The 288,358-nt window shown below is 37.6% G+C and overlaps 3 protein-coding genes across 6 annotated transcripts; 2 read left to right on the top strand and 1 right to left on the bottom strand.

Moving 5' to 3' along the window:
• The first annotated feature begins 5,887 nt into the window (after nucleotides 1–5,887).
• Nucleotides 5,888–7,347, top strand: LOC149822076 (uncharacterized). The gene has a single exon (XM_089981163.1). The coding sequence runs from the start codon at nucleotides 5,923–5,925 to the stop codon at nucleotides 6,646–6,648; it is 726 nt and encodes a 241-aa protein (XP_089837289.1). The 5' UTR covers nucleotides 5,888–5,922; the 3' UTR covers nucleotides 6,649–7,347.
• An 8,557-nt stretch (nucleotides 7,348–15,904) lies between these two features.
• Nucleotides 15,905–39,349, top strand: LOC149822075 (inactive poly [ADP-ribose] polymerase RCD1-like). The gene is made up of 7 exons (XM_089980489.1): nucleotides 15,905–16,041; nucleotides 28,465–29,777; nucleotides 29,899–30,140; nucleotides 30,265–30,374; nucleotides 30,605–30,793; nucleotides 32,143–32,238; nucleotides 38,941–39,349. Exons 2-7 carry the CDS (start codon nucleotides 28,585–28,587, stop codon nucleotides 38,974–38,976), a joined length of 1,866 nt encoding a protein of 621 aa, XP_089836615.1. The 5' UTR covers nucleotides 15,905–16,041; nucleotides 28,465–28,584; the 3' UTR covers nucleotides 38,977–39,349.
• Nucleotides 39,350–117,402: 78,053 nt separating this feature from the next.
• LOC149822074 (AMP-dependent synthetase and ligase family protein) lies at nucleotides 117,403–264,085 on the bottom strand. 4 transcript variants are annotated; one of them, XR_016426194.1, is made up of 17 exons: nucleotides 263,706–264,085; nucleotides 262,649–263,113; nucleotides 245,429–245,625; nucleotides 242,125–242,328; nucleotides 238,856–239,629; nucleotides 230,674–231,398; nucleotides 205,213–205,288; nucleotides 204,977–205,063; nucleotides 201,492–201,535; nucleotides 196,718–196,826; nucleotides 187,682–187,752; nucleotides 160,367–160,451; nucleotides 160,146–160,210; nucleotides 121,106–121,165; nucleotides 120,845–120,889; nucleotides 118,810–118,919; nucleotides 117,403–118,104 (listed from the first exon to the last, which is right to left on the bottom strand). XR_016426194.1 is itself a non-coding variant. In XM_089981538.1 (17 exons), the coding sequence occupies exons 1-17, from the start codon at nucleotides 264,034–264,036 to the stop codon at nucleotides 117,876–117,878; spliced, it is 3,693 nt and encodes a 1,230-aa protein (XP_089837664.1). In that variant the 5' UTR covers nucleotides 264,037–264,085; the 3' UTR covers nucleotides 117,403–117,875. The 4 variants fall into 4 exon arrangements, 3 of the variants coding, with proteins under 3 accessions (XP_089837664.1, XP_089837665.1, XP_089837666.1); XM_089981538.1 differs by having other exon boundaries at nucleotides 160,146–160,237; nucleotides 187,682–187,741; XM_089981539.1 differs by having other exon boundaries at nucleotides 187,682–187,741.
• Nucleotides 264,086–288,358: the final 24,273 nt, after the last annotated feature.

Raw genomic sequence — 288,358 nt, 5'->3', positions numbered from 1 at the left:
CCGAAGCTTTCAAGAGCATTAGAGAGTTTGTGATACCAATTTCGCAGTGACTGTTTCAAGCCATACAGGGATTTTTGTAATTTACACACAAGATTCTTCCCTTGTTGAGCATATCCTGAAGGAATCTCCATATATACATTCTCATGTACATCTCCATGCAAGAACACATTATAAACATTCATTTGTCAAAGTATCCATTTGCGAGCAACCACAACCGTTAGTAAAGTTCTTACCGTGACCATTTTTGCAATAGGGGCAAAAGTCTCATTATAGTCAAGACCCTCTTGTTGTGAGTATCCTTTGGTGACTAACCACACCTTATATTGTTTGATCGACCCGTCAAATTTATGTTTTACTTTATATACTCACTTATAATCGATGGGTTTCACGTTGTCTGGCAAAGTGGTGATGGTCCAAGTATTATTCTCTTGCAAAGCAAATATTTTTGAGTGCATAGCATCCTGCCAGACTTTATACTGAACTATTTTCTCAAAGGTGTCAAGTTTATGAGTAGAAGCTAGAAAAGAAGAATGTTTACTTGATTTTTTTTGAAGAAGACAAACATTGATAATAGAAAACTAGTACTTAACTTGGACCATTGTGTTGAAGATGTGTTTGGGCTTGGTGAATAAATCAATGAGCAGTAGAATTTCTTTAGCCATGTATTGAGTTTTCTTGGTCGAGATGATCTTCTAATACCACTCTCGAAAGAAGGTATGGAAGACGCGGGTTCAATGCTATTAGGGTTTTCATTCACGGTTTCAGGTTGAGGCTCTATGGAAGAATATGAAGTTTCATGGGTAGGCTCTTCAGGTACTGAATCCTATAACGGATGTGATATGGTAATGGTTTCTTGGCTTTCAACATGATCTATAGGCTTAGACAACACAATTCCATCCTTCTTTTCTTCAATAAATTTATAAGAAAACATGTTCTCATGAAAAATCACATCTTTACTGGTAAAACTTTGATGGTTTTCTAAATCGTACACTTTATATGTCTTTTACACTTCTGAGTATCCAAGAAATTTACAATGACGGGCTCTTGAGTCAAATTTACTTTTATGTTGGCCGGTGTCAGTTGCATAACATAATAAACCAAAAACGTGAAGATATTTATAATTGGTTTTTTATGAAATAGTTTTTCAAAAGGCGTTTTTCCCTCAAGTTTAGATGTCAGTGTTCGATTGATTAGATAGGCTGCAGCTAGAACACACTCACCCCAAAAACATATAGGAAAGTTTGATTGAAATCAGAGAGTTTGGGCCACTTCAAGAAGGTGTCAGTATTTACGTTAAACTACCCCATTCTGTTGGGAAGTGTAAACACAACTATGTTGGTGTATTACACCATTATTTTTGAAAAAAAGTTGAATCTCATTTGAAAAAAAATTGGACCCATTATCAAAACGAAAGACCTTGATTTGTTTGCAAAATTGGGTCTTGACAATGCTAAAGAAATTTTTTATAAGGACAAAAGTTTCATACTTGTGCCTCATAAGAAAAACCCAGGTTGTTCTGGTGAAATCGTTCACTATGCTTAAAAAATAGTATGCACCGGACAAGGTGGACTTCGAGTAGGGTCCCCATATATTACAATGAATCATATCAAAAGCATTTTTTTTGTATTAATCTCACTTAAGGGAAATTTCAATCTGGTTTGTTTAGCTTTATGACAAGTATCACAAAAAAGAGAATCATCAAAGTCAAAAACTAAATCTAAATGCGACTTTACTAATTTCATTCTTGAAGATGAAGGATGTCTGAATCGTTTATGCCATAGTTCATGATTGGTTTCGATAGTAAGACAAGCTTGAATATTATTGTTTGGTTGTAGGAAGTACAACCCATTTCTTTATTCACCTTGTCCAATCATCATCTTCGATTTCATATCCTGAATAACACAAGAATTAGGATAGAAAGTTATTGAACAATTCAAAGATTTAGTCAATTGACTTACTGATAGTAAATTCAATTTGAATGAAAGAATACAAAGAACATGATCAATGTTAAACTAGGAAAGGGAAATTGAACCTTGATGTGACACGAGAATATATTTACCATTAGGTAACGAAACATGTATATTACATGGATCGAGATTATGAAAATCAAGAGACTTGGTTCCCATATGTTGGCTGGCACAAGAGTCAATAACCCAAACCTGGTTAGAAGACGTGAATGAAGAAGTCATACCTGCAAAGTTGGTTGATGTGGACTATTTTTTTTACAAGTGACAGGAGTTTATGATATTCATCCATAGTGAATGCGGGATCAACATTACTTAACCCATCACCCTTACCAGTATCGCTATGTATATCCATTGACGTGGCCTGAAGATCGTTACAAAAAAATATTGTAGCAGTGTTGGGTTTGAAATTCGGGTCATAAAGCCGGTGACCTGGAGGATAGCCTATCAACTTGAAACATTTTCCTTTGAAGTGACCAAACTCCATTGCAATAGCTACACACAAGTCGATTTTGACGATTATTTCTGAATTTCTGAAATCGAGTTGCCGAAAGGGGGTCTGACCCCATTTGATGGTTCACGATTAGCAGTATTGCCATGTGGCACGACTAAGGCCAAACTCGACTGACCATTAATCAACATGGAGATCCTTGCTTCACGATGCTCTTCTTTTTGAAGCACCAGTGCATATACTTTAGTCATGTTGGGCAAAGGTTCAAGCAAGAGGATTTGTCCTTTAATAGTATTATAGGAATTATTTAACCCCATCAAGAATTGAATAACCCTTTTCCTTTGTATTTGATTAGAAAATATTTTCATTGAGCCACATTTGCAAGATGGTACTTGAGAATACGAACTAAGTTCGTCTCATAAAGATTTTATTTTAGTAAAATAAGTGGCAACTGACATTGTTTCTTGTTGCAGGCGACAAATAAAACTTTGGATCTGATAGATCCGTGGTGCTAGGCTTTGAGTGTACCTTTCCTGTAGATCTCTCCATACCTCGTGGGCAGTGGAGGAATAAATCACACTATCGGCAATATTCTTACTTACCAAATTCAGGATCCATGATAATATCATGTTATTGCAACGAAACCAAGATGAGTGATCGATGGTTCATTCTTTAGGTTTGATGATAGAACTATCAATAAAACCGAGTTTATTCTTAGCACTAAGAGTCATCATCATAGCTCTACTCCAAGTGCCATAGTTATCTCCGATCAACTGTTGTGAAACCAAAACGTTACCGAGATTATCAAAGTGATGAATGAAGAAGGGACTAAAAGTATCTTGACCTGATTCTGTCTTGAGAGACATATCCTTCGAACTTCCTTTTTCTTGCGCCATTGATGCAATAATGAAGTTTCAGCCTTAGTGATGTCGCTCTGATACCATGTGAAGATTGACTCACAAAAGAGAAGAGACGCAGAATAAAGAAATCATATATGTTATTGAACTTGAAACTTGATACAACAGGCTTCTGCATACAAGTATTTATAACAAAAAAATACAAAACACTACACATTGAATTCTATGCAGCTAAGGACGTCTTTGATGTCTTGATAAAGCATAACTCGAAATCATAAGGAGATAAGGATAAGTCTTCAATGATGAAGCATGACTTTGCAGGATAAGTATTCAAACTTGATAGTCTTAGAACTCTAAACTCGATAGTCTTATAATATTAGAAGTCTAATATCTTAATGAACTTCTGATTCTGATTGTACAAAACTTCTGATAAGGACGATACTCTTAACAAAGAGTTTCATGTGCAGAATTTTAAATTATGCTTAATCGCTAGTTTTTGGGGGTAGGAATTGAAGAATTGGGTTGGAGTTTCGGTGAAACTAATATGGCAATGGTTGTTTGAGATGAAGGAATTAAGCAGGCATTTGAGGAAAAGGGGTAGTCAGGACATTTTCTTCTCCGCTGTTACGCAAAGGCTGTCAAGTGTTTCCTTGCAGAAAAGCGACCCCAAAATCACCCCATTTCCACAGAAACCATTCTCGTTGCCGCTGCTGAGTGCCCTTCCGCGAACGCTCCCTTAGAAGAGATGGTTGTCTTGAGGAAAATTTTGGGACACATTATGCACATGAACATCAGCTTCTGATCACGCTTATCACGCCAGCATGAAGTAATTTATTTTTAACAAATGGCATCGTCTGGTGTATATATAAGACATTATTGCATTCATTGATTGATGCCTAGACATGTCAACGTACTATATAAGAGACATTTCAACCGCAGGCTCCATAGCCGTTCATTTAAGACTGAAGTGTGAACTGTGAACCAACCTTGGCGTTGAATGGTAGATCCCCCAAAGTTGAATTGTTGAATTGGATGACATTGACATTTTAAGGGTATAGTCAGGGGTCCCTTTGATGCCGTTCATCCCTAAACAACATCAAACCACCGTGGTTTCTTGGTGTAAATATAAAAAAAATGCTTACCTCTTAAATGAGTCTCACAATTTTGTAGCTCCATTCATGTTATAGATGGAGCGTGCAAAATAGATGGCTGAAAACACAGGCAAGACAACCGTTGTTTGGATGCCGTTCATTCACATGGATCAGCGGCATCAGAGGGACCCGAGACAGTTACCATCAAGAGTATCCCTGACTTGATCCACTGTCATTACAACGACTACGCCTTCATCCCAAAACAATTGGGGTCCGCAATATGAACCAAAAAAGAAAATCATTATGGGTCTTCCACATGAATCCTTCTCCTCCAATCATTTTCTATCATCTCCATCCAATGTCATGTCCTCGGTGAGGTTCAAAGCATTCATATCCTTTCCTATCATCTTCATCCATGTCACTATAAAGTTAAAAAAACCGAGAGCTGCCATTGTTGAATAGACACAAGGTTATCAGGTCAGCTCTAGTCATTAGTACTGTACCCTAAGGGGGCGTTTGCATGTCACGTAAGGGGTTGCTGCGGCACCCCCATTATGTGGAAATGTCTGCCGTGAAAATGGAATCGGAACCCCCACGGGAACAGTTTCTGAGGAAAACCCACGTCCAGCATGTATTTTAGCACCCCCATCATGGGTTTTCTGCGAAAACGGTGGATTCCGCTGTTTGTGTTGTCACTGTGGGCCCCACAGAAACGCATGACATTCGATATGTTTCTGTGAAAAACAGCTCACTTTTCGTGACACACAAACGTGCCCTAAGGGGGTGTTTGGGTGCACGATGGATAAGCTAAAAAATCACATTATCATCTAAAATAGAAGATCCCACCTTTTCCCATGGTTCCATCATATTAATTGCAAAAAGAACCCTTACCAGGCTTTTTGGTTTTTTTCCTGAAGCTCTATAGTTGGGTCTTACTGCTCCTCTCCCGCAAAATAATCTAACCAACATACTGGGATGGCCACCGTGTTGGTATGCTAAGCTGAGCCAGTGCGACCAGGTCTTCAATCTCAAACATGAATTTTTTTATTTTTAAAAATTTATTGTTGAATAGACCAATTCAGACCCACTCGAGTGGTATTTTTTTTTTTTTGAAAAATCTATCGATTAAAAAATCATTCTGACAACATGATGATCTCACATCCCTTATTGCAATCATTTCCCACTCGAGTACTGTTAAACTTTTGAATTTCTATTCTCCAATGCACTAATGCACTATTCCTTATTGCAATCATTTCCCATATCCCATTACCATTGATTTCAACCCATTAATCAAGTCAATTATGAAATCCCATTCAAGTCTGCCTCTGCCCCAAGACTAATTATCCAATGGCATAATAGACTAATTAATAGATAATACCAAATACACATTCAGAAGCATCCATGATCTCCTTCCACACGTTACAGCTCATTTCAAACAAAGAAATAGAAATAGCCTTAAATGCCCCCCACCTATCATCATTCTCCATGACCACACCTACATAAAATACATGAACATCTCTATAGGCTTCTAATATTCCTCTCTTTCTCTCTCTCTCTTCATGCTAATTTGTGGAAGGATTTCTGTTACAGATTATGATGATGAGTTGGGTGTTGAGAGCCCCTCAACACCCAAGAAATTCATCAAGAAGAGCAAGAACCCTTTCTCTTCCAGAGGGCTGGACAGGTTTGCCACAGTCTCTGCTGATCTCCATGCCAGAACAGAGAGGATCATGTCCCAACTGGGTGCAACACAAACTGATGGTATCATTGTCAGGTTTGCTTACTCCAATTCCCATGGGTGGATCCCTGTTGTTGTCAGGCCTAAGAAAGGAACAGAACTTCATAAGGTAAGCAGCATGATCCCTTCTGCAAAACCAGCCAATCTTGCCAACAAATCAGCTGGGACTCTGGTGAGGGCCACAACTTTTGGGGGAAAGGGGAAAGGAAGGAGTCATGGGGTTGATTCAGATGGAAAGAATAAGCTGGGTTTGGGTCTGATTAAGAGGTTGCTTGCTTGGTTTGGGGTGAGAAAGGTTGGTTATGGCCCTCTGACTTTGATGGTGGTTTTGCTCTGCCTGGCTATGTTTGGAAGAATATTTGCTATATTTTGCACAAGTGTTTGGTGGTATTTGGTGCCAACCCTGTTTCCGGTTGATAAGATGGAGCCCAAGCAGAGGGTAACTTATGGGAAGAAGGCACCGAGGCGTGTCAGATCTGCCGAGTACACAAGATTGGTGGTAAATGAAATCTCACGTTGCCGGAATACCGCATGGAATTATGTGTGATGCGTGATCTTATGGAGGTTTCAAGTGTTTAATCTCTTCTGTTTGTTTGGATTGGAATGAGGCCAAGTTGAGCCTCAGTTGTTTTTTTGGGTGCCAGTTTTTTTTCTTTTTAAGTGGTGCTAGTTTTTTTTTTTTGAAAGAAGGTGCAAGGTAAAATTAGGAAGCGTTTCCTCAGTAAATGAATCCGACCCTCCTCCAGCGGGAAACGTTTCTGCTGAAAGGGGTTCATTATTGATTTTGGTGCTCCTTTTCCACGAGTAAAAGGTGCCCCACGTTTACATTGCCACGGTGGGCCCTGTAGGAACATATCAAAAGTTGTGTATTTTTTTTTACAAAAAGCCACGGCACGCTGATGCGCCCCTAAGATGTACATATCTTATCATGTTCAATGTAAAAATTGAGTTATAGGGATGGAAATGTTGCAAAAATCTATTTGGGTGCACCCACTTCTCAAAAGGGTAAGATGAGATTGGGGGATTAGAATCATGTAAGATGAGATTGGGGGATTAGAGTCATGCTAACTCTCAAAGAAAAAGAAAAAAAAAGGAAACAGTCCCCAGGGGCTCCCCCAAGCCATGGTTTGTCACTAGATATGAAACTACCGCAGTTTGAAGCCCACGGAAAGCATCCATTGTCATAAGATCGAAGCTGGGTGTACTTGCCGGTGGTAAAGAGGACCTCAAGGATTTTGCTAACCAAGAGCTTGCTAATGTGTTGTTGGTGACGGGTTTTTCCTTGGCCTAACAAAAAGAAGAAAAAAATATCAAAAAATGGTCGTACTGTTCTTGCAAAAATAACATGTTTCTCTAAATACCTCTTAATTTGCATTACGATAATTAATGAATTGTTTATTACATATCGAATTTAAATGATATTGTTCTTGAAAATTAAAATAATATCAGAGTTTTGAGCACTTGTAAATGCTCGTAATCTAAAATAATCTAAAAATTGGGAAAGACTTGGCTTGGTCCTCATCACAACTGCTTGCCATCGTTTAGTTTCTCATTCATTACTTGAAAACATTTAATTTAATAGGGTCAGACAATTAATTACTTAGTAGAGCAGAGTTATTTAATACACGTAAATTAAAGCAAGTAGACATGAATTAATCTGATATTCGCACATCCAAACATGATTAAGCATACCAACACATGCATGCATGAAATTTTTTACAAGACATTCAAACATACATTTACAAAGTTCAATCAATCAAATCATTCACTTAACTATGAATAATTAAATATGCATGAGCAGTTAAAAATGCATACACTTACCATTACAGAAGTCAAACCGCATGCATGAGTGATTTCTTATCTTTAATTAGATTTTCTTTTTAAATGATGCATGCTATGCCTATCTGAATGCACAATCATTTTAGGTTTCAGTTTTTAGCCATTTGAGTACTAACACAGGCTTAAACCTAGATCATGGTCATGACGCAGACAGTGTTTTCATACAATTGTGGCTTTTGCCTGACCGAGCACCTTTCATCAATCTACGGGTGAGGGATGAGCATATCGAAAGAGCACACCCAATACCGTCATTCTGATGCATCAGTTTTTTACTTATGAATTTCTATCATCTACGTTGCAGTCTAATGCAGAGGGTTCCCCTATCTTCGTAGTTGGAGAAGAGCAACCTCCCGTGCTCAAAATAGTATCCACGAAGCCAAAAGTATCACTTGCCCTCTTCTTGCAAGCATTAATTTTTAGTGTTACATGATTAAACTTTTTAAATTTATTAATTCCATACAATAATCACTTATGAATCCAACTCAGAGATTCGGCCTCTTCAGGGCTCATGGATGCATATTTTTGAAACATATATTTCATGTATCATTGCACAATACTTTTCTTTCATTTTGACTTAAGCATATATTCATTGTGAAACAATGATTATAACAATTAAATGCATCCAACCATTCACATTATCATGCATATGTCGTTCATTTCAAAATCAGCATTCATGAATAATTAATATTTGTATTCGATTACAAGTCGGATTCTATTCGTCCCATTTAATAGTGAATAGACATAAGGCCAGTTATTGCTTAAGTACTTCATTTAATTCATACCTCATATTAGGTACTCAGTTCCTACATAAAAACTATCTTAGCAATTTACATGCCGTATGATACTCACTATCAAAAGCATACTCGAAACCCATATAAAAAATTACACAAATAAGCTAATTGGGCCTTTAACCGGTTCAGAACCTGTCAGACTTTAATTATGTTTGACTATAACTATTGTCATAGAAAAGTGTATATTCATTGGATAGAGTTAAATTTTTTACAAGTTATGAATAATTCTATCAGCTTTCTGAGGCTACAAACTGTTCATAAAAATTCATCCAGATTAGGGAGATACAATCGGTTTAGTGCATGCCTCTACTTTTCTGTTCCGACTATCACGGTTCAGTGCTCATTCTGAGAACAAATCTTAAATTTTCATGAATTCTATGAAATTTTGTTAGCTTTTTAACGCAACAAATCGTTCTTAAAAGCTCCTTTGGACGATGGATATACAAATGATTTACCGGTCGGGTGTCAGGCCGAAAATTCGTAATAGCGAGTAATATGTATTCGGGTGAGCAAAAATAGGCCACTCGAATTTATATTTTCATTTTTTTTCACATGAACTTATTGAATAAACTCTAAAAAATATCAGCATATGACTTTTATATATTCAACCATAGACAAATTTCATTTCTGCAACAGTTAGGCTGGAAAATCGATCTGTCTTCCTAAACCCTGTTTTCTCATAAATAATTTTGGTATTTTCACAATTTCAAGTTTAGAGATGCATATTTTTACATGACAAAAATAATAAAATCATGGCAAACATCATACTACATGTACATGAACATTAGATCATAATTTCTAACTAAAAGTTTCTCAAAAAAGCAATAAACTTTACCCTACTTTAATGCAAATATAATTTTTGTTTATGAAAAACTCATAACATGACTTACATAACTTTATTTATTTATTTTTCAAGTAAATCGTTCACTTTAGCAATGGAACTGATTCCTCCTTGAGACTATTCTTTTTTAAGAGGGGTTTTCTCCCGAAAACCCTCTCCATTTTAATTTCGATAAATCCAACACCAATCTCATGCATGGGAGGTTTGGTATAGGGTTTGTTTTATTAGAAATCACTGGTTGAGGTTTTGGGGTCGACTTGTAAAAACTCAGAACCTCAACCCATCTCGCAACCCATGCATGTACTTCTTTGCACGAGCCTCGTCTGTAGTGTAAGTGTTCGGGTAGTACTTCTCTAGGTATCAAAACCAAGTGGTGTACTCAGACACCTTTAAGCTGCCCTGTTGGAGATCCAAGAACTCCAGCATCTTGCGATCTCTGGCGAACTGTGGGAAGTAGGTGTCGAGAAACACCTCAGAAAAATGTGCCCACGTAAGCGCCTATCGCTCCTCTAGTGTGAAGTGCACCTCTCAAACCGTCTCCCACCAACTCTTGGCATCGCTCTGGAGTCAGTAGGTGGCGAAGGCGACCTGCCTCTTAGCGGGATCCTCGAGGATGTTAAAGATCTCGTCAATGGCGCAAACCCACTTTTTGGCTAAGTCTGGGTCCTCCTTCCCAGTGAAGGTTGATGAACTCAGTTCCATGAAGCATTTATATGACACTCCATGGTTTGCAGCAATCGGCGCTCATTGCCATAAGGGTAAGGGTCGTTTTCATTGCCATTACCCCCATTATTAGCAAGGTTTTGGCAAGTAGCGGTCAAAGTAGCGAGGGCTTCCAGAAGAAAGTCCCTTTGAACAGTTTATCTTGTGGGTTGTTGCGCAACCATCTACAAGAAATTTAATTCGATGTAAATGTCTGAGCTTGTACAAACAATTTTTTTTTAATGGTGTAAATATTTGAAGTTAGCTGAGTTCGCCTACATGAGGCGTTATACAAGCGACCCTGTAAGTCTCCAGTTTGTTGAAGTAAGGTTAGTGATCGAACTATCTAGTCATCAATAGTTCTGCACTACTACACCGATCATGTATAGTTGATACAGAAACGACTTTTGACTGCTCAGAGCCGTCAGAAAAGATATGCAGATCCAAAGTGTTGTGAAGTCTCATTTGAAGCTGAGGATCATGTGTTCGTTAAGGTATCACCAATCAAAAGTATGTTTCGGTTTAGCAAGAAGGGTAAGCTAAGTCTGAGGTATGTAGGACCTTTCTTCATCCTCAAGAAGATTGAAGGCACAACTTACAGATTAGCACTCTGGCTACAGTTTTTTAATATTCATCATGTTTTTCACGTATCGATGTTGAGAAAATATATGTGAGACCCAACACATATTATTCAGTACGATGAAGTAGATGTGCAGAATGATCTCACAATCAAGGAGCGTTCGATAGAGATTTTGGATCAATGAGAATAAGTGTTACGAAATAAGATGATTCCTTTAGTGAAGGTATGATTGCAACACTATGGACTTGAGGAATGTACATGGGAGCCAAAAGTGGAGATGAAATCAAATAAACAACCATGCGATGGCAGGAGGTTGCGATGGAGACTGAGCCAGACCTTCCCCATTTTTGGATTATGTTGTGGATTGCGAGCACTCATAAGTACTCAAAGACTCTGATATTCATTTAATTTGAAAGGACTCTATCATTGTTTAATTCAAAGTATAATGGACATTTATTTATTTATGAATGTCAAATTTTAAATTTGATGTGTGTTTAAAAAGGTTATGATAGAATTGTAATAAGCTAAAGCTTTTATCATGTTTGAATTTTCATTGCAATTTTATAAAACAATTTAAAAAAAAAATCATGATTTTCAGAATAAAAATTTTGGGGTGTTACTCGAATCCAAAGTTGAACATAGTTAGAGGCCTGCAATTTTAATTCCATAATCAACATCTATTAGTGTGCCGCCAAGGTATGTCTCACAACTTTCCAGGGACCATCACGAAGGACACAAGATATATCCTCCATGTTACTTAACCTGATCATAAAGAAGCCTTGATGGATTGAATCAAAATTTACCAAAGCAGTAAATTTTCATAAAGCTCAAAGTTTTTGGAACACAAATTGATATTCAAGGTGCTTTTGTGGATTCCTTCTAGAAAATACTGCAAGAACTGTCCACTTTAATGACATCAACATTTCATCATGTCGTTCAGTCAAAAATTTCAAGCAAATAATCTCTCTGTATTGTACCATCATTGCCTTAGATGCAAATCTAGAAAGTGAACTTTCCTCTAGAATACTGGCCCATGATCGATGCGCTCGTTGTTGGGATAACCCCTCCCCCCCAGGGTTGTGATAAACATCATGCTTCTTGTAAGATCCATAAAATTTCAGTAAACTTCTGAATAAAAATAAGAGGCATTTTTACGTAATTTCATTGTATTGACCTGGAATGCAAAACAAAAAGATTTTGCATAGCCAATTATACTTAGAACACATATAGCATAAGAGATATACGCTCAAAACATTCAAGGAGCCATATCACACTCATTTGGCAAAATGAAAGAATTTCACAGAGATAATCCACTTCGCCTCATCAAGACGAAGAGAATGACATATTTATTTTTTTCACAAAAAATATCGACAAAACCCCAAAAATGTGCGAGCCCTACATAAATATCTCATAGGCCACACATAAATATCTTATACAAAAATATCTTATAGGCCTTACATAAATATCTTATAAAAATATCTAGGTGGGCCCCACAAGAGACATATTAGTCCTTATCCAAAAAGATAGAAAAAAATAGAAAGAAAGGGGCATGCGTATCCTTTGGGGTGGGACCCACACCCAAGGTCTATAAATAAGACCCCCACCCCCTTTTTAGAAATTGTCTCCCTTCCTCTATTCTCTCTCCTCTCTCTCTAGTTTTCTCTCTCCCCCTCTCACATCTTTCTCTCTCTTGGTTCTAGCATGGGTTAAGCCCACTTGATGTGAGTTTGGACCTACCTGACCTAGACTGAGTCCATTTTGGTCAAACCTACTTAACTAACCAGGTTAACTTTTCTCTCTCTTCTTTTATTTCTTGGTCTTAGCCTTGGTCAATCCCACTTGACCTAGACTGAGCCCACTTGAGGTGAGCTTGGACCTGCCTGGCTTAGACTGAGCCCAGTTGAGTTAAGACTACTTGACATTGACAACTTAACTTTCTATATCTTTTTTTTTATTAGGTCTAACCCATTTGACCTAGACCGAACCCACTTGGGGTAGACTTGAACCCAGTTGAACTTAAGCTAGGTTTGATCCATTTTTTATTTATATTTCTTCATTTCTACATACCTATAAGTTCTATATGAGATGCTCTTGGTTGTGATCATACCAAATGTAAGGATATACCAGCCCGGATCTAGAAGCGCCTCTATGCTTGCGCTAGGCCACCTCTGTCGATTTTTTGGTAGGTTTGCACACCACTCTATTTCAAGTTATATTTGTTGGAATAACTATCGTGTACAATGAGATTTTCTTTACTGTACATATTTTTAAAACAATATCGGGTGCTAGTACTTGATTCACGCCCTCTAGATCACTATAAACTTGTTTTGATGTTCACGCACATATCCTTGAAGCTACTTCTCAATATTTATGGTGAATTATATGTCATAGGGTTCTAGTCCTTGGTTTACTCATTCTAGGCCACCGCAAGCTTGCTTCGGTGTTCACACACGTATCCTTGCGACTACTTTCCTATTTACTATATATATTATTTTACACACTTTACTTAGCCTGATGGTGGTTTCATTCATCGATCCCTGCTTACATACTTTTCTTAGCCTGATGCATGGTTTCATTTACCGAACCCTGCTTTACGCACTTTACTTTGCCTAATATATGATTTTATTCATCGGGCCTTGATTATGCTAGTTACTTTGTCATCGTGATGTTATGTGCACAAGCTCTTGCTTTTAATAAATCTACATGCATTATAATAAGCATATAAATGATGACTAATCACTATTGCTCAAAGCGATTCAAAAAATTTGCTGCATTCAGAACATTGTTTGACGAAGAACCTCTTATTGAAAAGGTTTTAGATTTGCACAAAACTGTATTTACATAAAGATCCAAGTCACTAGCGTAAAGTATAACTAAGGCTTAAGTTTTTGATAAACTATGAAAGATGCAACATATGTACAATGGTGCACATCTATCCAAAAACAAACATAACATTTTATCCGTTAAACAAAAGAGATGCTGCCAAAATTTTTAACAAAGTACTCTCTGAGCTAAAAAGGAACACAACGATTTCTTCGTTAAGCAGAAAAGTTGCTACCAAAATTTATGACAAAATACTCACCTAAGCTAGTTTGGATGACACAATGATGCCCTTATCGTTGGAACTTTGCCATGATGGTTCATTCTATTTTCGCTTGCAAGGGCATCATACTCGTAAGGGCCGTTGTGCCAGAGTAGGATGCATCCAAATTAGTCTAGCAGGGTTATCCCTAAGACTTAGGGGTTGATCCCTGCTGCAGTAGTAGGATGCATCCAAACCGACCTAGCGGGGTTTATCCCGACAAAAAGTATTGCCCCACTATAGATAGGGTCACTCACGTTTCTAAGCGCACAAAAATATATAGCATAATAAACACCTAGATGATTTTGTTTGACGTCGAAGTTAAGTTCTTCTACGTATCAAGGGTTAAACTCATAATTATTGAAATAATGCATTAGTTGTAGGTATACTGACGAATGAATGAATGCATGTATGTTAGTACTACTCATGCATCACCTTATTTAAGGTACTGATCTCGGTACATTGTTGAAGAACTTAATTTATATCTGTATGACTAAGCTAGGATCGAGGAGCTCATGCTTCGGTTTATGAGATACCTATACGCTAAGTTGTGTAGACTTGAGCTACGATGTTTCCAACTATGACCCTATAGTGATTTTTATGTCTTCAACATATTATACTTGTTAGAATTGAAATGCTTTTCTACTATACCAGAAATGGTTCTGACCCCATTTTATGGGGATACACGTATTGAACCTATGATGTGATATACGAAGCAGGGCAACATCAAGATTCAAGGTTTTTCCAGACTTTGTTGAACATTTTGTTTACAAATCTAATGTCTAGTATTACTTTACTAAGCGGTACTGTTTATAATAAATAACTCATTTTAGTTTGGTTAAATAAAATATTTTAGTGGACAATGAGTGATTGGCCACATGCCTGTGACTTGCCCGACATCTTCTAAAATCGATGACTAATTATCGTCTATTTTTGTTGTTAAAGATTTTTATAAATTTTGCTATAAAGAAAAAAAAATTCATGAAAGGCGTTACACTTCTCTTCTCACGTACAAAGGGATTGGGGTTTTATGGCAAAAACATTATCTTTAAGTTAAAAGATGTGTAGTGGCTAAAAAAGTAGCCATGCATTTTCAACAATACCATTTTTTTAAGGGTATTTTAGTTATTTTTATAAGGTTGTATAGTTGAAATCTCCTTGTGTATTATTTTGTTCAATCCATGAATGTGTTTTGCATGATTTAATAGGAATTAATTTTTAAACCATGTTTTTTTTATTAAAAAATATTTTTTATGACAATTTTTTGAAGCATTGATGGTCACGATCTTTGGGCTGCTAGAAAAACCCACTCATTTGTCAAATAAAACAGACAGTAGATGGGGATGGTAGTGGACCGGGGTGGGGGTGGGGATTAGGTCCACGTAGGGTAGGGCAAGGCCCCATTTTTTCCCAATCCACTACCATCCTACTGGTAGATTGGAAGAATTTTTTTTTCAATTTGCAAAGCCGAATAATTATAGCAAATATACATGAATGAGGTATCAAACATTAACAAATTTTTTTTTTTTGGTGTTTTTCATAAAAACAAACGTCACCATGAAAATCATACACTTTATTTTTTTATTTTTTGGTGTTTTCATGTGCTCTACTAGTGATCTAAAATAAAGAAAGAATCACAGGTCAGAAATTTAACGGATTTTAAAAAGTGCCATGTTAAAGCGGCGATACTTTCAAAAACGTGTGTACGAGTATTTGGGGCCGTGGGGAAGCGCGTTTCCCGTGGAGGCCATAATGGCGATCTCACAAAGCTTACCTGAGCGCGTACCTCACGGCACGGTTCCTCTGAGTTATAAAAGTCAAAAACAGTAGGAAGACCCTCACACGGAGAAAATTTCAGATTAATTAAATCAATAAATTTATTTTAGGGATTTCTTTGGCCTCAAGTAACAGAGAAAGCGACGGCCGTTAGACCTTCTTAACGGCGTCTGCGTTCTCTCGTTTCCCTCTCAGGCGACCCTCGCTTCTCTCTCCTAGGGTCTCTCCCTCCCTCTCTTTCTCTTTCTGAGGAACAGGAAGGAAATTAAAGCAGCAGAGAGGAAAATGAAGATGGATATCCAACTATCGTCGTCCATTCATCGCTTCGGGTAAAATTTTCGTTAGTTTTTCCCCCTTTCTGTGATTTTTTTAGCTTTTTCCGAGGAATTAATACGTATTTTTTTCTTTTATGAGGAATTAAAGTGTTTTTTCTTCTTTTCTCAGCACGAAATTAGTTTTTCGGAAATTTTCCTTTTTTGTTAATTTTTGTGTCCAGTTTGAGGAAATCCTCTGTAAAATTCGTTTTGCATATATTGAAACGTAATTTGTCGACTTGCTTATCTGAAAATCGTCTGATCTTGTTAATTTTTGTCGTTTTATTTGTTGATCATGTCGCAGATGGTTTTGATTTCGCTCGGATTTATCGTTTGAGTGTGATTATCGTGATCGGCTTCAAGTTTTCTCTCTTTTGCACGATTCTTTGTTAGGGTTTCATGTTTGTTTGATTGTTCTTTTCTATGTATGTGTTGATCTTTTTCTTCAACTTTGTTTCTTGATTCTGTATTTGGATCTCAGTAGTATGGTGGATTGAAGAATTTTGTAGTTATGATTGAGAGTTTGGGGTAATCGGTTCTTTCTTTTCCGTTGCTTTTGGTTTGGCCTCTTTTGTGGACAAGCCATATTGATCTTTGCTTTGATAAATCTGTAGCATGTAACCACAATAATATATCGGTAAAGGTTACTCTTTAGATTCTTGAATTGGAAATTTGATTAAATGCATATTGTAATAATCAACTGTTTTCTTTTTCAATTTTGGACCTATGCAACATGGACACTTCTACAAGGCAATCGTACCAGTTTCGTACCCATACTGGTAGTCGGTATTCCTGGGTTATGGGTCAATTGGATTTCAAACTTAACTTGACTCATTTGATCCATTTTGTGACCCAACCAATCTGTGTTCAATATCAGAAGTGTCTGCCATTAATTGTATATTATTGATCATTGTTTTGTTAGTTAACTACATGCCTTTGATGTGCTCTAGGCTCTACATCACAAAAACACGAAATTGAATTACATCTACAGTATAAATTTGAGTTGGTGCTTCCAAATAGTTTAAAAAATGGGACATTTTTCCATTATTTAATTGATAAAAAGTATTTTTAATATTTTCATATATATATAAATATATTTATTTGTGGAAGATTATTGGAACTATTAAAAACTTAAAAAATACTAAAATATTGTGTGCACTTGTCAATGGCATGCCACTATACAGAAGGCAAAAAAATGGCATGTCCCCATGGCATAGTTTAAACTTTTAGTTCGTAGTTGACAGTCTATAACTTAAAGTATTTTGCAAAATTTACCATAATTGTTCATTTTTGCATGTCTGTGTAGGTTAAGTATTTGGTGTGAATGTGCATACTGCATACAGGATCAATGAGTTGAAACTCATAGGTGGAAGTTCTTTTGACTAAATCTGACCCTATAGATGTGTTCAACATAGTCAATTTATTAGGGATCAACCCTTGGATTGTGTTTTTTCGGCAAAAAAATACCTCTTTTAAAGTCATAAAACTTTAGTGCATTTACATCTGTTAATTTTTGAATCACCAAAAAGACCTGTACCTACATAGGATTTCAATGAGTCAAAAGTCGATCCCCACCAAACAGACCATGTAGATCACATCCGTAAGGTTGGATTCACTTAAAAAAGCACAAGCAATAAGATATTACTCGTTTCAACTCATTGCTACTGTAAGCTCATCCACACGAGAGACTTATCCTATATATACACACACACACACACTAGAGAGAGAGAGAGAGAGAGAGAGAGAGAGAGAGAGAGAGAGAGAGAGAGAGAGAGAGAGAGAGAGAGAGAGAGAGAGAGAGAGAGATGTGGGTAAATGTTCGATGCTAATGAATGTATAATAGGTGCAAGTCATATTGACTCAATCTAACTACATAATTTTAGCCAATTTTTTTGTGGTGGCCAATCAAAGGTTACTTGATAAGATGGAGCTTTAATGGCATGATGTATTGTAGCTTTAATGTCATATTTGTGTGGGGACATGGTTGTATACACACATAGATGTTGTATGTGTGTGAAGTGCATGTATAAAACAAAAATTGCAAATCACTATAATTAGGAACGTCAAAGAATGAAACTAAGTTAAAATTGAAATATAATGTAATTGATGTCAAATTAAAAAAAGGAACTCAAGTGAATATAAAATAAGTAAATAAGTTCATAAAAGAAAATAGATAAATTTAATGACAATGTTGACTTTGTGAAATTGGTTTGACCATGTCCATGAATTGTCATATGGTGTCCATGAAGCGTCTGAGTGTCGTGTTGTGTCGAATGGGATACACATGCTAAGTCTTTGTGTGACATAGGCTGTATGAATGTGACAAGTTTATGTTGGATGACCTTGGATTACTGCTCTTAGGTTTATATTGGATGACCTTGGATTACTGCTCTTTGCATTTGCTTAAACATGCCACTTTACTTGACTTAGACCTGAACCCTATATATGCTAAGTGTTTGTGTGACATAGGCTGTATGAATGTGAAAGGTTTATGTTAGATGACCTTGGATTATTGCTCTTAGCATTTGCTTAAGCAAGCCTCTTTACTGGACTCGGACCTAAACCCTATATCTGAATCAATGTGGTACGTATCGTACGATATGGTACAATACATATCGTTACTATGAGGAATATCGATATTATACATGCCTATATTGTACGATATAGGGTGGGCACACTTAAAAACTGGTTGAATTGTAAATTTTCAGTTTTGGGTTTTAAAGACCTCTTGAGGGCCGACTCCCTCATTTGTGTAGAAGCCATTAGAGTGGTTTTCACGCACCCTAGGACTCGTGAGAGCGTTTTGGATGTCGATCTGTGCGCAAAGGTGAAGGTTTTTGCTGTTTGCTAAAGTAAAAGTGCATTTTCACTATTTTTTCACTCAAGAAAGTGGGTTAAGGTAAAAAAATATTTATTATAAGTAAAATTACAAAGATACTGATGTAGGGCAGGACCCGATTGGATCCATCGTGCCACCCGATCCACCACAAAGGGCAGACGATCAGACCCACGTGTCCGATCCCATCGCAGGTACGGAGCCATGACGCAGGGATGTACCCTTGCGCACCTACTCCAGGCGTGGTCCAGTTCGAACATCATAGAGCCAACAACCGATTGAAGCCGACCCGGATTGCGATTTGGGTCCAAGGCTGGACCCGTGACTCGGGTCCAACAACAGTCTTTAAAAAACCCTCTCTTAGGGTTTCGTGGGACACAAATTATAGATTTCTCTGGCATCCGCCTTATTGTTCAACAATTTCCTTTCTTTGCCTTTACCCATTGTTTTATTCCTTATTGCATTTGTTTACGTACTTTATCATTCAGCCTATTGCCTTTTGTTTATTGAATCCATTATTGCAAATAAAAGAAAACAGGCCCACTGATTTTCAGTGGGTATTCCTCTCCATTTTTGGGCATCGTTCGACCTTAAAAGTTGGGTCATTACAATCAGTCGACTGGTGTCATGCTGCCAGCATCTCCACTGCATCAGAGTGGTATCAGAGCCAGCGCCTTTCCCCTTGTTCGCAAGATGGCTTCGGAGGTGAGGGACGATCCGGCAACGGTGATCGAGCAGGAGGATGCTGACAATGCAGATCCGATGTTGCGGATGATGGAAATGATGACGAAGATGCAAGAGAACATGTTGCGTATCAGCCGGGACGTGACCGGAATATCACGACGACTTGATGGGGTTGAAAATAGGGTTGCGAGGATCGAATCACCGACGACGACACCTATGCCTTCTACACAACGAATGGATCCGATTAGGGTCGGCAACACTGTCGTCCTTGTTGAAGCGGTGGCTGACGATCTAACCCAACCAACTGTTCAGATTGCCGCACCACCAGAAAACGTAAGGAGGGAGCTGCGCAGGTACGCCGACCTCGTGTTTCCCCACCCCGAGGTACCGATGATGCCCTGTGGCGAGGTAACCACTCGGTTGGGGGAAGAGGGGGGTCCCAATGGCAATCTGGGTGCGCCTGCCTAGCACCGACCCACTCAGCAGGGGCTGCAGGTCAGGCACGACACGCGTGGCTCGAGCATGATGCCGGACCAGACTGAAGCGAGGCTCCCCAACCGCAGTTTGGGTGCGCCTGCCAGGCACCGACCCACGCGGCAGGGGCTGCAGGGTGGGCCCGGCCCGGCTGTGCCACCTGGTCAGGCAGCCGATGCACCAGACTTAGCCCGGGCTGGGGAGGGTATGTCGACCTTCCCAACACCTGCGCGCGGGGGTAATATCGCAACCCACCCGCAGGTTCGGGGGGCTGATTTTGCTTGGATTGGGCCTGACCTCTCAGGGTCTGGTCAAGATCCTATGTTAATTGGGTCCAGACCCGGTTATCGAGGACCACCCTTTGGGTTTTCGGGAGCGGGTCCGGGTCTCACACCCTCCTATCCAGCCTACCCAGTTGGGTTCGGTTCGCAGTTTCCTACGAATCCGACCGAACCTGTTAATTTTGAACCCAAAAATGGATCCTATACCGACCCAAACTTGTATCGGATCCGGGCGGAGCTGCAGTTTGATTTTAAGCCGGGTCAAAACCAGACCCATAATCGTATAGATCGTGGATTGAGTTCCAACCACACCTTTTACCCCCACAACTCAATTCCCGATCCAACCTATGCAAATCTGGGTCCGACAAATAGTTTAGGATTAGGCCCGATCCATATCCAGTCGGGCGAATCATCTCAGTTCTATACCAACCCAACTAGATACCCGAACCCAAACCAACCCATTAATCCATTACCGATCCAAACCCAGGTCCAACACCCTTGTCATAATCCAAACCCGTTTTACCTCGTTCCTACCCACGTAGAGCCCGAGGTCCAACAAACCCGTTCACCTTTAGTAGGACCCCCTTACATCTCGATGCAACAGCGCCAGCCACAGATGGCCCCCACCCGCGGGATAGCCAGGCTGTGGCAGATTCAACAGGGACCGGCGCGACCTGAGCGTCGACCACCCATCGGTGGAGTTCGACAGCATCCAGGCGAGCAGTACCGCACAAAGGGCGATGAAGCAGTACGGGACGATGACATTTTCTGGAATGAGTATCCTGCAGGAATGGTTGTGGCTCGTCAGTAGAGAGCACTGGAGCACCCCTCCACTTATGGGGTGAAGCTGGATCTTCCGGAGTTTGCGGGGTGGTTCGATGCGGAGCAGTTTTTCGACTGGTCTTATGCCGTGCAGTTCTTTTTCGACTACCACACAGTCGCTGAGCACCGTTGTGTCTCCCTAGCGTCTACTCGGCTGAGAGGCTTAACACAGACATGGTGGGTGGAGTTGCAGCGATCGAGAGAGTGGCAGAGACTCGAGCACGTACAGTTGTGGGAGGAGATGCAGAGATTGATGCCGTCAAAATTCGTGCCTTCAGATCACGCTGAGAGAGCCTAAAAGGAGTACCTGACCCTGCGTCAAGGCACCCGAACTGTGGCAGAATACACTGCGGAGTTTCATCGTCTTTCCCTGCGTGTGCAGATCGAGGAAACCGCCCGCCAGCATGTCACGAGGTACATTTCTGGTCTCCGTCCTGTTATCTCTGATGATTTTAGTTGTATCACTGTTGAGTCATTAGATCAGTCTAGCAGTTATGCCATGAATGTCGAGGAAAAGCTGAAAAGGAGGCAGAAATATAGGACCTCCCGTAGTGAACCATCCAGTCGATCTAAGTCGAGTTTCTCAACCAGGGGAGCAAGCTCCCCTAGAAAGGAGGACTCAAAGCCTAGAGCAGATCCTAACAAACTTGACCAGCCAGGACCAGCCTTCCATACCCGGTCTAAAGCCAAACCTAGTGAGTCGACCATTCGTTGTTTTAGGTGTCAGGAGTTAGGACATGTTGCATCTAAGTGTCCCACCGTGAGCAAGAACACCCATCTTGTTGAAGGTATTGTGGAGTCAGCATCCGAAAGTGAGAGTGAGTCTTTGGTCGAGGATGAGGATGAGAGGAAAATCGTAGAGTTCGACGACAACGTCAAAAATTTATTGTCCATTCGTCATGTTCTGACTGCACCCCGCGAGTCGACCCCTGCGAAATGGTTGCGGAACAACATTTTTAGAACTAGGTGCAACAGTGAGGGTTACGCGTGTGACGTTATTATCGACACCGGTGCTTGTGAGAATATGGTGTCCGAGGGCGTTGTTTCTACCTTGAACCTGAACATCGAGAAATTGTCTCAACCATACAAGATGACGTGGTTCAAGAAAGGGAACGAGGTTCCCATCACCCAACGTTGTTTAGTTTGATTCTCTATGAGGGAGCATTACCACGACGAGGTATGGTGTGATGTAGCCCCCATGAGTGCGTGTCACATTCTTTTGGGTCGTCCTTGACAGTTTGATCGCAAAACCATTCACGATGGGCGCAAGAACACATATTCTTTCCTTTTTAAGGGTCATAAGATTGTCCTTCTCCCTATCAAGGGGACCGATTTTCCCACCGTGGATAAGCTTGAGCGGGTTCCCAGGCTCGCGAGCCTCTCGTACCGGCCTTCTTTGGACCATTGTCAGGAAGTTGGCTATTGTTATGCCCTTGTGGCAAAGTCGTTGATGAGCTCGTTTGAGACCATTCCTGCGGACGTTTCCCCTCTTACAGAGGAGTTTCACGACATTATGCTAGATGACTTGCCTGATGGATTACCTTCGACGAGGGTAGTCCAACACGCCATTGATTTTGTGCCGGGATCGAGTCTCCCCAACCTCCTCGCCTATCGCATGAACCCTTCTGAGCATGCCGAGTTATTGAGGCAGGTTCAGGAGTTACTGAAAAAGGGGTTTATTCGCGAGAGCGTTAGCCCTTGTGCATTACCCGCCCTGCTCACTCCTAAGAAAGATGGGTCCATGCGTATGCGTGTTGATAGTCGTGCGATCAATCACATCACGATCAAATACCGTTTTCCCATTCCCCGTCTGGATGATATGTTTGATATGTTATCTGGTGCTTCCATTTTCTCCAAAATCGATCTAAAAAGCGGGCATCACCAGATTCGTATACGAGAGGGGGATGAGTGAAAAATGGCATTCAAGACACGTGATGGGCTATATGAGTGGTTAGTCATGCCGTTTGGGTTATCCAATGCTCAAGTACTTTCATGAACATGATGATCCAAGTGTTGCGTCCGTATATAGGAAAGTTTGTCGTTGTCTATTTTGATGATATTTTGATTTATAGTTCGTTTTTGTCCGATCACTTGAGTCACCTGCGTCAGGTCTTAGAAATTTTGAGGAGAGAGAACCTGTATGTCAATGCGAAAAAGTGTGAGCTTATGACATCTAGTGTCGTGTTCTTAGGTTTTATTGTGTCATCTGAAGGAGTTAAGGCAGATCCCGCAAAAGTTCGTGCGATTGTCGATTGGCCTACCCCAAAGACTATAGGAGAGATCCGTAGTTTTCACGGGTTAGCTACTTTTTACCGACGTTTCGTGAGAAACTTTAGCACCCTCATGGCCCCTATCACAGAGTGCCTAAAGGGTACTAGTTTCCATTGGACGCCTGCTGCTGAAAAAACTTTTACGATCATCAAAGAAAGGATGACTAGTGCTCCTATCCTAGCTCTCCCTGATTTCAATGTAGTCTTTGAGGTTGAGTGCGATGCCTCTAAAGTGGGAATTGGCGCCGTCCTGAGTCAGAACCGCCGACCTGTTGCTTTCTTTAGTGAGAAGTTGACTCAGGCCAGTATTCCACTTATGATGTGGAGTTCTATGCCGTGATACAAGCCCTTCGTCATTGAAGGCATTATCTCATTTATAAGGAGTTTGTCTTGTACACGGATTATGAGGCATTGAAGTACCTAAATAGTCAGAAGAAGCTAAGTGCTCGTCATGCCAAGTGGGTCAGCTTCCTGCAAGAGTACACCTTCACGATTCGTCATCAATTGGGTACTCTGAACAAGGTGGCTGACACTCTTAGTAGGAAAAACAACCTTCTGATGACTATGTCAGTGCATGTTATTGGGTTCGAACAGTGCAAGGAGTTATACCCGATAGACCCTGATTTCCAGCAAGTCTGGGAAGGGTGTATTTCCTCAGATCGCACCATCGACCATCGTTTTAGTATTCATAATGGTTATCTTTTTCGTGGGAACAAGTTATGTGTGCCTAATTTTTTCCTAAGGCTTTAGTTGATTTCTGAGTTACATAAGGGAGGGTTAGTTGGGCATTTTGGACATGATAAGACGTTCGCTCTGTTAGATGAACGATACTTTTGGCCCAAAATGCGCAAAGACGTTGTCAAGTTCATTCAAGGTTGTCATGTGTGTCAAATGTCTAAGGGCCATCGTCAGAATAGTGGTCTGAATACTCCGTTACCCATCCCTGAGCGACCGTGGGAGCATGTATCCATGGACTTTATAGTGGGCCTTCTCAGAACTCCACGTTGTTTTGATTCAATTCTAGTCGTTGTTGACCGGTTCTCCAAAATGGCTATTTTCGTCCCGTGTAAACGAACCACTGACGCCTCATTAATAGCTTCCTACTACTTCAAGGACGTCGTTCGTTTCCATGGGTTACCTCGCACGATCACCTCCGATCGTGACACGCGCTTTATGAGCAATTTTTGGAAATCACTATGGGCTTTATTGAAGACCAAGCTTCAGTTCAGTAGTGCATATCACCCTCAAACAAATGGCCAAACCGAAGTTGTCAACCACACCTTAGGAAACCTGTTACGGAGTCTAGTTGGGGAGAATGTCAAAACTTGGGACTTCGTATTGCCTCAAGCCGAATTCGCATATAACAATTCCATTAACCGGTTGACAGGAAAATCCCCGTTCCAAGTGGTTTATGGTCGGTCACCCACCCATATCGTTGACCTAGCCCCTGTGTCCGATATCCCAGACCCGGCCCCAAACACATTTGATGCCATAGAATATATGCGTGATGTCCAGTTTTGTAGATCAAAGTCGCCACGATGTCCAGTTTCAAGTCGGTTAGCTAGGTTGGGTTTACTTGCGTCCCGAGCGTTTTCCCGTAGGCACCTATGGCAAGTTGAGTCCTAAAAAGTATGGACCTTTTAAGGTCCTACGACGATTGGGTTTGAATGCCTACCTCCTTGAGTTGCCCGACGATTGGCATATTTCGCCTATTTTCAACGTGTCTGATCTATATGCTTACTGTGGAGACAAGTCGTTAGAGCCGACTTCTTCCCAACCAGGGGAGAATGATGCAGGGCAAGACCCGATTGGATCCATCGTGCCACCCGATCCACCACAAAGGGCAGACGATCGGACCCACGTGTCCGATCCCATCGCAGGTACGGAGCCACAACGCAGGGATGTACCCTTGCGCACCTACTCCAGGCGTGGTCCAGTTCGAACATCATAGAGCCAATAGCCGATTGAAGCCGACCCGGATTGCGATTTGGGTCCAAACCCGTGACTCGGGTCCAGCATCAGTCTTTAAAAAACCCTCTCTTAGGGTTTCGTGGGACACAGATTATAGATTTCTCTGGCAGCAGCCTTATTGTTCAGTAGTTTCCTTTCTTTGCCTTTACCCATTGTTTTATTCCTTATTGCATTTGTTTACATACTTTATCATTCAGCCTACTGCCTTTTGTTTATTGAATCCATTATTGCAAATAAAAGAAAACAGGCCCACTGATTTCCAGTGGGTATTCCTCCATTTGTGGGCATCGTTCGACCTTAAAAGTTGGGTCATTACAATCAGTCGACTGGTGTCATGCTGCCAGCATCTCCACTGCATCAGATACCCTTCAAAAAATTTCTGCCTTAGGGGGTGCTGCCCCTGAATCCGCAAAAATTAGATATTTATGTCAAGGTATAAATCAGGCTCCACACTCCAACAAAGATGGCATCATATGATCCAGCATGACAATGGGGCACTCAAGTAATGAGTGAAACCGATTGAAAATTGAGTGCAACTATTGCCATAGTATTTTTGTTTATGTAATATTAAAGTATGAGTCTTGTGGCATGTTCCTAATTGCAAGATATTTAATATTTTTGCATTGTTCTTGTGAGGTAATTGATGTTTGACGATGTCTTATGCAGCTCATAGAGACATAAATGCTTCATATGTGATTTTATGGTTGTATTTTGTATAATTTATCATTGTTTCATGTGTTATGATTTTTTTAGATTTTTGGTTAGTTTTTTTTTTTATTAAAAATTATGATTTTTACGATATGATACATATCTTATTTTGGGGGTAACGATATGATACAACCTTGATCTGAATTGCTCACAACTCTGAACTTTTGGAGAGCCTTTGGATGGAAATCTAGAGAGAGAAGCACATGAACATCCACCAATTTCCTTTTTACCACCAACAAGCATGTGCTGATCTGGGTGTTCTACCCCAAAAATATGGTTTATATGAAAATATTAGAGACAAAAAGTTGAAATATGTTTTTTTAATCAATAATATGTAAAACATTATTAAAAATAATTGTTAACATCACCATGTTAACATAGTTTAAACTTTAAATAGGAAATATTTTGTCAATATTTGTGGTTATGCCAAAAGGAAGGCAACGTTGAAAATATATGAAACAATAAAAGGCACGATTTCAAAACCCCCTAAGGGGCTAATTGAATAACCCATTTCCATTTAACAAAAAAAAATCAGCACTCAAATCTCCAAAAGGAGTCCATAATCATCAAAGCTTGAAACTTTCCATAATTCAAACAGCATTGAAGCAACAAAAGCAGAGAACTCCAAATGTAGATGTAACATGTACAATATGCACGAATGATGGGAGCATACGAATATTGGAAAAATCAGAAGACATGAGGACACTGATTTTTTTGGTGTTTTAGTCAATAAAAAACTATGAAATAACTATAAAATTTCTAAAACCATATATGAGAGACAAAGCATACCTTTGAAATACTATATTCCCCGATTGTGTTTGTAAAACTGTCAAGCCCTATGTGTGGAACCTTGAATCTGAAGCCTGTGAGGTGGGAAATCACTGCGAAATATCTTTGCTAAAGCACATGGAATGAGATATGTTGATCAATAAGATATGTTTAGAGGAAGGAAAGGTTCTAAATTTATTCTAAATCATATAAGTGCAACTTTTGATTTCCTTCCATTGCATCATTATTGATGAGAGAGACGTTATGCATGGAGCTGGCCAACCCCATGCAGATTTTTTTTATGGCCAATGAAAAGGAGAGGAGTAATTTATTGAGATATTTTACGAGGGGAAGAGAGAGATTCCGTTTCCTATTGAGAGAGATATTTTTTTGGATAGTAAATCATTTTTGAGTTATTTGAAGTATTTTAAGAAAGAGGGAGGAGAGAAAAAGAGGTGGTTCTCACCAGTTCCCTGTCTTATGATGATTATTATTGTGATTTTATTATAACAATAAGAAGAAGAGTTATAAATGGAAGCTCAAGAGCTTTTGAAAAAATTATGATATGTCATGTAAGACTTTTTTTTCAAGCTATATAGAGAAAATAGCCAAACAAACTTTTAATTACATTGTCAGAACATATGGCAAGAATGTCATTTTTAAAAAGGTATTGAAGCATCTAATTTTTACTATCTATTACCCTTGCTTTTGCTTTTATAAAATTAGGATATATATATATATATATATATATATATATATATATATATATATATATATATATATAGAGAGAGAGAGAGAGAGAGAGAGAGAGAGAGAGAGAGAGAGAGAGAGAGAGAGAGAGAGAGAGTCACATCTGTGCAGATTGGATTCTTTGGACCATCACTTATATCAACGAGCTCATGGACATGTCAAAAGACGACTTTTAGGGTGTGTTTGATGGCTGGATAAGTTTCTCACTATGGTAAAACTTATCCGGGGAAAAGTCACATGGTCCCCCATGCAATTTTTTTCCCTGTTTTTTTTTGGTATATTCACCCACATGCATTTGATAGTGCGTGTGGGCCCCACTGAAAACCAAATGGTTTTCCTTGGGAAGAATTTATCCCGCTCTATCAAACATGTCCTTAGTGGCAGTTAGAATTGCGGCTAAAAATCGAGGAACAGGTTAGAACCACTGCTAAAAGTCATTTTGTATGTATCTTTTTAATTGTTCAGCCTATATTGGGACACTGCTTGTATTGATGCAGAATCACTGCTAAACGGGTGTTTTCTAGTAAAAAAAATGGGTTGAACACATCTATATGGTCAGATTGAGTTGATGCAACTTGCATCTATGATTTTCCAACTAGATTGTACATACTATAGGCAGTCACATATATATATATATGGAAACTTTTGTGTTGCTCCCTTTGTACTAGTGTCGTACCCTGTCTATGTGACATAGTTTTGGATGTATGATTGATATAATGAGAAAAATATGAACTTAAAGTTGGTTCATGTCACTCTTGTATATTGTTGATGCTTTTAGATGCCAATATAATTGTATTTTCATGTGCATGACTTAAAGTCTGTTTCTAATGGCATGTATCACAGTATTAATTTTCCATGTTCTCTTTGTTGTCAGGGTGTTCACTAGTAATTCCCGAATGTGGTACAGTTTATAACTGTAAATACTTGCATAGCATCATACTTATTTTGTTGCTAGTGGATCTGGTGATTGGTTACTTAGCATTTATAAATAGAAATGGAAGTGAAGAACGCAAGGGCATCGGCTGATGGCAAAAGTGTTTTAGTTGATTTGAAGAGAAAGCGTGCCGCTCATTGTGGAGCTTATTTTACCACTGGTGCATGCACACTCCCGCCCTATACTAAACTAAATCAATCTCCCAATAAACGCTACATAAAGGCCACATCGAAAGGCTACAGTGGTTGCTGCAGATGTTGCTCTGGAAAGGCACTGCTAAGAAATTATTCGAATTTTATGAAAAGTGGATCACCCCAACGTGTCATGTATTACCAAAATGGAGAATGGGATGACATGCCGATGGATGATATTTGTGTCTTCAAGGAAGCTTTCAAAGCTAAACAATCTGCCATAGAAGTGGTGTTTCAAGGTCACTGCACCTTGGTAGATTTTTCGCATATGGCTATGATCAATCTAGAAACTGGATTTAAGCGACCAATTGCATGGATTGATGAATCTCGCGCGTGTTTCTTTCCCGAACTATGTTCTGAAAGCAATGATGAGCATGCGAGTTATTATTCAGATGTAAGGAAAGAGGAACTTCCAGAACCTAATGGAACACGTGAAATTCAGGTACAATGTAATGTTAATATTAGTAGAACTAATAGTTCAAGGACAGAAGATTGTGGAATAGGCATTGGTCAAGCCAAAGTTTTTTGTTTCGAAGGGAAACCTAAGGGTGATAAAGAGACAGACCATGAAGCCATCTCTGGTGGAAATGCATGGGTAGAAACTGAAGAAACTACAGATGAAAGCAGACGATTTGAACTTGCAACCAGGAAGTCAATATCATCATCCTGTGAAGTCAGCAAATATGTCTCTCAGACTCCTGACTTAAAGCTAATGGATGAGAAATTGGTTAGATTGTCAGCCAATGACGGTAAATACAATGCAATCAAGGCTATTTTCCTTGCAGGATTTGGCACATTTATCAGTGAAAGGAACATCATAGGGATCCATCACAATTCACCTACAAACAACTTTACAAAAACTATACTTCGGTCATTTGAAAATCAGATTGAAATTACAAAAATACATCATGGGGATTCAAATGTTCGTTATGCTTGGTTTCCCTCTTCTAAAGCAGTATTGGAGGTCATGTTGCATGGATTTGGACATATAGAACTTCCTAGGTGTGGAGTGGCTCATGGCATTGGGGTTCATCTTCTACCAGCAGATCGCTCACCTATCAGGTCAATAACTTTATGTGTGTGGTTGTCACTTGTTTAATTTTTATTTCGAATTGGTCCATTTGCATTATATTGTCAAATCTGTTGATTCCAGTTCTGTTTCATTTTTCCTTTTTTTTTGCAGTGCTAGTTTTGTTGATGGTGATGAAAATGATACACAGTATATGGTGTTATGTCGTGTAATAATGGGAAATATGGAACAAGTTCCTCTGCATTCTAAACAGTTTCAACCTAGTAACGAGAAATTTGATAGTGGTGTAGATGATATTGAAAAACCAACGTATTACATAATATGGAATTGTCATATGAATACACATATTTACCCAGAATATGTAGTGAGCTTTGTGCTGCCTTCAGGTTCTAAAGGTGATTTTCTCCTATCTTTTGCATTTTCTTATTTGTTAACATCTATAAGGTACCAGTAGGTTTATTCAAGATTGTGTTACTTTAATAGTTGATAGAACATGTAATTGTTGGTTATTTTCTTTAGGCTGTTTTGCTGGGGTAGGAGAAAACCAGCATAAACATGAAATATCACAACTTACAAATTTGACACATCCTCAGAACGAGTTTCAACCAAATCCAGCGACTGTTATTTCGGTAAAATTTTGAGTTACAGTTTCTGTTGGTTTTTTTTCCTACATGATCTTGTCATGATAATGTTAGTTGTAGCTCAGTAAATATTTTCATTGTCTAGGAATTAATGCTCATTTTACATGATTTTTTTCCTGTCATCTGCTTATTAACAATATTCCATAATTTGTGTTAGTGATATTCAATCTTTCTTAACCCTTTATTTCCATTTTATCTCCTTTTTGCTCTCTTTGTAGCTTGCGAGTTCCCAACAAATATCATCTAAGGTCAAGGGTTTTGAGAAGAAGATCTCAGGATTTTCTTTGAGGCCTTCCAAAGCTCCTACATCAGCGTGGATGTCTTTCCCTATGTTATTTGATGTTATATCTGATAAGATTTCTTCTTTGGATAAGGATTTGGTGGATAATTACTACAATGAATTCAAGGTACTTGGAATATATTGTTGTGATGCTTTATTCTGAATAATAAATTGTACTGAAGACTTGCTTTGGTGACTTGCACATATTCTTTTCAAGACCATGAGCATACATACAAATCTGTTCCGAAAACAGTGTTGATACAGTGGTAGAATGGCTTTCGAAATTGCGTTTTAAGTGCATGCATTTGTTGTAATAAGGTCGTTGTGCAGGCTTTACCATAACAATAATTAAAAGTTCATATGATACTTTGTTTTCTCTTGTTTACAATAAGTGGGCTGCCATTTGGTGGTATTGTACAAAGGGTTCACATGTTGAAACACCTAGAAGTGCCATGCCTGCAAGTAGCGAGTACGTATCAATAAAAATAATATATCCTGTTATGTGGTTGTGATTGAAGTACCTAGGCATCATAGCTGATGATGGTTTAGTTTGCTGGGTTTCCTTTTAGGGCATGTTTGGTTAGCCCAGAGTTACCGGAAGCTTCTTAGGTAGGTGGGAAGCGCGCTTCCCAAAAACTCGCTTCGGAAGCGCGATACTCCTCGCTTCCCAAACTTCATGGGAATCTCGATTCTCCCACACTTTTTCTATGCTTCCCACACACATGGTATATGTTTCCTATATGCTTTTCTCGCGTTCCTTTTCATGTTTTGCATGTATTTCCTCCCATGCTTTCACTCACTTCCCATGTACTTTCTCTAAATTGGTAACCATCAATGTTAGATGTTAACAAAAATTTAACTCTTTTACTGAAAAATCATGAAATATAAGAATAATCAATTTTATTTTAGGTTTTATTTGCTTCTTGTTCTATTCCTATTCAGTTACCATATTGCTTTATTTTTTATTTATATTTCACTTTCAAATTGATAGTTCGCTTCCCGCTTCCTATAAATTTCAAAATGCCTCGCTTCTCGCTTCCCGTATCGTTTCCCGCTTCCGCTTCCTAGTTTGGCAACCTTGGTTTAGCCACCATGAGAATTATCCTCTCACACAAATGAGAGTGATTTTCATATTGCTCCATTTTCTCATGTCTAAGCGAATATGAGAAAATGGGGCATGAGGTTCTTTTTGTCATTTCCTTTGCAAATACAAGTCCGATTCTCATTTTCCATGCAAATCGTTCTCTCATCAACCCCCATGTGATTCTGATTCATATGATTCTATTTCTCATTTGGAAATGGACTCCAAAGTGGTGGGGCCAAGCAAACGTGCCCTTAATGTCTTAAGATAGATTATTTAGTCAGTAAAGCCTTGATCAATTCATGTGTATATTCTTCAAATTCTAAACTATTGGTATTTTTCACTGTTTATTGATTGTCTCTAACAAAACTTTTCATTGTTGGCTGGAATGTTAGTGTAAGAAAATAACTCGAGGTGACTTTATTAAGAAGTTGAGATGGATCCTTGGTGACAAGGTGTTGATGTCTACATTGAAGAGTTTTCAGTGCAAGGTAAGTTAGAGAGGCACTTGTGATCTCTTTCTAATACAACTTCCTATATAAAGTTAAGACAGTACTTTCAATGGCTGATTCTTTTGTTGGGCCACACGTTTATACTTTTAGCATAAATCTATTTTCTTCCTGTAAAATATAAGTTGAGGCTTGTTCTTTTTTTTTTCTGATGAGCTATGCTGGACTATCATTTGAACCAAAGTTTTCCTTTGGTTGTTGGTCATGTATTCTAATGGTTTTAGTTCTGTTATAAAAAAGCAACTTAGTATGGTGCATTTTGATTGTAGGAGCCAAGAAAGCTTTGATCACTCATAGTAATAAAATTTTGAGCGACCTGATGAGAAATTCTATGAATCCCTTTATATTCAAATGCATGTCTAGATGCCAAAAACTTGACAAAGTGCTTTTTGTGAACCTAGATTCAGCTCATGGTTGACGAAAATGCATAGCAAGGATTTTAAAAAGTTCGAGCTGCTTTTAATTGAAATGCCTATTTATGGTTTCAAAACATCCTATCTGAGTTTTTAATAGACATTGATAAGGTTTTAAAAAAAATTGATAATAGGTTTCTAAAAATTGATATGACGTTGTGAATAAATATTCTAATATATATTTTCATAACATGTACATGACATAGTTGCCTGTTAGGTACTGTTTGAGCTAAATAGCATGGATTTGTCTCTGTACTTGAAGTTAGATATCAGACCAGACGAGTCTCGCATGTAACCAGTCTAGAGTTACAGTTTGAATATGAAATATTATTTAAAGGAACATTAATATGGCACAAACTCAAAAAGTTAGAGTTTTCTGGAAGTGCTAAATTAACGGCTTCTCAGGACCATTTATCACATCAACAAACTTCAATGATGAAGATGCCAGATTATTGTAAAAACAATAATTTCGACAGGTGAGTGTGTGGCACATGTTAAGTTTGAGAATTCTAAAGAAATGGTGTTGTATAAGTGTTAAAATGTATCTCCCAAAATCGTTGATGTAAATATAAATATATATACTTATATAAATAGAGATACATATACATATAATATATATATGTATATGTATCTCTATATATATAAATATATATATTTATATATATTTTATTTTATTTTTATGTTTACCCGATAAGGGTATTATTGTAATTTCCCCTCTTGCTGTATTTTCCTTTCTTTTTATTTTTTGTATTTTTATTCTTTTTATTTTTTGCATTTTCATAAAAGGTGCATTGGGGGTCCCCCAATAGAGTCGTTGGGGCCCCCCAACGACTCCTTTGGGAGACCCCTTGCACCTCCTCTTTCTTGTATAAATAGGGGTGTTCCCCCCTTGTTTTCCAAAAGCTTGAGGGTCTCAAGCATTTGGTTCTTTCTATAAAATACATGCCATTGTGCATGTTTATTATTTTTACGCTTTTGCGTACTTTGTTCAAGTGTTGTGAGAGTGCCTTCGTGCACATCTTTTCTATATTATTTGTGCTCGTTTGCGTATTGTCTTTTCATAGACAATTTTAACATGGTATTAGAGCAAGGTTGATTATTGAAGATCGTGGGATTCTCCATTTTCGAGTGCCTCAAAAAACGTGCCTTTCGATTTTTGAAGTTTGAAGTGGTGGATATTTCTTCTCAAATATTTTAGAAGAATCTTGTGCAAAGTTGGTGTTGGAAATATTGTGTTGGTACGCTTTTTTCTCTACCTCTTTACTCTCTAATGGGCGAAAAAGAGTCCCATTTTGCTCTTGGTTTCAAATTAAATGGGTCCAACTATCATGCTTGGGCCGGAAATATGGAGGCTCATATAAAAGGGAAAGGCCTATGGGGATATGTACTTGGCACAATTCCGGAACTGGAACCCAAGATTACCGTAGTAAATGGAGGCGAAATCAAGATTCTTGAGGGAGAAGAAAGAACCAAAGCCCTTGAAGAATACTCCAAGAAACACGATGAATGGGAAATGAAGAATTTCAAGATTCTTTCATGGTTTTTCTCATCCGTGGAAACCAAGATTAATGCCAACATTATTAAATTAAAAAAAGCATCGGAAGCTTGACATTATCTTGAAAAAATGTACACCTCAAGGGATCTCTCTCATAAGTATTACCTTCAAAAGAAGGCTATCTCCCTTACTCAAGGTGAAATGACGATTATGGAATACTTTGCCGATCTTTCCTCTATTTGGGATGAGCTTGCAATGCTTGAACCAAAATGGAGTGGAGAGGCAATTGAGCTCCGTCACAAGCAACTTGAAGAAGATCGGTTCTTCAACTTTTTGAATGGGCTAAGGCCCGAATTTGAGCAAATAAGGTCATCTCTTCTCTCCTCTTTTTCCCCCCCTTCTCTTGAAGATGTTCTCACCAAATTAAGTGGTGAAGAGACTCGTATGAATTTATGTAAACAAGGACCAAATGTTCTTGCGGTCCTTTGTAATATTGAAGAAAATAGTGAGGTCAATGCCGTATCCAGACCCGGAAACAATGTAAGAACCTATCGTCCCCCTCACTTTAAATTTCAAAATCAAGGTGAAAATGATGGTCAAAGAGGAAGAAGGGACTATAGCAAAACTATTTGTCATTTTTGTAAAGAACCGGGGCATATCAAACCCGTATGTCCCAAATGGAAGAAACTTCTAGCCATGTCTACCACTGGTGTACCGCAGAAGGATGAGGCATCTTCGAGTGAGACCCTTTTTATAAATCAAATAGTGGAAGCTCTTCAACCTCTCCTCAAGGGATCTACCTCCGGTGCGGCCGTATCCACTTCTTCCTCTCCAGGTAAAATCTCTTGGCTTTTGGACTCCGGTGCATCCTTTCATATGTCCCCAAACATTTTTTCACTTTCCGATTATTCGAAAAATGGTTCCCCATCTTATGTCTCCACTGCTGATGGAACCTCTCTTGAAATTAAAGGAATAGGTAATTTTGAAACTCAAGAATTTTCTATTCCAAAAATCAGATTTATACCTAAACTTAACTTAAATCTCCTTTTTGTTTCTCAACTCACGGACCATGGCTGCGATATTAAATTCTCTTGTGATAAATGCTTAATACAGGATCGCCAGTCCGGGAAATTGATTGGGGAAGGCTTTAGAAGAGGAGATTTATACTATATGGAATATCTTCAAGTTCCAAAAGTTTTGTGTAATGTTGCTCGACATAAAGATATAAATGTGTGGCACAAAAGACTTGGTCATCCTAATATCACCAAGTTATCATATTTACATTTTGCAAAAGACCTATGTAAAAGCTCTTTTTCTTGTAATGACTGCATTCTCGGGAAAATGCGAAGTTTACCTTTTGAGCAAAGAACTATGTTCTCTTCTAAAACTTTCGAAATTGTTCATTCGGATGTTTGGGGACCTGCACCTGTTGTTTCAAAAGGAGGTTTTTCTTATTACATAATATTTGTGGATGATTTTTCCAGATATTCGTGGATATATTTTCTTAAGTTTAAACATGAAGTGTTTTCATGTTTTAAAAATTTTCATTCAATGATTAAGAATCAATTCAACAACATAAAGATTTTTAGAAGTGACTCTGGAGGAGAATATCTCTCCAATCAATTTAAGGTATATCTTGAGGATCACAGAATTATTCACCAAAGGTCTTGTCCTAAAACACCTCAACAGAATGGGTTGGCTGAAAGAAAACATAGGCACATTATTGAGACCACTAGGACCCTTCTTATATCTCAAAATATTCCTAAAAACTTTTGGGCTGAAGCAGCTCTTGCTTCTGTTTATTTGATAAATCGCTTACCATCTAAGATATTAGGAAAAATATCTCTCTTTGAGGTATTACATAAGCTTGAACCTGATTATAATAGGTTAAGAGTCTTTGGATGTAAGTGTTTTATACTTACGGATAAGAATGACAAACTCTCTCCCAAGGCCATTCCTTGTGCCTTTCTTGGTTATTCCGAAACTCAAAAAGGTTTTCGTTGTTATGACCTTAGAGATGATAAGCTATATGTCTCTAGAAATGTAACTTTTTTAGAAAATGAGAGTGGTTTTGAAAAAAATGTTTCTCAACAAGAAAATTTTGATTACTCCTTCTTATTTGACTTATTGTCTAGTAATGATGATATATCTAGTGATGATGAGGTATCATTAAACCATGATGAGGAAAATGATGTAGATATTGGTGAACATAACTCACCCAATGAACAAGAAAATAGAGTTCCAAGTGAGCCAATAACCTACTCTCGTAGAAACCAAGACACCTTTAGAAGTGCTATTGATCAATATAGTGAGCTTTCTCCTATTCTTGACCATAGAAGATCTGAAAGGAATAGAAGACCCCCAACTCGTTTTGTATCTTTTGACTCTTTTTCACCCCGATATAGGGCTTGTCTTAGTGCCATTCACTCTTATTTTGAATCAAGAAATTTTGAAGAAGCTAAAAAATGTATAGAATGGCAAGAAGCCATGCAAAGTGAACTTAATGTTCTTAAAAGGGCAGAAACTTGGGATTTCCAAACTCTACCTATAGGAAAGAAAACTATAGACTGTCGATGGGTCTTTAAAGTTAAAACCAAGAGCGATGGTTCTCTAGAAAGGTATAAAGCTCGCTTAGTTGCAAAAGGGTATGGGCAAGAATATGGAATTGATTACGAAGAAACCTTTGCCCCTGTAGCTCGAATGGTTACCGTTAGGTGTCTTATTACTATTGCATCTATTAAAAATTGGAACATTTTTCAAATGGATGTTAAAAATGCCTTCTTAAATGGTGATCTTAACGAAGAAGTGTATATGGATGCCCCACCAGGCATGATAATTCCTAAAGATAAAATTCTTCGTCTTCGTAAGGCTCTCTATGGTTTAAAGCAGGCCCCCAAAGCCTGGTATGATAGATTTACCAGTGTAATGTTGGAAAATGGGTTTTCCTCATGTTATACTGACACTGCTTTGTTTACTAGAAAATCTAATGCAGGGATTGTAATTTTGTTACTCTACATTGATGACATGTTAATTACAGGTGATGATGTTCAAGGAGTCAAGGGTATTAAGTCCGTCTTGACTTCAAAATTTGAGATGTCAGACTTAGGTTTTCTGACATATTTTATTGGAATTGAGGTTGCATATTCGCAACGTGGTTATTTTCTATCTCAGTCCAAACTTGCCTTCGAGATTATTGACAGGTCAGGTATTTCTGATGACAAAGTATGCGAAACTCCTGAAGTTGTGGGAGCAAAAATGAAGATTGACGACGGTGTTCCTCTAACCGATCCTACTCCTTACAGGCAGTTGGTAGGGTCTTTAATGTATCTTAGCATTACTCGACCCGACTTGTCACATGCTATACACATCGCCAGTCAGTTTCAGCATGCTTCTACAACCATTCATATGAGTGCTGTGCTCCGCATCATTAGATATTTGAAGGGAACGGTAAATAAGGGAGTATTTCTATCCTCTTCCTCTGAATTGAAATTGCTTGCTTATACTGACTCAGATTGGGGAGGTGACCCCTAGTAACCGTCACTCCACCACTGGTTTCTGTGTTTTCTTAGGTGAGTCCTTGATCTCATGGCGATGCAAAAAGCAACAAAAGGTCTCCCTGTCATCCACTGAAGCCGAATATAGAGCAATGGCATCTACCACCATGAAAATTGTATGGATTCGAAGTCTTTTGGAAGATATGGGAGTATTTATCAGAGAACCAACAAAGTTGTGCTGTGACAATAAAAGTGCAATTTATATTGCCAAGAATCACACCTTTCACGAGCGAACAAAGCATATAGAGATGGACTGTCATTATGTCAGAGAAGAATACTTGAAGAAGGTCATTGATCTTCCATACGTAACGTCTGAGTATCAGCTTGCTGACTTCTTCACCAAAGCTCTATGTTCGCCCAGATTTCATTTCCTCCTTGGCAAACTTGCGGTTATCACACCGTAAGTTTGAGGGGGGGTGTTAAAATGTATCTCCTAAATTCATTGATGTAAATATAAATATATATACTTATATAAATAGAGATATATATACATATAATATATATATGTATATGTATCTCTATATATATAAATATATATATTTATATATATTTTATTTTATTTTTATGTTTACCCGATAAGGGTATTATTGTAATTTCCCCTCTTGCGCATATTCCATTTGGAATATGCTGTATTTTTCTTTCTTTTTATTCTTTTTATTTTTTGCATTTTCATAAAAGGTGCATTGGGGGTCCCCCAATAGAGTCGTTGGGGGCCCCCAACGACTCCTTTGGGAGCCCCCTTGCACCTCTTCTTGTATAAATAGGGGTGTTCCCCCCTTGTTTTCCAAAAGCTTGAGAGTCTCAAGCATTTGGTTCTTTCTATAAAATACATGCCATTGTGCATGTTTATTATTTTTACGCTTTTGCGTACTTTGTTCAAGTGTTGTGAGAGTGCCTTCGTGCACATCTTTTCTATATTATTTGTGCTCGTTTGCGTATTTTCTTTTCATAGACAATTTTACAATAAGATCTAAGGATATGATTCCTGGTGAAAGCTTGGGAGGTCACACTTTGTTCTTTGATTCTCTGGACTTTTTGTTTGATATGTTCATGTCTTTTTTTCTCTTTTTTTGTACATTAATTGAATTAAATAGAAAAATGTTCCATTTGTCATCATTCTTTTTTTTTTGCGATTGAACGTTTTCTTGGTTGTTCACAATTCATTCTCTGGTTTTATGCTGTGTTTCTTATTATTCCTGATTTCAGTTACTTATGTTTGCAGTCACCGGGATCAGGAAGCGGTGTAACTAATCACTAATCAGGAAAGCTTCAAGTTGCATGTCGATGGTATCTTGAAGGCTACATGGAAAGGGTGGAGTTAACCCTAATAACAATAATCAAAGGCGTAATTTTTTTATTTAGAGAATTTATGATAACATTGATTATTGATAGTAATAATTGGGACTTGTATGTATGTGGGTATGGTGCTGCTCTATGTAGAATTAGAGAATTTTGGAAACTGTCTACAACGTGGGCTGCCTTCTGCTTTTCTCAAGTCAGTGTGCTCGTCAGCTTTTCCTTCATGATGAAGAGGGGCTGCTACTGATTGTAACATATCTTTAGGTGCTTTTGTGATAAAATGTACATATCTTGTTTTATCACTTGATGGTAAAACTTACATTCGTATTTCATCTGTTGTTTGGCTTGAGGTTAAGATTCTTCTGGGTGGCTTTAGTTATTTATTTTTGTTTGTTATCCTTTGAGATGGTTGAATGGCCTTAGTTACGTCTTTAGCATTTGGTCTCTTTTTGAAGACCTTTTCGTGTAAGAATTTCTGAGTGGTTTAGATGCCTCGGTTGATCCCGGATGTTGGGAAATGTAGGATTCAGCATTTTTTTTCTCCTGAATGACCAGGAAAATCAATGCTGTCCAAGCCATCTTACATTCTATCAGTTTCAAGCTGTGCCATTCATCTGAAGGTGATAGCCGTTGATTTAAAAGGTGATTGGGAGGACCTGAATTCATTTAGAAATTTGCTAATCATATATTGTGATCCAATCGTGAAGATGGATGGTGTCTCATGGTAAGAAAATACTTGGGATCAATATGTCCATTACTTGTCCTGCAGGCTTGGAAGGTGGCCAAAAGATGCAGCATGGTTGGTGCTAAAGTTGTGTAGATCTAAGGTTTGCTTTATGAGATTAGTTAAAAAATAGTTTTGCTAATTTAACCCTTCCCTTAAATTTTTTTTTGAAATGCAAGCTGGGGTTAGTCTGACCCCTACCACATACTCTTAAGCCCCATGTATCAGAGGGATTTGAACCTGGGCCTTCAGCTTGGCACAGGACCCCGCTTACCACATGGGATACCACCTCGGTGGCAACCCTGCACTAATTTTACTTACACAGACTCTCTCTCTCTCTCTCTCTCTCTCTTGCTGGCGACCTCTATCACACCAGCGGTGAGGTGCTGACCGTGAGCAGATGGCCACAGGCTGCCTTCCTCCTTGTAGATTCACCTTTCTTGCTCTAGGAGTCCAGTCCTCTCCACCAGATGTCTTCTTCTTTTCATAAGAATGCTGGGATAGGCTCCCTACCTTTACTCCCTACCTTTATTGACGAAACATATCCACATCAGGTATGCACACAAAAATGATCTGCTTACATAATTACAGATCTATATTACTTTCTGCTTCTATATCCCAGTTCGCTGGTTTGTCAGCCCAAGCCCTGCTTTCTCCTCCTCTAAGCTGTATCATTAAGAGCATGCCCAATTCTACTGCCGATTCCTCGTCTCTAATGAACAGAATTGGCAAAAAAGACTGGCTCCATTCTGCCATCTCACTGATTCTGCGTCTTCCTTCGATTAACCCTCGAAGCCACCCCTGCCAGCTCTCATTGTTGGTAGAAATGGTAACTCTGTTGGCCAACACAGTCGGTGGAATGCCCATTGCCTGCCTAACTCACGCTTTAATAAAGTGGCCTAAATTACCCCGAACACAGAAAGCTTGTTGCATGTTATGTCCTATGTTTCTTGGCCCAAGTTGCACCTCAATCTCATTGGGTTACAAGGATCTCCAAGGTTCAGCCACTATTCCTGTTTTAGTTATGAGAGGATACTGGTTAGGGGGCCATGGAAGCTTCAGAAAGTTGTCCACACAAGCTTGCCACACCTCTCTTTTTACAGCTTCCAGCACCATCTTCTCCCCTTTGTGGCAGCATCTGTTACACAGCAGGTACCAAATTTTCAGAATCACTGTATGGAACACTTGTTTCCAACACTGTAAGCCATGCTTTCCTGCAATTACAGGAGGACCACCATTCAAGTTCTTCCTGAACGTTCCTATGTGGGACTCCTATTTCCAAATTTTGACACCGTGAATGACCATAAATTTGAGCTCACCCTACATCCGAAAAATGTGATGGGAATTCTCTGCTTCTTGATGGCATAAGTGGCACCTGTTTGCTGAGGCTACCCCAAACCTTTGAAGTCTTGCTTTAATAACTGATCTTCACAAGCCAAATAAACATACCATGATGCACGAAGGAGTAAGTGTCTACTCCATATCAGATTGCGCCATGTCTATACTTGCCCTTTCACCCTGATCACCTCCCACAGAATGGTGTGACGTCTTTCTTTGATGATTATTTTTCCACACAATGAGATCTGGATTAAAGGAAAAGGTGATGCTTTGGATCTGTAGGTCCTGCGAAAGTGGGATGACATCTAAACGATCCTGCTTGTACCTCTCAACTGCCTCTTTCATAGACCATCCAATGTCTCTCTATGTGCTTATACTCCTCTCCCCTGACCCCTTGGATTAGGATACCCCTTCCCCATTGGTCCGACCGAAAATTCGCACTCAGCCATCTCCCACTTCCCACTTAAGCTCTTCCTTCACAGCCCGCCATCCCCAACACAGTCCTCTCCATGACCAAGAACTACGCACTCGGATCAGTTCTTCCCAGAGGCTTCGACAGTTCAGATATTTGGCCTTCACAAATAAAGCCCAAGCCGATTTAGTATGATGGACAGCCCAGCCTAAGAAGGCCATATTTGCTTAGTTGATCTCTTCCAGCCTTATAATTCTCACATTCCCTTCAGGAATAGGTTAACTTAATTGAGACCAAGTTATTAGATGGAGAGTGTGACTCGTACCAGTAGAGTTCCACAAGAAATTTGCAAACCACCCTTCGAGTTTCCTAATAACTGATTTAGGTAGCTTGAAGGCAACATCCAAAAGAGGGGCATACCAATGAGCACATGTTTTACCAAGCACAACCTGCCTGCGTATGACAAGAACCGTGTCTTCCAACTAGTTTTGGGTCTTGGGAATCTTTGGTTTGAGTTCGTGTTTTGTGAAGGATTTGTGATTGTTGTTTGGTTTGGATTCAAGGAAAATCTTGACCCCGTATGTTTATTAAACCTTTAGTGTTATTTAAGTTATCTATCTCATACATTATGCATGAGAAAACACTCATTTTTTCTTCTATTTGAAAAGTTATTTGTTATTTTTGTTAAAAACTAAAATCTCTAATTGCTTTTCAAATTATTGTTGGTTTTATTTTTATTAAATTTTTATAAGGTTTATAATATTTGTTTGATCTTGTGAAATGATATATGTGTATGTTTCAATGAGATCTAGTTTGAATCTTAGATTTTTTTTAATACGCTTTATTTAAAATGTATGTATATGATCTAGTAGCATGTGTTGTTGGCATTTAGATGCTTTATTCAAACATTTCATAGAGAAAAATGTCAAATCATGTTCATATTTATTTTTGTATTGAACTTTGTTTTGGTTTGTTTTAAAAAATTATCAAATATTTTTAAAATAATTTGAAATATTTATTTTAAAATGGTTTTGTGTGATATTCACAAGTTGATTTTATGAGATTTTGCTTAACTTGTGTTTGAAATTTTCTTTTTTTTCTCTTTGATATATTTTTATGTGAAACATAAAATATTTTATGAAATATTAAAAATTATATGTGGTTAGGATCTTAGTGATCATGGATACCTTGTTGTTTTTGAATTTTGAACAAATAATTTTTATATTGATATATGATCCTTGTGAACTTGTGATTGTCTTACATGATAAATGAGATTATCTATTCGTGCATAAGGTATTGAGCATGATTTCTTATGGGAACCATTCACTTTTATAAATGCCTTTTAAATATGTTTTTTTTAAATTTATTAAAAATAGTTATGTTATTTGGTGTTTCTCTTGTTGGCTCTTTTGTGGCCCTTGTGATTGTGTTATTTTTTTAGTCTCATGGCTCTTTAATGAACATTATTTTATATGTTTTACATGAGATTTAAATATTATATTTTTTTCATACTTAGTTTTAATACAATATTAATTTGAGAATTATGAGGACCTTCTTTGTGTTTGCCTTTTGTGGGTGTTATAAATGTTTTCCTCGTGGTTCATTTTAGTAATTGTCTATTATTGATTGACATGCTTGTTCGTAATTGAAGACTCTCATTAGTGAACATTTTATCTTGTTGTATGATTGCATGTTTTTACTAAAACTTATTTGCATCACATGAGTTTTAAGTGTTATGTTTCTATTGCATACTTATGATATTCAATAAAATATTATTTTTTATATTGTGATACTTCTTATATAACCCTTTGTTGGTTTTGTAAGAATGTTTCTTAGAGAACCTTTTTTTTTTGTTATCCACTTAATATTGGTGGACATTTCAGTTCGTGATTGAATGCTCTATAATTGCATTTTGAGGATTTCCTTGACTTGAAAATTTGTCTTATCAGTTCTTGTTCTTTGGAACATGTTTTTCTAGGTTTTTATTATTTGGCTTTGTAAGTTCATCATTCTTCTTTTGATACATCTATTATTATTTGTTTGGCCTTATCAAGGTGAGTTGTATGCATTTATATATTGTGGGACTAGAGTTAGTTGTTGAGGTGAGTTATGTGCACCTTTGTCTTCTTGTCAGTATAGATTGTCAAATGATTTGGTTCTAACTGATGGTTAATTAACCTTTGATTTTATGAGCATGTTGTATCACTCATTTGTTTCTGGTTAGCCGTTGAGGTGAGTTATGTGTACACCTCATGTCATCTTATCAATCTAAATTCCCAGGGGTTATGAGTGATGTGTTGTTCTTTGCCTTGAGTTTGGTTGATGGTGGATTGGCCTTTGAACTCATTGTTGTTGGAAATTCGAGTTAGTTGTTTAGGTGAATTGTGTGCACATCTCATGTCATCTTGTCAGTATAGGTATGTATCTAACTAGTAGGTGATTGACCTTGGTTTCTATAAGTGTGTTTTACCACTCATTTATTTATGTGACCATCGTAACATTATTAGATGCTTGATATCTTGTTTTTCCTGTGATGGTAGTTATGTTTTTGGAACCATGGAGTTTCGAAAGATTGTTAAAATCATTATTTCTATTCTTCTTGATGGCATTAGTTTGCTTTTATTACAAGCTCTCTTACCTCTTGTGTTTTCACCCGTTATGCCTCTTATTTAAGTATCATTTTATGTAGACAAGAGATGTTTTTTAAATGTGGTGAGTTATGTGCACTCATTGGTTTATTCACACTTTGTGTGTTTGTTTTGCCCATATGTGGCATTGTGATTATGCTCTTGTTCTAGTAGTTGTTGTACTTGTTTAAGTATCATTTTATGTAAACAAGAGATTTTAGTTATTCACACCTTTTGTATATTTTTATCCCATTAGTGGTATTGTGATTATGCTCTTGTTCTAGTAGTTGATATACTTGTTTAAGTGTTATTTTATGTAGACAAGAGATACTATTGGTTAGTTACACTTTTTGTATGTTTTTTAGCCCATATGCTTGATTGTTGAGGTTTGGAGGTTTAGTGAGGTGATTGTTTATGGTGGTCGAACTATTATTGAGATTTGCAAATATCATTTTTTTTGTTGTGTGATATTTTTTAAGATCTCTTCATTAAATTTATAAACTTTTTTTATTTGTATGGAAAAATGTTTATTGATAAAATTTGTATGCATCCTATGTCCATTTTATTAATAATATATATATATATATATATATATTAAGATTAATGTTTGGTTATTTGTGCTTAAGCCCATTCTAGGTTGTGTGAATGAATCCTAATAGGTTGTGATTTGTGAGATTGCACTCTTTCATTATTATGTGCATTAAATATGCTTTAATTGCATGTTGGATATATATGTATTTCATATTAATTATCTTGTTCATATTATTGTATGCATAGATTTAATTATCTCCTCTTTTTTTGAGGGCTCTTTTGAATTGTTTATATTTTATATGCATGTTGTGTGATGATTTATTATTTCATTTGAAATGCTTTTTTTAAAAATCCTTAGGATATTGTTTATGCATAATTGTTTATCTCTTTTTTATGATTTATATATCTTTTAATGATCAAATTCTCTTATAATCAATATTTATGTCTTTCTTGAAAAAAATAGGTTGATTTTGGGTTTATGATTTGATTTCATAAAAAAATTATACTTTAGGTATGCTCCTTATCTAATGTTTCTCTTGTTCAAAAATATATTTGTTTTAAAAACTTTATAACTATTGGGTTAAAATATTTTCTTTTGTGTAGTTGAAACCTTTGTTTTATTCTTTCTGTAGGTTCTTAAAGATGCGATGGATTGATAAAGGAATATTTTTGATGAATTATATCATGAAGATGAAGATAGCTGATGAAGGCGTTTGGGTATGATCACCAATGAAGACATTCAGAGACTTATATTTGCAGAATTCTCTGATGCGACATAAAGATGGAGACTTTCAATGAACACTTGAAGACTTTGATAATTTTTGTTGATTCTTTTTGTAATTTTAAACTTTCGGTAAATCACATCATAAGTTTGAAGGGGAGTGTTAAGTTGTACATATATATATATATATAATTTATAATGATGTAATAGGTAAATACTCATTAGGAGTATTTTTGGTCATTTCAGTCATTATAATAGGTTGTGCCCATTTGGGGCACATTAGTATTTTTACTTTATTCTTTTTTTTGTCCTTTTCGATTTTTACAGGGACTATTTGGTCAAATACCAAATAGAGTTGTTGAGTTTTTTTACTAGTCAACATAGAGTTGACTAGTCAATAGAGCTATTGGAATAGTCTAACTATATTTATAGCTATTGAAACTGTCCAACATCTCTATTGAGGTCTCCCTCTCTCTCGTATGTATATAAATAAAGGATTTTATCTCCTTCATTTCCTAATGCTTCTCTCTTAAACATTCATACTCAATAAAATGTATATTTTTTATATTCTTGTGTTCTTTTAATTCCTTTATGTCTTGTATGCTAGTGCTTATGTAGTACCTTAGTTCTCTTGGATGTTCCTTAGTTGGACTTGTGTATGTGCATGCACACTTTGTGTTTCTGATTATGTAAGCCCTTAGAGGCTTTTGTTTTGTATTTTCACATATTTCATTACACCCTTGACCTATGTTCAAGCAAAAGAACACTCTGAATGAGTAAAAGCCATGAAGGTAGAGCTAAATGCCTTAGAAATAGCAAATACTTGGACTATTCAAGACATTCTCTCAAGAAAAAAACCTATAGGTTGTAGATGAGTGTATAAGGTAAAAGCCAACAATGATGGGACTCTTAAACGATACAAAGCTAAATTAGTTTGCTAAGAGATATTTTCAAGAGTATGAAATAGACTATGAAGAAACATTTGCCTTATTTACTAAGATGACCATTGTTAGAACCTTAGTAGTCCTAGCCTCCATAAAAATTTGACCAATATATCAGATGAATATTAAGAATATATTTCTTAATGAAAATTTAATTAAAGAAGTTTATATGGAAGAACCACCTGATATAACTATTCCTAGAAGAAAAGCTCTTCATTTAGATAAAGCCCTCTATGGTCTTAAAAAAACAACAAAGGCATGGTATGACATGTTTAGTCAAGTTATGTTTGATATTAGGTTTCCATTTTGTTTGACTGACACAACTTTGTTTGTTAAGATTTCTCATGCAGGTATGATTATTCTTCTTCTCTATGTGGATGACATGATTATCACTAGAGGGGACAAACAGGGAGTTGAACACATTAAAAAACTTTTCAAAAAATATATTAAAATGGCTGATTTGGGTTTTTCAAAATATTTTCTTGAAATTGAAGTAGCTTATTCTTCTAGAGGTTATCTATTGACTCAATCTATATTTGCTATATATATTGTTGCCAGATCTGAAATCTCAAATGATAAAGAAGGCTGACACTCCCGAAGTTGTCAACACTAAGATGAAAATTGATAATGGAGAACCAATAAAAAAATCCAACGCCGTACAAACAACTTATCGATGCACTTTCTTAGCTTTCAATTACGAGACCTGATATAGCACATGTTCATACAACAAGCTAGTTTCAGCATGCTCCCACTTTTATTCATATGAGAGCAATTTTGTGTATTATTAAATATATTAATACTTTTATTTTTTGAGAACTTTTTTTGTCTGCTTCTTTATCATTAGATTTAACTACTTATACTAATGCTGATTGAGAAGGTGATCCCAATAACCAACACTCAACTACAGTTTTTTGTGTGTTTTAAGTGAATTATTGATTTCATGGTGATACAAGAATCAACAAAAAGTTTTTCTCTTCAATTGAAGTAAAATACTGAGCCATGTCTACAATCACTATAGAGGTAATCTGGCTCAGAAGATTGTTGGCTGATATGGGAGTTTAGATTAAAAGAGCATCACAAATGTAATGTGACAACAAAACCATCTACGTTGCCAGCAACCAGACCATTCACGAGCATACCAAACATATTGAGATGAATTGTCACTATGTTCAAGAGGAGTATCTATAAAACACTATCGATCTTCCCTATGTTACCTCATAATATCAATTGAAAGATTTTTTCACCAAGCCTCTCGTTGCTCCTAGGTTTCACTCTCTTAGGCAAACTTTCGGTAATCCAACCATAAGTTTGAGGGAGAGTGTTAAAATGTATATACATATATTGTATATATATACATATATAATACATATTATGTGCACACACACACACACACACACACACACACACACACACACACACATATATATATATATATATATATATATATATATATATATATATATAACTAGGTTAGGTTTTTTTAGTTTCTTTTATTTTTACTTTTTAGTTCTTGTTGGACTAGTCAACACAAGGTTGACTAGTAAAAAAGAGTCATTGGAGCAGGTCTAATGGCTCTATTTAGAGCCCGTTGGACCTACTTCAATGTCACTTTGAATATCTCAATATTGTATATAAATAGGGGTGAAACCCTCTCTCATTTGTATGCTTCTTGCATGGATTGACATCAATAAAATATTATTTTTTAGCCTCTTATGTTGGCCACTTTAGTGGATTTTGTGTGTGAGCCTATTTGTGGCTCTTTGTGTGTTCACTTTGGTATTTTGTTGGACCTTGTTGTGACTCTTTTGTGTATCCACTTTGGTGATTTGGTGAGCATCATTGGAGGATCTCATTTCCTTACATTTCTATGGAGGTAATAGCTGAATGTAGCCACCTGGCGCTTGTTCTTTTCACAGTTACACAATATCAACACGAGTCTGCTCAGTCGGTGAACAATAGCCTCCTAGCTCATAGTTACACACCACCACCATATGAATCTGTAGTTATTTTGATTGCTAAAGCACTTATTTTTACTAGTGTACTAATAACATCATTTTAATCATTGAGCTCTAGATGTATCTACTAATGCAGTAAGTCACGTTCTAGTAACATATTTTAATGCACTATATGAGAATAGTTTTTCTAAAATGAGATTAACAAATTCAGTCACATAGGGATCTTTTAGCTCCTCTAAGTCCTATTATCTCTTTAGTCTCTCTTGGTTCTTGGAGATAGTTAAGTTGAGCAGTGAAACTTCAAAAATGTAGGTGAGCTGAATTGCACCAAAATGTAATATCTGAGATTTTTTGAGACCTTTTCTCAATTTTTTGAATTTTTGTATTATGTGCTAAAATTAAATCTCAATTTTTAACTAAAAAGAATGCATTGAAGGGCTCGTAGGGTTTAGAAAAAAATATTTAAAAATAAATATAACCCCTACAAGCCTAGGGTTCCATAAAATTCGAAGTATATTTTCTAAAAACATTTCTTTTAAAATTTAGTTTTACCTTAGGGAAATAAATTAAAATAAATGAATTAAATATTTAAAACTTTGAAAATATATTAATGAAATTTAATTAGACTTGAATTTAATTAAAATGCATGTATTAGCATTTCATGTGAATTTCAAATTAATTTATGAAACATTCAAATTTAATTTAAAATTAATTTGACTTGAATTTTATGGAATGGATTTCAAAAATTAATTGGAGTTTATAAAATGGTAGGAGTCCATAGGTGGGCCATCCCATCCTATGTGGCATCATAATTTAAAGTTTAAAATGTTAAAAACAAAAATAAACTTAAAAATAAAGTTAAAATCAAACTTACAAAAAAATAAAGCAAAGGGGTGGAAAATTCAAAACTTTCTAAATTTCTAAAATGAACCCCATAAGGGGGGGGGGGGGGGCAACTTTGGAAGACCCTAGAAGGGACCAGCAAGGGCTGGACCCATGAGGGGAATAGGAAAGAAAGAAGGAAAAAGGAAAAAAGAAAAAAAGAAAAAAAAGAAAAAAAAGAAAAAAAGAAAAAAAGAAAAAAAGAAAAAAAGAAAAAAAGAAAAAAAATAATTTGAAAAGTCAACTTGCTTGCCAAGCAAGCAAGTTGCCAATTGTTGAAATGTGGAAAGGGAGGGCCAACCATGGGGGTCGACTCACCCTACCTTAGTGTTTAGGAAATATATATTATGCATATAGTATACTATACACATTATATTAGTATGCTATGCTAGTTAGAAAAAAAAAACTAAAAATAAAGTTATAAGATAAAAAGAAATTAAAAAAGAAAAGAAAAGAAGAAAGGAAAGGGGTTTGCTAGAGATTTAGAAACTTCTCTAAGATTAGATCAAGGGCTGAGATAAGCCCCAGCCCTTGACCTAATTTTTCTCATTATAAAAGGAGAGGAGGGGCTCACGCCCCCCCCATTTTGCCTCTTTAGTTTTTTTTCTCAAATTTTCTCTCTCTCACCCCCTCTTAAGTCCCTCTCTCTTCTCTCTCCTTTCTCTACACCCTACCAAAGGACTTTCACCCTTAGGAAGGTCTTCACGTGATTGAGGAGGGCTTAAGGAGAGTTTATACGAGGTTGTCGTATGTATAGAACAGTTAGATCGTGTGAAAAGACCCACCGGTTCGCGTAGGAGCGGGTTTTTCAACAAAAGGTAGGGTGATCTATACTTCTCTTGCGAAACAAAATTTATAACACGAATTCCACTAATTTTTTATAAACATAGACCCTAAACAAACCCTCACATACATGGGTTTGTCTTACGGCTATCAAAAGATGGAAAAAGAATGTTTTTTCGAGAGAAAACCATCTTGAAAACATGTTTTTCCCCAAAAATTAGTTTCTTAGAAAATAAAATTATAAAATTATAAAATATGTAAAATATTCTAAGGTTTTATGCAAAATTTGATATGGGTTGGTAGTATATGATGTTGTAGACATTCTGTAAAAATTTGGCAGATTTCCATGGTTAAAATTTTGAGATATTGCGATTTTAGTCATATCGGGTTTTTCATAAAAGATTTTGGTAAATTTAGAAAAATCATAATTTTTGTAATTAGTATCATGCAATATTTTAATTGTAGTTAGTAGAGTAGGTTCATGTATATATTCTGTGATTTTTGTAGATTTTTTTGATTTTTAATTGCATATAAATTCCATAATTTATTTGTTTAATTGAGTATTTTACCAAAATTAATTTCGAGGAATTAAGCCTCGATAAAGACAGGTATATTTTTCTGGCCAAATGGCTGAAAAAAATATGATTTGTCTAACTTATAAAATATTAGCCTTAGACATGTGATTTATTTATTTTTTTAAAGTTAATTTATGTCAAAAGATATAGGTGTACGGATTTAGGTGACCCAATTTGGCCTCACTTGAATGCATAGACCCAATATTATAGTTTTCTGGCCAGACATTCGACTAGTAAAACACTCATAACTCTGTCGTTTGAAGGAGTTTCGATAAGCGGTTTGTTGTGTTGGAAATTTAACAAAATTTCATATCTATTATAAAATTTTGGGCCCTGTTCATGACTGAGCACAGTTCTGTGACAGTTAGAACATAAAAGTATATGTCTTTAGTAAAATGTTTGTAACTCCCTCATACGAAGAAATTTTTATGAGCGGTTTGTGGTTACGAAAAGTTGACAAAATTTTTTATAATCTATGAAAATCTTAGCTAATTATAGAATTTTGTTAACTCTGTAATAGTTAGACAAAATCAAGAGTTTTACAAGTTAAAACTGGTCTGAGGACCAAACCTCGATACTTGTGTGGCCTATTAGTGAATCACTCTCCAAGTATTGTTGTAAACACCCCAAATTTTCCACCTCCATTCACAAATTTCCTCCTTTTACCACTGGGGCCCACTCTCTGAATCCTTCAGGGAACCAGCGGGTCAATACCTGAGCCAGAGCTATTCAGAGCCTAAGTTTTGCATCAAAGTCCAATATTTCATTTTATAATCAAAATTTAGTCTTCCTTTTGGCTCAATTTCAAGTATCAACTTTTGTCTTCAGATAGAAATTTTCAATTCCTTGTCTCTGCCAGAGGTCTGAGACTTCAAATCCCTCATTCAGGGTTTATTACTTCGTAGTCATTGCATGCCATTTTATGTCACTTTATTGCATTCCATACCATTGCATATCATTTTTGAGATCCAGTACTTTTGTTTTTAAAATATCAAATCTAGATCTGATTTTTAAAACCTTCCTTTCAAAATCAATTTCAAAAACCTGGGTTTTAAAACCATTTTTTGCCATTGGGACAACCCCCAGGGCTTTATGTCCCTTTATTTCAAAGCATTTCCTTATAAAAACGATCTGGATTCGTTTTAAACTTGATTCCTAAATCAATTTCCAATTTTTACCAATTTTCTTTAAGTGGGGCCCACCTTGCAGGGGATGCCAAACCCTAATTTCCAACCTTTATTAAATTTTAGTTCATTTTCATGTTTTGCTTATTTCAAAAATATAAAAATTTTAGTGGATCTAGGTGTCTTTTAAAGCTTCTTGAAAATCTTGTTTTTTACCCCTTTATTTTACCTTTTTAAAATCGTTTTTGAAAAACCAAATGGGGCCCATATAGGTGGCACCACATTTGAGGGTATTTAAGTCCATTTAGGTTTAACTAAAGTTTCAGTTAGTTTGGAGTTTGAAAAGTCAAAAGCCAAAACGTGAATTCAATTAAGACTTTATTCTTATTTTTAAAACCTCTAGCTTGACTTTGTTTTTAACCCTTTTAAAAACAAACCTTTTTTTATTTGTTTTAAAAACCAAATGTGGGGCCCACTTAGGTGGTGCCACATTTGGGACTTTCCAAATTCATTGAGGTTTTGTTTTAGAGTCCTAATTAGTTTTAAAAAGTCCAAAAGTCAAAATCCATTTAATTAGGGCTTAATTAAGAAAATCACCCCTTTTGTTCTTTTTTTTTGAACTCTTAAAAAACCCTAAAAAATATATCAATATGCCACATAAGGGGTCTACCCCCCTATGCTTTTCCAGACTCCTCAACTCCCTCTCTCTCCAGCTCTCTCCCTCTCTCAAATCCAACAGCTCCTTCCTCCATTGAAGCTCCAAGGTAAGGTCTTCTTCTTCTTCTTCTTTATTTTATTTAGTTTTATTACTTAATACATTAATTCCTCCATTGTCGCTCCCTTGTAGCAAGCTTTTCTTTCTTTTTACATTCAAGAATTCATGTGAGAGCTTCAAAAAGATGATCATCTAAGCCATGATAAATCTTTTTATAATTTTATTCCATGTATTATGATTCTATTCCATTTATTTTGTTAATGCCCAAAGAAAGAAGGTGATTCTACCTTCTATAGGTTGAATCCCTCTTCTCTATTGGCAAAATCGAATTTCAATCCATGCTTATTGATATCTTATTGCTTATTTTTCTGTATTCATGTTTATTTTCAGTTATTCATGCATTCAATCTTAATTAATACCTTAGTTACACGTTTTATAGTTTTATGATGCTCAATTAAATTTTATTTTGTTCTTGGGTTTTAGTTTTACAGTCTTGATTTTTGGATGCTTGTTGATGGTGTTATTTCACATATTTATATTTTTTGTTTAAATCTAAATTTTTTATGGTAGAATCATGCATATGTCTATAGTTTTCAGTAAAAAAATTGGTTTTTTTTAGTTTTGTATCTCTGTTTATAAATTCAAGAACCAAAACTTGATTCCTGCACCGTTAAAATGTTGTGCAGAATCAGAAGCATCTTTCTGGGGTCGTATCTCCCTAACCGGAGATTGTATTTCAGATCCGTAAAAAGTGGCATACTTGTCTATGTGTTTAGTTTATTATGTGTAATTTGTAAAATTTTTTTTATGATTATTTACTATTTTTATTTTATCCAAAATCAAAACCTATTTCTCTGGAATAATTAGGCATTGTTTAACCTCTGGGTCGTCTTGTCGGAGTGATTTCTCCCTAAGCAGATATGATCTCTCCGATCCGTAAAAAGAAGTATTTTCATCTGCATGTCTAGTTTCTCCAGTGTGATTTTGGTGATTTTTGAAATCTTTCTTTTATTTTTCTTTAACTTAAAATCAGAACTTGCTTTTCTTGAACCGTTATACGTTGGCCAAAATCAAGCGCAAATTTTCAGAATCATATCTCCCTAACCAAAGATCATATTTTTGATCCGTAAAACAGGTTGTTTTTATTGAGATGTCTAGTTTATTTTTGTTAAATTTCATAAATTTTTATTTTTGTTTGATATATCGTTCTGGTCTGACACTGTGATAGGTACAGAATAGCAAGTAATACAACATATTTTCCTTTTTTTTATTTAATATTTATATCCAGAATAATCATAAAAATTTATTTTTTGATTGCATATTATTTTTAGGGTTGTCAATAGTATCCATGTCTATTTTCATGATTTTTAAAATTCATTTGATATGTTACTTAGTTGTTTTATAAAAACAGGATGCCCGCAGAGTCCTGATCCAACCGAAATACAGACAAAAATCAATATTTTTCTATTATTTCATTTTTTTAATAAAACGTTTTATATTTTTAGTATTTGATCATCTTCATAATTATACCAAGGTGCTCTCTACCTAATTTGGCATCATTTCAAACCCGTTTGGTCTTCGAATTAAGCGTATTTCAAAGATCTTTTCTGAAAAACCCTATTTTTAACCCTGTTTTACGAATAATGTTAATTTTCAAGGATATTTTGGTCATTTTTTCCTCAATTCTGAATTTCCAATTTATTTATTTTTATTATTTATTTAGTCATGCATCATCCATTATGTTATTTAAAAATTTTATTTCACAGAAGCATGGAAAATGACTTATATCTAGATAAATCCCTCAATTTCCAGATATTGTTAGATAAATCCAGATAAGCTGACATATTTCTACTAACAAGTTTGCTAATTTGGAAGAAAAGCTTGTTATCATCGCAAAATTTTACTTTTGCAAGTCAAACTGACCTTTGAAAAAGATTTTGAAAATAACTCGTCTCCGTTTTTAAAATGCAGAATAATTTCGAAGAATGGGACTCGCCTGTCAGTACGAGGTTCAACCGTTCCTGGCGCTTTTACCAGAGGTAATTGAACCAATGATCAATTGTATGCTTAACTTTGCTCAACTTGTCTAAATCATGTTCTATTTCCTAAATGCACGAAGAATCAGGCATGCGCTATGAATTTCTGAAAATGCATATTTGAAAACATGATGTTTGCTTCAAAGATTGAAAAATATTTGGAGATTCTTGGAAAATATAACACTTCGAAAATCGTAAATCATGGTTGAGATATTGTATCTGAGAAAGTGAAAATCGATTTTTGAAGAATCTAGAGGTTTTGTGAAAATCAATTTTGAGAAATGTGAAATAACCTTGAAAAACATGATTTCTTTGAATTCAAACTTTGAAATTGAAAATATAACTTAGAAAATCAAATTTGGAACTTGGGAAATGCTTGAAATATCATTGGAAAATCAATGTTTTGAGAAAATTGATTTTTGAATAAGACTTAGAAATTTTGAGAAAATTGATTTCTCTGAATTGAAATTGAACTTGCAAATGAATGAAATGAATGAATATGGACTTGAAAGACTTGATTTTGAGGAATTGAGAAAATCCTATTTGTATTTTTGAGAAATGCAGTGCATTTTGAAGTTAGCCTAAGAGTGTAGGCTGAATGTGGCTAATACGAAGATCACAAATCTAGGTATCATTCGTATTCTGACTATGACCATAAATACAAATTCCACCAAGTTTGTCAACTCCATAAGAGCTAGTGCACGTGCCATTTGTGTAGACCATAGTGAATTTATAAAGAATGTGCATGAATTGGGCATACATTGCAGTTATATATCAAAGTTTAAAACTATATGCAATGCAAATCCTAATTTAAGCAAAAATTGAAATTCTTATTCCAAATTTTACATTTAATTTACATCATTAATTGAACTTAAATACAAGAATTTAAAAGAAAGTAAAGTCTTCAATGTTCCTGCAAAACTAGAAAAACTGGTTAATGAAAATATGTTGGCTTTTCTAGATTTATCCAGTAATATCTGAAAATTGCTGGATTTTGCTAGACATAAGCCTTTTTTCATAATTCTCTGATATAAACTTAATGAAATATGAAATAAAATTGAATAAATAATGAAACTAAGATTTGAAAATTCGAAATTGGGGTCAAAATGACCAAAATACCCTTGATAGCAAGACTATGGCCTTGAAATCAGGGTTTTCAGAAAGATATTTTGTAAAATACAACTTTTGAAATACAAATAAGGATAAATTAACTCAAATATGATATGACATGATCAAAAATATGAAAATTAGGGTTTAGAATTTTGAAATGGAGGTCAAATGACCAAAATGCTCCTGATAGCAAGACTATGACATTGAAATCAAGGTTTTCTGAAATAAATTTTGGTAAAAACTTGGGATTTATAATTGAAATAAACACAAAATCAAACATGAAACACCCTAACATGATTATAAACATGAATAAACCCTAAAAACACACACTTATGCACGAAAATCCATAAATATCATAAAAATTGTGATTTTGGCAGTGTTTCGGGATCCTGCGGGTGCCCTGTTTTGCAATTTGATTAATTCAGGCATCAAACGGATTCTAAAATTCATATAAATTGGTACCTGAACTTTTTATTACCTTTAAATCAGATTGAAATTATAAAAATAAATTTTTTGACATTATTTTAATCTAAAAATTGCATTAACAACCTAAAATAAGCTATTTTTAACCTAGGTCACAAACCAGTTTCAAAGTTAGACTCGAATCAGGGGTCAATACTCCATGAAAATTTCTAAATTTTTACAGAGGCAAACTAGATATAAAAACAAAGGTTTTTCTTTTTACAGATTGGAAAAATCATCTCTGGTTAGGGAGAAACCTTTCCGGCAATCTGAACTAAAATTTAACAAATCTAATAGGGGTTAAAACAGATACTTCGGATTGAAAATACAGAAATAAATAGCAAACTTAATAAAAAATTTCTGGAATTTTACCAGTCAGTAGTATATAGAAAAATAACAAAACTCCTTTTTTACGGATCATGAATCGGATCTGTGGTTTGAGATCTATGGTCATTACAAGTCTGATTAGGGTTTTGGTAAACCCTAACGAGTTTTAAATTTAAAACCAGACTTTCTGTCAGAGGAAAAATACTAAATAGAAGCCAAAAATTACCAACATTTAACAGTAGATAGATCATCTCAACACAAATCCACATCACTTTACGGATCTTAAATAAGATATCGGATGAGAAAAATAACATAACAGAAAGTTACCCTTTTGATTTTAACAACGATTTTAAAGCTTGAAAATCCCGATTTGATGTCTGATTTTTCTGACAAGGTTACCGAATTTCAAAACCTCTGATTTTTTTACAGTAGTTCATTTACACATCCATATATCACATATAAAAAAATCAGAAATTAAAAGTGAGTATTTCAATCCGAAATAGCATGCTCCTTTCTGTTCTAAACTAAAAACACACAGAAATTTGATAAAACCTAATAAATCATGCTTTAACTAATGAAACTAATAATAAAAAATATCAAACAACAAAACGAAATTAATTTATATGCTAAAACAAATGTAATAAACATAAATAAATAAAAAAAATAAATAAAAACAGGGAATCCATGGTTGTAATTTGAGTTTACCTAAAAAAGCATGGATTTTACCCATTTAACGGGTAAATCGCATGTTTTAATGGTTAAGAACATGAAAAACCACACTATAATCCATTATAATCGATTAGAATCCCTGGAAAAACATCAAAACAGAGTTAGATCATCTTCTTGAACCTCTTTTAAGGTTCTTGGACTTGAATCCATGGTTTAATCCATAGAATAGATGGAGCCAATGGTTAAAATTGATTTAAAACCATTAAAACATTAAATAAACTAAAGAAATCAGAAGAAATAATTACCTTGGAGTTGCAGCAATAGAGGAAGGGCTGGAAAGGAGAGAGAAACTCCTAGAATTGCCAAAGAGGTAGCTTAAAAAATCGTCTCCCCCATAGCCTCTATTTATAGTAATTTTTTAGGTTTTAAAAAAGCACACTTTTGAAAATTTTGGACTCTTCTAAGGGGGGCGATTTTTGGGTGGAGTTACTTATATGCCCTTGATCTAATTAACTCTAATTGACACCTAATTGAACTCCTAACTAATCCTAAAGACCTCCAAATGTGGTGCCACTTGGCATTTTTCCACATTTGGTTTTTAAAGTTTTAACTAAAACCTTTAAAAATAATAGTTTAAAAATCAATTTTCAAAATGGATTTGACTATTTTAAACTTCTAAAACTAACCAAGACACTGACTAAGCTCAGTCTAGCCCTGACTTTCTCAAATGTGGCGCTACCTCGAGTGGGCCCTACTTGAGTTTTTCAAAAAATGATTTTAAAACTTGAAATTGAGAGAGTTTTCGAAAGATTTTCAAAAGCAAACTTAAAATTAAAAGTTTTGAAATAGCATAGAGTTCCAACTGGGTTAGAACTCCTCTGGATGTGGCACCAACTGAGTGGGCCCACACCAGGTTTTGAGAAATTTGAAATAAACACTGAAAATAACTTTGAAAAGAGGTTAAAATCAATAATTGAAATTCAAAATCTTTGAAAATAGAGTCTCAGTCGAACTGGAACTCCAGGTTAGAGTCCTGGATTTATAGGACTTTGAGATTTTGGGTTTTAAAAGCCAAATGAAGGAGTTTCTAAAAAGATTTTATCAAAAAATGATAAAATAAGTCAGAAAATACTGTCAGGGTTAGACTCCTAACTCAATCAGGACTCTGAAATAGAGTCCTGGATTAACTGGACTCTACAAAAGGACCTAATTTTTGAAAGCAAATAGAAAGAAACAAAAATGGAAGTAAAAACAGGCTTCAAAACAGACTCCTGACTGGACTGGAGTCCTGATCAGATTGAAACTCTAGATTTTTTTTGGTATTTTTCTGAAAAACAGACGAAAGAACTTGTCAAAACAGTGAAAACAATAACAAACATTGGAATAAAACAGAGTTCTGATTCAACCGAGACTCCGAGAACAAAGTTCTAATTGAACTAGGACTCTCAGATTTTTGGATTTTCTGAGAAAACAAATGAGAGAATTTTGAAGAACAGTTAAAAATAGGATGAAATTGAAGTTTTGGTTTAGAGTCCTGATCTGATTAGGACTCTGAGAAAGAGTCCTGATTCGATCAGAACTCTAAAAATTTTGGTTTTCTGATAAGCAAATGATGAAATTTGGGCAAAGCTTTTAAAAACCAGTGAAAATGAAGTATGAAAACCAATTTTGGATAAAGTCCTGATTCGATCAGGACTCTGGGGTAGAGTCTTGATTTGATTAGGACTCTGGGATAAAACCTCAGAATTTTGAAATTCTTTGATAAAAGTGTAAAAATTTTGATAGATAGAAAGATTTTTGAAAGATTCTTTCAAAATTGAAATCAGGATCAGAGTTCTGATCCAACTAGGACTCTCTGAACAGAGTCCTATTTTGACTAAAACTCTGAGTTTTTGATTCTTTTTGAAAGATTTGATTAAAATAGATAAAATAGCTATAAAAGATTAGAGTCTTAATCCGATTGAAACTCTTAAGAAGAGTCCTGATCCGACTGGACTCTTGAAGAAGAGTTCTGGTCTAACTAGGACTCTAAGATTTTGACCAAAACGGAAGAAATTGACAAGAGATATTACCCTAACTGGTTTAAAATCAAAATGGAGTTTTGAAAATGTTCAAAAAGATTCAAAAAGATGAAAATACAGAGTCCTGATTCAACTAGGACTCTGGAAAAAGAGTCTTGATCCAACTAGGACTCTGAAAATTTGGAGATTTTTGACAATTAAAGGAATCCAGAAGCGACACCACCTAAATGGGTCTCATCTGAGAATTGAAATCAGTTGAAAATTGAGTTTAAAACGAATCCAGATTGTTTTCTGAGAAAATCACTTCAAAATATAAGGTCCTTGGGGTTGGCGAATGACATAATGTTTATTAAAAACCCAGGTTTTAAAATTGTTTTTGAAAGAAAAGTTTAAAAAGCTCGAATCTGAATTTAATATTTTAAAAACAGGAGTTCTGGATCTCGAAAATGAGATGTAATGACATGCAATGCTATGCAATGCAATGAAATGATATGTCGAATGCATGCAATGATATGCAATGACACATGAAATGTAAGCACTGAATGAGGGTGAAAATTTGGGGTGTTTACAGATGCCCCTATTTGCTACTAAGCCGATATAAGGCCGAGCTTAGTGGCAAAGAAAATACACCAAATTTGGACTATAACAAAAAAAATGCCCCAGTTAGAAAATTTTGGCTGGGTATGAAAGAATCAACTCTGACGGTGATCATGATAGGTATGGAATGAAAAATTAAGAAGAAATATTCATTCTGCGAGATTGAAGTTCAGGTTTTGTTTTTATCTTGGATGGTACGGAAATACTTCGTATGAAATGACGCTCAGGTTTTAACCCTTGACCTGATTGGAGAAAATGAAATACCTCGTCAAAGGAGGCTCAGATTTATACCCTTAACCTGATCGGGCAAAAAATGAAATACCTCATCAAATGAGGCTCAGGTTTGTGCCCTTATCCTGATTGGGCGGAATCCTCAAAAGAAGAAACCGTGATGGAACCTTCGGATTTTGCACAGTAAATCCGATAGGGGTTTTGCAAAAGGATGAAATTGGGGTCCCTAAAGCTTGAGAAGGGGTTTGATTTTGGACGCCTCATTGCTGAGACTGAATAACTTTTGAATTTGATGACCTTTTGCGAGAAAGTGATTTATGACTTAACCTCAAGCCGAATTGGACTGTTTATGGTGGGACAGTGGGGACACAGGGAAGTGTGCGAATCTAAGAGCCTAGGCGCTCAAATTATACCAAAGAAGGGAATGAATCTTGAAAACTCCCGTTATCAAGTCCTAAAAGGGATAAAAACTGATGTCAGAATGCGCCAAAGATGAACCTCAAGGCCTTGCTTCACGCCAGGATAGCTAGAAAGTATTGTCAAAGTGTTGAAAATTATTGTTGATTCAAAATAATTAAAAATGATGCATATTGTTTTGAAAATATTCCCTCTTTTCTACCTGAAGTATTACCTCCGACTGGGCTTAACTCCGTAGAGTTAAGATTCGAATTCAAATTGCTTGCGATTGGCTTTCTTTCAAGGAAGCTATCAATTTCCTTGATATGAGCAGAAAAAAGAGTATTCTTGATATTATGAAAGCAATTGGTGAAAGAATATTGATAAAAGAATTTCACAAAATTTAAAGAAGATTCTTGGTAAATTTAGCAGTTTGATATCCTGGGATTCTTTTTTCATGATGGTCTTTTTGTACTCTTTTGGGCTTTCTTAGGCTTTTGAGGATTACATCATTCTTCATTTTGGAGATGTCTTTTTCTCTCTCTTTTTTTTGGAAGGGTACGTCACAAACTCCTTCATCTCAGAGATGTTCCGATCCTTCTTTTCTCTCAGGGATTATATTGACGGTTATTGGCTCTTTGGTTGGGAATCTCTTGATGATAGCAGGAATTAAATATCTTTTAGGGTTTGTCAAGAGGTTCATCGCATCTGCCTTCATCTCGACAGTGCTTTGAACTTTCCCTGGAAGGATCCGTCACAAACTCCGTCATCTTGGAGATGATCCAAATCTTCCTTGGCCCCAGGGGTCTACTCGCTTAATTCGCCTTCATCTTGACGACAATTGAGAGATTCCTTTTACAAATATTTAATTGCAGCTTAGGTGATTGAGGAGATATGAAGATTGTATGGATTTTCTGTATCACCCAGGATATTTCGACTAACTTATTTTCCAAGAATGATCTTTAAAAATGTGCCATTGACTGCGATCAATATTGATCACTTATGGCTTTGCAACAACATTGAATTTTCTTTGCTGGCCATATCGAAGATTTATTCTGCGTCCTTTTGGTTGGCCAATTGAAAGATCTTGAATTTTGAATCCTTTTTCGCTAAAGCTTTGTCCTTTCAGAAGTAATACTGAAGGTATTCTGAGGTAATGTTTTTGTGTGATAAAAATTTTGAAGTCAACAAATATTTAATAAAAAATTGATACAATTTTCTTGAAATCCTTTGTGAAAGCGAAACGTTTGAAGCACCACTCAACGCGTCCATGACAAAAATTTTCTTCTCCTTTCCCCAAAGGAGAAGATTTAGAAATTTGGAAATAGGAATTACTCCTCTCTTCCCTGAAGAGGAGGTGTTTGCAAAATGACCTTTCGAAGAGAAATTAAGCTTTCGTCAAAACTTCCTTACATTAGGCTTCTCTTATGGAAAGGGGGGCGGTAATGGTGAGGTCGGTGATCTGGTCATGAAGGAGCGAGTCCATCACACTCTCCTTGAAAAGAGGGTCCTTCATGATGAAATGGCCTAGTACGAAATTGTGGTCACAAGGAAGGCGAACTTCCGTCGAAGCTCTCCCTGAACTAAGGGTTCCTTGTATGAAATTGGAATTTTGTTTTACAAACGGTTCACAAAGACACGAGTCCCTTCAAACTCTCCCTAAAAAGAGGCTAAGTGAACAAAGGATAGCATGCGAAAAGAATGAGCTCCCTCGAACTCTCCCTGTACAAAGGGTCCTCTCGCAAGTTATTGGAATTTGTATTGGGTGACCAAAAGGTCAAAATTTGGAAGTTGAAATTTTGAATTTTCGAAATTTGAATTTTGATATTTGAAATTGGAAATTGAAAGTTTGGAATTTGGACATTAATATTCGGAAATTGGAAATTAGAAATTAGAAATTAGAAATTAGAAATTAGAAATTTGGAAATTAGAAATTAGAAATTTGGAAATTGGAAATTGGAAATTGCAAATTGGAAATTTGGAAATTGGAAATTTCGAATTTGGAATTTGGAAATTTGGAAATTTGGAAATTTGGAAATTTGGAATTTGGAATTTAGAATTTGGAATTTAGAATTTGGAATTTGGAATTTGGAATTTGGAATTTGGAATTTGGAATTTGGAATTTGGAATTTGGAATTTGGAATTTGGAATTTGGAATTTGGAATTTGGAATTTGGAATTTGGAATTTGGAAATTGACATTTGGAAATTGACATTTGGAAATTGGAAATTTGGAATTTGAAAATTGATTGATCCGAAGGTCGAAATTGAAATTGATTGACCCGGAGGTCGAAATTGACAATTTGAAAATTGGAATTTTGAATTTTGATGAATGATCAGTGCGAAGACTGACCCCAAGAGGTTGACTAACACGACCAACCAGTGAGACATTAATCACGAGTGATCAATTTAGAAAGAATACCGGTATGAATACCGGGTTTTGAGAATATGTCATCATGGACATTGGATTTTGAAAATATATCAGTTTGAGCACTGAATTTTGAAAATATACCAGTTCGAGCACTAGGTTTTGAAAATGTACTTTATTTTTAAATTGAATCTTTGAAATTCAGAAAGAGACCTAGGCTCTTAAAGTATTTGGAAATTGATAACGAGAATGACTGTCGGGGTCTAAGGATTATCCCTTATCCTGAATGGGTATTGAATTTGGTGCAAATGCATGCCAACGATAACCGACACAAATGAACGCAGATATATGCAGATATGAAAATGGTATAAATGAGTGCATATGTGTGCGAAATGAGAGATTTGTTTATCCTGCCTGCATACAGGGTATTTATAGATAAAAACAAAATTTTAAAAATGCCCCAGTGTAACTGGGAAAAGAGAATCTTGATCATTATTCGAAGAAAATTTTGGAGGAATTACAAAAAATAAGACATGATTTAAGTATAGAATTTTTTCAAATGCCGAGCATTGATGGGATCTGGTAATTCCACTCCATCGGCATTGATGAGCCGATATGAGTTACGAGGTAATGCCTCTTTGACAACATATGGACCTTCCCAATTTGGTGACCACTTGCCATCTGGGCGGTGTTTGAGAAAAGTCGTTGATCTGAGCACTAGATCATTGACTCGAAATTTTCATTCAATGACAAATTTTGCATATTGTTTGGCTATCCTTTGATGATACGATTGAGCGTGCTCTACTGCTCTGAGCCTTTTCTCATCTAGCAAATCAAGTTGTACTAGCCGCTGTTGTTGATATTGATCAAGAGGTAATTCTAGAAGTGATGCAAATTTCAGAGCAGGTTTCTGAACATGTAGAGGCAGTACTACTTCAGTTCCGTAGACAAGTTCTGACGGAGTAGCATTAGTTGGAGTTCAATTGGTGGTTCTATACGCCCACAATGCATCATGAATCTTTTCATGTCAGTCACAACCTGTTTCCAAGGTTCGCTCCAGGATTCAAATCAGAATTTTATTGGTGGCCTCTGCTTGACCATTCCCTTGAGGATAATAAAGAGCGAAAAAATGATGATGGATTCTGAACTTTGAGCAGAATGTCCTCATTCTCTCATTTTTGAAATAACTGCCATTATCTGACACAATATCATGCGGTATGCCGAAACGACATAAGATATTCTTGTGGATGAATGAGATCACATGTCGACCTTCTACTGTGCGTAGAGTGGCTGCTTCTACCCATTTAGTAAAATATTCTGTTGCGGCAAGAAAGTATTTGTGGTCATTTGAGGCAGACGGAGTAATGAGGCCTACGACATCAAAAGCCCACATGGAAAATGGCCATGGTGAGACAACAGATTGTAAGTATGTCGCCAACGCATGAATAGAAGGTGCATGCATCTGGCATTGAACACACTTCTTCATAAAATGATAGCAATCTTGTTGCATGGTCCTCCAGTAATATTCTGCTCAGATGATTTGTTTGACAAGAGTCTGGTAGCCAACATGACCACCGCAAATACCTTCATGCGCTTCTTGCACAACTTCTTTGGCTTCTTCTTCGTCCAAACATTTGGAATATTCAGAACTGAATCCACGACGATAGAGGATGTCGGCGAGAATAAAATATCGAGCAGACATGCGCTGAATTGCTCGTTGCTCTTTCTTTGAGAGTTCTGGAAGAAATTTGCCAGTTTCAATGGAATTTTTGATGTCATGATACCAGGGCTTTTTCTTTTGCTCAGCTTGGTTTATCTGCTCTACTAGGACAAAAGCAAGTTAATCAAGTCTACCAATTTCAAAGGAGCGATAAGATTCTCCGTTCTTGAAAGACATGATGGATCCGAGATTGGCTAAACTGTTTGCAACTTGATTGAAGTCTCTCTTGATATGAAAAAGTTGGAATTCTTCGAATTTGTCGGCAAGAGCTGAGACGATTTTCTGATAAGGAAGTAATTTCTGATCCTTCACTTGCCATTCAGCTAGGACTTGATTTACGACGAGCAAAGAATCGCCATAAGCATGCACTCTTTTGACATTAAAGTCATGTAGAATTTTTAGACCCTGTATCAAAGCTTCATACTCGGCCATATTGTGAGTGCACTGGAAATCCAGTTTAAGAGAAAAGGGGATCATCTTTTTTTCTGGTGTGATTAGCAGAATCCCAATTCCTATGCCTGCCATATTCTTGGAACCGTCGAAGAATAAATTCCAAATTGGGGATTGTTGAATATTGCAGATCCGCTCATCGGGGAAATCATCTTCGGCTTTAACGTTCTCTGCTAGAGAAAAATCTGCCAATTGATCTGCAATTGCTTGGCCTTTGATAGATTGTTGAGAGACATATTCCAAGTCGTATTGCATCAATAGGACTTGCCATTTGGCAATCCGTCCACTAAGGAATAGTTGCTCTAGGATGTACTTGAGAGGATTTAATTTGGATAGAATCTTGACTTCAGATGCCAGCAAATAGTGTCTCAATTTCTGACACATCCAAACTAGAGCTAGACATGTCTTCTCTATTTGAGAGTATTTCTTCTCATAATCAATGAAGGTTTTGCTCACATAGTAAATGGCATGCTCTATCAGACTGCCTTCTTCATATTGCGCCAAGAATCCGCCGCAAACAACTTGATTGACTGAAATGTATAGCAGTAGGGGTTTCCCCAATTCTGGCAGTTTTAAAACCGGAAGATTGAGAAGATATTTCTTAATGCGTTCAAACAATTGCTGACACTCTGGTCCCCATTCGAACTTCACTCCTTTTCTGAGCAAATGATTGAAAGGCTCATATCTCATGGCCAAATTAGAAATGAATCGTCGGATTGATTGCATTCGTCCTTGAAGGCTACACAATTCTTTGAGATTAGTCGGGGGCGGCATGTCAATGATAGTTTTTGCCTTAGCGGGATCCACTTCTATCCCCTTTTTGCTGACTAGAAAGCCTAACAACTTGCCAGATTCGACTCCAAAAACACATTTTTGTGGATTGAGTATTAGCTTGTAAAGAATGAGCCGCTTGAAAACTTGATTGAGAGCTTCGATGTGATCTTCCTCTTTGGATTTTACCAGAATATCATTGACATATGCGTCCATGATTTTGTGCATCTGATCATGGAAAATAACAACCATAGCACGCTGATAGGTGGCTCGAGCATTTTTAAGCCCAAATGACATGACTGTATAACAAAAAGTGCCCCAAGGAGTAGTGAAATATGTCTTGGACTGATCGCTAGCGGCCAACTTAATCTGATTATATCTGGAATATCCGTCCATAAAAGAGAACATGGCGTGACCCGCTGTGCTGTCAATCAAAAGATCAATATTAGGAAGCGGATAATCATCCTTAGGAGTCGCTTTATTGAGATCTCTGAAGTCGATGCAAATTCAAACTTTGTCATTCTTCTTGGGAACAACGACAATATTTGCTAGCCAATCTGGATAGTCAATGGTTCAAATGAACCCTGCTTTGAGTAGGTCTTCTAGACCTTCCTTAACTTGTTATTCCACTCGGGGATACATCTTTCTCAGCTTCTGCTTAACTGGCTTGACATCTGGTTTTAGAACGAGGCGATGCTCAACCAATTTGGTATCCAGACCTGGCATATCTTCATACATCCATGCAAACACTTTTTCATGTTGCTTGAGGAATTTGATGAGTCTTTCTTTCTCTTCCGGACTCAAGCTGCTACCAATCTTGAGAATTTTAGGATCATCTTCTGATCCGATATTGATATCCTCAGTCGGATCTTGAACTAAGGATGATGGCTCATCTTGTTTCTGAATTGCTGCAAATTCTGGTAGTTCTTAAAGAGCTGAATCGAACTCTACAAGTTCTTCTGACTACTTTGTATTCTGACTGCTTTCTGCTCTTATTTTAATTTGACGAATCACTGCTGACTTTGAAAAGGCATTTGGATTAAGAATGAGCTTCTTGATAGATCGGGAAGACATTCTGAAAATTGGAGAATAAATTGATTCAGAGAAATCACTCATCATAAAACAAATTGTTTTTATTGAGAAAATAACCGGAAAGATAAAAGAGCAAAATAATGGTAATTTTGCAAAGATTTGATAATAAGAAGTATAGAGACAAAAGACATCCAGACAAATAAAGGAAATTTGCAACTTTATTGAAAGATTGAATTGATCAAATGACAATGATGAAAATGAAATGGGATATCATCCCAACAAAAGAATAGAAATGAAAAGACAAGCAAATTCTTTTAATGTGTCCCCTTGACGAAAATAGTGCCTTTCTGAGATCTTCTGCCAGTGAAACCCAATCCGGCTCCATTAGGGTAGAATTGATGGTTAGGCTTTTGAAAGAAAATTTGATTGGAGAAAAAAAAATTTACTGAGAATTTTGGTAGACAATTGAAAGAGTATCTCATTACTAGGGATTGAGTCGTCGCTGAGATTACGACAATTGCGTTGTCATTCCTTTGCAAAAAATAAACAACTGAAAAATATGCCTTGTTACCTAGGCGAGGTCGTCAAACTAAGATATAATGAAATTTAAAGGAGTTTTATTAAAGAAAGGAAAAATATGATTTTATTAATAATAAACTTGACAAAGGGGAGGGGGTCGAACAATTTTCCACCACTTCTGATAATCAAAGGACACTCGAGGACCAGGAAAAATAGTGAGAGTAACAAAAGAATCTCAGCCATGTCTGGCAGAATGATATGCTCCGGACCACTGATCTGAGGTGAGATCGAACTCTGGCAAGATCCCTGATAATGGGCAAATCTCTATGTGCTTCTGTCTCTGAGAGAACTGCCTGACACAACGCTTTGGATGGTAGTATGCGCAGAAGAATGAACCAAGTAGCCTGAACCGCTTTTCGTATGCATAAGTATATCTGAGAGGTGATTCCTGACGATCAAAGTAGTCCCACATGACCTCTTCCTCCTGAAGGTTATCGATCAAGAACCGGTATCGAGCAACTAGAAGAAGCTTTTCACCATTGTATCTGAATGAGCTGGCTCGGGCTGACACATGCCGGAGGAACCAAGATTGCAATGCGTAGGTACACCCTTCAACTAGAATTGATTCTCTGAGCGTGAAACGGGTCAACTCTTGGTATAGAAAAGCGAGTGCGGCCATGGCTATAGAGAGGCGACTGGTCTGTCGACTTCCCCACCTTCGCAGAAGTTGAACTATCTTGATATCCATGTAATTCCGTCCATTTGGAAAGAGAGCTAATCCCACAGTGCATAAGACCATCACATGCTGGATTCTTTCTCGAGCCATTCGAGATAAGGAACTGACTTCCACAAATGTCCCATACTGTCTGTAGATTTCGAGCAGGCTCACATATTCGTTTCCATCCTCCTTGATCAATGGCCAAGACTTGCGTCCTGTCATGCGAGCTAAAGCATCTCGGGGATCCAGACCCTTGACATTGATCAAAATTTGTTTTTCCAATGGATCTCCAGGCTGACCAGCTGGTTCAGGTAATCCCATAATTTCTGAGAATTCGTCCATCAATAAAGTCATTTCCCCCCATGAGAACCAGAAGGTACTAGTGCTCGGATTTCACTGCTCTGCTAGTGCGTGGATCAAATTGTCGTTAACTGTCTGCTTTCTCACTGCGGATGTCAGTTCCAATCCACAATCGTCCAAATGGTCCGGAAACATACGAGAAAAGTTCTTGAGCAAGGAATAATACCACCAGGAAAGGAATGATCCGATGCTGAGAACTCGATGTTCTGGAAGACCTTGTCGCACCTTGTAGGAGATGTGGCCCTCAGGAAAGACTGAATTGAGTTGACTGGATGCCATCAGAATAGACTGGAAAATATGAAAGATTTGGAATAAGTCTTAGGAAAAATACATGAATTTTGAAAAATTGCAGGCAGGATAAAAATAAAGCAGGAAATTCGAGATCCAGAAGAAAGAAAGGATGAAAATCACTTGGAGTTTTGAAGGAAATAGAGGAGAATTTGGAAAATCGTCCAGGGTTTGAATAAAACAGGAATTATGGAAACAGATGAAAAAATTGGAGATTTTTGAAAATCGTCCGGTATTTTAGAAAATTTGTGGAAATATGGAAAATAAAAGGAAATGACTACAACCTATTCAATCATATCCTGCACAAATAAGTATGCACATACAACATTTCCTAAAAGCTGACTCTAGATGCACAAGTTTTGAAATAGCTGTAGGACCTTAATCCTAACTCTAAGGTTCAGATCATCTGTGTCTAATCAAGCTATGCCTATATACTCGAGCTGAGGCTCGATGTACGTGGCATAAAGTCAATTTCTCCGATTCTAGGTTCAAGTTTCCCAACATCCTTGAGCACCTGCCGATATACGTTGGACTATGGCCCTTGGTACGTGACAGGGGGGTTTTCACCGAAATAGGTGGCCTAATTGTGAGGCTTTGTCCCGAACTAGGGTTCTGGAAGAAAGCCCAACAACGTGAAGACCAGGTAAAAGTAGGTGGGGTGGTTTTTGAAAATATGAGCACATGCAAGCAAATCAGAAGGCTCTAAAACCTAAAGAAGTAGAGTTTTTTTGAAAAATTTGAAGAAGCAAACATTGTTTTCAATCAAACCTAAATTGAGGAGGGTTGTATTAGACCTAAGTCTATGTAAGCATGAAAAATTCCTCCTCAATATGGTCCTACCAAACCATACTTAGTCTATATGCATTTCATGTCAGCTGGGTTTGAGTCTAGGCTCCTAGGTTCACATGATATCATGAAATAAAAGCTGACATTCCATGGAACACGATTTTGACAATTTGAACTAAGTTAAGCACACAATTGATCAGGCGAAGACAAGTCCCATCACGGTCGCCAAACCTGTTATCATCGCAAAATTTTACTTTTGCAAGTCAAACTGACCTTTGAAAAAGATTTTGAAAATAACTCGCCTCCGTTTTTAAAATACAGAATAATTCTGAAGAATGGGACTCGCCTGTCGGTACGAGGTTCAACCGTTCCTAGCGCCTTTACCAGAGGTAATTAAACCAAGGATCAATTGTATGCTTAACTTTGCTCAACTTGTCTAAATCATGTTCTATTTCCTAAATGCACAAAGAATCAGGCATGTGCTATGAATTTCTGAAAATGCATATTTGAAAACATGATGTTTGCTTCAAAGATTGGAAAATATTTGGAGATTCTTGGAAAATATAACACTTGGAAAATCGTGAATCATGGTTGAGATATTGTATCTGAGAAAGTGAAAATCGATTTCTGAAGAATCTAGAGGTTTTGTGAAAATCGATTTTGAGAAATGTGAAATAACCTTGAAAAACTTGATTTCTTTGAATTCAAACTTTGAAATTGAAAATATAACTTAAAAAATCGAATTTGAAACTTGGGAAATGCTTGAAATATCATTGAAAAATCAATGTTTTGAGAAAATCAATTTTTGAATAAGACTTAGAAATTTTGAGAAAATTGATTTCTCTAAATTGAAATTGAACTTGCAAATGAATGAAATGAATGAATATGGACTTGAAAAACTTGATTTTGAGGAATTGAGAAAATTCTATTTGTATTTTTGAGAAATGCAGTGCATTTTGAAGTTAGCCTAAGAGTGTAGGCTGAATGTGGCTAATACGAAGATCACAAATCTAGGTATCATTCGTATTCTGACTATGACCATAAATACAAATTCCACCAAGTTTGTCAACTCCATAAGAGCTAGTGCACGTGCCATTCGTGTAGACCATAGTGAATTTATAAAGAATGTGCATGAATTGGGCATACATTGCAGTTATATATCAAAGTTTAAAACTATATGCAATGTAAATCCTAATCTAAGCAGAAATTGAAATTCTTATTCCAAATTTTACATTTAATTTACATCACTAATTGAATTTAAATACAAGAATTTAAAAGAAAGTAAAGTCTTCAATGTTCCTGCAAAACTAGAAAAACTGGTTAATGAAAATATGTTGGCTTTTCTAGATTTATCCAGTAATATCCGAAAATTGTTGGATTTTGCTAGACATAAGCCTTTTTCCATGATTCCCTGATATAAACTTAATGAAATATGAAATAAAATTGAATAAATAATAGAAATAAGATTTGAAAATTTGAAATTGGGGTCAAAATGACCAAAATACCCTTGATAGCAAGACTATGGCCTTGAAATCAGGGTTTTCAGAAAGATATTTTATAAAATACAACTTTTGAAATACAAATAAGGATAAATTAACTCAAATATGATATGTCATGATCAAAAATATAAAAATTAGGGTTTAGAATTTCGAAATTGAGGTCAAATGACCAAAATGCCCCTGATAGCAAGACTATGGCCTTGAAATCAGAGTTTTCTGAAATAAATTTTGGTAAAAACTTGGGATTTATGATTGAAATAAACACAAAATCAAACATGAAACACCCTAACATGATTATAAACATGAATAAACTCTAAAAACACACACTTATGCACGAAAATTCAGAAATATCACAAAAATTGTGATTTTGGCAGTGTTTCGGGATCCTGCGGGTTTCCTGCTTTGCAATTTGATTAATTCAGGCATCAAACGAATTCTAAAATTCATAAAAATTGGTACCTGCACTTGTTATTACCCTAAAATCAATCAGATTGAAATTATAAAAATAACTTTTTTGACATTATTTTAATCCGAAAATTGCATTAACACCCTAAAATAAGTTATTTTTAACCTAGGTCACAAACCAGTTTCAGAGTTAGACCCAAATAAGGGGTCAATCCTCCATGAAAATTTTTGAATTTGTACAAAGGCAAACTGGACATAAAAACAGAGGTTTTCCCTTTTACAGATTGGAAAAATCATCTCTGGTTGGGAGAAAGTCTTCCGGCAATCTGAACTAAAATTTAACAAATCTAATAGGGGTTAAAACAGCTACTTCGGATTGAAAATACAGAAATAAATAGAAAACTTAATAAAAAATTTCTGGAATTTTATCAGTCAATAGTATATAGAAAAATAACAAAACTCTTTTTTTACAGATCATGAATCAGATCTGTGGTTTGAGATCTATGGTCATTACAAGTCTGATTAGGGTTTTGGTAAACCCTAACGAGTTTTAAATTTAAAACCAGACTTTCTGTCAGAGGACAAATTATAAACAGAGGCCAAAAATTACCAAAATTTAACAGTAGATAGATCATCTCAACACAAATCTACATCACTTTACGGATCTCAAATCGGATATCGGATGAGAAAAATAACATAACAGCAAGTTATCCTTTTGATTTTAACAACGATTTTAAAGCTTGAAAATCCCGATTTGATGTCTGATTTTTCTGACGGGGTTACCGAATTCCAAAACCTCTGATTTTTTTACAGTAGTTCATTTACACATCCATATATCACATATAAAAAAAATCAGAAATTAACAGTGAGTATTTCAATCCAAAATAGCATGCCCTTTTCTGTTCTAAACTAAAAACACACAGAAATTTGATAAAACCTAATAAATCATGCTTTAACTAATGAAACTAATAATAAAAAATATCAAACAGCAAAATGAAATTAATTTTTATGCTAAAACACATGTAATAAACATAAATAAGTAAAAAAATAAAATAAAAATAGGGAATCCATGGCTGGAATTTGATTTTACCTTAAAAAGCATGGATTTTACCCATTTAACGGGTAAATCACATGTTTTAATGGTTAAGAACATGAAAAACCACACTATAATCGATTCTAATGTTTTAGAATCCCTGGAAAAACATCAAAACAGAGTTAGATCATCTTATTGAACCTCTTTTGAGGTTCTTGGACTTGAATCTATGGTTTAATCCATAGAATAGTTGGAGCCAATGGTTAAAATTGATTTAAAACATTTAAAAACATTAAATAAACTAAAGAAATTAGAAGAAATAATTACCTTGGAGTTGCAACAATAGAGGAAGGGCTGGAGAGGAGAGATAAACTCCTAGAATTTCCAAAGAGGTAGCTTAGAAAATCGTCCCCCCCATAGCCTCTATTTATAGTAATTTTTTAGGTTTTAAAAAATCACACTTTTGAAAATTTTGGACTCTTCTAAGGGGGCGATTTTTGAGTGGAGTTACTTATATGCCCTTGATCTAATTAACTCTAATTGACACCTAATTGAACTCTTAACTAATCCTAAAGACCTCCAAATGTGGCGCCACTTGGCATTTTTCCATATTTGGTTTTTAAAGTTTTAACTAAAACCTTTAAAAACAATAGTTTAAAAATCAATTTTCAAAATGGATTTTGAAAATGGATTTTGACTATTTTAAACTTCTAAAACTAACCAAGACACTGACTAAGCCCTGACTTTCTCAAATGTGGCGCTACCCTGAGTGGGCCCAACTTGAGTTTTTCAAAAAATGATTTTAAAACTTGAAATTGAGAGAGTTTTCGAAAGATTTTCAAAAGCAATCTTGAAATTAAAAGTTTTAAAATGGCATAGAGTTCTAACTGGGTTAGAACTCCTCTGGATGTGGCACCAACTGAGTGAACCCACACCAGGTTTTGAGAAATTTGAAATAAACACTGAAAATAACTTTGAAAAGAGGTCAAAATCTTTGAAAATAGAGTCTCAGTCGAACTAGAACTCCAGGTTAGAGTCCTGGATTTATAGGACTATGAGATTTTGGGTTTTAAAAGCCAAATGAAGCAGTTTCTGAAAAGTTTTTATCAAAAAATGATGAAATAAGTCAGAAAATACTGTCAGGGTTAGACTCCTAACTCAATCAGGACTCTGAAATAGAGTCCTGGATTAACTGGACTCTACAAAAGAACCTAATTTTTGAAAGCAAATAGAAAGAAACAAAAATAGAAGTAAAAACAGACTTCAAAACAGACTCCTGACTGGACTGGGACTCTAGGACAGAGTCCTGATCGGATTGAAACTCTAGGTTTTTATTTGGATTTTTTCTGAAAAACAGACGAAAGAACTTGTCAAAACAGTGAAAACAATAACAAACATTGGAATAAAACAGAGTTCTGATTCAACCGAGACTCCGAGAACAGAGTCCTAATTAAACTAGGACTCTCAGATTTTTGGATTTTCTGAGAAAACAAATGAGAGAATTTTGAAGAACAGTTAAAAACAGGATGAAATTGAAGTTTTGGTTTAGAGTCCTGATCTGATTAGGACTCTGAAAAAGAGTCCTGATTCGATAAGAACTCTAAAAATTTTGGTTTTTTGATAAGAAAATGATGAAATTTGGGCAAAGCTTTTAAAAACCAGTGAAAATGAAGTATGAAAACCAATTTTGGATAGAGTCCTGATTCGATCAGGACTCTGGGGTAGAGTCTTGATTTGATCAGGACTCTGGGATAAAACCTCAGAATTTTGAAATTCTTTGATAAAAGTGTAACAGTTTTGATAGATAGAAAGATTTTTGAAAGATTCTTTCAAAATTGAAATCAGGATCAAAGTTCTGATCCAACTAGGACTCTCTGAACAGAGTCCTGTTTTGACTAAAACTCTGAGTTTTTGATTCTTTTTGAAAGATTTTGAAAGATTTGATTAAAATAGATAAAATAGCTATAAAAGATTAGAGTCTTAATCCGATTGAAACTCTTAAGAAGAGTCCTGATCCGACTGGACTCTTGAAGAAGAGTCCTGATCCAACTAGGACTCTAAGATTTTGACCAAAACGGAAGAAATTGACAAGGGATATTACCCTAACTGGTTTAAAATCAAAATGGAGTTTTGAAAATGTTCAAAAAGATTCAAAAAGATGAAAATACAGAGTCCTGATCCAACTAGGACTCTGAAAAAAGAGTCCTGATCCAACTAGGACTCTGGAATTTTGGAGATTTTTGACAAGTAAAGGAATCCAGAAGCGACACCACTTAAATGAGTCTCATCTGAGAATTGAAATCAGTTGAAAATTGAGTTTAAAATGAATCCAGATTGTTTTTTGAGAAAATTACTTCAAAATATAAGGTCATGGGGGTTGGCGAATGACATAATGTTGATTAAAAACCCAGGTTTTAAAATTTTTTTTGAAAGAAAAGTTTAAAAAGCTTGAATCTGAATTTAATATTTTGAAAACAGGAGTTCTGGATCTCGAAAATGAGATGTAATGACATGCAATGCTATGCAATGCAATGAAATGATATGTCGAATGCATGCAATGATATGCAATGACACATGAAATGTAAGCACTGGATGATGGTGAAAATTTGGGGTGTTTACAAAGCTCAATATTGTTTTTTCTTCTCTTTAATTTATTATTCAATTATTGATGTAAATTGTAATTGTAATATTGGAATAAGAATATTTTCCTTCCTGCTTAGTTTAGGATACGTTTGCATATAGTTTGATTTTGATATATAACTGCTATTGCTTGTCATTTATGATATATTTCAAATTCACAATGGTCAACACAAATGAATTATAAAACCATATTTCATTCATCATATAGGTTAGTCAGCATTATTTGCTAATCCTTTTTCCTCAAAATCGATTTTCTCAAAATCTTCAATTTTTAGGAAACTTTCAATTTTCTAAGTCCAATTCATAATTTTCCAAGTTTCTTTTTCTTCAAAAATATTTTCCAAGTGTGGCTCACGATTTTCAAAGCATATCTTTTTCCAAATATTTTTTCAAGATATTTGAAGCATACATCATGTTTTCAATCTGCAATTTTCAAAGTCATAGCACATGCATGATTCTTTTTGCATCTAGAAAATAGAATAACGATTTAGACAGTTGAGCAAAGCAAAGCATAAGATTGATCGTTGGTTCGATTACCCCTGGTTATGACGCCATAAACAGTTGAACCTCGTACCGACAGGTGAGTCCCATTCTACGAAATTTTTCTGCATTTTAAAAAGCAAAGGCGAGTTATTTTCAAAACTTTTTTAAAGGTTAGTTTGACTTGCAAAAGTAAAATTTTGCATGATAACAATTGTGAAAGATGTTCCAATAGAAATATTCTTGTTATTGCTTCAACTCATATTCCCCAAAATGTGGATCCCGCTCTAATAGCTCCGAATAAATCAAATGCATATATTAAGATACAAAAGCTTCTTATTTTACAACAACAAAAGCACTTTTTCATTCTTTCATATACTAGGGGATTCCACTTGGAAAAGAAATTGTCCCATACCAATGGATTCAAGTCCATAACCATGGGTTCCAATGCATGAGATCTTGTAGCATTATTTATGTGTTTCGTAAATTCGCTTATTTCAGAGAATGTACAAAATGTATATGCATGAGAATGTCTAATTTTATGCATGGTATAATGTGCCTATGATAAGGCATGCATGTATGTTTAAATGATAAGTATTTTTGCCCCAAAAAGGGTTATGCACAAGCAAAGAACCAATGAGTCTAAATTTGCATAATGTGTTTATGAATGTTAATGTAATCCCTGTTGAGATTGCATAAAAATCTATATGATTATGATGATGATGATTGTGATGATGATGTTGTCATGTATGCATGGATGAATGCCAAGTAATGAATGAGATTTGAATTTATGCATATGCACATGTTTCTGTTTAAAATCATGAATTCATGAATGTTTCAATACTAATGCTTTACAAATGCATCCATTGCCCAAGAAGTGGCCGAATCCTTAAAACAGATTCAATCATAATGTTGCATGTAAGCCATTAAAGTAATTAAGTAAAACATGCGATATTAAAGTAAGGACTTACAAAGAGAGGGCAAGAGGTATATCTAGATTCGTGGAACTCTGTTTGAGCATAGAAGGTTGCTCCTTCTCACCCATGAATATAGGAGAAACCTTTGTAATAGACTGCAACGTAGAGGGTAAGAAACTCATGAGTGAAAGTCTGATGCATTGGGTTGGTGGTGTTGGGAGTCTCTCTCGCTCTTGTTGTAACGCCCCAAATATTTAACTTGAAAATTTTGGAATAATTTTTTTTTCTAAAACCACAGCGGAAATATTTTATTAATCCATCAGTCAAATAATTTGGGCAAGTTACAGGTGATAGTACAAACTCAATAACATTAGGCAAATTAAAACCTTGCCTTGAAATTTTACAAGTCATAAATGACAAATTTAATGAATTTATTGAAGACAGAGTTCCTCAGGACATCCAAAGAAGATATGGTGTCATGGCTTGTCCGCAACGACGACTGCAATTGCCCATCTTTATTGGTTTCCTGAAAAATATTAATTCAGAAGGGGTCAGACTCCCTTGTCTGAGTAAGAAGCAAAATATCTATATGAATGTGCTCAGTGTCATGTGTACAAATATATGTGCAACACATGAATGTAAGATCTAACAGTAATTAAACAAGCTTTGAATGTACAGTTCACTAACTGCAAGTATTTCATGATTTACTATATAAAAAAAAGACCTTCATGAATGTCATATCATATTAATGAATCACATTTAGATTCTCATATTTGAATGTGAAGTAAAGCATTGTTAAGCTATGCATCATGTGAGTAAATCACGGTCATACTATAACAAATGTAACATCAAGCAATATGTGTATACTTGAAGACTTTCAACAATGTACTAACTTTATGTTTCTCTTGTTAATTACCCTGTGGGTACGCACATGCTTAGACATCGTAGCGGGCCGAGACCATACGAGGGTCTATTATTTAATAACCCGTATGACTAGCCATACGGAGGTCTAAAGGGGGCGATTTGTGACCGAGAGAATACTCCCCAATGGCTAGAACTAGAATTAGGATGCACCCTGTACTTCTGCAGAAGACTTGGATCTACCACCTATGACGCATTGGTAGTCCTGACCCCCTAACTCCGTGGACTGGGGACCGGGTGAAACACCTAGCTCTCACAAAAAAAACAAGAATGTCCACGAAGCTTGTACCACCTACCATCTCCAAGGTAGACCATGGGTCCAGTAACATACACCGTCTTTCAGGTATACCCAGAGCCCTGGGAAACCAGTAACATATACCGTTTTCAGGTATACCCAGTATCCCGAGAAATCGGTAACATATACCGTCTTTCAGGTATACCCAGAATCCCACATTTATTTGATGTGTGCATATTTTCCATTTTCATTTATTCTTATGTGCAAGTCATTGCACCACAGAGGATTTCCAAAATCCCAACCCACACTCGGGGTGATCTCCGTGTATGTACATTACCCATCGAATGCCTCATAGGCATTCACCACAATTTCTCAGAATTTTGGCTCAACTATGAGCGAGTACTTATACTTAAGCATTTTAAAGTTTTATTTTTGAGCTCGAGTGTATGTTTCGTACCCCCACTGACCATGCACACATAAGTCATGTCTCAAGTACAACTTTTCATAAGTGCTCGTATGACACTACATTGGTCTCACAAGACCGCAAGCTCCGTTTTGAGCTTTCACATGATCATGGCATGAAAAATGTCCTTTATTATGCAAACTTTTGCAGAACAAACATAAATCAACTAGCACCGAAACATGTCATAATATTTACATGCAAATCATGATTCAATTATATTTAATTCTCTTAGCATCATATATGCCCATATGGCACCAAAAAGATTTGACATACTTAGTTTCAAGTTGTATTATCGTGCCCTTGTAGTTTTTCTCATTTGTGTAATTATAACAAAAGTATGAATTTGGCAACAGGCAATTCGTGCATTGAAACATTAGTCGCAACCTTCGTATGTCAATCACTTATAAAAACCATGTGCAACATGAATATGTCATGGACACCTAAATCATTTGCCACATTCATTGATACATAACATTCGTTTCGTAAGCATATAATAAAAATCATCGTGCTATTTAACTTGTGCACTATAATGTGCTTTTACCAGATCTAATGTATGTACAAAATAGGAAATCTCAGACCCACTTGAAGTATGTGCATAATAGTGAATCTCGGATGTAATATATTTTCCACTTTCAGGGAAGTAACACATACAATTATCATTTTCTATACTTCACAAACTCAAGAATGAGATAAACATATTTTTCGGGAACAAATAATGAAATGTGCAACTTTTGCAAAAGTGTATCTATGTATACGGCGATGGCCAAAACCATCCAAATTCCCATCTCTCTCTCTCTCTCTCTCTCTCTCTCTATATATATATATATATATATATATATATATATATATATATATATATATATATATATATATATATATATATATATATATATATATTTAACAAGTAGAACAAGAATACCTAGACAATTGAGGCTTTATGAACTTGAGCATTTGTCATTCATAAGGTCGTATCGAACCCTTTTTTCTTCTCAAAACATTTTATCATATATATGCATATATATATATATATAAATATAAATATATACTCTCGACTATGGTCGGGTTGCGATGAGTCATTGACATGCTGCAAATTTGTTGCAACCACCATTGGGCAAAGGCAGATCTCTAAAAGCCTTGAAGACTATACCGAGCCACCCAAACTTGAGGCAAAATAGCCCAAGTCAATCTGTCACTATTTTTTTTTCTTAAAAAGCAGTATGGGTAAAACAAACAGTTTTCCAGTTATACATCTGTATCTTTATTTTTCTGGCCTGCTGTCCCAACACCGTGTGCAAGATGCCATGGCTGAGGTCAATGTTACCCCAGCCAACTATGCTCAAGTAGAGCGTGAGATGCCCTGTTGCGCATAAGGACAGTCAGCTATATGAAAATTGCGACAACAGGCTGGAGATGGACAAACCCCAGTCTACTATGTCCCCACACTGATAGCGACAATGGCCTCAGCAGGGTGCAGCGTCCACTTCCATGCCTGTTGTTGTTGGGTTCAGGTCAATCGATGTCAGGATAAACCGATATGAATCTGGGTTAGTTGTGGTTTATCAAGCGTAAAGATTCTGGTTAGACCAGAATCATGTTTATCTATTACCAACCGTTTTCACTCGTCTATGTAGATGCCTTAAGAAGACATTTATATGGTGTTTCCTCCCTATATGACAATGTTAGAGTTACATGGAAAGAAAATCCATGAGCTATGTCACACTGGGAGCTTAATAAAAATGGCCACATCTCCATATCCTCAGTCGTACCCATGTGTCATAGCCCATGGGTTTAACGACTCAACTCAATGGAATGAATAAATTGATCACCCGTAACTGAGCACCATGAAATTGCATATGCATGTCTATCCACCTTCTACAACATGGATCAGTTTATGAATCCTTGTAAGGCTACTTGATTTCTTATAAGCTTCTTGAACTCTTACGTTTCTTTGCAAGCATTTGCAATCCAAAAAGGACAATATCCATATCATTCACACAACTTATAAAGGAGCAAGGAAAAGGTTCAATAAATCCACATTTTTCAACCTGTAGAAAATTTAAGTGACAATATGCTGCAACATTTAGATTAATAATGACTAGTCTACTCTATTCACACCAACGTCATCAAATCACCAGTTTGATTACTTCCACCAAATCCATCATTAATGCCTTGAAATAATACACATTCACGCATGAACATAGGAGGTTAAAAAAATTAAGAAAGAGAGTATTCAGCATGCTAGCATTTGTCCACTTGATTGCATGACTCGGTTGTGTGTGTGTATATATATATATATACATTGAACTATGTCACTAATTGAAAAATGGATATGAAAACCAAGTTTAAGTTTGCTGGAACTCTGATTTTAAACCGTCCGTTAGTTGTTGCTACATATGTGACAACTTTTTTTTCTTTGCTGAAGATCTGCTAGCTACAGTAGACCCTTACGGGTATGCAGCCTATAGCACTAGCGTCCAATCTACTTTTAAATATATGGGTCATAATGGGCAGTGGTTCCAGTCCCTACAGATGATGGCAGACCCTTATGGGTTTGTAGCCCATAGCACCAACCCACCTCGAGTCACATTGAGTCAACCCAGGTCGGTTGGGGGTCGACCAAACTGGTATGATATGCCCAGTCTCTATTGCATAAAGAAAAATAATGTGAGGTTGTGCTCTACCGCACAAACACTGAATAAAAATTGAATTCAATGAAATATTAAAGTTGCAAACATGAAACAATAGCACGACCGTGAATGATATTGATTAACCCCTAGTACCATGTACATAATCCAAAATGACATTGTATAACATTTATGGACCTGTACAGGAAGGCTAAAATGTATGTCATGATAAAGGAAGAACCAAAAGCATATGAACCGTATGAGAAACATTGCAAGCCAGCCATATCAAGTGCAATAAAAAAAAACAACTCTTTGCCATATTCATGTAAAATAACGTGGATAGAAATAAAAGTGATGGGCAGTCTTCAGGGTTGTAACGATGGTCATCATGCAAGTCGTGCTAATATGGTACAAACCTGATCTAACCATTGGTTTTTTTTTTACATCAACCATCCAAATATTTTGAGGATACAGATCCACGCTACCCCTCCTTCGATCTGCATATTCGTCTCAGCCACTGGATCCACCAACATTAATTTATAATGAGTTGCTAGATCCAAGTATGTTCGCATACAAGGGAAAACCATTCCCATCGGCTGTGGCAAAGACTCATGGTTGCACATTCATACTCGCGAAGGGTATGCAATGTATTTGTACTACATGGCACATCACACTTACATAAAGCATATATTGCATCTTACCTTTTGTTGGAGTTCCGAGCGAACAAGGCGGCGCTTCTTCTTCGCAGGGCGGCACACCATTTCAACAATGGAGTCCACACGTGCAACAATGGAGTTCACATGTCCAGCAATGGAGTCCACACTCACGGTGGGAGAGAAGATGAAAAGACGTTGAGAGAGAGAGAGAGAGAGAGAGAGAGAGAGAGAGAGAGAGAGAGAGAGAGAGAGAGAGAGAGAGAGAGAGAGAGAGAGAGTTACACGGTTTCCCTTGAGCCCCTCCTTTAACTCCTCTTAATTAGGGGAGTTATAAACTTTAAAACTTCAAAGCTCCATCCCCATCCCACGTTTTTAGTGTGTGCACTGATTTTCCAGAATTGCCCCCCTTTCTCCTTTGGCAAGATTTTCTCTATCCTCCCCATTTGATTGCTTTATGGGTACCCCTCTTCTATGTCACATGGGATTCTCCTCTTTTTTTTGGTAAAGTGAGGGGCGTAACACATTTTTGGTGGAGAAAAAAAACTAAAAAGGTAGGGTTTAGCCTTGAGTTCACGTTTTTAGCTTTCCATAAGGTAAAAACGTGAGGTCTTTTGGTGTACAACAAGTGGTGTTGTGGCGTTGTGGTAGGACGCATGGTTGTAGGGAGCCATAACTCAAGTTCAAAACTCACGGTGTGTGCATGTAGAAATGAAAAACATTGTTTTTTTTCATGAAATCCGGAATGAAACAGAAAGGGTTAAATAAATATTAATTCCTACACTTTGCAATGAAAAGCAATGTAGCACAAGTGGTTGGGTTCCTTGCCCCTTTGGTGGAAGCAATGAATCAGTTTTTTCCTGATTCTTTTCCCGCTGCTGAGAATCGGGTTGGGAAGGCTTATTGTTGTTGGAAGACCTTCCTTTTTGACCTCTGAATCCTTCTGAATTGCTGACATGATCATCCTTGTTACCCTCGTTGTCGGATGAGGGACCAGTGGAAAGAGTGAAATGGGATTTCTTCTTTGCATCTTGATTACATCTTGCCAGGGTGGTACCGTCATAGACTCCGTTATCTATTCCCATCTCGAGCCATTCAGCTCGCTCAGTCAACTCAATAAATGACTTGGAAGGGTATGGGAAAATGAGGCTTTTCAGGGGTTGAGAGAAGTTATTGAGGATGAGTTGAAGGGCATGCTCCTCTGAAATGGGGATTCTCATCTTGTTGCAAGTATCTCTCCACCTACAGATGAAATCTATGGCCTTTTCCTTATCATCCTGCTTCAAATTGCATAAGTGATTGAGGGTTGGCGGTGCCTCAGTATTGAACATGTATCTCTCTACAAACAGGTTGACAACTTTATCGAAATCTCGCAGCTCAACAGGGTTGATGTGCTCCGCATACCACTTAGCTGCTACGCCCTCCAAACTGCGAGGAAAGCACAAGAAGAGGGCCCGATTGTCTTCACTGAACCTGGCACATTCGGCGAAGAACATTGCGAGATGGGCCTTTGGGTTGCCGGACCCATCGAACTTAATAAATTTTTGGGGGAGATCTTCCAAGCTGGTGTCCCCATCTAAGCCAAGGTAGAAGTCCTGTCTGGTATACACTTTCTTTCCCTTATCTCGGATTTGCAGGTCCTTGACCATCTTAGTTAGTGCTTGAATTGAATCTCCTGCCGGGACCTCATCCCTCGGCTTGTTCACTGATTCAGGCTCCTCTGCTCCCTTCTTGAGTTGTCACAGATGTTTTGGGATGAATACGAACTGCTCTTCCTCGAAATCCTCCTCTCCTGACTCTGTACCTTCAGAGGTACTGTCCTGCTGAACCCTCTTCTTGCTGATCCTGACATGCTTCTTCACTGACTTCCTTTTGACCTTGGTTTTAGAGGATGTTTTCTTTGATCCTGCCCCAACTTGCTCGGACATCATTTTTGCAATCATCTTTTGAAAGATTTTATACATCGTCGGGTCAACATCATCCTCATCTGAATCATATTTTCGGGACAACCTGGAAGAGTTCATCTCTTCCACTTCACTGTTATCGTGCTGCTGAGCTGCCTTTCTCCCTGCTCTCGTTTGAACCATGATTGGAACTGTTGGTGTTTTCTGACGAATAAATGAAAGGTTCAGATCAAAGAAATTTTGAAAGAAAAAGAGATAATGAAAGAGAATTTTAAAGAGATCTCTCGATAAAAAAAAATTTATATGAAGAAGATGGAATATACGAGGAAGAGTATTTATGAAGATGAATGACAAGACCTTGAATATTTTTGAAAATTGCAGGCAGGATCAAAAGAATTTAAATAAATCAGAAGAAGAAGAATATGCCTAGACTTTTGAAAGATAGGGGAAAGAATTTAAAAGAATGTTCAGGGTTTAAGAAATTTATGAGAGAATAAAGAAATAAGAAATATATCATCCTGGATTTTGAGAAAATAAAAGATTTTTTATGAAATAAATATCCAAGGTTTTGAAAAGATAAGAATCTTCAAGATAATATCTAAAAAGAATCAATTTATACAAGCAATGATGCACAAAATAGCACTCCTTAGAAGCTGACTCTAAATGAAAATTTTGAAAAGGCTCGTAGGACCTTAATCCTAACTCTAAGGTTTAGATCATCTGATTCCAATCAAGATACGCCGATATACCCAAGTCGAAGCTCGAAGTACGTGACGTAAGAATATTTCTCCGGTTCTAAGGTAATGGCTTCCCAACATGCTTGAGCACCTACCGATATACCTAGGACTATGGCCCTTAGGTACGTGGTAGGGGGCGCGAACCCAAATAAGTGGTCCAGTTGTGAGGCTCTCTCCCGAACTATAGTTTAGTGAGACAACCCAGCAACGTGAAGACCGGCACAACATAGGTAGGGAGGTTTTCAAAAATATGTTCAACATGCAAGAAGTCAGATGGCTCTAATGCAAGTCCTAAAGAGATAGATTAAAAAAATAAAGAGAAGCACACACTTGCATACATTCTTTTGCATTCAATCCCTAGAATTGAGGAGAGTTGTATCTCAGACCTAAGTCTAATGTGAGCATGGAATAATCTCCTCAATATGGTCCTACCAAACCATACTTAAATCGTATATGCAATAATGTCAGCTTTAGGACAGAGTCTAGGCTCCTAAGGTTTGCGTGGAAATGAAGCTGACATTTGAAGAATAAAGACTTAGATAATATCAAAGCAAAGCAAAAGGCAAAAATTCGACCGGACGGAGATGAGTCCCATCTCGGTCGCCAAAACTGTGATCATCGCAAAATTTTTCCTCTCTTGTGGTTTCTCTCTCTTCCTTCTCTTTTCCTTTTCAACCTCTATTTCCTTTTTTTTGAAGGGAGAAAATAAAAGGGAGAAAGAAAGAAAGAAAAGAAAAGAAAAGAGAAGAAGAGAAAGAAGAACTCTTTTGCAAGGTCTCACTTGACCTTAATTTTGAAGATATTTAAGAAAATAACTCGCCTCCGTTTTTAAAATATTTGCGGGAAAACTGGGAGACGGGATCCGCTCGTCGGTACGAGGTTCGACCGTTCCAGGGGTAATCGAACCAAGGGTCGAATTCATGCCTTTTGCTTTGCTAAGAAATTATCTAAGAATTTATTCTAAGTCTAAATGCACAAAGAATCATGCTTGTGCGAATGCGAAGATGTATGTTTTTTTTGAAAATGATTTGAAATTTTCCAAGTGTTTCTGAGATGAATCTGATGATAGAGTGAAGAAATGGTTTCTAACTTAGAACTTAAGATTTAAAGTTCTAAGTTTTTTTGGAATAATCAGAGCTTGAAAAAAATAGATCTGGATCTTTAAGAGAAATGATTTTGAAGCTGAGATAAAGAAGAAGAAAAGGAAAACTTCAAAGTCATAAGTGGACTTTGAATCAGAATAGAGATGAAACAAAATTGAATTCTAATTTTTAAAGTTTGAAATCAGAATGAAATGCGAGAAATCTAAATAGAATTGAGAAATAGAATTGATTTGAAAGTTGGAATTCAAGATGGAATCTGAATTCAAAGTCTGGATTCTAAATAGAGTTGAAATTCAGAAGGAGATTGAATTCTGGATTTAGAATCCTAAATGGGAGTTGGATCTGAACTCTGGGATCTAAGATGAAATTGGATTCTGATTTTTAAATGGAATTGGATCGATCCGAAGGGGAATTGAGTTCTGGATCCTAGAATGGAATTGGATCTGAAGTCTGAGATCCAAAGTAGAATTGGGTTCTGGATCCTAGAATGGATTTGGATCTGAAGTCTGAGATCCAAGACGAGATTGGATTCTGGATCCTAAAATAGAATTGGATCTGAAGTCTGAGATCCACAGTGAAGTTGGATTCTGGATCCTAAAAATAGAATTGGATCTAAAGACTGAGATCCAAAAGTAGAGATTACACTTAGAAATCTGGATCCAAGTTGGGATTAGGTTTTAACTTTGTATTCGGATTCTGAAAAGTCCAAATAGGACCTTTAAAGATGGATCTGGGTCTTGAAAACCCAGATTGAATTTTTAAAACTTTAGGAAGATTTAGATTTTGAGATTCATAATCAATCTCAAACTGTGATTGAAGATAAGAAGATAAACTTGATTTTGATTTTGAGAATGAATCAGAAACTTCAAAGTTAAATTTGAACTTTGAAATTTTGAATTTTGAATTGAATTGGAATTTTGAATATAAAATGATTTTGAAATTCCAAAGTCAAATTGGACTTTGAAATTGAGATAGAATTGATATTTTGAAATAGAAGTTTGAAGAAAGATGTTCAAAATCACTTGGGTTTTTAAAAGAATTTTTAAAAATATGATGCAATTCTATCCTAAATGATGAATGAATCTAAATAATGGAAATTGGATTTTGAAAAGCTATTCTATTCTTTAAATGAATTAAGAATGAGGTTGAAGGCATAATACATCCCTGACTATGGTCATTGAATGTATTATGTAATAACCACATTTAAATTCAAGTGAAGGATACAATACATTTTGGTGCTTTTATAGAGTTTAAAATGAAATTAACTCTCAATATACCTTGACTATGGCCATTAGTATATATTTTGATCTAATTTTAAATTAAACTCTAATAAAAGAAAGAAATATTTGAAAATATGATGATTTTTGAAGAGGATCCAGTGTGGATCCAGTGTTATTTTATAAAAGATAAAAATTCTAAGTTTTGTTTACATCCTGACTATGGCCATTGATGTAAATCATCAACTTAGGATTAATTACCTCTTATGAAATGGTGCACGTGCCATTCGTGTTGCCATTTGTGAGAATTTGAGAAATATAGGCAAAAAAATACATGAAAACAAGTAATTCATGATGTTTACAATGCTCATCCATTCTATCTAAAATAGAGAATGTAAATTCTCATTAAGGTCTAACTATTACAATACATAAAATTGAATTTACAACTCCCAATAATGACATTTTTCCATATATTCCCTGCAAAACAGCTGGATTAACATGAGAATAGAAGAAGAATAGCATATATCCTATGGATATCAATGGTGAAATGTTCACATGTCAAGATATACATGATGAAGAAGGATGAAAAATGATATATATATATATATATATATATATATATATATATATATATATATATATATATATATATATATATATATATATATATAGATACATATGTATATCAATAGCTTGTGAAAACATATGAGTACATATATATATGTGCATATATATGTAGACATATATGGGTATAGACATATATACATATACATATCTGTATCTATGTACAAAAATATCTAAAAACAATGAGAAACTATATATGAAAAGGTATTCAGAATTTTGCCTTGATTGAATGATAAAATTTGTATTTACACAATTTGTTTACTGTGTGATGAATGTCATACTATGCACTTGCATAGTAATTCAGCAAATGTGTAAAAATAAGAGATGTACAAGTATTGGAAAAGGGGCCAGGGCATTGAGGGTGGATGAGTTTGAGCATGCAAGTGAACATGCGGCTGTGGTGGATGCTGGTGGCAAATGTGCAGAAGTGTGTGTGGATAGGCAGTGTTATGACAGTTTTTTTAACTGTGATGCTGTGCAGCGAAGGTATTGTTGCGACAAAACTGGGTACAACTGATGGCGGCTTGACAAAGTAGCAGTGGGCATAACAGTGTGGTGTAGGTGTTAATGTAATGATGGCAGATATGCTGGTGATGGTACATGCGCAATGATGATAGAATATGCAGCTAGACAATGCAAATGGATGATGAGTAAGTGCGACCAAAGTCGGTGTTTGACAATGTGAATAGCGTGCCGTGACATCATGTGGAGATATACAGGTGCTACAAATGCAGGCAATCCCCTATAGCAGTGTGCAAAGAGCATGCATATACAGTAGTGGATGATATGGCACACACTGCACAACAGATATGATGTGTTGTGCTGCAAAATGAGGTGAGTAAATACAAGAATTATGGATGCTGGAGAGATGGTGTACAATAGTGAAAATGATGTTAATGTGCAGATAATAGCATGAATACACATACTGATGGTGTATTTTGAATAGTGAAGATAAATCCAATGTGACAATGGAGATGATAACAGTGAAGGGATGTATCATAGGTATACGCTGGGAGTGTATGGTGCTGTGTACAAGGGAGTGAAGTAGCTATAGCAAGTAAGGATGTACTGAAAATACTAGAGATATTGCATGAACAAACATAAATATATATCGCATTTGCAGTATAATATAGCAACATGACTACAAACTGGTTTACAAGTATAAACGTTAAATCCACAATCAAAAGAGGATATATATTAACTTAGCAATACAGGCGAGCAATTTCAATGTCTACTGCTTTGGTGGATTATTTTTACCCCGTACCGTTATAGACCCACGAATGAAGGCACCATTACTTACAGATTCGTTCACCTCAAGATTTTTTCCAGACTAGCCTATGAATGTCATTAGTAATTGTTTCTTTCTCTTTGAAGTTGAGTGATGTAACAGGATGGTGAAGTCCCACTATCATAACAGAAGGATCTTTGATTCAAATCCTGAAAACAATAGATCCAACGATTAAGCTTTTCTCTCTTAGTAATATGTTCCACAGTCAGTTGGAATTGGCAATTTGCTGACAGAGGGATGTTCAGGAAGATTAGTCGTGGACATCGAGTCTTTTGAATTTCCATGTAAAATAATGCAAAAATAAAGACAAAGACCTGATACAAGTGTACATGTTGAATCATGTCTTTATCCTGCTATTGGATATGCAACCGTTGGATCTTGAAAACACCATCCATGACTTATCTTAGCAGAAGCTCTTCTTCACCACACATCAGACGTGAGCCATCTCCAAATCTTAGCCACCAGATTCGTTGATCGAAGCAAAAGCTTTGGCTTACTTGTGATTCTCGTCTTATGAGGTCACCCTTCAGTCGACAGGGAAGAAATTTGTGGCTTATGACCCAGGATTGAGATTCCCGATTGCGAGATTTCAACTGAAGAGGGAGTGGCGTCCCTCTGTAGGCTGTTATAGTATGAGATCCACCCTTTTCTTCAACCAATTGGGAGAATATACAGAAGAAGGAGACAGAGGGAAGGAAGAAGGCAGAGGAAAAAAAGGGGGAAGAAGGAGGAAAATGAGAAGCGTTAAGAAGCTGTGGAGGGGTGAAGACGATGCCGAATGAAGGGAACCCACATGCCTTTTTAAAGATGGAAAAGAAAAGTCTGGAAGGGAGGAGTTTGTTGAAGATGGATGGGAGGAAAGGGTGCGATGGAGGGGGAGTTTGCGAACGGGAGGAGGCTGTTGCAAACTTCCCTGATTTTCAAAATGGTGCTCCCTTAAGAAAAGTTTTTTTTTTCATAAAGTGGTTTTCTGAACGAGGTTTTTAGAAAAAGCTTAAACTCATTTGTATTTCTCGTAATTTTTCCATTTTTTTTTTATTTTTGTGTTATTTTTCCATTTTTAGATAAAAATCCTAAAGTTTTACGAGAAACAAAAGATCAAAACTATTTTTTTGTGTTTTTGTAAAATATTTACAAAAGGGAGTTTTTCTGAAAACTCAAGGCGATTTTGGGGGAAATTTCTTCAAAAGATGTGTTTGGATCCGGATTTTTAGGAAATATTCGAGGTTTACAACCTCGAACTGAGAAATATAAGGTTGAAGATCCAACAGAGTGCCGGATGAATTGCCCGAGTCATTCAGAACCATTTTTTTTGGTATTTTTGTAATTTTTAATTTGGAAATACAACGAGGCTCAGGTTTTGGATTTAAAACACTGAGTTTGGTTCCGGAATTGAATTTTGAGTATATCAATATGGAATTCATTCCGAAAATCTGAAGAATGACGGAAATTTAGCTTTGAAATCGCTTTGATTTTCTCAGAAGATGGAGTCAGGGGCAAAAAGGTCATTTTTATAAATCTTTGAAAAATTTGGGGTGTTCACAGTGTGTTGACGATAGCGATTCACGTGACAACGATTTAATTATATCTACGACACTGTGAAGCGATTTCAAGAGAAATCTCTAAATGAGCAGCGATTTGAATACGAAAATTGCCACCGCAAGCGCACAATAATGTATTTCCGCACGCACACATTTTAAAATTCTTTCTACAAATATCTTACAAATCGATACTAAAAAATACATACTATCTTACAAATCGATATACATATCACATAATATATTATAAATCAATATGACAATTCAGCATAATAGCTTACAAATCGACACTACAAAACACATAATATCTTACAAATTGATATACATATCGCAAAATATATTACAAATCGATACGAAAATTCAACATAATAGCTTACAAATCGATATTAACAAACAAAACATTATCTCACAAATCGGTAATATGTTACTACAATAGCGATTTGCGATACATTGCACATACTGAGTGAATGGACGATACCAGATGGGGTAGAGGCCCTTCCTCGCATTTGTAAACAAGCATTCTTGTCAACAGGTCCCAGTGTCTTACAAATATCGTTAAGTTTCCAACTGTCGAAAGGACAAGATCCACCTGCAATAACAAAACAATGCTTTAATGACACTCACGATGACATACGTTCTTCAACAATAGCATGATGACATGGAAATGTACTCACGATGCCTTAATGGCACTTGTTGGAATGTTTGTGCATCATTGTTTTCTTTCATACTGCCTAACGACAACGAAAAAGAAAAGAAGACTGTAAAAAGAGATGGTCAACAAATGCCCCTATGACGGCCATCAATGATCGAACTAGTCTATCGTGAACCCGAAAATATTTTGTAACACAAGGCAGAAATGAGAAGGCGGCAATGTGTTATAACACAAGCTAAAAACCAAGGTGGGAACCTAGACTCGAGACGACGATAAAGGCGGCTCCAATGACAGCAGACGATGGCAAAGGGTGCGTCATCAAAGGGAGCTTCTATTACAACAGATGGTGCAAAAGTTTACTAATTAGGGCGAAAACAGAACATTTGGACTTTGAAGAGTTAACATCACCCTCGACTTTCTGGATGCAGGATATTTTTGTCCTTTTCTTGAACCGTCGTTTCATGACGAGAATAGCAGAAAAGGGTACTTAAGTCTTTGCAACTGCACCAGACTATGCCAACACACACGGGAATACGAGCCCCACGTGCTTATATACGTGGCGCTCATTTGGACCCCGAACATGAACGGTAGCAAACAGTGCGTCTTCGGGGGCAACACGGTCTCAAAACACACACACACACAAGTGTTTTCATGTGGTTTTGAGGCTCATGTACAACAATTGAACTTGGAAATTCAGAAAGCTAGTGGCAAAGTACATTTCTCTGACCAGTAGCCCACTTGAGGAACACACCACCAAGCAATTCCCATTGAAACTTGAAACAAACTTACGGCAGCCTATTAGCTGTAAGATTTGTAGCCATTTCCTAAACTCAAGGTTGGCATAAAATTCATTTACAACTGAATTTTTACTTGCAGATCATACAAGATCATCAGCATTAACAAAGCAAAATGTGCAATATTACTGCACATGATATAAATGCAACAAAATTATGTGTGGGTCCGGCGATCAAGATGGAGGCTGCAGATTTTGGTTTTGTAGGAGTTAAATTAATGGGAGGCGGTGCTCGGTCCTGCATGGTAGATGATGGAGACGGAGGAGCCAGAGGTGGAGGTGGCGGTATTTTCGGTGGACTTTCAGCCTGAGTTGGTGGTGTAGATCTCATGCTTGGTGGATGGGGTAGGGGGAATCTACTGCTTTTGGTTTTGGGCACCAACACTCCATTGATCCCATGGCATCTGATGGAAAATCCTGCAGTGCAGATGTTTGGACGGACAATTTTGACATTATTGAGAAAAACCTTTCCATTATGGTTGGATATCTTAAGCATGTGGCCAGGGTAATATGTGGGAATCAGAGATCCAGATGGAAAATGTCTGAGGTGACCAAAAAATAGAGGCAATGGAATCATGTGGCCCCAAACAAACTCGGAGATGGCATTTTCAAGCACTGGGAAACTGGCTAGTATCCGATCGCTTGGCATGAGAAATGTTACATTGCTTGGAATCCTGTCGCCCAACATCTGGAGCAGTGTCACAAATGTGTAATAACTCGCCGCCTCCATCTCCGTGATTGCTACCACGATATCCACACGCCGTGCTGGTTCATCGACAGCAAATGCAGTTAATAAGATACCCATGAATAGCAGCAGTCTGAGGCTAGAATCCATTGATGAGAGGCCGAAAAGCTTTTACACACAGAACACTAAATATTAGCAAAACCAATGAGCCTGTAAGTGGAGTTTAATAAGGGTGCCTCCAGCATGCATTTCAGGTGTGCCACCAACCAAGCTCATGCTGCTAGCATGAAACTGATTCGCGCATGGTAGTTAAGCAAGCATGTGCACTTTTTCCTTTTTTTATATAAAAATAGATATATATTGAGAGTGAATCTGATTAGGTGATACATCAAAATTTGGGCCATAGTATTACTTAATGAACTGTCGCTTCATATAATGCCTCACGGTTCTCAAGACATGCTCAAGGATGATTGTACAACTTCGTGCATACCTGCTGAAAAAATAGTTAAAATATATACTCAATCTTATAAAGAATTTTGCTTGAAGACATGCATGTGAGCTTTTTGCTTTTAAGATACAACCAAACTATGCATTCTCGTGTTAAACATGACCCTAACTTGTACTATGAAGGCTGCCTACAACAACACGATCACCATTGAACAGTTTTAGACAAAAAAGGTGAGATGAAATACAAGATAATGAGAGATTGAATCAAATCACAAAGAATTTAAGGTATATAAAGCTTAAGTGAATAAATATTTTAATGGTCATGAAATAAATGTCTAACAGTTATGAATAAAAACTCAATGCTCACAATTAAATATATAACTATCATATGCTAATGGCTTGTGGCTAACCATCGTCTCAATTAAGTAACGACTAACTCATTTAAGAGCCTGAGCCTAATGATCGCTAATCAATACATCCATCATTTTAAAATTCAAAGTCAAATCAAGCATGACTGTAAGCTTAGTTTAGCTAGGTGGCTTGGTCAACTCAAACATATATATAAACTCGATAAATGCATAATTTTAAGATACATTCCAACTGTCACGGGCCTATTTCCTTCAATGGGCCAGCGCGACGCAATAGTCCTTCCTTATCGCCGCAAGCCTACTTGTCAGCTCGCTTGCCGATCGCAGAAGCTTGTAATCAGAGTGCAAGAGAGCAAGAGAGAATAGAGGAAGATAAATCGCAATCACAAGAAACAATCACAACGAGGGTGAACAAAAGAAAGCTCAACGCATTTACTTCATTCACAATTTTGCCCGCAGGCTATTACAGTTCAAGTATACGGGTTGCCCCTTCGGGGTATTGATTCACCTGAACTGGGCAACTTACATCAGACTCAACAAAAGCAAAACAGACTCTAAGCGCAACTGTACAATGTAAGTCACAAGGGAACATGCTCCCCTCTTCAAATCATGCGCCGTCCTCGGCGCCATAAGTTTCGTGGTAAGCTCTGACTTCAGTCAGATAACGGTTGTTCATTCAGAATGCAGGCTCCCACGTTGGTTCCGTTGGTTCCTCCCACTACACCAAGTATTTCTTTGTCTCTCTCAAGTAGTTGACTTTATGGCGAAGGATCTGACTGAGGTGCTTTTCGGCTCGTTGTGCTGCCGAGGCCCTCTGTATAATGGGAGCGCGTTGTGGCACACTGTGTTCCAGGTCTCTATCATCTGGATGGAACTGCTTGAGGTTGCACACGTGAAACACCGGGTGCACCTTGAAGTCTGGGGGCAACTCCAGCTTGTATGCCAGCTTGCCCACCTTCTTTGTGATAGTGAAGGGTCCTTCATACTTTTTGAGCAGTCTGCGTTGTTGCCCACGAAAGATGCATGTACGAACAGGATATAGCTTCACCAACACTTGGTCCCCAACTTGGAACCCCGCGGGCCGACGATGCTTGTCCGCCCACTTCTTCATTCTCTTTGCCGCCTTGTGTAAGAATGCCTTCGCCAACTCATTCTGCTCGTGCCAGTCGCGAACAAACTGATAGGCGAAAGATGACCTTCCCTTTTCTTGTGCGACAAGAGTGTGCGGGGTCAGTGGCTGCTGCCCCGTGGCTATCTCAAATGTGTTGTAGCCTGAAGACTCGCTCTTCTGCAGATTGTAACAAAACGGTGTCACATCAAGGAGTTTTACCCAATTTTTTTGATTGGCACTAACAAAGTGCCTAAGGTACTGCTCAAGTATCCAGTTGATGCGCTCTGTCTGCCCATTTGTCTGCGGATGAAAGCTTGTTGAAAACAGCAAATCAGAGCCAAGTAGCCGAAATACTTCACACCAAAACTTGCTCATGAAGCGAGCATCGCAATCACTCACAATGCTCTTTGGTATGCCCCAGTGCTTCACCACATGCTTTACAAACAACTCCGCAGGGCACTCCTTAGAAGTTGGGATGAAGGTGGCATACTTTGAGAAACGATCCACTACAACCAAAATAGAACTGAGGCCCCCTACCTTCGGCAGACTAACAATAAAGTCCATGGAGATGCTATCCCAAGGACGTTTTGGAATTGGTAGAGGCTTAAGGAGGCTAACACCATTCTAATTTGTCCCTTTATCTTGCTGGTAGATGAGGCATGTCCGCACATACCCCTCAACGTCGTCTCTCATCTGCGGCCAATAGTATCCGCGCTCAAAGAGTGCTAAGGTCCGCTCCTGACCAGGATGGTCAGCCCATAGTGTATCATGGCACTCCTTAAGTAGTTCTCGACGAAGACTTTCCCACCACGGCACGAAGACGCGTCCCCCTTTTGTTATGAGGAGGCCATCCTGTAGTCAAAACCGTCGAGTCTTTTCTGCCTGCGCCAGAGAAACAAGGTGTTGTGCAGTCGGATCCTGTTGCGTACCTTCGCCGATGCGGCTCAGCAATGCGCCCTCCAAGTGCACTTTCAAAGGCTCCGCATGTGCAGCTGCCAGTTCAGCCCTACGGCTCAGGGCATCCGCCACAACATTGGTCTTTCCAACCTTGTACTCCAAGAAAAAGTCGAACTCAGCCAAAAACATCTACCATCGAGCTTGTTTAGGCATTAACTTCTTCTGCGTCTGAAAATAGCTCGTGGCCACATTGTCCGTCTTGACGACAAACTCAACACCCAAGAGGTAGTGTTGTCACGTCCTGAGGCAATACACAATGACAGTCATCTCACGTTCATGTACTTTGTAACGCCTTTCTGCATCTTTCAGCTTGCGACTCTCATATGCAATCGGATGGCCATCTTGCATAATAACTCCGCCAATGGCAAAGTCTAAGGCATCTGTGTGGACTTCAAAGGGTCTTGCATGATCAGGCAGTCGCAACACTGGCTCTCTCACTAAGGCTTTCTTCAAGCCATCGAAGGCATCTTGGCACGCTCCTGTCCAGAGCCATACCCAATTCTTCTTTAACAAATTTGTGAGGGGCGCAACAATGAGGGAATAACCTTCGATGAAACTTCGATAATAGCTTGCCAAACCGAGGAATGACCGTAATTCTAGCACTTTGCTTGGTGGAACCCATTCCTGAATGGCCTTTATCTTCTGCCCATCCATACGCAGCACACCACACCCCACAACGTGGCCAAGGAAACTGATCTCCTCCTGCCCGAAGAGACACTTCTCTCGTTTGACACAGAGGTCATTCTCCTTCAGCACCTGAAACACTGTTCGCAAGTGTCTGACATGTTCCTCCATGTTGCTGCTGTAAATCACGATATCATCCAAGTAGACTACCACGAACTTGTCTAAGTAAGGGTAGAAGATTTGGTTCATTAAAGTCGTGAACGTGGCTAGAGCATTAGTCAGCCCGAATGACATTACTAGGAATTCGTAAGCACCATAGTGGGTGACGCAAGTTGTCTTTGACTCATCACCTTCAGCAATGCTCACCTGCCAGTAACCTGATCGCAGATCTAGCTTGGAAAAGATACGTGCACTACCTAGCTGATTGAACAAGTCCGCTATCAATAGCAATGGGTACTTGTTCTTTACCGTGACCTTATTCAAAGCACGGTAATCCACACATAACCGTTTGAAGCCATCATGTTTCATCTGGAAAAGGACTAGAGCACCAAATGGGGCTTTTGATGGATGAACAATAACTGCGTCCAACATCTCGTCTAGCTGCATGCGCAACTCCTTCAGTTCAGCTGAACCAATACGGTATGGAACCATTACGGGAGGCTTTGCTCCCGGGGTCAACTCAATCTTGTGGTCGACCTCACGTCTTGGCGGAAGACGCTTTGGCAATTCCAGAGGCATCACCCTCCGAAACTCCTCCAATAGTGGGGCTAGGGTCAGAGGCACTGCTGCTTCTACCTTCCCTTCTTCTGCGCGCACTGCCATTAAGAATGTCTGCTCCCCATGCTTGACACCCTTCTTCAACTGCATTGCCGATAACACCGAAGACTTGCCTTTCTGCGTAAGGCACTGCAATGTGTGGGACAGGTCTAACCCCATGATCGTCAACATGTTAAATTTTGACAACATCATAACATTCTGGCTTCGCAGAAACTCCATACCCAAAATCATCTTGAAATCGTCCAGGGGCACCACAGAGAAGTTGGCTTTGCCGACCCAACTCCCCACTTGAATAGCCACGTCTCTTGCTTCGCCAAAGATGGGCTTGGCCTCAGAGTTTACCGTCTTGATGGTCCTATGCTTTGGCCCAGGCTTCAAGTCCAACCGTTCTGCCTCTTTCCGCGAGACAAAGTTGTGTGTGGCCCCAGAGTCTATTATTGCTGAAGTAGACTTTTCATTCATAATGACTTTCAAGTACATAAGTTCCTTACTGACCTGCATGTTCTTAGCCGCGCAACTTCTAGCCGCGTTAATCGATCGCATGGCCCCCATCCTTGGTTGCATCGCTTCAGTGTCACTGCATTCAGTATCGATGCATTCTTCCTGTGCAGCATTGGCTTGCTCGTTGTCCTTTACGAGGCGCTTTGGGCACTGCCTGACGATATGTCTATCACCGCAAAACCAGCATGTCACAATCGCACCCTTGTTGTTGTTGTTATGCTTTGTGAAGTTCTGTTTCTTTTCGGATTGATGGCGTGTCGACGCCTCACCTTTATGATTGTGATGCTCATCCTTCTTGCCTTCGTGGTCAGGCTTCTTCCCAACTTTGGTTGATGGGGCGAAAGGCGTACGCTGAGTCTCAACTAAGCGCTCAGCCGCCACATATGCATCTTTCAAAATACGAGGGTTGCTCTTTTCTACTTCAGACTGTGCCCATGGCTGAAGTCCCACAATGAACCAGTTGAGCATGTCGTCTTCTGGCATGTTAGGTATCTCCAGCATAAGCTTCTGAAACGTTCTAACATAGTCTTGCAACAAACCAGAGTGTTTGAGCTCATGAACCATCTGGTATGCCTGTCTCTGCACATTTCTTGGCATGAAGTAGTTGCGCAACTCCATTTTGAAGTCATCAAAGGTATCTATCACACATTGACCCCTCTCCATGTCATTGCGCTTTCGCCTCCACCAAGTGATAGCATCTCCATCAAGTAAGGCCGCTGCAGCCTTAATCCTCAGATCTTCAAGGGTCACATTCTGGATATCCAAGTAGTCTTCTACTTGGAACAAGAAGTTCTCAATGGCCTTGTTGTCATGAGAACCATTGAATTTTGCAGGTCTTGGCACATCAATCCTTGATGGCCTCTCACTATTTTCGCCATTTAGGGTCACCGTCCGCTGCAACGTACGGTTCTTCAACTGAAGCTCCCCTACTTTAGTCTGCAAGTCGGCCACTGTAGTCGGCAACGAAGTGACTTGCCCCATTAATAAGGTTACTTGCTCTTGCAAGCTCGCCACTACATCATTCAGTCCATTGAATGATTCACATGTGCATGAAATCGCTTCCTCATGCGAAGTCACCTCTTCCACCAGCTTGTTAACAGTTGCAGCCAACTCTTCTTGGCCCCGAGGTGAACCCATCTCCTCAGCTTCGGCAACTGCCTTGCCTTTGGTGTTGCGCAAGTTTTGATAAGGCGCCACGATGTCTTGCTCACAAATCGCAACCTGTCGGCGTGTCTGTCGACATCGACTCCAGAGTCCCTTCCTCAGAACGAGAATGAGCTCTGGTACCACTTGTCACGGGCCTATTTTCTTTAATGGGTCAGCGCGGCGCGACAGTCCTTCCTCACCGCCGCAAGCCTACTTGTCAACTCGTTTGCCGATTGCGGAAGCTTGTAATCTGAGTGCAAGCGAGCAAGAGAAAATAGAGGGAGAGAAGTTGCAATCACAAGAAGCAATCACAACGAGGGTGAACAAAAGAAAGCTCAACGCATTTACTTCATTCACAATTTTTCCCGTAGGCTATTACAGTTCAAGTATACGGGCTGCCCCTTCGGGGTATTGATTCACTTGAACCGGGCAGCTTACATCAAACTCAACAAAAGCAAAACAGCGCAACTGCATAATGTAAGTCACAAGGAAACACCAACAATCCTCCATTTAAATCAAAATTATAAAAAACTTAAAACTATTCATGAAGCTCTTGTGCATAAATAAAGATACCTTTTGGGTTTAAACCTTCACTTGGTGTTATTTTATCATTATAAGACCAGATCGGTAGTAGCTTAACTTTGAACTAAAGATCCTAATGAACTTTTTAGACTTCATAATATACACATTCATTTTAAGTGATACATGTTTCTACCATACAAAGGTGTGCATTAAAGGTCCTATTCAACATCCTATTTTCATGAGAGCTCTAAAGACAAGCCTAAGTCTAATAGAAGGCGACTCCACCTTCACACACATATAGGTGAGTCCGTCAAAGATGACAAACCTATTTGAAACACCTCAACCATAATGCATAGGATCTCATTAAGAGTTATATAAACTCATCCTAAAGAACACATGTTTTAAACACTTGACATTAGGAATGAAATAAAAATATTCTTTATCTTTATATTTATATAAGTGTTCAACCATTCATCCCATTGAACTACTAGACTTGGTTTGATCAATATCATGTGTTAAGTTTTCATTACAAGTAATTGTTTTTAATAGGCTTTAGCCTCATTTCCCTCGATGTACATATCATCTATTAAGGGATATTTAAATGAGAGTGAGATTAACATGCAAAAAAATTAGTTACTTAATTTGTTTTTCAAGAAATGTACCCCTTGAGTATTTTTTTATCATGACAAAAAATACTTTTCATTTTGTTGTATCAATACACGTTTATAGGGTCTTATATACTAAATGGTCATATTGATATCATTTTCTTAAAACATATGGTCAAATAGATTTTAAACATCTATCAATAACCATATATTTGCTTGATAGGAAATTATTTGAATATGCATCACTATTACATATAGTGGTTTTTCTCGATAGTACTTTTCATCAAGACTTAAAATAATTTCTTGTCTTGGATATTCATATTTATCATATCATTTGTAAATCTCAAAGAAAAGATAAATATGTGAAGTTGTAGTCAATTTACTCATCTCAACTTAGATTAAGTGGATTCACTAGATTCAAAAAAAGTTATTAGAAAAAAAACATGAGTATTATGTCACACATATGCAATTAATTGAATATATATCAAACTTTCACTTAAACGCGATATAGTTTAATAAATGACTACTCGTATTATGAATTTGATAACCAAGGTAACACAAAAGTATAAAGTCATCATAAATACTAGCTACTATGAGAAAAAATTTACCACTACCAATTTAAATATTGATACAACTTTCACAAAAAAACATGCATAACCATTTTTTCTTCACAATGAATGTGCAATAAAAATTACCTCCACAATTTTCTAATCATAAAAACACTATATATACACTATATCATTGACTTTGAAGATAACAATCAACTTAATAACGGTAGTTTAGCCTTTATACAAATTTAAAATCTTATTGTCTAAGTTTACCTCATATCCTTAAGAAAATTATAATAAGTTATGAAAATAATTTTAAACATATTTTAGTAGGTGATATGAGTAGGCATCGGCCCTCCGGCCAGCGTCCGACGGGGCTCAGCTTTTGTGGGAGGGTTTTTTTTTTTTTTACATTTAAGTACTCAACAGGCTGGCCGCTGGATCTAAATAAGATCCAACATCCAATGGCCAGAATGAGTGACCACCTGTTTAGTAGCTAAAGTGTGCCCAACTACCAAGTTCTCGATATACCTTATCCATTTATCAATTAGTCACACACTAAGTACCCAATAAGTATATTAGAAAAATTTATAACTCACAGGAAGCAAGCATGTTCTCTCAATCATTAACATGCATTAAACATAACAATAAATAAATTTTGCATTCAATATGAATAAATTCGCTTAATTTAGCTCTTATGACTAAATATAATAAGACTTATGAATAAAGTCATTATTTGGCAGGTTGGCCAAATAGCTAAAATCATCGTAAACATCTATCCTCTCCTAGGATGATAGGATATCTCGATGTATATATCATTCCATATGAAGATTCAATTTGAATCCGGTCTTGATCCAAATAAAATCTTGAGTTTTGGGTCATAACCAGTCCTTAAGATTTCAAACTAATATTGGGTTCCCATGACCCAACCCATAACTCCAAAACACTAAAAAACTCATAAAATTACTCTTTAAATGTCATAAGTTTTAGATCCAAATCAACTATTAAAAAGGTTTAAGAACCAGCTTCAATTTTTTTTAAAGTACAAGTCCGCAAACCTGTTCATGAGTCTAACATCAAGGATAGCTTCAATGCTGGTCCAATAGGTTCAGTTGGGTCCAAAATGTGTCTGATATGACCAACTTGGTTCCTCTATGCAAGTCTACTAAGACCATATGTCTTCAACTGGGACCAATATGTTTGATTCAACCTGATCTTAATAGATCCAATTGAAGAAAGCTAAGTTCCAACTCCAACTCTGACCCAGTTCGCATAATTTAATCCAATTTTGAATTGTTGAACCCAATCAAAGTGGATCCCATTCGCTCTATACATATGAATGGAACCGCTCCGAATTCATTTGACTCAATGCGAAACAAACATAATATAGACCCATTTTGAACTTAACTCCAATTGTGAGGTCTCATTCTTTTTTCACCATTCACATGTACTTTGTTTTTTTCACCATCCACATCAAGTTTTTCCTTTATGTTTCTTTCCTCTCTTTTTTCTCAACTTTTTCTTAATTTATTTATTGAAAAATGACCATACTATATGACAAAAATGACACGTTTTCTGAAATGCCTTAAAAGCTTTCAAACTTGTCTGCTATCCAAAATCATAAATACTATTATTTTTACAACCTTTTTAGCCCTCACACCTATCATTTTCGGTGTGAATTTCCTCCATATGTGATGTTTTGAGGTTCGAGTTTAAAAGAAATTTTATAAATTTTTTATGCGAAGTTATTATATTTTTTATGCGAAATAATTTAAGTATTTGTGCAGTTTGTTGGTTTGAGTTTGAAAGAAATTTTACATATTTTTTATGCATATTTTTGGAATTTTTTATGCGTAGTAACTCAAGTACATGCAAGGTTTTGAGATTCGAGTTTAAAAAAAATTCATAGTTTTTTATGCAAAGTTATTATATTTTTTATATGAATTAACTCATGTATTTGCACAGTTTGTCGGTTTAAGTTCAAAAGAAAAATTGCATATTTTTATGCAAATTTAGAAATTTCTTATGCGAAGTAACTCAGGTATTTTCGATGTTTGGAGGTTCGAGTTTAAAAGAAAGTTCATCAAATAGATCTTGATCAAATATTTTCATAGAAATCTTTAATGCCCTAGGTGTGTGTGCACAAGGGATAAGGTCGACCAGTTGACCTCCCCTCTTTAATGCCCTAACCAAAAGTAACTCGCTCTAAAATTTGGAGTATCCACTTTAACACACTATGAAAATTAAACTCTATATGAGAAGAGTAATAGGACAACATAAGCTTAACTTTCCCTAAACTTATCGATGCAAGTTTAAAGAAGCCAACATCACCTCACTTGGTCCTTATAATGAATGATTGTATGAGCATGTTCATTTGTTAATGAATGAAATCAATTTGATTCATTCACAAATTAATAGAATGGATGATTATATGAGCAAATTCTTTTGTTAATGAATGAAATCAATTTGATTTATTGTAAATTTGATTCACTATGAATTTTTTTATTCATTGTAATTTTGATTCACTATCATTTTTTGATTCATTATAAATTTGATTCTCTATTAATTTGATCCATTTGTAAATTGGATTCATTGTCATTTTTTATTGGCATAAACTAAGGTAAAAATTGCAAATCTACAAAGTCTGTATAAATTGCACAAATATGTGATTTACTTCATAAATTTTTTTTATGAAATTTGCATAAAAATGTATAAATTTTCTTTTAAACTCAAACCTTCACATAAAAAATGTTAGCACTTGCATAAAAAAACAACAAACTTTTTTTTAAACTCAAACCTCGAAACTTCGCAAATACTTGAGTTACTTTGCATAAAAAAATTACTAAATTTGCAGAAACAAACTGTGAACTTTCTTTTAAACTTGAAACATCATAAATACCTAAGTTACTTCACATAAAAAATTTACTAAATTTGCATAATTAAAATGCAAACTTTTTTTTAAACTCGAACAAACAAACTGTGCAAATACCTGAGTTACTTTGCATAAAAAAATATAACAATGTCACATAAAAGCTCCAAAAAGCATAGAAAATGAGAGTCAAGGAAGAAAAAGAGAAGGAGAAGGCGAAGAAGGAAGAGGAGAAGGAGAAGAATGGCCAAAAATATAGAAAAAGTGCAAGTGGAGCATATACTCAGTTGACTTTTGCGTTGACAGAGATCAGTCAATTAAAGGATACACTTGTTGCAAAGGAGGCCGAAATTAGTGTGCTAAAGGAAACACTTACTGCAATGTCTCCAGCTATTATACAACATCAAGTTGTGATCATAGAAAACTACACTAAGGTAAACGGACAACTATAACACAACTGAGAGATCTAGGGCAATGATTTTTGTTTTCAATTGTTTTGTAAATCATTGAAATGCAGTTGTAAGTGATTATGTGTTTAACAGTTTAACTAGTTTGTATACCAAGATTTATTATGTAAAGTTATTACATTTTTTATGCAAAGTAACTAAAGTATTTGTGATGTTTTGAGGTACGAGTTTAAAAGAAATTTTGTAGTTTGTTTATGCAAAAATATTACATTTTTTATGAGAAGTAACTCAAGTATTTGTGAGGTTTTGAGGTTCAAGTTTAAAAGAAAATTCATAGATTTTTTATGTTGCTAAGAATTTTTTATGCAAAGTAACTCAGGTATGTGCACAGTTTGTCGGTTTGAGTTTAAAAGAAAGGTCACAAATTTATTATGCAAAGTTATTATAGTTTTTATGCGAAGTAACTCAAATATTTGAAAGATTTTGAGAATTAAGTTTAAAAGAAATTTTGCAATTTTTATGCGAAGATATATTTTTTATGCAAAGTAACTCAAGTATTTGCGAGGTCTTGAGGTTCAAGTTAAAAAAAAAAATTATAATTTTTTTATGTGAAGTTATTACATTTTTTATGTGAAGTAACTCAAGTATTTGCGAGGTTTTGAGGTTCAAGTTTAAAAGAAATTTCACAGATTTTTTATGCGAAGTAACTCAGGTATTTTGCAAGTTTGTCGGTTCTACTTTGAAAGAAATTTCATAGATTTTTTATGCACAATTTATTTTGAAAGAAATTTTATAGATTTTTTACGCAAAGGTATTACATTTTTTATGCAAAGTAACTTAGGTATTTGTGTAATTTTAAAACAAATATCATAAATTCATCAAATTTAAATTTAAAACATCATCCAAAAATTAAATTACATTTATTGTTTTCATCACAATATCTCCATATGAAAATACTATCAAATTCACCCTACAGTTCATTATTATCCTCCTCCTCAATCGTCAAATTTTTTTTTTAACTTTGTCGCTCCCTTTTGTGTGAATGTTACTATCGGAGCTTCAATTTACATTTTCTTTGCCCTTGCCAACCATGGAGCATTCATTCACACTACCTTTGCCACTAGTAGAGTGTGTTCTTTTAGCGATGCCAATAGCCCTACCTTTCCTACTGACTGCGCTATTGTGGTTTTCTGCAGCGCAACAGTGTTTGATTCAGCTGGTTGTGCTATTTTGGTTCCCATTACTTTTTCCGCTTGGGCTACCTTTGCCAACTCAAATTCCCTAATTTAATTATAGTAAGTGATCATTTGTTTTCTGTCATTCATGATATTAGCCTGACAAAAGAGTTCATGTTCGTTATAAAAACAACTACAAGCATCATCACAAACAAGAACCCTGCCCCAAGAGTGACATATAGGTGATCATAAAAAGATGATAGTTTTTCCTGTAACAATCATAATCCAAGTCAACAATATGTAAAAAATAATAATTGAACTAACAAACATATAAGCAAAGTACTTACTCATTATCTTGCTGAGAGATATCATCCGCAAGTGTGATCGTCCAATCGGTGAAGTAGTCGTAGCCTATACATCCTATAAAAAATGATCCTACAACAAAACATTAAACCTACTGAGTACGAGAAAATAGTCTTATTATTGTTATGATGTTATCAACTGTGCACGTTGTGGTGAAAAGTAAATTGTACAACGTAAAGTCCTTTGCCTTCAGATGCATTTGCCAAAGAAGCCAATGATTGTTGTTCCAATTGGCAGAAAATAAGAGTTGAAAAATAAAGCAAGATTAAAAAACAAATTGGGAACCCAGAATTTAAGTTTGAAAATTATGCAACAATGTTATAAATGGATACCTTGTTAGCTTCAAACCAAATACAAGGCAAGGATTCATCGTCCAAGCATGTAACTGCGCCCTCTTCATGACCAAGAATTATGAGCAATTGTTGTGACCAGTCAACATATACATGTTCATTTTTTTTATTTTCACTAGTAATACAACAGAAATAAAAGGTTGTGCTTACTCACAAAGAAATACAGAATAAGGTAAATCGTCTTTGGCAAATGTTCTCCCTTTCTCATGAGGCGATTGTATTTTACTTGAAGTTTTTCTATTAATCATGCTAAATGCTACATATGTGGTACATGAATGTTATATTTGAATGAGTATATGTAACGCCCCAAAATTTCAACTTGTGATTTTGAAAACATTCACGAAAAATCTTTCAAAGATTAAAGTTTTTACTTTTAAAATCGACAACGAAAGCAATTTAGAAAGGAGCACAAGTTAACAAATTCTAGGCACGTTAGCTATAAAATCATCATCATACATAAAATTGTTACTCAAAGTAAGTGCAAAACAAAACCATAACTTATTAATAAAAAATTTAGTTTATTACAAAATGATAAGCATTCTTTCCCACAATCCAAAAATCTAAAGAGAACTCAAAACTCAGAGCCAAAACGCTAACAGAAAGAAGGGAAAATCTTGAGCCATGTTGCATCGTGCCATTAGCCGCCTGTAAAGTCCTACTCATCATCTGCCCATGAAATGGGTCAGTTTCATAACAAAACAGTAGGTGCACAAATAGACAATGTAGAATAAAATAAAGTAGGACATTCATGAGATAAGCAATTTATTTCATTGAAAGCAAAAAGTATAATATGCAATCTATTCCAGCAGGTGCAACTTATGCAAAGATCTACTTTCCTAAAAGAGATATTCTTCACAAGATATAAATAGCATTGTAAGTAGTATGAATCTCAATCATCTACAACTATTGTTGTAATATCGCGTATTTTCACACTTAGCCATTTTGAGATTTGTTTCAAAAATTTAGCTAAGTCTGGAAGAAAAATCGTTTGAGGCTCAATTTTTAGACGGATGTCTTTGAGTCTGGGCTTGGCCCATGTTTCATCGACAAGGTCGTAACGAGCCAATCGAAGCAAGATAAAGAGTTTTATTTTTTATCTTTAAATTCAAGCAAAATTTGAGTTATTTTTGGGAAAATTTTGGAATTTGATATTCATGTACTATGTTGTTGGATGCATCTTGAAAATTCTGAGCTCAACGATATTTTACTTTCCTGAATTCGAGTTTCGGTTGGCCCAGAAATCATATTTTTCTGAAAATTGAGCAGTTTATCGAACCGGATCCGAAGCTTAATCAGATGAGATCCAAGGCATATGATCTGAATTATTATGGATTTGTATCTTATTTAAGACCTATTTTAATCTGGATTTAATCCAGATCTTGATCCATTTTTGTTTTGGGTATGGGTTTGGATTTTGGATCTAGATCCATATCCAAATCCAATGCCCAATATTTTTGCAAGCTAAAAATTCAGTTAGGGGCTTTAAATTGGAGTTAATTAAGTATAAAAAGTCTTCCTGATCAATGTGACTATTTTTGGAAGCTTTTAAATAATTAATAATCAATAAATACAAAAAATTTAATTATTTAATTATTTAATTATTTAATTATTTAATTATTTAATTATTTAATTATTTAATTATTTAATTATTTAATGTTTTATTAATTCAGAGTTTGTAATTAGGGCTGAGTAGGACTTCTCAAAAGAGTCCTCCTACTTACCTAAGAAGGTTTGACAAGTATTGAGAAAGACTTTTAAAAGAATTGGAAAGTTTTGAAAAAAAAAAGTCAACTTGAAATTTTTTAAAATTTTGAAAACTTAAGAGAGAGAGAGTTTCACATATTGGAAACTCTCTTTCTCCAGCCCATTTAGAGAGGGCTGGAGAAGGGGGGAGTGTCACCTCCCTCTCACTCTATTTAAGAAAAAAAAAAGAGAAAGGGAAAGAAAGAAAGAGGAAAGAGAGAGAGGAGAGAGAGAAGAATAAGAGGAAGAGGGAGGAAGAAGAAGAAGAAGAAGAATCTTCTTCTCCACCCAGCCAACCTCTATTTTTCTTGTCTCTTCTGATTTTCAATAAGGTACGTGTTTCCTCTCTTGAATCAAGTGAGAAATCGAATGTAGATGGGTTTTTCATGCATGATTTATATAAAAATCCATGGAAAAGAGTAGATCTATATGTCTACTCTAAAATATATGGAAGAGGAGTTATGGATCCTCTTCCATGGATGGGTTTTTTTATCTTTTCAAAAAAAAAAATCTATACATGTCCATTTTTATGCTAAAACAAAATTTATTTGATGATAAAAAAGCTTGTTATGTGTTTACATTACGATACTATCAATTTCCATGGATTTTATTCTGATCCATGAAAATTGATGTATGTGTACGTGTTTTTGGTTCCTAATATGATATTCATGCATATATCTATGTGTTTCTTTTTATGTATGTATATACATATGTAAAAAAACTAGGTATATATGTATATTTTTTGGCACATTTGGACAAATCTGTCCTATGGATGGCGTGGACAGATCTGACCATCGTAATGATGGACAGATCTGGACCATTGTCCATTCTGTCTGATTTGGATAGATCTGTCCACTGTATTAGTGGATAGATCTGGACAAATTTAAAGAAGTTTTGTTTGTTCAACGATAAACTGAATATTGAAAAAATAATAATAATGAATATATAAGATCGAATGTTGCTTTTGGGACCAGACAAATCTCTATCTAGTTTCAGCCGATGCAGTCGGCTGGAACATGATAAACTTGTTGTCCAGTCCCAGCCAACAGTGTCCCTATCACTAGAATATATATATATATATATATCATAAAAACATATGTAATATATATATAAACTTTTTCTTCGGTTACCAGGCTCAGCCGAGCCTGGTTCGGCTAGGCAGGTGGCCTGGTTATGACCCCAACCGACTGAGGTAGGCTGGGTGTGGTTTGATAGTGCACAAACCCAACCGATTGAGTTCGACTGGGCCAGATGCCTGAAAAAAAAAGGTGCTTACGGTCATGTTATTAATTGTAAATGGCATTTGAATGCAGTGTTATGGTAAAAAAATGTGTTGGCAGTTAAATGACTGATGACAACCTCTGAGAGAGTTGATACGTAATGTTTTATTGAAGTATTTGCACTGTGACACATGATAAAAAAAATCAATCCCTTAACTTAGAAATGGATGTTATACTGTTGTTGGTTCTATGGTTCTTTCATATAATAGTCCAAGTAGGAGATCTTACCAGGGTCGTGACTTACCCAAACCTTTTGTTTATATGTAGATAATTGTTGTACCTTTGTTAAAAAAAAAAATAATTAACTAAGATAGGCCCAGCCAAACCACAGTCGGCTGGGAAGTCGGGATTGCTTTGGCCCCAGTTGATTGGTTTGGCTGGGCAGAATTAAGACCCAGCCGACTCAGTCGGCTGGGCAACCTTGAGAAGGGCACAGTCCCAGTCGACTGGGCAACCAGTAGACTAATAAAGCCCAGCCAAATCTTGTTGGCTAGGTAGCACAATCAAAGGGGCGGATCTCTTTATCTGCCAAAGAGAAAGAGAAAAAAATAAATTAAATAAAGATCAACACTAGGCAGATCTGCAACATAAAAGAAAAATGGTACCGGTTGGGCAATTTTAATTTTTGACAAAGAGAATATATATATATATATATATATATATATATATATATATATATATATATATATATATATATATATATATATATAAAAAATTTTTGTTAAGTGTGCATCACCATTCAGTTTTGTTTTGTGTTTATTATGCTTATGATCTAAACGTGCAAATGCATGTATGAGTCACTTGTTAATGGATTAAATGTTTAATGTATCATATGCCAGGTCATGGTGGTTGACATATGGTCGGAGTGCATGTAATTACAAGCTAATCATCATGTGTATTACCTCTACCTATTATAACTTGAACGGAATTAAGTTTGGGTTGTAGATTCTTAGATTTTTAATTTGGTTCAAGTTGGCTTAGTGCATGCAAGAGAAAGGAATACTCGTGTGCTTACACCTCGCCTGTCATGCTTAATTCAAGTGTTAATGTACGGTTGTTTTCATGTACACATGCATATTTGAAATGATATGTTTTTGATAAATGCATGAATGTTCACATATTTGACTTATGAATGAAAATGTATATTGAATGAAAGCGTACATTTAACATGATTATGTGAACTCATGCGCATGCAAATGAATGTTATTGTGTCATGTACATTGTTAAATTGACATATATGAACGTGCATTGAAAATCATGTTGACATCATTGCATATATGAATGTGCATTTGGAAGGCATGTAATTTATATATGACATATTTATAAGGTTTTTGCATATGGTGCATCGATGGTCTAAATGAATCATCGCAGACCTGGAGAGCCTCGAGCAGTGGGTGCTCCTTTATTTATTGTTAAATGCATCGCAAAAATTACATTTATTTTTATTGCATTGTATTATACTGTTCTATGTGTTTCTACGGGCGGGAGTCCCGTGATGGCTCTCCCAGGGGTAGATGTGAGTTATTGCCTTTGTTTGCATGCTGAATTGCAAATTAAAGAAATGGATAATACTAATCTAATAAAAATAAAAGAATAGTATATTGTACTTTCTAAGATGTCTCGTTAGGAGTACGAGACTCTTGGAGTTGCGGTTTTGGGAGACTACGAGGATACAAAAACTCTGTGTGCTTTATTTGATTACCCCTGAACTCAATATTGAGGTTCTTTCTCCTAGCCACGGTTTTAGGGGGAGTCTGTCACTTTGCCTGGGGGTAGTGTGTAGACACTACTATTGTTTTGGTATACCAATAAAAGTGTCACTTATGGATGCTGATGTCTCTGGTGTCCCGACATTAGATGTTGATTTTTAATATTCCGATGGATGATGTTGTTTCCTGATATCGGTCGAGGGTTAAGTTTGGAACCCAATAATAAAAATATAAATTGTGTGCTAAGCTACCTTAAGAACCTAACTTGACCTCGAGGATTTTACCCGTTTGGTGTATCCGCGGACAACGATAATTAAATAGCGGAATTTAAATTGTGTGCATTTAATAGGGACATGCATATGAAAAGAAAGTTCTAATAAGCGGTAATAATTTACTCATGCATTGTACTGAAGCCATGCATATTTCTACTATGCATTAGATCATACATGTTTACCTGCTCCCTTAACTGTTAGATGTTGGTGAATGAATAATGTTGTTCCCTAATGCATGTTAAATTATTGTATTGCTTAAATTGTGATTCATGTTATTTATTAAATGTTCCCTCATGCTTAATAATTATTCTCTATTGCATGAATGCTTAATTGAATTATAAATTTGTCATAATTGTATCCCTCTAAATTATTGCATGAATTTCTATATGTATTTTTTATGTTCATTTGATTCATTAGAGGGATTCGTACGCAGAATTCCTCAAATTTCTGAAACCCTATTTATATGGTTTTTTGCAGCCACAAAAGATCAGTGAAGTGACTCACTTCTAGGAGAGCTGCGAGTTATACATGTTTGCTAGATCGCTTCACAGATGGACAATGTGGCTAAACTTTTCTTTTCTTTTCTTTTCTTTTTTTTACATTCAATTGTTTATGCACTCTGGATTTCCTTATGCAATTATCTCGAGACTATCATTAATTATTCAATAAAAGTTTGGTTTGATTTTGTATGGATGATAAATGTAAGATCCCTTGTGGTTTGTTGGGTTATCCAATGGTGAGTCGAATTGTAAAGGCCCTGGGTCTCTAGGAATGTTTCTGCAATGATTTAAAAAAAAACACATTTTCAAGGAGTATGAGTTGGGGTCGTTACAATTGTGAATGAGATATTCTTTAAGTTATGATATTTACTGAACTGTGGGTATGCATAGACGTGAAACGTAGAAACAACCGAGACCAGTCTGAGGGTTTATTATATCAAGTGTTTTTTATTAACCCGGATGGCTGACTGAGCCCGCTCCTAAGGGGACGGTTAGTGACCAAGAGAGTAAATCCCCAAAGGCATTTGTGGCCATGGATGCATCCAACTTTTTCAAAAGTACCTGGGAGTTACCACATAGGATAATTTATGGTAATCCCCTAACTCTAATGACTGGGAAAGCTGAGTCTTTTGCCCGTGGGGTGGTTGTTAACAACATGTCCATCCATCCTCTCCCTTGATGAACCGTGAAGGTCAAATGAGTACGACGGGGGTTTCTTAACTATCATTTCATTCTACATGCTCTGGTCTGCTAGACCTACTCGAGCATCTTGCTTGTGAAGGCAAATTGTCACCATTTATGTGATCTCAGCATTGTGCCATATGCACGTTTCGAGGTTGCCACAACCTCATCATCCAAACATCGTAACACCCATGTGATATACTTATCCAAAAGTATGGCCATACCTGCCTAAATGTATAACTACGATGAGAGGGTCAATAATTAATATGTTATAATTCATTTAGTTTAAACTTGACATGCATTGCTCTTTGAGCATTTGGCCTATGGAGGCGAACATCATTATTTTCACTTATTTCAACAGCGTGCTCATTGCACACTCTGAGGTGCTCAACGACCTCACATACTACTTGTCGTAATGTATATATCGTACCTGACTCAAGGTACGACTACGATAGCAGGTTATGGGTTTCCCGAAGGATAACCTCACAGTGTTTCGTATAACTTAAAAGCATTAATATACTTGGCATGCTCAAACACTACGAAAGAGAAAATCTTAAATAGGTCTTGAGATCGTCGTGGATCCAATCATTCCTTCTGAGTAACCGACTCGGGGTACAATTAGTTGTATCTAGCAACGCATAAATAGATCACAAGCTTTATAAGGAGAATTTTATTCTCGAGAAGTCAACCTTGCACAAGGAAGCACCTCATCTCGAGCTTTTAGTACTTGTACACAATTTCGCACCTTTCTAAAAGGCACAAAATATGGTACGTGCACCTTCACACCCTACAAAGCTTGCATGAGGGCGACAACAAGATCCAACATATAATAACAAACAAAGCATCTACAGTGCAATCACAACAGCGAGCAAGTACATAAACGCAGTAATAAGAATCATTGTAGAAATGAGCCTACCCATATAGAATACATCAAGCATGTAATTTAGAAGAGTAAGAACAAGAAAATATCAAACAGGAAATCACAAGTTATATTGCTCTATATGTACGCATCTATGAAATATCAATTATTCTATCTCAGAATCCTTATATTTTATTTAATTCATCCAAAATTCTCGTGCGACTTTCACCTACCTCGGGATATTGAGTCGTTGTGTGCACCTATGAGTGTAGGTGATACGGGGCTCAGACTGCAAAACACGAACGAAACTCATTGCGTAAATCTGCAGAAGTGTGAAAACTTAAAAGGTTGCAACCATACTAAAGAACAGAAAGGGATAAGGGTACAACCCTTGTCTGTCCATCAATCACTAGCGAAGGGACAGGGGTGCAACCCCTGCCCACCATTATATTGGTTACCTTAAGAAGGGGACAGTGGCAAAACTACATTGGAGAGCGTGAGTGGCAAGGGTTGAGGCTCCTGTCATACAGAATCTGATGAGTGGCAGGGGTCAAGGCCCCTGCTTACCATAAAAATATTGAACGACAGGGGCCCAAGGCCCCTGCCTAACAAACCTCGAATGGCAAGGGCTGAGGCCCCTGCCTGACAAAACTAAACGAATGATAGGAGCCAAGGCCTCTGTCTGACAGACTTCAAATGCCAGGGGCTGAGGACCCCGCTTGATCGGCTTCAAATGGTAGGTGTCGAGGCCCCTGCCTGACAAACAACAAATGGCAGGGGTCTCAACCTCTGCCTGACAATACAGTGAACGGCAGGGGCCTCGGCCCCCTACCTGACAAAACAACGAATGGCAGTGGCCGAAGCCCCTGCCTGACAAACTTCAAATGGCAAGGGGGGGGGGGGGGGGTTGCCTAGCAAAAATAGTGAAGAAGAGGGAGGGAGAGCATGGCAGGTGCCGTCAGCCTCCTGCCAGCCTCCCAACAGTGCAGGAAAAAGAGGGGGAAGGTGCAGTAGGAGGTCGCCAGCCTCCTGTCGGCCTTCCAACAAAGCCAGAAAGAAGGGGAAGGTGCGGCAGGGGCCATCGGTCCCCTGCCGACCTTTCGGTAGGCACAAAGGGAGTGGGAGGACATGACAAGGGTTGTTGGCCTCCTGTCGACCCTCCGACAATAGAGGAGAAAGAAAATAGGGGGAGAAGAAGGGCGCAACAGGGAGCCGCCGGCCTCCCGACAAGCCAACAGAGAGAAGCCCTCACCCTTGCATGGTATAAAGAGAGCAGGGGAGTCGATTCGGGAAACCCCAAAGGGGTTTCCCTTTTCAGCAGAGGGAGGGAGAGAGAAAGTGGCACAGGCGGGGTGCGGCGCACAGAGGAGAGGTTTTTTTTAAAAACCCTCACCCTTGCTTCGAGTTTTACAACCCCAACGGGCCCGGGTCAGGTCCGGCCCCGACCCGGGTGTGAAACTTTTTTTTTAACGTGGGTTTTACAGTACACATACAAAAGAACAAACAAATGAACATTCAAACTTCACACTTATATCACTTGTCATCTAAGTTTCTTTGTTAAAATCAAATTCTTTTTTCTCCCTACTAATCTCCTGCACATCCTTCACATCTTGTACCTCGTTCACAATAGCTGGCGCTAGAGATGGAACTTTGTAAGGTTGACATCTGTAATGTCTCCCTTTCTCTTTTATTGTCCTTGTACTCATTGTGAACTACCTAAGATATGCATACAACACATAAGACATTAAAGTTGTTCAATAATTCATAAAAAAATTAACTTTCGATCTAACAAGAGAAGTTGATGGGAAGAATGTTGCAGCCTCATCTAAATCACTGAAAAAATCATTAGAGATAAGAAAAACTCAAAAATTATGCAGAGGGGATTTTGGGAACCACAACTTAAGGACAACGAAGAACTCTTGATTTTGTCCTTTAAAAGAGGTGAAAATTTTGAGATGCTGGTACCAGGTAAGAAAAGTTGAGTACCAACATCAAAAACGCAGATAAAAGGTGCATATTTTAAAATTTAAAAGACATTCATAGATTTTTTATGCGATGTTATTTTATTTTTTATATGAAGTAACTCAGGTATTTGCGCAATTTTTTGATTCAAGTTTGAAAAAAATGCAATATTTTTATGCAAATTTAAAAATTTTTTATGTGAAGTAACTCAGGTATTTGCTATGTTTGGAGGTTTGAATTTAAAAAAAAGTTTGCTCACACATATTTTATATGACATTATTATATTTGTTATGTAAGGTAACTCAAGTATTTGCAAGGTTTTTCAGTTTGAATTAAAAAAAACATAAATCTTTTATGCGACGTTATTATATTTTTTATGTGAGGTAACTCAATTATTTGTGATATTTTGTTGGTTAGAGTTAAAAAAAATTTATAGACTTTTAATGCAACATTATTATATTTTTTATGCGAGATAACTCAAGTATTTGGGATGTTTGTCAGTTCAAGTTAAAAAAAAAATTACAGAATTTTTATGCGACGTTATTACATTTTTTATGTGAGGTAACTCAAGTATTTATGATATTTATCAATTCAAGTTTCAAAAAAAATGCAAATTTTTTTATGCGATATTATTATATTTTTTATGTCAGGTAAATCAAGTATTTGAGATGTTTGTCAGTTCCAATTTAAAAGAAAGTTTGCTTACAATTATTTTATGTGAATTTTATAAATTTTTAATACGTGATAACTCAGGTATTTGCGAGGTTAGAGTTTCTAGTAGAGACAAAAAAAATCGCATATAGAAAAAATTCACATTGAAAACAATAGGTGTGAGGGCTAAAAAGGTCTATAAAATAACAATATTTGTGATTTGGACAGCAGATGAATTTGTTAATTTTGAAGGCATTTTAGAAAACGTGTCATTTTTGCCATACAGTATAGTCATTTTTCATTTATTTATTACCTTCCACCATAGTCCGGTACGCCTCGAGCGACACTACCTGAACGGTGTTGATGTCGATGGCCTTGACACAGTTGTCAGCGATCCTGTTAAGGAGAGGGTGGCCGAGAAAAGATCAGGCCACTAGATCTCCCAAAGGTGGGATAGGACCAGCAATGCTGCCTTTGACACCTGTTGGAGATCTCGCTGAACCCATCAGCCTTCCCCACCGACCCTCCCCCGAGCAGACCTCCATGGGGCTCCTTGTGAAACCGACAGTGGGTTGGACCTTGCCAAACCCAATCAGCTCAAACCTTGGGCCTACCTTGGTGTTCTTCCCCTATCGGCACCCACTTGCCGCTCGTGTCGTCGAGCCTAGGTTTGATCAATTCTAGGTTCCCCTTCTTCTCTGAGGTATTTGCCAGCACTGCCTCTGGCAGGAGCCAATGTGTGCATGCCTTCAGACCGGAATGTCCCATCCTCTTGATCGTGCTAGCTGGCAAGAATTGATCCACCGTGCAGCGGAAGGCCATGCTCAACCTGCAACTCTTTGCAGCGCGATACAACGCCTCCACTACAGCCACCAACCATGGCGTCTGGTTCTATTGTTGGAGGGGAGCAAAGGGAGAGGCTGATTATCGTTGTGTTTCTCTTTCTATGCCAACATGCACACGCTCTCGAGTGCATGCTTGGTCTTGTGGGATTTCGTGCAGTGTAAGAATTGAGTGTATATTTGGGTAGGACAAAACTGTTGCTTTAAAATTGTTGAAAAAAATGTTAAAATATATACTTAATCTTATAAGAAATTCTGTTTGGAGGCATGTGAACACTCTTTTTAAAGCACCAGTTTCTCGAGTCTTGGTGAAATGTGATTTGACTGTAACTTTGTTTTCAAGATACAACTAAGCCACAACTTTTTTTGCGTTAAACACGACTTTAACTTACACTATGAAAGTCGCTTACCACGGCACGATCACCTTTGTCTAGCTTCAGACAAGAAAGATGAGAGATGAGATATAAACTTAAGTGAATGTCTTAACGGTCATACATAGTATAACGGTTACAAATAAAAGTTCACCGGTCATAATTAAATACATAACGGTAATATTCTAATGGTTAATGGTCATCACAATTAAGTACCAAGGGCCAAGTAGAGGCTAACTCATTTAAAAGCCTAACAGTCTGCTAATTTATGCCTCTATCATTTAAAAAGTCATTGTCAAATCAAACATGACTACAAACTTAGTGGCTTGGTCAAGTCAAACATGATATAAGCTCGATAAATGCATAATTTTGACACATTGCAACAAACCCTGTCCTTGCCTCCTTGATGAGGTGACGAAGTTCTTGTGGGCAGCCTCATGTTATCGTGTCAACATACAAAAGCATTGACAATTATGCCATGTTGCACCAGCCATGGGGATATCGACAAGAGAACCATCCACTCCTTGGTTGCAAACAAATTCAAATCGTGATCAAATGAGGTGGTATGGCACTAATAAGGTCTAACGTTGACATCAAATCATTTGGCTTGATTCCTTCACACAATCTCAATACATCATCAAATCGGATTTTATCTTTTGAGGGGACCAAGAACGCCAACCATGATATTTATCTGGCAGAGCTAAAGGAAGATCTTCAAAACAAGATGAAGGTATTCCTACAAGAAGAAAAGTCAATCATGTTGGTGAAATTATATATATATATATATATATATATATATATATATATATATATATATATATATATATAGAGAGAGAGAGAGAGAGAGAGAGAGAGAGAGAGAGAGAGAGAGAGAGAGAGAGAGGACCAAGATAAAGTATTTGAAGGTAATAAATATGACAAATAATTCACCTCATGAAAGTTCCATTTAGCAGCAACGATTGACAAATTGTCGGAAGGAACTATTAATTATCTTCTTAATCAAAACATGCAAGATTTTTCTTGACTCACGCCCCGTCATATGCAGTTGCCTCTATCAACCTCAACTAGCAGACCCCACAACGGCCCCTCATTTTCTGGTAACAGTGCCTTCGGATCAACGTGCCAAAGCATGGGCATGCACATAATTCACAAGATGCATACACATACAACAAATGGACTTCGGTTTCCGACGGGCCAAGGAGAACACGCTTGACCTGCCAGCAGCCCAACCCCACCCTTATTAGGGTTGGGCTAGGCCCAAGTCTTATTGTGCTACAGTTGTGATATATACGGGCAACTCAGCTGGGCTCAGGCCAGACCCCATTCAAAAACATTTTACTTAAACCTGATACTGGCCAGGTTTACTACTGGGGATGGCCAGGCCTAGGTCTTATCAGGTCTCGGGCTGAAAAAGTATCTTAATCAACCAAGCTGGGTTCAGGACCCAACCTGATGTCCCACCCTGTGAACAAATGCATCTGCCCATATGATTACAACCTGAGCAAGTAACATATAGTTGTTGCAGGTGAAAAGTAAGGTTTGAGAAGACAATATTGACCAAGTAAAAAACTAATCCATATTCAAGGCGTGTTGAGGTTTCTGGGAGATCGACATGAACAGAATGATAAATGGCACAACAAGATTGATACAAGAATATGTGAGAGAAAGACATGGTTACAGACAGTAAACATTCCAAGGCTTGTGATTTTTTCTCTCGAATTGTGAATTTTAAAATAGTTATCCTTTTCAAGAGTGAAAATAAAGTGATTCTTAACATGCAACTAATAACGGGCAGATATGATAGCTATTCAAAATTTTGAACATGTAGTGCAACAGAACGTGGGCTTTTCTCTAAAATTGGCCATCTTTTCTGTCTTTCTCCTGAAAAAACTGGGAAATTTACACATTCCTGGGCCGATTATTAGTTTGACACTACATGCAGGAGCAATAAAACACCCTCTAAAACTCTTACCAAGAAGCTCACTTGCTTGACATTTTCTCCAACCAAATCAATACACATAATTAATCTATATACAACATAATGAAAATACCAAAGATCAAATTTCTCGCCAAAAAGTAGATTCCAAAAAAGTAGAATACTCGAATCACCATTTGAATGCATACCATGTCAGGATTATTGCTAGTGGAAGCTTCAACTTGGATCTTTTTACTTGGTTTGGACCATGAAAAATCCTCAGGTCATAGGCAGGTTTATCCAGTCAACAATCAAGCAGCTGTTGACCCAAAATCCGCAATAAACTGAAAACCACCTACTCTTCTCAACTAGAAACAAAACAAACATATGATTCATCGAGGATTAAAGTACACCATGAGAACAACAGTATGCGATGATTCACATAGAGCATGCACATAATGGTGGCCATTCGTCACTGGTTTAGTAGTACACCTCTGAACACGGGTTGCATGAAAAGCAGCATTTCCCCAAAGAATTTGACACCTGATGGCTCTAAAAGAGTGCTATATACTTGTCCTCCTTATCTGACTGCTCATGCCCCTGGCATGTTAACTGTGAGAAGAAGCCTGAGCTAGCACAAGCCCCACATACCAACTCTCTTGGCAGTTCTGAAAATTAGCTTGACCTCAACAACATATACAACTATCAGTCATCAACAAGAGATAAACAATATATGTAGTCATCCCTACAACCAACAAAAACTCGACCACTTATCATCAATGGTGAAGAAAAGATATCTCCTGGGAGATCCATCTTTGCAAATTGATATACATCCAACTCCGAATCTTGCTCACTTTGATTCTTCTCTTTGATTGCATTGGGATTAATTCTAAGTATGTGAATGCTTCCAGAACTGCTGCAGATACAAGCTAACCTGGAAAGAGACCGAAAGCTAAGCATGTGTGCATTTTTTTCCTAATGACGAGATATAAGACAAAATGCTAAGGATAACCTTTCAATGATTTGCTTTTTATAAACATCAAATACCAAACAATTGTAAAAGATAAAAAGAGAGGTTCAGCCGTAGAAATCTCTCTCTCTCTCTCTCTCTCTCTCTCTCTCTCTCTCTCTCTCTCTCTCTCCATGTGTTTGTTTAGTTAACCAACATATGAAGACTTTTTTTCTTTTTCTGAAATTTTTCTTTGCTGAGATTATCTAAAGAACAAGATCTGTTAGTCAAACCTCTTCAATAGAATCTATCATTCTATGCCACCTCACCTTTTCCAGGGAATTCTTTGGTAAAAAATGAGGGGTTCAGCCATGAAAATCTCAACACGTCTGTAGATCATTGTACACACACACACACTGTGGTGTGTGTCATCTCTCTTCTCTTCCCTTTTTCAGTTCCAAGTTCTAACCTTGTAGAGAGCACATATACGTGTCTGTTAAGTTAACCAACATATGAAAACTTCTCTTTTTTTTCTTTTTTAAATTATTCTTTGCTGAGATTATCTGAAGAACAAAATGTTAATTAAGTCTTTTCAAAAATCAGAAAATTATGGTGGATTAGAAGAAAAGAGAAGTTCACAAAAGAAGCTGTTAATAAAATACACAGAGACTGCCAATCTAAAACCATAACCTGTAATGTGTGTGACAAGAACCAGACAGCAGAACAATGTTTTCGTCAACATAAACAGAAGAAGTAATTGGGTCTCCAATCTGATATTCCCATATTAATTTTCCATTTTCCTGAAACAACAAAAACAAACAGCTTCAAAATCATGGCATTCAACTTCTCCATAGCATCTTTATTTGACAACTGGTAGAGCCTAGAGCGTTTCATTGCAGACTTTTTCATTGCATGGTACATGATCTCATATATTATGCCCATCATGTTTCTTAAAATTGATGTTTGACAAGTACAATCTGTAACATTAAACTTTTCACTGATAACTGTCTGTCACATGGATACGGCTTAAGATATGAGGATTTGGCCATTTTTATGAAGTTCTCAATGCAATTAATATATGAAAGGGATATGAAATGGGAGTCAAAATGGAGTATCCCTGTGACACATAACTTTGAAAGCACCAATCTCAAACTTCTGTCTTCAACATCACAACAAGAATATGCAAAGATTACAATAACTTGCTGAGAATGCAAAACAGAACTTCAAGAAATCTGGTGAACCATTAAAATGGATAATATAATTCAATTAAAGAAAATGAGAGAACGACAAGAGTTGAAGCAGCACATAGAAAATCCATAGGCACAATACACACCAAGAAATGTGGGTAATAAAAGAAATGCTCCAAGAAACCAAATATTAAAATGGTCAAAAAAGCAAATGATAAATTCACTAAAAGCGGTAACTAATCTATACTAGGGATAGGAAAAACATGTTATTTTGACGAAGACTAAAAAAGGCCTGGGGGAATGCATGTTATGAAAGCAAAAAGATAAGCAACTTTTTACAGAGTGGTAAATAATGACAACTCAAGCATAGATGATGCATCAAAAGAATAGAAAGCGAAATATGTAAACATCAACAACAGTTTTATATTATTACAAACATAAAAAACAGATCATAAAACATCATAAAGATATCAACATTATCTACAGAACATTTTGTATAAGGTATATAGATGTAACTTATATATAGAAGAATGATTTTTATTGTTTTTGGATAGTTCCAGGCCAAGATTACTGAAACCCAGACCAAAGCGTGTCAAGATTTTTTGGCCTGTACATAGCCCAGCACCAACATGTGTTGGCTCTGGAACTGGGCCAGGACTGGGTCGGATAGGTCAATCCATCAGGTCATTGGCCTAGTAGGGCTTTTTTTTGTTGCCAGACTTAGCTAAGCACGCCATGAAAAACAAACAAAATCTTGCAGAATTTCATTGAAAAATCATGGTAGGCTAGAATAGGCATGCTATGCACTTAACGTGGATATTTTATTTTAATATTGCTTTCCCTAGAGCTGATGCCAAAGATGTTTTGTTGGTTAGAAACGGATAGCATGAAAGAGAGAGATCTGAATTTATTGGTTCCAAAAATATTTAGATTTTTAAGGCAGTCTAATTCTAGATCATTCACTTTATTTGGTATTTTACTTGCCTGAAAGACAATCATTATTTATTTCCTTTCACTTGATATTTTGCTTATTATAGAAATGTACTGCATTATAAAAATTTATTTAGCTTCCATTGGCTCAATCTGTTGTTTGAAGTTTGTTTCTTTCTTTCAATTTCCCAACAGTTTTGTTAAATTTCTTTTATATATATATATATATATATATATATATATATATATATATATATATATATATATATATATATATATATATATATTGGAGCCATAAATTCGTACATTGAAGTGGATCATACACTATACTCGAGTTCTGGTCATGAAAAATGCCTCAAACATATCAGGCAGGTAACAGTATTCTTTATTTGTATAATTTCTTGTTAGTGGTGTAAAATGACAAGACTGATAATAATAACTGACTAGGATAAATACATGTAAATTAAAATTATATAAGCTTGCACTGCTGCGGAATGCATGAGTAGCCCCACTTGCAACAGGTTCAAAAAACACTAATTTTTTTAGTGCATGTCATTTACCAACCCAAGCTAAAGGTCAGAAGTATGTAGTTAGATCAGGAAGCTTACCAGCTCAAATGAGTAGACAACTCCATTCCGTGAGCATATCAATACCTGCTGGGACATTATACAAGCAATCACCACAGCCCTTTCTACATTTCAAGTATAACATTCTAATGCAATCACTTCAGTCCACAACACAGATAGCACCAGGATCCTTGTAGAAAGTTTATCATAGATTACAACATATTCCAATTCGTTTTGTACATGATCATGCTTGACTTTTTGCATCATTGCTGTAGTAGTAGATTCTGGAAAATAAATTTGTACCTGAGAATAGAGCAAAGAAGAAATGCATGCTCCTGCAAATACTGGACCACCTGTGATTGCCTGGAAGAATATCAACAAAAATCATTTCCAGCTAAGGAATGGGATATCTTTCTCCTATTCATATACAGGGTGCAACCATACATACATAGGAACAGACCATATGTGTTTGTGCCTGTGCATGAGTTACACTCACCACATGAAAATTCTGTCTGTGAATCCAGGGAAGTCATTCTCATTTGAAGCAGCAAATGAGAAGCGTCCCTGCCCCGCATCACACTTAACCAAGACCTTCGAGTCAAACCCAAAAAAAGCTCGGGCAGTCAGAACACACACCTCCGTCCATGTAACAGCTAACCCATTGCATTATATAATAGATGGACTTTCTGTTAAAAAATATTGACTCTCACAAATCACATGAACTGTCATGTAGAAATAGGAGGTTTCTACTGAATGACAAAAAGATGAGACATGACAGCAGGATAGCAGTTGTCATATGCCACATGAATATGGACAGCTATGGAACACAGTCATAGTCATTTGTATTTCTACTAAGGGTATTTTTGACAGTTATCATTTTTTAATTTTCCTTTGTAAGTGCCCCATCTTACTGCAGCTGCTGACATGGAGTTAGCAGAGATCATTACCATTTATGTACCTTATGTATATGCTATGTCACACGGACTCGGCTCCAAGGTCGCCGCACCCGCGTCGACACGCACCGACACGGGTGCGGACATGGGTGCGGCTCGGACTCGGTCAACCCGTCCCTGGGTGTGGTCAACGCACCCAGGGTCATTTTGGTCCATTTTTTGGAATTTTTTTTTTTTGAATTTTTTTTTAAATTTTCTGGGCTACAGCTGTAAGGAAAAAAACCCATCACAACTAAAAAACCTGTACACTTTCAAGTTTTAAGTACAGAATGGGCACAACTCAAGTTTTTGTGGTTTTTTCCTGTATGAAGAAAGTGAATTATTACAGTGTATGAAGAAAGTGCCCAAAAGTGAATTATTCCTGTATGAAGAAAGTGTACAGAATGCCTTCACAACTCATCACCTGTCCCCTAATGGGCACAACTTTGACCGAGTCTTATATATATATATATATATATATATATATTTTTTTTTTATTTTTTAATATATATATATAGCCGAGTCCCCGTGTCCAAAATTTTTGAAATTGCGCCGCACCCGTGTCGCACCCGCACCCGCACCCATGTGACATAGTGTATATGTTATTGTAATGACTAATGAGATAAGAACAAAAGCAAACAAGAGCCTCTTATGGGCTTACAAGAACACAACCAACCAAAAATAGGACCACTTATGGATCAATCCACACCGCCCACACAAGGGCCAAGAGAGAAAAATAAGAGCTTTTGTATTACACAATGCTTGAGAACAACAACAACTGCGCCTTCATCCCAAAACAATTGGGGTCGGCGGTATGAACCAAAAAAGAAAATCATTCTGGGTCTTCCACATGAATCCTTCTCCTCCAATCATTTTTATCCAATGTCATGTCCTCGGTGACATTCAAAGCATTCATATCCTTTCCTATCATCTTCATCCAAGTCTTCTTAGGCCTACCCCAACCTCTTTTAACTAATATATTTTTTCATTTCTCCATTCTTCTTACTGGAGCATGATTAGGCCTTCGCCGAATATGTCTAAACCACCGTAATCGATTCTCTCTCATCTTATTTTCAATGGATGCAATGCCTACCTTCTTACGTATCTCCTCGTTTCGAATCTTATCTTTTATTGTATTTCCACACATCTATCTAAGCATACGTATCTCAGCTACACTCATTTTTTGAATATGATGTCTCTTGGCAGCCCAACATTTCGTACCATATAGTAAAGCGGGCCTAATTGTCGTCCTATAAAACCTTTCCTTCAACCGCAATGGCATTCTACAATCGCACAACACTCCAGTTGCACTTTTCCATTTCATCCACCCAACCTTTATCCTATGATTTACATCTCCATCAATTTATCCATACTTTTGAATGATAGATCCCAAATATTTGAAACAGTCATCCACCGGTATTTCTTGCTCACCAAGCTTCACTAAACTCCCATCACTACTTCGTTGCTTACTAAACCAACATTCCATATATTTTGTCTTACTCTTACTCAACTTAAAACCTCTTGCTTCCAATGTCTGTCTCCATAATTCTAACTTAGCATTAACCTCGGCTCTAGACTCATCAATCAAAACAATATCATCAGCAAACAACATACACCACGGCACATTTTATTGAATTGATCTCGTATTAACCCCACTTTTAAATGTTATTAGGTGAGACTCCCTCTTCCTAAACCAAGTGTTTGCTAAGATCATATCATAGGACAAACCAAAATCTAAAATCCTTTCTCCACTTTCGTTTCTTTCTCCTATACCATAGCCTCCATGATACTTTCAAATTCATCCCTACTAATGCCTACATGTCCATTAAGGTCACTGCCGATGAAAAGCTTTTCTCCATAAGATATCCCTTGTACTACTCCATCTAAATCTTCCCAAAATTGACACTTAATGGAATCATCTAAACCTACTTGAGGTGCATAAACACTAATAATATTAATAATATCCGTACCTAATATTAATTTAATGAGTAAAATCCTATCACCTTTCCTACGGACCTCAACTACATTATCTATAAACTCACGACTAATAACAATCCCTACTCCATTCCTATTCCTATTTATTCTTGTATACCAAATCTTATATCCCCAAGGTTCTATCACTTTTGCTTTCTCACCTACCCATTTGGTCTCTTGTAGATATAAAATATCAATCTTTTTTCTACACGTAACATCTACTAACTCTACCAACTTACCAGTTAAAGACCCTATGTTCCAAGTGGCTAACCTAATTTTATGGTCTTGAACTATCTTCTTACCCCCACCCGTCTAACAAAGTGAGGGAACCCTTGCCTATTTGACACCACACCCGGGCGCCAGTGTGACGCGTCGCTTCTGGGCGACGACCTAGCAATCCTTGCCCATTTATCACTGCCTCCGGGCCTATAGAGTACAACGCGTCGCTCAGTAGGGAATGCCCCAACGAAATATACAAAAGGAGAACCCCTATTTATAACAAGGTAAAGAGTTAGAGAGCAACTTCAACCAGAGTTACCGGAAGCGCCTAGATAAATGGGGAAGCGCGCTTCCCCGAAGCGTGCTTTGAAAGCGTAAAACGTCACCCTTCCAAAACGTGCGGGGAAGCGCCATTTTTAAATGGAAAGCGCGCTTCCCATCACGCTTCCCCCCTCGCTTCCACGCGCTTCCCCCAGGCTTCCCCATTTTTCCAATTTTTTGTATTTTTTATTTTTATTTTTTCACTTCCCCCTCGCTTCCTAGGTCGCTTCCGGTTCGCTTCCTAGGTCACTTCCGAGACGATTCCCGATTCGCTCCTAAGTGGTCCCACGCTTCCTGCTTCCTAAAATTTTGAAATTGCCTTGCTTCCCGCTCCCGCTTCGCGTATCGCTTCCCGCTCTCGCTTCCTCAACTGGCAACCATGGCTTCAACAGCTAGTTGGAGCTGTCCCAATCAATGACATTAAAAATAAAAAAGTAAAAACAAAAATTAAATAAAAGGTACAATCAGCCCTTAATGGGTTGACCTCTACTACAAAATAAAATGACCGAAATAACACTAATGGGTATTTCTGTTTATATATATAAGCACAAGCTTAACACCCCCGCTCAAATTCACATTGTAACAACCGAGAGTTTGTGAAGAAATGAAATATAGGTGACAGGAGCATTTTAGTGAAGAAGTCTGTCAGTCAATACTCATATACTACATATGACAACGTGATGGTCTTCTTCAGAAATTTCTCACGAATGTAGTAACAATCTATTTCAATGTGCTTGGTCCTTTCATGGAATGTATGATTGTTTGCAATGTATACTGTGCTCTTGTTGTCATAACATAATCTCGAGGGTTCTGCAATGTAAACTCTCAAGCAGTGTTATTAAAAACGTGCCTCGCCTCAAGGCGAGGGGCTTTATGCCTTGAGGCGCAGGCATAAGGCGCAATACCCTTGAGGCATGCACCTCACAGGCCTTGAGGTGCACGCCTTGATGCGAGGCGCGCCTCGGACTGAGGCACACACGTCTCGATTTATTTGGTCAAATGAGGGTCAAAACCCTCATTCGACCAAAAAAATAGGGCTTAAACAAAGCCCTACCGACCCCTTTTATGTGTTTTTATTTTTTTCTCACCTCTTATCTCCCTCTACCTCCCATCTCTCCCTCGTTTTCGTGCACGACAGCAGGACCACCATCGCCGGTGACCTCCTCGCAACAACAGCCCCAAACGCCGGTTAAGGTAGGATCTCTGCACAGTCTTCTTCCTCGTGTTCACACATAATGCATTTGCTGGCCACATGAATGTCTCTCTTTTTAAGGTTAAACTGGGTTGTCAAGAGAGACCAACCATGAAAACATGCGAGTGCTAGGGGAAGTCTCAGCACTTAATAAGGTATGTTTGGAAACCACTCAATGCCAGATCTTGTCTTCAGTGCATCACATCCACCCCCAGTCTGTCAGCAAGGCTTTGTTCAAGACATCTAACCTGGTGATGCCTAGTCCACCTCTATCTATTGGGGAGGTGACCAGTGCTCATTCAACTATCTGCCTTTCCTGGCTTCAATAACACCATACCAAATGAAGGCCTGCATCAATTCAAAATTACAAATTCCAGTGACATGGGTATTATTGTATTTCTGAGCAATGTATATAGAAAGAGATCCCCAGACACACCCAATATCCAGAATTGTATGCCCATCTTTTACATCTGCTCTCTCACAATATGTCGCCAGCATTTCTCTCTCAGCTTCCTCTAATGTGTCAGACTTATTTCTGAAGTAACAGCAGCTGCAAAATACAGTTCATAATATTTCAATTTGTTTAAATTGGGTTAGAAAGACCTGGTATAAGAAAGAACCAAGAGTAGCACACTTTAACAAACAGTTCTTGTGCATTCTTATTTTTGGCATTCTTGGGTCCCAACAAACAAAGTGTTCTATGTTGATCACATAGGATTTCATTTTTCAACTTAGATTTATTTGATTGATTGCATGTTTTCGGTTTTGATGAATTTCTGTATTACGGATACAACAACAACAACAACAACAACAATGCCTTCATCCCAAAACAATTGGGGTCGGCGATATGAACCAACAAAGAAAATCATTCTGGGTCTTCCACATGAATCCTTCTCCTCCAATCATTTCTATCCAATGCCATGTCCTCGGTGAGGTTCAAAGCATTCATATCCTTTCCTATCATCTCCATTCAAGTCTTCCTAAGCCTACCCCGACCTCTTTTAACTAATATATTTTATCATTTCTCCATCCTCTGAACTGGAGCATGATTAGGCCTTCGCCGAATATGTCCAAACCACCGTAAACGATTCTCTCTCATCTTATTTTCAATGGGTGCAACGCCTACGTTCTTACGTATCTCCTCGTTCTGAATCTTATATTTTATTGTATTTCCACACATCCATCTAAGCATACGCATCTCAGCTACACTCATTTTTTGAATATGATGTCTCTTGGCAGCCCAACATTTCGTACCATATAGTAAAGTGGGCCTAATAGTCGTCTTATAAAACTTTCCCTTCAACCGCAATCGCATTCTACGATCGCACAACACTCCAGTTACACTTTTCCATTTCATCCACCAACCTTTATCCTATGATTTACATCTCCATCAATTTATCCACACTTTTGAATGATAGATCCCAAATATTTGAAACAATCATCCACTGGTATTTCTTGCTCACCAAGCTTCACTACACTCCCATCACTACTTCGTTGCTTACTAAACCGACATTCCATATATTCTGTCTTACTCTTACTCAACTTAAAACCTCTTGCTTCCAATGTCTGTCTCCATAATTCTAACTTAGCATTAACCCCAGCTCTAGACTCATCAATCAAAACAATATCATCAGCAAACAACATACACCACGACACATTTTCTTGAATTGATCTTGTAAGCTCAACCATCACTATAGCAAATAGGAAAGGGCTTAAAGCAGATCCTTGATGTAACCCAACCGTTATAGGAAAATTGGTTGTCACCCCTCCACAAGTGCGGACATTGGTTACTACTCCTTCATACATACCCTTAATTATACTAATGTACTTAAGAGAAATACCTTTCTTCATCATTGTCCACCAGAGAACGTCCCTAGGTACTCTATCGTATGCCTTCTACAAATCAATAAAAACCATATGCAAATCTTTGTTCCTCTCTCTATTTCTCTCAATAAGTTGTCTAAGAAGATGTATAGCTTCCATAGTTGATCTTTCAGACATAAAACCAAATTGATTCTTCGATATCATGACAACCTTCCTCAACCTAGACTCAATCACCCTCTCCCAAAGTTTCATAGTATGACTTATGAGTTTTATACCACGATAGTTTGTGCAATCTTGTATATCACCCTTATTCTTATATAGAGGCACCAAAGTACTCTTCCTCCACTCATTAGACATCTTATTTGTCCGCCAAATCTTGTTAAAAAGATTTGTCAACCATTCTAAACTTTTCTCTCCCAAGCATTTCCAAGCCTCGATAGGTATACCATCGGGGCCAACTGTTCTTCTTGATTTCATTTTCTTCAAAGCCTCTGCAATTTCTTTCTTTTGAATCTTGTGCATGAAGTCACGATTCATCTCATGAAAAGGAATGGAGAAGTCTCCAAGATCCTGAGCATGACTTCCATTAAATAGCTTATCAAAATAATCTTTCCATCGCTCCTTAATCTCCTCATCTTTGGCTAAAACCCTTTGTGTTTCATCTTTGATACATCTAATCATACCAAAATCCCTCGATTTCCTATCTCTCATCTTTGCAAGCCTATAAATATCCTTCTCGTCCTCTTTGGTATCCAACTTGTCATAAACCTCCTTATATACCTTATCCCTCACATTTCGAACTACTTTTTTAGCTTCCTTCTTTGCTATCATATACTTCTCCAAATTCTCATTATCACGACTCTTACTTAGATTTCTATAAAACTCTCTTTTAACCTTAATAGCTAATTTGACATTCTCGTTCCACCATGATGTATCCTTACCTAGCAGTGCACCGCCTTTAGACTCACCCAATACCTCCTTAGCCACCTTTCTCATGCCACCCGCTATCTTATTCCACATTGAGTCTAAATCCTCCTCGAGACACCAATCAGCTTCCTTAACTACCTGCTCTACAAACATTCTTTGTTTAGCTCCTTTCAGTGCCCACCACTTAATTCTAGGATTTATCCTATGAAAATCCCTTTAGCGGCATTGTCTAATTCTAAGATCTAAAACTAAGACTCTATGTTGTGTAGCTACACTTTCTCTCGGTACAACCTTATAATCGATGCAACCCCTATCTGTCTTTCTAATTAGGAAAAAATCTATCTGACTCGTATTAACCCCACTTTTAAATGTTACTAGGTGAGACTCCCTCTTCCTAAACCAAGTGTTTGCTAAGATCATATCATAGGACAAACCAAAATCTAAAATCCTTTCTCCACTTTCGCTTCTTTCTCCTATACCATAGCCTTCATGATACTCTCAAATTCATCCCTACTAATGCCTACATGTCCATTAAGGTCACCGCCGATGAAAAGCTTTTCACCATAAGATATCTCTTGTACTACTCCATCTAAATCTTCCCAAAATTGACGCTTAATGGAATCACCTAAACCTACTTGAGGTGCATAAACACTAATAATATTAATAATATCCGTACCTAATACTAATTTAATAAGTAAAATCCTATCACCCTTCTTATGGACCTCAACTACATTATCTATAAACTCACGACTCATAACAATCCCTACTCTATTCCTATTTCTATTTATTCTTGTATACCAAATCTTATATCCCCAAGGTTCTATCACTTTAGCTTTCTCACCTACCCATTTGGTCTCTTGTAGACATAAAATATCAATCTTTCTCCTACACATAACATCTACTAACTCTACCAACTTACCAGTTAAAGACCTTTGTTCCAAGTGGCTAACCTAATTTTATGGTCTTGGACTAACTTCTTTACTCCCACCCGTCCAACAAAGTGAGGGAACCCTTGCCTATTTGACACCTAAAAAAAATAATTTTTAATTTTTTAAAAACACTTCTAACATTCCTATTTTCAAAAACACTCAAAAGTAATACTTATTTCTAAAACTACACTGCAAATACCATTATTTCATAACAATTACTAGGTGGCGTCCCCTATGGAGGACTATTTTGGACTTTTTAACCTTTGCCTAGTTGGATTTGAGATTGAAGCATGTAAGATTTGGATCTTGACTCCAGATCTTCGCTCCAATTGCTTTGAAATAACTCTAGAATGCCCGAATTGCACCTGATTTGGATGAAATTCACACCCAAAACTCCATGTCAACATCTTCTCCTCTTCTAAAAGGAGCTATTTTCGGAGCCGCCATGTCAACATCTTCTCCTCCTGATAAGACCTCTTGGCTTTTAGATTCGGGTGCTTCTTTTCACATGACCCCAAATTTTAATTATTTTTCCGAATACTCAAAAAATCCCTCTCCATCTTTTGTTTCAATCGCGGATGGAACATCTCTTGAAGTAAAAAGAATATGAATTTTAAAAAACAAGGGTTCTTTATTCCAAAAATTAGATTTATACCCAAATTAAACTTAAATTTGCTTTCTGTTTCTCAACTCTTGGATCATGGGTGTGATATATGTTAAAATGAAAAATGTATTTATATATATATATAATAATATAATATTATTATATATACATATATGAAATGAAATGGGGATCTTCGAAACACGAGCTTAGATTAACAAGGGCAAGTGTCAAGAATGACACTAAAGCATAACCCTTAAAAAGGGTATAACTGGAAACAAAATAAAAATAAAAATGTATTCTTTATTGATATGAAAAACCAATTGCTTAAGAAGCATTGGAATAAAATACAAGAGGGGCTGCACCCCTTTATATACACAGCTAAAAGAGGACTCAATAGAGCTGTTGGGCACAGTCCAACAGCTCTATTTAGAGTTGTTGGAATGTGTCAGTCCAACAGCTCTATTAAGAGTTGTTGGACTGTGTCAGTCCAACAGCTCTATTGCTAGTCAAGTTTGGACAGGACTTGACTAGCAACAGTCATTCTAGTTCAAACTGAACTAGATGACATAAAGACAAAAAATAAAGGGAAAAAATTACAGAAAAGAAAGAAATGAAAAATGTATTTATATATATATAATAATATAATATTATTATATATACATATATGTACAGTTTTACATTTTAACACTCCCCCTCAAACTTACGGTACAATGAGCGAAAGTTTGTCTAAGAGAAAGTGAAATCGGGGAGCAGCGAGAGGCTTTGTAAAGAAGTTTGCTAACTGATATTCTGAAGTGACATATGGCAGATCAATTATCCCGTGTAGATATTCCTCTCTAACGTAGTGACAATCCATTTCGATGTGTTTGGTGCGTTCGTGGAATGTTCTGTTACTAGCAATGTAGATCGCACTTTTGTTGTCACAACACATTTGTGAAGCCTTTGTTGCTTCAGCTCCCATGTCAGCAAGCAGTCGTCGGAGCCAAACTACTTCCATGGTCGTGGTTGCCATGGCTCTGTATTCAGCTTCGGTGGATGAGAGAGATACCTTCTGCTGTTTTTTACACCTCCACGAGATTAATGATTCCCCTAAAAAGACATAAAAGCCAGTAGTTGAGTGTCTGTTATTGGGATCACCTCCCCAATCAGCATCAGTATATGCAATTAAATCAAGAGAAGAGGAGGAAGATAAGAAAAGTCCTCGTGAAAGAGAGGACTTGATGTATCTGATAATACGCATGACTGCTCCCATATGAACAGAAGTAGGAGCATGTTGAAATTGACTTGCTGTATGAACAACATGTGCTATATCTGGTCTGGTAATGGATAGATAGGAAAGTGCCCCGACAAGCTGTCTGTAAGGAGTAGGGTCTGCAAGAAGTTCTCCATCATCAATCTTCATTTTAACATTAACAACTTCTGGAGTGTCAACTTTCTTATCATCAGTAATACCAGACCTGAAAACAATATCAAAAGCAAATTTAGTCTGAGATAATAAATATCCTCTAGGAGAATAAGCAACTTCAATGCCTAAAAAATATCTCAACAAGCCCAAATCAGTCATTTCAAAATGAGATTTAAGAAGTGTTTTGATTGTTTCAACTCCCTGTTTATCGCTTCCGGTGATGATCATATCATCCACATAGAGAAGAAGCACAATGATCCCTGCATCAGAATTCTTAATAAACAAAGCAGTGTCAGTTAAACAGAATTGAAAACCAATATCAATCATAACACGACTAAACCTATCATACCAAGTTTTTGGTGCTTGTTTAAGTCCATAAAGAGCTTTTTCTAAGCGAAGGACTTTACCCTTAGGAATACTTAGACCAGGAGGGGGTTCCATATATACTTCTTCAACTAACTTTCCATTTAAAAAAGCATTTTTGACATCCATTTGAAAAATAGACCATTTTTTGATAGAAGCTAAGGCAATTAAGGTTCGGACAGTAGTCATACGAGCCACCGGAGCAAAGGTTTCTTCATAATCAATCCCATATTCTTGGGCATAACCTTTGGCTACTAAAAGGGCTTTATATCTTTCAAGAGTACCATCACTCTTGGTTTTAATTTTATAAACCCATCGACATCCTATAGTTTTCTTCCCTGGAGGAAGATCTTGAATATTCCATGTAGAAGCCTTTTCAAGTGCATCTAATTCAGCTTTCATGGCTTCTATCCATTTGATATCATTTTTTGCTTGAAAATATGTAGATGGTTCTTCATATGAGTGAATTAATGCAATAACTGCCCTATATGTGGGTGAGAAAGACTCGTATGATACAAACTTTCCTGAAGGCCTCGAGATTCGGGTTGATTGTCTAGTTGGAATGTTAGAATATTTCTCAAGTGCACATGGAGGATTAGACTCTTGTCGCCTGGAATATTGAATACTAGTATCTCTATGAACTTCTTCATTTTCAACATTAAGATCAATAATTCTTTGATCATCATCAAAGTTACAGTCAAGGTCATATTCATTAGATGTTGATGTTAGATCTAGCAAAAAGGAGTACTCAGTGACGTCTTTTAATTTTATAAAATCAAAGAAGCTCTCCTTTTCAAGAAAGGAAACATTTATAGACACATATAGTTTATTATTTTTGAAGTCAAAACATCTATAACCTTTCTGGTTTTCAGCATATCCTAAAAAGGCACAGGGAATCGCACGAGGGAAAAGTTTATCATTTTTGTCAGTAAATATGAAACATTTGCACCCAAATATTCTTAATCTAGAGTAGTCTGGAGAAATGTTCATAAGTTTTTCAATGGGAGTGATATTTTGTAACGAAGAAGATGGCATCCTATTAATGAGATAGGTGGCAGTTAAGGCAGCTTCTGCCCAAAAGTCTTTAGGGACTTGATTTGCTATTAATAAAGTTCTAGTGGTTTCTATAATATGGCGATGTTTTCGTTCTGCCAGTCCATTTTGTTGAGGTGTATAAGGACAAGATCTTTGATGTGTGATGCCATGCAATTTAAGATAATTTTGAAAATCTGTGGATAAAAACTCTCCCCCTGAATCTGTGCGAAAAATAGTAATATCATTTTGAAATTTGTTTTTAACCATATTATGAAAAGTTTGAAAGTATGAAAATACTTCAGACTTATGTTTGAGAAAGTACATCCACGTATGTCGGGAGAAATCATCGACAAAAATAACATAGTAAACAAATCCTCCTTTAGAAATTACTGGTGCAGGACCCCAAACATCCGAGTGTATTAATTCAAGTGGTCTTGAAGAGAAAAAGGTTCTGTTCTGAAATGGTAATCTTTTCATTTTGCCGAGAATACAATCTTTACAATCAAATGATTCAGAGTTACAAAATTTCCCTAGATTTGGAAAATGTTGGATTTTGGCTATATGTGGGTGACCAAGTCTCTTATGCCACAGTTCCAACTCTATTTTTTGAATATTATAACAAAAAGCTTTCTTCGGCATTTCCAAAAAATCCATGTAATAGAGTCCTCCTTCTCTATGGCCTTCCCCAATCAGCTTGCCTGACTGGCGATCCTGTACCCAACAACCATGAGAAGAAAAAGAAATATTACACCCATAATCAGAAATTTGAGATACAGATAAAAGATTTAAATTTAATTTGGGAACATGTATAATTTCTGGAATAAAAATTTTTTTTGTTTTATAAATTTTTTCAAAATCTCCTATTCCTTCTATTTCAAGAGAAGTCCCATCAGCAGTAAAGACCTTTGACACACTTGTTTTATTTTTAACACATTTGGATAGACTTTGATTATTTGGGGTCATATGAAAAGATGCACCAGAGTCAAGAAGCCAAGAAATTTTACCTAAATCAGAAAAAGATGAGGCTGCTGCGCCGGTTGAAGCTTCAGATGAGGAAGAGGCACCTTTGATGAGAGGCTGAAGGATCTCCATTAGTTGGGCCAGGGAAACTGGTGCATCCTGATCTTTAGGCTCCGATCCAGCAATTGCAGCTCTTTTTTCTCTCAGCTCCTTAAGTTTGGGACATTGTGGCCTGTAGTGTCCCGGTTCATGACAGTGATGACAAATAACTTTCTTCTTATCATAGTCACCATTTTGTCGGTTAAAGTGAGGAGGCCTATATGATCGAACATGATTCCCTGGTCTAGACACGGCTAAAACGGAATCATCTTCAATTTTTAAAGAACCTTTCCGGAGACGATTTTCTTCCATTGTTAACTCTTCAATAGTTTCAACAATAGAAGGAATTTTTCCCCGGTGAAGTAGGGTCGATTTAGTGGTTTCAAATTCCGGCCTTAATCCAGTGATAAACTGGTAAAAATGTTCAACATCGAGTTGTTTCTGACGAAGCTCGATGTCTTCGGCACAATGCCACTTTGGTTCTAAAAGGGAAAGTTCTTCCCAAAGTTCGGACAACCCATTGTAATATTCACGAATAGTTTTGTCTCCTTGTGTCATCATTCGAACTTTTTCTTGGAGGTTGCACACGTGTGCAATATCTTTAAGGGAATACATATTCTTAAGGTATTCTCATGTCTTATCGGCATGATCAAATTTGGCAAGACTTGAGCATTTTTTAATGTCAACGCTATTGATAAGCCATGACATTATATTCGCATGAGATATTCTCCATTCTTTCCATTTCTTCTCGTATGAGGCAATAGCCTTGATTTTCTCTTCTTCCGATAGAGGGACGTCTTTATCTCCCTCCTTTTTAGTAAGAGATAGCTTAGGTTCCGAATCGGAACCATCCACAATCCCCCATAAGCCTTTTCCCCATATATGGTGCTTCATGATTGAAGCCCATGTTACATAGTTCGTATCGCTTAGTTTCATAGGCATGATGATGACTTTATCATTGTCATCCATCGATTACAAGGAGAGAAAGAATAGGGATAGAAGAGAAACAAGAAGGAAAATGAGAAAGAAAGAAAAAAAAAACAATACAACAAGATGTGAAATCTTCTCCAATGAAGTGATAAAACACTTCTCTTCAAGTGCCGAACACTTTTGCAAACGGCACGGAAACCGAGGCAGCTTTTCCTCAAGATTTAGTACTTCCGCGGCTCTGATACCATGAAATGAAATGGGGATCTTCGAAACACGAGCTTTGATTAACAAGAGCAAGTGTCAAGAATGACACTAAAGCATAACCCTTAAAAAGGGTATAACTGGAAACAAAATAAAAATAAAAATGTATTCTTTATTGATATGAAAAACCAATTGCTTAAGAAGCATAGACATATAATAGAGACAACTCGAACATTACTTGTTTCTCAAAACATCCCAAAAGGTTTTTGGGCTGAAGCGGCTTTAGCATATGTCTATCTGATAAATCGGCTACCTTCTAAAAACTTGAACAATCTCGCCTTTTGAAAAATTGTATACCAAAGAACCCGACTATAGTCGGTTGAGAATTTTTTGTTGCAAATGTTTCGTTCTTACTGACAAGAACGACAAGCTTTCACCAAAAGCCATTGCCTACGCTTTTCTTGAATATTCTGAAACCCAAAAAGGGTTTTTTTGTTACGATATTAAGAATGACAAGCTATATGTTTCCTGAAATGTGAGTTTTCTAAAAAATGTTAATGGTTTTGAAAGGAGTGAACCCTTTGAAGAAAACATGGAATACATCTTTTATTTGAAATGTTAGCACATGATGATGATAGTGATGACGATTTCATTCATAATGACGTCAATGATAAAGAAGAGACTCTTCCCATCCACCTATCTCCCAAAATAGAAATGAAGGAGCATTGAGAGATCCTATAACAAATACCCATAGAGATAGAAACAGTTTTAGGCGTGCAATTGAAAAATTCAGTGAACCTAGTGGGTCCAATTCAATAAATGATGAAAACCTACGAAGAACTGAGAGAAGTAGAAAGATGCCTTCTAGGTTTATTTCATATGATTCGTTTACTCCTAAAAATAGAGTCTGCCTTAGCGTCATTCATTCCTATATAGAACCCAAAAACTTCAAAGAAGCCAAAAAGAATGATGAATGGCTGAAAGCAATGGAATGTGAGCTTTCAGCTCTCAACAGGGCAAAGACTTGGGAGTTTCAAGATCTTCCTAAGGGTAAGAAAGCAATAGGGTGTAGACGGGTATTTAAGGTAAAAACTAAGAGTGATGGATCTCTTAAGAGATATAAGGCTCGATTAGTTGCAAAGGGATATAGTCAAGAATACGGGATTGACTATGAAGAAACTTTTGCCCCTGTGGCCCGAATGGTCATTGTCCGATGTCTCATTATCGTTGCCTCAATCAACAAATAGAACATCTATCAAATGGATGTTAAAAACGCCTTCTTAAATGGTGATCTGAATGAAGGGTATATATGGATGCTCCACCGGGAATGGAGACTCCCAAAAGGAAAGTGTTTCGTCTTCGAAAAGCACTTTATGGTTTAAAACAAGCCCCTAAGGGTTGGTATGATAGATTTAACTCTGTAATGTTAGAAAATGGTTTTTCTTCCTGTTCCACTGACACTGCCTTATTTGTTAGAAAAACCAATGCAATATTGTCATTCTACTCTTATATGTGGATAATATGCTTATAACCGGAAGTGATTCTAAAGGGGTTAAAAGCATAAAATCAATTTTAAAGGATAGGTTTGAAACGTCTGATTTGGGATTTTTAACTTATTTTTTTGGTATTGAAGTAGCATACTCTCATAGAGGGTATTTTTTATCTCAAACTAAGCATGCCTCTGAGATTATTGACCAGTCAGGTATTACAGATGATAAGGTTTGTGAAACTCCTGCTATAGTAAGAGCCAAAATGAAGATTGATGATGGTATTCCTCTCTCCGATCCCACCCCCTACAGACAGCTTGTGGGATCTTTGATGTATCTGAGTATTACTAGACCAGATATCTCTCATGTAGTTCATACTGCAAGTCAGTTCCAACATGCACCAACATCAATTCACATGAGTGTCATCTTACGGATTGTGAGATACATAAAAGGCACACTAAACAAGGGAGCATTTTTATTATCTTCTTCTAAATTAAAATTAATTGCTTATATTGATTCTGACTGGGGAGGTGACACAAATAATTGTCACTCCACCACTGGTTTTTAGGTGTTTTTAGGAGACTCGTTGATTTCATGGAGATGTAAGAAGCAGCAAAAAGTGTTTTTATCCTCAACAGAATCTGAATATCGTGTCATGACGACTACTACCATGGAAATTGTATGGATTCATCAACTATTAGAAGATATAGTGATCTCAATAAAAGGGCCCACCAAGCTATGTTGTGATAACAAGAGTGCAATATACATTGCTAAAAATCATACTTTTTATGAGCAGACTAAACACATTGAGATGAACTATCACTATGTTCGGGAAGCGTATCTGAAAAGGAGTTATAGATCTTTCATATGTAACTTCAGAATATCAGTTGGCAGATTTCTTCATCAAAGCTTTGTGTGCTCCGTGGTTCAATTTCCTCCTTGGCAAACTTTCGGTCATCTTGCCCTAAGTTTGAGGGGGGGTGTTAAATTGTAATTTATAAGACAATGTATTTTCTATATATATTTTATATATATAAAAGAAGATACATATACATATATATTTCATATATATGTACATGTATCCATCTACTTGTATATATAAAACATATATTTCTTTCTTGTATTGGTTGTAGGGGTATTTTAGTCATTTCTACATTTTACGCATATTCATGTTTTTTAATATGATTGTAATTCCTCCTTTTTATTTTTTCTTATTTTTGTAAATTTTTTCATTTCTTATTTTTGTTTTTTTTATATAATGTTTTTGTACACAGTCAGTGATTGACTGTATACAGTGTACAACAGTCAGCTAGTGACTGTGTACACAGTTTTAAAAATATAGACGTTGAGCTGATTCCCAACGTCTCTAATAAGAGCCGTTGGGAATAGCCCAACGTCTCTTAAGTATGCTTATAAATAAGGGTTATGTGAGCCCATTATATGTATCACTAAGGAGTTGTCTCCTTAAGCTTATAAACATTGTGCATTTATTGCACTTTTTTGGTGTAAAGCTTGTAAACATTGTGCATTTATTGCACTTCTTTTGTGGTGTAAAGCTTATAAACATTGTGCATTTATTTTGTGTATTGAGTATTTGAAGTATCAAGTTATTTGAAAACTTGATTGTTTGCATGGATTTTTCACAATCTCCTCCATTGACAGTTGCTTCCTTCTTTGGAGTGTTTTCTCCAACCGTGGCCACCTTTCCTTTAAGCTTTGGACAAACTGGCTTAATATGCCCCGGTTCATTACAATAGTGACAAATCACTCCTTTTCTATACCCATTATTTTTTGAAAAATGGGGCGGTCTATATGCTTTTACATTGATTCCCGGCCTACTAATGGCCAAAATTTCATCATTCTTAAGATTTATACCAAGACGAGTTTCCTCTTGGCATACTTCGGCCAAAGCATCTTCAATAGGTAAGGCCTTACTTCTATGAAGAAGAGATGTCCTAACTTGTTCAAATTTGGGCCTAAGCCCATGAAGAAATTGAAAGAAATGCTCTTTTTCAATTTATTCTCTTCTAAGCTCAATATCTTCCGAAACCACCCACTTGGGCTTAAGAAGAGCGAGTTTATCCTAAAGAGGGGTTAAAGCACTAAAATAATCACGGACACTCATGTTCGCTTGTCTAGTAGATCTAATCTTTTCTTGACAAAAAAATTGTTTAGCAATTTTATTAGGGTTACATTCTAAAAACTTAAATATTTAATAAGTTAAACATTTAAAAACGGGTATGGATCCTCTGGTGGATCCGGATATGCCCAAAACCTGGACCCAGCTGTGATGGGTCGCGAGTCACGGGTTCGGTCAAACCAAACCCGCAACAGTGGTGCGTTAAAAAGGTAAACACACACACACATTTGGACCCGGGTCGGATCCGGATCCGACCCGGATCTGCCAACCCGTTAGGGTTAAAACTCGCATGGCCAGGGGTTTCTTTTAAAACTTCCCCTTGTGCCGCTCTCCCTCTTCCTCTTTCTGCTGGGGTTTCCTGATCAACGCCCTCCTGCACCCTTAAAATCAGGCAAGGGTGAGGGAGGCCTTCACCCCTGCACTCTTTGCCCTCTCGCTCACCGATGGCCTCAGCCAACACCCTCGCTTCCCATCCCGTTTCCTTTCCAGCCGCCAGCAGCGTCGCTGCCATTTCCCCTTCACTCGTGTACTCTCGTTATCTCTCTCCTTCACGATTCAAGGAAGAGACTCTGCGGAGTCATGGCTGATCGATAGCACAATGATAGGAAAGTCGACGAAAAGGGAGAAAGGCTTCAAAAAGAGGTAGGGTACTGTATTTTTCTTTCTAGTATAATATGGGGTCATGCATGCTATGTGGGTTGGCCGGACCCCCAAATCCATCAAGTTGGGGATTTAGATTACCGAGGAAAACCCCAAATTGAGTTCCTCCTTTTGCCCAGTTTTCGGATTTGCTGTTAAGGGTGGATTTCCCCTTTTCTGAAAAAAAAAGGGGGGGAAGGGGTTTTCGATTCCTGCTATAGGGTTTCATTAACGGCTATAAAAAAAAGGCGGGGTTTAAATGATTCTGTAGTATATTATGTTGCAAATAATGGAATGGGTTGTTGCTCAGCCAATCGGCGTGACCAAGTCTGTATATACGTCTCTCTTAAAAGTTTTAATTTCTCAAATTGCTATTTTCTGCATAACATAAGTTGTGTGATTGGTTCTGTAAGCATGCTCTACCCAAATTTACTTTTCAGTAAGTATAGATCTTAGGGGAAATCCCTGTTGTGTCATTTTTTTTTTGGTACTTTATATGCCTAGTGTTGTGAATGAAGGTTTTGGTTTGAAATGATAGGATTTCCTCTGCATTCCTGGTATACATCCTGCTTATGAACCTGGATGTTTCTGAAAACAGTATTATATAGGTCCCCGAGTATGAATAAGTCCCCTGATGTAAGTCTGGTGCATATGATTGAGTGTTACGTTTGTCTAATACTATTCATGACTCCGGTTCTGTGTATTCAATACTATTAATCATGCATGTCAATGGAATATATATATATATATATATATATATATATATATATATATATATATATATTCTTATATATCCTGAAATTGCAGGTCGTATACCTCTGTCCGACAGGTTACTGTTTGTCATGGAAAGATATTTTCATAAATGATTTGCATATAGGATCTTGATTCTGGTTACACCTTCTAAGTGCTCAAGGCTATGTTGTAACTTTGTTACTATGTTCTGTTGGGTACTTCGCATACTTTTTCATTCCATTAAGTGACAACTCAACCTAGAGGATATCTTTTGATTCTGTGGACTGTTGGTTTAATAGTCGTGCATGACCTATAATCGGGTATATTGTTTCACAAAATCTTGCCAAATAAATCTGGGTACCTAGATTGTGGTCAAGCTACCTCTCCACATGGAAGGTGTTCAAAGCTGGCGTTCGTGTGAATACAGCAAGTCAGTACGGTAATAGTGATGATGCAGCAAGTATCTGCATCATATAGGTGTTGGTGCTGGTATATGGCAAGATGCAGTGGCCTTCCCCAAAGCGTCATGGGTTGCACCTATATTATGAATACACAGTATAATACATACTTTAAATACAGTACTTTGCTTCTATAGAGAAAATGCAAAAAGTACTCTGCATTGATAAATAGGTAAATCTCTGATCAGATTGTAAGAACATTACACACGTGGAAATATTGGTTTAAATGCATAGTATTGTATTTTGTGGTTGTCATAGGACATATATATATATAAAAAAATGGATCTTATTGGTAAAGCCACGACTGGTACAGGTACATTTTCGGTAAAATCAATCCTTGTGGTCACCATGGGGAAATATGTGATTTTCAAATCCGAAGATTTAATCACATATAAGGTTGATGTTCAATTGTATATTAAGCCATAACTTATGTGTGTACTTAGCTGATGATAAGTTTGTTCAATTGCATATTAAGTGACAAAATCTTTATTGTTCAAATTAAGCTGCATAATTTAGTATGTTCAAATGCATATTAAGTGTATATCATCTAGAAGGTTCAAATGGCCATTAAGATGTTTATTCTCCAATGTTCTTATGCATGTTAAGTTGTATATCTTTCTGAAGTACTATTGCCTAACACTACATATTTGTTGAAAGTATCAAATGCCAACTAAGCTGTATATCTTGTGGAATGTTCAAATGAGAATGTGTTTGGAGAAGAGTATCTAGTTGTATTACCAAATCTCTAGGATTACACTGCATGCTCAATAAAGGGCACCAACAATGTCTTTGTTTGTTTGGTGGAGTTTTTAATACATGCCACCCTGTGCTGGGATGTTATAAGTCAAAACCTAATGGTACGTTGTGGCAATTTGCTATTGAAGAATAAATAAATAATAACAATGATGATGAATGATGATCTGATAACCGAACCTATGGGTCAGTTTGTTGTGGACATATGAATGTCAAGCCAGTGTGTTGAGGGTCATGCATAGACCATCGAAGTTATGATGTGAATCCACATGAAAATGAAAATATAATATTGTTGCCCGACTAGTTTAAAGGCACCGGGGCATTCGTGCTTGACTGGTTTAAAGGCACCGAAGCACTTTGAGTGGGTTATGCAATCAATATGACAAAGGATTGGGACTGTTCTTTACACCTTGGTAAAATGACTAAGGTTGGGAATTCTATTGTTGTGGTAGTAGAAGGAAGTTGGGAAATGCCCTGTACTTCGGGAAATAAATTAAATGAAAAGATTAACCCACTCAGAGTCGGGCTTACCTTGGAGAGGGTAGGTGGTACAAAACTCTGGGGACGTGTTTATCTGTTTCGAGCTAAAGTGACTCGTTGGTCCCCAGTCCTCGGAGTTGGGGGGACCCAGACTACCAATGTGTCTTAGGTGGTAACTCTTTGTTCTTCTGCAAAAGTTAGGGATGCATCCTGTTTTGGTTTTGGCCTTTGAGCGTTTTCTCTCGGTCACTGGCCGCTCCCTTGGGATTTCAGTCTCAGTTAGAATGTTCGAGTTAATAAAATACCCTTGAATAATATACCCCCGAACGTTTTCTTCTGAGATGGTTGCCTTGGCCCGTGTGTACCCGCGGGATAATAAAAGATAAACAACAATTAGAACTGTTAGGTATCACTGTGATGGAGTCATTAAAGAGACATTCGCATATTCTTTCAGCATGCTTTATATTCGGTGCTTGTGATGAAACGACATCCTAAAATGTGCAGATATGAGATAATTGAATTCATATTGTGGATGTTATATAGATGTTATGCATGTTACTGTTAGTGCTGTTATGGAATATGCTTTAATTGCTTAATACCTTACTTGATTAATTGTTGTAGTTGCATAAAATGCTTTACTTGCTTAATTATAACTGTTGCATAATCTACTTCTCTATTTAGATATATGTCTGTTATTGTTGTTGCATCGACTTCTTTATGTGCTTACGTATAGGCTGAAAATCAAACACGACACCCACATCACATACTTGACACATGATCTACTTGCAAGAAAAATTACAGTTTTCCTACTTAGACGTGGTAGTCTAATTCCAATCAATTTACTATTTTTCAGGTAAAGAATATGGTTTATGAGCGGCTGCGGGATGAGGCATCAGATTGAGATTTTTGGATTTATTGTTCCAGGAATCGCTTGGGTTTATTGAAATTTTTAACTGTTCATATCATTTAAAACTCTAAGGTTAATTTTCATTGATATTGAAATTAAATAAATGTTTTGGGTTTATCTCCACTGTAATGTTCTGAAATACTTAACCCTATAGTATTTCTTGTTTCCGTTGTAATATATATATATATGAAAAAAAAAAGGTCTTCAAATTTTGGGTTAAAATTTCGTGTTGTTACATCTAGTGCCCACATAAGATAGTTTGCACCATTGAGTTTGAAGGAGAGCTCAACTCTTGATTCATGCTCCATTGATGACGGAAAAGATAGAATATGAAGAGCTCCAAAGATCTTTCAAGAAAATTGAAAATCCAATGGCTCTGATACCATATAATGGAAATAGCGGAAGCACCAATAATCAAAAGAACTCTTTAAAAGAACCAAGAACACAAGCGTGTAAAGTGCGCAAATAACCCACTACGGAGTAAAATGCCTAAAAGGCAAAAATGTATTGAAGAGAGAAAAAGTGGGCTGAAAACCCTTACAACACAAGAGGGAGAGCCCTCTTTTTATAGAGGAAAAAGGTAGGAGAGAGAGGGACCACTTGGGGCTCCCTTCTAGTCGTTGGGAGCCCCAACGGTCATATTAATGATCGTTGGGGCACCAACGACTAGATGGTGGGGCCCCTAGTGGTCCAATTACAATGTTTTAAAAATAAAAAGAAAAAAAGGTAATAAGAAAAATAAAAAGGAAAAAAAGTAAAAGTAAAAAAAGTATAGAATAATTACAAAAATACCCATATCAGGTATTTGAATGTACAATGGGAAAATAAAGAGTATATATGTATATATATATATAAGTATATGTATATATATTTATATATACATATTTTAACACATAAACCTCCACAATTTGGGAGGCAAAATGGCTCATGGAACAACAACTATGGAAGATCAAAAAAGTCATTTGTCACTTTTGCAATGGGTCGAGTCACATTAAACCTCTTTGTCTAAAGCTTAGAAACAAGGTGGGTTCCATAAAAGAGTCCACACCGAAGAAAGAGGAAAAAGGCAAAAGTGGAGGAGAGCTAAAGGACACACTTTGTCAATTAACTATGGTGCTCCAACAAATACTTAAATCTTCATCCTCTACATCGGTTGTTGCCATTGTCTCATCTTCATATCCCGGTGAGTGCTCATGGATTCTTGACTCAGGAGCCTCCTTTCATATGACTTCACATGAAATAACTTTATCCGACATATGCAATAACCCAAATTCGCCTTGTGTGTCCACCGCTGATGGCACACCTTTAAAATATAAAAGTATTGGAAATTTAAATTCTCAAAAAAATTTTGTTCCAAAAATTAGGATTGTTCTTAAGTTGAATTTATTTATTTTTCTATTTCTTAAATTACCGACCATGGATGTAAAATCTCTTTTTCATCTAAAAGTTGCTTTGTGCAAGATCTTCAATTCGAGAAACGGATTGGATAAGGCAATAAGAGGGAAAATCTCTATTTCATGGACTCTTTATCTCTTCCACTAAAACCTTTTTGTAATTATGTCTAAGATAGTGATATTGAAACTTGGTATAAAAAACTTGGACACCCAAGCTATTCAAAAATTTATTTTTTTCCTTTTAAGGAAATTTTTTTTAAAGAAAACGATGTGGTGTGCAAATATTGTATACTTGGCAAAATGAAATCCATCCCTTTTCCAAATAGATCTTTCATCTCTAAAAGATCTTTTGAGTTAGTGCACTCGGATGTTTGGGGTCCTCGGGTTATATCGAAAGGAGGTTATTCATATTATGTGACATTTATAGATGACTTTAATAGATATATGGGTCTACTTTCTCAATTCAAAATCTTATGTATTTTTTTTCTTTAAAGAATTTTATATGATAGTCAAAAATCAATTTCAAAGTAACATTGTCACGCTTACATCCGATTCGGGTGGAGAATATTTATCAAAAGAATTTCAAAAGTACTTAAAAACAAAATGGAATTTGCCATCAAATATCTTGTCCTAGAAGTCCCCCAACAAAATGGATATAGATGTTTTGATTTTAACAACAAACTTTATGTTTCTAAAGATATGACTTTCTTAGAAAATGAGAATGGCTTTAATCAAAGAAATGAAAAAGAGGAAGTAGACTATATTTTTTTATTTGATCTCGCTCTAAGGAATGATAATGAGACTTTAAATAGTGATAATGTTGATGATAACCATCCTAGTGATGAGAGTATAGAACCTTGTGATCATCATACTATAGATAGTGATATAGTAGATGAGAGATCTATTGAACACATGCATGAGGAAAATAATCCTCAAAATGCATTAGAAAAATATTCTTCTCCCGAAGAAGAATCATTAGATAAAAATTTAGAAGTCGACCATAATCCTTCTATAGAAGAATCCAACCTTAGAAGATCTAGTTGTCCATCCAATCTACCTAATAGGTTTATGCCTTATGACTCCTTGTCCCCACACTATAGAGCATGCCTAATAGCATTACATTTTTATCATGAACTATCTAATTATAATGAAGCTAAAAACTTCTCTCATTGGAATTAAGCTATGAAAGTGGAATTAGATGCCCTTATGAAAGCCAAAACATGAGAAATAACTACTTTACCGTTAGGAAAGAAAACCATAGGTTGTAGATGGGTGTTCAAAGTTAAAACCAAGAGTGATGGAAGTCTAGAAAGATATAAAGCAATATAAAGTAATGCTAGTTGTCAAAGGTTATTCTCAAGAATATAGAATTGACTATGAAGAAACTTTTGCCCTTGTAGCTAGGATAACTACTCTTAGAACCCTAATAGTCGTAGCTTCCATACAAAACTGCCTTATCTATCAACTAGATTTCAAAAATGCATTTCTCAATGTAGAATTAAATGAAAAAGTTTATATGGACCCCCCGCCGGGTTTTGGTATTGACAAAGGAAAAAATCTTAGATTAAGAAAAGCATTATATGGTCTCAAACAGGCCCCAAAAGCCTGGTATGATACATTTAATAGTGTTGTGATTCATTTGGGATTTCATTCTTATTATACTAACACTGCTCTTTTTGTTAAAAGTACAAGTACCAATATTGTCATTCTTCTGCTATACGTGGATGACATGATAATAACATGGAATGATGAAGAAGGAATTATTGAAATTAAAAATATTTTAAAAGAAAATTTTGATATGTTTGACTTGGGTTTTTTAAGATATTTTTTAGATATTGAAGTTGACTCTCCCAAGGGATATATTCTTTTTCAAATGAAGCTTTCCGCTAATATTTGTGCTAAGTCTGGTATTACAGATGACAAGAAAGTGGAGACACATGAAGTGTAATGAAATATGCGGAAAAACAAAGAGTGTATTAAGCACTTACAACATCCACTAATGAACAAACAAAAGGGCAAACACCCAAACCCACAAGAGACAACACAACATAAAAATATAAAAGTCTCTTATTGAAAAGAGAGAGAACTCTCAAGAGTGAAAAATACAAGAGGGGTTCACCCCTATTTATACACAAAAGGAGGAGAGGAGGAGTGGCCTTGTGGCCTTAAAAGAAGAGCCACCTAGGGGCTCCCATGGAGTCGTTGGGAGCCCCCAACGGTCACAAATGTAACCGTTGGGGGCCTCATCAACTCCATGGTGGGGCCCCTTTTAGGTGGGCAAAAAAGCAAAAAATAAAAAGTAAAAAATAAAAAAAGAATTTACAAAAAAGAAAGAAAAGAAACAAGTACCCCTATCGGGTACTTGTAAAATGACTAAAATACCCCTATCGGGTATTTTAGATAATACAAATATATATGTATATAAATATATACATATATATGAATTACATATATTTTAACACCCTCCCTCAAGCTTTACGGGGATATAACCGAAAGCTTGTTAAGGAGAAACAAAAAACGAGGAGCAGCAAGGGCCTTAGTGAAGAAGTCTGCAAACTGGTACTCAGATGTGACGTAAGGTAGTGCTATGGTTCCTCTCAGGTATTCATCACGGACATAATGGCAGTCCATCTCAATATGCTTAGTACGCTCATAGAAGGTGTGATTGCTTGCAATATAGATTGCACTTTTGTTGTCACAACACATCTTCGAAGGAGTAGAGATGACAATGCCCATATCACTGAGAAGACTTCTTAGCCATACAAGTTCCATGGTTGTAGTGGTCATAGCACGATATTCCGCTTCCGTTGAGGACAAGGATACTTTGTGTTGCTTCTTGCATCTCCAAGAAATCATAGAGTCACCTAAGAAAACACAAAAAACCGTAGTTGAGACCCGGTCATTGGGATTTTCTCCCCAATCCGCATCAGTATAAGCAATTAAATCAAGTGATGAGGAGGAGGAAAGAAAAACTCCCTTAGTTATGGTGTTTTTGATATATCCGACGATCCTTAAAACTGCACTCATGTGCACGGTTGTAGGTGCATGTTGAAACTGACTGACAGAGTGGACAGCATGAGCTATGTTTGGCCGAGTAATGGATAAGTAGGTTAGAGACCCAACAAGTTGCGGGTAGGGAGTAGGATCCTCGAGAGGTGTTCCATCTTCCAACCTTAACTTTGCATTGATGACTTCAGGGGTTTCTGTTTTCTTATCATCGGAGATACCAGATTTAGAACAAATGTCAGCAGCCAGTTTCATTTGAGAGATAATGTACCCTCGAGGAGAGTACGCCACTTCAATCCCTAAAAAGTATTTTAAGAAACCAAGATCAGACATGTCAAAATGTTCTTTTAAAACTTTCTTAATATCATAAATTCCTTCCTCATCACTTCCAGTGATGATCATATCATCAACATAAAGTAGTAAAATAACTACTGAAGACCCTGCACTTTTCACAAACAAAGCAGTGTCAGTATAACATGAACGAAAATTCAAACTTGTCATTACATTACTAAATCTATCATGCCAAGCCTTTGGGGCTTGTTTTAAACCATATAATGCCTTTTTAAGTTTGAGAATTTTATTTTTACCAATACATACTCCTGGTGAAATCCATGTAAACTTCTTCATTTAATTCGCCATTTAAAAAAGCATTCTTAACATCTAGTTGATAGATAGGCCATTTTTTCACTGACGCAATGGCAATAAGAGTCCTAAAACTAGTCATTCTAGCAACAGGTGCGAAGGTTTCTTCATAATTTATATCATACTCTTGAGCATATCCTTTAGCTACTAACTGTGCTTTATAACGTTCTAATGAACCATCACTCTTAATTTTAATTTTGAAGACCCATCTACATCCAATTGATTTCTTTCCAGTGGGTAACGAAGTTGTTTCCCAAGTTTTTGCCTTTTCAAGGGCACTAAGCTCTAAGTTCATGGCTTCAACCCATTGGGGAATATTTTTGTCCTCATTATAGTGTGAAGGTTCATGAAATGAATGCAACGCAATTAGACACGCTCTATATCTTGGAGTTAGGGACTCATAGGAAACAAACCTACTAGGAGGATTGGAGATCCGACCGGATCTCCTTAAAGAGGTTTCTTCTATGTTGGATCCTTGAGAGTATTTTTTTAAGGCGCTCATCTGAGTTTGTTGACCACGCCTAACATAGCTTTGGATTGGTCTATCACTTTCATCTATAACATTATCAAGAGGAATATCCTCTAAGTCATTCAAAGACTCATTAGAGATTTCCTCTTCTTGAGGAGTCTCATTGTAATAACCTCAAATTTTGTAAATTAATTATTCAAATTTATTTGAAAACAACGAGTATTTTTCTAAATTTGGGCCTCGGATCCGTTACCGGATCCATAAAAGAACGTGTAAATAACCCACCATGGGGTATTAAAACTATACTTATAATAGTTAAATAAATAATTAATAGTAGAAAAAAAAAGGAAAAAAGAAAAGAAAAACCGAGTATTGAAGGTTGGATCCGTGTTTGGATCCAAATGGATCCAACATATGGATCTAAGATCCATAAAATGGCCTTTATATCCATATTCATAATAAAACTAATAATATAATATATAAATAAAATTTTAATTTTTTTAATTATCCGAGGATCCACAGTTGGATCCATTCGGATCCAACTGATGGATCCATATGGTTGGGGGTCGGGTTACGGGCCTCGGGTCCGGACCCGAGCCGCACCCCCTGTGTAACCCTTTTAAAGAAAGGGGCAACCCGATACGGTTGTAGCAGAGCAGAAAGGGGGAAAGAGGGGGGGGTTACGCAGGCGTAACCGAAACCCCCACCCATCTCGGCAAGAAAAGAGGGGGGGGTTCGGCGATAAATGGGAAGTGGAAGAGGGGGGTCTCACCCTCTTCCCTCGTCTCCCTCGTTTCTCCCTTCCCTCATCTCTCTCTCGTGTGGGCGTACAGTGGAAGGCTGGGGATCGCCGGAAAGCTGCAGCCACCACCAGCCCTCTTCTCCTGTCCTCTTCCCTTGCGTGCGACCATCACGACACCGGAGCAGTCGAGGCCGGTGGAATAGCTCGCCTCCTCACGTCAGCCGCAACCCCCAAAACATCGGATTGTAAAGGTACGGGTTTTTCCTCTTGATTTCGAGTGGGAAAGAGGGTGCAAATTTTGTTTTCCATGGAATATTTTAGGAAAATCGTTAGAGGGGCAGATTTGGGGGTTTGAGTCGTCGGAACCCCAAATCGTTAGTTTTTGTGAAATTTGAGGCTATGGATTATACTGGTACCTTATTGGGTGGGTTGAGGATGCTATCGAAATTAGTTTTGTGGCTGATAGGTTTGTCTAGCAGAAGTTTTCTCCATGACCGATAGTCTAGTAATCTGATTTTCAGTTTTTTTAGGAATCGAGTTGCACATGTTGAGATTGTGTGGCTGGTTTGGTATTGTTTAGCATAAGTGGGGTCTATCGTGATTTTGTGGGGTATTTGTTCCAAGGATGTGTAAGGGTTTGCAATACACTCCCTATGAGTGGACTAAATCATTGCAAAACCTTAGTTCTGTGTGTATGCTGAATATCATAAAAGGTTTTTTTTTCGTAGGTACTGATTTTAGGGATCCCATTTCTTTTAAGAGTTTGTCTATTCTATTGGAATGTATATGACCTTGTGTAGTATATAATTAGACATGTGCTTGCTGAAATCAAAAGTTGTCCAGATCTTTTATGGTTTTGGCTACATTCATTTATTTTTCAATAGACCAGTTCATTTAGATATGAAATGGGGATTAGAAATTCTGTTTTGTCTATACTAAAAAGGGGTGTGTTATTTTTATTATCCTGCATATATATATATATATATATATATATATATATATATATATATATATATATATATATATATATATATATTGTAATGATCCAAGTTATCTGGTCTTTTATTAATAATATTGATTACTTGATCTTTTTTTTTATGGTCTTGCATATTCTGTTGTTTTGAGTAGGCTGCATTTCTGTGTTTTGTTTTAGCTGCTGTCAGTGAAGAGATGAATAATAATAACTTAGAAGTTATGATTATTATGCCTGCAAACTGAAAACCTTTTTGGTATGCTAATGCTCACTCTTATCAAATACTCTGATATGCTTGTTGGGTCTGGAAGTCTAAACCAGTCTGTTTTTTTGGGATGCTAGATTAGACCATGTAACCTGTAGATTACATTCCACCCATCCAGTTAATATACATCATGTTATGTTATTTTCTTGTAAGTAGAAATACCCCTATTTAATTGTAAAGTGCATAATAGTCATTCTTTATATGAAGGCCAAACAAATTTTAATTGGGGGACCAGACTTAACATATGTCCAGATTGTCTGACTGCAACATATGCATACACGCTCGGTTGGTTATGTAGGGGGGCTGCACCTATCATTACCCCATTATTGTACACACACACACAACAGTTATACCGATTTTATAGTGTTACCCTGGTTATATTTTATCTCATGACCAACATGTGTATAATGGTTTCTTGTTATATGTTACTTTATGTTCAACATATGTAAATGTTCTGGTTATACTTTATCTCGTGAACAATATATATATGAATGTAACTACCTTTGCAAAAATTTGTTTCCAAGTTCAGTGTCCTAGAAAGATTGTACATGGTTTACTAAGATTGTGGTGTATGATTGGTAAATTGTTGACTCGTGTTTTGGGTGACTTTTCTACATAACTCTTTTTGGTCCAGTAACCAGTGCTAGAAGCTTCTGTTTGGTAAGCCAACATGGTCTTGGTCCAGGCCGCCCAGTGTTCACCAGTGCTACTTAGACCATATGCCTAATATTCATATTATTTGTCAACCTTCAAAATTCTTGGAAAAAGTTTTGGTGCAAGGGTTGTGCATTTTTATCATAATAAAAAGAAATCTTAGGACACCAAATCTATCTTGATTTATGTTTATGTATTTTGTTCATGCCCATTTACATGGTGATCAAGATACGTAGGATAGCTTATGCTGCGTTACTAATGGTAACACTTGGTTGTTTTCTCATGCATGAGTCTACATGGAATTGAAGTATGTCTACATGCGAGTGGTTGTATGAGTGTGCACATAGCCGTTGTACGTGTGTATTGCAGGGAAAGCATGCATACAAATACTCAATGAAATCATGTCGTTGACATGAATATGCAAATCCGAGGGACACATGCAATAAATATGAGACTGCGAATTCATATGCATGCATATGCTTATCATTGTTTAGTGCGCATTTTTAATTGGCATGCATAAATGTACATTGTGAAACATTCAAAAGTGATGCTTTGTGGTAGGCTATTCATGGTTTTTGCATGTGGTGCATCGATGATAAATTGGATCATCAGGGGCTGGGTGAGCCTCGAGAACTAGTTGTTCTCCGTTTTAATTGTTTTTGATGCATTGCAACAAATCAAATGTGATATTGTTGTTTTACCGCACTGTTCTATGTTGTCACGGGCTGTGGTCCCGTGAAAAGCTTAGCATGCTGATGTGCAAGCGTATGTTATTAATTCTGCATGTAAAATTCGCAAATGTAAATGAAATGAATTAATAACTAGATAAAAGAAAGTAAAGAACAGTGTAATTCACTTTCTCCTTGATGTCCCTGCTCTAGCATGGGAGTCTTGGATATTGCGGTTTAAGGGAAACCGTGAGGATACAAAAACTCCGTGTGCATTTTGTTGCCCCTGAACCCGATATTGAGGTTCTTCTCCTGACCACGGTTTTAGGGAGAGTCTGCCACTTTACCCGGGAGTTGTGTGTTAGTCACAGCTGTGAGTTTGTTTTGGTATACCAAGAAAGTGGCGCCAGTGGATGCTGTTTTCCCTGGTGTCCCCGACTTTGGATGTTGTTTTCCAGTGTTCCGATGGATGGTGTTGTTTCCTGATATCGGTCGAGGGCTAAGTTTGGAACCCGGTAATAAAATACAAATTGTGTGTGAAGCTACCCCGGGAACCCTACTTGACCTCGGGGATTGTACCCGTTTGGTGTATCCGCGGGCCACTGTAATTAAAAAGAGGAACTTAAGGATTGTGTGCATTTAATAGGACATGCATATGGAAAGAGGAAAACTTAAATGGAAGATAATAAATGGTTCATGCATTGCACATAAATCATGCATATTCTTGCTCTGCATTAGTTCATGTATGTTTACCTGTTCACTTGGTTGTTTATGTTGATCATTGTATGATGTTGAGCTCTTTTGCATTTAATTGCCTTATTGATTAAGTTGTGATCAATGTTACATATTTCGTGTTCCCTCCTGTTAAATGTTACATGTTTAATTATGCATGAATGGTTAATTGACTTAGGAATTGAGTATAATCGTATTCCTCAAAATATTACATGGATCTTATTTATACTCTTTTTCTTATTTGATTCATTAGGGAAACCTGTACGCAGAATTCTTCGGATTTCTGACCCTCTTATTTTATTGGTTTTTCCCAGGCACAGATGAATTAGTGAAGTCGACTCGCTTCTGAGGGATACGAGGGTCACATTTGTTTCAGACGACTTCACTTACGGACAGAGTGGCTCTACTGTTATTTTCTTTTAGTTCTTCTGATTTCCTGCAATTTGATATTTCATTTTTGACATGGAACATATTACTCTTATTGATTCATTAATAAAAGAATTCAGTGGATTGGTTATGATTGATAAATGTAAGTTGCTTTGTGGTGTGTGGTTATCCAACTGAAATTGGAACTGTATGGACCCCAGGTCTCTGGGAAGTTTTCTGCGACTCTTAAAAAAAAAAAATATTCCGCATTTTTCAAAGGTAGGAGTTGGGGTCGTTACACTCATCTTCTTGAGATAGAAGATCAAATAAAAAAGCATATTCACCTTCGTCAATATCTTTAGTTTTCACAAAACCATTTTCATTTTCCAAAAAAGGTTACATCTTTGGATATATAGAGTTTGTTATTTTTCAAGTCAAAACATCTAAAACCCTTTTGATTTTCTCAATATCCCAAGAAAACACATTCAATAGCTTTAGGAGATAATTTGTCACGTTTATGTGTAAGGACAAAACATTTACATCCAAAAATTCTTAATCTATTGAAATCGGGTGTTCTTTCAAATAGTTTTTCATATGGAAATGTATTTTGTAAGGATGAAGATATCATTCTATTTATCAAATAAGATGAGGTTAAGGCCGCTTCGGCCCAAAAACTCTTTGGAATTTCTTTGGAAATAAGGAGTGTCCTAGTGGTTTCCATGATGTGTCTATGCTTTCTTTCGGCCAAGCCGTTTTGTTGGGGAGTCCTAGGACACGATCTTTGATGACAAATTCTATTTACTTCTAAATAGTTTTAAAATTCATTTGATAAATATTCTCCACCCGAATCGGATCTAAGAGTAGAGATATTACTTGAAAATTGATTTTTAACTATCATATGAAACTTTTTGAAGAAGTCAAAGACTTCGGATTTTAAATTGAGAAAGTAGATCCATACATACCTAGTGTAGTCATCGATGAAAGTAACGTAATAGGAGTACCCTCCTTTAGACATGACCGGGGAAGGACCCCAAACGTCCGAATGGACTAACTCAAAAGGTCTTTTGGACACAAAAGTTCGGTTAGGAAAAGGAGTAGATTTCATTTTGCCAAAAATACAATTCTTGCAAACAAAATGTTTCTCATTACAAAATTTCTTTCCAAATGGAAAGGAGTACATTTTTGAGAAACTTGGATGTCCAAGTCTTTGATGTCAAATATCAATATTTTTATCTTGGACATGGTTACAAAAAGAGTTAGTGGGGAGTTTCAAGTTGCTCATATAATAGAGATCTCCCCTCCTATGGCCTTGCCCAATCTGCTTCCCGGACCGGAGATCCTGTATAGAGCAATCCTTAGTTGAGAAGGAGATTTCACATCCATGATCACATATTTGAGCAACAGAGAGAAGATTTAAATTAAGTTGAGGTACAACTCTCACGTTTGGCACAAAGAAATCTTTTGAAAAGTTTAAAGTTCCAAAACTTTTTACTTGTAAGGATGTACCATCGGCAGTTGAAACATAGGAGTTTTTATAATTATTACATAAATCGGAAAGCTCATTTTCAAGTGGTGTCATATGAAAGGAAGCTCCAGAGTCAAGGATCCAAGACGACATACCTGGAGAAGAGGAAGAAGCTATGGCGGCACCCGAGGTTGATGGTATCTTGAGTAGAGTTTGTAGTGCTTCTGATAGTTGAGTAAGAGAAAAAGATTCCTTCCCTTTGATGGTTTCCTCTTTCTTTTGAGTAGCTTCTTCAACGGAAGCAACCTTATTTTTAGGTGCTTCATTCAATTTAGGGCAATTAGGTCTTATATGACCCGGTTCTTGACAATGATGGCAAATGGCTTTTCTATAGTTGCCATTATAATTATTTTGCCTTCCAAAATGTGGAGGTTTGTAAGCTTTCATATGGTTGCCGGGTTTTGATACGGCCAAAGACATCATCTCCTCCTTTAATCATGCCAAGACGAGTTTCTTCTTGGCATATTTCGGCTATGGCATCTTCCAAGGGAAGAGGCTTAGATCTATGTAGGAGGGAAGATCTAACTTGTTCATATTCGGGCTTAAGCCTATGTAAAAATTGGAAAAAATGCTCTTTTTCCATTTGTTCTCTCCTTAATTCCACATCCACACTAGAAACCCATTTTTGTTCTAGTAAAGATAGTTCATCCCATAAAGGACCAAGAGTGCTAAAGTAATCCCTTACACTCATTTCTCCTTGCTTGATAGTCCGGATTTTTTCTTGAAGAAAGAATTGACGAGCAAGGTCTTTTTGAGTGAACATACCTTTCATAAAGAACCATGCTTCATTCGCCATTCGAAACTTGGCAATGTTGGCGCAAATCTTGAGCTCCACATTGTTCATGAACCAAGCAAGAATCTTGGCATATGCTTACTTTCCCAATCTTCCACTTTAGATTGGTGATCTTCAATGGCCTTCATGCGGGCATTTCCTTCAAGAGCTTTTTCTTGATCACCATCCATCTTAGTTAGTTGAAGTTGAGGTTCTGGAATGGTGCCCATAACGTATCCCCAAAGTTTTTTACCTTTGAGGTTGTTCTCCATGGCGGCAGCCCACATCATGTAGTTGGAGCCATTTAGCTTAAAGGAGAGATCAATCTTTTGTTCTTCTTCCATTTTAATCACTCACAAGAGGATAAATGAAGAGAGATACAACAAGAAAAAGATATAGCTACACAACTAGCTATATTAAGAAGAAGAGCATACACAAGGCTCTGATACCATGTAATGAAATATGCGGAAAAACAAAGAGTGCATTAAGCACTTACAACATCCACTAATGAACAAACAAAAGGGCAAACACCCAAACCCACAAGAGACAACACAACATAAAAATATAAGTCTCTTATTGAAAAGAGAGAGAACTCTCAAGAGTGAAAAATACAAGAGGGGTTCACCCCTATTTATACACAAAAGGAGGAGAGGAGGAGTGGCCTTGTGGCCTTAAAAGAAGAGCCACCTAGGGGCTCCCATGGAGTCGTTGGGAGCCCCCAACGGTCACAAATGTGACCGTTGGGGGCCCCATCGACTCCATGGTGGGGCCCCTTTTAGGTGGGCAAAAAAGCAAAAAATAAAAAGTAAAAAAAAAAAAAAAAAAAGAATTTACAAAAAAGAAAGAAAAGAAACAAGTACCCCTATCGGGTACATGTGAAATGACTAAAATACCCCTATCGGGTATTTTAGATAATACAAATATATATGTATATAAATATATACATATATATGAATTACATATATTTTAACATGAAGTTGTCAATGCAAAGCTAAGACTTGAAGATTGGACACTTTTAGACGATCCTACCCTATATAGACAGTTGATTGAGTCATGTATTTAACAATCACCAGACCAGACATAGCTCATATTGTTCATTCTATTTTGCAAGTCAATTTCAGCATGCTCCAACCACAATACATATGAGTGTTGTGTTGCGAATTGTGAGATATATAAAGAATTCTATAAATAAAGGGTTTTTCTTATCCTTATCCTCATCCTCATCTTTAGATTTGCTTGTTTATACTGATGTTGATTGGAGAGAAAATCCAAATAATAAGGTCTCAACTAATATTTTTATGTTTTTTTAGAGATTCTCTAATGTTATGGATGTGCAAGAAGCAACAGAAAGTTTCATTGCCATCTACTGAAGCTAAACATAGGGTTATGGCTACAACAACTATGAAACTTGTATGACTAAAAAATCTTCTTAAACATATAGGAATAGACCAGGGTTACCAAAAGCACCATACCATATGAGGAAGCGCACTTCCCCGAAGCGCATTTCGGAAGCGCGAAACGTGGCGCTTCCAAAACGTGCAGGAAAGCGCCAAAAATTTTGGGAGAACGCTTCCCATTTTGGAGAAGCTCTCTTCCCCCTATTTGTTCATTTTTTTGTGTTTTTTCTTTTACTGTTTTTCTCTTTTTTCGCTTCCCCCTCGCTTCTTAGGTCGCTTCCGGTTCGCTTCATAGGTCGCTTCCGAGACAATTCCTGGTTCGCTTCTAAGTAGTCCCGCGCTTCCCGCTTCCTAAAATGTGGAAGTGCCTCGCTTCCCGCTTCCCGGTCCAGCTTCCCCAACGACAACTATGGAATAGACATCTCCAAACCTTCGAAGATGTGTTGTAACAACAAGAGTGTCATCTACATTGCCAGCAACCACACCTTCCATGAGTGCACCAAGCATATCGAAATGGACTGTCATTATGTACGAGATGAATATTCGAAAAGAATCATAAATCTTCCATATGTTACTTCTGAGTATTAACTTCTGACTTCTTCACCAAAGCTCTTGCAGCACCTAATTTCATATTCTTAAAAAACTTTCAGTGTATACCGTAAGTTTGAGGACGAGTGTTAAAATATGAATGTTTAAATATGTATTTATATATATTCTTAAATATAAAATAATATATATATAATGCCCAACAGGGGCATTTTAGTTATTTCATATTATGTAACTAGGTTAGGAATAGGTTAGATAGTTTTTTGTTTTTTAATAAATGTATTTTTTATATATTATAAGGGGCTCTATGGGAATTACCCATAGAGCTGTTGGGAGCTCCCAACGTCTCTATCGGAGCTCCCAAGGCTCCCTCTCTTGTGTATAAATAGGGACAATGTCCCCATTTATTTTTATGCTTCTTACTAAGCATTTTATCAGTAAAGCATATTTGTTTACATTATGGTGCAAGCCCTAGTTGGCTTATTGTGTTATCCTTAAGTGGATTTGTGGCTTTCACATTGTATTGTGTGTTTGTATGCCCTTAGTTAGCTTGCATTTGTTTTCCGCTCATTTCATTACACCTATGACCTTCCCTAATCAACTTCCCTGGCAATATTGTACCCAACAATTTTTAAATGAAAAGGAGATCTCATACTCATGATCCAAAATTTGAAAAATGAAAAACAAGTTTAAGGTTGAGAACAACTCTAACTTTAACAACTTGAATTTCTTTTGAAATATTTTTAAAAATCCCAATGTTTTTAAATTCTAAAGTGGTACCATTCGCAGTTGAAACACAAGAGTCGTAAGAAGATTTAGTGCATTCAGATAGAAGAGACTCTAAGGGTGTCATATGAAATGAAGCACCAAAATCAAGTATCTAAGAATATATATCGGGAGAAGATGTAGACATCGTGGCTCCAAAAGTATGAGTTGAAGACGACTTAAGGAATTATTGAAGAGCCTTTGCAAGTTGGTTAATGAACATATCCTTAAGATCTCCTTTTTTTATTGTATCATCAACCTTTTTGGATGATTCTTCAACAGTCATCGCCTTCTTCTTGAGATTAGGCCATTTTGGTGTGATATGTCCCGGTTCGTTGCAAAATTGACATAATTTTTCTTCATCCACCATTGTTGTTTCTTCCAAACTGATGAGGTTTGTATGTTCTAATGTTGTCGTGTCTTAATACGGCAATAATTTCTCCTCCACCTTTGGATATACCAAGTCATGTTTTCACTGGTATACCTTGGCTAGAGCTTCATCAAGAGAAGTAGCAATAGCCCTACGTAACATAGAGGACCTAACTTGTTTAAACTCGAGTCTTAACCCAAATAAAAATGTGAATAGTTGTTCTTTCTCTAATTGCTTCTACCTCATTTCAATGGTCGGGCCTTCCCACTCAGGTTTAAGTAAGACCAACTCATCTAATAAAGGTAACTGAGCCGCCACCATGGAGAATCATTTCAAAGGAAAGAAGCTTTGGGGGTATGTGAGTGGCACTACTTGTGAGCCACAACTCATGCTCACAAAGAAAGATGGTGATCAAATTAAAGAACGTGATGTTGATAAACGAGAACTCCTAAAGAATATCATGTCAAAATAGAGGATTGGGAAGCTGAGAATGCCTGAATTTTGTCTTGGTTCCTAAATGCATGAAATTCAAGATTGCCGCAAATATTGTCAAATTTAAAAAGGTGTGTGGTGCTTGGGTTTTTCTCAAGAATATGTTCGTGAAAAAAATTTAGCATGGCAATACTTTCTCCAAGAGAAGATTTGGACTATGAGACAAGGAGACAAGAACATGAGGGATTATTAACTTGAATAAGATCACCATCACAGGTTCCTTCTCGGCTATCTTTGGAGGAGAAAGCTACAAGAAACACTTGAAGAAGTCCTCTTCCTTCTCTTACCGCAACCACAAGCCTCGAACAAGTACAATAAAATCACAATGTAATGAAATTACAAACAAAAGTACACTCACAATGCTACTAAGAGCTTACAAAGGCAAAACACTAACCACTAATGGCCAAATACAAGGCCACCTGAGAACACTCACAATATCACACAAAAGAGCACAAACAATATAAAAAATAATATTATATTCATTGTAAAATGCTTAAGGAAAGCACTACAAAATATATGGGATTAGATCCCATATATAGAGAGAACAAGGAGAGCAAGAGGACTAATCCCAACAGCTAGAAGGGATTCAAAAAATAAAATAATAAAAATAAAAAGTACAAAAATGTCCCTAATAGGCATGGCCTATTAAAAAAAAGAAAAAGACAAAAATGCCCCTAATGGGCAAGATCTATTACAAATACAAAATAAAGAAAATACATAGGAATCCTAAGAATATATGTATATATATAAATATATATATTAGTCACTGATATCGCCGATATATTGAAAATATCACGATATTATCGGCTATTTCAAGGTAGTCGATAATATCGGGAATATATCGTGATATTTTCAATATATCGGCAAATTATATTTCTCATGATAAATATCGCTACAAAAAACTGTCTGTTTTCAGATTTTGTTTTTCAAAAAGAGCCCCAAATTTATTAAAGATAAACATTTGGAAAAATCACTATAATTTTTTTTTAAAAGCGACCTTGGCCTCAAAATTTGGTTTGATTTGGTTCAAAATCGATGAGTTCTGCACATTTCGTGATTTTTTTCAAAAGATCTTGTTTTCAAAAAAATGTGAAAATGGATTTAAATAAAAATTTACTATTAATTTCTATTAATAAAAATGGGATGATTTCCAAAAATCTCGACTATTGGGTGAGATTTGAGAAAGTCCCCAAATCGAGTGTCATTAGGGACTGCTTCTGAAAAAGGGGTATTTTGGGGATTATTCAAAACTTTAAAATGTGTTGTTTTAAAAAGTTTTAAAGGGTAAAATAGGAAATAAAAGTAGAAATGTGTTTTAAGGGTTTTAAAAAGGGAATTTTGAGGATTGTTTGTTAGTTGTTAGCTACTAACTTAGTTGCTTATTTATCAATTTATATTGTCTATTTTAAGCTCTTTATCTTAGTTTTCTTTCATTTTTCTATTTTTGTATTTTTAGCTATTTTTTAGAATTTCTATTTTATTTTTACTAACATAGAATATCTAAGGTATTTTACTAACTTAGATATTCCCGAGATTTATCAACTTTTGAAAATCTCTCCGAGAAATACCCTCTCCAAGAAATTACCTTTAATACAGGTGACTATGATATATATACATATGTATATATAATAACTATACAATTTAACAATTTGTATGTGTTTCTTAGGTAATTAGGATGAGTTTCTTAAACATTTGATACTTCTATGGTTTTGAAAACAAGTTTCATACCCGTATCTAGTACTAGCACGCTTGATACACAATATGCTAGGGAACCAATACAACTATGCTATCAGCACTAAGTTACAACATGATTACCTTTGACATCCCCCGTCAATGCCACATCCACTGCTCTTGGAGATCAGTTGCATCTATATACATAGAGGTGCAGTGCTAAACACAAGCATAGAAATGTCTAAACCTTTTTCTGAAATAACTTCATGTTTCAAATAATAATATTGTGGACCACATAATTCACAAGTCGATCAGCAAAGAACTGTTCAAATGTTAAGCTAAAGAAAAGCAAGTTCACTACATGTAACTGGTGCATGACTTACCTTCCACACAATGGCTCCAGTTGAATCCAGTGCAATAATGTTTCCATTCACCAAGCAAAAAATAACTGAATAAAGCATGCCAGACCAGCATACTGACATAAGTTATTTGGTAAGCAATAATCATATATAGAAAAAAATATCTAATAAATTAAAAAAAAATCTCCAATTGTAACATTAATTTAGCAACCAAATTATCTTTGTTAAATTTATTGTTTGAATACCATTTCCATTCAGAGAGTTGATAGAAGAAGAACCAAAAATTGGTGCTCCTGATTCGTAATGCCATTTTGTATGGAATGGCAAGCCCTGCATCAGTTAAAATGCACCAATAAATGAAAGGAAGGACTAACTGGACCAATCAGAAAAATTATAATCATGATAACAAGATCTATCATCTTTAGTATTATGTATTATTAGGGTTCTGGCCTATCAAAACAACATGCCATTAACTAATGTTACTTTTGTAATACCCAACAAATTTTCAGAGCTTTTTGTTTGAATATAAATATCTAAGGTAATGAATATTTTTGGCAACCTATTTTATGGTTTTTTAATACATTGTTGTGACCGCATCGAAATTCTGAAAAGAACGCAAGTGATTTCGTCGAAATCGGAGCTCGTAAGCTCGCAAAACATGCCCGACAACCTCAAGGGCAAAATCATAATTTTGAAGGTCGATTTTATGAGTTTTGAACACTTGGTTGCATTCGTATCGAAAATCCAAGAAGAACGGTTTTGATTTCATCAAAATCGGAGTTAAAACGCATTCGAAACTTGCTCGGCAAGTTCAAGGGTAAAATTATCATTTTATAAATGTCGCAGTGATATTTATGACCATAAGGTCATTCTTGCTCATCTCCTGGTTGACTAGGCCAGTCAACTATAATTTTATAAATGAAAACATATATATATAAGCATGCTTAAGGTATAAACAGTTACCTTAACTAAGTTAAAGTAACTAAGTGGCTGACCAACCAGTTCAGCCAACTGAACTGGTTGGGCCAGCTGGACCTAGGGTTGGATCACCAAGGTCCAACCCAAAGACTTAGGCCCATTTAAACAAGAGGGGGGCACCCATGGTTGGGAAGCCTCTTCACAAGTGTTGGGTGTACCCAACACTTTTGAGATGGGATTCAACCATGTGGCTCATTGTGTTAGAACTTGAGTTTTGATCTAACCTGATCTGCAACAAGAAGAAAAGGTAGAAGAAGAAGAATACGCTGAGTCGATTTGGGGCTGCACAGGCTCACGTCTAACCCAATGCTTACGTGACCTGATTTCTTATATTTATGTATTACGTTACAAAGGAATTTGTTTATGGACATGACTGTCCTATAACAAAGGTAATATTACAAGTGTGCCCTAGTAAGCACGTCAATCACGCAATCCCAGTTTGGGTCTGGATCAGACCCAAACTGGTCCAGCCCATTTCACGACACTTAATACCCTCCCTCAAGTTGTGCATGGTCTTGTACCATGGACAACTTGTTCTTCAATAACCAGAATCTGCTTTTCGTCAAACCCTTTGTAAATAAATCTGTCACCTGGTCTTCCGTAAGGATGAAATGAGGCTCAATCTCTTTGTCTTCAACCTTCTGTCGAATGATCTATCTCAATATGTTTTGTCTTACTGTGAAAAATAGGATTAAAGGATATTTTAATGGCACTTTGATTATCACACAATAAGATAGATTTTGAGATCTGTTCTTCCAATTCATTCAGCAAATGCCTTGTCCAATTGGCTTCAGCAGTTGCAGCAGCCATTGATCGGTATTTAGCCTTAGTACTTGATCTAGCTATTGCCTTTTGTTTTCTACTGCTCCACGATACTATGTTTTCCCCAAGAAACATGCAATACCTGAAAACCGACCTCCTTTCATCAAGATCTCCTGCCCAGTCCGCATCACTGTAGACCGTGACATCATACATGCCTCCTCTTTTCCAAATTTTCTTATATACCAACCCATCTCCAATGGTGCCTTTAAATACCTCAACACTCTCTTAATTGCATCCATGCGACCTGTTCGCGGTTCATGAATAAACTGCGACACTTGATTAATAGAATAAACGATGTCAGGGCGAGTAAAAGTAAGATATTGAAGCATGCCAACTACACATCGATATCTTGTAGGATCTGGGTACAAATCTCCATCGTGTGAGCTAAGCTTTTGATGTAAGACACTCGGTATAGACAAAGGCTTGCATTCTTGCATACCAAATTTCTTCAACAAATCTAGTGTGTATTTATGTTATGTCAACGTCAGGAGACCATCCTTCCTGTCTACCTCGACTCCAAGGAAATAACGCAAATCTCTTAAGTCTTTCATCTTAAACCTTTGACTTAAGAGTCTCTTTGTTTCTTCAATGTGGCTCATCGAGTTTCCTATAACAATAATATCATCAACATATATCAACAACCGGGTGGTAATGCCTTTACCCTTTAATATAAACAATGAGTGGTCCAAGAGAGATCGACAGAATTCATGTTTTTGTATGTCTAAGAAGAAACTTTCAAACCACGAGCGTGAGGCCTGCTTCAAACCATATATGGCTCTTTTTAGTCTACATACATGTGTGCTTGGGTCTCCCTCAGCATATCCTAGAGGTTGTTCCATGTAAACTTCTTCCTTCAAGTCTCCATGAAGGAATGCATTTTTGACATCTAACTGACTTAATGTCCATTCATGCTTGACAGCTAAAGACAGTATAATTCTTATTGTCCCCATTTTGACCACAGGACTAAAAGTCTCATCATAATCCTGGCCATACTCCTGTGTAAAACCCATTGCAACAAGTATTGTTTTGTATCGTTCTATGGTGCCATCGGGTTTGTACTTAATTTTATAAACTCACTTGGAATCAACAACATTTTTGTTAGGAGGTCTGGAAACAATTTCCTACGTCTGGCATTCATGAAGCGCTTTCACTTCTTCATTCATGGCCTCAATCCATTTGTTTGATTTCACAGCTTGATGAAACCCCACGGGTTCATCGTGCTTATCAACCTGAGATAAAAAGAGTTGAAGATCCATAGAAAAATTGTTGTAACTGACCCACCTGTCAATAGGGTGTCTGATTCTATTTGAACTCCTCAGAAGTCCATCAGGCACACAAGTGTCTGGTTCAATGTGAGGAACAGGAGGAGCACCTTTTTCTTTTCGCACATACACATACCCTTTAAATTTATCAATAGGATGTGGTTGTGAATATGCCCCTTCTTCAGCATATGAATCTCTACTAGCCTGATCTCCAGATTGAGGTAAGCATGTTTGGCCTGAGTCAATGTCATCTTGGTCAACCGACTGTGTTTCCTGAGTACACTGAGGTGAGCAATCACCATAAACACTTGCAAATAATTCAGCACTCATCCATGGATGATAAACCTCTTCTCTGGGAATTCTTTGACAGGTATTAAATGATACATCTCCAAAATTATTCTCATCAAACACAACATTCCTAGAAATTTTAACATGTTTAGTCATAGGGTCATAACACCGATAACCTTTGTAATCATCGGCATATCCCACGAATCTACACTTGGAAGCCTTTGGTTGAAATTTATTCCTGAGAGAATCATCAATATGAACATAGCAAGCGCATCCAAACACAAGCAGAGCATCATAATCAGGTTGAATGCCGAAAAGAGAAAAATATGGTGAACTATTTTGTAAAACTGTCATAGGCAGAAGATTTATAATATAAACTGCCAAATGGAATGCTTCTGTCCACAGACTAATGGGAAGATTACTATCATGCATCATGCATCATGCTCATGGACATTTCAACAATATGCCTATGCTTTCTCTCAGCAATCCCATTTTGTTGTGGTATATGTGAACAAGACACTCTATGCTTTATTCTGTTACTTTGGAGAAAATCAATAAAATCCTTCGATGTATACTCACCACCTCCATCACAATGAAAATGCAGAATATTGGTAGATAAATGGTTTCAAACAAAAGCATGAAAGTTGCGAAATATGTGAAAAGTTTCAGATTTATGCTTCATAAAGAATATCCAAGTATAACAAGAATAATTGTCAATAAAGACGAGATGATATCTGCTGCCAGAAGAAGAACAGACAGGTGCAGGACCCCAAACATCTAAATGAATAATTTCAAAAGGTCTTGAAGCTCTTTTATTTATAGAATCAAAAGGAAGAACATGACTATTACGCATTTGACAACTGGAGCACTTTTTATTATCTTCCTCAAGAGTCAAACTTGATTTAAGAATTAATTTACTTGATACAAGTTTCTCAAGAAAAGAATAACTGCAGTGACCAAGACGATCATGCCAAAGACTTGGCTTATTACATTTAGAAATACTAAAAATAGACTCAGGACCTGACATAGATAACTCAGACTGAAAAAACTTAGACTTCAATAAGGGCTTCAAGACGGAACTAGTATGCGCAAATGGATCTTCCTTGAAGATGTACATATTTCATTTTCGTTCCCCTTCAGCGAATGTCTCCCTCGTTTGAAGATCCTTGACATATACAGAAGAGAGAGTGAATTCAACATAAGAATGTGTATCATCAACAAGTTTAGAGACAGAAATAATGTTCTTTTTATGTTAGGAGCATGAATGACATTTGACAAATTGAGAAATGATTTTGACAAAGGAATGATTGCATCACCGATGTGAGAAATATGATGGTGAGATCCATCTCCAGTAACAATACTATTTTTACCAAAGGAACCAAGCTCGAGAGCTTACCAACATCTCCCGTAACATGGGTCGCTGCTCCTGAATCAACATACCATAATCCTTGATCATTCTGCTTTAAGTGCAACCCAGACAATGCTGCCAGCAAAAGTTGTTTCACCTCCCCATCAGTTTTGGTAACATTATCTTCCTTCTTGCTCTTAGTGTTTTGCAACCTTCCTTTATTTTGAAGATTAAACCGACAATTTGCCTTAATATGCCCCTTTTTATTGCACATGTAACATGTCGGGACCGCTCTTTGATTTTGATTCTTCACATTGGAGTTGAACGGCATATTGAGTGTGGGAAGCAAACCTGGACCTGCAAATCTACCACGACCTCTTCCTCCTCTGAAGCTATTTCCTTCACGACCACGACCGAAGGAGAACTCAGTAGCTAAAACATCTTGGGAATCAGATTGAGCACCAGAATCTTCAGTAATGCCTTTCAACAACATTTCGTATTGTAGAAGTTTTGCCTGGAGGTCCGCAAATGAGGTAAGCATGGGCAAACACAACAATGATGTTACCAATACATGGTAATCTGGTCACAAACCATTCAATGTCTGTTGCACTTTATCCTTGTCTGGCACTTCACATCCAATAATGGCAAGTTGATCTGTAATAGTCTTCACCTTATTCAAATAATCCATGATAGATGGGTTGCCTTTCTTGGGAAGCTGAAATTCACGCTTGAGGAACAAAACTCTGGCTTCAGATATCTGAGAGTATGTTTGTGTTAACCTGCTCCACAATTCCATCATTGTGCAGTCGTCGGGAATAGCAACTAGAACTTCCTGAGACAAGGTAGATGTGATGTAGGCAACTAATGCCTGATCTTTTCTCATCCAAGAGACATAATCCGAGTTTCGAACAAGCTTAGTAGATGCAGCCCTTTGTGTATCTGTTTTCTCCTTTGCAATGAACTCTGGTGGAGCTGGAATTGATCCATCCAGATGACCAAAGAGATCTTGGCTCCTGATAAAAGGAACTATCTGTCTCTTCCAAGTTAGGAAATTGAAATTATATAATTTCTCATAAACAAGTTGGTTAAGGAAGTTTAATGATAGACTGGTCTGAGTTGAAGAAGAATCCATGATTATGAGATACGCGAATATAAAGTGGAAAATATTCTAAGAAAGGAGCAATCGAATGACTAATCAATCTTCGAAATAATGTGACTACTTAAATTCAATCCAGAAGTGAACTGGTTATAAGTTATAACAGAATTCGGATCTGTTGCCTTTTTTTTTAACAGATATCAGATCACGAGAATAGTCAAAATAACTATTCAATATTCATGAATCAAGCCACCTGAACATGTCGTGTTCGAATAGCATTAATAGGCTAAAAAAAATTTTGTTGTACAAAGATTACGATGAATCGTGTTTTCAGATTAATCAAGGATCAGTTTTCATATAAGAGAATAAGAAAACAGATTCTAGGATAAAACAAAAAATCACAAGTTTTGCTTGGAATATAGTAGTGATTCAAGAAGGGTTTCAAGAAAGGATTTTGGTGAGTGACGATCTCTGTCACACGGACTCTGCTCCAAGGTCGACGCACCCGCGTCGACACGCACCGACATGGGTGCGGCTCGGACTCGGTCAACTCGACCCTGGGTGCGGTCAATGCACCCAAGGTCATTTTGGTCCATTTTTTGGAAAAAAAATAAAAATCTAGGCTACAGAATTTTAAAAAAAAAATCTTGGGGGGGGGGGGGGGGGGGTTGAAAGTTTTCCTCTGTACCTGTATTGAGAAAGAGAAGAGAGAGAGAGAGATTGCGGCTGTCACGATTTCAGTAATACGAAATCGTGACCTAAACTTGTGTATTTAAGTTTACATTATAGTATGGGTCCAGGTCTGGTGTATCCAGACCCGATAAATGCAAAAGGGTACATGGTCTTTACATGGATCGGTTACATGGATTGGGTCGGATCCTTTGCACCTTTTTCACCCCCCCCCCCCCTCATGTTAATCCTGGTTTTGGACCATGAACAACTTGCTTTTAAGCATCCAAAAGTGATCCTTGGTTAACCATTTGGTAAATATGTCTGCAACCTGTCTTTCAGTGCTGACAAACTCAGGCTCAATCTCTTTTTCTTCAACCTTCTGTCTCACAAAGTGTTGGTCGATCTCAATGTGCTTGGCACGACTGTGATGTACTGGATTGAGTGACATGTTGATAGCACTTTGATTGTCACAGAGCAAGGTAGTGTGGGAGATCTTTTCTCCTACTTCAGTTAGAAGATGCCTGATCCATGTGACTTCGGTAGTGGCAGCAGCCATGGATCTATATTCAGCCTCAATGCTTGATCTAGCAATAGCTTTTTGTTTTCTACTGCTCCAAGAGACTAAATGTCTTCCAATGAAGGCACAATATCCTGATGTAGATCTTCGTTCAGGATCTCCTGCCCAGTCTGCATCACAATATACAGTAATTTTGTGCTCGTCTTAGCCATATGACTGTGGTAAATATATCAATTCATCCCCAATAATCCCTTTCAGATATCTAAGGATCCTCTTGACCGCTTCCATATGTCCAGTACGTGACGCATGCATAAATTGAGACACTTGATTGACTGAATAAACAATATCAAGTCTAGTGAATGTGAGGTATTGTAACATTCTGTGAACACCCCAAGTTTTTCAAAGTTTTGTAAAAATGACCTTTTTGCCACTGACCCCATTTTCTGAGAAAATCAAAGCTAATTTACAGTTGTTCTTCGGATTTTCTGGATCAAATTCCATTCAAAATCGATTTCGGAGCCAAACCCGGTGTTTAAGGTCAAATTTGAGCCTCGTTACTTAATTTACAAATCGAAATTATAAAATACCAAAAACATTTTCTGAATGGTTCAAACAGCTCATTCGACACCCATTTGGATCCACTATTTCATATTTTCTCGATTCAAGGTCCAAACCTCGAATATCACCTCAAATTTCGGGTCCAAATTCGCTTTCTGAAGAATTTTTCAGAGAAATAGCTTTGAATTTTCAGAAGAACTCTCTTTTGTAAATATTTTTGCAAAAATACAAAAAAATCAATTTTAAATCTTTATTTCCTCGCAAATCTTAGGATTTTATTCTAAAAATACAAAAAAATTTAAAAAATAACACAAAAACCAAAAAAAATGGAAAAACTACGAGAAAAACAAATGGTTTTAAAGCTTTTTTTAGATAATTCTTCTGAAAACCTCATTTCTTAACCATTTTACAAAAAGATTTTTTTAAGAGAATCCTCTTTTTGGAAAAGAGGAAAAATTCCAACGGACTCCTCCCACGGGTTTCCCTCTCCTCTCTCCATCGTTGATCTCAAACAACCCATCTTCACACCATCCATCTTCAACGAACGAGCTCCTGAAGCTTCTTTCCCTTCTTTAAAAGAGGCTTAAAGGAGAAGGGCTCGGCATCCATTACAATCCACCAGCATCAAGTTTTCCCATCATCTTCATTCTTTCCTTTTCCCTTCCTGAGTTCTCTCCTCTGCAAGACACCGAAGAAACAATCTCCCCAAAGCATTTCTTCTATAAGAAGCCGCAATAGAAGGAGTCTTGATCCCCCTCTCAAATCAAGTAAGTGCTCTTTTCCTCTTTTGTAACTCTTTTTTTTCCTTTCTTTCTTTTCTTTAATTTTTTTTCTGTTTTCAGTCTCCTCTATGCATTAGTGGTGGTGTTGAATTGTTTACGCAATATCCACCCGCCTTCATGCATCAACGATGGGAATCTTCAGATTCCAACACTACCATTCCCGGTTATAAGATTTTCTTCAATTTCCGATTTCTCCTTTTCATTACATAATATCTTCTCCATTGTGCTTTCCTTTTTGTTATTTTTTTTTTCTTTTTTTGATTCTCACCCATTTGAAGCACCGTTGGTAACATTGATTTGTCTATGGTAAATCAACGAACCTCTGTGCAATATCCACGAAACGGGTAGTTCCAACATTCTGTTTCTTTTCAATTTTATAATTCATTTCGTCAAATTCCTTTGGCTTATGCAAGTGCAAGTGCTCGTCGGTGTTAGATTTAACATAACTTTTGCGGTTTATCTTGTCATTTTTTTTTTCTTTCCCAGTATCCATTATTATGGTTGGATTAGGCAATAGATCTACAAATTCCCTAATTTTAGATCTGCATCGAATCAGCATTCAACTTCTTTGATTGAATCTGAACGATGATTAGTTTGATATCCCCTCCCCTGTATTTGTATCTTGTTTCTCTCCTTATTTTAACTTTGATTTCCATGTTTGCATCGGATTACTTTGTTTACGTTCCATCTTCAGTCTTGTTAATTGATCGCATTTTGTTCAATATATATTTGAACTGCAATTTTTTTTTATCTCTGAGCATTTGGCTGATTCATGGCGTTCAGTTTCTTCTAAATTTTTTTTTTTATTTTACTGTCTTTATTTGATCGGGATTTCCCTGTCAGTTCATTTGCAACAGTATTGATCATTGGAATGTCATCTATTCATTTGCAATGATATAATCCATTGCTTTTGAATCTGTGTCGAACAACCTATCAGCGCATATGCCTCTACTTTCCATCTTTGCATATCAATAATAGATACTATCAGGTTCAGTAGAACATTTCGCACTCGAATGCATGTTCTGTGTTACATTCTTGCATATCAATTCACGTCATCTTGATCCCCATTGACACCCAATTTCATCTGGTGCCAATATACAAAATAGCAAACTCGACCTCCTGCAATTTCGTAGGGTTCGAAGTGTAGGAGTCGAGTGTCAGTCTCCTGCAAAATTTCATACCTAGAGCAATACATTTCGTCATTAAAATAGGACTCACATCAAGTCTTGCTTCTGAGTGTGTCGCTCTGATGTGGTTTCCAGCCAAGCTCTGAAAAACTAGTTTATTTCCCATGTTTGCTTTTTCCAATTCTTTTAGTCTGCTCGTTGATATCATTCTTTTAAATCACCAACCTCATGTGTTGGTTTCCCCTGTTCAGCATCATTGTGTTAACCTATAACACTGGGTTTCATTCATCGATCCATTTGGGATCAAGCTTGCATCACCTTATATATGCGTCAATTCACTCAAAACGTTAAACTTAACAATTATCTGTTGTTTTGAAGATTGGAATACATGTCTGGGTGAGTTTCAGAGGTTCACTGCCTCACCTGCAAAAGAAAGACCTATGCTGCAATGAGCAATCGTTTTGTGAGCTTATGTACGGGAACAAGCTCACACATATTATCATAAGCAGTTTGCAGTGATGAGAACTAAGACCAAAAGTGTGTGTAATCGAATCTGACCACGAGGATCCTGTTTCTTCAGAGGACTCTGTCACAAGAATTGCATTTTTCTTCTTGCATAATTGCTTATTTTAGTATCTTGAGATTCCATTTGTGGAATCTGTCAAGAGTTTCCTTGACAACTGTTGGAACAGGTATGTTTTTTTTTTACTGGGAGTGAGGTTTTTATCATTGAACATTTATGAGAGGCTTCTTTACGGATATTTCTATTCTTATGTCAAGTAAATGCCATTCTGAGAATTCTTTCTCAGAGACAAGGAGCTGTGTGGAAATGGATGTGTCCTGTCACTAGTTCTAGCACTTTTTTTTTCTGTGAAACAGGAAGTTGAGGTTGCCAATTCCTCAAGGAATAGGCATTTAGCAGAAATCTATCACCTCAAAGGTGTTTTAGAAGATTGCATTTGATAATAAACAGTTCAATGATTCCATCATGAATCAGAAATTGAAGGGTTTCATGTCTCTCAAAACCAATGTCATTTATGTCGATCCAAGTAATAGTTTGTTGTTTCTGTCCATTACATCAAGTTCATACTTAAATCTAAAATGAGTTGGCTCATTGATCAAACCTGGTGATTCACCCTTCATGGAAGAAATCAGGAATTCCCCTAATGAGTTCCTTACCCTTTTTCTTTCTCTCCTGTTTATTCTTTTTTTTAGTTTTACTTTATTGCAGTCTGGTCTCATTGCATTATCCTATCATTTGCATTTTTTTTTTAGCATCCCATGCACGTCAGCATACACATTCCGCCTTCTTTGTTCATTATCAACCATGGATCGATATATTTCCACTCTAAATTTGCCCCCTTGTTTCTGAATTCAAGAGGCCCACCTGAGGTTGCAGTCAATCCTGCGTGGATTCATGGACTTTCAATGGTCTTGCCAGGTCAAGGAATCATGGCCTTGCAGGGAATTTTAGTAATGCCTAGAAACATGTCCTGTAGTTACACCCATACAAAAAAATTGGTGGATGCTGCCTCTTCATTTAGGAGATTAGGACCTAAGAGCCTGCTGTCATTATTCAGGATTGAGTCTTCTTGTTCTGGGCCATCGTTTGGTTTCTGGACTCCTGCTGATGATGCCCAGGGCTGTGATGCAGCATTTGTTAGTCAATCTTGCAAGAATGGTAATCCTTTAGTGAGGCAGGCCTCAAGCGCAGGGAGGTTCCTGGTTTGTAATGCCTCCCAATTTGTTGATTAGAGAGTCAAACTCAGGGTAGCCAACTGTGGCTATACCCACCCTTCAGTCACCAAAGTGCTTACAGCAAAAAGAAAAAAATTCTGTGTTGTTGTAAATACTTACGGTAAATGCATTGTGTTGCTGTAAACACGTGGTGTTGCTAAAAATACTTACAGCAAACATTTTATGTTGTCGTAAGTACATACCTTTTCGTCACCTTAGCAGCACCTTGCTGCAACTTCACCTTCCAGCATTTACCTTGCCACAACACTTTATGTTGTCTTATCCCCATCCCTTCATTTGCACAACGATCCCTTCATTAGCCTTCATTCTCATCTACCTATACTAAGTGCATGATATATATACGTATTTATATATATATATATGTATATATACATATATATACATATATATATATAAATATATATATATATATATCCGTATATATGTATACATATGTACCCATATATATGTAAGTACATGTATAAGCTCTCATGTATATATATATATATACGTATATATATAGGTATGTATATCATTTTCCATCTTTTTCATCATATATATCTTGACATGTGAGTATTTCACCATTGATCTCCATGTGATATGTGCAATTTCTTTCTATTTTTCATATTAATCAAGTGTTTTGCAGGGAATATGTGGAAAACATCATTACTCGGAGTTGTAAATTCGAATTTTATGCATTGTAATAGTTAGATCTTAAATAAGAATTTACATTTCCTGTTTTAGATAGAATGAATGAGCATTGTAAATGTCATAAATTGCTTGTTTTTTATGCTTTTGCCTTTAATTCTCAAATTCTCACAATGGTGAAACATGAATGGCACGTGCACCATTTCATAAGAGGTAATTAATCCTAAGTTGATGATTTACATCGATGGCCATAGTCAGGATGTAAACAAAATAACATTGGATCTACACTTGATCCTTTTCAAAATTCATCATATTTTCTTTAAATATTTCTCCTCTTTTGTCAGAGTTTAACTTTAAAATTGATTCAATATATATCAATGGTCATAGTCAGAATATATTGAGAATTGATTTCAATTTAAACTCTATAAAAACACCAAAATATGTTTAATTCTTCACTTGAATTTAAATGTGGTTATTATATAATGCATTCAATGACCATAGTCAGGGATGTATTATGTCTTTTACCTTATTCTTAATTCATTTAAAGAATGAAATACGCTTTTCAAATTCCAATTTCAAAGTTATTTTCATTCATCATTTAGGATAGAATTGCATCATATTTTCAAAAATTCAATTTTCAAAATCCAAGTGATTGTGAATATCTCTTCTTCAATTTCTATTTCAATTTATCAATTCTGTCTCATTTTCAAAGTCCAAATTTTGACTTTGAAATCAAATTCAAAGTTTAATTCAACTTGATTCATTTTCTAAATTTCAAAATTCAAGCTTCAAATTCAAAGTCCAATTTGACTTTGAAATTCATTTGTATATTCGAAATTTAATTCTCAAATCAACTTTGAAATTCCAAATTCATTTTCAAGATTCAAATTCAAATTCAATTCAGTTCCATTTTTTTTTAAAGTTCAATTTAACTTTGAAACTTCTGAGTTATCTTCTTATTTCACATTCGAAATCAAGTTCATCTTCAAAAATCAAAATCAAAGTTTGAGATTGATTTTGACTCTTCCTAAATTTTAAATTCAATATGGGTTTTCAAAACCCAGATCCATCTTCAGTAGTCCCATTTGGATTTTCAGAATCCAAATCCAAGGTTAGATCCCAATCCCAACTTGGATCCAGATTTCCAACTACAAATCTCCATTTTTTTGGATCTCAGACTTCAGATCCAAATTCCAGTTAGGATCCAGAATCCAATTCCGTATTGGATCTCAGACTTGAGATCCAAAATCCATTCCAGGATCCAGAAACCAACTTTATCTTGGATCTCAGACTTCAGATCCAAAACCCATTTTAGGATCCAGAACCCAATTCCCCATTGGACCTCAGACTTCAGATCCAAATTCCCTTTAGGATCCAGAATTCAATTTCATCTTGGATCTCAGATTTCAGATCCAAAATTCCATTCCAAAATTTCGGATCCGATTCCATCTTGGATCTCAGATTTCAGATCCAATTCCCATTTAGAATTCTAAATCCAGAATTCAATCTCATCTTGGATTTCAACTCTATTTAGAATCCAAACTTATTGATTCAAATTCCATTCTGAACTCCAAAATTTCAAATCAAATTCTATCTCCAAATCTAAATTTCATTCCAAGTTTATCTTGAATCCAAAAACCAATTCTATTTTGATTTCTCAAATCTTATTTTGATTTCAAGCTTTACAACTGAAATTCAAATTACATCCCAACATTTCCATCTTTATCCTGATTCAAAATTCTAAATTCAAAATACATTCATAACTTTGAAATTTCCTTTTCTCCTTCTTTTATCTCAAAATCATTCCTTTCAAAGTCCAGATTTATTTTCTCAAGCTCTGATTATTCCAAAACTTAGAACTTCATATCTTAAAGTTCTAAGTTAGAAATCATTTCTTCACTCAATTTTTATCAGAAACACTTGGAGATTTCCAAAATCAATTTTTTTCAAAAAGAGCATACATCTCTGCATTGCACAAGCATGATTCTTTGTGCATTTAGACTTAGAATAAATTCTTAGATAATTTCTTAGCAAAACAAAATGCATGAATTCGACCCTTGGTTCGATTACCCCCGGTAAAGGCGCCAGGAACGGTCGAACCTCGTACCGACGAGCGGATCCCGTCTCCTAGTTTTCTCGCAAATATTTCAAAACGGAGGAGAGTTATTTTCTAAATATTTTTCAAAATTAAGGTCAAGTGAGACCCCGCAAAAGAATTCGTCTTTCTCTTCTTTCTTTTCTTTTCTTTTCTCTTCTCTCTCCTTTTCTGTCTTTTATCTTCTCCCTTCAAAAAGGAGGAAATAAAGGATAGAAAGGAAAATAGAAGGAAGAGAGAGAAAACACGAGAGAGGAAAATTTTTGCGATGTTCACACATTCCTATTATGCTGCGATACCTGGTGGGGTCATCACACAGATCTCCATCATGAGCGCTAAGTTTTTGATGAAGTACACTCAGAGTTCCTAGAGGTTTGCAGTCTTTCATGCCTGCCTTGCTGAGAACATCTATGGTGTACTTGTGTTGAGTGAGTGTCAAGCCATGAGCCTGGTTATCAACTTCTACATCAAGGAAATAACGTAGAACTCCAAGATCTTTCATTTTGAACCTTTGACCTAATAAGTCTTTTATTTCTTGGATGTGGTCCGCAGAGTTTCCTGTGATGATAATATCATCGACATAAATTAATAATAGAGTGGTCACAGGCGGGCTTTTAAAAATAAATAATGAGTGGTCCAGCATGGAACGTGAAAATCCATGTTTCTGAATCTCTAGCGAGAAGCTATCAAACCAAGAGCGAGATGCTTGCTTCAGGCCGTAGATGACTCTTTTTAGCTTGCATACATGGGTTTTACAATTTTATTCTTGATATCCAGGGGGTTGTTCCATCTATACTTCCTTCTTCAAATTCCCATGTAAGAATGCATTTTTTACATCAAGCTGACTCAACTTCCATCCATGTTCAACAGCCAGGGAAATGATAATTCGAATTGTTTCCATTCTTACAACTGGACTAAAAGTCTCATCATAGTCTTGCCCTGCTTCTTGAGTGAATCCTTTTGCTACAAACCTTGCCTTATATCGTTCAATGGTTCTATCTGGCTTGTACTTGATTTTGTAGACCCATTTGCATCCGACAACATTTTTGTCAGATGGTCTGGGAACAACTTCCCATGTTCCACATTCATGCAAGGCTTGCATTTCATCATTCATGGCTTCTACCCATTTCATAGAAGCGGCTGCCTGATAATACATGATGGGCTCTTCTTCCTTATTGATGACAGTTAAAAACAATTGAAGATCCAAGGAGAAGTTGTTATAACTAACCCACCTGTCAATAGGATGCCGTATGCGGTTTGATTTTCTGGCTGCAAGAGTATGAGGAGCAGGATTGGCGACTGAGACATGATCTGAATGGCTTGATGTTGTCGGTCTTTGTCTAGAATAGACAATGCCTTTGTATCTGCCCGGTACTTTCTCTGCATTCTGTGACCCTGACGTCCCAGTGTTCTCAAACACCTCTTCTTCTTGTTGCACACAATTTGAGGAACATGCTTCATTGGAGCCAACAAAAAGTTCTGAGCTCAGCCAAGGATAGTAAATTTCAGTTGGCATATTCGTTGTGTCAGCTCCGTGATCAAAATTTTGTTCATCAAAGACAACATTTCTTGAGGTTCTGATGCGTTTGTTGGTGGGATCATAACACCTATATCCTTTGTAGTCATTTGCATATCCTACAAATCTGCACTTTTGGGCCTTGTCTTGAAACTTGTTTCTCAGGGACTGATCGATATGCACATAGCAGACACATCCAAAAACACGCAGATCATAATAACTAGGATGAGTTCCAAAAAGACAGTGATAAGGAGACTTATTTTCCAGAATAACCATAGGCAGTCTATTTATCACATGCACGGCAGAATGGAAAGCTTCTGTCCATAGGTTGATGGGATGATTGCTGTCATGAAGCATACTCATAGCACTTTCAACGATATGCATGTGTTTTCGTTCAGTAATTCCATTTTGTTGAGGGGTGTGAGGACAGGACACCCTTCTTCCTATTCTGTTATTTTGAAAAAAAGAAATAAAATCACGGGATGAGAATTCCCCACCTCCATCACATTAAAAAAATTGAATGGACTCAGAAATTTGATTTTTGACAAGGGAAAGAAAATTTTGAAACAAAGAGAAGACTTCCGACTTATTTTTTATGAAATATATCCAAGTGTATCGAGAATAGTTATCAACAAATATTAGATAGTATTTGCTCCCAAATCTAGAGGCAATTGAAGTGGGTCCCCATACATCAGAAGAGATTATCTCAAAAAGTTTTGAAGCTCTCTTATTAATGGAATGAAAAGGCAATACATGACTCTTGCAGGAAAGACAACTGGAACATTTGTGACTGTTCTCATCCCTATTGAGACTTTCTTTTGGAATGAGATTATTATATACAAGTTTCTCAATAAAATGACTCCCACAATGTGCTAATTGACTATGCCATAAGAATGGCTTATTACATTCAGAAATACTAAAAACATTAGCAGAAGAGGATGAACACGACTCTAATGAGGGCTTAGCAGAAGGATGAACACGACTCTAATGAGGGCTTTGAATTCAGGTGGAAAGGGTGAACAGCATGACAATGAGCTTCTTCAAAGACATACATATTGCCTCGTCTCTTCCCTTCAGCGAATGTTTCCCTCGTGCGTAGGTCCTTGACCTGCACAGAGAAGGGAGTGAATTCAACTGAAGCATTATTATCATCAATAAGTTTGGAAACAAAGACAATATTTTTCTTAATGTCAGGAGCATAAAGAACGTCAGAAAGAGTAAGAGTGGAATATGACATGGGAATGACAGTTTTTCCAACATGAGAAACAGGATGGTGGGATCCATCTCCAGTGACAATCTTACTTTTTCCAAAAATAAGGAATGGGATTAGAAATCTTACCTGCATCACCTGTCACATGAGTCCCTGCCCCTGAGTCGACAAACCAAGTGTCTTTATCTCTCTGCTTCAATTTCAACTCTGACAAGGCAGATATCAGCAGATCTTTAATCTCTCCACTATTTGAGAACTTCTTTTTGTTTTCTGTCTGTGGACCCTTTCCTTTATTCTCTGGATTATGCCAACAATTCGCCTTGATATGCCCCTTTTTGTTACAAAGGAAGCAAGTAGGAATGGATCTTGATCTCTGCGCATGAGCTAACATATTTGGAGTGGGAAGCAGACCACGCCCTCCGTGTCCACGTCGCCCTTGTCCTCCTCGTCCTCTACCATAAGTCACTCCTGTGGCAAAAACTTCTTAAGAATTTGTGTGAATGGTTGATTCCTCAGAGAACCCTTTCAGAGTCATCTCATACTGAATCAATTTTGCTCGCAACTCATCAAAGGTAGGAAGGGCAGGGAGACACAATAGTGAAGTGACGATCATATTGTAGTCGGATCCCAATCCACTCAGAGTCTGTTGTACCATATCACTGTCACTCACCGCACATCCTATAACTGCAAGTTGGTCGGTGATAGTCTTCATCTTGTTCAGATATTCCATGATGGTTATGGAATCTTTTCTCAACATCTGAAATTCCCTCTTGAGAAAAACCATTCTTGCCTGCGAAACTTGTGAATATGTTTGAACCAATTTTTCCTAAAGTTGCAGAGCAGTACAATTGTCGGGAATTGCAACAAGGACCTCTTGGGACAAGGTAGAAGTGATGTATGCAACCACTGACTGATCTTTCATTTCCCAATTGAGGTACTCTACATTCTTGACATACACAATTGAACTTACTCCTTTGTCGTCTTTTTCCTCTCTCGTAACAAATTCGAGTGGAGCGGGAGTGGTTCCATAAAGGTGACCTAAGAGACCTTGACTCCTTATAAAAGGAATGATTTGTCTCTTCCAAATCAAGAACTTTTCATAAACGAGTTGAGTGAGAAAACTTGAAGAAAGATTGGATGAAGAGGAATGAAGATCCATGAAGAAAAGAGTTTTAACAAGAAAAGGAACCTTTTTTTTTTGTTACCAGAGTATTCACAGAGTGCTCAGTCTGCAGCCAGAGAGAGGTTATATTTAAGCAACGAAAAAAAAATCATATTGTATTTTCAATGTGGATCCCACTCGTAACAGTCAAAAGAAATATGATATGAGAAAGGACAAATGAGAGCAAAAGGAATGAGAGTCGAATCAAATAAGAGGATGTCACACAGCAGGCTGGACAGCAAAAAGGTTTAGAATCCCATATTTGATGTCGCAGGTCTGCCCGAAATGCACGATCAGACCTGGAAATCCAGCCCAGTAGAAGAAGGGATACGCAGAAAAAAAAAATTTGAATAAAGAATGAAGTGTAGGTTGGGTTATAATTTGATCTTAGTGTTTCACGTGGAACAGGAGATTCACGTGAAACGAGCTTTTCCCTTTCTTTGATGTACAGGGTTATCGTGAACCAGGATTCACGTGAACTCTTCGTGAACAGCTTAGGGATTCACGTGAGACGTGAATCCACCAAAAAGAAAAGAAAAGACTGGGAAAACAGAAAAGGGAGAAACGAGAGATGAAGATTGGGAATGGAGGTAGAGAAAGAAGAAATCTGAAGGAGAAAAGAAGATGGGAGATAAACGAATCCTCAAACCTTTGATCTGTCGCACCTTTGGAATCCTCTTCAACCCCTAGATGGATTTATGCTCTGATACCATAAAAGTTTTCCTCTGCACCTGTATTGAGAAAGAGAAGAGAGAGAGGGAGAGAGAGAGAGAGAGATCGATTGCGGCTGTCACGATTTCAGTAATACGAAATCGTGACCTAAACTTGTGTATTTAAGTTTACATTACAGTATGGGTCCGGGTCTGGTGTATCCAGACCCGATAAATGCAAAAGGGTACATGGTCTTTACATGGATCGGGTCGGATCCTTTGCACCTTTTTCAGCTGCCCCCCCTATAACCCCCAGCCAGAGGCGGCCCCCCCTGGACCCCCGCCCGCTGACCGCTCAGAGGGGAACACCCCCCCCCCCCTCTTGTAAGGAAAAAAAACCCTGAATCAGGCTTCGCAACTCATCACTTGTCCCCTAATGGGCACAACTTTGACTGAGTCTTTTATATATATATATATATATATATAGCCAAGTCCCCGTGTCCAAAATTTTTGAAATTGCGCCGCACCCATGTCGCACCCGCACCCATGTGACATAGGTGACGATTAAAATTTAAAACCAGAATTCACGAGTTTCAAGAAAAGGGTTTCAACAAGATGAGAATGCAATAGATAACAGGCTTTTAAGAAGAAGGGACGTGTTTATGATGGAAACACGAAAATACTTTCAAGAAAAGAAGAAGACGTGAAGAAGGAATCGTATTTTTGGGAGAAAATACGATAGCACAGATTGTGGGAGAGGAGAAAGATCAAGAAACAGAGAAAGAAGAATATTTTCTTGACCGAAAACAGATATTCTCAATGGTCATACCTTTTTGGAAGCAATATCGAGCCCTAGAACCAACCTTGCTCTGATACCATGTTAGAACTTGAGTTTTGATCTAACCTGATCTGCGACAAGAAGAAAAGGTAGAAGAAGAAGAATACGCTGAGTCGATTTGGGGCTGCATAGGCTCACGTCTAACCAATGCTTACGTGACCTGATTTCTTATATTTATGTATTAGGTTACAAAGGAATTTTTTATGGACATGATTGTCCTACAACAAAGGTAATATTACAAGTGTGCCCTAGTAAGCACGTCAATCACGCAATCCCAGTTTGGGTCTGGATCAGACCCAAACTGGTCCAGCCCATTTCACGACACTTAATACATTGGTGTTGCCATTTGGCAACACCAAAGGAGCTCCTTGGCCCACTTCACTCTCACTTCTTTCTCTACTTCCTCCCTGTCCCATTTCAGCCTCTCTACCCTCCCTCACCACCATACTTCGTGGCTGCCCCAGCCACATCCAGTCCCAACTACACCTTACCCTCAACCGACTTGCACCCCGGTTGAACCGGTGTTTAAGTCAGATGCACCCAATCCGAACCAAGCTCATCGAACCCAGTTCAGTTTGACCCGGGTTCCTCGCGCTAACCAATTCAATCACTATCATCGCTCCAATTCAGTCCACAACGCGATCCGATTTATCTACACGCATAAGAAACTATATTGGAGGAAAAATTCCTCTCGGACTTTTGGGAATTCTTCCGTCTCTTACCAACATTATTTACGAGGTAGGTTCTATCCAAATGCGTGTGGATTTTGAATATTTAAATATATTTTGGAAGCATACATGTTCGCTTATATTCAAATTGTTACGCATGACGTATTCATTTTGTCTCATGAATATAATATATATACGCATTAGATTTCGAATAAAGTAGTTTTGATATGTTTCATACTTCGAATAAAATAAATATATTTCAAATAAAATAAATATATTTCAAATAAAATAATAAGTTTTGGTACGTATCCTACTTAGAATAAAATAAGCATACTTCAAATAAAATGATAATTGTTATTTGTACCATACTTTGAGGAAAAGGCTTACATCTCAAATAAAATAATATAAGCATATGCATTATGTTTCGAATAAAATAGTAGTTCTTGGTACGCATCATCATCTGAATAAAATATTATAAAGATGCATGCACATATTTTAAATAAAATAATACTTTTTGCCTATATTCCACTTTGCAAAGATAAAATATTAGAAGCATGCATAGAACAACGTGCATCTCTACTTAGCTCAAGAATAGAGCTCTGGGTTTAGAGAACCCTACAGACAATAGAATAGTCTACTCCGAATAAAAAAAAAAGAAAAGACCAACGTTCTAGAGAGCTTTCGGATATACAATAGTATGTAGAGCACACTTTCGTTCTAGGATTGGCTCGTATACGAGCTTGAAATAAATTAACTCTCAAAGTGAAAAATAAAGCATTATCTGATAAATAAAATATGCCTATATACAAAACTTAAGATATTGATCTGCCACATTGGTGAAGTGCTCGTACATATTGAGCAAGTACTGGTTGGGTCAGGCGTGTAATGAAATGGTGGTCTTCAACAAATGCACAAATAACTCACAAACAAGTGTCTATTGGAGACACTGCAAGCATGACCCTTGAAAGGGTATAAAGGGAAGAACACTTGAAAAATAAATAATACTTTATTCATGAACAAAATGCTTAAGAAGCATAGTTCTTTACATTGAAGGGGTTCACCCATATATATACAAAACAATGGGAGAGAGAGGAGAGCTCATTTTGAGCTCTCCAAAAAGAGACGTTGGATTCCAACGTCTCTTAATATAGCTGTTGGACTACAGTCCAACAGCATTTATTATTATAGCTGTTGGACTATAGTCCAACAACATTTATTATAGCTGTTGGACTACAGTCCAACAGCTACTTGCACAGTCAAGTTCCAACAGGAACTTGACTGGATCAAAATATCTAGTTTCTATTGAACTAGATGCTAAAAAAGAAAATAAAAAAAAATAGAAAAAGAAAATAATAAAAGAAAATATAATAATATTAAATAATATATATATATATATATATATATATTGCAGTTTACATTTTAACACTCCCCTTCAAACTTACGGTACAATGAGCGAAAGTTTGTCTAAGAGGAAGTGAAATCTGGGAGCAGCGAGAGGCTTGGTGAAGAAGTCTGCTAATTGATATTCTGATGTAACATATGGCAGATCAATGGTTCCATGTAAGTATTCCTCTCTGACATAGTGACAGTCCATCTCAATGTGTTTAGTGCGCTCATGGAATGTCCGGTTGCTTGCAATGTAGATCGCACTTTTGTTGTCACAGCACATCTTTGAAGCTTGTGTTGCTTTAGCTCCCATATCTGCTAGCAATTGTCTGAGCCAAACAACCTCCATAGTGGTGGTTGCCATGGCTCTGTATTCAGCTTCGGTGGAGGAAAGAGAGACTTTCTGCTGCTTCTTGCACCTCCACAAAATTAAGGTTTCACCTAGGAACACACAAAAACCAGTAGTTGAGTGTCTATTATTGGGATCACCTCCCCAGTCAGCATCAGTATATGCAATTAAATTTAATGAAGATGAAGCAGACAAGAAGAGTCCTCGTGAAAGAGAGGATTTTAAGTATCTAATAATACGCAAAATCGCTCCCATGTGCACAGAGGTGGGAGCATGCTGAAACTGACTAACTGTATGAACCGCATGAGTTATATCTGGCCTAGTAATGGAAAGATAAGAAAGAGCTCCAACAAGTTGTCTATAAGGAGTAGGATCATCAAGAAGTTCTCCATCATCAATTTTCATTTTAACATTGACAACTTCTGGAGTGTCTACTTTCTTATCATCTGTAATTCCAGACCTGGAAACGATATCAAGAGCAAATTTAGATTGAGATATCAAATACCCCCGAGGGGAATAAGCAACTTCAATGCCTAAAAAATATCTTAATAAACCTAAGTCAGTCATTTCAAAGTGAGTTTTAAGAAGAGATTTGATATTTGCAACTCCCTGTTTGTCGCCTCCGGTGATGATCATATCGTCCACATAGAGAAGAAGAATAATGATGCCTGCATCAGATTTCTTAACAAACAAAGCAGTGTCAGTTAAACAAGGTTGAAAACCAATATCAAGCATAACATGACTAAATCGGTCATACCAGGCTTTTGGAGCCTGTTTAAGACCATAAAGAGCTTTTTCTAGACGAAGAGCTTTACCCTTAGGGATACTAATACCAGGTGGGGCTTCCATGTATACTTCTTCAACGAGATTCTCATTCAGGAAAGCATTTTTGACATCTAATTGAAAGATAGGCCATGTTCTAATGGAGGCCAAGGCTATTAAAGTTCTAACAGTGGTCATACGGGCCACAGGAGCAAATGTTTCTTCATAATCGATGCCATACTCTTGAGCATATCCTTTTGCTACTAAACGGGCCTTATATCTTTCTAGGGTCCCATCACTTTTGGTTTTGACTTTGTATACCCACCTACAACCTATAGGTTTCTTACCCGGAGGAATATCTTGTATCGTCCAAGTATTGGCCTTTTCTAGTGCATTCAATTCTATTTTCATGGCTTCTATCCATTCTATATGATTTTTTGCTTGAGAATAGGATGATGGTTCAACATATGATTGTATTAATGTAATGGCGGCCCTATACGTGGGTGAAAAAGATTCATAAGACATTTTTCTGGAGGTTTAGAGATTCTAGACGTTCTTCTAGGTGGGACTTCAGAGTATTTTTGTAATGCACATGGAAGATTTTGCTCTCTACGTCTTGAATATTGTAGACTAACATCCCTATGGATTTGCTCTTCATTATCATCATTTTCAACAACAATAGGACTTTGATCATTGTCAAGGTCACATCCAACATCACATTCATTGGATTTTGAAGTTGGATCAATTAAAAACGAGTATTCAGTGACATCCTTGGATTTTTCAAATTCAAAGAAGCTTTCTTTTTCCAAAAAAGATACATTTCTTGACACATATAATTTGTCATTTTGAAAATCGAAACACCTGTAGCCTTTTTGATTATCAGGATATCCTAAAAAGGCACATGGGATTGCACGAGGAGAGAGTTTATCATTTCTGTTGGTGAAAACAAAACATTTGCATCCAAAGACTCTTAATCTAGAATAATCTGGAGTTAAATTAACAAGCTTTTCTATTGGAGTTGTATTCTTTAATGAGGAAGATGGCATCCTATTAATGAGGTAGGTGGCAGTTAGGACCGCTTCAGCCCAAAAACTTTTTGGAACTTGATTTGCAATTAGCAATGTCCTAGTAGTTTCCATAATGTGCCGATGTTTGCGTTCGGCTAGGCCATTCTGTTGTGGAGTGTGTGGACATGATCTTTGATGTGTAATACCATGTAAATTGAGATAGTCTTTGAATTCGTTGGACATAAATTCTCCCCCTGAATCAGTGCGAAAAACAGAAATATCATTTTGAAACTTATTTTTAACCATTTTATGAAATATTTGGAAGTTAGCAAAGACATCAGATTTATTTTTAAGAAAATAAATCCAAGTATGTCTAGAAAAGTCATCAACAAAAATGACATAATATGTATAACCACCTTTGGAAATAACTGGTGCGGGGCCCCAAACATCCGAATGTATTAACTCAAGTGGTCGTGAGGAAACAAAAGTTCTACTAAGAAATGGTAACCTTTTCATTTTGCCAAGAATGCAGTCTTTACAAGAAAAATTTTCAGAATTACAAAATTTTTCCAAACTTGGAAAATATTGAATTTTAGACATATGAGGATGGCCAAGCCTTTTGTGCCATAAATCCAATTCTAATTTCTGAATATTATAACAAAATGCATTCTTGGGTAATTCCAAAAAGTCCATGTAATAAAGTCCTCCTTCTCTATGGCCTTCCCCAATCAGCTTCCCTGACTGGCGATCCTGTACCCAACAACCATGAGAAGAGAAGGAGATATTACATCCATAATCAGATATTTGCGAGACAGATAAGAGATTCAAATTAAGTTTAGGGATATATCTAACTTCTGGGATAAAAAATCTTTTGGATTTTTGAAGATTTTCAAAACATCCTATTCCTTTTACTTCGAGAGATGTGCCATCGGCTGTAAAAACCTTTGACACACTTGAGTCATTTTTAAGACATTCAGATAGACTATTAACATTTGGGGTCATATGAAAAGAAGCACCAGAATCTAAAAGCCAAGGAAAGTTACCTGGACCGGAAAAAGATGCAACTGCCGCTCCAGTTGAGGCTTCGGTTGAGGAGGATACCCCTTTGAGAAGAGGTTGAAGGATTTCCATCAGTTGAGCCATAGACACAGGTGCATCTTGATCTTTTGACTCAGATTCAACAGATGCAACTCTTTTTTCTTCTCTTCTTTTTAACTTTGGACATTGAGGCCTATAGTGCCCCGGTTCATGACAATGATGACAAATAACTTTTCTTTTATCAAAGTCGCCATTTTGCCTTCCAAAATGAGGCGGCTTGTAAGTACGAGTATGATTCCCCGGTCTAGATACAGCTAAAACGGAGTCATCATCAACTTTTGGAGTACTTTTTCTAAGTCTATTTTCCTCCATAGTGAGTTCTTCTATAGTATCAACAATAGAAGGAATTTTTCCACGATGTAAAAGGGCCGATTTGGTGGATTCAAACTCCGGCCTTAGACCATTCACAAATTGATAGAAATGTTCCATATCGAGTTGCTTTTGGCGAAGCTCGATGTCTTCGGCACAATGCCATTTGGGCTCAAGAAGAGCCAACTCTTCCCAAAGTTCGGACAACTCATTATAATATTCTCGAATAGTTTTATCTTTTTGAGTCATTGTCCGAACTTTATCTTGTAAATTGCATACATGTGCAATATCTTTAAGGGAATACATGTTTTTGAGGTATTCCCAAGCCTTATCGGCATGCTCAAACTTAGCTAGACTAGAGCATTTTTTAATGTCTATGTTATTGATGAGCCATGACATAATTTTTGCATGCCCTATCCTCCATTCTTTCCATTTCTTTTCATAAGTGGCTAACGCCTTACTCTTCTCTTCTTCCGTTAGAGGAACCTCTTTATCACCCTCTTTCTTGGTAAGAGATAGTTTAGGTTCCAAATCGGAACCATCCACTATACCCCATAAACCTTTTCCCCAAATGTTGTGCTTCATAATCGAAGCCCACATTACATAGTTAGTATCATTTAGCTTCATAGGAATGATGGTGATCTTGTCATTGTCATCCATCTTTTACAAGGGTAAGAGAGGAATAAATAGGAGGAGAGAGAGAAAAATAAAAAGAAAAGAAAAAGAGTAGACAAAGGAATAAGAGAGGATACAAAACCAATTTTTTTTGTAGCACAAGTTTGCCTTTCTTCAAACAAATCTTCTTGAGCCAAGAACAAGGTGATGAAACACCTTTTGTAAATGTGGCACGAAAATCGAGGCGGAAGCACTTCAAGATCTAAGGATTTCGTAGCTCTGATACCATGTAATGAAATGGTGGTCTTCAACAAATGCACAAATAACTCACAAACAAGTGTCTATTGGAGACACTGCAAGCATGACCCTTGAAAGGGTATAAAGGGAAGAACACTTGAAAAATAAATAATACTTTATTCATGAACAAAATGCTTAAGAAGCATAGTTCTTTACATTGAAGGGGTTCACCCCTATATATATAAAACAATGGGAGAGAGAGGAGAGCTCATTTTGAGCTCTCCAAAAAGAGACGTTGGAATCCAACGTCTCTTAATATAGCTGTTGGACTACAGTCCAACAGCATTTATTATTATAGCTGTTGGACTATAGTCCAACAGCATTTATTATAGCTGTTGGACTACAGTCCAACAGCTACTTGCACAGTCAAGTTCCAACAGGAACTTGACTGGATCAAAATATCTAGTTTCTATTGAACTAGATGCTAAAAAAGAAAATAAAAAAAATAGAAAAAGAAAATAATAAAAGAAAATATAATAATATTAAATAATATATATATATATATATTGCAGTTTACATTTTAACAAGGCGCACATACAAGACTCTGGTTATTACCCTAAAAACGGATACTTGGATTACTGAACCCCCATTTTGGCCTATACAGTGTAAGGTACTTAAAATAATCCATGTAATAAAAATAACCCTTGTAACCCATTCTGTTCTAATCTCTACCTTGGAGAAGGTAGATGGCACAACCTCGAGTGATTCTGTTCTGATTTTTGGGAGTGAATCGTCCCAATGGTCTCCACTCACTCATAGGTCTACGGAGGTCGGGGCTATCCATGTATCATAGGTGATAGATCCCCAACTACTGCAGTAGTCCAAGATGCATCCTACTTTCTGTTCTGCTTTAATGGTGATTCTCTGGATCACGGTCCGCCCGCTTTGGGTCCGTTATAGTCAGGTACCCGAGATTAAAACATCTGAGAATAATACACCCCCGAAATATCTCGGTTGTTTGTGATGGTCTTCCCCCACGTACTAGGGTGGATGGTTAATTATCGAAACAAAGACCCTTTTTAATAACAGTTTAAAATGAAAATATGCCCTAATTATGTAAACAATCATGTTTTGTATTATGTCCTTACTTTTCAGTAAAAACGCTTTATCTGAATTGACTGAATATGTTTAATATTCTGAATTACCGGAATTGGTATGGACTTACCAGATTGTCAGAAGTTTGACCCTTTAGTGGGTTTTTGTTCAAGTACACGTCAGTGAATGCAGCAGGCCAGGAGCGGTATCGAGGAACTAATACTCTCCAGAGGATCCAGGGACCAGCTTGGGACTTTTGTTCATAATATTTTGTATTCTCAAGTTTTGAACTATCTGTACATTTTGTCAAAAAATTATGTAAATAATATTTTGGTTTTCACTCTTATAATAACCGTCTTATTTCACCCATGTGGCTCGTTCAAAAATTTTAAAACCGGACTCAATATTAAATCATTTTTTGCTGCCAATATTTTAAAAAAAATCAAATTTTTTCGTAAAATTTCGAGGCGTCACAACTTCCTTTCAGGAGGTTACATTAATGATATCATCATGGAGATGTAAATAATATGATCTTCAATAAGATATTGGAATAAATTAAGATACACCCTATGTTGCATAGGTATGGGTGTGGGTACGAAGGGTACAAAACAAAATTTTACAAATGTACGGTAACACACACACACATACACACACACATATATATATAGAGAGAGAGAGAGATTTATTTATTTATTTATGCCTAGATTTGAATAAAATTTCAGCTATACCTGTAATGACACAGCTGTAACTCGTCCACTAGTTGATCCTACATAAAGTAGGCCCCGTACCTACAGCAAAACTGCAAAACAGTCAGTTCCTATAACCAAATTGATACCTGCATCTTTTTTAACAAAAATCTAGTCAACAGATTAGTCAGAATAACTGGAAGCATACAAATGGACATTTTCCTGAACAAAAGATAAATGGAATTCCTTTTTTATGAATACTTCTGCAAAAGAAGATCAGTCCAATTTGAACTGTATTAGAACGGATCCTGGCCCCAAGTTGGATTATTGGATAAAAAAGATTGGACAGTCCAGTGACTAAAGATGGGAAGTCACACACACAAAGTACATGCTGGACCACCCAATCCTACAAGGCCATCTTGGTTAAGCTTAGCCGGGCCGCATCTACCCAATCCACTCGCACCAGGGGTGAGCACCAGCCTGAGCTGCCCATGGGCAACCTGTGGCCCAGCCCATTTAGGTTGGATCTGAGCCAGCTTTTCGGACCCCAGCCTTGTGTGGATCAGGCTTAGGACCTTCCCATTGATGGATCATAAATGGACCTATCAACCTGGTCAAAAAAGGAACAGGCCAGCTCAACCATGTTTTATATTTTTAAACATGGGGAAATCCAGTGGGACACCCATTGTGCGACCTGTCGAGGCCAGGCCATGGATAAGATTTTAACCTGGCCCAGACCAGCCCCTTGCCAACAAATCCATAGCATTGGCCAACCAAAGATATCCAACAGAGAGAGAAATTACAGTTGCATATAATGATATACAGCTATGGGCTGTGTTAAAATATTGTATATATACCTGACTGATATACGTATATCAGTCAGGGGTATTCTGGTCTTTTTACACTTTATATTTAGTACAGTCCATTAGGGTCTGAGATGTATTTTTCTTTTTTTATTTTTTCTACTTTTCTTGTATTAAATACTAGTTGACTGTTGGGAGGCAGTCCAACGACTGTTGGACTGCCTCCCTTATTCAAGGTGAGGCTCTATAAATACAGCCTCACTCTACTCTTGTAAATGAATGCTCTTAGAAGCATTTCATGTGGAGTTATAAAGATCTTTTTTATATAGGCTTTTTGTGCCTTTGTGTTAGTATCTAGTTCATATTTCTTAACTCTTTTATGAGATTGTGATCGGTCCATTAGAGGCCATGGTTTTGTTGTGCACTTGTGTAGCCCATTGTTGGCATTGTATTCGTACACCACTAATTCATTACATGGCACCAAAGCTTAGCTCTTGAAGGAGTAAAAAGTTATTTTGGGATTATTCTACTTGTGGTGGTGCTCCTCAACTCTTGGTCCTCTTCCAACTCCTCTACTCAAAATTATTATAACCATTATGGGAGAAAGAGAATCTGCCTCCATCATCTCCTACAAGCTAAATGAAAACAATTACATGATGTGGGCGACGGCAATGGAGAATCACATCAAAGGTAAGAAGTGATGGGGTTTCGCTAGTGATACCACTAATGAACCGCAACTCAAATTGACAAGAAGAAAAGAAGATCAAGTCAAAGCTTTGTCCGAAGAATAAAAGGAGAAAGCTTTGCAAGAATATCAAAACAAGTTAGAGGATTGAGAAGCGACCAATGCTCAAATTCTCTCATGGTTTATGAATACCATTGAGTTCAAAATCGCCACCAACATTATCAAGTTTAAAAAAGCATGTGATGTATGAATTTTTCTAAAGAGTACCTTCATCCAAAAAGATATGTCTACGCTATATTATCTCCAAGACAAAAGGTATGTAAAGGCTGTGTTTTTGGGCAAAAAAGAATCAATTTGGACATGGGTCGAATCCGGGTCCGAAACCAGGTCCCCCTGTCACCCCCGTGCCTTTTTTAAAGAGCACAGGAGGCAAGGTTTCTCGCTCGAGAAACCCTACCGCCCGCTACCTTCTCCCTCCCTTTGCTCTCCCCTCCGGCGACCCACGGTCGAGCTCCACCGTCGCCCGACGTCCCCCTCTCCGACAGCCTCCCCAGCGACCTCGCCCGACACCCCACGTCGCCTTCTCTCTCTCTCTCAGATTCTCTTCCTCTCTCTCTCGAGCTTCCTCAGCCGTCGAAACCCACCGTATGCCAGCAACCCCGAACCCCCTCCTTCTCGCTCGGGTTTTTCCCCTTCGGTGTTCGCCTCTCCGGTAATCCCTCACCCTCCCCTCAGTCTCTCTCCTCTGCCATCTGACCTCCAGCCTCCGGCCGACAGCCGTCGGAGTCCCCCCCCCCCCCACCGGCGACCCTCGTTGACCTCCTCTTCTTCCTCCCCCTCTCGTCTCCCCCCTCCACAACCTCCTCACTCGCTTCTCCCCTGACCCGCGTTGGCGACTTTGTCGTCGGTCGTCCTCCTGTTTCGGTAGCCTCGCTCCGCAGCCAACCCACGATCGGATCCCCTTCGTCGGTGAGTCTGCAGCTTGTGCAACGAAGCTCTCTCGTGCCCTGCGGCCCGAGACGTATATTACTTGTAATACCCGTAAAAAAAATGGGTAGTTTTATTCATTATGGGCATAGGATCCATTATCTGGATCCATATAATAGTTGTGGGTGAGTTGGGTTTGGACCCACGTTGGAGCCAAATGGACCCAACCAGTGGATCCTATAGTTCAATGCCGACCCGGATCCACTTGGATCCCTCATTTTAGGCTGACCCGGATCCATATTTTTAAACATACGAATCCAGATCACTCGGATCCAGCGTCACGGGTCGCAGGACTCGGACCCGAGCAAAGAGTTTGCATATTTATAAAAGCATGAATCGTGCCTAGGGCACGATTCCTGCAAACAAGATCAAGAAGAGGGGAAGGGAGAGGGTCTCGCCCTCTTTCTCTCACGGTCTCTCATCTCTCTCTCGTTTTCGTGCGTGATTGCAAGGCCACCGGAACCGGCTCCATCACAGTCATCGCACGACCAGGGACGCACAACGCTACTGACCGGCCACCTCCTGTGCTTCTCGAGTCGTCGGAGGCAGGTAGGATCCTGTACCTTTTTTGTAGGTCTTGAATGAAGTCGGTCTGCGATTAGGGTTTGTCAAAGAAAGGGAACCGAGGGTTCGATTGAGTCTTGGCTGCCGAAAAACTAGTCGGCGAATTGAGGGGTTTCGGTAACTGCAACATCCGACGAATAAGAACCACTGAAGTATTTCTTGATCGGTGGGTCTTGGGTCGGCAGGTTGTGTTGGATGTCCAAGAAACCCTCGGATCGGTCCTCTAATTTGGGGATTTTTGGTATTGAACAAAGAAACCCTAGATTTAAGGGGGGGGGAAGGGTTCAGTGGCTATTTGTTTTATTCATCCCTATTCTATCTCATGCTTCTATAATGCAAGATTAGTGATCTGGAACTTCATATTATTTTCGTAAAGATGGCTAGTAAGGCAAGGGGCTCTGCCCCCCCCCCCTGCCTCTTGTGGATTTTCGGGCGGGGGCGGAGCCCCTGCCTCTTTCTTGTTTTCCGACAGGGGACAAAACCCCTGCCTTTTGCCATTTTTTTGGTAGGGAGTTTTGCCCCCTGCCTCCTATGGTTTTCCGACAGGCGGCTCTGCCCCCGTGCCCCCACTCTGCTTTGTGTTTTTCGGTAGGGGGCTTTGCCCCTCTGCCTTGTGTTTTCCGGTAGAGGGCGAGGCCCCTGCCTCCTGGTGTTTCCCAGCAGGGGGCGATGTCCCTGCCTCCTTGTGTTTCCCGACAGGGGGCGAAGCTCCCCCTGCTCTTCTGTGTTTTGCCGGCAAGGGGCGAGGCTCCCCCTACCTCCTTTGGTTTTTCGCAGGGGCGAAGCAACCTGCATCTCAATTGTTTTTTGGCAGGGGGCTTCGCCCCCCTGCCTCGATCTTATTGCCGACAGGGGCAGAGCCCCTGCCTTTCTCGTTTTCCACAGGGGGCGCAGTCCTGTTTCCGATTGAGGCAGGTCCGGCAGGGAGCCTCTACTCCCTCCCCTGCCTTTTCTGTCCTAGCAGGCAGGGAGCATGAGCTCCCTGCCTCTCTGGCTTTTTGTCGGCAAGAGTGAGGCCCCTGCCTCCTCGTAGTTCGCTGACAACAGGTCAGCAACGGCTCGCAGCCCATGCCCCTGTTTCTTGCTCGTAAAGTAGGTTCGTCGGGAGCACACTGCCCCTGCCTCTGCTTCTTTCACGTCAGGACAACGGCAACGGCCCTGTCTACCTTTTTTACTGAGATGGCATGTTGACAGTCGCTTTTGCAGCTCGTATGACGGATCTCGCTCGTGGTCCGTGACCTGAGTCGTCCATCGCTTATACCCACAGACGCCAGCAAGCTCGCAACTCCCCAAGGTAGGAGAAGATTGCACGGACGACTTGGATAATTGAATTAAGTTCAATTAAACTAAAAATGACCATTAAATAAATATATATATTTATACGAATATGCACTTAACTCAAGGACGTGGTTTCACGATCCTTGTCCTTTACTTTTTGTCATGTTTTTACTTGTCGTCGCGCACTGCGTCGAGGCCTTTCGTTGCACTCCTGCTTACAGTCTTTACTTGTCGTCGTGCATTGCGTTGAGGCATTTCGTTGCACTCCTGCTTATAGTGTTTACTTGCCGTCGTGCATTGCATCGAGGCCTTGCGTTGCACTCCTCCTTATAGTTTTTACTTTGTCGTCGCGCTTTGCGCCCAGGCTCTTGCTTTTGCATGTGTTGTTATTGTCTTGCTATTGCAGATGATGCTCAGGTTTTCGCTCATTGCATACGCTTTTGAGGCATCCTCCTGGAGGATGCAAGAGACATCTACCACTCTCCCGAGTTAGCGATACATCCTCGTCTAAGGAAAGGGATACCTCGCAAGGATCCTCGCTCTTCGTGTACACAGTTCCTGCATAGTAGACTTGAAATTTAGGGAGTTGTGCAAAAGCATTAAAGACTGCCCAAATCAAAACATTTGGAAGGATGTGATTGGTTGGTTATGTTCGTCTATTCGGCATATCTCGGGTGATCCCGAATTGGGATTCGAGCGAACTTCTTAGTGGGGGTTCTGTTGAGAAACCTAAATCCCGTCTATCGAGGCTGGTATCGAGTCATGCAAGGCATGTAGATACCCCGATAGCGAATGAGATTCTAGAAAATCGCATGCCAAATGTTGGCACAAGCTGCTGGCTGTTTCAAAAGATAAAGAATATCAAAGTATAGTTTGAGAAGAATTACATCTTTGTGAAACACTTCTGAAGAGGCTCTTATTGAGGAGCTATACCCCTTTCATCGTAGAGTACTTGTAGTCGTGCACTACACGCTAGTACTGCGAGGATCGGATGAGACGGTTGTGCGACATCGAACAGTGCTAAATGCACAATGTTGTAATCACATAAAATGATATCATTCGCCTTCACAGGCAAGATGCTCGAGTGGTTTAAAGACCACAGCATAGAATGGGTCGTTAGTTAAGCAACCCCTAACGCACACATTCGCTTATTGTCTGTCAAGGGAAAGGACAGAGCAGTACAAAACTCCAATGGACAGGTTGTTAACAACCACCCCATGGGCAATGATCCGGCCTCCCCAGTCATTGGAGTTAGGGGAAAGGGGCTACAATAGCCAGCTCAACACTTATACAGAAGTTGGATGCATCTGTGGCACTGCTTACCTGCCTTTGAAGAATCCTCTCTCAGCTAAAGTCGTCCATTTAGGAGTGGACTCAACTAGCTATTCGGGTTATTAAAAATACATAGAATAACAGACGCCCGAACTAGTCTCAGTTGTTTCTACGTTTTGCATGCGCATACCCGCAGGCCATTAATATCGAAACATAAAGTCTGTTCACACTGGTTGATTGCTCGCTTGCTCGATAGTTTAGTATGCTACTCGTTGAGCTATGCACGACTGTCAAGGCGTTACTTTATTTTGTTAAATTGCTTACGCAGTTCTTTGCTGAGTAATAACCACCTTCTCATAATAGTTAAGTGTTTATAATAATAGCATTATGCCAGTTGCTACATATTAGCATGTGACTTACTTTACCCCTTGATCGAACTGCTTGGTGTTTGTTGTAGCGTAGCACTTGTTGGCTTGCATCTCTTATGATTGATGTGATTACATACAGCTCGTAATCTATGAACTGGTGGCAACTAGGATTGATTGATGTGGTCGCTTGTCTTATAAGCTGCTTACATATTGTGATATAACTGTTGTCGTATGATTGCTTATCATGTATAGCTTATGAATGGCTTGTGATGCAATGGTTTATGCCTTACGATTAATTTAATTACTTGTCGATGGACTGAGTCATTTGATGGTAATTGTATGTATTGCAAGCATTATTATGAGTGCTTGTCTTATTCAGTTGTTTTGTTTGGCTGTCAGATCGAGTTAGTTACTCTTTGCCTATAGAATCAGCTGGATTGTCATATCTGTGTGTTCTCATGTGTCGTTTATGCATGCTTTGAGGTCCTATTTGAGGATTGCAATGTTCTTTGTGGCAATAATTCGATGTGTAATATTATATGCTTTTGTGTGATATGATTGATGTGCCATGTGATAAGAAATGTTGTGAGTCTGCGATAATATGTTCATGCTTCATGGAACCTTATTGGAGGAATGGGTGATCATGTGTTTTGTTTTACCATGTGAAGTGATACGATACATATTGCTGATATACATGCTTGTGCCCATATTGGTGGCTATTGACCCAAAGAGCGATCGATGGTTCGGAGCAGTCGATTGTATTGATGCATGTATCACTGAGTAGGATGTCTATTGAGGACCAGATCTTCAAAGGATTATCTGTGAGGGTGTGTATGATCAAGACCAGGTAACTGGCTAGAGTGGTAGATTCTCTGTGAGGATGTACACTGTCCACGAATGGGTAGCCGCAAAGAGGGTGAACTCCTGTGAGGAAGTGTATGGTCCAAGACCAAGTATACCATTTAGGACGAAATTTCTTGTGAGGTTATACATTTCCCAGACCAGGTGATCCGGCATTGATCTTGTTGATTGTTATAGTGACTATCGACCCTGAGAGCGGTCATTTGTGTTGATGTCTGTATCGCAATAGTTTTCATTGCATATGGCATTTGTTGGGGACAAGGTTCCCAAAGGATTCTCTGTGAGGGTATGTATGATCAAGATCAGGTAACCGGCTAGAGTGGTAGAATCTCTGTGAGGATGTACACTGCCCACAAACGGGTAGCCGCAAAGACGGTGAACTCTTGTTAGGAAGTGTATGGTCCAAGACCAAGTATATCATCTAAGGCGGAATTCCTTGTGAGGTTATACATTTTCAAAACCTGGTAATCCGGCTAGAGCAGTAGAATCTCTGTGAGGAGGTACACTGTCCAAGAGCGGGTAGCCGCAAAGACGGTGAACTCCTGTGAGGAAGTGTGTCGTCCAAGACCAGGTATACCCACTAGGGCGGTATTTCCTTGTGAGGTCGTATATTTTTTTGAGCGAGCAATCCGACGTGGAACTTGTGTTTTTGCTTACCATAAAAAGTTATGGTGAGCTGTGATGATCTTCTAAGATTGTTTGTCATAGCCAACTATGAATCTATAGTTTTGGCTTTCTGTTTTAGCATGATTTCATGCAGGACTCAGATGTGAGAATCAGATCTTTATTTGATTTTAGATCATGTTTTGGACCTTCTATAGAAGAGTGGGCTTTTTCTGAGAAAGTATGACGCCTTAGTGAGTCATAATTGGTGACAGTTGGCCGCGTAAGGCCTTGAGAGATAGGAATAGTTTAAGGTGGTTCAGGATAAAGCGTTTGTTAAAAGTAGTGAGAGCGACAAACGATGACCTGATAATGATTAGATGCAGAGACCGTTCTAGGAACGAGAACAAGCTTGTTGTGTGGTAGTTCATAGCTTGCGATCAAATGAATCGTCTTGCTACGTTTTGACAGTTGCGCTGCTTACTTGCTTTGAACCACTTACCCTATTGCATCGCTTACCTGCTTGCACCGCTTATTCGTTTGCACTGCTTACCTGTTTAACTGCATATCTGCTTTAAACTACTTAGCATACTGAATTAAATGTACTTAATTTAGTTTCATTTAGTCACTCGTGCACCTACTAGTTTTTCGCGAAACTAACACATTCTATAGGTACAGGTGACGATTAGGTACACCATGAGCGATGGCGTGATGACAAGATAGTTTCAAGAATTCTTCTTCCTGCTCTTAGCTCGCGTCCTGGACGTTTTGGGTTTTATAACAGATTTTCCTTGGGATATCTGAATTTTGTGAGTTTTGGTTTTTTTAGCTAACGTGCCCAAAGTTGTCAGCTTTCCTTTCTGAATTTAACAAAATAGTAGTCTTCCGTTGATTTCATAAACAAACTTTGAAGGAAAGAGATTTTTCCTAGTCTCTTGCCTGTTTTCTGAAAGGTTCGCAAGTTTGAAATTTTGGGGCGTTACAGACCGCACCCGCGTCGCGTCGACGCGGGTGCGGCACCCTGCTAGCCGAATCCCTGTGACATAGTTCATGGACGTGAGATGGGTAGTGTATTGAAGAAGTCGGGTGTACTTGCAACTGTCATACGGAACATGATGTAGATATGCTTAGTACGATATGATAATTTTAAAAAATTAGGACGTGGGGAGCACAGCCACACACACACATAGATGTATGTATGTGTGAGTATGTACAAAACAACAATTTTAAATCACTACAGTTAGGAACATTAAATAGTGAAACTAAGTTGAAATTGAATGTAATGCAATTGATAACAAATTTTAAAAGAAAAAAAAACTCAAGTGAATATGAATAAGTAAATAAGATCATAAAAAAATAGATAAAGTTAATGACAAAATGTTGACTGTGTGAAACTGGTATGACTATATTGCTGCCTTGGTGAAGTGTCGTATCATGTTCGTGAAGTGTTCGAGTGTCGTGTCGTGTCGGTACGAGATACACATGCTAAGTGAAGTGTCCACGACATAGACATGCAACTTGGATAGCATGTGGATTAGTGCAATCATGGATGCATAAATATGTGACACATGAAGTTCATGGGCGCGAAAGAAACTACAAAAGCTATTAAACATAGAGATAGTCTACAGCTCCATCTTATTGATAAACTAACACATACCATATCAATAGAAGGTGATCCGTAAATGCTTCCACCACAGAAAACCTTTGAAAGACAGCAATGATTTTTATAGTCCAGAGCATACAAATTATGATCATATGATCCACACCTGCATATTTAAAATGTACATAGCAACAATGATCATAAAAATCATATTATCATGAAGACAAATGGCAGGAAACTAAAAGACAGTATGGCAACACTTTGCATTAGTTGCATTTATACCTTGTACTCTGTCTTGCTAAAGAAAATTACAAATGAGATGCCTAAGAAAAAAGTTCACAAGTAGCACACAACACAGAATTGGTCATCCATATGTCCAAGACAGGCAAACAAAAGAAGGAAACATTTTTTATTTTTTCTATACTTAATATTCATTTGGAGCAACTATATTCACTCACTCTCAAACCCATCACACAAAATACCCAGAGCACAAACAAATTTGATATTCAAGAAACAAAAAAAATACAATGGTCAAGAAATGATGAAGCAAATCAATCATGGAAAATATTAATCACATGAATCCCATAAACATGCATGAGAAAGGGAGAAAGAGAGTTATACAAACTAGCTCTTACAATTATAATCCCTTAGGATGCACCCACCGCCAACCTTCTCATTAGATTTTAAAATGGTGGTTTTCTAAGAAAACTCTAGGCACATTCACAAAATCAAAAAATAGTAAACCTGAAAGTTTCAGGTGTTCAAGCACAATAAAACGCTAAGTAAAAAGCACCCACTCCTAGAGGTTTTAAAGGACCAAGTTTAAAGCCTTTAGATTGCTGTCCTTAAAGTCATCAAAATTAGGCCTGTAGAGGCACCATTATGGACATGTCAAAACAAACTATAGTTATGTTCAGCTTGGAATGGTTTTCTTGCAAGTGTTTAATAACAAAAATGCAAAAAGATGCCCTACAAACACAAGTTTGGTGAACCAAAGTTTTTTGTAGCTGAAGTGCAAAATCCGAGTTTCAAAAAAAAATTATATATATATATAGATATATATATATATATATATATCGGATCCGACCGGATCCGGTTCCCAGCCCACGCGCCGCGTGGGCTATTTAAACCCCTGCAAAGGGGGTTTCTCTTTACGAAAAGAGGAAACTCTCTCTCTCTCTCGACTTCCCGTCTCCCTCTTCGACCCCTCTCACTCACAGGTGGTTCGCTGAAGCCCCCTTCGCCAGGAGCAGCCGACCCCCCACCCATCGTACGTCTCCCTGCTCCCCTCTCTCTTCTCTCTATTAACCCAGCAAAGGAGGGGTGCCGCCCCTCCCTGCTCCCTCTTTCCCTTTTTTAGCAGGCAGGGGTGATACCCCTTCTGCCTCCCTGTAAACCCAGTAGAGGAGGGGCAGCTGGGGAGCTGCCCCTCCCTGCTACCTCTTTCCCTTTGTTAGCAGGCACGGGCGACGCCCCTCCTGCCTCCCTGTTAACCCAGAAGAGGGGTGCCGCCCCTCCTGCCTTCCTCTTTCCTCTGTTAGCAGGCAAGGTCGACACCCCTCCAGCCCTCCCTTTTTTTTTTCTTAGCAGGCAAGGGAGACGCCCCTCCTGCCCCCTCCCCTTTGTTTCCCCGTTTGCCCAGGAATCGAGCCTGGCTCGACTATGGGCTGGCCACTGCCTGCAGCAGTGCCCCAACCATGCTGAGAAGGCCCGACCGAGTTGAGCTCGGTCACCGAACCCAGCTCGATTCACCCTTGGCATGAGCCCCACTCAGCCCAGTCAGCTTGAACTAGGTTTGGATTCGAGCCCTGTGATACAAGCGTTGCTTACTTCAACAAATTAAAAGGATTTCATCGTTTCTTAAGCAGCATGACAAAATACTTTTTAGCACACCCCATCGGCGGAATGAACGCAGCACAAGCCCTTGATAACCTACGCTCGGAAGCATCAGTGAATCTGACCATCTCCGATGTAGGAGAAAGTTGCATACAATGACAAATGGCAGAACACTTCTAACATATATGTATATGTATATACATATATATACATGCTTTTAACTCAAGAACGCAGTTTTGCGTATTCTTGTCCATTTAAAATTTATGTCATTTACTTTGTTGTGTTGTTGTTACGTGCACAGGCTACTGCTTACACCATTTACTAAGCTGATGTGTGATTTTGTACATCGTGCATCGCTTACGCAGTTTATTTAGCTTGATGTGTGGTTTCGCATATCGAGTCTTGCTTTATGGCATTTACTTGTTGCCACGTTATTACGTGCACAGACTACTGCTTACGCAATTTATTTGGCCGATGTACGGTTTCGTACATCATGCATTGCTTACACAATTTATTTAACCGATGTACAGTTGCGTACATCGTGCGTCGCTTACGCAGTTTATTTAGCTCGATGTGTGGTTTCGTACATCGAGTCTTACTTTATGTCATTTACATTGTTGTTGTGTTGTAACGTGCACAAGCTTATGTTTTGATATATGTGTATTATATACATATATATAACTTTGTAAGGTATGCAGTTTTGTGTACTCCTACCTACCTTGCATTACGCTTGCATTTAAAGACGCAGATTTGCGCATAATCTTCAAAGAAAGGGAATTTCACGTGCGAGATTTCAAAGCTCATAATATTCGTTGTTTCAAAAAGCAAAAACGAATATTTGGCAGTTGCAAATTCGCAACCAAATCTTTTTCTCAACCTTGCGTAGCCCTAAGTGGTACGTGTGGTCCTTTATGATGTCTGAAATGACTTGGATACTCCCGGTCTAAAACACAAGACTTTGAGATTCATAAATAGTGTTGAGGTTTCTTTCTGAAAAACCGATACCCCTCTCATCATAACGGTACTATCAGATATGCACAGCATGTTAGTATTACGATGATCGGATGAAAGGTTTATGGTAACCTCGTAGCGTACAAATGCACAATGATAACATAGAAATCACATAAATAGTGATAATCGCCTTCACAGGCAAGATGCTCGAGCTAGTTTGAAAGACCAGAGCATGTAGAATGGGTCGTCAGTTAAAATAGAACCTGACATACTCATTCGTCTATTTGGTTCAGTCAAGGAAGAGGATAGGATTGTACAAAAACTCTGATGGACAAGTTGTTAACGACTACGCTCCTTGAGCAGCAATTGACTCGGTGTCCCCAGTCATCGGAGTTAGGGGACGGGGCTATCAAATATTATCTTAGGTGATAGACCCCATGGACTTCTGCAAAAGTTGAATGCATCCTTTGCCACGAATGCCTCTGGGGAATTCTCTCTCGGTCACTGGTCGTCCCCTTTGAAACGGACTCAGCTGACTGTCCGGGGTATCAAAATACAAAGAATAACAAACCCTCCGAACAGTTTCAGTTGTTTCTACATTTATCCTGTGCGTACCATCATGACAGTTAATATCGAAACAAAGTTATCATGTTCATTTTATTTATATTAAATTGCATATCACGAATGGAACAATGCATGTGTTAGTCTTGTTCTAAATTGTTATATCTATGCACTTACCAAATTTTCATCAATCTAACCCATTTCATGGGTACAGGTGATTATTAGGTCGGAACGGCAGGCGATGGTGCGATGATGACATCAAGATCCCACTGTTTTTCTGGCATTTTGTTCCTGAATCATGTCCTTATTATAAATTTTGTATAAGGGTTTCCTCAAAAAATTCTGTTTTTGTAGAACTCTAAATTATCAAAAACCTCGTTTTTTGAATCTATATGGTTTCAATGTTTGAACGGAGATGCAAATCCGTTGTGTAAAGGAAGGTTCGCAGTAATGCGCCTAAGGTCCGTCGGCTTGTTATTTCAAATACCATTTCCCACTGAACTGCTATTTTAAAACTCTAAAAAAGGAAGGATTACAAGGCTTTTCAAATTTTTCCTAAAAGTTACAAGTCCGGGATTTTGGGGCATTGCATGAAGTCCCTTGGAACAGGCTCTCTTTTATCTAGAAAAAAGCAAAGAAACAGAGAAATTGTCTCAGTTTATATTCATCATAGTGACTCAAGAATCAAGATTCCAAATTTAATGATAAAAAAGAAAAATCATAGAAAGACCTTTTCTTACTTTAATCCTAGTAATTCCACAAGAAATTAAAAGGTTAACCAATATAGTATGTCAATTGAGCATGTGAAATACATAAGAAAGGGGAGGAACTAGCTCAAGTAAGAGAGCCAACTAGAGTATATTGTGAACTCCTAGTCATTGCCACTCATACTAATTGGCTCAAGTCCATGATAACATAAACCAACCTCACCCAGGTTATAACAAGTCAATAAGTCAAGCAACTTTCTACCTGGACACAATTTGAGTGGGACAAGTAGCAAGTATCCAAACCAATTATGAGTAGGTTCAATTGCTCTAGAGTCTATAGACAAACTCAGCAGATCTTAAATTTACCAAAGCATTGTATCATTAACTGTGCAGAAGTTAATATAAAACGTTCATGAATAAAGATATATCTCTAGGACAAATGGGATTTAATACCGACTTTGTTTATGCTGAAAACATCAGGCATAAAATCCTCCTACCGCAACAGAAATCTAACTTGTTAAATAGTTTAACTTTGGGGTTTAGAGAGATAGCTGGATAGCTAGGTCAAACTAACATGACCAAGGGGTCTTGGTTTGAATTCCACATGGGATATCTCCCAGCTTGCCTATAACAAAATATAATACAGTTTCCATAAAATCCTCATTGCTTGCTTCTGGAAAATATGATAAACAATATGATTAACTGGGTCAGAAACCAAATAATTTACCATCAAATTAAGTTCTCAAGTACGAAAAGCATCAGCTTTGGAAAATTACCATACTATACTTCTTGATTTGTCCACAACTGGCTGCGATTTAACCTTCAATTTATGTGGATAAAAATTAGTCAAACATGTTTAAAAGCTAGGGAACCTTAGCTTTTAAAACTGAAACACAAAACAAGGAACAAACACTTGACATATAAGACAATCTCACATTTTTCATCAATAAACAAATATAGAAGTCATATGTACAATCACCAAAATCAACAAGTTCCAAGTCATTTAAGGAATAAGTCTTCCCAATTCCCATAAAACAAGCTTCTATGCTGACATCTCAACACTCAATGGGCATGCTTCTACTCTCAAGAAATATAGCAAAAATCAGTATACTGAATGTTATATTTCTCTAATGGTTTAGGGGATTATACCAAGTATTTATTTAAATTTTTTTTTTCCTTGCCTTTTCTGGTCTTGCATTATTTGTTGCAGCAATGCATTTGTATTAGCTGAATTACCAATCAAGAGTATTACTTTTACCATGTCTAAAAGATGTGCCGACCTGCATCCTATCAAAATCAGAGCTTCAGAATTACCCATCGCTCAAGTCTGACCACTTAACATGTGAAAGTATGTGGTCTTGTAACTATGATATGTCAGCATATCAGAGAAGCTACACTTTTATATTTTCCTTTACTTTGAGCCTTCATGCTTTATTTGAGAGTATTTAGGTAGCCATTGTGCTTTTTATATGCATCCAAGCTGAGGAGAAAGAGTCTCATGTTTTCTGCCATTTCACCATCAAAGTAAACTTCTCGTCATGTTTCCATATGGAACCACTTTGAGCGATTCAACTACAAAATTCCATTGAACTCTGCAGCAATCTTTGATATGTTTGCTTATTTTTAATGAAGCAGAGTGTTGCGGCTAACCTAGGCCTCAACATTTTGAGTTTCCAGGGACCAGATTTGAATTTTTAGTGATTTCTTGCAACTCATAGTGACTTGGTAAGCTTATTTGCTTCAGAGGTTATCATTTCTCGGTAGTGGAAGATGTTGGAATAGCCCAGTGACCTTCCCATGAAGCTTAAATTTAGTCGGCTTAGGTGACGCTGGCAGTTACAAGCGTTTGGCATGTTTTAACTAAGAGATGCTTCCTCAGAACTTGACTCCTTTGAGTTTAACACACACACACACACACACACACACACACACACACACACCTCTCTCCTTTTTTTTCTGAGAAAGCCATGAGTTTAGTTAAAGTTGTGTGTCAGTCACCTCATGGTGCAAGGTATTTGCATTCTTTGACTTAGTGAAGGTTAATTTGCATGCTGATTTTCTATATCTTTATTTTCCACAAAATTACAAAAAACATGTTTTGATAATTCAAGATTGTCCATAAAATAGAGATCTTCACTTCTATGGCCTCGCCCAATCGGCTTCCTAGACGGTAGATCCTCTACCTCAATCAAATGATTATTATTTTTACTTTTGTGTTCCTTTGTGTATGCACATTGATGTCTCTTGTAATCTTATGTATATGCCATTGATTGGCTTATGTTTTGTCCCGTTATAGACTAGTGCTTATGAACATTTAGGCTCTTTGTAGTACGCACTTATGTGTTTTTATATTGCCTTTGGCATTTGTATTGTCCCTTATTGTAAGAACTTCAAAAAAAAATATTGATATGGGCCGGACCCGACCCGAGGCCACCGCCCCTCGCTGTCATTAAAAGACAGCGAGGCAGACAGGAGGAGGGTTACAACCCCCCCCCCCCCCCCCCACCGCCTCTCGCCCTCTCGTCTCTTTGCAATTTCTCTCTCGCTCTCTCGTCCCCGACTCTTTCCCTCACCGACCCTCTCGTCTCCCTCTGTCTCTCTGTTTCTCTCTCTCTCGCTCGTCCACTGTCACCGACACAGGCGACCCCCGACAACCCGCGGCCACCGGCGACAAGCTCCTCTCCGGCGAGCTTCCTCCGAAACCCCCCCCCCCCTGGTACATCGGCGCCTCCTCTTTTCCCCGCTTTTCCTTTTCTTCTCCTCTTTCGTCTCTCTCCCTCTCTTTTCCCCACGTTCCTCGGTTACGCAGGGAGGGGAGGGCTGAGCCACCTCCCTGCTGCCCTAGGTTACAGGGGAGGGGTAAAGCCCCCTCCCTGCGAGCCCTTTTAGCAAGGGAGTGAAGCCCCTCCCTGTGTCGTGCTGGGTACGGGAGGGGTCGATTCCCCTCCCGCTGCCCTTCTGGCTGCAGGGGAGGGGCTGAGCCCCCTCCCTGCTTCCGTTACTGCAGGGGAGGGGCTAAGCCCCCTCCCTGCTTCTGTCACGGCAGGAGAGGGGTCGAGCCCCTCTTCCTTGCCCCTTTTTGTTGTTCCAGCAGGGGCCATCGGCCCCTGTCCTGTTTATTTTAGCAGGGGCTGCAGGCCCCTGCCTCTTTTTTATTGTTCTAGTAGGGGCCATCGGCCCCTGCCCTTTTTGCTTGCCAACAGGGGCTAATGGCCCCCTGTCCTTTGTGCACGAGCCTATACCCTTGGCAAACAGGCCCGGGTAATCTTCGGAAACTACATCGCGATGGGGATAGATCATTGCAATCGTTGGTCTTCAATGAGGAATTCCTAGTAAGCGTGAGTCATCAGCTCGCATTGACTACGTCCCTCTTTTGGCGGCAAGGGTCATTTGGCCCTGCCCCATCCTTTTTTCGAGTCAATTGGGACGGTTGGCCCCAGCCCTATGTATCGGAGAAGTCGAGTCTTCTCCTTGCTTTTGCTTTTGTCTGGGTTGCATGTTAATATCGCATATTTACAGCTACGATGGATCTCACTTGCGCTCTGCAACCCGAGCCGTCAATCGTGTACATCCGGAGACGCTAGCAAGCTCGTAACTCTCCAAGGTAGGGGAAGATTGTACGGAAGACTTGGACAATTGAATTAAGTTCAATTAAACTAAAAATGATCATTAAATGAATATATATATATATATACAAATATATATATTTATACGAGTATGCACTTCACTCAAGGACGCGGTTTCGCGATCCTTGCCCTTTACCTTCTATCAGTCTTTACTTGCCCTCCAATGTTTATCATATCTGACACAGGATCAAGTCCATAAATATTTTTCGCTCTTTTAGTTCCAAACATGAATTCACTAATGTAACACAACATGGAACATGGATCACCTGAACTATATATAAGCAGGACTTTGCTTCTAAAAATGTTCATCCACGTAGTAAATTTATTCATATTAATGTCAAATGTTTGGAACTGACGCTATCATCTGAGCAGAAACCAATATTGTCATCATTTATCATGACCATCTAATAAACAATAAAAAAAAGTCTTGTCCATCAGTAGCACACATCCTATATCAATCATGTAGATCAAAGATTCAATTAAAGACTTCAGTATTTGTCAAACATCTGATGAATGAGATACAGAACGAAAATGTGGATAAATCCCATTGCAGATAATCTAAGTGTGAAAAAAAAAACACAATGAAATCAAAACAAAGAACCAAAAGCAATAATCAACAAACTTGTTACTCATACCTCACCTCCGGTTTGGAAGACCCAAGCAATATTTCCTGTCATGAAATCAAGAAAATACACTTTTCCTCTATAACATCCAACAATGACCTGAAAAAAGAAACTATGTTTCAATGAAAAAAGCAAAGCAGCCTTCACTGCAGAAAGATTAGAAAACAGTATCGCAAAACATGAAACAAGATAAATAAAGATAGATAACACAGAAATGGGATGCATCAGAAAGTTTAGCTAAGACAAACCTGAGAAAAATCATCAGTAACCGCAGCAGAGCATTCTACTCTTCCCTCCAAACTGACCTCCCATAGAACCTGACCACTGAACCGATTTCATGGGAATTCATCAAATACCTTCTCAATTGAATAAAAAAGGAACTCCACTTTCAATGATGCCATACACAGACACCTTTATTAAACATGCCTATTACAAATCACAATGAATAAACAAACTGTGATTGTTGGTCTAGTGACCAACTTTCACAGGAATCAAGGAAGAAGTATTCTCAGGTGAGAACCACAAATAACTTGGACTTTCTCATGTTTCACTAAACTTGAGAAAGTGTTGTGATTGTGATTTGCAATCAAAGGAAGCTGAGCAAATCTAAGAATCACTGGTGTTGCAAACGTGTCCTCAGGGTAGTTAATGGTTTTAATTACTCAGCTAGTGTAAAGACACGTGTTTTAAAAAAAAAAAGAATTGTTTGGATCCAGGTTGGATGTCGACATCCAGCCCCCCCCCCCCTCTCGTTAACCTATTTAAACCCCCCAAGGGGGGGGGGGGGGGGGTCTTTTTTACAAAACCTGACCCCAACCCTTTTGTCTCTCTCTCTCTCGCACGCCCGACCTCGACCCTCTCGTCTCTCACTCCCTTTTGTTATCTCTCTCCTGCCTCTCTCCCCTTGTCTCCCTCTCTCTCTCACAACGACCCTCCTTTTTTCCCCGACTCTCTTTCCCCCACTCTCACACTAGAGCCTCGTCGTGTCCGGACCCTAACACACCAGCACCCTTGTCTGGAGCCACACTCTCGCAGGTATGTCGCCCTCCCTCTTTTCTTCTCTGCTTTTTGCTGGCAAACCAGAGCCACCAGCGATGGTGGCTCTGGCTCGCCAGGAGAGAGGGTGTCGAGCACCCTCTCCTTCTTCCCCTGTTTTCTCATAGGAAAGGGGGCTGCTGGCTGCTGTTGTGACCTCTGGGTGCCGACCAGGTGGGGCGGCTGAAGCGCCGCCCACCTTCCTCTCCTGTAACTTCCCTGTTGCATTCGAGCAGTCGACCCCCCCCCCCACACACACACACACACACCTCTCTCTCTCTCTCTCTCTCTCTCTCTCTCTCTCTCTCTCTCTCTCTCTCTCTCTCTCTCTCTCTCTCTATTGCCCACGACAACTAAGAACCGACCCTTTTTTTTCTTCTTTTTCTCGGTGGTGGCAACAACGCTCAGTGCCGCCACACTACCGGAACCAGCGGCACCACTCGGGTGTCATTGTTCTTCTTTTTTTTTCTTTTTCAAAGGTGGCGACACCACTCGGGTGCCGCCCTCCCCCTTCTTCCCTGATTTTTTTGCTAGCAAACCAAAGCCACTAAAGATGGTGGCTCTAGCTCGCTGGGAGGGAGAGTGCCAAGCACCCTCTCCTTCCTCCTCTTTGGCGAAACCGCCAACAGCCTCTGGTTGCTGCTATTTTTTCGAGAAGGGGCAATCGGAGGGAGATGCATCTCCCTCCCGCCCCTCTGACCGAATAGAGGGTAGGCGCCTCCTATGTCTACCTCCTTTTTCTGGAAAGACAATCGGGGTTAGGCAAACCCCTTGTTTGTCTCTCCCCCTCTCACTGGGTTGGCAAGGTGGAGGGACCGAGTCATCTCGACCCGACACCCACCACTTTATTTCGCCGCCCAAGGCTGCAGCGGCGGCAACAAGGTTGTCGTTGTGCCAGCCTCGGTCCAGTTTCCTCCGAGTGCCCCAAATCGGGGTGCACCCTAGGACTCGAAATGGGCTCGACTCAACTCAATCGAGCCACTGAGCTGCCCTGTCTACCCTCCCTATGGCCTGCCTGGTCAAGTATCATGGGGTTGAACTCGGCTAGCACTGAGCCTAGCTCGGTCCAGTCGGCTCGAACTAGGTTCAGGTTTGATCCCTGCGACGCAATCGTCGTCACGATAAGGTTTTAATACCATCCTTTATGCAGCGCAACATAATGCTTTTAGCGCTCTTCACCGACACAACGATGTGACATGCTTACCAAGGCACAAGCCCTTAAAAACCTATACTCTACATCTTCAGCAAGTTCGACCATCTCCGAGGTAGGGGAAGTTTGCATAAGAGAACAAATGACGGGATACTTCTAACTTATACGTATTATATATATATATATATATATATATGCTTTTAACTCAAGAACACAGTTTTGTGTATTCTTGTCCATTTAAAATTATGTTATTTACTTTATCGTCGCACTGTTATGTGTTAAAATGTATCATATATATATATATATTACATCAATACCCGATAAGGGTATTTTTGTAATTTCACATAGTTGTTTTAGAAAACAACTATTTTCGTTTTTTGATAAAATGTAATTTTATTTTCTTATTTTTTATTTCTTTTTTTATTTCTTTTGAGGGTTAAAAGGGGCTCCAACCTTAGAGTCGTTGGAGCCCCCAACAGTCACAAATGTGACCGTTGGGGGCTCCCAACGACTCTATGGGAGCCCCCTTTTGGCTCTCCTTTTGAGGCCTTTTGGCCATCCCTTTGCTCCTCTCCCTCTTGTATAAATAGGGGTGAACCCCTTGTATATTTCTTATTCTTGAGAGCTTTCTCTCTTCTCAATAAGAGGCTTTTTATATTGTTGCCTTCTTAAGGGCTTGTGCTTGTATTGTCCCTTTGTGGACTTGTGATATTGTCTCTTTTATTCATTGTTGTAAGTGCTTGTATGCACTCTTTATATTTGCGCAATATCTCATTACATGGTATCAGAGCCACTCAATTCTTGAAGGAAAGGTGTGGTTCGTGTATCTCATATTTAGTGGATATCTTCTCACTTCTTGGCAACATCATGGAGGCAAAGATTGACTTATCTTTCAAGCTCAATGGAAAGAATTATATGATGTGGGCATCGGCAATGGAAAATAATCTCAAAGGAAAGAAGCTTTGGGGTTTTGTCATGGGTACCATTCCGGAACCTAAGCTTATGCTTACAAAGGACGAAGAAGGTCAAGAAAATGCTCTTGAAGGAGATGCTCGCCTCAAGGCCATTGAAAATCATCAAAAAGAAGTGGAAGATTGGGAAAGCAATCACGCAAAAATCCTTGTGTGGTTTATAAACAATGTTGAGCTTAAGGTATGTACTAATATAGCTAAATTTCGTAGAGCCAATGAGGCTTGGTCCTTTATGAAGGGTATGTATACCCAAAAGGATCTTGCGAGAGCATACTTCTTGCAAGAAAAGATTAGAACCACCAAGCAAGGTGATTCTAGCATTCAAGACTATTATAGTGCCCTAAACCCACTATGAGATGAATTGGCTCTTTTGGAAGCAAAATGGGTTTCTATGAAAGATATTGATTTAAGGCAAAAACAAATGGAACAAGAGCGATTGTTTCAATTCCTTTTTGGGCTACGTCCCGAATTTGAGCAAGTGAGATCCTCACTTCTCCATAGATCTATATGTCCTCCTATTGAGGATGCTATTGCCGAAATCACTCAAGAGGAGACAAGGCTTGGCATGAGTAAGCATGTTGATGAAGTCCTTGCCGTATCAAAATCGGGTAACAATGTTAGCACCTATAAGCCTCCTCATTTTGGGAAACAAGGAAACTACAATGGAGGAAGAAAAATGATTGTTTGTCATTATTGCAATGAGTCGGGTCACATTAAACCCACTTGTCCAAAGCTTATTGGAACCTTCGAGCCTAAGGTGGCCTCTCTTGAAGAAATCACCACCAAAGAAGATGAAGGCAAGAACAATGACATCAAAGAAACTCTTGGACAAATATCTATGGCTCTCCAACAAATACTAAAAGTTTCTTCCTCCACATCGAGTGCGGCTATTGCCTCGACATCATCACCCGGTACGTATTCTTGGATCCTTGACTCCGAAGCTTCTTTTCATATGACCCCTCATGAAAATGCACTTATTGATGTTTGCACCAATTCAAAGGACTCTTGTGTCTCTACGGCCGATGGAACCTTTTGAAAAATTTCAAGTATTGGCTCTTTTAAAGATTCTCAAAAATTTTGTGTTCCAAAAGTAAGAGTTGTTCCCAAACTAAATTTAAACCTATTTTCGGTTTCTCAAATTGCCGACCATGGATGTGAAATATCTTTCTCGTCTAATGGTTGCTTTGTGCAGAATCTCCGGTCCGGGAAACGGATTGGGCAAGGCCATAGAAAGGGAGACCTCTATAATATGGACCATCTCGATCTCCCTACAAATTAGTTTTGTTCTTATGTCCAAGAAAAAAACATGGAAATTTGGCATAAAAGACTTGGTCATCCAAGTTATTCTAAAATGTATCTCTTTCCTTTTGAAAACAAATTTTATAAGGAAAAAGAAATTAATTGCAAAGATTGCATTTTTGGAAAAATGAAGTCTATTCCATTTCCAACTAGAACTTTTCTTTCATCAAGACCTTTTGAATTGGTGCATTCGGATGTTTGGGGGCCTTCTCCGGTTGGGGCTATTCATATTATGTTATGTTTATTGATGACTTTACTCGGTATGTTTGGATTTATCTTCTTAGTCATAAATCGGAAGTATTTACTTTCTTTAAAGATTTTCATAAAAAGGTTCAAAATCAATTTCAAAATAACATCTATTTTAAGATCCGATTCCGGTGGCGAATACTTATCTCACGAATTCCAAAACTATTTGACCCAAAATGGCATTTGCCATGAAAAGTCATGTCCTAGGACTCCCCAACAAAATGGCCTAGCGGAAAGGAAACATAGGCACATTATAGAAACCGCTAGAACATTACTTGATTCTAGGAATATTCCAAAGAAGTTTTGGGCCAAAGCCGTTCTAACCTCAACCTATCTAATCAATAGAATGCCCTCTTCTAAGTTAAAAAATGCTTCTCCCTATGAAAAACTCTTTAAATTTTCACCTGATTTCAATCGTCTTCGTATTTTTGGTTGCAAATGTTTTGTCTTATTACATAAAAGAGATAAGTTATCTCCAAAAGCAATTGAATGTGTTTTTCTAGGATATGGTGAAAATAAAAAAGGGTATAGATGTTATGATTTTAAGAATGATAAACTATATGTTTCAAAAGATGTAACATTTCTAGAAGAAGAAAACGGTTTTGATAAAATAGAATAAACAAATGAAATTGATTATATATTCTTATATGATCTTATTGATGACATACAAGAAGATTTTCTTGAAAACATAGACGATACACGTGAGGTATCTCCTCTTGACATAACACCCTCAAATGATAGTGATCCAAATATAAATGTTCATGATAGTGATATAAATGTTTACTCAATAAGAAATCAAGAAAATCCTATTAGTGCCCTCGAAAAATACTCTCAAATTTCTGAATTCACTGAGGAACCACAAGTTAGGCATTCTTCTAGAATATCAATACCCCCAAATAGGTTTGTATCCTATGATTCCTTAACCCCCAACTATCGGGCATGTATAATAACCCTACATTCTTATTTTGAACTGGCTCACTATAATCAAGCTAAATCTATACCACATTGGGTTGAAGCAATGCAAGTTGAACTAAATGCTTTAAAAAAGGCCAATACTTGGGAAATAGTTAATCTACCCTCACACAAAAAACCTATTGGTTGTCGCTGGGTCTTCAAAGTTAAAACTAAAAGCGATGGATCCTTAGAACGATATAAAGCTAGATTAGTTGCTAAGGGATATTCCCAAGAATATGGCATTGATTATGAAAAAACATTCGCTCCCGTAGCTCGAATGACCAGTGTCAGGACCTTAATAGTTGTCGCATCAACCAAAAAATGGCCTATTTATCAACTTGACGTAAAAAATGCCTTTTTAAATGGAAGCTTAAGTGAAGAAGTTTACATGGATCTATCACCCGGAATTAATATTAAGCAAGGTCAAACACTTTGGCTTTTAAAGGCATTGTATGGTCTTAAACAAGCTTCTAAGGCTTGGTATGATCGTTTCAATGATATCATGATAAAGTTAGGATTTCACTCTTGTTATACTGACACTGCTCTTTTTGTTAAACATGCAGGTTCTAGTATCGTAATTTTTTTGCTTTATGTTGATGATATGATTATCACTGGGAATGATCAAAATAGTATTATTGTTGTTAAAAATATGTTAAAAATAATTTTGATATGTCTGATTTAGGTTTTCTCAGATATTTTCTTGGAATTGAATTTGCATATTCTCCTAGAGGATATATTTTGTCACAGATGAAGCTTGCTGCAGATATATGTTCTAAGTCTGGGATTTCTGATGACAACAAAGTAGAGACTCCCGAGGTTATTAATGTCAAATTACGGTTGGAGGATGGGGTTCTTGTGGAAGATCCCACACATTACAGACAACTCATTGGGTCTCTTACCTATTTAACCATCACCAGACCAGATATCACTCATGTGGTTCACTCAGTTAGCCAATTTCAGCATACTGCTACAATTGTGCATATGAGTGTTGTTCTCTGAATCATCCGCTACATTCGGAATACCATCAATAAAGGGCTATTTCTATCATCCTCTTCTTCCTTGAATCTTCTTCCTTATACTGATGCCAATGGGGAGGTAATCTCAATGATCGAGTCTCAACTACTGGTTTTTATGTCTTTTTAGGGAACTCTTTGATTGCCTGGCGATGCAAGAAGTAGCAGAAAGTTTCACTATCATCCACTGAAGTTGAGTACCGGGCTATGGCAACCACGACAATGGAGCTTGTATGGCTTCGCAGTTTGCTTAAAGACATGGGAGTTGATATTACCGAAGCCTCAAAACTATGTTGTGACAACAAGAGTGTCATCTATATTGCGAGCAATCATACTTTTCATGAGCGTACAAAACATATCGAAATGGATTGCCACTATGTTCGTGACGAATTCTTACGAGTAACCATTGCTCTTCCATATGTCACTTCAGAATATCAGTTGGCGGACTTCTTCACTAAAGCTCTTCTGGCTCCTCGCTTCATGTTTCTTCTTGGCAAACTTCTCGTCATTTCCCCGTAAAGTTTGAGGGGGGTGTTAAAATGTATCTAATATATATATATATATATATATATATATATATATATATATATATATATATTACATCAATACCCGATAAGGGTATTTTTGTAATTTCACATAGTTGTTTTAGAAAACAACTATTTTCGTTTTTTGATAAAATGTAATTTTATTTTCTTATTTTTTATTTCTTTTTTTATTTCTTTTGAGGGTTAAAAGGGGCTCCAACCTTAGAGTCATTGGAGCCCCCAACGATCACAAATGTGACCGTTGGGGGCTCCCAACGACTCTATGGGAGCCCCCTTTTGGCTCTCCTTTTGAGGCCTTTTGGCCATCCCTTTGCTCCTCTCCCTCTTGTATAAATAGGGGTGAACCCCTTGTATATTTCTTATTCTTAAGAGCTATGTCACAGGGATTCGGCTAGCAGGGTGCCGCACCCGCGTCGACGCGACTCGATGCGGGTGCGGCACCGGGTGTGGTCAACCCGATCCTGGGTGCGTTGACCGCACCCAGGATCATTAAGGTCCATTTTTTTTTTTGGATTTTTTATAAAAAAAAAATTGCCCAAATGGGCTTCGAAATTTTAAAAAAAAAAATTATGCTGACAGTCTGTCAGCAGCTGTTCTGTCAGCTGCTGACAGCTGCAGCAGCTGTCTGTCAGCTGCTGACAGCTGCAAAATTTGAAAAAAAAAACCCGCCTATTCCCCCGACCCCCTTTATATATATATATATATATATATATATATATATATATATATATATATATATATATATATATATATATATATATATATATATATATATATATATATATATATATACATATATATATATATATTACATTTTTGCCCCTACCGCACCCCCGCACCCGAGTTTTTTGGAAGTGCCGAATCCCCGCACCCGCACCCACACCCGCACCCGCACCCATGTGACATAGCTTGAGAGCTTTCTCTCTTCTCAATAAGAGGCTTTGTATATTGTTGCCTTCTTAAAGGCTTGTGCTTGTATTGTCCCTTTGTGGACTTGTGATATTGTCTCTTTTATTCATTGTTGTAAGTGTTTGTATGCACTCTTTATATTTCCACAATATCTCATTACATTATGTGCACAGACTATTGCTTACGCAATTTATTTAGCCGATGTACGGTTTCGTACATCATGCATTGCTTACGCAATTTGTTTAGCCAATATACAGTTTCGTACATCATGCATTGCTTATGGAATTTATTTAACCGATGTATAGTTTCGTACATCATGCATTGCTTATACAATTTATTTAGTCGATGTACGATTTCGTATATCGTGCATCACTTACATAATTTATTTAGCTCAATGTGTGGTTTCGCACATTCAACCTCACTTTATGTCATTTACTTTGTCATCGCGCAGCAATGTAAACAGGCTTATGCTTTACTATATATGTATTCTATATACATATATATAACCTTATAAGGTACACGTACTCCTGCTTACTTCAGATTATGTGTGTATTTAAAGACGCAGATGTACGCATCCTCGTCAAGTCTCTATTTTTAAAAGGGTTTCACATGCAAAATTTCAAGCTTGTCTTATTCGTCGTCTCGAAAAGCAAAACAAGTATTTGCTGTTTGCATTTTAGTAATTGAGTTTATTCCTCAAACCTGCGTAACGGAAAGGCTTCGACTACATAGCCCTAGGTTGGTACGTACGTTTAGCCCTTCTCTTTGGTATCTGAAATGACCCGGATATTCTCCGATCTAAAGTAAGGAACATTGAAATTTCTAAATAAATGTTGGGGTTTCTTTCCGAGAAACCAATATCCCTCTCACTGTAGTGGTACTATCAGACATGCACGGCATGTTAGTACTATGATGATTGGAGGGGAGGCTTAAGGTAACCTCGTAGCATGAAAATGCACGATTATTAGAAAAAAATCACATAAATGGTGTTGATCGCAATCACAGGAAAGATGCTCGATTTGGTTTAAAAGATTAGATCATGTAGAATGGGTCGTCAGTTAAAATAGAACCTAACATACTCATTCGTCTCTGTGGTTCTGTCAAGAGAGAGGATGGGATGATACAAAAACTCTGATCGACACGTTAATAACAACGCTCCTCGAGTAGCAATGGCTCGGTGTCCCCGGTCAACGGAGTTAGGGGACTGGGATACCAAAAATTATCCTAGGTGGTAGGTCTCAATGACTTCTACAGAAGTTTGGATGCATACCCTTGAACAAGTGACTTCTGAAGAATTCTCTCTCGGTCATTGGTCGTTCCCTTAGGAGTGGACTCAGCTAGTTGTCCGGGGTATTAAAATACATGGAATAACAAATCCTCGGGTAGTCTTATTTGTTTTTACATTTTCCTTGTGTGTATCCTCAGGACAGATAATTATCAAAACAAGATTATCATGCTCATTTTGCTTATTCTGAATTGCACATCATGAAAGGAACAACGTATATGTTAGTCTTGTTCTGAGTTTTGATATTTATGCACCTACCATATTTTTATAAGTCTGGCCTGTTTTGTGGGGTACAGGTGATTATTAGGTTAGTACGACATGCGATGGCGCGATGACTTGATGATATCGAGATTCTACTCTTTCTATGACATTTCATTCCTAAGCACGTTTTTTAATTTTGCATAAGGGTTTTTTTTTTTTAAATTTCTCTTTTGTATAAACTTTAATTATCAAAAACCTTGTTTTGAATCTATGTAGTTTCAATGCTTATACGGAGATACAAGTCTATTGTGTAAAGGAAAGTTTGACTGTAAGGCGCCCAAGGTCCATTGACTTATTATTTTAAACACTTATTTTCCACTGAAATGCCATTTTAAACTCTGAAAGATGATTGATTACAAAGCTTTCAAATTTTTCCTAAAAAGATACAAGTTTGGGATTTTGGGGCGTTACAGCTAGAGCATGAATAAGATGTCAATAATCAAATTGATATATTGATATGATTTAAAAGCAATTCTTTGCACTAATCAGAAATTATTTATTAAATTAACAAGAGGTATTTTCTTCATCAGAGGACTTTCCAATTATTCTTTTTGCTCCCTCAGATGTCTCTTAACAACACTAGAATTTGATTCTTACCCAAAATCCAATTGTATCCTAAAACATACATAAATTGAATTTACATGTTCATTTCCAGTAAGAGTTATTGCAAGCGGATCCAACCATTACATAGAATACATGAGATTCAGAACACTGCAAATATGAAGGCAATGAGTTGACTAGTCTTTATTGTTAAAATATATGTATATCATATATATGCTTACCATATATATATATATAGAGAGAGAGAGAGAGAGAGATTATTTCCTTTAATCCTTTGTAATGCCCACTAGGGGCAATTTAGTTTTTCCCTTTCCATATAAAATATGTGTCCAATAGAGTTATATTTAGTTTATTAATTTTTTTTTATTTTATTAAATAATGTAAAAAAGGCCCTTATTAGAGTCGTTGGAGGGGCTCCCAACGACTCTATGGGAGCCCCCTTGGGTCCCTTTTTGTGTATAAATATGGGGTCTTTACCCCATCTTTCATTATTGCTTTTTCTAGCATTTCAATAATAAATTCTTTATTATTTTTAAGTTCTCTCATCTTCCTTGTGTGTGATTGGTGTTTAACCTTTGTGGCATATTGGTTCTTGTCCATTAGAGACATTGTGCTTATGTGATTGTGGCTTCTTGTAGTCACTTTGTGACATTGTTTTTTAGCACTTGCATTTTATTTCATGGTATTAGAGCCCCTAGGTGTTTAAACTCTTTTAGGACTTCTTTCTTTTGTTTTTTAGTGTGATTAAGCTTCATACTCTTACTCTTGTTCGTCTTTAAATCTTCCGCAATGGCCAACAAAGATGCAAAGATTGACCTCTCATTCAAATTGAATGGAACCAACTATAGAATATGGGTAGCCGCTATGGAAAACAACCTCAAAGGCAAGAAACTTTGGGGATATGTATGTGGCACCGTTCCAGAACCACAATTAAAGCTCACCAAAAAAGAAGGGAATGAAAAAAAAAACTTTAGGTGATGAAGAAAAAGTCAAAGCTATTGAAGAATACCAATCAAAAATTGAAGATTGGAAAAGTTAGCATGCCAAAATATTGGCATGGTTCATAAATAATGTGGAGCTTAAGATTTGTGTTAATCTAGCCAAATTTAAGAAGGCAAATAAAACATGATTCATGAAATTTATGTAAACTCAAAAGGATCTTGCTAAGCATTTCTTTTTACAGGATAAGAGGAACTAAGCAAGGGTACATGAGTATTAGAGACTATTATAGTACTCTATCTCATGGGATGAGCTTACTCACGTTGAGCCACAATGGGAAGAAAGTATTATAGTCATAAGGCAAGAGCAAATGGAGAGAGAAAGATGTTTTCAATTTATTCATGGGCTTCGTCCCGAATTTGAACAACAAAGAGCATCCCTTCTTCATAGGGCCTCCACTCCTCTTAATAAGGTTCTTGTCGATTTTTGCCAAGAAGAAACTTGTTTGGCTCTTAAAAAAAGATGTTGATGAAGTCCATGTGGTATCTAAACCGAGAAATAACATGCAAACATAAAATGTAAAGCCCACAAAAAAACGGTGTCAGACACGTGCTAAGGTTGGTCCGCCATGTCGAACCCGGATCTGAGCCCGACCCGACCCGAGCCCGACCCCGGCTTCTCGAAGGATCAAGAGTCTACATCTTTAAAAGATGCAGGCTGGGCAGGCGAGGGGTAAAACCCATGCCTCTTTCTCTCTCCTGTCCACCTCTCTGCCTCCCGTCTTCTACGGCCACCGGCGGCCGAAGCCATCGGCGATCGTGTCGGCAACCCACCGGCTTTCCCTGCAGCGAACCCACCCCCCCCCCCCCAACCTCGCCGACCACCTTCCCATCTCTGCCTCCCGCTCCGGCAGCTCGGTCGACATCCCCGACGCCCCCTCCACTCTTTGTCGCCTTCCTTGCAGATGCCGGCAACCCACGACCAGGCTCCCCTGTCGGCCGACGTCCCCCTCTCCGGTAGCCTTGCTGGCAGCCCTGTTCCCCTCTGATAAACCCCCGATGACCCCCGAGCACTCTCCCTCTCGTCGCCTTTCCCGACCCTCCATCATCGGCGAGCACCGCCGCCAGGCGACAGCGCCACCACCATCGCTTCCCACTCCTTCGTCCTCTTCTTCTGTTTACCAGGATCGATGCAGGCAACCCTGTCGGTTGCCTCCTTGCCTCCCTCATGTGCTCTCGTCGGCGACCCTTGCCGGGTAACCCGCAATGTCGGCCGCCACCACAGGTAACCTCTTCCCCCTTTTGCGTATCTTCTCTCTTTTTTGTTTCCCTCGACCTTCCTGTTCTCTGATCGGTGGACCAGAGCCACCATTGTGGTGGCTCTGGGTCTGCCAGGGAGGGAGGTGTTGAGCACCTCCCCTCCTCGTTCTTTCCCCTTCTTCTCTCGTTCGGTCATCGACCTCTGACCGCCGGCAACGCCGATCGGGTACTTAACCCTTATCGGTCCTCTCCCATCCGGCAGACGGCAGGGCTGCCGCCTGCATCACCTCTTTTGTTTGGCAGAGGGCTCCCAGGAGAAGGCTCCCGGGTGGCCCTTGTGTTTTGGTCGGCAGGGTGGTAGGGGGCCCTTGCCTGCCTCTTGTTCGGGTAGGCCAGCAGGGGTCAAGCCCTTGTCGCCTCCCTTTCTTTTCCTCAACAAGTGTGCAGGGGTCGATCCCCAGTCACCTCCCTCAGTTCGAATGGGTCGACAGGGGCCAGCCCCTGCCGTCTCCTTGGGTTCCGGTCGATCGGCAGGGGTCGAGCCCCTGCCACCACCTTGGGCTTTCCAGGTGAGTCGACAGGGCAAGGCTGGGCCGAGCCCTGTCGCCTCCCTATTTGTCTAGGTAGACTAAGTCCCTGCCACCTCCTCGATCATCCGTGGAGCAACAGGGGCTCAGCCCTGTCGCACCTTCTGCTGAGCCAGCAGGGGTCAAGCCCTGCCAACTTAGACCCCCCCCGCCCCGCCGCTTCTCTTTGGGCAGATTGGCAGGTTCTGAGCCCTTGCCTCTGTCATTGTTCTTTGGGGGTTAACAGGGTGTCTCGCCCCTGCAAATCTCTGCTTTGCCTGCGTATTGACAGGTAGTCGAGCCCCCTACCCCCCTTTTTTTGTTGTTCGGGCATGCAGAGAGCAAGGCTCCCAGCCTCTGCCACTGCTTGTCGTCTGCAGCTAGCAAGGCCCTGGCAGGGTGCCTTTGTTGTTCCAGCAGGCAGGGAACTCAGGACTCCCTGCCTCTACTGCTCATTTGGAGGGAGTTGAGCCCCCTGACCTTTCTTGCTTTGTCCTTATTAATTATAACATACTAACGCTTTTACGCTCGCAGCTTGCACGACGGAGCCGGCTCGCTCTCCGTAGCTTGAGCCCATGCTTACCTACGCCGCAGACGTACGAGGACCCGCAACCCCTCAAGGTAGGAGAATGTTGCATAAAAGGACAATGAACGGACAAATGCTAAAATAAGAAAAGATAATTAAAAATATAAAGAAAGAGTTAATTATACATGTATATGTATAAAAATATATACGTATGTCTTTTAACTCAAGGACGCGGTTTCACGATCCTTGTCATCGTTACTTTCCCCGCACTTTACTTTTTTGTTGTCGTCGAGCTATATGTGCCTAGGCTTTTACTTTCTGCTTTTTATTTTAGTACTTTCCTTTATGTTGCCCTGCGCTTTATGCGCCATAGCTTTTTACTTTCTTTCCTGTTGTTGTCGCGCTTTATGTGCCCAGGCTTTTGTTTCGTATTTACTTTCTGCTTTTAATTTCTGTATTTTCCTTTTTGTTGCCCCGCGCTTTATGCGCCACGGCTTTTACTTTTTATCTCTTTTAATTTTTGCACTTTTCTTTTTGTTGCCCCGCGCTTTATGCGCCAAGGCTTTTCTTTCTGACCTTTCTGGTTTTTACATTGTTGATACTCTTCTACTTTGTGTATTACTTGCTTGCATGTTTGTTTAACCGAGGTACGGTTTCGTACCTCGTGCACTATCTTGCGTATTTGCTTGTTTGTTTAGCTGAGGTACGATTTCGTACATTGTGCAGTGCTTTGGATATTCACTTGCTTGCGTGTTTGTTTGGCATAGGCATGGTTTTGTATCTCGTGCAGTGCCTTGAGTATTCTCGTACTTGCTTGGTTGATTAGCTGAGGTATTGTTTTGTACCTTGTGCACGGCCTACGAGGTTTTGCGCTCGACACACAGTTTTGTACTTTGGGGATCAATCGCACTTTATCGTCGCACTATACTGTGCACGAGTCTGCTTCTGCTGACTTGCACTTAGGTGCAGCTTTAAGTGTATTTCTTTTCGTTCATTTGTGCTAAAAGACATGATGCACAATAATGCACTTTGGTTCTCCAAAAAGGATGAGGTTTAGGCACAAACCTATTTTCAAAATATATAGTTTTGTAAAGCAGATTTCTAAAGTCTTTTGCAAGATAGCGGCTGGATCTCTCAAATCGATGTATTTGAGAGAAGTGTTCTACAGCTTCAGTTCATGTTTTCGATGCAACTCGGATGACCCCGTTTAGGGGCATGTGCATAGGATGGGCGAAGGTTCTACTGAAGAACATGCGTCATCGCTAGGCCGTTGCTACATCACCTCTGATGTGAGACCTAGTTATTGGGTTTTCTGGCCAAACTAAGATAGTTGGCGCATTTCCTTCCTTCGCGAGATTATTGCTGACGGATTTGCTTTGAGAAATCCATGCCCCTCTCCTCATAATCGTACTTTTAGTCATGTACGATATGTTTAGACTACGAGGACTAGGATGAGAGGTTTGTGGTAACCTCGAAATATGTTTTGGAACTTTATGGTAATCATGTAACCTTGATATTCGCCTAACAGGCAAGAAGCTCGTGACGGTCTAAAGGACCAGAGTATGGCAACTTTGAACTTGAATGGTTACATCGTGTACTTTGGCAAAGCAATGTTGTGGGGATTTTCTTTGAGAAATTCATACCCGTCTCATCGTGGTTGTACTTTTGAACAGGTATGTTGCGTACTACGATGAGTAGGATAAGAGGTCTATGTCTACCTCGAATGTGCATGGCATGTGTTTGAGACCACAAAATTGTAATATTTTCACCCTCACATTTAGTTGATCCCTTTTATCATGGTTGTACTTTTGAACAAGTACGTTGCGTATTGCGATAAGTAGGATGAGAGGTGTGTGGTTGCCTCGAACGTGCAATGACAAGTATAATTCACATAATGGTGACGTTGTGCCTTCACTGGCAAGATGCTCGAGTGAGTCAAAAGACCAAAGCATGTAGAACGGGACGGCGGTTAAGAAACCCCCGTCGTGCCCGTTCGGAACGGTTCATCAAGAGAGAGGATGGATTGTACAAAACTCTGATGGATATGCCATTAATGGTTATTTCAAGCAAATGACTCGGCTTCCCCAGTCATCAGAGTTAGAGAAAATGCTACAAAAGATAGCTTTCAGGTCACTTCTGTAGAAGTTCGAATGCATCCGCGGGCCACTTATGCCTTAAGGGATTTACTCTCTTGGTCATTGGTCATCCCCTTAGGAGCGGACCCCGTCAGTCATTGAGGATATCATAAAATACATAACATAATAAACCCCTAGATCGATCTCGATTGTTTCTACGTTTTGTGTCTTGTGCGTACCCACAATGGCCAGCTAATAATCAAAACAAAATATAACTTACTCACATTATTATGAGATGTGTGTGTTGTGACGTGAATTGCTTGTTTGCTCTGTAGTTCAACGTACTACTCGTTGAACTATGCACGTCTATTATGGCGTTGCTCTAGTTGGTTGAACTGCTTACGCAGTTCTTTGCTAGTAATAACTAGCTGCTCGTACTAGTTAAATGCTTATGATAATAGTATTATGCTAGTTGCAATATATTAGCATGTGACCTGGTTGAACTACTTGGTGCTTGTTGTAATGTAGCACTTGTTGGCTTGAGTCTCTTATGACGAATGTGATTGCTTACAGCTCGTAATCTACGAACTGTTTACAAATAGGACTAACGTAGTTGTTTGTCTTATAAGTTACCCACATCTTGTGATTAATATATAATTGTTGTTGTGTGATTGCTTATCGCGCGTAGCTTATAAACCGCTTGTGCAATAGCTTGCACCTTATGATTAATGTAGTTATTTGCCGGTAGGCTCAAGAATTCAGTGGTAATTGTATGCATTGTGAGCTCTGTTATGAATGTCTATCTTATTCAGTTACTCGGCTTACTATACTGCTTAGTGGAGTTAGTTACTCTCTACCTGTAGAGTTAGTTAGACTGTTATAGTTGTGTAATTTGCTTGTTTAGCACTTTGGTCATTATTGCTCTCGTATTTAGCTATTTGTTTTACTGAAGTTTTGTTTGTCATACTCGACAGCATGCATGGTTAGTTATGCTAGTTTTGTTTCTCCTGTTTAGTTTAGTAATTATCTTGCTTATTGTAGTCTTTGTTCCTTCTTATCTTTTGCACCCCTACTAGTTTTTCGCGAAACTGACCCATTTCATGGGTAGGTGGTGAACAGAATGATATAGCTTGTGATGGCACGATGACGTGATGAAATCAAGATGAAGCTATTTCCCTGACGTTTTGCTCCTAAAGACATTTTGGTAAAATTGGTAATAAGAGTATCTTTGAAAGTCTCTTTTTAATTAAACTATATTATAAAACCTCCTTTATTTGTTTTAATAAATATAATGAGTTGCAAATCTGTTGTACAATTCCTAATTATTGAAACTGCATTTTGAAACCATTTGCTTTCAATGGTGGTACGGAATTCGAAAATGAAAGTTTGCGTTGTAATGCGCCAAAAGTCAATTGACTTGTTATTTCAAAAACCCTGTTCTTCGCTGAATTATTATCTGATAAACGAATGATTTCAAAGGTTTTCCAAATTCTTCTAAAGGTTACAAGTCCTGGATTTTGGGGCATTACATAAAAACTTTCACACTTTTTAAAAAATAACAATGGTGGAGGAAAAAAAATTGTTTGTCACTATTGTAATAAAACGGGACATCTTAAACCCGATTGTCCTAAGCTTAAAAAGAAGGTGACTTCCATTTGAGATAATTCAATCAATTCAAGTGAAGAATCAAGAAGATATAGAGACATAAAGGACTCCATTGCTTAACTTATGGAAAATCTCTAACAATTCATGAGAAACAACTATTCCACACTTTCTACCTCCGTTGTCGTGGTCTTATCAACTCTCAGTATGTCCTCTTGGATCTTTGATTCGGGTGCCTCATTTCATAAGACTTCAAATGCATCTCTTTTATCTAAATCAAACCTTAATTCTTTTAAATCATTTGTTTTCACGGCCAATAGAACATCATTAGATGTTAAAGAAATGGGAAACCTTTAAAAAAATTAAGCAAACCTAAAGAAATTTATTTTTCAAAAATTAAAATCATTCCAAAACTTAAATTTTTTTCTTTATTTCTCAAATAACCAATTTTGGATGAATTGTCTTTTTTCACCTACCAATTGTTATGTGCAGGATCTACGGTCCGAGAAGCGGATTAGGTAAAGGCCATAGAAGAGGAGACCTATGTTATATAGATTTTTTGTCCTTGTCATCCAAATCATTTTATAATCATGTTCAATATAAAGATGTCACTTGGCAAAAAAAAAGCTTAGTCATCCTAGTGTCTCTAAGTTGTATCTTTTTCATTTTTTGAAAAAATATATAATGAAAAAGAGTTTACATACAATGATTGTATTTTTGAAAAAATGCATTATCTTCCTTATCCACATAGCAACTTTGTTTCTAAGAGACCATTTGAATTAGTGCATTCGGATGTACGGAGACCGACACCCGTTATGTGTAAAGGAGGATATTCATATTATGTTGTCTTTATTGATAATTTCACTAGATACACTTGGGTTTACTTTATTAAAAACAAATATGATGCTTTTTCTATTTTTAGATAATTGCATATCCTTATTCAAAATCAATTTCAAAACAATATACAATTTTTAAATCTGATTCCGAAGGAGAATACATGTCAAATGAATTTCAAAACTACCTTAAATAAAACGGCATTATTCATCAAAGATCTTGTCCTAAAACTCCCCAACAAAATGGCCTTGCTGAAAGAAAACATAGTCATCTTATTGAAACAACAAGAACTCGTCTTATTTCTAAAAATATTCCAAAGAACTTTTGGGCCAAAGTTGTTCTTTCCGCAATTTATAGTATAAATAGGATGTCATCCTCATCCATAAAAATGTTTCTCCCTTTAAAAAAATATTCAAAAGATTAAGAATTTTTTGTTGTAAATGCTTTGTTCTTTTTCAAGAACAAGATAAACTTTCACCAAAAGCTCTTAAATGTGCTTTTATTGGCTATGGTAAAAATCAAAAGGGATATAGGTGTTAGGATGTTAAAAATAACAAGCTTTATATCACAAGAAATGTGACTTTTCTTGAAGAACAAAATGGATTTGAATCTCAAAAACCCAAGGAAGATGTTGATTATTCTTTTCTCTTTGATTTATTACCTAGAAATGAGTCTAAAGATTCTAATGATACTATTTATAATAATGTTTGTGAAGACAATTTTCATCAAAATGATGAATTGCTTCATGAAAATGATAATTCTCCTAATGAGAATCCCAATGATATCCATGTGCATACTCGGCGAGAGGGAAATGAACATCAAAATGCTTTTAACATGTACTCACAAAACATTTCCTTAGAAGACCAAGTAAAAGAATCCTTGCCTAGGCGATGTAGGAGTAGTAGACCTAAAAAAATTGTCATATGATTCCTTTTCCCCAAATTATAGAACTTGTCTAATGATAATCAACTTCTATCACGAGCCTTTCAATTTTAAAGAAGCCAAGCCACATCGGCATTGAATTGATGCTATGAAACCTGAATTAGAAACATTCAACAAAGCTAACACTTGGGCAATTATAAGTCTCCCATTATGAAAAAAGGCTATTGGATGTAGATAGGTTTATAAAGTCAAAACTAAGACTCATGAGTCATTAGAAATATACAAAGCTAAGTTAGTTGCTAAAGGATATACACAAGAATATGGAATTGATTATTAGGAAACCTTTATTTCGGTTGCTAGGATGACTAATGTAAGAACTTTAATAGCCTTAGCATCTATTAAACAATGGTCTATATACCAATTAGACGTCAAAAATGTTTTTTTAGATAGGGACCTATCAAAAGAAGTCTACATGGATCCTCCGCGGAGCCTTGAGATTGAGAAAGAAAAAAAATTAAACTTACTAAAGCTCTATATGGTCTTAAACAAGCTTCAAAAACTTGGTATGATCACTTTAGTAAAGTTGTTCTTGATAGTGGTTTTACTTTTTGTTATATTGATAATGTTCTTTTTGTTAAGAATGTAGGTGATCACATAATTATTTTATTGTTATATGTTAATGATATGATCATCACTGGGAATGATAAAAAGGGCATTGAGTTTATTAAAAATGTTTTTAAAATAATTTTGGTGTCTGACATTGGATTTCTAAGGTATTTTTTAGGGATTGAAATTGCATATTCTCCTCGAGGATATGTTATGTCTCAAATGAAGCTTGCATCAAATATTATTGCTAAGTTTGGCTTAACTGATGAAAAGAAAATAAAAACTTCAGAAGTAATCAATGCTAAGATGAGAGTCAATTATGGACCTCCTTTAGAAGATCTCACTCCTTATCGTCAATTAATCGGAACTCTAGCATATTTGTCTATTACCAAGTCATACATTGCTCATATTGTACACAATGCAAGTCAGTTCGAAAATGCTCTTACTACTATTCACATGGCAGCTGTCATGCAAATTATCAGTTATCTGAAGGAAACCATAACAAAAAGGTTATTCTTATCCTCTTCATCTCTAAATTTAATTGCTTATACTGACTCTGATTGGGGTGGAAACCCCACCACAGGTTGTGTTTTTTTTTGGAGAATCGTTAATTTCTTGGAGATGTAAGCAGCAGAAGGTTTCGCTATCTTCCACAGAAGCCGAGTATAGGGCAATGGCCACCACTGCAACTAAACTTGCTTGGTTAAGAAGTTTGCTTAAAGATATAGGAGTTATCGCTATTCCTTCGAAGTTATGTTGTAACAACAAAAGTGTCATCTACATTGCTAGCAAGCATACATTTCATGAACGGACAAAGAACATTGAGATGGATTGTCATTATGTTCAAGATGAGTTTTTACGGGGCACTATTGAACTTTCATACGTCACTTCAGAGTACTAGCTTGTAGATTTTTTTACCAAAGCTTTACCATTCCCTAGATTCTCGTTTCTTCTAAGCAAACTTTCGATGATCTCACCGTCATTTTTTAAGGGGGGGGATGTTAATATATATATATATATATATATATATATATATATATATATATATATATATATATATATATATATATATATATATTTCCCTTAATCCTTTGTAATCCCCCACTAGGGGCAATTTAGTCTTTTTGTTTTCGTATAAAATGTGTCTAATAGAGTTATTTTTTTGTTCTTTTTATTTTTATTTTTTATTTTTTATTTTTTATGATTTCATTAAATAATACAAAAGGGGCCCTCATTAGAGTCGTTGGGATACCCCCAACGGTCACAAATGTGACCGTTTGGGGGCTCCCAATGACTCTATGGGTCCCTTTTTGTTAATAAAATATGGGGTCTTCGCCCCATCTCTCCTTAATGCTTTTTCAAGAATTTCAATAATAAATTCTTTATTATTTTAAAGTTCTCTCCTCTTCCTTGTGTGTGTGTTTGGTGTTTGCCTTTTGTAGCATATTGTATGTTGTCCATTAGAGACATTGTGTGTAAGATCCGTGAAAAAAAATGGATTTGGATCCAGACCCAACCCCCCCCCCCGGTGCTTCTATTTAAGCACGAAGGGAGGGTTCCCTTTATACGCTTGGGAGCCCCCTCTTTTGTCTCTCTCGTTCTCTCCCTGAGTGACCCCGACCCCGATCCTTACCGACACACCTCACCCGAGCCCCTCCTCACGTCGGCAGTAGCAGACTCTCTCCCTGGTTCCCTCTCTCCCCCTGTGTTTGCCCCCTCTCCTTCCATCTCTCGCTCACTGAAGACGCGACCCCTCAGGTACGCTCCTCTCTCTCTCTCTCTCTCTCTCTCTAGTCGGTCGGCAGGAGGCATTGACCCTCCTGCCGTCGTCGGTCCTTCAGACCGACTGGCAAGGGGTGACGCCCCCTGCCTTTCCCCACTCTATCTGTTTGCTCGGGCAGGAGTGTCAACGCTCCTGGCCTCCCCCTCGTCTCTCTAGTTGCTCGGGAAGGAGCACCAACGCTCCTGCCCTCCCCCTGGTCTCTTTGGTTATGCGAGCAGGCTGTCCTCTCTCTATTTCTCCGCTCTCTATTTCTGGAAAAAAATGGCAGGGAGGGGTGCCGCTTCTCCTGCCGTCTCCTCCCTCCTTTTTTTAGTCAACAGACAGAAGTGATGCCCCTGCCTCCTCTTTTTGGTCGGCAGGCAGGGGTGACACCCCTTGCCTCCGCTTTTTAGCCGACAGGCAGGGGCTATGCCCTTGCCTCCTGATTTTAGGCAGGCAGGGATGACGCCCCTACCTCCTGTTTTTCGGACGACAGGCAGGGGCAATTCCCCTGCCTCTTGTTGTTTTTCGATAAGCAGGGGTGACGCCCCTGCCTCGCCTCCTCTTCTCTGTTGGCGGGCAGGGGTGACGGCCCCGCCTCTCTTGCCCTTTTTGTCTCCCTGTTAACCCATGGTGCTAACCCTCATGTCCTCTCTCTCTCTCTCTGTTTAAGGGATGGGGCTGGGCTCGGCCTGGTTGTCGAGCCCACCCCAGCCCCTTGTGTTTGCAGGGTGGGGTCGGGCTCGGCCAGGTTGTCGAGCCCACCCCAGACCCTTTGTGTTTGCGGAATGGGGTCTAGCTTGGCCTGGTTGTCGAGCCCATCCCAGCCCCTTGTGCTTACCGGGTGGGACCGGGATCGGCCTGGTTGTCAAGCCCACCCCAGCCCTTGTGTTTTCGAGTTGGGATCGGGCTTGGCCTAGTAGTTGAGACCACCCCACCCTTTTCCCTTTGTTTTCTAAACCGAGCCCAACTCGGTTAGGGTCGAACCGACTCGGTTAGGACCGAACCGGCTCACTCACCCGAGTGAGCTCAGTCCCCTCCCTTTCCCAGCTCAGCACCCCGATTCTGGACTCGGCCCAGCCGAGTGGCTTGAATCAAGGTCGGGTTCGACCCCCGTGATACGAGCATGATTCTTTCTTTTTTCGCAGTACGACGAACCTTTGAGCGCACCCCATCGGCCCAACGGGCTCTACACGTGCACCGAGGCTCAAGCCACTGATTACCTACACCCAGAAACGTCAACATAGCCGACATTCTCCGAAATAGGGGGAAAGTTGCGCAAAGGACAATGGATGAACTAAATTAAGCATATAACAGTTAATCTGCAATAAATATATATATATATATACATATATATGTACATTTTTAACTCAATGACGCAGTTTTGCGATCTTTTTTTTTTCTTTGTCATTTACTTTGCCGTCGCACTATTACGTAGGCTACTGCTTACGCATTTATTTAGCCGAGGTACGATTTCGTACCTCGTGCACTGCTTACGCAATTTATTTAGATCGATGTACAGTTTCGCACATCGAGTATCACTTTATGTTATTTACTTTGTCGCCGCGCTATTACGTGCACATGCTATTGTTTATGCAATTTACTTGGCCGATATACGGTTTCGTACATCGTGCATTGCTTATGCAGTTTATTTGGCCGATATACCGTTTCGTACATCGTGCATTGCTTATGCAGTTTATTTGGCCGATGTACGATTTCGTACTTCGTGTATTGCTTATGCAATTTATTTGACTGTACATCGTACATCATGCATTGCTTACGCAATTTATTTAGCCGATGTACGGTTTCGTACATCGTGCATTGCTTACACAGTTTATTTGGTCGATGTATAGTTTTGCACATTGTGCATTGCTTACACAGTTTCTTTAGCTCGTTGTGTGGTTTCACATATCGAGTCTCGCTTTATGTCAATTACTTTACTGCCACGTTAAAATGTGCACAGGCATACACTTACTCTTAAAGACGCAGATTTGCTCATGCTCGCCTAATCTTTTAAAAAAGGGATTTCATGCAAGATTTAAATATTTGAAATATCCGTTTCGAAAAGCAAAAATCAAACTTTTGAAGGTTACGCATTCGCAATCGAGTCTTTCCCTCAACCCCGCGTAACCCTAAGAGTTACGTACGGTCGTTCGTTTTGATATTTGATAATGACTCGAATATCCCCGACCAAGGGTACGAGACGTTGAGATTTTCTAAATAGAGTTGAGGTTTCTTTCCGAGAAACTTATACCCCTCTCGTCGTTGCGGTACTATCAGACATGCACGGCATGTTAGTACTACGATGGTTGGATGGATGAGAGATTCATGGTGATCTCGTATTCTGCAAAGTGCACAATGATATAAAAATGTTTCAAAAGACCAATTTGTGTCAAACTAAACTAAAATGATTACATTGTAATATATGTATTTATTTTTTGCAACCTAGTGGGACACGCAAAAATGTATCCTATTTGTACCGTTTTTCTTCTACTTGCTCTTTTTCAAAGGACGTGGGTTATGCATGGGCACTAGAGTTTTAAAGAAAAGGGATTCCTTGCGGGAATCCAACTTTCCAAATACGTAGTTTTGCAAAGCAAAGTCTGCACACTTATAGGTTGCGAAATTGCAACTAAGCTTTTCCAAGTCAGCGCATTTTGGGAGAAATGTTTTACAACTTCGGTTTGAGTGTTCGATATGACTCGGATAACCCCGATTGGGAGCATGAGCATGTGCTTGTGCGGGGTTTTATTGAGAAACCCATACCCCGACATGCGCAGCATGCCGATGCTGCAATAAATGGATGAGAGATCCATGGCGACCTCGTATTGTGCAAGTTTCACAAGTGGTTTCAAAGACTAGATCATGTCAAACTAAATAATATGGTTATATCGTTTCTTTTACGAAACAATGAAGTTGGGGGGGGGTTGAAAAACTAATACCCCTCTCATCGTAGACGTACTTTTAGACAGGCACGACATGTTGATACTATGATGATTGGATGAAAGGTTCGGGTAATCTCGAAGAGTGCAAATATCACAATGTGAAAATCACATAATGGTGATGATCGCCTTTTACAGGCAAGATGCTCAAGCTGGTTTGAAAGACCAGAGCTTGTAGAATGGGTCTTCAGTTAAATAAAACCTGACGCACCCATTCGCCCTGCTGTTTTTCATCAAAGAAGAGGATGGGATGGTACAAAAACTCTGATAGACAGGTTGTTAACAACCACCTCTCGGGCAAATGACTCAGTGTCCTCAGTCATTGGAGTTAAGAGACGAGACTATCAAAAATTATCCTAGGTGGTAGATCTCATGAAACTTCTGCAGAAGTTGGATGCATCTCTTGAACGAGTGGCATCTGGAAAATTGTTTCTTGGTCATTGACTGTCCCCTTAGGAGCGGACTCAGCTAGCTATTCGGATTATCGAAAATACATGGCATAATAAACCCTCGGATTAGTCTCAGTTGTTTCTACGTTTCGCCCCTATATCATGTTCACTTTACTTATTTTGACTTGCACACCGCGAAGGGAACGACGTATATATTAGCCTTATGCTCATTTTGCTCACTCTTCAGAGACATCTGATAATATAAGAACGATACAGAAACAATATATGTATGCTCATTTCTGTATATTTTGAATTACATATCATGTATGAAATAAAGCATGTGTTAGTTTTGTTATAAATTATTATACATGTACACCTACCAGTTTTTCATAAAATTGACTTGTCTTATGGGTACAGGTGATGATTAAGTCGGTACGGCAAGCGATGGCACGATAATGTGATGGTATCAAAATGAGATTTTTTCCCTGATGTTTCGCTCCTGAGGACATTTCTTAAATTTTGCATAAGGGTTTCCTTGAAAATTCCTCTTTTGTATAAACTTTAAATTATTTAAAACTATATTTTTTAATCTATTTGGTTTTGAATGTACAGAGTTACAAATCCATTGTGTAAAAGAAAGGTTTCGCAAATAATGTGCCCAAGGTCCGTTGACTTGTTATTTCAAAAATATCATTTTTCGTTGAATTACTATTTAAAAACTCTGATAAAGAAATGATTACAAGGCTTTCAAAATTTTCCAAAAAAGTTACAGGTCCGGGATTTTGGGGGCGTTACATCGTGCTTATATGAGTGTGCCTTATTGGAGTCACTTTGTGACATTGTTTTTTGGCACTTTTATTTCATTTCATTTATAGCATCAATATGACATGAAAGAACCAACCTTACCAGGATTCAAGATTTCCGTGCAATTTCTATGTTTGTTATATCTTGAAAATAGGTACATGGGCTCTAATGCGTGACTAAGTTCAGAAGCCTCAACTAAGTAGGGAAAGAGAAATGAAAGCTCATTTCACTTTTAGAGAAGATAGATTTTCAAAAAAACTGGCTACCAAAAAGAAAACCGCAAAGCCTACATACCTCAAAGCATCGACACAGGTGAAGATGTGAGAGTGAGCACCAATAAACAAATATACATTCCCTTGCACTGAGATGACTAGTGGTGATGCATCAACACATGACTTCAGGTTCACTTTCCACAGGGTTTGCATCTTCCCTCTATTGTTCCTATGGATTTCAACTGACAAGAATGTTTCAGCAATAGTACTCAATCCAGACCCTCCAAAAAATGTAAGCTTATTACAACGGCTGAATGAAACTGCTGATGCCAAATGAATATTGGAAATCCAAGCACTACCATCAATTAAAGGCTTTCCTTCCATAGTTTCACCTAAGCTAGAGCCCAGCTCCAAAGACTTGCAAATGGTAGCAGATCCAGCCTCCTCTACATCAGCCAATTTAATTTTACCTGTATCAATTTTTAACTCTAAATTGTGCACACCCCCTTCATAAACCATATGGCATAACTCTGGAAGATCATCGTGATCAAGGGGAACAGGAATCTTCATATCAACGGTAGATGCTGGGCTTTCCCTTTGACTTTTAAACTTGAACAAATCTTTAGGAACTATGCTCCTATCAAGTATAACTTTCAATATCTTAAGCGGGCTGGGAAACATGTATATTAACCTCATATCAATGCCTAAGATATGTCCAAGATATGCAGCAGACATCGAATTCCCACCGAGTGAGAAAAAATCATCATGATCCATAACTTCTTCAACCATCAAAGCTCTACAAAAAGCCTACAATAAAAAAATTAATTAAGTCAACATCTCCACTGTATGAGCGGATAAGTAGAAAAATAAAGGGTACACTGGATATGGTTTTAAATATAAAACTAGTAGGAATATATCTAACAATACACACACAGCGTATATATAAGATGGGGTGAGTACAAGATGCACGAACAGGATCCCTGATGAGCTCTCTCTCTCTCTCTCATAAGATAGGGTGAGTACAAGATGCACAAACAGAATCCCTGATCAACCTAGTGAGAGTGGCTAGATTGTTGCCATATAGATGTACTTTTAAAACACACACACAATAAGGGTGGCCTATGTACATCATATTTGTCAGATATTTGTTCCTTTATATCACATTATTATATAGTTGATCTTAAGCCCTCACCACGAGTGAATGATCGGAGTTATTGGAAGTTTCTTAAATAGGTGTGAAGTGCGCTTCTCAGAAACTCGCTTCGAAAGCATGATACTCCTCCCTTCCAAGACTTGATAGGAATTTCGATTCTCCCACAATCCTCCTATGCTTCCACAAGCTTCATTTATGCTTCTCATATGCTCTCTCGCATTTCTTTTCATGTTTTTTATGTGATTCCCCCACGCTTCCAACTCATTCCCATGTGCTTTCTCTAAATTGGTAACCATCATTTTTAGATTTTGAGAAAAAAATAAATTTTACAATAAAATTCATGAAATTTAAAAATAATCATTTTTTTTATTTGCTTCCTGTTCAATCCCCATTTTGCTTCTCCATTCGATTCCCATATTACTTCATTTTCGATTTCCATTTTGCTTTCAAATCAATTCTTTGCTTTTCGCTTTTTATAATTTAAAATGTCTCTCCTCTCACTTCCACTTGTATCATTTCATGCTTCCACTTCCTAGTCTGACAACCTTGTAAATGATACATACATGCATGTGTGTGTGTCATTTGTTGTCCATTGCAATTACAAGTAACAAAATTAATCACTATCACATTTAATTTGTCATAACCCATATCATATAGGTTCGGGTGCATATGTAGAGGGTGCAACACAGCAATTTCAAAAAACATGGGTTTCGGGTGCATGTGGGTGTGGGTGTGGGTGTGGGTGTGGGTGTGTATATATAGGGAATTTTATGAACCTATGACAAAACTATGTTTAACTGTGTTTCAAAACTTTTTAAATAGGCGCTTGTGTTTTCAGCTTAGTTGTCAAAGGCGGCGCCTAGGCAGCCTAGAAACCACCCCACCGCCTGGGCAACTGGGTTTGGGCGGGGGGTTTGGGCATGGGCCCTATTTCACCACCTAGGCTGGGACCACCTAGGTTGTCAAGCCTTCTTTTTTGCCTTTTTTTTGTGTTGACCACGATGGGAAAGGCTTTTCCTTTCCCCTTTTCGCTCTCTCTCCCTCTCTTGCCCTTTTCGCTCTCTCTCTCTCTCTCTCTAGGGTTTTCGCAGCAAGCACATACACAGAAAAAGAAGGTACGCCCTTCTCTCTCTCTCTCTCTCTCTCTCTCTCTCTCTCTCTCTCTCTCTCTCTCTCTCTCTCTCTCTCTCTCTCCTGGGAAACTGGGTTTGGGCATGGGCCCTATTTTACCACCTAGGCTGGGACCACCTAGGTTGTCAAGCCTTTTTTGTTGTGTTAACCATGATGGGAAGGGCTTTTCCTTTTCCCCTTTTCGCTCGCTCTCTAGGGTTTTTGCAGCAAGCACATACACAGAAGAAGGTACGCCCTTCCTCCCCCCCTCCCCCCCCTTTCCTTCTCTTTTTTTTTCCCTTTTTTCTTCCCCCCTTTTTCTCTGTCCTCTCGCTCCTCTATCTCTCTTTGTTGCACTGACTCTTGTTGTCTCGCTTCTCTATCTCCCTCTCTTTCACTCACTCGTTGCCTCGCTCATCTCACTCTCGTTCCTCTATCCCTCTTTGTTTCACTCACTCTCTTTGTCTCGCTCCTCGCTCACTCTCTGTTTTGCTCACTCTCTGTTTTGCTCACTATCTCGTTGTTTGGGACCTGTTTTGTGTGGTATTATGAAGGATTTTGCGAGTTTGATTGACATTCTTGAGGGTATATAACAGACGACACCCTATTTTGAGGTTTTTTGTGACCATCAGCTGAATGGTTTGGATTCCTATTGTTGAGTTCTTGATTTTGTAGTTGTGTTCACTCATATTTTGTGCATCTTGAGTGTCATATTGGCTCATTTTGTTCTCTTGTGAAGAGTACTACTAGGTTTTGTGTATAGATGACCTAGTAGCACCCTATCCACAGCTTCTTGATAGTTGGGAATTTATTCAGTTGCAGCATATTAGTGGTAGTATTCTTGTGCTATCTGCTTGTTCTTGTGCAGCATCGTATCATTGTAGTTATGTTTATGAGATATGTGTGTGTGTAATTTATATATGATATGTTTTCTTATCTTCCTGTTTTCTTCCTTTTTTCTTTTTTCCATAGAATATGTTTTGCACACATATATATCGTTTTCTGTGTAAATATATAATTATATATATTATCATATCATAAGCATATATTATAATATTATGTATTTCAGTTATATATTATATATTATGTGTTTCAGTTATATATTATAATATTCTGTATTTCAGTTATATATTATATATTCTGTATTTCAGCTATTATAATATGTATATTAATTATATATACTTTCTGTGTTTGTGTGCTTCATACATATATATATATATATATAGCTTTAGATTTGGATGAACAAATAATTCAAATCTGTATCTCTTTTTATCACCCTCAGTATTCTTAGCCTTATTATCCGGTTCCACCTTGTCCCTTCAATTGTTTGTAGTTGTGCTTATTTTTTTTATTTTATTTGTTCCCTTGTCACTTCATTATTTTCAATTTTCAATTTTCAATTTTCAATTTTCAATTTTCAATTTTCAATTTTCAATTTTCATATAGAAATAAAATTAACATTTTGCTGATTATACTGATACGTTTTAGGTAATTGAATATATATGTATTTCAGCGTATTATGTACTACAGCATATGTATTATATATTATATATATTATATATACTATTATTGTATTTCAACATATATATTAATATATGAGCTTATGTTATTTGTTGCTTACTCCTTTTAATTTAGAAAATTTACATGTTTTTTTGTTTAGATTCTTTAGAACAATAATAGAAGGGGCTTCTTTTGGAAGGGACTTCATATTTGGTGGTTGATTGGTTATATTTTATTTTAGATTTTTCGATGTCGCCTTCACGAGATGAACCTGCATAGTAATACTGTAGAAGTATTGATAATGTATCATGACCAAGGTCATCATTGAGATGTTTGTTTTATGGTTATATTATTCGAGGTGGACTGCATAGGTTTAAGCAACATATTGCAGGTCTTACGCAAAAAGTTCATCAATGTCCTTATCCATCTATTCCTGACACTTTTCATGATGTTGTTATTGTTGAACTAGAAGAAACAAAAAGAAAAAGAAGGTTGCAAAATTGCAAAGAAGACATTTCAACCATTGTTCTAAATTTTGAAGATGATGATGATGACCCACAGCCTTAGCTGTCAAAAATGCTAGTCGGAGCCTAGGCAGAAGACCCTTAAAAGGACTAGTCGAGGCCTAGGCAGGACTAGTCGGCCTAGGCGAAACCAAAAAAATAAAACATCAAAAAAAAAACAAAAAAAAATTACAATAAATAGTTAAATTTAATAACATATGATTGTAACTATGGATGAAGTGTGTAATTCAGTGTAACATGTCGCAAAATTCATGAAATTGCACAATATTGAACATATACCAAAACTTGGGGCACACCATCCGATTACTCAATATTGCATACATACATACATATATATATATATATAGAGAGAGAGAGAGAATGAGGATTATTCTGCCCTTGTTTCGTTAGGTCACTGTTAGGACCCTCCAAAAATCATAGTTTTTAGATGGTTTATACTTGAGCTTAATTGTTAGATGTGTTTATGATTGTTGCTGACGGAGAACATGTAATTGATTAAAAATCTTTATGCTCATATGTGTATTTTAAAGAGGTAAAAAATTTATCAGTTGATATCGTACTAAAATTTTATGATAAGATGTTCACATTTTTTACATCAAATCAATTTAAAATAAAATTTGTTTCTCAATAAATAAGTATTGATAAACACATCTAATGGTTCAAATTGAGCATAAAACACCTAAAACTTTGTTATTTGAAGGGTCAAAAAATGATAAACATGTCCTTGCAGCCTAGGCAGGGACAGCCTAAGTCAAAAAAAAGGACCCTACCACCTAGACTCATAATCCTAAGTAGAGGCCCTATGCCTAACCTGCCTAGGCGCAAGCCCACGGCAAGCTCAGTTAACTTCATTTGCCAAAAAAAGTGTGAATATGAAGAGGTGATGGTGCAACAGTTGGATGCAACAATAAGGATTTTTTGTCCTAATTTTTGGCTCATAAAAAAATAAGATCTTTATATTTTAGACTTTAGAGATGAAGATTAGCATATAAGAGTCGTAAGACGTTGGTTACATATGATGTTTTTAGTTATCATGAACTTCCAACAGTTTAATTATGACTTATGACATTTTAGTATGACTTGGATATAAACTTAATATTGTTAAGGCTTTAATTGTGTTTAAATTATGTAGTTGCCTATTTGCCTTTTATTTACATTGAGCAGGTTGGTTGGTTTATTCAATTGTTCATTTCTTCTTTTTATTTGGCTATTGCTTATATTATGTCTATTGATGTTAATTTTTTTATATACATGATTTTATTTTTTGTATATTATTTATTCACATTGTTAGTTGTATGGTTTGGTTATTCAATTGTTCATTTATTCTTAGTTTTTTTAGCTGGTTATTAGTTGTATGGTTTGTTTATTCAAATTCAATTGTTCATTTTTTTTTTCATTTGTCTATTGCTTATATTATGTCTATTGTTGACTTGTTAATTTTTTTGTATACATGATTTTATTTTTTGCATATTGTTCATTCACGTTGTTAGTGGTATGGTTTGTTCATTTAATTGTTTATTTATTCTTTATTTTTTTGAGCAGATTATTTAATATAATTGCTTTACAATATTCGCCGACATGTTATGTTTTGTCTATTGCTTATTGTTGATGATTTTAGGTTGTATACATGTTTGTTATTAATTTTAGCAGTTTGTTTACATATTTTGTGTTTTTTTATTTGGGGTACCTCCTAGCCTTTTTAGGGACTTACCACCTAGCACCATTGACAACTAAGGTTTTCAGCATATTTCTCATATGACCGCATGTATCACTTTTCTTGCTAAAGCAATTGATTTAACCTTAGTTGTTCTACAACCACAAAAAGTCACATTCAATCATTTAAAAAACAAGAAATGGTTAAAGTATCATTTTAAAGAGTCGGCAGAACTTGCTAAAGTTACTTATTCAGTCCTAACTATAATACAACTACAAAAAGTGACATTTAGTCATTTGAAAAAAAAAAAGAAATGATTAAAATGTCATTTCAATAAGTCAACTGGAGTCAAATGATAAAAAAGTAGCCTAAAGCAGTAGTATGAGCAATATGCTGAAACTTAGGGACCTGTTTGAAAAGTTTTTAAACATAGGCGATTAAACATAATTTTGTCAAAGGTTAGACAATTAAACATAAAATTCCCATATCTATATAGGGTAATACATTTGTGCTAAATGAAACATGCTAAATGGGTTTTTCAGCTTTTCCAGTGTTTTTTTCACGGTTCTAACCCCATAAATGTGTTGGGCATGCTCCATTTACTAGGAATCCACACCTGGATCATGTGTTTCCTATGAAAAAAATGATATTTGGAGCCTCAAAATTTTACAAAGATTTTTGACCTCCGAACCTTATAGAAACCCACCCATGTGTCAGAATCAAGTGCTTCAAGAGTTGATCCCTATAAAATCAAGTACATAGATCACATCTGTACGGTCAGAATTTAAAAATAAAATGAAAAAGGCCTGAAAACCCCATTTAGCATGTTTCATTTAGCATATTTCATTTAGCACAGTTGTATTATCCTATATATATATATATATATATAGAGAGAGAGAGAGAGAGGTGACAGGAGGAGGGAGGAGGAAGAATGAGAAAAGAGAGATGGAGTGCCTCCCCAGAACTCAGGTTGTAATCGTCAGGGCCACCATGGAGGTCAAGACAAGGTGCTCTCTCTCTCTCTCCACGAGCATGTGTTTTTCCTCCCTCACCCCCAACCTCTCCTTTTTAACTTTTCTTCAATGTGGATAAATATGGACCCGGTCAGAGTTGATTGAGTCCAGTTTTAGACCAAAATAGGCCTGGATGTGGTTGATCGCACCCAATATAGTCCATGTCATGTCGTTGTGTCTGGTGTCACACCCACATTGCACCGTCTATTAAGTGCTTCCATCTATGTAACATGGGTACTTTCACAAGGGTGTTGTACCCATGCGTCACCAGTACTAGTACTGGCACTTCATGGTATGCGTCAGACTACTTTCAGATCTGACCCTATCCAGTCCCAACTCATTAACTATTATATATATACAGACACATGCATATGTATGTATGTATGTATGTATGTATACACTCGTATATATACACACACACACACACACACACACTTTGCAAAAAAAATATGCATATATATAGATGTATGTATATAGTTGTACACCCATACCGATACTTCAGAAATTAATGTGTCATATCCAACATACAACACCTGTATCTATATGACGTAGATTAAATGCCCTTTAAGATAATGGAGGTCAAAAGGTACTAGTTCAAATATTAAAAAGGTACCATATATCAGAATATCTCTTAGGTGCCACCAGAACTTGTGACTAGAGAATAGATGCAAAGTGGATAGGCAGAGCCTTCAGATGCTAATAAGGCACCATAGAACGGAATAGCTACAGGTGCCAACAGAACTTATGACAAGACTTGGTACAAAGCGGATTGGCAGAGTTTTACCATCTTAAATAAGGGTTTTTGTATTGAAATCATTTTGGTTGTCATCCACCAGCTTGCCAATCTATTTAAAAAACAAGGACTTTAAAAATGAATTAAAACTTCCGCAATTAAACTGTGACATGCTCAAAAACAGTATACAAATTGCTGACTTTGGTAAAATGAAGCTAAGAGAAAAACTCTGGTTTCAGTGTGACTCTTTAAGAACAGAGAAATACTAACTCTGGTACTTTAGCATCGCAGTGTCTAATACTGGATGTAAGGTGTCAGCAAGATAGATCATGAATACTCATGAATAATGGGGTACAAGATACAGTTCAAAGACAAAAAATCAACATACAAAACAGAAACAAGTGAATCTCAAATTAATGCAAGTAAAAAAGAATGTAAAAGTCAAGCCCTAAAATTACCTAACCAATAAGGAGCAAATAAACAACAATGTTAACAGTTTCAGACATTCTTTACAAACAAGAAAAGTCAAAATTGTAGACCAGTATCAAATGTGATCAATGAAGAAGCAGGGCAAAACCTCTTTAACAATTTCTAGACCATTATTGTGAAGATCAAGTCCATAATCGGTTCTGTGCCTTTTCTTGCTCAAAGTTGATTCTGACAACAAAGCATAGTCTACTTTTCCAGAAGAAGTCAGAGGAAATGACCTAAGAAATAGAATCTGTGCTGGGATCATTCCTGATGGAAGTCTTTCTGCCAACCAATTTTTGAAGGACAAAGCCAATCTTTCATAACCACCATACTTGTGATCATCATAGAACTGTTGAGCATCTGATATCAAGTCATCTTTTCCTTTCAATATTATGTGAGCTATAAGATGAGACTGCTCTTCATCTCTTGAATGAAAAGTTACAGCTGCATCAGACACATCAGGATGATCCCTCAAATTATCTTCCACCTCTTCCAGAGAAATGCGCTGCCCATGGATTTTTACTAGACGATCTTTTCTTCCCACAAAGACATAATCACCACTCTCAAGTCGTCTAGCAAAATCACCAGTTCTAAAGTAAATTTCTTCTATGATGTTTTGACCATGAACACCATGATAAATTTCATTGACAGGTCGCAAGTTGACAAAATCCAAAGATGTACTGGAAGAATCGAACAAGTATCCAATTGACATACATGCCCCACCAACAAAAATTTCACCTTCATCTGGTACATTTGGTTCTCCAATTAGCATTGTCTTACACCCAGGAATTGGCAGGCCAATGGGTACACTACTCAGCAACTGTGTCTCCAAAAGTTTTGGCAAATTTTTGCAATCAAAAAACATACAGTCACCAGATACCTGAGTTTCACAGCAAGACAAAAGAAAAAGAAAATTATTAATGGATGTCTGACAGTATCATACTAAAAAATATAGATACAACTGAAAGCTTTTCTGGTAACCTTGAATGTCAAGCACAACTGTAACAGCCAGAAGCATGTGTGTGCATGACACAGATCGTTTAGGCTTACGATTTCACAGAAGCACCAAAAGTATATATAGGAAGCTGGAACTTGGTTCTTCATCATCAAGCGATCATGCTACTTATATGAAGCCAACAATTATAACTGAAACTTTAGATTAGGAATAGCATATAACTAGAGCTGCACAACGAGCCGATCTAACTCATATGAGAGAATAAATGAGTAGAGCTTGAGCAAGGGCTCAAGCTCGGTTCACATAAATGAGCCGAGCTTGAACAGGCAATCAAGCTTGGTTAAGCTCAATTAGCTTGATTAAGATCAGTTCATATAGTGATATGAGGCATCAGTTTTCATATATGTACATATTCTATTAACTAAAAGAACAACAAAAAAGTTGCTACCTGACCGTTAAGGCGCTGGCCCTATACATGAGAGGTGGCCAGTTTGAATCCCACCCCTCCCCTGTTGTTTTAAAAAAAAATAAATTAAAGACTTAGTTGCTCACATCAAGCCAAGCCTAGCTCAAGCTCGACACAAGGTGGTTATGGATAAAGGGCGTTCAAGCAAATTTTTTTAACGAGCCGAGCCTGGCTCATGTGCAGCCTTACAAATAACTAATTGTTGCAAGACATACAATGAACTTTTAGATGTGCCTTTCTAGGTACAAAGACCTGCTGGTAGCATCGATAAGCCACCTGTGAGACAATAAATGAAGGAAAATTTTCATTTATCGGCCAACCTTTTGCCCTTAATTTCAAATATGGGCCACACGTTTCTGAAATTCTAAATATGGACCAAACTTTTCGTAGAAACGGTCGAACAGGGACCTCATGTCAACATCCATCAAATTGGAAAATGTGAATCCTTTTTGGTTACTTGTATTGACCCTTGAAAATTGAAAAGTACTTGTTCATCCTCATAAAAAAGAAAAAGTACACAGTTTGAACTCTTAATAATGGTCACTATTTTAATTTGACGTATGATTTAATCTGAGCTAAAGGACAACAATAAATGTGGGCCCTTTTTTTACAGTTTTAGAAAAAGTTTGGTCCATATTGGGAATTTAAAAAATGTGTGACCTATATCTGGAATTAGGGGCAAAAGATTGGCCCCTAAATAGAATTTCCCCATAAATAAAACAAAATGCACACTCAACAATCACATCTAAAAAATCTAAAAGTTTGTCGAAAGCATAATGGATGCAAAAGACGATAAAAGAATGATATTTTTTAAAATGCATGCTTACTTTTATGGGCATTATAGGTCTTTTAAACTTGGAGAGAATTGAAAAGTCAAACACCTTTTCCAAAAAAGTAACTTTATGAATCTATCAAAATTACCTTATTGATCTCAAAAAGTAATCATGTATATTTAAAAAGGTCTTCTTTTAAAGGTATTTTAGTCATTTTAATAAGGTTGGATTAATCTAATGTTAAACACAAGTAATTTAATGTTAGATTAACCCTATATATATATAACAGATTTTATATATGTGTGTTCGTGTGTGTGTCAAAAAAACATGAAGACATGTAAACAACAAAAATAAAAAAGAAGGAAAAAAGATAAAAAGGAAGAAAAAAAAGAAGAGTGGAGGGGCAAGATGAGGAAGAAGAAGAAATAAGAATGAAAAAAGAAAAGGGGAAAAATGAAGAAGAAGAGGAAGAAAAAGAGAAGCCGGAGGGGTGAAAGGAGGGGGAAGAAGAAAAAGAGAAGAGAAAAAAGGTAAAAAAGAAAAACAAAATAAAAAGAAGAAGAAAATGAGAGAACAAAAAAAGAAAACATTTGGGGGCGGGAGGAAGAAGAAAACAAAAGGAGACAAAAAATTGAAAAATGACAATCATGTCCTTGCGGCCTAGGTGGGGACAACCTAGGCAGCCTAGATCGAAAAACAGGGCCCTCCCACCTAGACCCATAAGCCTAGGCGGTGGCCCTGTGCCTAGGCGGCCTAGGCAGAGCCTAGGTGCAGCTTTTTACAACTAAGTTCACTATTAATATTTTACATTAGGGTTAGACAAAAGATAAGTCTACCCTCATCAGAAATACAATATGACTATAATACATAAACCATGACAAATGACTAATATACCCTTTCAATACAAAATAAATGACAACAATACATGAACACGTCATTCCTAACAATATCAACATGATTTCATACGTATTAGATAAAAAAACTTTTTAAGGAAACAATACCAAATGTCTCATATACATATATATACTCGCAGTATCTTTTGAAAATCCATGTCACGTACGTGCGTACCCATATCATTGTGACAGCATGCAAGTTGTGCAGCTTTTCTACAGTTGACATGCTCCAAATATATGACTGCTCAATAGTTTACATAAATGTGACTAAGTGAGGAGGAAGCTCACCTCAGTACTTCCATATAGATTTAAAATTGCAGTAGCTGGCAGCAGACCCTGTAGAATATGCCACAAAGACAAAGGAAAAACTTCTCCACTCAGCACCAAAACTTGTAAACACTTCTTCATCAGCCTCACACATGGACTGTGCAACGCAGGAAGCATTGTGCGGAGCAAGGAAGGAACAGCAGTCAGTCTTGTAACTGAATATGTCTGTAAACACCAGTAAAAAAAAATCTTTACAAGTTGCATGGTGACGCATAAGCAATTTAATGAGTGGATACTGAGGATGGTCCTAACATTCATGGGGAAAAGAGAAACCTCAGCTATTGTTTGTCCTAATTGTGCTCGGTGAAAAAAAACTCATATAAAAGAACAAATTTTTAAGACCATAAAACCAAATGGTTTTGTTCTACTTCATGCCCAAAAGTCTAGAAATTGCTTCATTCTTGCAAAAACATGATAATCTATATGTTCGTTCAGGAACTTGGAGTCAAATTTGTGACATCTTATACTGCTTAGAGAAACCGTCTGCACACAATATCATCAAGGACCAGCAAATATTGATTCACCATTTGGGTGAGCTGCATTACCTTATCTTATTGTAACCAGTGTCACAAGATGTGAAAGCTATACTTGTTTTTTTCTTTCTTGTTTAAATCCTACCCATTAGATCTGTATTTGTATAGTGAAGGCATTTTATAGTTTATACATATAGCTATTTCATTTTGGATATCATAGATTAATAATTTTTGTCCCTAAAATGTTGAGGGCTGAATCTCATGATGTCACATTGCACATGAGCTTCCTTCTGACAACTAAAACACAGTAAATCATTGCAGTTTTTCCAACATCTGTTCATGGTAATTTCAAGTTTTCATAGACTGACCTAGTAATTCTTTAAATAAATATGCATGCGCTGAGAGTTGCACAGCAGAAACCAATGAGAAAGTTCTGTTATGTCAAAACTAAGTGCCAACTAGGCAAAAACTGTTGCAAAGGATTTAAGCACTGGAACTCAAACTGCCCTTTTTGGAGAAGGGTGCAACCAGCAGTTCTACGAAAACTCAAGTAGGACTTCACCAAGACCCTTCCTAACTTGGAGTAGCACCATGTGAACCCATCCACATACGTAAATGACCTATATCATACCTAACTCTGCATGGGCATCTCCATGCCTGGAGTTTCCCCATTGAGAGCAAACACCTCCGTCTGACATTGCACACACCTGTTGTGATCCAGCAATCAGCCACTGAAGCTTTGTCATGTTGAACTGGAGGAAAATCGCTAAGGAGTAGGATTAGGTGAATAGTTAGATCCAGTTAAGTTCACAGGGTTGTCCAAAACCAAATTGAGTTCCATCACCTATTTGGATCTCAGTCCTCTCTTTAAATGTTTGTAATACCTCTACCCCAAGTTGTTAAGATGCTCTACCAACTGACCAAGTTTTAAACCAATTGGATGCTAATCTAACCCAAGAGGCAGTAAGAAATAGTCTGCCACTTAGACTGACCAAATTTATTGTCAAAGGGAAATGTTGTGTTGTTTCATTTGTTTATAGAATAGCACAAATCCCTAATCGTCTCAAAGCTATCAGCAGCAATATTCCTCCACCTATGTCCTTTACTACAGCTGTTAGAGTGCCATAAAACTTCTTGTTAGCAATGTACCTAGGTGTTCAGAAGTTTACTTGTTTTTTTGTTTGGTCACATACTTCTTTGATCTAATTTAGTAATAGGTTGGGTTAGTATAACATTGGGTTTAATCTGGCTAGATCCTTCAGAGTTGTTTGACTGGGATAAGTTATCTACTAGGGTTAGCTTGCTTAGTATTTAAGTGATCATTGTCGGGAGATTAGAGGGTTGTGAATTACTGCCATTGACCTTTGGAGGTTCCATCTCCCCCGAAGAGAAGTTCTAGACCCTAGCCAGCTAAGACGGCCAGATTGCCTAGGTGTGACATGCCTGGGTCGTTTGGAACTGCACCCAGGCAGGGTGTCCTTGGTGGGGCGCAGATTTTTGCAGTCCTAACACTTCCCAATGATCTTTAACTTACAAGCTAAGTCAAAATATCACCGAGATTTTGAAAATATTGCGATATTATCACGAATTAATCACAAAACATGATGAACCTGATAAAATCGCGAGATTTTCAAAATCTTGCTTAATTATTTTCTCTCACAATATTATCGTGATTTTAAAGTCCCCTAAAAGCAACCCAAGGAATATTTTTTAAGGAAGGGTATTCTTGTACCCCTGCCTTTTTTGAAAAATACAATGTGCTGATGACGTTGATAGTCCACGTGAACAGCCCGTTTATTGTACCCCTCAAAGAAGAGGGAGGCAAAATTCTTAAATAAAGGTGGGAGGAACGAGTGTTCCTCCCTCCTCTTCGATATGGAACTATCTTCTGTCCCTTTACAAGCCATATACCTCATAACATGCATGTTACTCTCTTACCTTCCACCTTAGAGTGCGATTTTTTTTTGCATATTTTGGTGTTTGTATTAATGAAATATTTTATAATCCACCGATAAAGTGCACTTAAATAAATTATTTTAAAAAAGTTTTCATATTATTTTTATGATATATTTTTATAATAATTTTTTAGAACATATGTTTTCCCGACATTTTTCCCAAAAAAACAAAAATTTTCAAATCTCCCGAGAAATTCCTTCACTAAGAAATTGCCAAGAATGACATTTGTGACTATGCTTACAAAGCATGCTAAACACATGGATATAGAAAGGTTGCCTGATATCCCATGACAAGCTAGAAAGGATCAGATTGACAGATTGAATAGGGAAGGGAGAGGAGTAAATTTTATGCACGCAAGAACATGCTTGCTGTTGTCACTTGTGTTCAATGTGAACTACTCAGCCTAAATTGTGTATTTTTGTGCAGTGTAAGGAGCATGAGAATTTGTTTCTTGTGCAGACTTGTCTAATTGCAATAATAGATACCCACCTATACGATGTGCATCGTTCTAGGGTTTAAGTACCAATTAAAATTAATTTTCAAATTCAAGTATTCCCCATACTTTTTCTATCAATGTATCCAAACCCATTTCACAAGAGCCAATCAATAAAATAGCCTCGATGACAATCAGGTTGATCATTCTATAATGATTTTGATGATGCATGTTAAAAATGAAGTACTATTAGAATCTTTTTTTAAATGTATTAATTTTAGCCAAATAAACCCTCCAGCACATGCCACATGCTAAGCATGAGATATCAGAAACCAGAAGTGAATGTGGCAAATAAGATGATGGTAATTGAGAAAAAAAAGTATATACAGGATAAAGATAGTACCTTCACAAGACCAATTAGATAGAAAGGATCTGACTTTGACTTGTTTGGAAAAGGTACTATCAATGGGCAAGATGCAAGAACTGCACCCAGAACCTCTTGTAAATGGTCAATAAAACTGATTGAAGTCTTGAACAGTAGGACATCTTTCGAATGTACAGGAACTAATGTGTGCATCCACAAGAAGCGATTTAAAAGGCCTAAACATACCCATCAACATAGTAGAATCAAAATACTATCATCATAGAGTAGCACAAGCTATAAATGATACAAAGATTGATATTACAGAGCACAATGTTAAAATAGCATGTATACATATACGTATATATATAATCTGATTTTGAAGTCAGGAGTATTTTGGTCTTTTTCCCCTTGTAAGAGGCACTGTTCATTAGAAACAGTTTTTCATTTCTTATTTCTTATTTCTTATTTCTTATTTTTATATTTTTGTCATTAATTAAATAGAGCAAGGGCTCTACGGTCATTTGATCATAGAATCGTTGGGGAGTTGAGCTCCCAATGCTCTCTCTCGTGTTTGTGTATAAATAGAGGGGTTTGTCTCCTTTGATTTAATTATTGCTTTTGCTTAAGTATTTGATCAATAAATTAGATTTTTTATATTTGTTGTAGTAATTGTTGGCTTTTGTATTGTCCCATAGTGGACTTGTGCATATGCACCTTGCCTTTATGATCTTATAAGCCCTTAGAGGCTCTTGTTTTGTATTTTCACATATTTCATTACATGGTATCAGAGTTATAGTGTTCTTGGACATTTGAAGTGTGACCATCACGTGATCGTATTCGTGAGGAAGTGCTCGTGTGATTGTGGGGATTGTGGTGCCCAAGAAGACTTGTTTTTCTATATCTTTCTCTCTCTCTTCTAATCTTTCTCATGGAGCACAATTCCAATATTGGTCTATCATTCAAATTAAATGGATCAAACTACATGGTGTGGGCCTCGGTATGTATCTTAAATCTTTATATATATATATATATATGATTATTTTTTAGTTGTCTATCTTTAAAAGGTATTTATGATATATTTTTTAAATTTTATTTGAAATATTATGGTTATTTTTTGGGTATGTAAAATGTTTTTTTTTAAATCAATTGGAATTAGAGTTTGTGAAAATTCTTTTAATGAAATATTGTTTCATTGGTTCTTGTGCATGTTTGAATGGCCCTTGTGCTTGTGTTTTGGCATTAACTCATAAGTAATCTATTTTTGATCTCTTTATAGTAAGTTCTTCATTTTATTATTACTCTTTAATACAAAAATATATATTTTTATGCTCTCCTATATGCCCCTTATAGGATTTGTGTACGTGTTCATTCAAAGTATATATATTTATTTTGAGAATTTTTTTAACACCTTATGATTATTGATGACTTTATGCATGTATCAAAGCATGTTATTTGAATTCTATGTGGTGCTTTCATTGAGATGTGCTCCTTAATTTTTTAAAATATTGTATGTTTTATATCTTGAGTCATCGTGACTTAGTTCATTAGTCATGCCATGGATGTTTTGTATGCTCTCATGAGATTTCTCTATCAGCATATCATCTACATATTTATGTGTCTTGCACATATATCTATGTATGTTTTATGTGCCATTAATGATTGTGGCATGAACGTTTGACCTTGAGATATTTCTCTATTAAAGAATATCTCATGTGTATGTTTTTGGATTTGTATATATGGCTTGTGTTCATTCCTCCTTGTGATTAGTATAATTTTGGATTAATGAGTTGAAAATGCTTCTTGCATATGTTAAACATCAATAAAATATTATTTTTATATTTTGAGTGAGCCTTTTTTTGGGCTTTTTGTGTGTTCACTTTGGTGATTTGGTGGACTTTGTTGTGGCTCTTTTTGTGTGTCCACTTTGGTGATTTGGTGGACTTTGTTGGAGGCTCACATTTCTCATATTATCATCAATGAAATATTATTTTGTTTATGTTCTTGTGACCCCTTGTGTGGGCGTTTGTGATTATACCCCTTTGTGGGTTTGTGAGTGAATCCCATAGTAGGTTCCTTGTTGATGCTTGTCCACTTTTGTATCAATTTGGTGGACTCTTGTTGGTGACATTTGAAGGCTTCCATATCTTCACTTGTTCTTAATGAAATTTTTTAAATTGTGTTCTTTGGTGTGTTCTCTTAGTGGCTTTGGTATGCCCTTAGTGGCCTTTGTGATTGTCCATTGGTGCACTCTTGTTCGTGACTGAAGACCTATTCATTAAAACATTTTTTTCTTTATTGGATTTAATTTGAAATTTTATTTTCAAATTGGCAAACCTCTTATTTGGAAGTATATTTCCGTAGGTTCTCTTGCCTTATGGTATTTGTCTTGTCTATCATCTTTTTTTTTTGCCTTGTTGTTGTTGGGTCAGAGTTAGCCATTGAGATGAGTTATGTGTGCACCTCAAGTCATCTTATTATTCTAGACCATCAAGTTTATAAGTGTTGTGTTGACACTTGTATTTGTTAGAATTCTCCAAAATCGATAACCAAGAAGCTAAAGAGAGGAAAGAAAAATGAGGCTGCAACTAATCACGTTTTTCTATAGAGGAAAAATTGTGATCTCTTCCTTTTAATATAAAACACAAAACCTAATACACGGTTTTTACAAGTAACCCTAATAAGTTACAAGCATGTCCAATATATGTTGGACATGTTACACATATGTAGATTAGATCCGGTCCAGATCCGGATCCAATCTCAAATACAAATACAAATACACGGAAGATATCTGCCATGTCTAATAGTCCCCCTCAAGTTGTGTATTGACGTTATCAGTCGTTGATCGATATTAGAGAGACGAGAGTGAGAGAGAGAGAGAGGAGAAGAAGAAAAAAAAGAGAGGGAGAGAGTTCGGTTTATCATTAACCCTAATCACATATCTAAATAGGTGATTAGGTGGAACGAGATTACAAGTAGGCATACGTAATTATGCTAAATTACGTATGACCACCCCCAGATTTATGAATATTACTTTTAACACTCCCCCTCAAGCTGGAACATATATATCTATCATGCTCAGCTTGTTGCAATATCTTGAGAAACCTGCACTTGCGAGAGGCTTGGTAAAGACGTCTGCAACTTGATCTTCAGAAGTCACATGACTAGTAGAAATATGCCCCGCCTGCACTAAGTCACGTATATAGTGACAATCAAATTCAATGTGTTTCGTTCTCTCATGAAAAACTGGATTGTTAGCTATATAGGTGGTTGCTCGACTATCACACATCATCAATATTGGGGATGGGATCATCACTTGTAGATCTTTTAGAATGGACCTAACCCACATCATTTCAGCAGTTGTTTGAGCCATAGCTCTATATTCTGATTCAGCACTGGAACGAGCTATACCACAGTTTGTTTTTTACTTCTCCAAGTAATTAAGTTTCCTCCGACAAACACACAGAACCCTGTGGTGGACTTTCTATCATCGATGGCCCCTGCATAGTCTGCATCTAAGTACGCAATTATATTAAGGTTGGAGCTTTGTTTATATAGCAATCCCTTTCCAGGAGAGGATTTTAAATACTTGAGAATCATCATAGCTGTCTGTCAATGCACTCGAGTAGGTTTATCCATGAATTGGCTGATCTTGCTCACGGCTAAGGAGATATCTGGCCTTGTTACAGTGACATATAAAAGTTTACCAACCAAGGATCTAAAACTTCTACAGTCAATAGGTTCTGCTTTTTCATCATTCATATGCAGTTTAGGATCCATTGGTATATTGGTTCGTTTGGCACCTAACATCCATGTTTCCTGCAGTAGGTCAAGTACATACTTTCTCTGTAATAGAACTAACCCCGCACTGTTTCTGGCCACCTCTATGCCCAAGAAATATCTAAGAGAATAGAGATCTTTTGTGACAAAATGCTTTTGAAGATGAATCTTTGTGCCTGAGATGTCCTTTGCACTACTCCCTGTAAGAATAATATCATCTACATATACAACCATAACCACAATACCAGCGGAGGTTTTCTTGATAAACAAGGAGTGATCTAAAGATGACCTGTTGAAGCCAAATGCAGAGTGATCTGAAGATGACCTGTTGAAGCCAAATGCAGACATAATTTCAAATAACTTCTGAAATCATGCACGGGGACTTTGTTTAAAACCATATATAGCCTTCTTTAGTTTGCACACCTTGCTATACTCCCCTTGAACCTCAAACCCGGGAGGTTGTTGCATGTACACAGTCTCAGACAGATCCCCATATAAGAAGGTGTTTTTCATATCTAACTGATATAAACTCCATCCATAATGAACAGCTACAGATATGACCAATCGAATAGTCCCAAGACGGGCTACTGGAGAAAAAGTCTCAAAGAAGTCTCCATTAATGAACATTGTGCATGATTTTGAATCATGGACAACTTGCTTTTTAAGAACCAAAAACGGCATTTTGTGAGCCCCTTAGTGAACAAATCAGCCACCTGGTCTTCTGTTCTAACATAATGAGGCTCAATCTCTTTGTCTTTAATCTTCTGCCTGATAAAATGCTAATTAATCTCAACGTGCTTGGTCTTGTTGTAATGAATAGGATTAAGAGATATTTGAATAGCACTTTGGTTGTCACAAAGGAGAATGCAACTAGCAATCGGCTCCTTTAACTCTGTTAACAAATGTCTAGTCCATGTTACTTCTGCCGTAGCAGCAACCATCGCCCTGTATTCAGCTTCCGTACTAGATCTAGCCACTGCCTTTTGTTTTCTACTATTCCAGGAAACAAGATTGGCGCCAATGAAAACACCATAACCTGAAACTGACTTTCGATCATCAGGGTCTCCGACCCAGTCTACATCTGAGTAAGCAATGATATCATAAGCAGTATTTATGGATCTTCTTTTGGTGTACAAAAGTCCATCTCCAACAGTACTCTTCAAGTATCTCAGTATCCTTTTTACTGCATCCATATGTCTCGTCCTTGGCTCATGCATGAATTGAGAGACTTGATTGACTAAATATGTGATATCGGGCCTGGTAAATGTAAGATACTGAATCATCCCCACTAGACTCCGATATTTGGTGGGATCATGATACAAGTCTCCATCTTGTGTACTTAATTTTTGATTGATCACACTAGAGTAGCAAGAGGTTTGCAACCCTTCATTTCAACCTTTTCCAATAGATCCAGGGTGTATTTATGCTGGGTCAAAGTAAGTTTATTTCCTTGATTATCCACCTCTACTCCAAGAAAGTATCGAAGGACTCCAAGGTCCTTCATTTTGAATCTCTGACTTAGAAGATCTTTAGTCTCTTTAACAAGGTTCTTACTACTTCCTGTAATAATTATATCATCAACATATATCAACAAGAAGGTAGTAAACTCCTTACCTCAAAGAATAAAAAGAGAATGATCCAATTGCGATGGATAAAAACCATGTCTTTGAATTTCTAGGGAAAAACATTCAAACCAAGACCGAGATGCATGTTTCAGGTCATAGAGTGCTCAATTTAATTTGCAGACATACTCCTTTGAATCCCCTTCTGTATATCCTGGTGGTTGCTCCATGCATACTTCTCTTTTAAGTCCCCATGAAGAAAAGCATTCTTCACATCTAGCTGACTTATTCTCCAACCACAATCTACCGCCAATGAAAGAACAATGCGAATTGTGCCCATTTTCACGACTGGACTAAAGGTTTCATCATAATCCTGGCCAAATTCTTGCATGAATCCCTTTGCTACGAGGCGAGCTTTGCATCGCTCAACACTCCCAACTGGTTTGTATTTGATCATGTAAACCCATCGCGACCCAACAACATTTTTATTTGAAGGTCGAGGAACAATTGTCCATGTTTGACATTGATACAAAGCTTCTATCTCTTCATTCATGGCTTGAATCCATTTTTTGGAGTTAAAAGCTTAATGAAAATGCCTAGGCTCGGTCTCTTTCTCAATCTGTGACAAAAATAGCTGAAAAACCATGGTGAAATTCTCATAACTAACCCACCTTTCAATAGGATGCCGGACTCTTTTTGATCGTCTCATCGGAGGTGCCACTGTAGTAGAAACTGGAGAAATGGTGTCATTGGGCGAATAAGAGGTAAGTGTTTCTTGTTCAGTATCATTCGGAGTCAAAAGGGAGCCCCTCTCTCTTCTCCTATAAACCTGCCCCGCAAACTTATTAATCTCTAGAGGATTTTCTATTTCAAATTCCTGCATTCCACTGTTTCCATCTTGACAGAATATCTCTTGAGCACAGGAGGAAGAGCACCCGTTATTTGTATTAGAAAATAGCTCTGCACTGAGCCATGGATCATAAAAGAACGCATTCACATTGGTTTGGGCAGAAACATATTCTCCATCTCCAAAATCATTTTCATCAAAAACTACATTTCTAGATATCTTGATTCGCTTGATGTCAGGATCATAACATCTATACCCTTTATGATGATCTGCATATCCAACAAACCTGCACTTTGATGCCTTAGCCTGAAATTTATTTCACAGAGAAGAGACAATATGAACGTAACACATGCAGTCAAAAGTTTCTAGTTCATAATAATTAGGATGTTTCCCAAATAAAACGAAATAAGGTGATTTATTTTCTAAAATCTTCATGGGCAAGCGATTAATAATATGAACAGCAAAATGAAAAGCCTTTGTCCGTAATCCTATGGGAACATGACTTTCGTGCATCATGCTCATAGCGCTCTCTACAACGTGACAGTGTTTCTGTTCTACAACCGCATTCTGTTGAGGGATATGCGGGCAAGATACTCTATGATTTATTCCACTATCTTGGAGGTAATTGATAAATTCCCTAGAGGAGTATTCCCCCCACCATCACATTGAAAATGTAAAATATTACAAGAAAAATGAGTTTTAATAAACTCATGAAAACAACAGAAAATGGGAAAGACTTCCAATTTATTCTTCATGAAATATATCCAAGTGAAACGAGAGAAATTATCGATAAAAATAACATAATATTTGCTGCCAGAATTAGAAGAATCAGGGGTTGGCCCCCACACAAAAGAACAAACGATTTCAAAAGGCCTTGAAGCTCTCTCATTTATTGAATGGAAAGAAAGAACATGACTTTTACACAATTGACAACTAGAACATATTTTATCATCTGATCTAGGATTCAAGCTAGATTCAGGAATAAGCTCATTAGATACCAGTCATTCAACAAAGACTCGACTACAATGACCAAGACGTGAATACCAAGAATTAGGCTTATTACATTTATTTGAAGGTTCCAGACTAAACACATGAATACTCTTTGACGACATAGACTGAGGAGATGACTTCAAGGTAGGTCGGACACAAGTAGAAGGATCCTCCTGGAAGACATACATATTTTCACGGCGTTCCCCTCTAGCGAATGTCTCCTTCGTTTGTAGATCCTTGACATAAACAAAAGACGGAGTAAATTCAACAGAAGAATTGGTATGATCAACAAGCTTAGCAAGTTAGCAACTGAAACGATATTTTTCTTGATATTTGGGGCATGAAGGACATTTGAAAGATGGAGCGAGAAATTAGGCAAGGGAACAGAAACATTTTCAATGTGAGTAATGGGATGGTGTGACCCATCTCCAGTGACTATGTTACTTTTTCCAAAATAGGGAGTTAAAGTAGAGAATTTACCCGCATTACCTATGACATGAGTAGCTGCCCCTGAATCAATGTACCATACTCCTTTATCATCGTGATTCAGATCAAGTTTAGACAATGTGGCCAAGAGGAGCTCTTTCACATCTCCACCAAACTTTGACGAGTTCTCCTTTCGTCCTAACGAACTCTCTCCCTTTTGAAACTTTCCTTTATTCTGTGGATTATGCCAACAATTGGCTTTGATGTGACCTCACTTGTTACAGAGGTAACATGTGGGTACATTTTTCACATTGAAAATAGGTGTAATATTCGGGGTAGGCAGCAACCCACGCCCCCCTGGAATATCTCGTCCTCGTCCTCTACCACCACCAGAATTGCTATCCCCACGTCCCTGACAAAAAGAAATGTCAGTAGCAAGAACCTGTCCACCAGTCTCATGTGACATCCCCTTCAAAGTCATCTCATATTGAAGTAATTTTGATTGCAAGTCCTCAAATGACGGTAAGTCGGGTAGACATTGCAGTGAGGTCGAAAGGACATAAAATTTCAGCCCCAATTCATTCAAGGTTTGCCTGACTTTGTCTTTATCTGTCACTTCATACCCTACAACGGCTAGTTGATCACTGATGCTCTTGACCTTGTTCAAGTACTCCATGACAGACAATGAACCCTTAGTAAGGAGTTGAAAGTCACGTTGAAGGAATGAAATTTTAGCCTCTGATATCTGAGAATATGTCTTCACTAGCATGTCCCACAGTTCTTTTGTTGAACACTCATTTGGAATTCCCACCAATACCTCTTGAGAGATAGTAGAGATGATAAAAGCAACGAAAGCTTGATCACGCTTTATCCAATTCTCGTATTGGGGATTTGGCATTTGTATAAAATCAACCTCATTTTCATCCTTAGTTTCTTGTATGATAAATTTTGTAGGGGTTGGGATTGATCCATTTAAGTGTCCAAAAAGACCTTGACTCTTAATGAATGGAAGAATTTGTCTTTTCCGGATCAAGAAATTTGAATTAGTAAGTTTTTCATAAATAAGTTGGCCAAGAAAATTAGATGAGAAAAATGATTGAGAAGAAGAATCCATGACTTAAAACAGAAAAACAATATTGGTGTGTGCAATCAGTATGTAAAGTTTCGCAGATCACGATACAACAAAATGAGGCTCGTCTCTTCTTCTTTTTTTAACTAGGAGAAAGCACAAGCCAAAAACAATCTGATCTAATTAGATATATTTAATCTGATTTCATCAAGAGAGTGTAAACTGCGAATTTTTATGTGAAATTGCACACAGCAATAATAAAAACAAATGAATGACAGGTCTACAGGGTTGTATACACAGATGAAGCCGAGTATTATGTAAAGAAAATAGATCTGAAAGTTTCAGACTTCAGATCTGATTATATCAAGTGGCCAGTTGACAAGGCTAATGACATGTATCTGAAAAATAAACAGATTTGTTCATACGTAGATCTGTTATTACAAATGAAAAGAGAGAATATAACCAGGCGTCAAATCTGATGCACAGATCGGACGAACAAATCTGATATGCACAGATCTGCTATTACAGAAAAGAAGAAATAAGAATGTCATAAAAACTGATTTGACACAAACCCAAATCAGTTTCAGAAATATTTAACACAAAATATTTGACGCAAACCCAAAGCAGAAAAGAATAAAGAAACGTTAGATCTGAAGAGATTAGATGGATAAGGATCTAGAGAAGAAATAAAAAACAGAAAAATAGAGGCCAGAAGAAAAGGTTTAGAGATAAAATAAAAAGGAAAAAGAGTAAAGGTTTAGAAAAGAGATAAGAAAGAGAAGAAGATCTTTTAGAGATGCACCTGCTGGAAAAACTTTTAGCCCTTGGGTCAGATTTGTTCTGATACCATGTTAGAATTCTCCAAAATCGATAACAAAGAAGCTACAGAGAGGAAAGAGAAATGAGGCTGCAACTAATCACGTTTTCCATAGAGGAAAAATCATGATCTCTTCCTTTTAATATAAAACACAAAACCTAATACACGGTTTTTACAAGTAACCCTAATAAGTTACAAGTATGTCCAATATATGAAGGACATGTTACACATATGTAGATTGGATCTGGTCCAGATCCGGATCTAAACTCAAATACAAATACACGGTAGATATCTGCCCTGTCTAATAGTATTGGGTCTGACTGACTGTTGATTGTCCTCTGGATCCATGAGTTGGTTCACTCTATTGCTTTTTTGGAACCTGAGTTGTTTGTTAGGGTGAATTGTGTGCACCTCAGTTTTGTCAGTTTAGATTGTCGATTTATAGTTCGGACCAAACTGACGGTTATTTGATCTTTGGTTTTGTGAGTGTGTTGTATCACTCATTTGTTTATCTGGCAATTAATATATTGTTGATCTATGTCACATGGGTGCGGGTGCGGGCGCGGGTGCGAGTGCGGGTGCGGGTGCGGGTGCGGGGATTCGGCACTTCCAAAAAACTCGGGTGCGGGGGTGCGGCAGGGGCAAAAATGTCAAATATATATATATAGGGGGTCGGGGTTCCCCTCACTTACGAATGTATTTTTTTTTTTAAAAACAAGAAATTGCAGAGGCTTTGAAGAAAATGAAATCAAGAAGGGCAGTTGGCCCAGATGGTATACCTATCGAGGCTTGGAAATGCTTGGGAGAGAAAGGTTTAGAATGGTTGACAAATCTTTTTAACTTGATTTGGCGAACAAATAAGATGCCTAATGAGTGGAGGAAGAGTACTTTGGTGCCTTTATATAAGAATAAGGGTGATATACAAGATTGCACAAACTATCGTGGTATAAAACTCATGAGTCATACTATGAAACTTTGGGAGAGGGTGATTGAGTCTAGGTTGAGGAAGGTTGTCATGATATCGGAGAATCAATTTGGTTTTATGCCTGGAAGATCAACTATGGAAGCTATACATCTTCTTAGACAACTTATTGAAAGATATAGAGAGATGAACAAAGATTTGCATATGGTTTTTATTGATTTAGAGAAGGCATACGATAGAGTACCTAGGGACGTTCTCTGGTGGACAATGATGAAGAAAGGTGTTTATCTCAAGTACATTAGTATAATTAAAGATATGTATGAAGGAGTAGTAACCAATGTCCGCACTTGTGGAGGGGTGACAACCAATTTTCCGATAACGGTTGGGTTACATCAAGGATCTGCTTTAAGCCCTTTCCTATTTGCGATAGTGATGGATGAACTTACGAGATCAATTCAAGAAAATGTACCGTGGTGTATGTTGTTTGCTGATGATATTGTTTTGATTGATGAGTCTAGAGCTGGGGTTAATGCTAAGTTAGAATTATGGAGACAGACATTGGAAGCTAGAGGTTTTAAGTTGAGTAAGAGTAAGACTGAATATATGGAATGTCGGTTTAGTAAGCAACGAAGTAGTGATGGGAGTGTAGTGAAGCTTGGTGAGCAAGATATACCGGTGAATGATTATTTCAAATATTTGGGATCCATCATTCAAAAGTATGGAGAAATTGATGGAGATGTAAATCATAGGATAAAGGTTGGGTGGATGAAATGGAAAAGTGCTACTGGAGTGCTGTGCGATCGTAGAATGCCATTGCGGTTGAAGGGAAAGTTTTATAGGACGACTATTAGACCCGCTTTACTATATGGTACGGAATGTTGGGCTGCCAAGAGACATCATATTCAAAAAATGAGTGTAGCTGAGATGCGGATGCTTAGATGGATGTGTGGAAATACAATAAAAGATAAGATTCGGAACGAAGAGATACGTAAGAAGGTAGGTGTTGCACCCATTGAAAATAAGATGCGAGAGAATCGTTTACGGTGGTTTGGACATATTCGGCGAAGGCCTAATGATGCTCCAGTTAGAAGGTTGGAGAAATGGGAAAATATATTAGTTAAAAGAGGTCGGGGTAGGCCTAGGAAGACTTGGATGGAGATGATAGGAAAGGATATGAATGCTTTGAACCTCACCGAGGACATGGCGTTGGATAGAAATGATTGGAGGAAAAGGATTCATGTGGAAGACCCAAAATGAATTTCTTTTTGGTTCATATCGCTGACCCCAATTGTTTTGGGATGAAGGCGTAGTTGTTGTTGTTTTTGTCTGACAGACAACTGCTTTTTAAAAAAAAAATCGAGCAGCTGACAGACAGTTGTTGTCAGCCAGCTGACAGACAGGCTTTTTAAAAAAAAGAATCTGACAGCTGTTGTCAGCCAGCTGACAGACAGCTGCTGTCAGCTGTTGTCAACAATTTTTTTTAAAAAAAAAAATTCGCAGCATAGGGCAAATTTTAAAAAATAAAAAATAAAAAAAAAATGAACTTAAATGATCCTGGGTGCGGTCTGTAATGAAATATGCGGAAAAGCAAAGAGTGCACTAAGCACTTACAACATCTACTAATGAACAAACAAAGAAGGGCTAATACCCAAACTTATAAGAGACAACAACATAAAATTATAAATGCCTCTTATTGAAAGAGAGAGAGCTCTCAAGAGTGAGAAATACAAGAGGGGTTCACCCCTATTTATACACAAGAGAAGGAGAGGGAGAGGGCCAAGAGGCCTTAAAAGGAGAGCCACCTAGGGGGCTCCCCATGTAGTCGTTGGGAGCCCCCAACGGTCATAAATGTGACCGTTGGCGGCCCCATCGACTACATGGTGGGGCCCCTTTTGTGTGAGCAAAAAACAAAAAATAAAAAATAGTTTTTACAAAAAATAAAGAGAAAAATAAAATAAGAAAAACAAGTACCCCTATCGGGTACTTGTGAAATGACAAAAATACCCCTATCGGGTATTATATATATATATATATGAATTACATATATTTTAAAACCCTCCCTCAAGCTTTACGGGGATATAACCGAAAGCTTGTTAAGGAGAAACAAAAACCGAGGAGCCGCAAGAGCCTTAGTGAAGAAGTCCGCCAACTGGTACTCTGATGTGACGTAAGGTAGTGCTATAGTTCCTCTTAGGTATTCATCCCGAACGTAATGGCAGTCCATCTCAATATGTTTAGTACGCTCATGGAAGGTGTGATTGCTTGCAATATAGATTGCGCTTTTGTTGTCACAACACATCTTCGAAGGAGTAGAGATGACAATGCCCATATCACTGAGGAGGCTTCTTAGCCACACAAGTTCCATGGTTGTAGTGGCCATAGCACGATATTCGGCTTCGGTGGAAGACAATGATACTTTGTGTTGCTTCTTGCATCTCCACGAAATCATAGTCACCTAAGAAAACACAAAAACCGGTAGTTGAGACTCGGTCATTGGGATTTCCTCCCCAATCTGCATCAGTATAAGCAATTAAATCAAGTGACGAGGCAGAAGAAAGAAAAACTCCCTTAGTTATGGTATTTTTGATGTATCTGACAATCCTTAAGACTGCACTCATGTGCACGGTTGTAGGTGCATGTTGAAACTGACTGACAGAGTGGACGGCATGAGCAATATCTGGTCGTGTGATGGATAGGTAGGTTAGAGACCCAACACGTTGCCGGTAGGGAGTAGGATCCTCGAGAGGTGTTCCATCTTCCAACCTTAATTTTGCATTGATGACTTCTGGGGTTTCTGTCTTCTTATCATCGGAGATACCCGATTTGGAACAGATGTCAGCAGCAAGTTTCATCTGAGAGAGAATGTACCCTCGAGGAGAGTACGCCACTTCAATTCCTAAAAAATATCTTAAGAAACCAAGGTCAGACATATCAAAATTTTCTTTCAAAACCTTTTTAATATCATTAATGCCTTGCTCATCACTTCCTGTGATGATCATATCATCAACATAAAGTAGTAAAATAACTACAGAAGACCCTGCACTTTTCACAAACAAAGCAGTGTCAGTATAACATGAACGAAAATTTAAACTTGTCATTACATTACTAAATCTATCATGTCAAGCCTTTGGAGCTTGTTTTAAACCATATAATGCCTTTTTAAGTTTAAGAATTTTATTTTTACCAATACATACTCCTGGTGGAGGATCCATGTAAACTTCTTCATTTAATTCGCCATTTAGAAATGCATTCTTCACATCAAGTTGATAGATAGGCCATTTCTTCACAGACGCAATAGCAATAAGAGTCCTAACACTAGTCATTCTAGCAACAGGTGCGAAGGTTTCTTCATAATCTATACCATATTCCTGAGCATATCCTTTAGCTACTAATCGTGCTTTATAACGTTCTAACGAACCATCACTCTTTGTTTTAATTTTGAAGACCCATCTACATCCTATTGATTTCTTTCCAGTGGGTAACGAAGTTATTTCCCAAGTTTTTGCTTTTTCAAGGGCACTAAGCTCTAAGTTCATGGCTTCAACCCATTGGGGAATATTTTTGGCCTCATTATAGTGTGAAGATTCATGAAATGAATGCAATGCAATTAGACATGCTCTATATCTAGGAGTTAGGGACTCATAGGAAACAAACCTATTTAAAGGATTGGAGATCCGACTGGATCTCCTTAAAGATGTTTCTTCAATGTCGGATCCTTGAGAGTATTTTTCTAAGGCACTTATCTGAGTTTGTTGACCACGCCTAACATATGTTTGGATTGGTCTATTATTCTCATCTATAGCATTATCAAGAGGAATTTCCTCTAGGTCATTCAAAGACTCATTAGAGATTTCCTCTTCTTGAGGAGTCTCATCTTCTTGAGATAGAAGATCAAATAAAAAAGTATATTCACTTTCGTCAATATCTTTAGTTTTCACAAAACCATTTTCATTTTCCAAAAATGTTACATCTTTGGATACATAGAGTTTGTTATTTTTCAAGTCAAAACATCTAAAACCCTTTTGATTTTCTCCATAACCCAAGAAAACGCATTCAATAGCTTTAGGAGATAATTTGTCCCGTTTATGAGTAAGGACAAAACATTTACATCCAAAAACTCTTAATCTATTGAAGTCTGGTGTTCTTTCAAATAGTTTTTCGTATGGAGATGTATTTTGTAAAGATGAAGATATCATTCTATTTATTAAATAAGTTAAGGTTAAGGCCGCTTCGGCCCAAAAATTCTTTGAAATTTCTTTGGAAATAAGGAGTGTCCTAGTGGTTTCCATGATATGTCTATGCTTTCTTTCGGCCAAGCCGTTTTGTTGGGGAGTCCTAGGACACGATCTTTGATGACAAATCTCATTTACTTCTAAATAGTTTTGAAATTCATTTGATAAATATTCTCCACCCGAATCGGATCTAAGAGTAGAGATATTACTTGAAAATTGATTTTTAACTATCATATGAAATTTTTTGAAAAACTCAAAGACTTCGGATTTTAAATTGAGAAAGTAGATCCATAAATACCTAGTGTAGTCATCGATGAAAGTGACATAATAGGAGTACCCTCCTTTAGACATGACGGGGGAAGGACCCCAAACATCTGAATGGACTAACTCAAAAGGTCTTTTGGATACAAAAGTTCGGTTTGGAAAAGGAGTAGATTTCATTTTACCAAAAATACAATTCTTGCAAACAAAATGTTTCTCATTACAAAATTTCTTTCCAAATGGAAAGGAGTACATTTTTGAGAAACTTGGATGTCCAAGTCTTTGATGTCAAATATCAATATTTTTATCTTGGACATGGTTACAAAAAGAGTTAATGGGGAGTTTCAGGTTGCTCATGTAATAGAGATCTCCCCTTCTATGGCCTTGCCCAATCAGCTTCCCGGACCGGAGATCCTGTATAGAGCAATCCTTAGTTGAGAAGGAGATTTTACATCCATGATCGCATCGGTTGTTGCTCCATCCATACCTCTCATTTGAGTAACTGGAATTTTTGTTTATCAATTTTACAACCATAGTTGTGGTGAGTTATGTGCACCCATTGTAGTTGATGTTTTTATTTTCAGTTTTACAATCATTTATGAGGTGAGGGATGTGCACATTTTGTGGTTGTAGTTGGTTTGTATTGTTAGATAGCCAGTATTGTTGGTGCATGGTCACTGATATGGTTATTTCTGACATTTGTGTTTGATCTCTTATCCTTTACGCCAATACACTTGAATTGTGAGGTCTTTTGGGTTGGAGGTCAAAGTGGTGGTTGCTCGTGGTTAGGAAATTAGTGTTGAGATTTGCAAATATCATTCCTTTTGTTATGTGGGATTTTTTTAAATCTCTCTATAAATTTTCTAAACTTTTGCTACTTGTTTGCCCTTGTATAAAAATTGTTTATTCATTAAAATATTTTATGCATGGTTATGTGTATTAAATATGCTTTAATTGCATATATATATATATATATATTGAGGATATTTAGATTTGTTCCATGTTGGTTGTCTTGCATGTTTTGTATGAATTTAATTAATTGCATATTATATATATATATATATTGAGGATATTTAGTTTTGTTCCATGTTGGTTGTCTTGCATGTTTTGTATGAATTTAATTAATTCTTCGATTATTGTAAAGTCCTTTGAGTGTTGTGGTAAACAAGAGACGATTACTTGTGGTAAACAAACTATTGTTGCAAAGTATCATTTATCTTGATTTGTTGTATGTGGGTTTTTTTAATTTCCTCATTATTTTCGATATACATTTATATGAAAATGGTTCCTTTTTTGAAAAATCCTTTCCTTGAACATTTAATTTTCTCCTTTAGTGGATTTAACTCCATGGTAAGTTGTGAATTATTCTTTTTAAATCTTGTTCTTGATAGTTAAAGATTCATATATGTGTTAAATATAACTATAATATATATATATATGTGTGTGTGTGTGTGTGTGTGTGTGTTTTCATCATGGATGTGTAAATTTAATCTTCTCCTCTTGTGGGTTGTGTTTGAAGTTTAAAACATTTTGGATGCATGATTGTTGAATTTACATGGTATGATAGATGATTTATGTTCTTAAAACATTTGGATTGTATGCATGCATTATTATCTAAATAAATATGCTTGTTTGAATTTTTGTGGATAAAGCCTCTAATTAAGATTTATGTTTTGTTGAAATATATGTTGTTTATTTTGTTTCTATCTTTTTGTTCCTTTTATCTGTGTTTTGATTTTTCAAAATTAATGATTGTGTTTAATGAAAAAAATTGACTCTTCTTATATATATATATATATATATATATATATATATATATATATATATATATATATATATACAACAACAACTACGCCTTCATCCCAAAACAATTGGGGATATATATATATATATATATATATATATATATATATATATATATATATATATATATATATTGTGATTGACCATCCTCTCTCCATAATATATAAACTAGTATATCTATAGTTATTTTTGAAATCTCCTTTTATGTTTTATGATATATATCCATGTGCATAGTTGGGATGTTTTGGTAACTCTATCTATAGGTTCTCAAGTATTGAAGATCCTAGAAACTCTTTGTGTAATAGAGCATATGATTGAAGATCCAGATAAATGGAAGAACTTGATGAAGTCAATGAAGACATTTTATGTAATGGGTTTATACTTTTGTAATTGCAAACTCACCCGTAAGTTTGAGGGGGTGTTAAAATAGCATATATATATATATATATATAAAATCTGTTTTTCAAGTCAAGGGTATTTTGGATGTAATAGAGCATGGATGTGAAAAGTAAAGACTCATGCTATCAAAAAAATAATAATAATAACAGCTTACCTTCCTCAGTGCCACATACACCCTTCGGTTTTCCAGTTGATCCAGATGTATACATCACATAACAAAACAAACTCCGGTTTTCTCTTTGACATGGCCACACCAGGTCAGATTTGTATAAATTATCCTCCACCGCTTTAATGAGCATATCTGATAGAAACAAAACAGGAGAGCTGCTTCGGGCTACTAACCATTCTGCCATTTCTTTTTGTTCATCTTTGGAATCAACAGAAGATGGACAAAGAACGATGAGAGCAGACTTTGAAGAAGAAACTATTGACAATATCTTTTGCTTCGGCCAGGAAGGGTCGATAGGAAGGAAGGCATCCCCAATTCTAAGAGTAGCAAGAACGGCCACAATGTAGTATACAGAAGGAGAAACGTATATGCCCACTACCCGTGGGGAATCTTGGAAAGCGCAGGATCTTCTAGTATCTGGTTCCACACTTCCTGATGGAGCATGCGCACCTGAGATTCACCAAGTATCATTGTATGTTTGTGAACATAATAACAAACAAGCATCAATGGATTACTCTTGTGAGGCGCACAAGATTTTAGTGGATGATGGCAGTATCTGCAGCTACTAAACCAACAATAGGTAATTCTCTCCAGTTCCTTGAGCACAAGATTCAATCTACAATACAATTTATCGGGAAAACAAGTCTTTCTGGATATCCAAAGTTGAAATTTAGTGTTTGTAAGCGCACATTCAACCAGGAAACAAAAAAAAAGGCGATAAACCGAGATATGGCATCGTGCTCAACAGTGCAATATTACACTTTACTCCATTTATCTAAACCAACGGGCACATCATCAAAAGATACCATAAACCCTTTGCTCCACACTACGATCAGAGTAAGTAAGCTTACAAAACGCTAATTTGGTGACAAGTACATAGGACTAGAAAACCCTACAAATCTAACCAAATTTAAAACCAAATGAGGCAACGAGTTAACCCTAATTTCCCATTGATCGAATTCTTCAAGCCCGATCACAAGCACACTTCCATTAATCAAATAATTATCATGATGAATCATGAATCCAAGAACCGAACCCTTACCGCTCGTTCTGATCAAGGCCGGGTCATCGCCGCCGTCCAGAACGGCCAGGAGGCGAACGCTTAACGCCTTGACGGCGGAAAGGATCTCGGCGTAAGTGAAGGATTCATCGCCTGGGTAAATCGGCGGGGACTGGGAGATGCGGCGGGCGGAGAGGAAGCTCGCCTCGTCGAGATCGGCGTCGTCTACGGGCTGCTCGCTCATGGAGCGGCAGACGCGGGCTCCGCCAATGGCGTGGACGACGGCGACCTTGCTGGGGCAACTGGAGGCCGCTGCGTGGAACAGGTGAGAGATGCAGCAACGCTCCTGCTCCGCCGGAGCGTCCAGCGCCATGAGCGAGCGAGGGAACGCTCGTTTGAGCGGGGAATTTGGCGGGACGATCCGGGGCGATCGTTGGCTTCACATGGCTGTCATGGAAGGGTAGTTTTATCATTTTCAGAAGGATGGCGACCCACGGACTTGACCCATTATCATCGGTTCGGATCTAGCTTGGAACCAGTTAGAAAACCCTAGCGCTGTTAGTGGATCGGGTCTTATCGGATCTGATCCAATATGGTCCTATAGATTCTAGATTCAGTAAAGTAGGTTTATTTAGCTGATCGGGTGGACCTATGAGATCCGAATATTGGTTGGATCAAAGTCCAGTTTGGCAGTTTGTAAACCAACCTAAGGTGCAGGTAGGGGTGGGCAAAGGGTAGGGTTGTGAATGGTTTGGATTTGGGTTGGACGCAACCAATACCAAATTCAACTAATCGGATATTGACTAATCAGACTCAGATTAGGATGAGAAAAAAACTAATATTGAATCTGAAAAATACATGTAATCGTATTTGGTTATGAAATCCTAAACCAAATGCGAATTAGGTTACTAATCGGATTCAGTTTTCTTAACCTAATTTGACTAATCAGGTCGCATATCATATATGTCTGATCCATTCACCTTTCTAGCTGCATGAGCCATGGCTGGGTTTGGGTCACGGATCTGGGACCTAACTCGGTATCTACTATGCCAAAACCCAACCCGTATATAATGGGTCAGGACACGGGTTTTTTATAACAGGGTCAGATGATTGTGTCAGCTCAATTTACCGTGTGTCGAGTCCTCTTATTTAGAATTAATAAAAAATCAAGCATAGATGGTGTGTCCTGTCTCATATATATATATATATATATATATATATATATATATATATATATATATAATTTTTTATTATTATTAATAGAAACCACGACCTAGTCGCACTGGTTCCTGGCAGCGTCTAACTCTACGGGGGTATATAGTATATGACATACACCAAACTACTCTCAAAATCCACTAAAACGGAGATGCCAATTTTGTATTGAATTTTTTTTTATTTATTTAGATGACACAAAACTGAACAAAAGTGTTCAAGCTCGGTTGAGTTGAACTTGACCTCATGGCAAGTCCAAGTTAAATGAGCCGAGTTCGAGCTAACTCATTTAGAATAAATCATTTTTAAAATTGAAAAATGATATAATTTAAACTTTAAACCTAACGAACCAAGCTCAATCTGGCTTGTTTACAAAACAAACACATTATTTCAAATAGGCAAGCAATAAGAATTTAACTTTAAACTTATTGCTTGTAAGCCAATTACTTCAACCATGACTTCATGACATGAAATATATGTATTAATAGTTAAAGAGCCTATACAAACCTAGCAATGTCAAATATTTATTTTTGTGTTTGGTTTGCCAAACTTATTTTATGAACTGAACACAAGTGACTCATTTTTATTCTCTCCTAGCAACTTCAATTCCTTTATAGCGTTAACATTACATGAAAACCAAGAGTTCCATATTTCATCGTTAGGTTTAATGAAATTTTAAAAAATGCACCTAAAGTTTGTGCATTAATAAAAAATGCATATAAGTTTTGAAAAAAAATAAACATACACTTAACTTTTTCCTTCGTTAATAAAAAACAAACTTTCGTCCATTTAACCTAGGCTGTCACTAACCCAAGATGGTAGTTAACATAGGTTATCACATTTAACAAGAAACTTGACAGTAGCACACTTTTTGGCAATTCTAATCAACCACGAGGTTTTTTTAGGTGCATTTTTTAAATTTTCAGAACTTAGGTGCCTTTTTTATTAATGCGCAAAGTTTAGGTTCCCTTTAAAAAAATCCTTTTTAAAAAAGATCACACATAAACCACGTTATTTTGGTTGCCGTGTTAAACAGCCAAAATATCATGATATTTTTCATAATATCTTGATATTATTGTTTGTGCCAAAATAAGACGATTTACATTGTATCGCTGTTTAACAGAAAATTGAAAATTTACATGTTTATGCATTTCTATTTTTATATTTTCTATTTGTTATGCAGGTACAAAAAGAAAAAAATGAAAATTTCAAACTTCTTACAAGAATTTGGATGCTGCTACTTTACCGTTATAAACTTTTGTTAATATCGTTAAACCCCCACACCCACTAGTCTTCACTCATGATTCACGTGCAAACCGACACCCCTGTTTTCTCGATTACTTTAAGACTAAGGAGGACCACCTAACGCATTTTGATTTTCAGGTCGCCCACAATTCCAAAATGACAGAAACACCCTCTATGTTTTCCACCTCCAACGGCTCAGATTTCCCACGCCAGCTAAGCTTCCAATCTGCACCAGTGAATGATCCCATTGTTTATTCGATCCCGTCCCTTCGATGAGATTGACAACCACACATTCTCAAGTGTAGTGAGTGGTCGTCCACCGGTAGCACACAAAATGGCCGATCTGAAACTCTTCGGACGGCCAGTGCGCATCCGATCTACATGGCTCGTCGTCTTCATAGCGCTGGCCTTCGCCGTCGAGCCCTCCTCCGGGCTCCTCTCCCGAGAACCCGACCACGCCGTCGCCGAGCGAGTCAACGCCGCTGGGCCTTACATTGGCCTGGTCATGGCGTACCAGGACGAGGCCGACGCCCTACTCTCCACCGGAGCCTTCACCCCTCGATCGGACGTCCCCTTTCTCGACTTCTATGGTGCTACTACTGATCTTCACTTGCAACGACTCCAGGCGTAATTTTGTCATCTTGTGAATGCTAGGCCATTTTTGTCCTTGACTTAGGTTCACTTGCGGTTTTCTGTTAGGTAGGAGATTCAACGTAGGGGACATATCCGGAATTAATGTCATTTACGTTATGTGCGGAGAAAGAAGAGTAAGAGACCCCGAGGCTTTCTCTAATTCTCTTTCCCGCGACTGTTTGCCCTTTTTCGATTTTTAAATTATTAAAATACCCTTTTACTTTCTTAATGTTGAACGCAGGGTTGACCGTGCAGATCCTACTGGACGTCTTTGACGTGAGCGGAATCGTGTACTACGGGACGGCGAGGAGACGTCAGCGTCTCCAAGTTCGTTGTCTTCACGGGATCGTGGAAATGGACGGTAATGATCGCATCCGAGTTTTATCGTTTTTTTATGATTTAACCCCCGAGATGAAGGGCAGTCGGGTGCAGCGGCACGTTCAAAGTATGCAACATGATTGCAGGCAGAATTAGGCACAAGAAAAATGCTAATTAGCGATGAAAATTTATGATGGATTTTTTTATTGTAAATTTGCGATGAATTAACGAGAGAAAACTATTTGTCGCTAACATTGAAAATATTTGTAAAAGTAGCGATGAAAATATTTTCTTCGCTAAATTCGTCACTACTTAGCGATAAAAAAATTTCGTCGTCAAAATACTACAAAAAAATACTAATTAGTGATGGATTAGCGACGGAAAAATTATCTTGTTAATTCCGTCGCTAATTTTCGATTTAAAATATCTCACCTGAGGTACGAAAATTTTCCGCCCTCCATTTTTTCCTCCCCCATTTGATTTAAACTGTCCTTCCTCTGACGACGCGCAACGGCCCCCCAAGTCGTGACACTGGCGTCAACCCTCCTAGCGTCTTCCTCCTCCCGCTACCTCTCCCCCCCGCCATCCTCCTCCTCCCAGCGGTACCCCACGTCGGTCTCCACCACCTGTCCTGCCTCTTCCTCGCCTGAGGCCCTCCGAGTGTGACTGGTGTCGGCCCTCGGACCGTCCTCCTCCTTCCGCTACCTCTCCCCCGTGCAGTCCTCCTCCTCCCGACGATGCCCCTCACCAGTCTCCACCGCCTCTCCCTCGTCGGATCTCGTCTCCACTACGACCTCGAAAAGCTCACAGTCGGTCGAACGACGCCACTCCTCACGCGCGTTTACTCCTTTGTCGGCAGTTTATTCCGTGAAGCGAGCGTCGAAGGTCCTTTGGTCGTCGACACAAAGCTTATCGCTCTCCTTCCAAGGGGAGTAGTTCTCCCTTGTCCGATCGTCCGCCTGCAGCTGCCTGCGTTCCTTCTCCCACCGTGATTGGCTCGCTGCGGAAGAGCGTTCCGACGCCGGAACGCGCCGGTTCTGTGCAAAAAAATTTGTTTTCTGCCGGAGCATGGCTCGACAAAGAGCAATTTTTTATTTTTTTTTTAATTTAACGACGGATATTATCCATCACTAATTTAAAATAGCGAATGACTCGCTATGGATTATGTTGGTCGCTAATCTGTCGCAAATTAGCGACGAAAGTAGCGACAAATAAGTTTTGTCACTACTTAGTGTCAAAAAATTCACGATGAAAGTTATAGCGATGACGTTAATCCGTCGCTAAATCATTTAACGACGAATTAGCATTGGATTAGCGACGAATTTAGGTTGTCGCTAATCCAAAGGTTTCTTGTAGTGTTGGTGCCACAACTGACAAGGTGTATCAAAAAGATGGAAGGTGATTAGGCGCAACAATATGCTAAAATTGTGCAATCATATCCTCTTTTCTTTGGAACTGTGATGCCAGTTGTGGGACTTGTTTCTCAACTCAAACGCAACCTTGAGGTGCATTAGGATGTGAGGATTTGCAGCATCCTTCAACAAAACCGATATAGCTAATATTTTATGAGTATCATGTCAAATTCAGCTCTAACGATAATCCAGCTGCCGCTGACACCGTCAATTCACTTTTTATCTTGGATGGGTATCACAAGTTGTTTTGAGGACTATTGATGCTCTAGATGATGAACAAAATGGACTGCTGAAATTAATCTCAAAACAATGCGTTTGAGTGGCAACTGTGTCAATGACTTGATGCACTCAAATTTTAAGAGAATTTATGTATAGGCACCTGACTTATGCAAAATTGCTCTTACATTTTAAAAGTTTTCAAATAGGCGCTTATCTTTTCAACAAAGTGCCCATATGAGTTGGTTTGTCTGGCCCCAGTAAACATTAAGGACGTTCCAACCACCATGGTTTTATTTTTGTTCATAGCCATCCATTCAAGAGGCGTGTTTCTGTGTTCAGGGAAAACACTGCACGGGAGTTCATATTTTTAATAAGGGGAAGGGGAGCAATCACTACGTGGCTTCCCCTGGTTTGCTTAACACCGGAACAACTGCCTCCATTCAATGTATCATGAAAATGGTTGTTTTCCGCGGAAATGCCTCGACTGGTGTGCATTTTCGCGAGAACCACCCTGACAACACAAACAGCGGAAACCCAACTTTATGCCAAAAACCCTCGATGAGCGTGCTAAAATACGGGTGGGTTTTCTGAGTTTCGTGGGGGGAGTCCGATTCCGTTTCGGCGGCAAGCCTTTTCCACGTGCAAACGCCCCCTAAATGCCATTTATCACACGTATGAAAGCTCTAAGGCTATGTTTGGTGTTTGGATTGAAAGCCGGAAATGAGAGGGAGGTTGATATTTAATGGAGATTTAATAAATACTACCTACCCCGACATGTGATTTAAAACCCAGTTTTGGTTGAAGATAATAGTATTGGAAACAATGTTGACAGTATCGGTATCGGCCCTGAATCGTTGGGCGACCGATTCAGCTGTATCTGCAGATACTCAACTGAATCGTTCAGTATCGGCAATAAAGTAATAAAAAATATTTTTGTGTCAATCATAACGTGACACATGTTAAAACCATTAAAGTAATATTAAATAATAAATTTACAATAAATGTTAGCATTTTTGCATTTATTTAAAAAATAATTGATTCAAGGTGAAGTGTATCGATTTTCTGCCGATACGAGGGATACTCACTGATACTGGTGACACTTATTGGAAGTAAAAATGAACTATTTTCAACTACATTTTCACAAGGATATTGTTTGTCTCCTATTTTCTTTTCTGCTCTCATCACCCCTCTCATCTCCTCCCCCAATACCGGCTCTCAAACTGACCTAAAAAGTTTTTGTTGTGCCCATCTGAAACATAAGCAATCCGACCATGATAGTTGGATGTTGTTGAGATCATATGTCGCTAACAGTACAGCTTGTCGGCATATGTGCAAAGTGAACAGATTGTGCTTTTTGCAGGTCACCAGTGAAGACGAAAACCAGACTCCGAAACTAGAGTTTGGCGCGTTCAATCTTCCTAAGAAAGGCAACAATTTATTAGGCAAGGTGATATTTTGAACTGAAGAATTCTTCTCAGTTGGCCATGTAATGGAGGATGTTTTCTGTCTTGAGTTGAACGACACTTGGTTCAAGGCTGCTGAGCAGTTTTAGGTGATTCCCCCCCCCCCCCCCCTTAGCTTGTGAACTACGAAATAACCTTGGGCTCTGTTTGCAAACAAGTAGCTGGGATAGGAGTTACTGCAATTGGTAAAAACTTGGTCTAATTGTAACTGGGATGGGTATTTAACTACTTATGCATTTGAGATGGAAAGTGAGGTCCTTCTCTTTTGTAGGGTTGGGCATCAGGCAGGCCTGGGCCCGTATAGAGCTTGGCTCATTGGGCTTTAAGTGCAGCCCAGCCTCGAGATGGCTTAGCCCGTTTACTAACAGACCCAATTTTGACACGGTTCTTAATGGGCTCGGGTTTGAAGAGCAGCCCATGACCCGGCATTGGGCTAATGTGAAGTCGCAGCCCAAACTCATTTGTAGGTTATTTTTTAATAAAATTAATAAAATAAATTTTAAAATATCAAAAAATAGAAAGTATTAAAAAAAAAAATTTAATAAAATTAATAAATTAACAAGTGCTCATATACCCAACTAATTATCTTTTTAGTTTCTATAAAATTAATGCAACTAATTACTAATTAAGTAACTAATAATAGTTATCAAGTTATTATGCAATTAATTTAATTTTTATATTATTAAAAAATAATAAATAGCTCAGGCCCGTTGGACTGGCCCGAACCCGACCCATGGGTCGGGTTTTGGCCCAATAGGTAGAAAGGATAGGTTTATACCCGATAGCTAACAGGCCCAAGCCTAAAACCTTGACCCGAACCCGGCCCATGTCAGGTCGAGTGGGCTTGGCCGATCGAGCTCGGCCTGTTTCCCACTCTTACTCTTTAGTATTTTTACAAAAAAAATGAAATTGATAGCTACCACTTGTTCAAATACATATAGGGGTGGCAATCGGGTCGGGTTGGCGGGTCAACATACCTCAACACGAACCTGACACATTTATTAAATGGGTCGGCTGTGGCAAACACAAACCGACCCATTTATTAAATGGGTAATCCGACACGACACGGTTAACCCATTTAATAAATGGATCGGGTCGGGTCGGGTCGGGTAAACGAGTCAGCGGGCGGATTGGCGGGTCAGGTTCGTGTTAGAGGGCGGGTTGGCCGGTCGGGTTCGTGTTAGCAGGCGGGTTGGAGGGTTAGCGGGCAGGTCGGGGTCGGGTAAACGGGTTGGCAGTTCGGGTAAACGGGTTGACCCACCTGCCTAACCCATTTATTAAACGGGTTAGCCGGGTTCGCATACCCCTAACACGAACCCGACCCATTTAATAAACGGGTTAAGCAGGTCGACCATTTTATGACACGAACCCGTTTAAGTCAAACCTGAACCCGCCTAAGAAGCGGGTTAGTAGGACGTGTCAGATTTTGCCACCCCTATATACATAATCTTCATCTTCTTACCAGTTTCCAAGCGGAGCCTTAAATAAACCTACTTAGTTGGTGATTGCAAGAATTTTGTGCCGTCAAAACAAGTTACAAAAATCAAGTCCCTTAATATCTGGTGGCCACGTGTAAAAGATGTGGCTTGATCCGTAGCTATCACAAAGCGCATGCATCGTGTAGATAGAAATCACATTATGGAATCCAACGATAGAGCTAGCACCTGCAATGCGTGTGCAAAAAAACAATGGTTGTTTTGAAATTAATAAAAAAACGGGATGTTCGGTGAAAAAAATAGTGAAACGAGTTACGGCAGGTTCGGTTGCTTCCAAAACATGTTGCTTTCACCGTGTTAGGGCATGTTCCTCAGCCCCAAGCTCCTTCCCCACCGCTCCAGCACCTTATTTGCCCTCGCCACCAATCTCCCGCCTCAACCTCCTCATTGTCGCCGTTCGTGACTCCTCCTTTGTCGCCACCGATGAGCACTCTACCTTTTACGAGCCGTTGTGGCTGTGAAGTTCCTCATGGGTGTGATTTCGAATCATTCTGATTCTAAATCACAAGGCAACCGATGAGAATCATGAAGAAATTGACGAACCCATTGTGTGACCGAAAAAAGAGCAGTGAGGTAAAAAATGTATAACAAGCCTTATTCAAGAGATATGTCACTTTTGACTTTTAGAAGTTATACTTGAGTGACAACCTCTTTTTTAATAAAAGAGAGTTGCAGCTCTAACTCATCTCGTGTTGTTACTTAGCAAAATAACGAGAGAAAACGATTACTGATTGACTTCATGTCTATCCAAATAAAACACATTTGAATGTGTCTCATTTGGATAAGCTCATTATTGGGCAGCTCATGTGTTGAAGAGAGTGTAGGCCCGCCTCTCTCCTCAACACATGAGCCTATGTGTAAACATGGCTAACCACGGTTACGTATGACCAACCTCTCCTACTTGATCATGTGAATATAATCACGATGTAAAATTCTGCCTCTCACTATTGGAGTATTTCACTTGTATCAAGATCTTTGTAATGATTTTTTTTTGTTACTCATTTATCCATATGTCTTATCAGACATATCTTAATCCCATACAAGATACATGTTTTAAGAACATTTCTTTCAATATGCCCTTTATTAAGTGATCAACAATCATATCCGATGTAGGTAGCTAACTGATTTTGATTTTATTTTTCTTTAATCATGTCATGATTATAATAATATTTTAACATTATATGTTTACTTTTAGAATTGGTCGCTCCTCTCTTAATAAGAGAGATAATAGCTTGGTTATCACAATAAATTTTAATTGGCTGTTTGTTGTATTCTTGATTACATTATTAATGAAGCAACTTATCTAAACTGCAAATGTGACAGCAACATTGCTTGCAATGTATTTTGCTTCTTGAGTATGCTAAGCTACACAACCTTGTTTCTTACATAACCAGGAAATTGCTCATCCTCTGAAGAAAAGAATATATTAAGAAGTAGATTTACTATCATCTCTAGCCTGCAAAGTCAACATCAAAATATCCAGTCAGTTCTAAAGCATCATCTTGAAAATACAATTTCAAGTTTATATACTCTTTTAAATATCAAAATATTCTTTTCACTGCTTGTTAGTGAGGCCAACCATGATTACTTTGATAACAACTAACGCGATCAACAACAAAGCTGATATCAGGCCTTGTGCATAGCATAACATATATCAAGCTTCCAACAGCTCATGCATAAGGGACATTGAGTCTTTCTTGTCCATCTCGAGGACTATCATTCTTGCTCAATTTGACACATTTTAGTATAATCATTCTACTATATTTACAATCATTCATTCTAAATTTCTTGAGTATATGATTTATATATCTTTCTTGAGTAAAGCTTAAAAGTTTAGAATTTCTATCTCGAGTGATTTTAATTCTAAGAATAAAGAATGTTTCTCTCATGTTTTTTATCTCAAATTAAGAATTTAACTATAACTTGATTTTGACAATCATATCATTGTCATTTTCAGTAAAAAGAATACCATCCACATGTAGTGATAGGATAGCAAATTTGTTCTCACTTTTTCAAACATAAACACACTCGTCAAATTTATTAGTCACAAATCTCAATGATGTAATTGCCTTATTAAACTTTAAGTATCATTGACGTGGTGATTGCTTGAGTCTGTATAGGGATTTTTTCAACCTATATACTTTATCTTCTCTCCCTTTAATACTATTGCCTTCATATTGTTCCATGAAAATGGTTTTCTTAAGCTTATCACTTGAAAATGGACTGAGCACTGGGTGAGACGCCTAGCTCTCACAAAAATAAGAATGTTCATGAAGCTTGTACCACTTACCCTCTCCAAGGTAGACCATGGGTCCAGTAACATACACCATCTTTCAGTTGTACCCAGAGCCCTGAGAAACCTGTAACATATATTGTTATCAGGTATACCCAGAATCCTGAGAAACCAGTAACATATACCGTCTTTCAGGTATACCCAGAATCCCATATATTTATTTTATATGTGTATAAATTTTCATTCTTGTTTGTTTGGGTCTAGTAACATACACCGCCTTTCAGGTGTACCCAGAAGTTTGGGGGAAATCTAGTAGCATACACCATCTTTCAGGTATACCTAGAATCCCAAATAGAAACTGGTAACGTATACCATCTTTCAGGTATACCCAGAGTCTAAAATTTTCATTTATGTCACCATGTATTAGTTTAGTTTTTGGTGCTAGGGTATACATATCGCACCCCACTGGTTATGCCGCAACTTGGCATTATCCAACTTTAACATTTCAGAAGTGCTTGTATGGCACTATCAGTATTCTGCGAAGCTATAAGCTCAGTTTTAAACTTTCACATGATCATGGCATGAAAATGTCCTTTATTTTTCAAAACAAGCACCTATAACCGATGCTAGACATGAAGATAATTATTTAAACACAATCATCATGAAATCCATGCATATCATAAATGCTCTTAGAGCACTACAAGAGTATTGTAAGCATAATTTTAATATCTTACCACCACGCCACTGTAGCTTCTCATTGATTAAGCAATTATAGTCAGCGTATGTATTTATCAACAAACCACAGGAAGTATGACTACATCATTTTCATCTCGTTCACTCCCGATTATATACATTTTCTCTCTAAGTAGAAAGTACTCTCATTATGCTATTTTAAACATGTTCCTTGTAGTGAGGTGTGCCATTACCAAGGTCTTTTTACTTTAGTGAGTTTTAAGACCTAAGGTGAGTATGTGCATGGCCACGAATGTCCCATAAATATCATTTAAAGCATCATGTGAAATCGATAAACTTATAGATGAGAGAAACATTCATTTTCAGGGAACGAATAGGGCGATATACAACTGTTATGAAAGTGTGTATGTGTATACGGTGATAGCAACACCCATTAATATTACACTTGGGTGCAGCCACCACACCCATCTTGCTGCTAATGTTGACTGTTACGACAATAAAGTCGTACACGATACTTCAAATACAAGGTTTTGATGATGAACGAGTGAATCAACCGCGTTTCAGCTAAGGCAATGAAGAAAAATGACAAGAATTGAAGAATTCAATGAAGAATCTCTGAAGACTAGTGTGCAAATGTAAAGTTCATTAAATGACTTAGATTCTTGTAAGAGCCTTACTTAGAGTGCATATTTCAATTGCATTTCACCTAAAAAGTCTTTAGAAAAACTTTTCTAAAAGAGTCCTTCATGAAAATCATTTTAGAAAACTCTTTACTTGATTTTTCATGTTTATTAGTCGACCAATAGACTCACCAGTCGATTAAACTTTTTGCTTCAAATTTTCTAAGCAAAAATATTTTTTTTTTAAATTAGTCGATCGAAGGTTTCATCAGTCGACTAGACAGAATGTCTATTTTCTGGAAAATTCAGCAACAGTCGACTGAAGGTTTTATCAATCGACCGGACAGAATGTCTGTTTTCTATAAAATTTAACATCAGTCGATTGTAGGTGCATGTTGAAACTGACTGACAGAGTGGACAGCATGAGCTATGTTTGGCCGAGTAATGGATAAGTAGGTTAGAGACCCAACAAGTTGCGGGTAGGGAGTAGGATCCTCGAGAGGTGTTCCATCTTCCAACCTTAACTTTGCATTGATGACTTCTGGGGTTTCTGTCTTCTTATCATCGGAGATACCAGATTTAGAACAAATGTCAGCAGCCAGTTTCATTTGAGAGAGAATGTACCCTCGAGGAGAGTATGCCACTTCAATCCCTAAAAAGTATCTTAAGAAACCAAGATCAGACATGTCAAAATGTTCTTTTAAAACTTTCTTAATATCATAAATTCCTTGCTCATCACTTCCAGTGATGATCATATCATCAACATAAAGTAGTAAAATAACTACTGAAGACCCTGCACTTTTCACAAACAAAGCAGTGTCAGTATAACATGAACGAAAATTCAAACTTGTCATTACATTACTAAATCTATCATGCCAAGCCTTTGGAGCTTGTTTTAAACCATATAATGCTTTTTTAAGTTTGAGAATTTTATTTTTACCAATACATACTCCTGGTGGAGGATCCATGTAAACTTCTTCATTTAATTCGCCATTTAGAAATGCATTCTTCACATCAAGTTGATAGATAGGCCATTTCTTCACAGACGCAATAGCAATAAGAGTCCTAACACTAGTCATTCTAGCAACAGGTGCGAAGGTTTCTTCATAATTTATATCATACTCTTGAGCATATCCTTTAGCTACTAACTGTGCTTTATAACGTTCTAATGAACCATCACTCTTAATTTTAATTTTGAAGACCCATCTACATCCAATTGATTTCTTTCCAGTGGGTAATGAAGTTGTTTCCCAAGTTTTTGCCTTTTCAAGGGCACTAAGCTCTAAGTTCATGGCTTCAACCCATTGGGGAATATTTTTGTCCTCATTATAGTGTGAAGGTTCATGAAATGAATGCAACGCAATTAGACACGCTCTATATCTTGGAGTTAGGGACTCATAGGAAACAAACCTATTAGGAGGATTGGAGATCCGACCGGATCTCCTTAAAGAGGTTTCTTCTATGTTGGATCCTTGAGAGTATTTTTTTAAGGCGCTCATCTGAGTTTGTTGACCACGCCTAACATAGCTTTGGATTGGTCTATCACTTTCATCTATAACATTATCAAGAGGAATATCCTCTAAGTCATTCAAAGACTCATTAGAGATTTCCTCTTCTTGAGGAGTCTCATTGTAATAACCTCAAATTTTGTAAATTAATTATTCAAATTTATTTGAAAACAACGAGTATTTTTCTAAATTTGGGCCTCGGATCCGTTACCGGATCCATAAAAGAACGTGTAAATAACCCACCATGGGGTATTAAAACTATACTTATAATAGTTAAATAAATAATTAATAATAGAAAAAAAAAGGAAAAAAGAAAAGAAAAACCGAGTATTGAAGGCTGGATCCGTGTTTGGATCCAAATGGATCCAACATATGGATCTAAGATCCATAAAATGGCCTTTATATCCATATTCATAATAAAACTAATAATATAATATATAAATAAAATTTTAATTTTAATTTTTTTAATTATCCGAGGATCCACAGTTGGATCCATTCGGATCCAACTGATGGATCCATATGGTTGGGGGTCGGGTTACGGGCCTCGGGTCCGGACCCGAGCCGCACCCCCTGTGTAACCCTTTTAAAGAAAGGGGCAACCCGATAGGGTTGCCCGATAGGGTTGTAGCAGAGCAGAAAAGGGGAAAGAGGGGGGGGTTACGCAGGCGTAACCGAAACCCCCACCCATCTCGGCAAGAAAAGAGGGGGGGGGTCGACGATAAATGGGAAGTGGAAGAGGGGGGTCTCACCCTCTTCCCTCGTCTCCCTCGTTTCTCCCTTCCCTCATCTCTCTCTCGTGTGGGCGTACAGTGGAAGGCTGGGGGTCGCCGGAAAGCTGCAGCCACCACCAGCCCTCTTCTCCTGTCCTCTTCCCTTGCGTGCGACCATCACGACACCGGAGCAGTCGAGGCCGGTGGAATAGCTCGCCTCCTCACGTCAGCCGCAACCCCCAAAACATCGGATTGTAAAGGTACGGGTTTTTTCTCTTGATTTCGAGTGGGAAAGAGGGTGCAAATTTTGTTTTCCATGGAATATTTTAGGAAAATCGTTAGAGGGGCAGATTTGGGGGTTTGAGTCGTCGGAACCCCAAATCGTTAGTTTTTGTGAAATTTGAGGCTATGGGTTATACTGGTACCTTATTGGGTGGGTTGAGGATGCTATCGAAATTAGTTTTGTGGCTGATAGGTTTGTCTAGCAGAAGTTTTCTCCATGACCGATAGTCTAGTAATCTGATTTTCAGTTTTTTTAGGAATCGAGTTGCACATGTTGAGATTGTGTGGCTGGTTTGGTATTGTTTAGCATAAGTGGGGTCTATCGTGATTTTGTGGGGTATTTGTTCCAAGGATGTGTAAGGGTTTGCAATACACTCCCTATGAGTGGACTAAATCATTGCAAAACCTTAGTTCTGTGTGTATGCTGAATATCATAAAAGGTTTTTTTTTCGTAGGTACTGATTTTAGGGATCCCATTTCTTTTAAGAGTTTGTCTATTCTATTGGAATGTATATGACCTTGTGTAGTATATAATTAGACATGTGCTTGCTGAAATCAAAAGTTGTCCAGATCTTTTATGGTTTTGGCTACATTCATTTATTTTTCAATAGACCAGTTCATTTAGATATGAAATGGGGATTAGAAATTCTGTTTTGTCTATACTAAAAAGGGGTGTGTTATTTTTATTATCCTGCATATATATATATATATATATATATATATATATATATTGTAATGATCCAAGTTATCTGGTCTTTTATTAATAATATTGATTACTTGATCTTTTTTTTTTATGGTCTTGCATATTCTGTTGTTTTGAGTAGGCTGCATTTCTGTGTTTTGTTTTAGCTGCTGTCAGTGAAGAGATGAATAATAATAACTTAGAAGTTATGATTATTATGCCTGCAAACTGAAAACCTTTTTGGTATGCTAATGCTCACTCTTATCAAATACTCTGATATGCTTGTTGGGTCTGGAAGTCTAAACCAGTCTGTTTTTTGGGGATGCTAGATTAGACCATGTAACCTGTACATTACATTCCACCCATCCAGTTAATATACATCATGTTATGTTATTTTCTTGTAAGTAGAAATACCCCTATTTAATTGTAAAGTGCATAATAGTCATTCTTTATATGAAGGCCAAACAAATTTTAATTGGGGGACCAGACTTAACATATGTCCAGATTGTCTGACTGCAACATATGCATACACGCTCGGTTGGTTATGTAGGGGGGCTGCACCTATCATTACCCCATTATTGTACACACACACACACAACAGTTATACCGATTTTATAGTGTTACCCTGGTTATATTTTATCTCATGAGCAACATGTGTATAATGGTTTCTTGTTATATGTTACTTTATGTTCAACATATGTAAATGTTCTGGTTATACTTTATCTCGTGAACAATATATATATGAATGTGACTACCTTTGCAAAAATTTGTTTCCAAGTTCAGTGTCCTAGAAAGATTGTACATGGTTTACTAAGATTGTGGTGTATGATTGGTGAATTGTTGACTCGTGTTTTGGGTGACTTTTCTACATAACTCTTTTTGGTCCAGTAACCAGTGCTAGAAGCTTCTGTTTGGTAAGCCAACATGGTCTTGGTCCAGGCCGCCCAGTGTTCACCAGTGCTACTTAGACCATATGCCTAATATTCATATTATTTGTCAACCTTCAAAATTCTTGGAAAAAGTTTTGGTGCAAGGGTTGTGCATTTTTATCATAATAAAAAGAAATCTTAGGACACCAAATCTATCTTGATTTATGTTTATGTATTTTGTTCATGCCCATTTACATGGTGATCAAGATACGTAGGATAGCTTATGCTGCGTTACTAATGGTAACACTTGGTTGTTTTCTCATGCATGAGTCTACATGGAATTGAAGTATGTCTACATGCGAGTGGTTGTATGAGTGTGCACATAGCTGTTGTATGTGTGTATTGCAGGGAAAGCATGCATACAAATACTCAATGAAATCATGTCGTTGACATGAATATGCAAATCTGAGGGACACATGCAATAAATATGAGACTGCGAATTCATATGCATGCATATGCTTATCATTGTTTAGTGCGCATTTTTAATTGGCATGCATAAATGTACATTGTGAAACATTCAAAAGTGATGCTTTGTGGTAGGCTATTCATGGTTTTTGCATGTGGTGCATCGATGATAAATTGGATCATCAGGGGCTGGGTGAGCCTCGAGAACTAGTTGTTCTCCGTTTTAATTGTTTTTGATGCATTGCAACAAATCAAATGTGATATTGTTGTTTTACCGCACTGTTCTATGTTGTCACGGGCTGTGGTCCCGTGAAAAGCTTAGCATGCTGATGTGCAAGCGTATGTTATTAATTCTGCATGTAAAATTCGCAAATGTAAATGAAATGAATTAATAACTAGATAAAAGAAAGTAAAGAACAGTGTAATTCACTTTCTCCTTGATGTCCCTGCTCTAGCATGGGAGTCTTGGATATTGCGGTTTAGGGGAAACCGTGAGGATACAAAAACTCCGTGTGCATTTTGTTGCCTCTGAACCCGATATTGAGGTTCTTCTCCTGGCCACGGTTTTAGGGAGAGTCTGCCACTTTACCCGGGAGTGGTGTGTTAGTCACAGCTGTGAGTTTGTTTTGGTATACCAAGAAAGTGGCGCCAGTGGATGCTGTTTTCCCTGGTGTCCCCGACTTTGGATGCTGTTTTCCAATGTTCCGATGGATGGTGTTGTTTCCTGATATCGGTCGAGGGCTAAGTTTGGAACCCGGTAATAAAATACAAATTGTGTGTGAAGCTACCCCGGGAACCCTACTTGACCTCGGGGATTGTACCCGTTTGGTGTATCCGCGGGCCACTGTAATTAAAAAGAGGAACTTAAGGATTGTGTACATTTAATAGGACATGCATATGGAAAGAGGAAAACTTAAATGGAAGATAATAAATGGTTCATGCATTGCACATAAATCATGCATATTCTTGCTCTGCATTAGTTCATGCATGTTTACCTGTTCACTTGGTTGTTTATGTTGATCATTGTATGATGTTGAGCTCTTTTGCATTTAATTGCCTTATTGATTAAGTTGTGATCAATGTTACATATTTCGTGTTCCCTCCTGTTAAATGTTAAATGTTACATGTTTAATTATGCATGAATGGTTAATTGACTTAGGAATTGAGTATAATCGTATTCCTCAAAATATTACATGGATCTTATTTATGCTCTTTTTCTTATTTGATTCATTAGGGAAACCTGTACGCAGAATTCTTCGGATTTCTGACCCTCTTATTTTATTGGTTTTTCCCAGGCACAAGTGAATTAGTGAAGTCGACTCGCTTCTGAGGGATACGAGGGTCACATTTGTTTCAGACGACTTCACTTACGGACAGAGTGGCTCTACTGTTATTTTCTTTTAGTTCTTCTGATTTCCTGCAATTTGATATTTCATTTTTGACATGGAACATATTACTCTTATTGATTCATTAATAAAAGAATTCAGTGGATTGGTTATGATTGATAAATGTAAGTTGCTTTGTGGTGTGTGGTTATCCAACTGAAATTGGAACTGTATGGACCCCAGGTCTCTGGGAAGTTTTCCGCGACTCTTAAAAAAAAAAAAATATTCCGCATTTTTCAAAGGTAGGAGTTGGGGTCGTTACACTCATCTTCTTGAGATAGAAGATCAAATAAAAAAGCATATTCACCTTCGTCAATATCTTTAGTTTTCACAAAACCATTTTCATTTTCCAAAAAAGGTTACATCTTTGGATATATAGAGTTTGTTATTTTTCAAGTCAAAACATCTAAAACCCTTTTGATTTTCTCAATATCCCAAGAAAACACATTCAATAGCTTTAGGAGATAATTTGTCACGTTTATGTGTAAGGACAAAACATTTACATCCAAAAATTCTTAATCTATTGAAATCGGGTGTTCTTTCAAATAGTTTTTCATATGGAAATGTATTTTGTAAGGATGAAGATATCATTCTATTTATCAAATAAGATGAGGTTAAGGCCGCTTCGGCCCAAAAACTCTTTGGAATTTCTTTGGAAATAAGGAGTGTCCTAGTGGTTTCCATGATGTGTCTATGCTTTCTTTCGGCCAAGCCGTTTTGTTGGGGAGTCCTAGGACACGATCTTTGATGACAAATTCTATTTACTTCTAAATAGTTTTGAAATTCATTTGATAAATATTCTCCACCCGAATCGGATCTAAGAGTAGAGATATTACTTGAAAATTGATTTTTAACTATCATATGAAACTTTTTGAAGAAGTCAAAGACTTCGGATTTTAAATTGAGAAAGTAGATCCATACATACCTAGTGTAGTCATCGATGAAAGTAACGTAATAGAGTACCCTCCTTTAGACATGACCGGGGAAGGACCCCAAACGTCCGAATGGACTAACTCAAAAGGTCTTTTGGACACAAAAGTTCGGTTAGGAAAAGGAGTAGATTTCATTTTGCCAAAAATACAATTCTTGCAAACAAAATGTTTCTCATTACAAAATTTCTTTCCAAATGGAAAGGAGTACATTTTTGAGAAACTTGGATGTCCAAGTCTTTGATGTCAAATATCAATATTTTTATCTTGGACATGGTTACAAAAAGAGTTAGTGGGGAGTTTCAAGTTGCTCATATAATAGAGAGCTCCCCTCCTATGGCCTTGCCCAATCTGCTTCCCGGACGGGAGATCCTGTATAGAGCAATCCTTAGTTGAGAAGGAGATTTCACATCCATGATCACATATTTGAGCAACAAAGAGAAGATTTAAATTAAGTTGAGGTACAACTCTCACGTTTGGCACAAAGAAATCTTTTGAAAAGTTTAAAGTTCCAAAAATTTTTACTTGTAAGGATGTACCATCGGCAGTTGAAACATAGGAGTTTTAATAATTATTACATAAATCGGAAAGCTCATTTTCAAGTGGTGTCATATGAAAGGAAGCTCCAGAGTCAAGGATCCAAGACGACATACCTGGAGAAGAGGAAGAAGCTATGGCGGCACCCGAGGTTGATGGTATCTTGAGTAGAGTTTGTAGTGCTTCTGATAGTTGAGTAAGAGAAAAAGATTCCTTCCCTTTGATGGTTTCCTCTTTCTTTTGAGTAGCTTCTTCAACGGAAGCAACCTTATTTTTAGGTGCTTCATTCAATTTAGGGCAATTAGGTCTTATATGACCCGGTTCTTGACAATGATGGCAAATGGCTTTTCTATAGTTGCCATTATAATTATTTTGCCTTCCAAAATGTGGAGGTTTGTAAGCTTTCATATGGTTGCCGGGTTTTGATACGGCCAAAGACATCATCTCCTCCTTTAATCATGCCAAGACGAGTTTCTTCTTGGCATATTTCGGCTATGGCATCTTCCAAGGGAAGAGGCTTAGATCTATGTAGGAGGGAAGATCTAACTTGTTCATATTCGGGCTTAAGCCCATGTAAAAATTGGAAAAAATGCTCTTTTTCTATTTGTTCTCTCCTTAATTCCACATCCACACTAGAAACCCATTTTGGTTCTAGTAAAGATAGTTCATCCCATAAAGGACCAAGAGTGCTAAAGTAATCCCTTACACTCATTTCTCCTTGCTTGATAGTCCGGATTTTTTCATGAAGAAAGAATTGACGAGCAAGGTCTTTTTGAGTGAACATACCTTTCATAAAGAACCATGCTTCATTCGCCATTCGAAACTTGGCAATGTTGGCGCAAATCTTGAGCTCCACATTGTTCATGAACCAAGCAAGAATCTTGGCATGCTTACTTTCCCAATCTTCCACTTTAGATTGGTGATCTTCAATGGCCTTCATGCGGGCATTTCCTTCAAGAGCTTTTTCTTGATCACCATCCATCTTAGTTAGTTGAAGTTGAGGTTCCGGAATGGTGCCCATAACGTATCCCCAAAGTTTTTTACCTTTGAGGTTGTTCTCCATGGCGGCGGCCCACATCATGTAGTTGGAGCCATTTAGCTTAAAGGAGAGATCAATGTTTTGTTCTCCTTCCATTTTAATCACTCACAAGAGGATAAATGAAGAGAGATACAACAAGAAAAAGATATAGCTACACAACTAGCTATATTAAGAAGAAGAGCATACACAAGGCTCTGATACCATGTAATGAAATATGCGGAAAAACAAAGAGTGCATTAAGCACTTACAACATCCACTAATGAACAAACAAAAGGGCAAACACCCAAACCCACAAGAGACAACACAACATAAAAATATAAGTCTCTTATTGAAAAGAGAGAGAACTCTCAAGAGTGAAAAATACAAGAGGGGTTCACCCCTATTTATACACAAAAGGAGGAGAGGAGGAGTGGCCTTGTGGCCTTAAAAGAAGAGCCACCTAGGGGCTCCCATGGAGTCGTTGGGAGCCCCCAACGGTCACAAATGTGACCGTTGGGGGCCCCATCGACTCCATGGTGGGGCCCCTTTTAGGTGGGCAAAAAAGCAAAAAATAAAAAGTAAAAAATAAAAAAAAGAATTTACAAAAAAGAAAGAAAAGAAACAAGTACCCCTATCGGGTACTTGTGAAATGACTAAAATACCCCTATCGGGTATTTTAGATAATACAAATATATATGTATATAAATATATACATATATATGAATTACATATATTTTAACATGAAGTTGTCAATGCAAAGCTAAGACTTGAAGATTGGACACTTTTAGAAGATCCTACCCTATATAGACAGTTGATTGAGTCATGTATTTAACAATCACCAGACCAGACATAGCTCATATTGTTCATTCTATTTTGCAAGTCAATTTCAGCATGCTCCAACCACAATACATATGAGTGTTGTGTTGCGAATTGTGAGATATATAAAGAATTCTATAAATAAAGGGTTTTTCTTATCCTTATCCTCATCCTCATCTTTAGATTTGCTTGTTTATACTGATGTTGATTGGAGAGAAAATCCAAATGATAAGGTCTCAACTACTATTTTTATGTTTTTTTAGAGATTCTCTAATGTTATGGATGTGCAAGAAGCAACAGAAAGTTTCATTGCCATCTACTGAAGCTAAACATAGGGTTATGGCTACAACAACTATGAAACTTGTATGACTAAAAAATCTTCTTAAACATATAGGAATAGACCAGGGTTACCAAAAGCACCATACCATATGAGGAAGCGCACTTCCCCGAAGCGCATTTCGGAAGCGCGAAACGTGGCGCTTCCAAAACGTGCAGGAAAGCGCCAAAAATTTTGGGAGAACGCTTCCCATTTTGGAGAAGCTCTCTTCCCCCTATTTGTTCATTTTTTTGTGTTTTTTCTTTTACTGTTTTTCTCTTTTTTCGCTTCCCCCTCGCTTCTTAGGTCGCTTCCGGTTCGCTTCATAGGTCGCTTCCGAGACAATTCCTGGTTCGCTTCTAAGTAGTCCCGCGCTTCCCGCTTCCTAAAATGTGAAAGTGCCTCGCTTTCCGCTTCCCGCTTCCCACTTCCCGCTTCCCGCTTCCCGCTTCCCGCTTCCCGGTCCAGCTTCCCCAACGACAACTATGGAATAGACATCTCCAAACCTTCGAAGATGTGTTGTAACAACAAGAGTGTCATCTACATTGCCAGCAACCACACCTTCCATGAGTGCACCAAGCATATCGAAATGGACTGTCATTATGTACGAGATGAATATTCGAAAGGAATCATAAATCTTCCATATGTTACTTCTGAGTATTAACTTCTGACTTCTTCACCAAAGATCTTGCAGCACCTAATTTCATATTCTTAAAAAACTTTCAGTGTATACCGTAAGTTTGAGGACGAGTGTTAAAATATGAATGTTTAAATATGTATTTATATATATTCTTAAATATAAAATAATATATATATAATGCCCAATAGGGGCATTTTAGTTATTTCATATTATGTAACTAGGTTAGGAATAGGTTAGATAGTTTTTTGTTTTTTAATAAATGTATTTTTTATATATTATAAGGGGCTCTATGGTAATTACCCATAGAGCTGTTGGGAGCTCCCAACGTCTCTATCGGAGCTCCCAAGGCTCCCTCTCTTGTGTATAAATAGGGACAATGTCCCCATTTATTTTTATGCTTCTTACTAAGCATTTTATCAGTAAAGCATATTTTTTTACATTATGGTGCAAGCCCTAGTTGGCTTATTGTGTTATCCTTAAGTGGATTTGTGGCTTTCACATTGTATTGTGTGTTTGTATGCCCTTAGTTAGCTTGCATTTGTTTTCCGCTCATTTCATTACACCTATGACCTTCCCTAATCAACTTCCCTGGCAATATTGTACCCAACAATTTTTAAATGAAAAGGAGATCTCATACTCATGATCCAAAATTTGAAAAATGAAAAACAAGTTTAAGGTTGAGAACAACTCTAACTTTAACAACTTGAATTTCTTTTGAAATATTTTTAAAAATCCCAATGTTTTTAAATTCTAAAGTGGTACCATTCGCAGTTGAAACACAAGAGTCGTAAGAAGATTTAGTGCATTCAGATAGAAGAGACTCTAAGGGTGTCATATGAAATGAAGCACCAAAATCAAGTATCTAAGAATATATATCGGGAGAAGATGTAGACATCGTGGCTCCAAAAGTATGAGTTGAAGACGACTTAAGGAATTATTGAAGAGCCTTTGCAAGTTGGTTAATGAACATATCCTTAAGATCTCCTTTTTTTATTGTATCATCAACCTTTTTGGATGATTCTTCAACAGTCATCGCCTTCTTCTTGAGATTAGGCCATTTTGGTGTGATATGTCCCGGTTCGTTGCAAAATTGACATAATTTTTCTTCATCCACCATTGTTGTTTCTTCCAAACTGATGAGGTTTGTATGTTCTAATGTTGTCGGGTCTTAATACGGCAAGAATTTCTCCTCCACCTTTGGATATACCAAGTCATGTTTTCACTGGTATACCTTGGCTAGAGCTTCATCAAGAGAAGTAGCAATAGCCCTACGTAACATAGAGGACCTAACTTGTTTAAACTCGAGTCTTAACCCAAATAAAAATGTGAATAGTTGTTCTTTCTCTAATTGCTTCTACCTCATTTCAATGGTCGGGCCTTCCCACTCAGGTTTAAGTAAGACCAACTCATCTAATAAAGGTAACTGAGCCGCCACCATGGAGAATCATTTCAAAGGAAAGAAGCTTTGGGGGTATGTGAGTGGCACTACTTGTGAGCCACAACTCATGCTCACAAAGAAAGATGGTGATCAAATTAAAGAACGTGATGTTGATAAACGAGAACTCCTAAAGAATATCATGTCAAAATAGAGGATTGGGAAGCTGAGAATGCCTGAATTTTGTCTTGGTTCCTAAATGCATGAAATTCAAGATTGCCGCAAATATTGTCAAATTTAAAAAGGTGTGTGGTGCTTGGGTTTTTCTCAAGAATATGTTCGTGAAAAAAATTTAGCATGGCAATACTTTCTCCAAGAGAAGATTTGGACTATGAGACAAGGAGACAAGAACATGAGGGATTATTAACTTGAATAAGATCACCATCACAGGTTCCTTCTCGGCTATCTTTGGAGGAGAAAGCTACAAGAAACACTTGAAGAAGTCCTCTTCCTTCTCTTACCGCAACCACAAGCCTCGAACAAGTACAATAAGATCACAATGTAATGAAATTACAAACAAAAGTACACTCACAATGCTACTAAGAGCTTACAAAGGCAAAACACTAACCACTAATGGCCAAATACAAGGCCACCTGAGAACACTCACAATATCACACAAAAGAGCACACACAATATAAAAAATAATATTATATTCATTGTAAAATGCTTAAGGAAAGCACTACAAAATATATGGGATTAGATCCCATATATATAGAGAACAAGGAGAGCAAGAGGACTAATCCCAACAGCTAGAAGGGATTCAAAAAATAAAATAATAAAAATAAAAAGTACAAAAATGTCCCTAATAGGCATGGCCTATTAAAAAAAGAAAAAGACAAAAATGCCCCTAATGGGCAAGATCTATTACAAATACAAAATAAAGAAAATACATAGGAATCCTAAGAATATATGTATATATATATAAATATATATATTAGTCACTGATATCGCCGATATATTGAAAATATCACGATATTATCGGCTATTTCAAGGTAGTCGATAATATCGGGAATATATCGTGATATTTTCAATATATCGGCAAATTATATTTCTCATGATAAATATCGCTACAAAAAACTGCGTCTGTTTTCAGATTTTGTTTTTCAAAAAGAGCCCCAAATTTATTAAAGATAAACATTTGGAAAAATCACTATAATTTTTTTTTAAAAGCGACCTTGGCCTCAAAATTTGGTTTGATTTGGTTCAAAATCGATGAGTTCTGCACATTTCGTGATTTTTTTCAAAAGATCTTGTTTTCAAAAAAATGTGAAAATGGATTTAAATAAAAATTTACTATTAATTTCTATTAATAAAAATGGGATGATTTCCAAAAATCTCGACTATTGGGTGAGATTTGAGAAAGTCCCCAAATCGAGTGTCATTAGGGACTGCTTCTGAAAAAGGGGTATTTTGGGGATTATTCAAAACTTTAAAATGTGTTGTTTTAAAAAGTTTTAAAGGGTAAAATAGGAAATAAAAGTAGAAATGTGTTTTAAGGGTTTTAAAAAGGGAATTTTGAGGATTGTTTGTTAGTTGTTAGCTACTAACTTAGTTGCTTA

This window comes from Nuphar pumila, chromosome 11 (assembly GCF_984573655.1).
Source record: "Nuphar pumila chromosome 11, dmNupPumi1.hap1.1, whole genome shotgun sequence".
Lineage (NCBI taxonomy): Eukaryota > Viridiplantae > Streptophyta > Magnoliopsida > Nymphaeales > Nymphaeaceae > Nuphar > Nuphar pumila.
Note: the sequence above shows the minus strand (reverse complement) of the source record. Positions and strands in the feature narration are given on the sequence as shown.

What these genes read in the sequence shown, in the direction of transcription:
- LOC149822074 (XM_089981538.1), bottom strand. Translation starts at nt 264,036, where the DNA reads ATGGCGCTGGACGCTCCGGCGGAGCAGGAGCGTTGCTGCATCTCTCAC. An exon ending in TTACAGCTGTGTCATTACAG is followed by an intron (nt 160,452 to 187,681) that starts GTATAGCTGAAA and finishes TAACTGATGCAG; the next exon opens with GGCTTGCCATTCCATACAAA. An exon ending in TTGTCTACTCATTTGAGCTG is followed by an intron (nt 118,920 to 120,844) that starts GTAAGCTTCCTG and finishes TTGTTGTTTCAG; the next exon opens with GAAAATGGAAAATTAATATG.
- LOC149822075 (XM_089980489.1), top strand. Translation starts at nt 28,585, where the DNA reads ATGGAAGTGAAGAACGCAAGGGCATCGGCTGATGGCAAAAGTGTTTTA. An exon ending in ATCCAGCGACTGTTATTTCG is followed by an intron (nt 30,375 to 30,604) that starts GTAAAATTTTGA and finishes CTCTCTTTGTAG; the next exon opens with CTTGCGAGTTCCCAACAAAT. An exon ending in TGAAGAGTTTTCAGTGCAAG is followed by an intron (nt 32,239 to 38,940) that starts GTAAGTTAGAGA and finishes TTATGTTTGCAG; the next exon opens with TCACCGGGATCAGGAAGCGG.
- LOC149822076 (XM_089981163.1), top strand. Translation starts at nt 5,923, where the DNA reads ATGCTAATTTGTGGAAGGATTTCTGTTACAGATTATGATGATGAGTTG.